A 221015-nucleotide genomic window follows, 5' to 3' on the forward strand; every position below is an offset into this window, starting at 1 on the left:
AAAAAAAAAAAAAAAAGAAAGTGATTTACAATAAAATAATCTGTGTTTTAACATGCAGTTGCTCATGGACATCTACACTAGAAGTCATAAAGCGGTAGTCGGATGCTTGCAACAATACAAAAGCACAAAATTATACAAGTTCTGGCTACAATTCAGACCAACATAAGTGCGTTGTGTTGGTAACTCAGATGCCATCAACAATATTGGAACCAGTAACGGTAATTTTTTGAAATGGTGTCGTCAAACCCTAGCATAGTGTCCAGTACTCAGTTAGATTTAGTGTTTTTTGAGATAAATAAAACACTTTTCGAAAGCAAAAGAGATCCATTCAAGAGTTTTAAAAGAGAAGTACCTGGATCAGAATAATCTTCAGAAAGATTTAAGACCCTAAAAGATAATAAGCTTCAAGGTCTGGGTTGTTTTCATATTTGGCTCCTCTCCCACTCCTACCCCAGTGTTTATAAGCAGTCGGTACTCAATACATGATTTTGAATGGAATTGATTTGAATCAAAGAATTTCTCCAGCAAGGTGCCCACAGGGCCCTTTTGTATAACATTAGCTTTGGGCAGAGCTCCAGAAAAGCAGCGCTGGTGGAAGAGATTCCCTTACCACAGGGCACAAAGTTAGTCCTATCTCTATTTCATCTGTGCAGGATTCTGGAGTCTGAAATAGAATGTTCTAGGTACAGCTCTATTGCAAAGAAAGCTACATTCTGTCAGATCATCTCAAGATTCACTAGCAACAAGCGCAAGGACCAACAATCACAGAAGTCTTTAACAAAAAATCCATTCTATGTAGCTGGCACACAATGTGTTTCAAACTTTGGTTGCCTGTTTGAGGAATGTCTTCATTACCAAGCGTAGTGCCTGGCACATAATAGCCACTTAACGAATATATGTTGAATGGATGAATAAATAGCAGCAGTTGAAAACAGTGCCTAAGATAGAAAAATGGAAAAGCGAAATTCTGGTGTATGTTACACCAGAACCACATCCGGGACTCCATTAGTTTTCAGTTTGAAGAACCATCTAACAGACTGACTCAAAAGCAAGCATTCAGGCTACACATCCACAACAAAACAACAATGGAAAAGTAAGTAATATATGTGCATGGTGACAAAGTAGTGCAGAAGAGCCTAAGATGAAAAGTAACAGCTTCTTTTTTTTTTTTAATAAATTTATTTATTTATTTATTTTAAATTTATTTTTGGCTGTGTTGGGTCTTCGTTGCTGGGCGCAGGCTTTCTCTAGTTGCAGTGAGCAGGGGCTACTCTTCATCGTGGTGCGCAGGCTTCTCATTGCGGTGGCTTCTCTTGTTGCGGAGCATGGGCTCTAGGCGTGCGGGCTTCAAGAGTTGTGGCATGTGGGCTCTGTAGTTATGGCTCACGGGCTCTAGAGTGCAGCCTCGGTAGTTGTGGCACACGGGCTTAGTTGCTCCGCGGCAATCCCGGAGCAGGGCTCAAACCCGTGTCCCCTGCATTGGCAGGTGGATGCTTAACCACTGCGCCACCAGGGAAGTCCCAAGTAACAGCTTCTTGATCTTCTCCCCACACCTTTCAGTCTCATTGCCCCAGATAGGTCCAAGTTTCTAAAAGCAAAACTTTGTTCAAAATATCGTATGAGATTATACACCTATTTTCAGCTTAATCCATTTTCTCTAACTATGAAGCTACTGATCTGATTATGAAGACTTACACATGGAGTTGATTTTCAAATGGTGGGTAAAGTTTGCAAGGAAACACTTCTACCATTTCAACTTTGGTAGCCATGGCAGATGTTGCCTGTCATTACTCAGTATAAAGCCATTGTTCTCTTTAATAGCAGAAAGACAATAATATTTATTTACAAGTAAACATTTGTTGAGCATTATGTGCAGGCATTCTAAGCACTCACTTTACAAATATGATCTCATTTAATTCTCACAATTTATGAAGTATGTACTATTATTATCCCAATTTTTCAGATGAGAAAACTGAGATTGAGGTTAAATAACATGTTCTGAGTCATACAGAAGACAGTAAACAGTGGCACTTGAACACAAACTGCTTGAAGAAAACCTGAAAATGTCTCACAACACAACTCTGAATCCCACATCTGTCAGTCTCCTGGAAAGTTCTGGTCTTTTAAAATGTATACCTTACAGAATTAAAGAAAGGCTGTGATTATCCAAGTGGGATAAAATATCAAAAGACTATTTGGGGGCTTCCCTGGTGGCGCAGTGGTTGAGAGTCCGCCTGCCGATGCAGGGGACACGGGTTCGTGCCCCGGTCCGGGAAGATCCCACATGCCGCGGAGCAGCTGGACCCGTGAGCCATGGCCACTGAGCCTGCGCGTCTGGAGCCTGTGCTCCGCAACGGGAGAGGCTGCAGCAGTGAGAGGCCCGCGTATTACACACACACAAAAAAAAACTGTTTGGGAAAATGATGTGAACTCTTAAAAAGAAAATAAGCTTTCCTGTACTGCAATGGTTGGCAGCCACTTTTCCTCATAAGTTTCCTCATTTTGCCCAGTGAGAACGTTTCCAATGGAGGACAAAGGCTGACAATCAGAAACAACTAAAGAGCAATAAACAACCTACAGTCAATAAAACAATCTACAGGGACTTCCCTGGTGGCACAGTGGTTAAGAATCCACCTGCCAATGCAGGCAACATGGCTCCGACCCCTGGTTCGGGAAGATCCCACAAGCCGCGGAGTAACTAAGCCCATGCACCACAACTACTGAGCCCGCAGTCCTCAACTACTGAAGCCCGAGAGCTCTAGCACCCACGCACCACAACTACTGAGCCCGTGAGTGGCAACTACTGAAGCCCGCGCTCTAGGGCCCGTGGGCTGCAACTACTGAGCCTGCGTGTTGCAACTACTGAAACCCGCACGCCTAGAGCCCGTGCTCCGCAACAAGAGAAGCTACCGCAATGAGAAGCCCGCGCACGGCAACGAACAGTAGGCCCCACTCGCTGCAACTAGAGAAAGCCCGTGCACAGCAACAAAGACCCAACACGGCCAAAAAAATTAAAAAATAAAAATAAAACAACCTACAAGCACATCAACAGGAGGATAGCAGTTTATGTGGTGAGCGTAATGCAGTTATTTAAAATAATGATCCTGAAGATCTGTGAGCCATGGACCAATGTTTACATAACATTACCTGAAAACAGTAAAATAGAAAGTGATAGCTCTGTTGAAGCTATGTAAAAATCTCTTCTTTGTGAACATTAAGTAAAGAGAGAAGCAAAAGTAATTGTGGTTTCTGGGGCCACCCTGGTGGTGCAGTGGTTGAGAATCCACCTGCCAATGCAGGGGACACAGGTTCGAGCGCTGGTCTAGGAAGATCCCACATGCTGCGGAGCAACTAAGCCCGTGCACCACAACTACTGAGCCTGCGCTCTAGAGCCCGCGAGCCACAACTACTGAAGCCTACGCACCTACAGCCTGTGCTCCACAAGAGAAGTCACCAAAATGAGAAGCCCGTGCACCACACTGAAGAGTAGCCCCTGCTCACCACAACTAGAGAAGGCCCTCAGGCAGCAACGAACACCCAATGCAGCCATAAATAAATAAATAAATAAATAAATAGTAATTGTGCTTTCTGGTTGAGGGACTGTAATTAGGTGTCATTTCCCACCCCCCATCCCCCAGCAATTTCTATAGTATCATTTTTAACTAAAAAATAAATTTGAGCAAAAACGATAAAGCATTATTTTACTAAAATGGGTTCTGGCCTCACTTGTAGAAGTGGGGAGAAACAGGAGAAAGACCTTGGTATCATGTTTATCAGGGATCTCTAGAAAGTTCCCTCTGCCACACTCCCATCTTGTTGAAACTTTGTCTCAGAAACCAAGGTTTATTTTCTCTTGGAATTCTGGAAGTTTTGCTCTTGCATTAAAAAAAAAAAAGTGAGTGTTTTGTTTTCATTATTATTTACTAAATTTGGGAACTGGGTCAGGCAAACCAATTCTGGTCCTGGGAAAGTCCCTTTGATCTTCAAAATCCACTCAGTCTTTTGAAACACACAGCCTGTCTCCTTTCACAGGTCAGGAGCTTCCACTGAAACGTGCACAGAGCATCTGTTGCTTGGGGCGACTTCAAGATGTCAAATTTCGGTCTCAGATTCCAGTCCCGGTGCGGAATATTCGAAAACCTGCGCCTAATCCCTTCTGGGCGGTGGTGCCTGGATGGCCTGGGATTCGCAGGCGCAGCCCTCGGCGCAGGCTGCCCGGACGCGGCGCGCGGGAGCCGAAGGCGCGGGTCCCCTACAGTCGCGTGTCCGCCCTCCACACGGGCCTCCGCGGGCGTTGCCTGCGCTGACTCGGCCCTTCCGGTCAGTGGTGGCTCCCCATTGCCCCGCACGTGCGGCCGCCGAGCGTCACGGCTCACTATGCAGAGACGCGGGCGGCCGGCGCTCTCCGCGCTGACCGCGTTCCGGCCCCGCCGTGACCAAGCCGCTTTCGCCTCGGGGGTCCGTTCAGCTCCTGCAGCCGCCGCCGCCGCCACGCGCCTTCTTCCGCCCGCAGCCGCTGGGCTCTAAGGTCCCGACAGGGCTTGGCAGCTGGATAAAGCATCCCTGAACTCCAGTGCCCTCTGCAAGGCTCTTAGTGAAGAATTGAGGAGCTGAGGCCTCAGGTCGGGAAAACGGCCCTCACCGCTCAGTGCAGAGAGTGGGTGACGGGGGTTGAGGCAGCGGAGGCCTCGGCAGCCCCACGACCTGCGTTGGAAGCTCAGCATTGCCGCTTGCTTGCCGGGTGTGCAACCCCTAGAGAGTCGCTCAATCTGGCCAAATCTCATTTTAAACATGGGCGAAATGGGGATGAGACCATACCCACCTTGGTGGTGGTGGCCTAGCCTAGCAAATAGCGGGAACTCAGCAAACTAACTATTTGTTACTATTTCTTTTGAAATTACCTTTTGGATGTAGTTCTCTCTCCACGCCACCGCAACCATCTTGCACTTTTTAACATCTTAGTGCAGGGTCACCGCGGGTGACTTCCTGACTGGTTTTGCCACATTCCCATCCGACTCTCACACGATGACCTGGCACATTTTTAAGGCACACTACGTTTTTCAAGCAGATTGCCCTGCTATAAGAAAATGGAACACCTCCCTGTTGTTTTTTGGTTTGCGTAGAAAGTCCCTTTCCTGGTATTTAAGCACTTAAGTGTAGCCTGGCTCACCCAAACCCTCATCCCTCCTATAAATATTTATGCTTTCTCTTCATCCTACATTGTGGCTCATAGATTCCAGCCCTCTCAGAGCTGGGAGGGGGTGTATACTATGTAATAAATGCTCTCATCTAAGTGCGAACAAGAAAGGAAGCAACTGAGTGAATAGAGGGGGATGAGAAAAGGTTTCACGGAGGAAGTAACATATGGGGGTGTGTGTGGTAAGGACAGTGGCTCGGTGGAGTTTGCCAGCACTGTGATAGATAATATATATATCAGTGTCCTGGTTGGTGTAGAACCCGGACGTCAAGTTGGGCTCTGCATTGACGCTGGGCTCTGCACTGTTGTGACAGAATGCTTGAAACACCTAGTCCCTTCCCTTGATTTTCTTGGGTCCAGAAGAAGTATGTAAAATTTGAGTTTTAAAATGAACATCACCTGATGAAACACAGGCTGTGGGAAGTAATAACGGATTCCTTAAGGGAAAAATCCCCTACTGAGGAAGGAGTTCCCATAGAGGGTAGAATCAGCCACAGGGCCTGAATGTTAGAGAAGGGTGTTTATGAAGATTTTATAAAGCTGTATTTGAACCTGCTCCCCACTCAGTCCTAGGAAGGAGAAGGCTGTGTACTAAAACGGAAACAGCCGACTCACCAGGAGCCCAGGTACCCTTCTGGATGGCTTGCTGAAAGAACTGAATTGTTAGGAACTCAGCTGTGAGATCCCCAATGAAAAGAGCTTTGCACGAGAAAGGGACAGGCATTTGCCTACTGACCAGAGAGAGAACGGCAGCACAGATCTGCAAGTTGGCAGAGACAGACTGGAGATGGCAGTAGCAGAGAGAGTGGATGCTCCAAGGGACCTCGGCGTTCTAGGACACCTCCGTGGCACTTTGCAGATAGCCCAGGTAGCATTGATTGGGTACTTGGAGAGAAGAGAAGAGAGCAAAGAGGTGGCAAGAGGAGCAGTTTACACAGGGACTGCGATTACAGTTGATCTTAAGTTCTTTCTTTTGATGTTTCTGAATTAAAATTTCCATCATGAACATGTTTTACTTTTAGTATCAGAAAAGGAAACAGGGGACTTCCCTGGTGGTCCAGGAGTAAAAAAATCTGCCTTCCAATGCAGGGGACGTGGGTTCGATCCCTGCTCGGGAAACTAAGATTCCCACGTGCCACGGGGCAAATTAGCCCAGGTGCCACAACTACTGGGCCCGCCTGCCTCAAGTAGAGAGACTGCATGCCACAAACTACAGAGCCCACGAGCTCTGGAGCCCGCACACCACAACTAGAGAGAGAAAACCTGCAGGCCACAACTAGAGAAAAGCCTGTGCACCACAACTAGAGAGAAGCCCACATGCTGCAATGAAAGATCCCACATGCTGCAACAAAGATCCCACATGCCACAACTAAGAACAGATGCAGCCAAAAATAAAAAATAAAATCAATCAATCAATAAATAAAATATTTTAAAAAAAGAAAAGGCAACTTTTTTTTAAAGTCATTGCATTGGTACAGATGAAGTAAAATGGGCTTTCTTATTCACTAGAGTTTTACAAGAAAGGAGTCATAGTTCACTTTTTGACTGAAAATTATACATATTGATCATAATGTAAACATTGATTATTAATGTAAGTTAAAATTGTGATTTAACTACTCTGGGACAATGGGGAAGTAGTGGAGTTGGGTGTGCGGTGTATTTGTAAGAGAGCTACATCCTCATCTACCACAACAGGAAGGCAATAGAGCGTGTTTAACACAGATACATCAGGAAATAACAGCATAAACACTTTTTTTTTTAATATATGGAGGTAAATACCTGAAGCAACATGAAAAGTGGAAAATGGTTGTCTTTGGGCTATGAAGAGGAGTGAGGCAGAAGACTACTGTTTTTCACTATACGTTGTCTAGGGGTATTGAAGTATTGAAATATTTTTCAATGTGTCAAGGAATATTTCCAGTGAAATATTTTTAAACTTCATTCTTTTTTTTTTTTTTAATCCAAAATGTGTTTATTGGGATGGTTTCCCATTCATCTTGATTCCAGGGGCTTTTAGTGCTGCCTCTGTCTGAAGGAGCATCCTTCTGTAAGCCTTGCTTTTCCTCCTGTAAGCTGGCAGAGGACAGTAGAGCAGCCAACACACAAAACTACTGTTTGTGCATGGCTAAAGACGGTGGTGATTTTATAGCATCATGGGCATTTCACATCCATGAAATAGGAATTGGGGCTCTGCACCAGGCGCTTCTTCTTGTGTTTCCTCTTCTCCTCTTCTGGAGAGGGATGAAGGAGATCCTTTGCAAGAGGCACGTTCTCGGGCTTCCCTGGTGGCGCAGTGGTTGAGAGTCCACCTGCTGATGCAAGGGACACGGGTTCATGCCCTGGTCCAGGAAGATCCCACATGCCGCGGGGTGGCTGGGCCCGTGAGCCATGGCCGCTGGGCCTGCGCGTCCGGAGCCTGTGCTCCGCAACACGAGAGGCCACAACAGTGAGAGGCCCGCGTACCACAAAAAAAAAAAAAAAAAAAAAAAGAGCAAGGGGCTTCTCTGGTGGCGCAGTGGTTAAGAATCTGCCTGCCAATGCAGGGGACACAGGTTCGATCCCTGGTCCGAGAAGATCCACGTGCCACGGAGCAACTAAGCCCATGCACCACAACTACTGAGCCTGCGCTCTAGAGCCCACGAGCCACAACTACTGAAGCCCACTAGCCACAACTACTGAAGCCCACTAGCCACAACTACTGAAGCCTGTGTGCCTAGAGCCCGTGCTCCACAACAAGAGAAGCCACCACAATGAGAAGCCCGTGCACTGCAACGAAGAGTGGCCCCAGCTTGCCGCAGCTTGGAGAGGGCCCGTGCGCAGCAACTAAGACCCAACGCAGCCAAAAATAATAAATAAATAAATAAAATAAATTTATTTTTTAAAAAAGAGCAACAACCCAAAATAATATTTATTGGACATCTACTAAAGCTAGGCACTTAGTATACATTATCCATTCTATGTGATAAGGATTATTAGCTCCATTTTACAGACGAGGATAGTGAAGGTAAGAGGAATTAAATCAATTGCCATTATTTTGAGGGCCCTGTTTCTTACCTAATTTCTATAGCCAAAAAAAAAAAAAAAAAAAAATCTAGTTAAGATTTCAGAGAGGCAATATAAACAAAGTCATATTTTGGACATTTAGGAGATAGCTCTGATTGCTAATGTTAATTTTTTTCTGATGCAAATATATGCCTTTACTTTGTGTCAATTCACAAGAGCCATAAAATGTCAATTTTTGCCATCCTTACAGTTTTTTTCACTACAGAGAACTAAAGAAAAGAACGACCTTATTGTTGTTAAGTTCAACGGGGATTTTTTCTATCCTTTTAAAATGTGTCTTCGCTATTTGTGTGTATCTCTTCACCTTAATTGAACAAACTTTTTCATTACTAATTTACATATTCCATTGAATAATAGCATGTTTTAGGGTGACTCTTCCAAGAGCTATTGAGGAAAATATGTGTTATGGTTAATCTAAGATTTGCTAATGACTTTTGATTTCCTTTGATCTCTGATCCAAGTGGTAAAATGCACTGTGTGTGATACACTCACACCTGGTACAGAAACCAGTGCTAAGGGCATAATTAGAAGTTGACAATGGATGTGATAATCCCAATTCATTTTTCTTTCTTTTTGGCAAGACAGTAACTGGCTGGAAATTTAAAATTCTCTTTTTAAATCCTTAAACAAATCACTCCTCCGAAATTTTACACTTAATCACTACCATCTATCAGCCACCACCTATTCAATTATAAATATGTACAAAAAGCCTGTTGTACACCAGGAACTATTCAAGGTGCTGGAGTACTGTGGTAACCAAGGCAGACAGGGTATTTGCTTTCATGGTGCTTAGGTCTTATCTAGGGAGACAGACAATAATCCAGTAAGTAAAATTTCAGATGTTGTAGTGTGAGGAAAATAAGACTACATGTCATGAGACAGAGTCATGGAAGGAGGGCAATATTAAATAGGATAGTCAGGAAGGACTGACATTTGACTGAAACCTGAATGATGAGGAGGCAGCTGCTCAAAGATTTGGAAAAGAGCCTCTCAAACCAAGGAACCAGCCGGTGCAGAGGCCTGAGGAAATGTGTGGCAACTTTTAATGTTTTGGGTACTGAGAATGAAGGCTGTCTCTCCAACGAACTCCCCGCCCCTGCCCCAGCTCCCCACCACACACACACTGATAAGAACCCAGCAGTAAGTACAGTGAGAGATTGGAATATTTTACTTAACTTCTGGACGGTGAAAGATCTGGTAAGGAAATAAGCAGAAGTCAAGAAGAAAACGAAGATGAATTGGAACCTGAAAGGCCTACTAAGATTTTTCTATCATTAAGGTGGATTCGAGGAAATTTAGTTTTGTTGATTTAGTTTTGTGGATTCAATAAAGTTACTGACTAGCAAAGAATCCAACCTAAGTCACTCTTCTATGCTTAGTGCATCACTCTATTTATAACTAAATGTTTCCTGAAGTAAAATAGAAAACAGCCACTTTGCTCCCTGTACTTATGCTTCTCAACAGAGATCCCATAGTAGATTTTCTTACATTTGTGGTAAACTATTTTTAACCATGCATCAAGGCAATAAAAATAGTTTTCATGTGATTATGTCTTTGGAAGTCTGGCACAAAATGTGATTTCGCTTAGAGAGTGTGGTGTGACAGCTGTAAATCGTCACATTCCAGCTTAATGCTTCAATATTGTATTTTCAGTGTGACTGAATGGCTGGCTTTTTCCGGCTTTGACTGCGTTTTCTATAGAGAAGCTGGCACTCAGACAAATCCCCTGAGACACCCTCACAAAGAGATGCTGACAGATGTCTGTCTCTCAGAGGTTCTAACTGGGCAACATTCCATGCAGACATGCTGGGCATGAGCGTGGGTGTCTGTGTCTGTTGGCCTATGGGAGAGTCTTCTCATTCTGTCTTGCCAGCAGCCAAAAGGCATGGAGAGCCCTTTGGGAGGGGAGTTCTGCCCTGGGGCCAGCATGCTCAGGTAGAATGGCACTGAGCCAGTTTAACAGGGCAAGGAGTCTTATTCAAGAAAGCCAGAAGTAGTGCAGCAGGCTGGAGAATCAAACCTTTCTCCTCATTATATGGTTGGGTCATAGACTAAGTGCTTAATAAATAATTGGTCCTGTTCAGGCACTCTCCTCGATACGTGTGATATACAGATGCTTAACTCAAGGAACTCACCCTAACTTGTTCAGAGAAATAGCCTATAGCAGCCAACTCTTTTTTTAGCCACTCCACCCCAACTCCAAGACTGCTTACAACTCATTCAATGAATTTTCAAGTAGCTGTATCAAGTACTTTATTCTATGCCAGGCATTGTGATCTGCTTAAGATAAACAGAAGTAAAAAGACAGATTGTTCTAGGATTAATATTGTATACACAAAAATGTTATAATGGTTATCTTGGGAGAGTAGAATTAGATGGAGATATGGACAAAGACTCAGATTTTACATTTTGAACTTCACTATTTGAACTTTTTGTAACATTTTTTTGGCAGTGATTATTTGTTGTAACTCAACTAAAATCTTCTGAGCAACTGTTTGTGCCAGGCACCCTTCTGAGCTTTGAGAAGACAGCAGTGAGTGAAGCAGAAAAAGTCCCCTGTCCTCAAGAAGCTTACATTCCAATTGGGGAGTAATACAAAACAAAAAACCTATACAAATGTGCTATTATAATATAATAAGTGATGACATGGCCCATGGAAAAAATAATTTTTAAAAATAAAAATGTTCATTTTTTAAAGTTATTCTATTCTGACTTGTTCAGATAATCTTGACTCTTTAGAGACCAGGATTCTTTACTGGCCTGGGCAAATAGCAGCACTGAGAGAAACGGGCCAGAGGGCCAAGCCTCAAAGCCTTGAACCATTTGGACTCTTGCCAACACTCTCTCCATCCAGCACAAATGAAAAGGCAGTTTGAGATGCCTGCATTCTTTTGGCACAAGTGTGATGTCAATCCAGAGAGTTTGACCTGGCTGGTTGTTCTTGACTGGAGCCCAGCCCTTTTCCCACTCAGTTTGGGGACAGAACTCACTGCTGTGCCAGTATGTGAAGGTGCCGACCCTGCCTACCCCACATACATAGCCTGCTTCTTTCCAGCTTTACCAGCTGGTTTCCATTGGCTTCTGGCCTGCCTTGTCTGACAGCTGCCTGAACACTGGGACTTAAAAATTAGTTCTAAATGCCTGAGTCCAGCCACCACATTCCAACCTATTTCTAGGACAACATCTTATTTCTTTGGCTCCCTGAGAAACTACTCTTCTTTTTCTGTTTCTAAACTGTTTCCATTCCTAGTTCAGGGTGAGGTCTCCTCACCTGGAAGTGCAAAACTTAGGGGTTCCAGTTCCTGCTTATAGCCAAGGAGAAGATGCTGTTTTCACTAAATTCCTCTAGTCAAAGAAGAGGTAAGACTTGATATGATATTAAAGAAACAATAAAAATTGTACGCATACTAACATTACGAACATTTAAAATATCTTCTTTGTTTTTATTCCAATCATGAAGGTAACACAAGCCTGTTGCAAAAACTTTAGAAAATACAGTAAAAATAATTTATACTTTAATAAATTATTTTCATTTTTATCTATTCTTGTACTCATATGTTTATTGCTGTTATTGGTTAAATATATTATTCATTCATTTGGGACAAAATTCCAAAAGTAAAATCTCACTGTTTCCCTGCCACCCAGTTCCTCTCCTTGAAGCGAACTGTTCATCACAGTATCCTCTTTTTTTTTAGTGAAAACTTTTATATTTAAAATTACCAACTGGACTCAGTTTAGATAATCCCAATTTTGTTGGCAACTTCCAAAGCATCGTAATCAGGAGCCAGTTGAACATACGCTTCTTCTCTCCATCAGGCCTTATCAGGGTGTTCACCTTGGCCACATCAATGTCATAGAGCTTCTTCACAGCCTGTCTGATCTGGTGCTTGTTGGCCTTGATATCCACAATGAACACCAGTATGTTGTTGTCTTCTATTTTCTTCATGGCTAACTTGGTGGTGAGGGGGAACTTGATGATGCCATAGTGGTCAAGTTTGTTTCTCCTAGGGGCACTCTTCTGAGGACATTTGGGCTGCCTTCTGAGCCACAGTGTTTTGGGCGGTTGGAAGGTGAGTGATGTCCGGATCTTTTTTGCGTGGCTGTGGATGCTTTTCAGCACTGTGGTCTTGGCCTTCAAATCCTTTGCTTTGGCTTCAGCTTTGGGAGGGGCAGGGGCTTCCTTCTTCGCTTTCAGCACCATCTTTGTGAAAAGCCACAGTATTCTCTTATAATCCTTTTCATTTCTGTAAAATCTGTAGAAATATCCTACTTCAATAAACCTTTCTCTGCTTCAAACTCCGATGTTTCAGTTTATTTGGCCTCACTGTGCAGCGGGCACATGAACTTTGGTAACAATTTATTTTCTGATTTTAATACTTTAATTTTTCTTGCTTTGTATCTTAGTCAATCTAGCTAAATATTTGTCAATTTTTTTAAGAAAAAGCTCTTGGTTTTATTGATTTTCTCTATTGTTTTTCCATTCTATATTGTATTTGTCTCCATTCTGTTCTTTATTACTCCCTTCCTACTGCTAGCTATTGTTTTAGTTTGCTCCTTTTTCAAGTTCCTTAAGGTGTAAAGTTACTTTATTGATTTACTTTGCCACTCTCTCTACTATGTCAATGAAAAATCAAATAACAATCAAGCTAAGAAGAAAGAAAAGAGAATATTATTCAGGATAAACTGAGGATTATAACCCGGGAAACAGATTCTCAGAAACTCTAAGAACTGCTCCATTAACCAGGAGTTAGAGATGCAGTTTTATACATTATTGAGACAAAGAATTAATGTATCATATTGAAATGTTAGCATTGTGCACACAGTTCATCAGTTTTTTTGTTTTTTGTTTTTAGTCAGTTATGCACATACAGAACAAGCCCTTGGTCAATGTGACCCTTTGTGTGAGATGAAAAAGAAATATTAATCATAGAATTACAATGCTGGCATCTGAAGAAAGGGACCAGCTTTTTCTCAAAGTTTGATTTCATCCTCCTGCTTTGAGAAGGTCTGGGTAATGTATAATGTAGATGCACAGTGCACATTGGGAAAGGCCTACCATAAAGGGGTCATGTCATTTTTTTTTTTCCTTTCTGTCTTAGTTTGATTGTCCAGCCATAGAAAATTTAAGATTTTTCCTCACCAACTATATATGTAGATATTATTATTATTTACTATTTTATTTAAAAATTATCATACACAACATTGTAAAGCAACTATATTCCAATAAAATTAATTAAAAAATAAAAATTATCATACAGTACTGTTCTATGAAGATTAGCAAATATATAGATGTGCATAACCAATATCACAATCAGAATACAGAACAACTACTTGTTCTGTTAATTACTGAGAGATAAGTGGTAAAAATGTCCGACTATAACTGTGACTTGTGTATTTATTTCTTTCAGAATTGTTGCCAGTAGTACAAAGAATTTTTTTCTCGAATCATTTGAGTGGGATATAAAGTTACTCTTTTTCGTTTTGTAATTAATCAATATTTTTATGATAGATATTTCAAAACTATGTAAATATTCAACTTTCATCAAACTTTAAATTTATTCATTGATTTTTTATCAACATAAATTCATGATTTCGTATTTTATCCAATGAGTTATAGTCTGTTAATATCATTATTTGTTTTGGGACCGCCCTGGTGGCACAGTGGTTTAGACTCCACACTCCCAATGCAAGGGGCCCGGGTTCCATCCCTGGTCAGGGAACTAGATCCCACATGCATACCACAACTAAGAGTTCGCATGCCACACTAAAGAGCCTGAGTGCCTCAACTAAGGAGACCACCTGCTGCAACTAAGACCCAGTGCAACCAAAATAAATAAATAGATAAATATTTAAAAATATATATCATTATTTATTTTGCAACTCAAGTTATACCCAATTTGGCCACTGGAGCCTCTTCAAGCTGGCTCTTGTCCTTTTGATATGTCCCTATCATTCTTTGAGCACGTCCTTGTTTCTTGTACAAGATGCTCCAGACTCATCTTGTATTTTTCCATGCCTGTAATTAACCCTGTAATTAGCCATTTCTCCAAGAAGTGAAAAATATTACTTAGAACCAAGATCTTAACACTAAGTATATTCATTGTCCTTGAGGTGTCACTGCTCCAGGCCCTTTTGGTAGACACACTCATTTACATTTATATTCATTCCTACTTCCATCTATCTATCTATTGAAAACCATGATTTCAGACTGATACCTCCAATTTCAATACCCCCAACATCACAAGTTTCAGTCTACTTTTCTCCCTTCACATGTTTTTAACTCTAATGATGGTAAGAAAATCCAGGCCACTATTATCCTAATATTGTTACTTATTTTTTATCAATCTACCAGTTTGTAACCAATCTCTTATTGCTGCACCCTTCTCTCTCCTGTGTAGATGCTCACCTTATCCCATTTGACTCCAACACCTTGAACCAGGTTGCCCTATATAGATGCATTTTTCACCCAGTTTTGACTTTGACTCCCAGTACCAGGCTAGTACCATCACTGCCCACTGTGTGGACACTCTCCTCAACCTTCTTTGGCTTTGAAAACCTGCTTTGAGCCGCCCCTCCTCAAGGATACCCTGTCACCTGATGTGTAGAAGAGTTAATCTAGAAGGCCTGAGACTGCTATTGCTAGAAGGGATTGTGTACAAGTTTGGTCCTTGGCTGGCACCTAGTACCCTGGAATTCAGGAGGGTTCCCACCTTCCCCATACTGATAAGAATGGTTCACTGTGCCCAAACTCTTTGTATAAATAATGTGGTTTATCCTGAACAACTTGCTTTCCTTGTGGGAATCTGGAATTTTTGTATATACAGGCATGGAGTACCTTTGTGACCAACTTTTGATAAAAACCTTGGGTTCTGAATCTTACGAGCTTCCTGATAGATAACATTTCACACATGTTGTCACAGTTTGTTGCTGGAGGAACTAAGCATGTTCCCTGTGATTCCACTGAGAGAGAACTCTTAGAAGTTTGTGCATGGTTTCCTTTGAACTTTGCCCCATATGCCTTTCTCTTTGCTGATTTTGGTTTGCATCATTTTGCTGTAATAAATCATAGCCATGAGTATGACTGTGTGCTAAGTCCTGCTAGTTAATCATTGAACTTGGGGGTGGTCTTGGGACCTCTGACACACCTGGCTTGGGCTCTGAAAGTCCACACTGGACTGGGACACCCTCCCCACTCTGCTTGGGTCTTAAACTCCTATGCTGACCGAGTCTCCTCATTTTGTCCAGGCTCTGACACCCTACACTAGCCCACCCCATTTCAGGGACAATGTCTTCACACTACCTGTTTCCAGTTTTTAGCTATCGTAACTAAAACTGCTAGGAATATTTGTGTATAAGTCTTTTTGTGGACATGTATTTTAAACTATACTTAAGAGTGGCACTGCTAGGTCATAAAACAGGTGTTTGTTTAGCTTTATAAGAAACTGCCAAAACTTTTTCCAAAGTGGTTGTACAATTTAATACTCCCACCAGTGATATATGATTACCAATTATCCCATAAAAACTATATAATGAAGAAAAAAGTCTTTTATAGTTACCCGTCTATTTTTGGCACTCTTCATTCCTCTGTAGGTCTGCATTTCCTTCTGCCATCATTTTCCTTCAACATTTCTTGTATTTTAAGTCTGCTGATGACAAATCTCTCAGTTTTTGTTTAACTGAAATATCCTTCTTTCACCTTTGTATTTGAAGCTATATCTGCTGGATTTAAAATTCTCAGTCCACAGTTTTGACTTTATTTTCTTTAAGCACTTTAAGGAAGTTGTTCCATTTTCTTCTTATTTGCATTATTTTTCTACAAGAAGTTTGCATTCATTCTTTTTCTGTTCCCCTGAATGAAATGTATTTTTTCTCCAAACCCCCTCTGGCTGTTCCAAAGATTTTCTGTTCATCTCTGGCTGTCAATATCATCATGACAGGTCTGTGTTTTTCTTTATATTTATCCTGCTCGGGGTTCAATTAACTTTTTGATCTTTGGGCTTATTGTTTTCAACAAATCTGTAAAAACAAATTGACCATTATTTTAAAAAGTACTTCAAATATCCTAATTTTTCTCTTCTTTCTTTCTGAAGTTCTAATTAGACATATAATACGTTGGACTCTGCCTTTTTCTCTCTGTGCTACCATTTGGAAGATTTATTTTGCCCTGTCTTTAAGTTCACTGGCCTTTTTTTTGTAGTGTCTAACTTGATGTTAAACCCATCTAGTTAATTTTTCACTTCAGGTATCGTATTTTTAGTTCCAGAATTTCTGTTTTGTTCTGCTTTACAGGTTACATTTCTTTAGTGGTATTTCTTGTTTGTCCCCTTATTATGTTCATGGTTTCCTTTAAATCCTTAAACATATTCACAATAGCTTTAAAAAAAAAGTCATTTCTGGGTCTCTACTGACAGATTTTTCTTCTGATTATGGGTCACCTTTTCCTGAATCTTTGAGTGCCTAGTAATTTTAGATTGCATGCTGAACATTGTGGATCCCATGCTATAAAACTTCTTGATTTTATTTTCTTTTTAAAAAAATTGAGCTGCGGCACAGCAAAGGAAATCATCAACAGAATGAAAATGCAACCTACTGAATGGGAGAAGATATTTGCAAATCATATATCTGATATGGAGCTAATATCCAAAATATATAAAGAACTCACACAACTCAACAACAACAAAAACAAACAATTCAATTGAAAAATGTGCAGAAGGTCTGAATAGACATTTTTCCAAAGAAGACATACAGATGGCCAACAGGCACATGAAAAGATGTTCAACATCACTAATTATCAGAGAAATGCAAATCAAAACCACAAAGAGAATGACTATTATCAGAGAATGACTACTATCAAAAAGACAAGAAATAATAAGTATCAGAGAGGATGTGGAGAAAAGGGAGCCCTGTTGGTGGGGATGTAAATTGGTGCAGCTGCTATGGAAAGCAGTATGGAGGTTCCTCAAAAAATTAAAAAGAGAACTGACATGAGATCCAAGTATTCCACTTCCCGGTATTTATCTAAAGAATACAAAAACACGAATTTAAAAAGATAAATACACCCCTGTGTTCATTGTGGCATTATTTACAATAGCTAAGATATGTAAACAATTTAAGTGTCTATGATTGGATGAATGGATAAAGATATACAGATATACAGATTACAGTGCAATACTATACAGCCATAAAAAGAATGAAATCTTGCCACTTGCGACAACATGGAAACATGGATGGACCTTGAGGGTACTATGCTGAGTGAAATAACTCAGGAGGAGAAAGACAGATACCATATGATTTAACTTATGTGTGGAATCTAAAAAACAAATGAACAAACAAAACAAAAACAAACTCAGATACAGAGAAAATATTGGTGGTTAGCAGAGAGGAAGGGAAGTGGGGAGAGGATGAGATGGGTGAAGGGGATCAACTGTGTGGTAATGGATGGTAACTAGATGGTAACTAGTGGTGATCACTTTGCAATGTATACAAATATTAATTTATAATGTTGTACACCTAAAATTTATATAATGTTATATATCAATTTTACCTCAATAAAAATAATTGAATTTTGTTCTGTAGACAGTTAATTTACTTGTGCATCAAATCAATCCTTTGAATCTTGTGTTTAATCTGTATTAGTGTTATGTCTAAAGCAGCCTTTTCTCTAGGGTTAGATTAGCTCTAATACTAAGGCTTTGCCTTTCTGGTGTCTTTTCTGAATGCCAAACTTGGTCACGAGCTTTTTTCACTCTGGTTTAGTGGAACTTTAATGTCTTCCAGTCCTATGTAAGCTCTGGAATCTCCACACAGCTCACAGCTTTCCAGTATCTGTTATTTTGCGAGCATTTTTCTTTGCTCCACCTCATGTGGTCTTACGCTGGCTTGGGCAGGTTTTCAACCAAAAACCCAAGGAGATTCCTATGCAGCTATCTGGAGCTTCTTCTTTGTTCCTCTCTGGTGTCCTGCCCTGCAAATTCCAGCCTTAGTGGTCGCCTTCAACTCCCATCCTGTTCTCTTTGGCCTAGTAATACCACTGTGCCCTCTTTGGGCTACCCCTTCTTGTGCTGTGGTTCAGAAAGTGCCTCTAGGCAGAAGACCATGCAATCATGAGACTCATTTGTTTCCCTTCTCTCAAGGATCATAGTCCTTGACTGACTATTGTTCAGCATCTAAAAACAGTCGTTTCAGATATTTTGCCTAGTTTCCTAGTTCTTTGCAGTGGGAAGGCTGGTGTGGTACCAATTACTTTGTCATGGCTAGATAGGGAAATCTCAAATTGGCTTTAGGTTTTGCATTATATTTTAAGAGGCTTTTCCAGTGGTTTTTCTTGGGGAGGGTGAGTAGTGACTTGGAAGGAAGTATTGGGTATTCTGGGTGTTGGTACTGTTCTGTCTCTTGACTTGGAGATGCCCCTCTTCAGTCTGTGAATATTCAGCAAGCTGCAAACTTAAATTATGTCCATATTTCTTTATGTAAAATATATTTTAATGTCTTCCTTATTCCAATATTAATTTTAGATCCTTAAAAAAGCTTTTCAACTTTTATTAGATAAATATTTGCTATGCTTGCACAAAGGCTAGACCTCCAGGGCCTGTGAGTCAAGACTGAAAGCAGAAAAGCACTGTGTCTGCTCTAGAGATTAGGAGGGGGGAGAAAAAGTGAGGTGCTGACAATAAGAGGGAAGAACAAAAATGTCTAGAAAAATTTATTAACTGTCTCTCTGTTTCTCTTCAAACAATTCAATAATCTCTACATTATTCATTATTGTTTTGTGGAGTAGATTTTCCTTTGGGTGTGTGATGGGTGCTAAATTCTGTTTTAAATTTGCACAGGGATAAATCAGAGGCTTTCTTATAGGTTATACTAAGAAAGGTCTTTTTTTTTTTTTTTGCGGTACACGGGCCTCTCACTGTTGTGGCCTCTCCCATAGCGGAGCACAGGCTCCAGACGCGCAGGCTCAGCTGCCATGGCTCACAGGCCTAACCGCTCCGAGGCATGTGGGATCTTCCGAGACCGGGGCACGAACCCGTGTCCCCTGCATCGGCAGGCAGACTCTCAACCACTGCGCCACCAGGGAAGCCCAAGAAAGGTCTTTTTGCTCAAGATAATAAAAACGTTTTCTCTATTTTATCTTTCTGTACTTTCATAGTTCTTATTATTAAATTTAAAGCTTTAATATCATCTGATAATTAATTTTATATATAGTATATGATAGATATCTGATTTAAAAAATTGGTTAGACAATTATCCTAGTACCATTTATTAAATAATCTATCCTTTTTTCTTCTGGTTTAAAATGCCTCCTTTGAGGGGCTTCCCTGGTGGCGCAGTGGTTGAGAGTCCGCCTGCCGATGCAGGGGACACAGGTTCCTGCCCCGGTCCAGGAAGATCCCACATGCCGCGGAGCGGCTGGGCCCGTGAGCCACGGCCGCTGAGCCTGCGCGTCCGGAGCCTGTGCTCCGCAACGGGAGAGGCCACAACAGTGAGAGGCCTGCGTACCGGGAAAAAATAAATAAATAAATAAATAAATAAAATGCCTCCTTTGAGTCATCTGGGACCCACCAGCATGCACTGAATTGATCTGGTTGTGCCTTACACACACACACACACACACACACACACACAGGCATAATGATTTATTTTCTAGAATGAGTTCCTCTAGGCTTGCCCTTTTTTTCTCTAAATTAGTTTTTTCTTTAAATTTAACCTTCAGTTTTGAGTCACTTAGTTGCCTGTTGCATCAAATGATTCTTTGGTTTACAGGTTGTCTCCCAGTGATGCCAGATGGGATCAGCAGAGCCCCAGGTGCTAGTTGCTAATGCCTATAAAATAACCCCCCACACACAAAGGAGAATCATTTAAGAGTTCTTTGGACTTCATCTTCAAAAGTAGCCAAAGAATTCAAGTGACAGGTTATCCCAGAAAATCTTTTGCAGTTAGTGAAATTAGGGTATAACTAAGAACATTCAGAATACCACACACACAGTTTAGGTATTCTTGGTATAGTGGTGGGACAGCGGTGATTATAAAATGAAAGTAATTAACATGTACATGCTCTGCTGGGGGAGACTAAAGGGAAACAGGTGTTCAGCCTAGAAAAACATTTCTCAGTGGATTTCCTATGAAGTCAATGTGTCTTGGGTTTAACTTTGAAACAAATTAAAAAAATTTTTAATTGAAAAAAAATAAAATGCCTCCTTTATCATATACTAATCCCTATGATTATGTGGGTCTACTTAATCTCATTTGTTTACCTACATTTTTCCTGATCCAGTACATCCCTGTTTTAATTACTTTATAATATTTTTTGGTTTTTTGGTTTTTTTTTTTTTTTGCGGTACGCGGGCCTCTTATTGTTGTGGCCTCTCCCGTTGTGGAGCACAGGCTCCGGACGCGCAGGCCCAGTGACCATGGCTCACAGGCCCAGCCGCTCCGCGGCATGTGGGATCTTCCCGGACTGGGGCACAAACCCGTGTCCCCTGCATCGGCAGGCAGACTCTCAACCACTGCGCTACCAGGGAAGCCCTATAATATTTTTTTATATTTCCTGATACAGGTCTACCCCTCTCAGCCTTCTTTTTTCATTTGTGCATTTAACTATCTAGTGATCATATGCATTTGGAGAGCTTTCATGTATCTCAAGGCATTCATTGTACAAAAACATATTGAGAAAGGCACCATGCTGAATCACCAAAGGGGCTTATAGTCTGGTGGCAGATAATAAGTAGACAATTAGGGGACTACCCTGGTGGTCCAGTGGTTAAGACTCCATGCTTCCAATGCAGGGGGCACAGGTACAATCCTTAGTCAGGGAACTAAGATCCCACATGCCGTGTGGTGTGCCCCTCCCCCCCAACAAAGTAAACAATTAAATATAATTAGATAATTACTAACATAGAGTCAATCCAGGGGAGGAAGTGCCTGTCATGATTGGTAGGTACCTTTAGGACAACTCTTCTAAGATAAGCAGTAATTGATCATAGAGAAACACTGGGGAGAAGACATTTAAGGCAGAGGGACAACTATTGCAAAGGCACAGTAGCACAAATGAGTATGGCATGTTCAGGGTACTATATGTGGTTTGGAATGGTTTCTTTTATTCATTTATTTGTTTATTCACGTTAGATTCAGAGTCAGCTAGACCATTTGAGCTTGTGTCAGACCATGAAGGGCTTCAAGACGGTCTCTCAGAGACCACTCTAGTGGTAATATGGAAAATTGCTTAGAGGTGAGCGAGAAGAGAGGTCATGAGATCTGAATGAGGAAGGTAAGGAAGAGGAGATGGAGATCTGACTAGACCCAGTGTTTGGATGTGGTGTGAAAGACAAGAGGAATTCATTCATCCATCATTCATTCAACAAGTTGAATTTAATGAATGTTAAATGAGAGTTCTTAGGTTTCTGGCTCAAGCAAAAGGGGAACTGATGGTGCCATCTCCCAAGACTGTGAATACAGGAAGTGTTTAAAGTTTGTAAGGATAAAGTTGATTTCAGATTTGGATATTCTGAGTTTGAGGTGCTTGTGGCACACCCTGGTATAAATGTCTAATAAGTGTTATGAGTATAGTTCTGGTGTTTGAAATAAAAATTTTTTATCTATGTATGTATAAGTGGTTATTGAAGTCATGGCCAAGATTGCCTAGAAAAAGTTTGTAGACTGAGAAGAGAGTGGATATCTAGGAGACATGCCAGCTTCTAAGGGAAAGGAAAAAAGAAGTTTCCTCCAAAAGAGTTTACTAAGTGGTCAGAGAATTGTCATGGAAACCATGAAGGAGGGAGCAGTTAATCTATTAAGCAATGGAGAGAGGCAGCAAATGACTAAAAACTGAATCCAATGAAAAGAAGCTCACTGGTGACTATAAGGAGAGGAGTTTCAGGTGAGAAAAGATGATAAAAGTCAGGAAGCAAGGAAGTATAGATAGACAGTATCCAAAACAAAATTCAGCATCTTTCCCTCCAGTGTGACTCCTCTTCCTGTAATCTTAGGCACAAATATTCCCCTCAGCCTCCTAAACCAGAAATTCCTTGAACACCTAATCCCTTCACTCTCACTTAATATCCTTGTCTAATTAGGGCATTACTCCCCTAGATTCAACTTCCTTAGTTAACATTTCTAATATTCCAGAAGGATAAATCCCAAATATCATGATTATCTACGGATGGTGTTATTAGAGATGATTTTTATATTTTTCTGTTTGTTTTTTCAGTTTTTTCTGGAATAACTAGTATGTATTTACTCATGTAATTAAATAAAAGTTTTAAAATAATTTTTCTCACATTATCTCATATCTGACACCATCTTTGTTTCCAGTCCACTACACTGGGTCTAGCTGGGATTATTACAATAACTTCTTAGCTTCTCTTTCTGCTGCTAGTGTGACACTCCTCTAATTCTGTCACTGGGCAGTAAGGATAAGCTTTCTAAAATACAAATCTTAATACATCTCTCTCCAGTTAAAAAAGTTCTTCAATGGTTTCAGATATCTTTCAGGATTAAGTTCAAACTTCTAGCACTTTGTGATAATGCCCTTGTCTTACCTCACTTTTTTCCATTCTCCTATTCTTTGCTTAAAGCTCCTTTACAAAGATAAGCAGTGGTTAAGAATCCGCCTGCCAATGCAGGGGACACAGGTTCCATCCCTGGTCCGGGAAGATCCCACATGCCTCGGAGCAACGAAGCCCCTGCACCACAACTACTGAGCCTGCACTCTGGAGCGCGCGAGCCACAACTACTGAGCCTGTGTGCCACAACTACTGAAGCCCGCACACCTACAGCCTGTGCTCTGCAACAAGAGAAGCCAATGCAATGAGAAGCCCATGCACTGCAACGATGAGTAGCCCCTGCTCGCTGCAACTAGAGAAAGCCTGCGCGCAGCAACGAAGACCCCATGCAGCCAAAAATAAATAAATAAATAAATAAATAATAATTAAAAAAACAAAGATAAGCAGTAGCTTCTAGCATTCACAAAAGCTGTTTTCTCCTCCTTTTTCATTTGTTAATTCCCTCTCATCCTTTAAATCCATTTAATAATCATTCTTCTTAGGAGACCTTCACTGCAGCTCCATTCTAATTTAGACACTCCTCTCTTCTGCTATTGCAATCTATACACCTCTCAGTGCCATCACACTGTATTAATGAACTTGTTCATCTTTTCCTAATTTGTTGGCTATTTAATTTTTCTTCTATGAATTTATTATTCATATCTTGTCCACTTTTCGGTTGAGTTGTGCTTTTCTTATTGATTTGTAGTAATTCTTATTTATGTGACAAATATTTTTTCTCAGTCTGTTCCTAGAGTTTATTTTTTGGTGCTTAAAAAATTTTTTTTAGTAAAATATATCAAGGGTTTTTTTTTTTTTTTTTTTTTTTTCTTTTTGCGGTATGCGGGCCTCTCACTGTTGTGGCCTCTCCCGTTGCGGAGCACAGGCTCCGGACGCGCAGGCCCAGAGGCCATGGCTCACGGGCCCAGCCGCTCCGCGGCATATGGGATCCTCCCAGACCGGGGCACGAACCCGTATCCCCTGCATCGGCAGGCGGACTCTCAACCACTGCGCCACCAGGGAGGCCCATATCAAGGGTTTAAGTTAATAGTTTTGCAACTTGCTCAAGAAGACCTCTATTCCAAAGATATAAATTTACTTGCTTATGTATTCCTTCTAATATTTTTGTTTTGTTTTTTATAGTTATCTCTTGGAATTTGTTTCTGAATAAGCGTCATCTGCATTATTAGTCTCTGAGGTTTTTTTTTTTTTTTTTTTTTTTGGCTACATTGGGTCTTCGTTGCTGCACGCGGGCTTTCTCTAGTTGCAGCGAGCGGGGGCTACTCTTCATCGTGGTGCGTGGGCTTGTCATTGCAGTGGCTTCTCCTGTTGCGGAGCACAGGCTCTAGGTGTGTGGGCTTCAGTAGTTGTGGCACATGGGCTCAGTAGTTGTGGCTCGCAGGCTTAGCTGCTCCATGGCATGTGGGATCTTCCCAGACCAGGGCTTGAACCCATGTCCCCTGCCTTGGCAGGCGGATTCTTAACCACTGTGCCACCAGGGAAGCCCCTCTTCGTAATTTTTTATGGTTGAAAATCTATTCAACATATTTATTGAATGCCCTCTTAGGTGTTGGCACTGTCATCTCCTTGGGGATACAATGGTGGACAAAAAGACAAGGCCCCTTACCTTAATGGAGCTTACATTCTAGAGGTGGAGGCAGACAATAAACAAGTAAACGAATAATCCAAATAATTATTGCTTTTAATAACGGCCATGAAGGAATTAAATGGGAAGCTACCTCTTAGAGTGGTCACTGAAGGTCTTAATATAAGTAGGCAGAGGATGTGTACATAAAACAGTTCCACTGAATGGTTCTCCCATCATTTACCTAACCATTCTTTGGTGTTGGGTTTTTAGATTGCTTCCCCATTTACTATTATACTAAGAAATAATCCCGTGAGGAATAACTCCCTCTGCATGTTTATTCCCACAGAATAGCTTCTTAGAAATTTAATTACTGGATAGGAACAATCAGTATTTTTATACACATTGCCAAGTTACTTTCAAGAGAGAATTCCAATACATTCACAAGTGAGTAAGCTGAATACCACTCTGAGAGGTAGGAGTGGAAAAAGTAACCGCCAGAAAGGTACGTTTGGGCTCTACGAAAGGAAAAGATAAATGCGCTGACCTGGATTTACAAATGAGGGGTGGCAGGGCGATGACGTGGGAAAGCATTTGCTTGGGAACAAGAAAACTGGATTCTAAACCGATTTCTGCCACCCTGTGACCTTCACAGATTACGGGCTCCTTGAGCCTTAGTTTCCTAAAACTCGGTGGGTTCGGCTCAGGCTTTATGTTTTCCAACATCTTCAGACCAAGACAGATTCTCGAATTGGTAGAGAAAGGAGTCAGCTGAATCAGCATCCACCGCGAAACTCCAACTAATCATTCCCGGGCACTTCCGGTCGCCAGGACAAAGGCATTACAGTCTCTGAGATCGCACTTCCGGATAATTAGAGCTGCGCTTTGGACGCCTGCTTCTCTGAGTCACACCCGCTGACTCCGGGGCCGTGACTGCGCATGCTCCGCGCAGTCATGATGCGGGGCGGGGCAGCAAGTGGGGCGGGCGGGGACCCTGACTTGTCTCGCGGTTACTGGGCGGGCGCGAGCGCGCGAGCCTCGGGGGCGGGGCGGGGCGGGGCGGAGCCTAGTCCGAGTAGGCGCTGCGGGATCCGGCTCGGCTTCGCTGTGCTCGCGGGCCTGAGGTCGTCTCAGGTAAGGTCGTTGTCCCGGAAGTGGCTGTGGCTGTGGCCCCTGGGTGTTGTAAGGAGCCTGCCACGTAGTTGTTGTTAAGGGGCCGCGGCATCACCCCGCTTCCTCCACCTTCCCTGCAGCAGCCATGACGAAAAGCAGAGTTGTCGAAAGGTCGCAAACGGGGGCACTCCATACGACCCCTCCGGGAGACAAGGCAGCGGGGCCGCGGGGTCCCTCGGCGCCAGGCAGCGGAGACCACCTGAAGGGTGAGTAGACCTGGGAACCAGAGCTGGGGCTGGCCCAGAGGCGGGAGTGTGCCGTGAGGGGCTTCGGAGGAGAAAGGACCCCAGCGGGTCCAGGGGATTTGCGGGTGGAAGGGGGGCCTGTTGGCATCTAGGGGCGGGAGCAGAGTGGGGGACCTAGGCTACGGCCTACCACAAGGCCGGACACCTAGTGGGTTCGTAAATGCTTTTTTAGCTGAGTTAAATTAGAAGAAGGAATAACACTGGCTGGTTGACGCTCAGGGAGATTGTAAGGTTGATAATATTGAAGTTAGGCAGAACTGGAAGGAACGTTAGCATTCGTTGCTTTATTTTTATAGATGAGAAAACTGAGGTCCAGAGTGGATATATAACTTGCACAAAGTCAGAAAGCCAGATTAGTGAAGTATTGGCTAAAAGCAAGGATTTAACTACGTCCAGGTGCCGCTTCGAGGTGGCAAGAACACTTGGGTTTGCGTCCCTGCTCTACCACTTAAGACTTTGGACTTGTTATCCTTCAAAAGCTCAGTATCTGAACTGTACAGTGGGGATGGTGATAATATTAATAATAGTAATATCTACTTAAGATTGGTGCGTGGATTAAACAAAATAATTCACATAAAGGATTTAGTGTAATGTTTGGCTTATATGAAGTGAAGGCTGAATAAATGTTAGCAATTACTATTATAGCTAAGATCTCTTATTCTCAAGTTTTTTTTCCACTACGCCATCCTGGCATTTCTCAGGGCCTCAAATATTATTTTAAGAAAAAAAGTGTACCTAGAAACTAAATACTTTGATTTCATCTGGGCGTAGAGTTTTCATTGCTTTTCAGCAGTTGAAGCGATTTAAGCTCCTTAAATGCTTTCAAGGCCCATAAACTTGGAGAGATCCTAACAAATGCCCATTAAGTTGTCTGCAGCTTACTCACACTGATGTGTTCCACCACCAGTGATGGGTAAAGAGAGGATCTTTTAAGAGTGTCTAGCGACATTGTAACTATAGTCATCAGTAAAGTATTATACACTTTAAAAATATATTTATATATGGAGATAATATGTTTAACATTCAGCTGAAATTTTTTTTTTGGCCGTGCCGTGTGGCTCTTAGTTCCCTGACCAGGGATCGAGCCCGTGTCCTGGTAGTGAAAGTGCCGAGTCCTTAACCTCCGTACCGCCAGGGAATTCCCATCAGCTGACATTTTTTGAATCAAATTTAAAACATATGAAAAATTTAGAAAACGTCTTGCAGAAAATGGTATTTTATTTTCAAATAATTTAAAATGTCTCCAGTCTAATTTGGGTCTTTCGGCTTTATATATTTGGATATTTTTACACCTTATAGACAATAGAGCCAAATAACTTCAAAAACCAGAAATGAAATGTTGTCAAGGTATAAATCCACTCTAAATGACAGTGACCTTGTTTTGATGATGCTGCAACTGAGAATGACAGTAATCTAAGGGCTTCCTGAAAAAGTATTTTCCAGATAGGAAAATACTTAAGAAGTATTTTCCATGTTGTCCAGATAGGACATCCCTAAAGATTGTCATTTGGTTTGGGATAGCAGTTCGTTATTTTATTATTATTATTTTTTTTAACCTTAAGCTGTTCAGAAAATAAGACCTTGAAACTGCCAAAGTGCTTTTTTTTTTTTTTTTTTAGCGGTACGCGGGCCTCTCACTTTCGTGGCCCCTCCCGTTGCGGAGCACAGGCTCCGGACGCGCAGGCTCAGCGGCCATAGCTCACGGGCCTAGCCGCTCCACGGCATGTAGGAGTCTCCTGGACCGGGGCCCGAACCCGCGTCCCCCGCATCGGCAGGCAGACTCCCAACCACCGCGCCACCAGGGAAGCCCGGCCAAAGTGCTTTTACAATTGTTTATTGTATTTTAACATTTGAACAACACATTCAACAAAGTTACTTTTGTGATGCTGTCAAATGACTTCTGTGGACTACAAATCTATAGGAAGACAGAGGGAAGAGATGTGAAGGCACGCCTTCATAGAGAAGTAGGGTTTGGGTTAGTAGAGAGAACAGAAAAGGATTCTGGGTGGGGGAAACATTAGGCTTGAAGGTTAGTTAGTGTGAACCTTTTGTGTGTGTCTATAAAGAGATAAACTTGTCAGTAGTCTAGGATTTCTTTTTTTTTTAAATTTTTATTCAGAAAAGGAAAGGTTTTAGAGAAAAAAAATTTTTATTAACTCTTGAGAAATACATGGTAATAGAGTGTTTCTATAAATTCCATGTATTTGTATTTTTAAATAAATTTTTATTTTTATTAACTGATACATCTACATAATTTTGACAAATAGTTGTCATTGTGTGTATGCTTGAAATACTTTACACCTCACATGCAGTGTTTGGTACATTTAGTGGATTCCTTGCCTTGACTCTAGTCCGACGTCTGAGTCTTACTGAGGACCGCTGTGATGATTTGAGCAAGGCAATAACACTGAAAGTCTAATTCTTGCATGATTAGAAAGGGTGAGAGACAAGAGGTATTACTACTTGAGAGGCTCTTGACCTACTCTGTGTGCAAGGGTACCTGGACCAGGTGTTTTATTTTCTTTTGTTGTTTGCCCTGGCTGATCTTTTTACTCGCAAATCATAGAAGTTCCCCATTTTGATTTAAGAGAACTCCTAGGACCATGTTTTCCAATATATAGGTCATACCTTTGTGAGCGGTGTGAAATGAATTTGATGGGTAATCATGAGCCATTTAAAAAAATGGAAGAGAAAATAGCAGAGTTCTTTGCATGTAGTAGGGGGTAAGTATTCTTTGAATTTTATTTTCCAGTTATATAGATTTTGTGTGTATCAGATCACGATATAAAATACACTACTTATTGTGGAAAGCAGCCAAAAATGTTTGGGAAACACTGTCCTGAAGTTGGTTTTACAGCTCTTAGGAGACAGTATTGTTCAAAATTGGATAATAAATCCCTCTCAGATGCCTGTTCTAGGTTCTGCCTTGCTAATGTGGTTCAACAAATATCCTTTGAGCGTCTGCTATGAGCTAGGTACTGGCTTAGAGGAAGAAGAAAGCTCTGATTACTGATAACTGGGAACTAAGACTAAAATTGGCATTTGGACATCAACCAAGGTATTAGTATGATGTGTTGATGTCAGTCTCAACCCAAATATTATATATCAGGATTCTTTTGCTTGTAATCAGTAGAAAACACAATCGAAAGCTTTGCTAAAAGGAGGTTTATTGGTTCATATAACCAGAAAGTTGAGAGATTAAGTGGGATTCACTGGCTTCAGTCTGGGACCAGTGGCTCAGTGATATCATCAGGATCAGATTTCTTTCATATCTTGTTTTGCTTACCTGATAGCAGCTTTACCTTAAGGTTGGTTCCTCTTGAAGGTCCAGGTAAGCTAAATGCTTCCTTGATAATTTTGAGAATCTTTTTCTAAGTATTAGCAATACAAATTTAGATATTAACTCTGATTAGATTGCCTCAGATCAAATGCTTATCCCTGAACCTATCACTGTTGTCAGAGGGTAAGAATAACCTAATTGGCTCAGCCTGATTCATGTTCAACACCTAAAAAAAGGGAGTAGAAATGAGGCTAAGTCAGTTTTCCCATTGACGTGGATTTCTGTGATGGGTCACTCGTGATTTTTCTCTACTTGTGCTCAACCATCTTGGTGTAGGAATGAAGAAAGTGAGCTTGAAACACTGATTTTGGGTGAGATTAGCTATAAGGAAAGAGTGAGGATTGTAATCAGAGGTGCTGCTGGATATACCATGGAGTCCAGGCTGGGCATAGAAGGAAGAGAAGTGAGGAGCCCAACAGAGGGAGAAAATGGAGGTGTTAAGTTCATGAAAGAATAAAGACGATCAAGGAATGGCATGTTGGAATTTAAAATATCCAAGATAGAGCAGTCTCAGGTAGTGTAAGAACTTAGTGTACCACTGGAAGTGGGTGGCTAAAGTTGAATAGAAATGAAAGTCTAAGAATTTTGAGGCTGGATGAATCATCTAAATAGATGTATCTTTTAGGATTATGAAAAGTTTGCTTGAAGCTTGGCTTAGTCTTCGCTGAATAGGGGAAGTACCTGAAAGTGGTTGATGATAGTGAGTGAGGCTGTGTGGGTTGAATGGTAGCAGAGATGAAGGGCATAAACATCAGAGAATGAGTATCTTTATACAGGATAGGTAGTGCTCTTTCTTCTGCTGCCTGCAAGCATGCTTTCTCTCTGTGTGTTTTTTTAATGGTTAATTCTTTATATTTTATAAAAAAGTTATTTTAGCTGTTTAAATTTATACTTGATGATACTACCATTTTTGATTATTAATATATAATTAAAAAAATTTTAAGCTTGAGATAAAATTTACTTCCAAAAATATTACAATAGATTCTTGTAACCATAAAAAACTTGTTAGAGGGAATTCCCTGGTGGTCCAGTGGTTAAAAATCTGCCTTCCAATGCAAGGGACGTGGGTTCAATCCCTGGTCGGGGAACTAAGATCCCACATGCCGTGGGGCAACTAAGCCTGTGTGCTGCAACTACTGAGCCTGGGCACCCTGGAGCCTGCGCAGTGCAACTACTGAGCCCATGTGCTCTGGAGCCCACACGCCACAACTAGAGAGAAGCCCACTTGCTACAACTAGAGAAGCTCGCACACCACACAAGATCCCACGTGCTGCAACAGAGAGCCTGCGTGCCACAACTAAGACCCCATGCAGCCAAAGAAATTTAAAAGAAAAGAACTCTGAAAAACTTGTTAGAGTTCCTGTAAACTGTGTCCTCAGGGGAGATGGGTCTTTTGCTTCCTCCATGGTAGGATTCTGTAGGTCTAGAACTAGTGGACTAGATGACCAGTAAGAATGATTCCTAAAATCTTGTAGATATAAAGATTTTGCTTTTCAAAAGGTATTGATATGAAAGTTATAAGAGAAATAGAGAGCTACTACAGGGGCATTAAGGTTAAGTTTTGATTTTTCAGGATAGATATATGCATATTAGAAGTTAGAGAAGAGTTGCTTGTTAGCGGGAAGAATTGAAGATATTCAGTGAACGGAGATGAGATAATTCTGAGAGCAAGATCTGCAAGGAAGTGTGTTGGCATTTGATGCAAAGATAAGGGGAAAGAGGGAAGTGGAGATAATTTGGTGAACAGATCTTGAGGTAGAGATTGGGAAGCTCTCTAAAGTGTGGAGATAGCCTCATTGGTTGAGACTAGGGGGAAGTAGAATTAAAGGCTTGAAGAGACTTGAAATAGCCCTTTTGGAGGGTACTGTAAAAGGATCATAGTTTGCCAGTGATAACCTTAATTGACGATAGAAAAGCAGGAAGCATATGAACTTGTAAGCCAAGAGAGCACAATGATCTTTCTCTAGCTGTACCTTTGGCCTGGGAGGAGGTTGGAAAACAGATAATGGAATAAATGAGAATGGGAATTAGTATGATGGAAGATTTGGAGGTTAATGAACGTATAAAGCACTGTTGTGGGTGGCTCTAAATGCTAAATAACATGTGTCTAATGCAACCAGAAGGAGGATGCACATTATAAATGTGTATGTTACACATTCAGATGTTGAATCATTAAAGCAAGGTTTATAACCTTTCTTTTTTTTTTTTGGCTGCACCTTGGACTTGTGGGATCTTAGTTCCCTGACCAGGGATCGAACCTGGGCCCCCAGCAATGGAAGTGTGGAGTCCTAACCACTGGACAGCCAGGGAATTCCCAAGTTTATAACTTTTATCTCTGTTCAGAACTAAATGAATTACGTGCTAGCCTCTAGATTCATTAGAACTTTACTCAGAAAGAATTGTGGAATCATAATAGGGAACACTCCCTATTTCCAAGTTTGTGTGAAAGAATGGAGAGCTTCAAAATTGACTTTTATTTTTAATAGTTTTATTGCATTATTAGCTGTTTTCTTGTGTTTACATTGTGCTGAGTACAATACTTGAAAAAGTTTTCCTTTCAGAGAGTGAAAAAAATATGTATCGAGTTAAACTTGGAGGTTAATTTTGTTCAACAAATGTCTATATATTTCATCATCCAACTGTAAGGCAACAAGTAGCAATCAGAGAGATGTATACTCAAGGAAGGCTTAGGGTGGTGTTCCGTAGTCCAGTTAAGTCCACACCTTTCTCCTCTCCGATCCCTTACTTAGGACTTGTGAATTAATGATGGGAAGAAAAATATTGTAGTTACATTTTAGAGTTGCAATGAAAAATGTCTTGTTTAATTTTTAATTTAAGAGGACTGTTACCTACTGAAGTATTTATTTAAATTTTTTTTATTGGAGTATAATTGCCTTACAATGTTGTGTTAGTTTCTGCTGTACAATGAAGTGAATCAGCTATATGTATACATATATCCCCTCCCTCTTGGACCCCCCCCACTTTCCACCCATCTAGGTCATCACAGAGCACCTCGCTGAGCTCCCTGTGCTTTATAGCAGGTTCCCACTAGCTATCTATTTTACAGATGGTAGTGTATTTATGTCAGACCTAATCTCCCAATTCATCCCACCCTCCCCTTCCCTGCCTGTGTCCACACGTCTGTTCTCTACATCTGCATTTCTATTCCCGCCCTGCAAATAGGTTCATCTGTACTGTTTTTCTAGATTCCACATATATGCGTTAATATACAATATTTGTTTTTCTCTTTCTGACTTAGTTCACTCTGTATGACAGACTCTAGGTCCATCTACATCTCTACAAAGACCCAATTTCATTTCTTTTTATGGCTGAGTAATATTCCATTATATATATGTACCACATCTTCTTTATCCATTCATCTGTCGATGGACATTTAGGTTGTTTCCATGTCCTGGCTATGGTAAATAGTGCTGCAGTGAACATTGGGGCACATGTAACTTCTTGAATTATGGTTTTCTCAGGGTATATGCCCAGTAGTGGGATTGCTGGGTCATATGGTAGTTCTATTTTTAGTTTTTTAAGGAACCAGCATACTGTTTTCCATAGTGGCTGTATCCATTTACATTCCCACTAACAGTGTAGGAGGGTTCCCTTTTCTCCACACCCTCTCCAGCATTTATTGTTTGTAGATTTTTTTTTTTTTTTTTTGCGCGACGCAGGCTTCTCACGGCTGTGGCCTCTCCTGTTGCGGAGCACAGGCGCTGGACGCGCAGGCTCAACGGCCATGGCTCACGGGCCCAACCGCTCCGCGGCATGTGAGATCCTCCCAGACTGGGGCATGAACCCGCATCCCCTGCATTTGCAGGCAGACTCTCAACCACTGCGCCACCAGGGAAGCCCTGTAGATTTTTTGATGATGGCCATTCTGACTGGTGTGAGGCGATAACCTCATTGTAGCTTTGATTTGCATTTCTCTAATAATTAGTGATGTTGATCATCTTTTCATGTTGCCTCTTGGCCATCTGTATGTCTTTGGTGAAATGTCTATTTAGGTCTTCTGCCCATTTTTGGATTGGGTTGTTTGTTTTTTTGATATTGAGCTGCATGAGCTGTTTGTATATTTTGGGATTAATCCTTTGTTGATTCATTTGCAAATATTTTCTCCTATTCTGAGGGTTGTCTTTTCATCTTGCTTAGGGTTTCCTTTGCTGTACAAAAGCTTTTAACTTTAATTAGGTCCTACTTGCTTATTTTTGCTTTTATTTTCACTACTCGAGGAGGTGGATCATAGAAGATCTTGCTGTGATTTATGTCAGAGTGGTTTTCCTCTAAGAGTTTTATAATGTACAGTCCTACATTTAGGTCTTTAATCCATTTTGAGTTTACTTTTGTGTATGGTGTTAGGTAGTGTTCTAATTTCATTCTTTTACATGTAGTTGTCCAGTTTTCCCTGCACCACTTATTGAAGAGGCTGCCTTTTCTCCATTTTATATTGTTGGCTCCTTTATCAAAGATAAGGTGATCATGTGTGCATGGGTTTATCTCTGGGCTTTCTATCCTGTTCCATTGATCTATATTTCTGTTTTTTGTGCCAGTACCATACTTTCTTGATTACTGTAGCTTTGTAGTAGAGTCTGAAGTTGAGGAGCCTGATTCTTCCAGCTCCATTTTTCTTTCTCAAGATTGCGTTGGCTATTTGGGGTCTTTTGTGTTTCCATACAAATTGTAACATTTTTTGTTCTAATTCAGTGAAAAATGCCATTGATAATTTGATAGGGATTGCATTGAACCTATAGCCTGCTTTGGGTAGTATAGTCATTTTCACAGTATTGATTCTAACAATCCAGGAGCATGGTATATCTCTCCATCTGTTTGTGTCATCTTTGATTTTTTTCATCAGTGTTTTATAGTTTTCTGAGTACAGGTCTTTTGCTTCCTTAGGTAGGTTTATTCTTAGGTATTTTATTCTTTTTGTTGCAGTGGTGAATGGGATTGTTTCCTTAATTTCTCATTCTGATCTTTCGTTGTTAGTGTATAGGAATGCCAGAGATTTCTGTGTGTTAATTTTGTATCCTGCAACCTTACCAAATTCATTGATTAGTTCTAGTAGTTTTCTGGTGGCATCTTTAGGATTTTCTATGTATAGTATCACGTCATCTGCAAACAGTGACAGTTTTACTTCTTTTCCAACTTGTATTCCTTTTATTTCTTTTTTCTCCTCTGATTGCTGTAGCTAGGACTTCCAATACTATGTTGAGTAATAGTGGTGAGAGTGGACATCCTTGTCTTGTTCCTGATCTTAGAGGAAATACTTTCAGTTTTTGACCATTGAGAATGATGTTTGCTGTGGGTTTGTCGTATATGGCCTTTATTATGTTGAGGTAGGTTCCCTGTATGCCCACTTTCTGGAGAGTTTTTACCATAAATGGGTGTTGAATTTTGTCAAAAGTTTTTTCTGCATCTATTGAGATGATCATATAGTTTTTATTCTTTAATTTGTTAATATGGTGTATCACATTGATTTGCATATATTGAAGAATCCTTGCATCCCTGGGATAAATCCCACTTAATCATGGTGTATGATCTTTTTAATGTGTTGTTGGATTCTGTTTGCTAGTATTTTGTTGAGCATTTTTGTGTCTATTTTCATAAGTGATATTGGCCTGTACTTTTCTTTTTTTGTGATATCTTTGCCTGCTTTTGGTACCAGGGTGATGGTGGCCTTGTTGAATGAGTTTGGGAGTGTTCCTTCCTCTGCAATTTTTTAGAAGAGCTTGAGAAGGATAGGTGTTAGCTCTTCTCTAAATGTTTGATAGAATTCGCCTGTGAAGTCATGTGGTCCTGGACTTTTGTTTGTTGGAAGATTTGTAATTACGGTTTCAATTTCATTACTTGTGATAGGTCTGTTTATATTTTCTAATTCTTCCTGGTTCAGTCTTGGAAAGTTGTACCTTTCCAAGAATTTGTCCATATCTTCCAGGTTGTCCATTTTATTGGCATAAGGTTGCTTGTAGTAGTCTCTTATGATCCTTTGTATTGCTGCAGTGTCAGTTGTAATTTCTCCTTTTTCATTTCTAATTTTTTCAATTTTTATTTTTAAAAAATATTTATTTGTTTGTTTGTTTATTTATTTATTTGTGTCAGGTCTTAGTTGTGGCATACTGGATCTTTGTTGCAGCATGCAGGATCTTTTGTTGCAGCCTGCGGGCTCTTTGTTGTGGCGCATGGGCTTCTCTAGGTGCAGCACATGGGCTTCTCTCTATTTGCAGCACGTGGGGTCTCTAGTTGTGGTGTGCGGACTCAGTAGTTGCGGCACGTGGGCTTATTTGCCATGCAGCATGTGGGATCTTAGTTCCCTGACCAGGGATCGAACCCTGCATTGGAAGGCAGATTCTTAACAACTGCACCACCAGGCAAGTCTCTCATTTCAATTTTATTGATTTGAGTCCCCTCCCTTTTTTCTTGGTAAGTCTGGCTAAAGGTTTATCAATTTTGTTTACCTTCTCAAAGAGCTAACTTAGTTTTATTCATCATTGCTAATGTTTTCTTCATTTCTATTTCATTTACTTCTGCTCTGATCTTTATGATGTCTTTTCTTCTACTAATTTTGGGTTTTCTTTGTTCTTCTTTTTCTAGTTGCTTTAGGTGTGAGGTTAGATTGTTTGAGATTTTTCTTGTTTCTTGAGGTGAGATTGAATTGCTATAAACTTCCCTCTTAGAACTGCTTTTGCTGCATCCCATAGGTTTGGGTTGTCGTGTTTTCGTTGTCATTCGTTTCTGTGTATTTTTTAATTTCCTCTTTGATTTCTTCAGTGATCTCTTGGTTATTTAGCAGCGCGCTGTTTAGCCTCCATGTATTTGTGTTTTTTACAGTTTTTTCCCTGTAATTGATTTCTAATCTCATAGTGTTGTGGTCAGAAAAGATGTTTGATACGATTTCAATTCTTCAATTTTCCGAGGCTTGATTTGTGACCCAAGATGTGATCTATCCTGGAGAACGTTCCATGTGCACTTGAGAAGAAAGTGTTTTCAACTGCTTTCAGGTGGAATATCCTATAAATATCAATTAAATCTATCTGGTCTGTTGTGTCATTTAAAGCTTGTGTTTCCTTATTTATTTTCTGTATGGACGATCAGTCCATTGGTGTAATTAAAGTCCCCCACTATTATTGTGTTACTGTCGATTTCCCCTTTTATGGCTGTTAGCATTTGCCTTGTGTATTGAGGTGCTCCTATGTTGGGTGCATAAATATTTATAATTGTTATATCTTCTTCTTGGATTGATCCCTTGATCATTATGTAGTGTCCTTCCTTATCCCTTGTAACAGTCTTTATTTTAAAATCTGTTTTATCTGATATGAGTATTGCTACTCCAGCTTTCTTTTTTTTTTTTTTTTTTTTTTTTTTTGCGGTACGCAGGCCTCACTGTTGTGGCCTCTCCCATTGCGGAGCACAGGCTCCAGATGTGCAGGCTCAGCGGCCATGGCTCACAGGCCTAGCCACTCCGCGGCATGTGGGATCTTCGCGGACTGGGGCACGAACCCGTGTCCCCTGCATCGGCAGGTGGACTCTCAACCACTGGGCCACCAGGGAAGCCCTACAGCTTTCTTTTGATTTCAGTTTGCAATGCATATCTTTTTCCATTCCCTCACTTTCAGTCTGTATGTGTACCTAGGTCTGAAGTGGGTCTCTTGTAGACAGCATATATATGGGCCTTGTTTTTGTATCCATTCAGCTAGTCTGTGTCTTTTCGTTGGAGCATTTAATCCATTTACGTTCAAGGTAGCTACAATTTTGTAATTGTTTTGGGTTTATTTCTGTGGGTCTTTTTCTTTCCTTGTGTTTCTGCCTAGAGAAGTTCCTTTAACATTTGTTGTAGAGATGGTTTGGTGGTGCTGAATTCTCTTAACATTTACTTGTCTGTGAAACTTTTGATTTCTCTGTTAAATCTGAATGAGATCCTTGCTGGGTACAGTAATCTTAGTTGTAGGTTTTTCCCTTTCAACATTTTAAATATATCCTGCCTCTTCCTTCTGGCCTGCAGAGTTTCTGCTGAAAAATCTGCTGATAACCTTATGGGAATTCCCTTGTATGTTATTTGTTGCTTTTCCCTTGCTGCTTTTAATATTTTTTCTTTGAATTTAATTTTTGTTAATTTGATTAATATGTGTCTTGGTGTGTTTCTCCTAGGGTTTATCCTGTATGGGACTCTCTGCGTTTCCTGGACTTGGGTGGCTATTTCCTTTCCCGTGTTAGGGAAGTTTTCAACTATGATCTCTTCAAATATTTTCTCATACCCTTTCTCTTTTTCTTCATCTTCAGGGACCCCTGTAATGCCAATGTTTGTGCGTTTAATGTTGTCCCAGAGGTCTCTGCGACTGTCCTCAATTCTTTTCATTCTTTTTTCTTTATTCTGTTCCTCAGCAATTATTTCTACCAGTCTATCTTCCAGGTCACTTATCTGTTCTTCTGCCTCAGTTATTCTGGTATTGATTCTTTCTAGTGTATTTTTCATTTAGTTACTGTGTTGTTCATCACTGCTTGTTTATTCTTTAGTTCTTCTAGGTCTTTGTTAAACATTTCTTGTATTTTCTCGATCCGTGCCTCCATTCTGTTTCCGAGATTTTGGATCATCTGTACTATCACTACTCTGAATTCTTTTTCAGGTAGGCTGCATGTTTCCTCTTCATTATTTGGTCTTGTAGGTTTTTGCCTTGTTCCTTCGTTGTAACATATTTTTTTGTCGTCTCATTATTTTTGATGGTTGGGGCTGTGTTCCTGTCTTACTGGTTGTTTGACCTGAGATTTCCAGCACTGGAGTTTGCAGGCAGCTAGGTAGAGCTGGCTCTTGGTGTGGGGATGAGGACCTCTGTGAGATCACTCTGATTAATATTCCCTGGGGTCTGAGGTTCTCTGTTAGGCCAGTGGTTTGGACTCGGTGCTCCCACCACAGGAGCTCAGGCCCAACCCCCAGCCTGTGAACCAGGCTCCCGCAAGCCACCTGGTGTGTGGCCAAAAAGAAAAAAGGAGCAGAGCAATAACAAAGGATACAAAAGAAATACAGTTAGAAAGATAAAACATATACTAGATAAAATACAAAGAAAAATGAAATAGCAACACAGTGAAACAGAACCATAACAGCAAAAAGAAAAAAGAATAAAAGCAGGAAAAGGCCTTGGCTGTGGGGGAGGGGCAGACTTAGGCAGGGGCAGGGCCTAGGCTCAGGACTGGAAAAGCCCTGGGGGTTGGGGGGGCGGGGCTTAGGTTCAGCACAGCTGGAGGGGGCCTCACAGTGGAGGCTCAGGCCTGGGGGCCCAGCAGGCTTGCTGGGACCCAAGTGGGCAGGGGCAGTACTGGCCAAGTACCTTCTGATCCTCCGAGGTTCCCTCCCTCTCCCCACTGATCTCCTTCCTGTGGGTAGGGGATCACAGTATGCCCTCGGTGTGTCCCTCCTCGGTGCCCACCTCCCGAGCTGGGGAACCCCTCCCCTCCCCCAGCCACCCCTCGGGGCACTGGTCCCATCTCGCCTCTACTTTTCCTCTCCCCCTCCCTCTCACACCCCCAGGACCCACGCAGATGGAGGGGGCCTCGGAGGGTGGAGGATCTGCCCTGGGACCTCAGCAGGCTCTGGGGCCTGAGTGGGTGGGGGAAATGCTGGCCACATTCCCTTCCAATCCTCTGATCCCCTGACGGTCTCTCCCCATCCCCATTGATCCCCTCCCTGTGAGTGGGCCCCTATGGGCGTGGGAACCCTTCCTCTCCCCCAGGCGCCCCTCATGGGTGCCAGTCCCTCCTGCATCCACTTTTCCTCCCCCCTCACTCCCCACCACGTCCTACCCGGTCGCTCAGGGGTTCCTCCTGTCCCCTTAGGTGTCCAAAGTCCCCCACCAGCACCTGGTAGGTGCCCTAGTTGTGAGGAGATGCAAACTTAGTGTTCTCCTACTCCACCATCTTGACTCCGCCCACTTGCATATGATTTTTAAGATAACACTAAGATTACCTTGTTGGAGAACACAAACATATTCTCCCATTCTTGGAGTCACAGACAGAGCCACCCAGAACATTTGAGGTTCAACTATATTCTGAAGCCCTTGGTGTAAAGAGAAAGTGTAACATTCATCAGTTGCATTAGTGAATCTGTTGGTTCTTTCTCATGACAGTTTGAAGTAATTGCCAGATTACCTCATTTTTCTTAAGAGGCCATCCTGCCTATGCTGTTATCTCCCAATATAGATATATAAAATTGAAAGTCAGTGATAGCATTTAGAGCAATGCCCTTTTTTCCCCTTTGGCTTATCAACAAATCAGTGCTACAAATTCTGGTGTTCTGTTTTTCTGTGCTTCTAAAATGCATATATCCCTGCAAAGAACTATGGCCAGTTAATAAACATCAAATATGGTAGTATTAAAAATTTAATGTTACGATGTTTTGGGCAAAAGTGTGAACAGTTTCTTGGGAGGAAAACCTTTCAGGAAATTATTTACTGGCTTGGAATACTGTCTTCCTCTATATTTATCTTAATTATAATTTTTTTTTTTTTCAGAGAAAGCCTGTGCAGAAGCTGGGTCAGCAAGAATGTCGCTTCTTATATTGGTGTCCATTTTCTTATCTGCAGCTTTTGTTATGTTTTTGGTATATAAAAATTTTCCTCAGCTTAGTGAGTAAGTATACTGAAAGAAACGGAAAATGTCTAGACATTTATAGAGATGAACGTGCATTGAAAGTTCAACTAATTTAAGGAACAGAACTGGCATAATAATTGTATGTCAGCTCTCATGGCTTGTAGCAAGTTCATATTGACACTGTAATTTAAATACTTCTTTCCAATATGTCTCTTGATTTTCCATGCAAGGTTCTCCTAGTGCTGCTCCTCTAATTAAGGCATCTTTCTAATGGCTATGTTGAAAAACATAGCCACATTAATAAATTTATTGCATATTATTTTTTAATGTTAGTAGTGACCAAGTAAATTTATATTGCAGTCCATAATAGATATTGACCTGCAGTTTGAGAAATACTGATGCTCTTTTTCTCTGCGTTATCCCTTTTTCCATCCGTTTTCTCCCTTCCTACTTTTCCGTGTCATCAGTTTTTGTCTGCCTCTATTCATCCATTTACTTCCACACCACATCTCTGTCTCCTAGCTCTTTTTCTCTTCTCTGTTTTATAGAAATGACATGGTTTGAATCGGTACTTTTCACTGTCAAATGCACTTTGTAAAAACACTTGTCTATCTAGTATACAGCCACAATTCCATAGCAGAAACCTTGGGAGTGAAACGTATTTCAGAATTTAGAACTTTTCTATTTTGGAAAGATAACATGGAATAAATACTGTATATTATGTAGTATCTCCAGCAGGATCTGGGGCAGCACCCCATAATCAAATACATTAATATTTTTATAGTGAAACCTGTATTATAGAAGACTATGAAAAACTGTATATAAGTGTGGGTCAATTTTTGCTGACAGATTACAAAGAACTTTTGGTTTTCAGAGCTTTTTGAATTTTAGGGAAAAGATTATAGACCTGAAACATACCTTATGAGGATAAAATATCCCTGGGTTATTCAACCACAATAACAACACCCTTGGATAATCATAGATTACATCAGAGACTACTAAAATGTAGTTAGACTTTCAACCAGGGCCAGCTTGGTGTGGTGATGGATAACTGTGAAATGTGATTTCAGGGTATAAGGAAGGTCCTGTTTCCTCTAAATTTCTTTCATTAACACTTTCTTATGCTTGAAATTTTATAGTTAAACTTATTTTTATTTTAATACTTTGATTTCTTACGTGAATGTAAATGCCTTTGGGAGGATAGCATGTTATATTGTTATGTTAATATTAGTATCATTGAATTTTAGATCTTTTATCTTTTTAATCAAAGGAGTAGGAAATAAAGAGCTGACTGAAAGGGGGAAAGAATATAGAGTGTAGATTAAGGTTGTTTTGGATCCCAATCTGCTCTAAGAAATATAACACTTTTATATAATAATATGCTGTTATAAATCTTTTGTATTCTGCCTATTTCTTTCTGTGTGTGTATATGTGTGAGATGCATGCACACGCCTATAAAGAGCTTTTTAAAGCTTTTAAATTTATAAATGAGAAAACCCATTTTAGTTTACCTGCTATTTTTATAGGACTTAAAGAGCATTCTATCATTGTTCTGCAAGGTTAGTTAAATTTTTTCATGTAAACAAATGGGTACAATAAATGGGTACAATATACATTAAACACAAAGGTGATTATTTGGGGCTTTTACAAACAGAACATTCAGTTCCAAACAAGGCACCAAATATAAAGTAAAATTAATAGAAAGTGACAAGTGTTTTAAGTTTTTATTTGAACTTTGAGCTGGGATATTCAAGAAAAGATGTGAACTATAAATTCATTGAAATTTTTACTTAATTTTGGTTGTAATTGATTACTGACTTCAGTTTATCATGAGGATTACCCAAAATGATGTTCAGTATGTTTTAAATATGCTAACATCAGTGGTTCATTTCTTAATTCAAAATTTACTCCAGTGTTAGAGCAAATGCTTTTTAACCTTTAGTTTGGGTCATCCTGAATTTTCAAATGGATTACATATCTCATGAAATTATATTAAAGCATTTAAAAACAAATCATTTATAGACTTTGAACTTAAATTTTGTGAATTTATGCTTAACATATTACAGATCAAGGCATCAAATCATTTTGGATAAAACTTCATGTTTTGAACTTGACTTTGATAAGAATTATCTTGGCAAATTTCTATTTAAAAATTTTTTCACTTTATTTCTTTAGAGAAGAAAGAGTGCATATGAAGGTTCCCAGAGATATGGATGATGCCAAGGCTCTAGGAAAAGTTTTATCCAAATATAAGGACACCTTTTATGTACAAGTACTTGTAGCTTATTTTGCTACATATATTTTGTATCCTTTTAACTGAAAAATGTTTTCTAGTTCTGTTTAAGAAAAAGGTTTTAAAAGATCTGCTGCTCAGTTATACGTAACTATTTTTCCTTTTAAAAATTGTTAATGCAGTATAACCTTAAATAAAATATTGAAAAATGAGAATGAAAAAATTCTCATTTTAATCCTTTCTCTTCAAGTCAGTTGTCATTTCTGAATATTTATTACCAGTTTTTCTATTTTCTGCTTATTTCACTTATCATAAACTTTTTTTCTTTCCTTTGTATTATTCAAGATAATCATTTTATTTAGGATTATTTTATTAGTTAATTGATTGTCTTAATTTAAATAATAATTTTGAATTAATAATCACCATACCATAAATTTAAAAAAATTCCCTTAGGTTTGAAGATATAATTTGTATTTAATTTTTGCTTTTCTATATGTTATGTTATGAATCATTTGCTCATGATTTTTTTCTTCCATTTAATGGTTTTCTTGGTAAAAAATCCTATGAGAGTAACTAGTCATGTAAAGGATATGATTTTTTTTTTACAGTTCTTAGTATGTATTTCTTTGTTTTATATAGAAATATATGTTGTATTTTAACTAGGCAGGAAAATTGCTTTATTCTTTCTACATATTTTCAAACTGCCTATGCAACTGGTGATTAGCCTTCCAATTTGTGGATGTTAATTTCTAATTTTTGTATCTTTTATTCTAATCCAACGTATTTTCCAAATCTTCTTGGTTAATGAAAGACATTAACTTTTTTTTTTAAACATCTTTATTGGTGTATAATTGCTTTACAATGTTGTGTTACTTTCTGCTGTATAACAAAGTGAATCAGCTATATGTATACAGATATCCCCATATCCCCTCCCTCTTGTGTCTTCTTCTCACCCTCCCTATCCCACCCCTCTAGGTGGTCACAAAGCATGGAGCTGATCTCCCTGTGCTATGCAGCTGCTTCCCACTAGCTATCTTTTTTACATTTGGTAGTGTATATATGTCAATGCCACTCTCTCACTTCGTCCCAGCTTACCCTTCCCCCTCCCTGTGTCCTCAAGTCCATTCGCTACATCTGCATCTTTTCAATTTAATTAATTAATTAATTTATGGCTGTGTTGGGTCTTTGTTGCTATGCGCAAGCTTTTTCTAGTTGTGAGTGGGGGCTACTTTTCGTTGTGGTGTGCGGGCTTCTTATTGCGGTGGCTTCTCTTGTTGTGGAGCACGGGCTCTAGGTACGCGGGCTTCAGTAGTTGTGGCACGCGGGTTCAGTAGTTATAGCTCGCAGGCTCTAGCGCGCAGGCTCAGTAGTTGTGGTGCACGGGCTTAGTTGCCCCGCGGCATGTGGGATCTTCCCGGACCAGGGCTTAAACCAGTGTCCCCTGCATTGGCAGGCGGATTCTTAACCACTGCACCACCAGGGAAGTCCCTACGTCTGCATCTTTATTCCTGTCCTGCCCCTAGGTTCATCAGAACATTTTTTTTTTTGAGATTCCATATATATGTTTTCGCATACGGTATTTGTTTTTCTCTTTCTGACTTACTTCACTCTGTATGATAGACTCTGGGTCCATCCACCTCACTACAAATAACTCAGTTTCGTTTCTTTTTATGGCTGAGTAATATTCCATTGCATATATGTGCCACATCTTCTTTATCCATTCATCTGTCGATGAACACTTAGGTTGCTTCCATGTCCTGGCTATTGTAAATAGTGCTGCAGTGAACATTGTGGTACATAACTCTTCTTGAATTATGGTTTTCTCAGGGTATATGCCCAATAGTGGGATTGCTGGGTCGTATGGTAGTTCTATTTTTAGTTTTTTAAGGAACCTCTATTCTGTTCTCCATAGTGGTTGTATCAATTTACATTCCTGCCAACAGTGCAAGAGGGTTCCCTTTTCTCCACACCCTCTCCAGCATTTATTGTTTGTAAATATTTTGATGATGGTCATTCTGACTGGTGTGAGATATTACCTCATTGTAGTTTTGATTTCCATTTCTCTAATAATTAATGATGTTGAACATCCTTTCATGTGTTTGTTGGCAATCTGTATATCTTCTTTGGAGAAATGTCGACATTAACTCTTGATGTTGTAAAGGTAATCATCTTCCTTTTTCAAATCAACTTTTTAAAAGGCATATTAATTATTTTGTTAATTCTCTCAAAATATTTCTATTCTTCCTTCCTCTCTTATTTCCTGAATTTCTTTTGGTTTGTTGGACTTTTCAGCTAAGATTTTTTTCTCATAAAATTCAATAGCATTTTATTTTCTTGGATTTTTATTGGATTAGATATTATGTATTTAACATACAGATGTTCCTGTATTTACCTCCTTATGCAGATGTTTTGAGTGTATACCTAAAACACATTGGATCAGTTATTCCTGGCATAAATAACTTAAGTGACAAGTACGGTTTTAATTGCTTTTGCTGCTAACACAAACATTACTCTTTTACCCAACTGGTGAAGATAACATTTATAGTTAGGTAGTGTGCTATGTGTGGGCACTTTGTCATTATCTTCCCTATTTATTAGAAAAATTCAAATTTGGGGGTAATTTGAAGAATGATTATTATTCACCTGTCTTTCCACAGTTCTTTGGGACAGTTATTTGTAAAGTAATTTAATTATATACTGACTGTTCTAAGAAATTCACACCTGCTGCCTTTTCCTACTTCCCATTTCATCACTTATCTGTAAAAACCAAAGTGTTAGGCTTATAGGTTATTTTGCATTTATAAACTTTAACCATAAAAAAATATTTTCCCCAGGGCTTCTCTGGTGGCGCAGTGGTTGGGAGTATGCCTGCTAATGCAGGGGACAAGTGTTCGTGCCCCGGTCCGGGAGGATCCCACATGCCGCGGAGCAGCTGGGCCTGTGAGCCATGGCCGCTGAGCCTGCGCATCCGGAGCCTGTGCTCCGCAACGAGAGAGGCCACAACAGTGAGAGGCCCGCATACCGAAAAAAAAAAAAAAAACTTTCCCCAAATAAGAAACATTTGGTTCAGCCCTTTCATTTGGCTTTTATAAGGTTTTTGTGAACATTTTGTGAATGAGGTATATAGTTTCTGCTTACTTTGGAAAGTCATCTTTTTCTGCCCCATTTTGCCCCCTAGCTTTGGAAGGATTCATAGCTGAGGGATAAAGGGGATACCTACCCATAGGGCCAGAGAGCCAGTTAGCATAAGTGAATCTAGACCATCTATGGCAGAATAAATGTTGTAGACTAGTTGTCTTAATATCCATATGTAAATTAGTAGAAAAAAATAAAGTGCCTTGTAGAAAGTGAATTAAAAGTATAGGAATAGGGGGCTTCCCTGGTGGAGCAGTGGTTGAGAGTCCGCCTGCCAGTGCAGGGGACACGGGTTCGTGCCCTGGTCCGGGAGGATCCCACATGCCGCAGAGCGGCTGGGCCCGTGAGCCATGGCCGCTGAGCCTGCGCGTCTGGAGCCTGTGCTCCGCAACGGGAGAGGCCACAACAGTGAGAGGCCTGCGTACCGCAAAAAAAAAAAAAAAAAAAAGTACAGGCATAGGGACTTCCCTGGTGGCGCAGTCGTTAAGACTCCATGCTCCCAGTGCAGGAGGCTCGGGTTTGATTCCTGGTCGGGGAACTGGCTCCCACATGCATGCAACAACTAAGACCCAGCACAACCAAATAAATTAATTAAATAAATATTTTTTTAAAAAAGTACAGGAATAGGTTTATTATTATAAAATACATTTGGTTTAAATTTTTCAATTTTAAATGAATCATTGGTTAATATTGTCAATTCAGGTTTTGTTGCATATGGTTACTATTTGCTTAATAATTAAGATATTGTAGTGATTCTGCATTGTTTTAGATTTTTTAAAACATTAATTTATTATTTATTTTTTGCTGCATTGGGTCTTTGTTGCTGTGCACGGCTTTCTCTAGTTGCGGCAAGCAGGGGTTACTCTTCATTGCTGTGCGCAGGCTTCTCATTGTGGTGGCTTCTCTTGTAGAGCTTGGGCTCTAGGCATGCGGGCTTCAGTAATTGTGGCACGTGGGCTCAGTAGTTGTGGCTTGTGGGCTCTAGAGCGGAGGCTCAGTAGTTGTGGCGCACCAGCTTAGTTGCTCCATGGCATGTGGGATCTTCCTGGACCAGGGATCAAACCTGTGTCCCCTGCATTGGCAGGTGGATTCTTAACCACTGCATCACCAGGGAAGCCCCTGTGTTAGATTTTTTATAGGATAATTTGTTAAATCTATATTTTCTTATAACTTTCTATTTATTTTACACTTTGGAATCTTAAGCTCTGAGTGTTAAAAAGGTACTTTTTTAAACTCAGTGAACAAAAGCGAAGACTTATCTTTGGGCGTATAATAAGTACAGCACTGATTAATAGAAGTATAATGTGAGCCACATGCAGTTTAAAAATTTTCTAGTTAGCGCATTAAGGAAAGTAACAAATTAATTTTAATACATTTTACTTGAACTGAAATGTCAAAAATATCATTTCAACATGAATCCACATAAAAATTATTACTATTTCACATTCTTTTTTTGGTACCAACTCTTTAAAATGTGTATATTTCACACTCATAGCACATCTCAGTTCAGACGTGGCACATTTTAGTGTCTCTCCCCCACAGCCACATGTAGCTAGTAGCCATTGTATTCAGCAGTGCAGTACTAGTACTTTCATTGGTAATACCTATTTCAAACTCTTGTATGTTAATTACTTTTTACATTATAATTACTTATTTTAACTTTAGCTTTCATCCATTTAACCAGAAAATACTAATTATATGCTAAGTGCAATCTAGTGTTTTAAGCATTCAAAAGCAAAACAACTATTTCCATCTGGAATAATGGGAATTATGGTTAGAGGTATGGTATAGTCATTCTAGACATAGCAAGTCTAGAGCAGAGCTTATAAGCACAGGGCATGGTTAGGAAGTGATCAGTAGTCCAGTTTTGTTGGTATATAGGGTGTGAGAAGGGGAGGATTTGAAAAATCAGTTTAGGAAGGTAGGCTAGACATTGCACTCAGATTGTAGAGAAGTTTGAGTACCAGGCTAAGGAATATAGAATATTGATTTGGTATTGGATAGTCATTGAGGACTTTTGAGCTGTGGATGACAAAAGAAAGGATATATTTAAAAACGAATAAAAAAGTTTACCTATGGAGAGAGAGATGAAACAGGGATGGAAGTGAAACTTCTCTAAGTGTATTTTATTGTGTAGATTTGACTTTAGAGCCAAGTAAATATTTTACATAATGATAAAACCAATTAAATCAAATTGAAAAAAGAAACAGAAATCTTAAAAAAGTAACCTCACACCTGTTAGTAGGATGACTACTAATCAAAAGAAAAAAAAACCCAGAAAGTAACAAGCGTTGGCGAGGATATGGAGAAATTGAAATCCCTGTGCACTGTTGATAGGAGCATAAAATGGTTTCTCTGCTGTGAAAAACAATATGGCGTTTCCTCAAAAAATTAAAAATAAGATTCAGCAGTCCCATTTCTGGGTATATACCTGAAAGAATTGGAAGCAGGGTCTCAAAAGATACTTGCACACCCATGTTCATAGCAGCATTATTCACAGTAGCCAAAAGGCGGAAACAACTCAAGTGTCCTTTAATGGATGAATGAAACAAAGTATGGTGTATATATATACAATGGAATATTATTCAGCCTTAAAAAGGAAGGAAATTTTGAAACGTATTACAACATGGATGAACTTTAAGGACATTATGCTAAGCAAACTAAGCCTATCACAAAGATATGCTATATGATTCCACTTACATGAAGTACTTAGAGTAGCCCAATTCATAGAGACTGAGAGTAAAAGGATGGTTGTTGGGGGGTTGGGGGAGGGGAGAGTGGGGAATGTTATTTAAGCTGTATAGAGTTTCAGTTTTGCAGGATGAGAAGAGTTCTGGAGATTGCTTGCACAACAGTGTGAAAGTACTTAAATGTTATTGAACCATACACTTAAAAATGGTTAAGATGGTAAATTTTATGTGTATTTTAACAAAATTTAAAAAAATTAAACAATCTAAAGCAAAATGAAACAAATCTAACAGTATATTGAGTTGATGGGGATTTGACTATCTAGAAGAATTATTTCAAATTGTTTCCTTGAAAAAAGTAATTTGGCTGTGTGTCCCTTCTGGGATAAATCTTAAGGACAGAAAAGATTTGAAAGAAATCTTAAACTATTTTCAGTTGCTTTATTGTTCTGAAATTTTAAAATATGTGATATTAATGTATCTAGTATATATATATATATATATATACACTTAATAGTATGTAAGGGAAATAGCTAATTATGTTTATGACATTAAGAACCAAGATTTTTCAGTGTTAGAGAAAAGAAATTCACATCTATACAAAGCTGGAAAGTGAAGGTCAAATTTTATTCCCATGCAGAGAGAATGGCTTTGTTAACACTATAAGATAAATGACAGCGGAATGATATAGGCATAAGTATAACTGATTCACTTTGCTGTATAGCAGAAACTAACACAACATTGTGAATCAACTATAAAAATTAATTTAAAACAATAAAACAACAATAAAACAATAAAACAACAATAAAAATTAATTTTTAAAAAATGACAAAAGAACATGTTAAACTACCCTAAGGGATACAATAGGCAAAGTTCAAAAAGTGGTAAATTCTGCAAATGACCCAGTTTCTTCAACAAGTAAATTACAAGACAGAAAAAAGAACCAAACCTGTACTTAAGTGCTGTGGAGAGCAAATACCATGTGTGGACCTTTTTTGTCCTGAGTTGAACAAACCAGCTGTCCAAAAAAAAAAAAAAATTAAGACTCTCTTGGGAATTGTGAGCACACTCAATAGCTACTTATGGTAGTTAGGAATTTTGGTTAATTAATCTCTGACAATGGTATTATAGTTGTGTTAAAAAGAAAAGGAATCCTTATCTTTTAAAGGTATTAATGTAGTTGTATGGGATATGTCTGGGATTTGCTTCAATATAATCAAATGTAAAGGATATAGAGAAAACAAGATTGGTTGTATGTTAATTGTTGAAGCTGTATCTGGGCATATAGGGCATCATAATACTAGTTTCTCTACTTTCATATGTGTTTGAGACTTTCCATTAAAAGATTCTAAAGAGCCCTGAAATAACTAAGTTTAATTTTTAAAATTTTTAATGGAGGCATCCAGTAGACTGCTGGGAAATTTGAGACTGGTATTTGATGAGAAAAGTTGAATCAGAGATAGAGAATTCAAAGTTACCTATCACCTATCTATCTATCTATCTGTTGCCATATGCTTGAAGCCATGTGTACATCCATATACATGGAAATGACTGAATTTATCAAAGAAAAGTGAGAGATTAGCTAACAGAATGTTAGAGAAATCTCAGGTTTGAGGGTGAGGAGAAGAGAAAAACTAGAGAAGTAATGATCTGTAACACAGAAGAAAAATACAGTTCACTGGAGGTGAGTTTTACACTGAAGGTTGTTTAATCCTATGCAAGGGTCAATGGAAAATTCTTACTGAGAAAAAGTCATTACTTTTGTCCAGGAGGGGGTTTCAGTAGAGTGAGGGATGGTTAAGCCAGGTTGCAAGGGAGGCAGTGAAGATGAGAGGCAGTAACTGGATAGGATACCTTGCTCAAGGAAAAGCCTAGGTTTTCTTTAGTGTGTAGGCATCTGAGTGGTTTTATACAGAAGGGATCTGTGCAAGAGCAAGAAATTGAAGATAGAAGAACTCAGGAAGAAGGAGATTGAAATGAAAACAAGAGTAAAGTGGGGACTAGAGGAAAAAAGGAAGGATAGGTAAAGATAGAATTTTAATTATTTATTTATTTATGGCACACGGGCTTAGTTGCTCCGTGGCATGTGGGATCTTCCCGGACTAGGGCTTGAACCCATGTCCCCTGCTTTGGCAGGCGGATTCTTAACCACTGTGCCACCAGGGAAGCCCCAAGATAGAAATTTTAAAGTAGAGGGGAGAGATGTTGAAGGAATTCACTCAGTCTGTCTGACTTACAAGTAAATCATGTTATGGGTGATGCAGAGGTCCAGGCCAAAACTAGGAACTAGAGAGACGTAGGAAAACAACATAATTCTGTTTTAAAAATAAGATTTGTGGGGCTTCCCTGGTGGTGCAGTGGTTGAGAGTCCGCCTGCTGATGCAGGGGACACGGGTTCGTGCCCCGGTCCGGGAAGATCCCACATGCTGTGGAGTGGCTGGGCCCGTGAACCATGGCTGCTGAGCCTGTGCTTTCGGAGTCTGTGCTCCGCAACGGGAGAGGCCATAACAGTGAGAGGCCCGCGTACCGCAAAAAAATAAAAAATAAATAAGATTTGTGACTTTTACTATATTGTGTAACTCTTATTCTTTTTTAAATGAGTAGTAAGTTGAGGTAAATGTCCAAAAGTTAAATTAGAAATAGTAATTATTATACCTTATACTGTACCTGTATTTCCATAGAAATCATGTTTCCTAAAAATATTTGAGAGTAAAAATCCAATGCATCAGGGGCTTCCCTGGTGGCGCAGTGGTTCAGAATCCGCCTGCCAATGCAGGGGACCCGGGTTCAAGCCCTGGCCCAGGAAGATCCCACATGCCACAGAGCAACTAAGCATGTGCACCACAACTACTAAGCCTGCGCTATAGAGCCTGCGAGCCACAACTACTGAGCCCACGTGCCACAACTACTGAAGCCCATGCGCCTAGAGCCGGTGCTCCACAACAAGAGGAGCCACCGCAATGAGAAGCCCTCACACCGCAACAAAGAGTGGCCCCCGCTCCCCACAACTAGAGAAAGCCTGCGCCCAGCAATGAAGACCCAATGCAGCCAAAAATAAATTTTTTAAAAAAAGAGCCCTTAAAAAAAAAAATCCAGTGCATTAGAGAAGCGTGTCGTTTACAAGATTATTGAAGACTTCTGTTCTCTTTCTTTTTTGCTGCCCCCGTCCCCCTCCCCCCTCCATCCCCCTAAAGTGCCCAGTTCCTCTCTATCTGGTACACATTCAGTATTTGTCTTTGTTTTCTCTTAGTAACACACTAATTAGCATTGATTTACGATAATGTTAGTAAATATTTATAAAGGTATTGTAGCTGTAGAATCATGTATTTTTTGAACTTTGGGTATAATTTTACTTTTTTTAATACTGAAATATGGATATAATCTTATTAACATCTAATTTCTGTATTGATACTTTTTTTCTGGATTGTTGGATTTTTGGTTTAAAAATTAATTTAATTATGTTTTAATCCTTAACTTAGAAGTTAACAGCTTGCAAACATTTGCTATTCCGGGCTCTATATTTCTCAGTATACTCTCAGGGTTTCTTTATCCCTTTCCACTAGCCTTATTTCTTGTTTGTTTGGTAAGTATATAAAATGAAATCGGGAGACTAGAAAGAAATAACTTTAAATAGAATGATGGGAATGATGATGGCATCCTAGTCCCACTAGTCTCTGGAAGCATAGACTTATTAGTTTTAAAAGGGGTTTAATGTTACAGTAATATCTGTTAAGTCCCTCCATAAGGAGATGTTATAGTTTGGCTTTTTTCTAGAACAGGGTTATCATAGACTTAATTGCATTTATAGGCTCTGTTCTAGCCTTTGCTTTCTGTACTGTTTTGTAATTCAAATAGTCCAAGAATGTTGGTGGGCCCAAGGAGTTAAGTCCCATGGCTGGAGGTGGTGTTTTCAAGCACAGGAATTGTAAAAATATTGCTCTTGAAGATTTATTCATAGGCTAATGGCTAACGTTAACTATTTGCATATAGTCACTAAGTTTAATCACAAGTGCCAGTTTGTTTTAGCTGGTCTCATTTTAGTTATAATTTGGTCAGAGAAAGGACTAGATCAGATGGGTTCTTGTGCTCTGCTCAAGAGATGTTACGCAGAGTATCCACCCCATACCCCAAAAGAAAGAAACTAGTTGAGGTTTGCCTTAGGTGAATATATCCATGTGAATAAGATGGAAAAGTACAAAGTGCTTATGGGTTCTTCTTCTTTTGTAGTGTTCTGGACTCGGTGCCTCATTCTGCTATATGCTCTCCTATTTAGTTGGGAGGCCAGTTGTCTATAAATACCTAACTGAGAAAGCAGTAAAATGGTCACAGCAGGTAAACATGTATTTTTAAATTATTTGATGTAATTCTTTGGCTACTTGGGGGGTCAGTGTATAATATCTACATAAATTAACTCAGACTCAGGGCTTTGATAAAAATGATCTTTTGAAAATTAAGTGGTAGGCAAATAATGTTAATAATTTCAAATATGATGTTTTTGTATCTGTAACAGTAATCTTAATTCTTTATTCCTAGTAACTTCAATCAGAGCACAAAAGTCAAAGTGTCAATGTAAAGGCATCCATATATTTAGACACCTCACCTGTTTTGTGTTGATGCAGGATGCTGTCAGTGGGTCTCTGAAAAACTTGTATCAGCCAACTCTTTTAATGCATTTCATCAGTGGGAAGAACTTATCTTCTGTTAGGGTCTCTGCAAAGACTAGCAGTGATAAATAGAAGGACTACTGCCCAGGAAAGTCTAGTATAGTATTGCTAAGAATCTTATTCTTAAAGAATCAGAAGAAGCAGACTATTAAATCAGAGGAATTTTAGAAATTTACCCCTTTGTTTTACAGGTTAGGAAATTAAGAGAAATTAAGCATTTTGTCCAAAATCAAAATCATTATTTGTGTAGCAAGATCTAGGAAGTATAAACTGTAATCAGTGCTTTTATTTAGTCAGATAAATGTTTCTATATGATTGTTTAATCTCATTTATCAATGATGAATGAATTCACTCATGTGAAGTACATTAACATAAAGATTATCTGAATTTTGTTTAAATTGGAAGCCAGGTTTATTGATGTACTATACTAGCCCTTTATATTACAGGACGTTAAAGGCATTAAAAAGTTGGTCATTTGATATCTATCTTATATATAGTTATAAATTTAATTTTGCCTTTTTAGGTTTAAAATGTTGTTGAGCCATATTATCTAGGCTGATGTAGAGCCATCTTTAGTAGTATAACATTACACTATAAGCACAATCTTAAAAACTTTCATCTGATGTTATTTAGCTCTGGTAATGAACATTTGATAAGCAGTTCATTGTCATTTTCAAGCTCCTTATTTGATCATTTCTGTTGGGTAAATGCTGAGCTATCAGGGATAAGAATTTGAAATAAGGTATTTTATAATGAGTTTATTTTCAGGCTTGGCTTTATCTTGATCCTAACTTGTTTCTTTCTTGTGACAGGTTGAACGTCATAGAGAACATCTCATTAACTACATTATATTTTTGAGAATAACACCATTTCTGCCTAACTGGTTTATTAATATTACATCTCCTGTGATAAACGTGCCATTGAAAGTTTTTTTTATTGGCACTTTTCTAGGTAAGCCCTCTGGTTCATGCTGTGTTAGAACTCATTGTGTACATGTCTAGCAGTGTCCAGCTTGGCTAGATTTTATGCTCTTTGCAGGCATGCCAGCACCATATATAACTGGTGGGCACAGAGCCTGGCCTATTATAAATAGATGCTCGGAAATGTTTGTTGGATTGTGTTGATTTAAATTTTTTTTTTAAACAAGAGCACTCTCTGCTGGATATTTTTTTAATCATGTAGAATTAAGCAGGACTTTTTAACTCCATTCTCTCCCTCAGTGGAGAGAAAAAAAAAAATTTGAAGGTGCCTTTTTTGAGTACTTTCTCCTTTGTCTTCTAATCAGGTACTGAAATACTGAACTTTAATTTTCAATAGAAAATTGATCCTATCTTTTTATTAACATAGAACTTATGGGCATTACTGAAAGTTTGAGGGAAAGCAAGGATGAACAAGAACTTTCTTGCTTTCAAGGAGCTAACACTTAATTTTGAAATCAGTGGGTGTAAAGATTCATTTATATATTTGTGAATTCTGATAGTTCTTTAGTAAGAGTGTTCTGCTTTTCTTCCAGATTTAAGGTGAATTGTTTAGATACCAACAAAATGAGCAGATTCCTCAAGTATTGAGTGTCTGTTAAAGCTTTACGTTAATACTTAATTTTTTGTTGCTATTTTTAGAAAAATTTATAGACAAACTTAAAAATCTTAGCAGGTTCTCCATAAAAGTGGGGAAAAAATCTTAGCAGGTTTCATTTTGGATTTTGTAAAATAATATTACACTTATAGAATCAGAAGAGAGAATTTTTGTACAGTCTCCTTATTTTACAGATGAAATACCTAGAGATAAAGTTAACTTCAGCTTTGGCTAAAGTAATTTTTCCAATTTGTTCTGGCTTTTAATAAAATGTAGTTGTTCCACCATGCTTTTGTATAAACTGCTCTTTTTACTCATATATTTTGAGTATCTTTCCATTTCTGAGTATCTCCTACCACTCATTTTTAAGTATACTCTATAAAGGGTGAATGACAATTTACTCAATCTTATTTTTGAAGATTTAGATTGTTTCCAGATTTTTATTATTATAATTCTTTGATGAGCATCCTTGAGACTAGATCTTTGTTCATATACATTAATATTTCCTAAAGATGAAATTGGTGGATCATAGCACATTCATTTTTTTAAGGCTATTGATAAATTTTTTCTTTCTTTTTTTTTTTTTTTTTTTTTTTGCGGTATGCGGGCCTCTCACTGCTGCGGCCTCTCCCGTTGCGGAGCACAGGCTCCGGATGCGCAGGCCCAGCGGCCATGGCTCACGGGGCCAGCCGCTCCGCGGCATATGGGATCCTCCCAGACCGGGGCACGAACCCGTATCCCCTGCATCGGCAGGCGGACTCTCAACCACTGCGCCACCAGGGAGGCCCAAGGCTATTGATAAATTTTGTAAAATTATTTTCTGGAGACTTTCCTTGGGTTTTTTAATTCATTATCCTTAAGTGGTGATTATGAAAGACTGAATTCTTTATATGGAAATAAACTTGAGGGGCTTTAAATTAAATTAAAATTTTCAAATTGTAAATCACTATATTCTTAGAAGAAATTGTATACACACAGTATTTTAATTTTTAAAAAGAATTGATTGTTTTTTACCATATGTTTTTACTTTCTATTTTAGGTGTTGCACCTCCCTCTTTTGTAGCAATTAAGGCAGGAACAACATTGTACCAGCTTACAACAGCAGGGGAAGCTGTTTCCTGGAACTCAGTATTTGTTCTAATGATTTTGGCTCTTCTTTCTATTCTTCCAGCCATCTTCCAAAAAAAACTAAAGCAGAAATTTGAGTGAATAATCCTCTGGATTTTAGTTTTCCTATCATCATCATCATCTCTCAGGATTGGCAGGTTTATGTATTAAAATCACCTCTTCAGTAAATGAAACAGGAATTTGTAAAATAAAAGTTCCTATCCAGTGGTTAAAATAATGCATTTAAGTGGCAAAGGAGAGAAGAAAGTAAAAATGGAAACTGGTATACCATGAAAAGTGCTGTCAGTAGTTATGATAGACATCTCCTAAATTACTATTCCAAGGCTATAGATAATAAATGTAGCAGCATAGTAGGAAATTCTTGACCCAACAGATTAACTCAATATATTTCATGAACTGGCCGTAAATACTTACCCTTGACTTGATAATTTAATATTTTTCTCTCTATTCCATACTATAACTAAAATAGGAAAAGCAAATACAAAATTCAAAAGCAAAGATACAGTATTGCTGTTCTGACTAATGTCAGCCTTCTTGCAGAGCATAAACTTGAAAACTAAAGCTCAAAAGATTTACATTTTCTTCCTTTTTACCTTTGAGGTAGTAGACTTGTTTAGAAGTTGCATCTTAGTGGACTACTGAATTTGGAAAAGATACCAAGTTATATCTATTTAGTGAATTTTATTTCTGTCTTCTTCTGTTCTAGATTATCATGGATTGGTCTGAAATTTAAAATTCTGACCAGTCTGTTTTCATCTGTTTCCTAGCTTTCAAAATATTTCCACTGTGCATATACAAAATGGCAATGACATGATAATTGTATCATATTGGTGTTGATAATTTATATTCAGATAATATTTTGTTACACAGTTCCCCTTTACTATCTCAAAAGGGTATCAAAAAAGCAAACATTCAAAGTATGCAGTTTTTAGATGTTAGATTAATTATGTTACTTTATATTTTGAAACAAAATAAGTGTCAGTACAGCACTCAAGTAGTTGAATATAGTTTATTTGTTCCAATGACTGTAAAATTTACCTCATTTATTTATTAATCTGGTCATTAAAGTATGTATTATGTAATTATCCTTTTTATGCATGATACATAAGAATGCCTTGTTTCATTTCTATTGATGGCTTTTTTGTTTGGGGCTGCTTTTGATTAATGCAGTTTCCCTATTTAGGGTTTTTACTTTTTATATCTCAAAGTAAAATTAAATTCTCATATGGTAACTACTATTTAAATAGTCCTGGAAAAACTAAACAGCTTTTTGCTGCTTGCTTAACAGTAATATCCTCAATCCCTTGATTCTAGGACATAAAGTAAAGTACTCTGTCAGTTTTACCTTCACCCAAGACTGTCATGTTGAAAAGTACTTTAGTTGTGGAAGAAATCCTTATATGTTTTTATTGTGAGAGGTATGATCAGCCTCAAAGCCAGTTTCTACTACATAATGTGGACTGATTATTTTTTCTATCGCAGTATTAACAAATGGTTTTATTGTAAATACAAAAAATATATTAATTAATATACTATTCTTATGTCACCTGGACTTTTGTGTGAAATTATTTATTGTTATTTCTAGCAAGGTTTTCTTCCTTTCTTATTGACCAGAGACTGAGTGATAAAGCTTTTGTTATTTTTACAAACAAAACATAGTCTTTTTGGACAAAGCTCACTAAATATTACTGTATAAAATGTAATTGAGTAAATTTTTATCAGACTTTTGAAAATAAGAGTTTGGACTCAGGAGCAGCCTCACTATTTATTCCATTATGTATGTATTGTACTTACTCTATTCTCAGAGTATTTTCCCTATCCTTATCATTGATCCTGTCCCTTTGCTGATTATTTTTTCTGTTAGAAAACTGTAGTTGTCACTTAAGGTGAGGTATATTTTCTTCTCCCAAGAGAATAGCCAGTCTTTCCACATTCATCATCATTGTCTTGTCAAGAAAGAACCTTCAGCAGGCTGAACCCTAAATGCATTTGGTGGCCTATATTCATGGATTCACAGACTTGGCCTGATGCCAGGTGTAGATTCAAGCTTCAGCCACATCTTGAAGACAGTTACATAGTAATAACCACCAGAGAGCAAGTATGTGTAGTGGGGAGGCGAGCAGGCTAACTAGGAAGTTGACACACTGAGACTGTACACCTCTTAGTTAATGGCCTCTCTCTGGAGCTCTATTACTTTGTGTGTAATATTTCTAAAACACTTAATAAATGTAAATTAAAATGTAAGAAGAATAAATTGTACTGAAAAACTTAAATGTAGCACTTGGGATTTATTTCATGGAAGTATTTGTATTTAAAAAAACGTTCATTGAATAAAAATATTCTTTTGAAATTCTGTGCACATTCTCACCTCTAAGAACAAAGAAAAAAATTTTTAAACCTTTAATTTTTATAGTTGGCTTTTGAGGGTCTTAAGGCATTTAAAATTTAAATTGTAGAGGTAAGTAAGTACAGGTAAACATTTATTTAAGTATCTAGTATATATAATTTCTCTATAAAGGAATTGATCTCGGAGAGAGCAGTGAGCGGTCCTGAAGAGAGATTTTAGTTCCCTGTCCAGGAATTGGACCTGGGTAGCCTGGATGAAAACCAGGAATCGTAGCCACCAGACCACCAGGGGCTAGAGGCTAGAAGCAAAGTGGCCCTAGCTCTTTCCCCTGTTTGAAAGGAAGAATGTCTTGTTCAAGGAGGCAAAAACTGTAAAAACAGGTACAAAGTTTATTATTAAAGACAGCACAGCGTATGGGAGAGCACACAGAGAAGCAGTTTGTTTAAGACAGAAGTAAGGCAGAAATACACACCCAGAGAGAAAGGGTATGGGCATCCTCTCTAATGAGGAGGAGCACAGTAAGTCAGAAGCCAGGCAGAAATACACACCTGGAAAGGAGTGTGGGCGTCCTGAATGAGGAGCGCAATAAAGAGGTGATTTAAATCACATATAGGACAGTCCTTCCGGGTCTTTGTTTACATTTAGCCAATTGTTTCTTTTTTCACGCCTGACTGGTCCTAGGACTCTCCCCAACATGCATGTTCAACTTTTTGCTCAGATGGAACCCACCCCAGAGGCCTGTGGGTGCATTCCACACTTACTATGGGGTGGTGTCCCCTCCCTTTTTGACCCCCAAGGTGCCTTCCTGCGAATGTGCAGACAGGGAAGTTTTCCTTGACCTCAGGAGTGGTACCTTTTCTCTATACTTTAGCAAAGCTCAGCTTCTGCCCCTAGCTTTGTCCTTGGAGTGTCTGGGTGAGAACAAAGCTTCAATTTTACTCCACTTGACAACACTTGACAAACACCAGCTGTCCAGCCCAGGGGCACATCTATCTCCTACCTCAGAATCTTTTTAAAGTTCTCTTTGGCTTTTTGAAAATGGGTAGAATAAATCAAAAGGGCTGAAACATTCCTGGTGTTTAAATAATAATTGATCGATTGTTTAGATGTTTTAAGGTGGATCTTACTGCAGTTTCAATACTCTACTGATTATTGCTCTTTCTCTTTTTTCTTCCTTACCTGGGGAAAACTTGCTAAGCTGGGTGACTTCAGAGGATGTTGTTTAAGCTCTAGGCCTCATTTTTCTCATCTGGACTAAGTGAGCTCTAAGGTCCAGGTTCCTTATAGCTCAGACATGATAGGATTCTCTGAAATTAATGAGATACAGTAATAGGCCCTTCTAACTAAAAATATTAAATTAAGCAGCCTTTTCTTTGTCTAGCTTGTTTTTTTGTTGTTTTAAAAATTTATTATTTTTTGGCTGTGTTGGGTCTTCGTTGCTGTGTGCCGGCTTTCTCTAGTTGTGAGCGGGGGCTACTCTTCATTGCAGTGTGTGGGCTTCTCATTGCAGTGGCTTCTCTTGTTGTGGAGCACGGGCTCTAGATGCGCAGGCTCAGTCGTTGTGGCTCGCGGGCTCTAGAGTGCAGGCTCAGTAGTTGTGGCGCACGGGCCCAGTTGCTCCGCAGCATGTGGGATCTTCCTGGACCTAGGGCTCGAACCCATGTCCCCTGCACTGGTGGGCAGATTCTTAACCACTGTGCCACCAGGGAAGTCCTGTCTAGCTTTGTTTTATAGCTTACAGTGCCAGATGTAGATTTCATGTACACTGTCTCATTTAAATAAATTAACCATTTTATTTGCAATGAAAGACTTGAGAAAACAACAAGGGCTATTCCCATTTGGTTACTTTGCTAGTAATATGAGGTAGGGTAAAATGGAAATTGTTTAGGGGGCTAAAAGGACTCTTCTGAAGAGTCTTTTCATCCTAGAAATACTTGGTATGAAAAACAGAAGTCATAATATCAAGTCTGATGACCACTTCGAGTTATCAGGGATGGTACTTTGAGAATAGAAGGTGGGGGAACACACTAACTCCTATATTATATTTTGGGGGCCTGTCTGGGCTCCTTAATCTAAGGTTTAGTATCATGTAACATCTGGAGCTGTGCCAAGTGGGTACTCTTGTCATGATGACTGAACTGTTAGATAAAGACTGCCAGGAAGGACTTCCCTGGTGGCGGTCCAGTGGTTAAGACTCCACGCTTCCACTGCAGGAGGTGCAGGTTCAATCCCTGGTTGGGAAATTAAGATCCTGCATGCTGCGCGGGCGTGCTCAAAAAAAAAAAAAGTGCTGGGGAGTAGAAATTGACCCAGTATTAGCCACTGATTGTTCTGGAGTACCACTTGAAAGTCTAAGGGGACTTTTGAAAACCACTCTGAAATCATTGTAAAACTATGGAAGCTGAGAGATGGAATTACGCTGTTCAGGCCTGTGTATTTTAAATGGAAAACTAGTCACATTTTAGCATTGTCTTAACCCTGTAGAGTGAATCTATAAGAATCTTCATCTTGAAATTATAGTCTGGAAGATGGTCTTTTGTGCAGCACCTACACTTCCTTAAGAAAATGGATTCTTTACTGGAAAGCTAACAGGCCCAAGGTAGACATAGTGTGCAGAGTCAAGACCCCTACCTACTTTCACCTTTGAGACAGGGTTTCCTGGTGACTAGATCAGCACTCTGGAGCTTGCTTTGGAATTCGTGTTAGAACACCAGTCAAGGTTTGTGATGGATAATCTAATGTGTCAACTTGACTGGGCCATGAGATGCCCCAATAGCTGGTTAAACATTTCTGAATGTGTCTTTTGAGGGTGTTTCCAGAAGAGATTAGCATTTGAATTGGTGGTCTGAGTAAAGCAGATTGCCCTCCCGCCTGTGGGTGGGCATCATCCAATCTGTTGAGGGCCTGAATGGAACAAAAAAGGTAGAGGAAAGTTGAATTCACTCTCTGCCTGATGGTTGAACTGGAACATTGATCTGCCCTTGGTACTCCTGGTTCTCAGGCCTTCAGACCTGGACTAGAATCTACATCATTGGCTCTCAGGCCTTCGAACTATACCACCGACTCTCCTGGGTCTCCAGCTTGCAGACAGCAGATTGTGGGATTTCTCAGTCTCTGTAATCAGATGAGCCGGTACCTTAATAAGAAATCTCTTTATAACAATATATATAATATATATCAATGTTTCCTATTGGCTCTGTTACTCTGGAGAGCCCTAATACAAGGTCATAGGCTACTATTAGGTAGAGACATATTGAAAGGAAATAGTGATAGATATTGCAGAGGAAAATTGGAATTCCTGGTGAAGTCTGGAAATGATGAAGGGATAGTGATTGATACAAAAAAATTAGAATTATACATCATCATCAAGAATTATATGTGGTCTCAAAGGTGCAGATGCCCATGTCAGTGTAGTGGTAAGCATGAGTCCTTATATAAGGTATTTGGTAATGTGGATAATTGTCAGAATTTATCGTTTATTGCTACACAAAAAATAGGAAAAATAATCTCTACTTATATGAAGACTTGGGATATTTCTCATCAAGTCATGTGATAAGGGTGCTATCAAATACATTTTGGAACATCAGGCCTAGCTGGAGTCAAACATTATAGAAGCAATTTTTAGTGATGTTTAAGTGTAGAAACTAAGATTCCACCTAAGACCTGAGAGACTCTTGAATCATCTTTCTTAGGTCTCAAATTTGGGTGGAGAAGCAGGATGACACACTGGTTATCTTTAGATAACAATTCTAGCCAGCCTTGTTGGAAAGAGAGGCATCAGTTCAAATGAGCTGGAACTGAGTTCTGAGGCCCAATGAATAAAGTTCTGGGCAATGGAAAGAAATACATTCCTTACCTTTTGGTCGAAATGCTGCCCAAAGCAAGCCCTAGACATCAATTTGCTTCAGCTGTGAATGTGTGAAAAGGCTTGGTTACAAACAAAACAAGCCTAGCAGGTTTTGGAATTTTGGGGAGAGGTTCTGAGAAAACAAAGGGCTGCTTGATTGGGGGAGTGGAGGAGGAGAGTGGGTGGGGCTGAAACACTAACCCATTTGTTACTGTTGTAGAAGCTGGGCATTTGGGGGCAGACTGCACTCATGTCCTGATTATTATTAGTTATTAGTCAGGGTTCACTGATGGCAAACAACAAAACTCACCTCTGGCTTGAGCAAAAGGATATTCATTGGTGCCTTTGGAGGCTAGGAACCAGAAGCACTGGAATGGCCTCATAACAGGATAGAGGTCGGGCTACTGCCAATGGAATGAATAAAGTACAACTGTCTGCATCTTGTAGGCATTTGATCAGCATTCACATTCCAGGGGTTACCACTGGAATGGTAACCATTCCACTCAGCCACCAGACTAAAGAAATTGGAATGCTGATAGGAAGGGGAAATGAATTTAAGTTAACCAAAAAGCCACAAATGGAAAACTGGAAATGAGAGGAGCTGGAATGATTGGTCCCTGTGAGCAGAAAGCTTGAAGGTCATATATACACATCCTCTCCCTTAACAGTGATAGAGACCCTGAAATGAGACACTGAAGTAGTCAGGAAGCCCATCTGATGATATACATTCTCAGGGCATGGGACAGAGACAAAAGAAACCCGATACTGAGGGTGCGGAGAGTAGCAGAAGATCCTGCCTGGGAACTCGCCTAGTTTGGGGGTTTATGCTGTTGTATCCAGTAAGAATGTGCTAAATGTCTAAAATTAAGAACTCCCAGTTTTGCTCTTCTGTCAGTCTTCCTCCTAAAAATGGCTCCATTCATACATCTAGTTTTTTATGCCAAACACTTAGTAGCCATTCATTATTCTTCACCCTGAATTCGATTCACCAGCACAACTTATTAATTATGCCTCCAGCACTTAAAAAAAATAATAAATTTATTTATTAATTTATTTATGGCCGCGTTGGGTCTTCATTGCTGTGCGTGGGCTTTCTCTGGTTGCGGTGAGTGGGGGCTACTCTTGGTTGTGGTGCAGTGGCTCCTCATTGCAGTGGCTTCTCGTTGCAGAGCACGGGCTCTAGGCTTCAGTAGTTGTGGCTCGCAGGCTCAGTAGTTGTGGCTTGTGGGCCCTAGAGCGCAGGCTCAGTAGTTGTGGTGCACGGGCTTAGTTGCTTTGCGGCATGTGGGCTCTTCCCAGACCAGGGCTCAAACCCGTGTTCCCTGCATTGGCAGGTGGACTCTTAACCACTGCGTCACCAGGGAAGCCCTACTTCCAGAACCCTTGAATCCAACTACTTCTTCCATCTTTATTGCTAGCATTGTAGTTTGTCCAAGTCCATTTACCTTTGACCTGGAGTACTTCAATAACTTAATTTGTCTGCCTTTTGCCAGGCTTGCTCCTCTAAACTCCATTTTCTACACAGCAGCCAGCATGATCTCTTAAAAACGTAAGTTACCTATCAAGATTGTGAACGAGCATAGCCTGCTGGCTTCGTGTCCAAAATCAGCCCTAGAGGAACAAGGGAAGAAAGAGAGAAGCAAGAGAGAAGCACAAACATCATGAGAAACCTCTGGGGAGAATGAAAGCTTTAGAGACTCTCTGTGTGTGTTTGCACATGTATGCTCACTAGTGCTAGTAGCTAGAGCCATGGGGGAGGACTGGAGACAAATGAAAGTATGGGTTGAATGTTTCGAAGTTACATTTTTTTCTCTTCCTGCATTAAATAATAGCCCAGACTCCCTGTATCACCAGGATAACAACAGGATAGTGCAAAAGTGCTGCTGGGGTGAAGAACTGATGAACACAGGGCCTAGCAGCCCTCAACATTCACTTCTCTCCACCCCTGCCCCCGACCCCACCCCAATCCAGGACTGAGGAATCATAAACTAAGGAGACTACCTCCTACATTGGGGTTTCTTTCCAAGAGTTTATAGGTAAGTCCCTGACCTGAGGAGTGGCCTAATAAAGTGGCAGTCAAAGGAACCTAGTATCTGAGGCTTTCTACCCTAGAACTTATTCCATCCTCTCTCTTTAAATTCACTGGGAGAGACACTGAGACTTGGCCTTCAGTCCGTGCTTGATAGATATTAACAGAAAGAGTAACTAATACCAGGAGAACGTGTGATCATTAACCAAGACAACTAGACACCTAAGAAGAACAATCACTATGAAAGAAAGACAGCAAATTGAACAACGTATAATACTTAAAGCAGAATTATTGGATCAGATAAATGTTAAACAATAAATATATTCAAAATAATAAAGATATTAATATGCTATAAGAACAAGAAATCATAAAGAACTAGGTAAAATATTAAATATGATATGTATAATCATTGAAATAAAGAATATAATAGATGAATATTTAAACAAAAATTTTAAGTGAGAGGATTGAAAGGTATACCAGGTAATTCTAAATCAAAAGAAAGCTGGAGCACTTGACAAAATAGACTTAAAGACAAAAATATCATAGGTGATAAACATATACTGGGAAAAAAAGTATAGAGTGGAAGATACAATGATTATAAGTATAAGTGCATTAAAAACATAGCTTCAAAATGTAAAAAGCAACAACCTATAGAACTGTGGGGAAAATGGATAAATTAATTGTGGTTGGAGATTTTAACACATCCCTCTCAGAAACTGATAAGCAGACAAAAATGAGCAAACACTGAATATATGAAAAGGAAATTAATTAAAGCATATATATGTATGATATATATGTAGAATTATGTACCCAAAAAAGAATACATATTCCTTCTGAACACATGCAAAATCTTTACAAAAACAGATCACAGAGGAAGCCTCAATAAATTTCAAAAGACTGATATCAGACAATTTTTTAAAAATAAATTTATTTATTTATTTTTGGCTGCATTGAGTCTTCATTGCTGCTTGCAGGCTTCCTCTAGTTGTGGCAAGCGAGGGCTACTCTCGGTTGCAGTGTGTGGGCTTCTCATTGTGGTGGTTTCTCTTGTGGAGCACAGGCTCTAGGCACACAGGCTTCAGTAGTTGTGGCTCGTGAGCTCTAGAGCGCAGGCTCAGTAGTTGTGGCGCATGGGCTTAGTTGTTCCATGGCATGTGGGATCTTCCTGGACCAGGGCTTGAGCCCATGTCCCCTGCATTGGCAGGTGGATTCTTTAACCACTGTGCCACCAGAGAAGTCCCAAATGTCATTCTTTTTTTTTTTTTAATATTTTTTTTTTTTTTTTTTTTTAATTTTGGCTGCATTGGATCTTCATCGCTGTGTGCGGGCTTTCTCTTGTTGTGGAGAGTAGGGGCTACTCTTCGTTGTGGTGCACAAGCTTCTTACTGTGGTGGCTTCTCTTGTTGCGGAGCACGGGCTCTAGGCTCACAGGCTTCAGTAGTTGTGGCACAGGCTCAGTAGTTGTGGCTCACAGGTTCTAGAGCGCAGGCTCAGTAGTTGTGGTGCACAGGCCCAGTTGCTCCACGGCATGTGGGATCTTCCCGGACCAGGGCTCGAACCCGTGTCCCCTGCATTGGCGGGCGGATTCTTAATCACTGTACCACCAGGGAAGTCCCCCAAATGTCATTCTTAATGGAAAATTTTAGATGCAATCTCTTTAAGATTGGGAATCAAATAAAGATTCCCACTGTGATTGCTACTGTTTGACATGATACTGAAGGTCTTGGCCAAATGCTGTAAAGAAAAACAGAAATATTAGGTGTGGGCTTCCCTGGTGGCGCAGTGGTTGAGAATCCGCCTGCCGATGCAGGGGACACGAGTTCGTACCCCGGTCCGGGAAGATCCCACATGCTGTGGAGTGGCTGGGCCCGTGAGCCATGGCCACTGAGCCTGCGCGTCCGGAGCCTGTGCTCTGCAATGGGAGAGGCCACAACAGTGAGAGGCCCGCGTACCGCAAAAAAAAAAAAAAGAAAAGAAATATTAGGTGTAAAGATTGGAGAGGAAAGATATAACTGTCATTATTTGAAATTGCTACGATCATCTACTTAAAACAGCAGAATAAACAAACAAATTGAAACTAAAACAAGACGTTAGCCGGGTTGCTGGACACAAATAACCGGCATACCGGTTAATAGGATCTACCATCTTAAAAGATAATCTTTTGGAATCTCAGCCTTAAACTACAAGGCAGTCTCCTCCATGAGGAATTTTTGTACAGCTGTTAAAGGACTAAATGTTCTCAATGTAGTTAGATCTATTTGCTCTTAACTAACCATGAGCTCTTTGAGTACAGGACCTCTGCTGATGAGAGGGAAGGTTGTTGCAGTCCCAACCAACTGGTATTACTTCAAGAATGGAGATATAAACTTCCAGTTACAAAATAAATGAGTCACGCACCTGGAGGGAATGTATAGCATGGGGAACACAGTCAAAGAAAATGCAGAGCCCTTTGTTCAAAAAGCAGAAAAAAAATTAGTGCCATTAAAAGTACTTAAATGTGGGACTTCCCTGGTGGCACAGTGGTTAAGAATCCGCCTGTCAATGAGGATTCCTACATGCCTAAAGCCCGCTCCACAACAAGAGAAGCCACCGCAATGAGAAGCCCATGCACTGCAACCAAGAGTAGCCCCTGCTTGCTGCAACTAGAGAAAGCCTGAGCGCAGCAACAAAGACCCAGTGCAGCCAAAAAAAAAAAAAAAAAAAGTCCTTGAATGTAAACATTTTTCTTTGTTTCCAGGGTCTTCTTGATTTGTCCTGGTGTTTGTGTTTAATGTTGGTCTAAGCAAAGAAAGATTAAAATTGTAAATTATTAGCTTGAATTTTATATTTATCTTTATATTGTGCAGTGGCAGTTTTAAATGCAAATATAAGAGCATTTAACTGGATGTAGAATCACCGAAATTATACAGTTCTACTGTGAAGCTCATACATGCATATTCACTTAATTCTTACATGAACACTGGAAATACTGCAAAAAGTAACTCAACCGTTTTTGTTTCACTTCTTGATGAGCACTCGTTCTACCAGCATTCTTCAACTTACTGATGAATGTAAAAGGCCTGAAAGGAAAAGGAACTATGGGTTGCCCTGTTTTTCCCCTTCCTTCTATGTCACCATTTTTAGCAAGTCATTGGCTACTACAAGGAAGTCACATAAATAAGAATATGCACCTAGGGGTAAGACAGGAATAAAGACACAGACCTACTAGAGAATGGACTTGAGGATATGGGGAAGGGGAAGGGTAAGCTGTGACAAAACGAAAGAGAGGCATGGACATATATACACTACCAAAAGTAAGGTAGATAACTAGTGGGAAGCAGCCGCATAGCACAGGGAGATCAGCTCGGTGCTTTGTGACCGCCTGGAGGGGTGGGATAAGGAGGGTGGGAGGGAGACGCAAGAGGGAGGGGATATGGGAACATATGTATATGTATAACTGATTCATTTTGTTATAAAGCAGAAACTAACACACCATTGTTAAGCAATTATACTCCAATAAAGATGTAAAAAAAAAAAAAAGAATATGCTATGGTTCCTCAGTTGTTTGCATTTCTCAGAGTGCCATTGCCTTCTTTCTGTGTTAGAAGCAAGTTCTGGTTTGAATAGAAAGCACACCCTGGCAGGGTAGTCAGCACCCCTACTTATGCAGTTGTAGACATAACATGCTTGCCCTGTACTGGCTTTAAGTCTTGCTGAATTCCCAAGCATCACAGGTCCACAGGAATTCACCAGCCATGGAGTATTGCAGACACTGTATGGGAATCAGGCAGCAAGGAACAGCGGACATGCATTTGCTCATACAACATCTGCTCATGGGCCTGCTCCTTCATTCCATCAGACTTCACTTATAAAACACAAGTTCAGGGCTTCCCTGGTGGCGCAGTGGTTGAGAGTCCGTCTGCTGATGCAGGGAACACGGGTTCGTGCCCCGGTCTGGGAAGATCCCACATGCCGCGGAGCGGCTGGGCCCGTGAGCCATGGCCGCTGAGCCTGCACGTCCGGAGCCTGTGCTCCGCAGCGGGAGAGGCCGCAACAGTGAGAGGCCCGTGTACCGCAAAAAAAAAAGACAAAAAAACACAAAAAAACCCACAAGTTCAAAGATAAAGTTACTAAGAATTTTAAGGGAATTCCCTGGTGGTCCAATGCTTAGGGCTTGGTGCTCTTACTTCTGGGGCCCTGGTTGGATCCCTGTCAGGGAATTAAGGCAAGCCCCTCCAGGCGACCAAACGAAAAAAAAAATTAAAACTGCAACAGCCCAGAATTAAACCAAGTTCTGAATACAGAGTCCTGTGCATAGATGGAAAGCCCATGGAAGTCTCCCTGGGTGTAATAGAAGGAGGTAAGAATCAATGTTGACTCCAACTATTATTATATATCCAGTATAGACATTTGTAAACAGATGAGTGAGGAGTGAGGATGGAAAGTGAGGGAGAAGAAGGAGCAGAGGGACTAAAAGAAGCCATGGTGGGGGGGCGGGGAGAGAGAGAGAGAGAGAGAGAGAGAGAACAACTAAAGCTGACTTGACTTTCTAGTTCTGTGAGGCCCAGTTCTACTTCCTGTGTCTTGCTGTTGACCAGCACCATGCTGGGCAACGCAGATAAAATGCAGCCCCACTGGTAGTTCATACTGTGATTTGGGGTGAACTAGAAAAAGATGCCTCTTTCTTAAGATACTTTACTGCCATCTGTTGGAAAACTGCCATAATAACTATGTGAATGAACAGTGACCACAATGAATGGTATCTCTGGGGCAATGCTCTGTCTGTACAGTGAATGGCAGCCCTGCCTGTTACCCTCAGGGTTCCCAGGAGTCAGAGGCACAAATGGGGATAACTTACAACCTGAGCTTAGCAAACTTAGTGGGCGGCAGACAGGAGTTGAGGCAGCGGGCCAAGGGGTGGCCCAGGCACACCTCCGAATCGTAGCCTCAGAGGCGTTCAGTTGAGAATCAAAACCCGTAGTTCCTCACTTTTAATATTTATTTATTACTTATTTATTTTATTATTTATTTTTGGCTGCATTGGGTCTTAGTTGCGGCATGCAGGATCTTCATTGAGGCACTCGAGATCTTCCGTTACAGCATGAGGGCTTTTCCCTAGTTGTGGTGTGTGGGTGTGGGTTTTTTCTCCTCTAGTTGTGGCACACAGGCTCTCTAGTTGAGACGTGTGAGCTCGGTATTTGTGGCGCACGGCGTAGTTGCCCTTTGGCATGTGGGATCTCAGTTCCCTGACCAGGGATGGAACCTGGGTCCCCTGCATTGTAAGACGGATTCTTTACCACTGGACCACCAGGGAAGTCCCCCAGAGATGTCTTTCTAATTATAGGGTCCCTGAGGTGGGAAAGCAATAAAAGAATTCTCAATGATGCAGCTATTGGAAATTGTACTCAAGGCCAAGGCCTTCTCTGTAGAACTGGGTAAGTGGAAGACTTGAGAGAATGAGGGACCTACCGAGGTCACATCATCTGAGTGCATTGCAGAGTTAGGATTTTAACTCAGGTTTCCTGGCTCCTGAGCCAGGCTCCTTTACAGTCCCCAGGAGTGGCATCTGCTTCTTTCTTCCTTCTCCTCCTTGTCTTGAAATTTCATGAACTTTTATTCAGACTCAGGAAAAACCCAAACCATTTCATTAACATTTGCTGAAAGATTATTGAATATTGTGAGTATACTGCATTTAATAACAATCATTAATAATTCTTTTGCAAGCTCCACAGTTACCAGCAACCCAGTAATATCTCTTCCTTGCCCACAGAGTACATTAAACTGTACTCTTTTTTTCTTTTTTAACTGTACTCTTAAAAGAACATCTTGGGAATTCCCTGGTGGTCCAGTGGTTAGGACTTGGCACTTCCACTGCCAGGGCCTGGGTTCAATCCCTGGTTGGGGAACTGAACTAATACCCCACAAGCCGCAAGGCGCAGCTAAAAAAGAAAAAAAAAGAACATTAAAAAAAAAAAAAAGAGAACATCTCCCTATGTATGAATAAAGGCAAAGTGTTCCCCAAATATAAACTAGGACATAATGCTCTGAACTTTTTTAGCAATTCAGTTTATTTTGATTATAGTTAATTCTTGATGTGTTAAAAGTCTTGTGCTGTTTTAATTCTGTCAATTCATTACTATAAATTTAATCATTTCAATAATTAAATATTCTTAATTTTTCTATATGTAATTATTCTTACATTTTTTGTCTGTCATACTAAAGGCAAATTGATATAACCTAGAAAACTGATAGTGTGACACTATGTTTTTGTTTATAGTCAGCTGAAAAAAATACTAACATTCAATTGTCAATTGTACAGACTTTTCCATATTTTTTATTAAGGTATCATTTACAGTAGAATTCACTCTTTTTTTAAAAAAAATTATTTATTTATTTATTTATTTTTGGCTGTGTTGGGTCATCACTGATGTGCAAATACTTTCTCTAGTTGCAGCAAGCAGGGGCTACTCTTCGTTGCGATGCGCGGGCTTCTCATTGAGGTGGCTTCTCTTGTTGTGGAGCACGGGCTCTAGGCACACGGGCTTCAGTAGTTGTGGCGTTTGGGCTCAGTAGTTGTGGCTCACGGGCTCTAGAGCTAAGGCTCTGTAGTTGTGGTGCGTGAGCTTAATTGCTCCACAGCATGTGGGATCTTCCTAGCCCAGGGCTCGAACCCATGTCCCCTGCATTGGCAGGCGGATTCTTAACCATTGCGCCACCAGGGAAGTCCTAGGATTCACTCTTCCTAGTGTACAATTCTGTAAGTTTTGACAAACATATACAATTATGGAACCACCATCACAATTAAGATATATAACAATTGCGTCACTCCTCCAAAAACCTTTGAGAGCCCAGCCACAGTTAAATATATCTTCCTTTTGGGATCTGGTCCAAGGGCCTTTCACTTCCCCTCAGGAGACCATCTGGCCTTTCCCAGAAAGCTCTTGCTCTCAAGTTGATGGGAATAGCAAGGGACTGTGTTCACAGTCTAAGGGAGAGGGCCGGATACAGCACATATAAGGCCATCCACCCAGACTCTCAAAATGCTCTCAACCCAGGAGGATAGAAGGGAGGAGGGGACAGAGGAATCACCAGTGAGTCACTCCTAGGTTTGTCAAGAGCCAAAGGTACCCCTTTGCTTATCTGGTCTACCAACTCTGCCCTGTCTCAGCCTCCTCAGATACATACAACACACACAAACATACACACACTACCCACAACACAATTGTTTACACATGCAAGTACACAGACACACATGTAATATATGTGAGTGCCTACATATACATGATCGACTCTATATAAAAATGTTCACTCACATACAAATAAACAGACATGTATATAGATAAACACATGCACATGCTCGTGCACAACTTTTGGGAGAGTTGCATCACATGTGAACATTATCAGCAATTTGCTCTTCCTGTTGCTCAACTTCATACTTCCCCAGGCCATGGGGCAGCAGATGCTGCTTGATTGCTCACTCTTCTTTGGGGCTTCTTTGTTGCTGTGAGTTATGGTGGCCGAAGGTGATGTCTGATTTTCAACTGATTTAGGGAGCTTGTGTGGTTGAGAGACATGAGGAGCCTGATACTGGTTATGAATGAGGTATTGGGGGCTGGTGGGACAGCAGGACATGCATCAGTGTGCAGAGAGAGCTGACTGCCAGAGATGGCTGTGGGTGTGTCACTCTTTACCCAGATGAATTTGTGCTTCTTGTCTTAAGAAAGCCCAAATTGTGAAGCTTATGTTTTTCTGTATGATCAGTGGGATTCATTTCAGTTTGCACATGGTGAACTCTTCACTGAGCATTGGAGAGGAAGGGTTTTGAGAACCTCTGGGTTCACCAGCTGACCTTTCTTGAATGCTATGCTGTGAGCTGGGAGTGGGCAGGGTCTCGTTGGGTGGGGTCAGCCCTGTTAGTATAGATATGGACTGTCTCTGAAAGGATAAACAAGGCATTGCTGACATTGACTGCTTTGGGGGAGGGAAACTGAGTGGTGGTATCAAGACCCTGTGTGGTGAGATGCTGAGGGCTCTAGGAGTCCCCAGTTGTGGACTCTTAGAAGAGGTGCTGCATTAGCTGGGCCCCGAGGGAGGTCAGCAGGTGAAGGAGGGCAATTAATCTGTTATTAGCTTGGAGTCCAGCCTTGGCCCTATCTTCTCTTCAGAGGCTCTACCTGAGGCCAAGGCAAGAATGTACAGGTGGGAGGGTAAGGGGGGCTGTCTCAGCCTCCTCGCCTATATGGTGTGTCAGGCCAAGGTCCTCCCATCTGCCTAACCACTCTTCCCTTTCACCTCAGAGTAGGCTTAGTTTGGAAGGAGGAGGTAGGGTAGTTCCTGCTCCTGAGGTTTTCTTAGTGGAAGAGGCCATTGGCCCAGGGACTTTGGGATCCAAAAAGCTCTTTCTCCCTTTCAGAGGTACAGGTCTAAATTGGGTTAGCAGGGCCCCAATCTAAGGCCTGAACTTCTAAGTGTGGAGGTGAGACAGGCTAGGACCTGAGGCCATGGACCCTTTGCTGCAGTGGTTGCACAAGGTACTAAAAATAATTGCATGCATGGGCAGTTGGGGCAAATTATGAACAAGAAGATACAAAAAGACCAAAAGCCCAACTGCCACTTCTGAGGTGTCAGGAGCAAAAGCAGGGTACGGCACATGATCCCTGCACACAGCACCACCAAGGGGGTGGGCAGATCATCCAAGCCACCCCTCCAGCTCGACCCCTGGACCTGCCCCTACCCTCACCCCATTTAAGGGATCAACTCATTCCCCTCAGGGTGTGAGTAAGGGCACTTGTTACTTGTTTTCACTCCCTTGTGCTGCAGCACGAGTCCCAATAAAGCTTTGCCTGAATTTCTCATCTGGCTTCTTATCAATTTCTATTGATTAAGGAGTCCAAGAACCCGGGTGGGTAACAGAGGAGGAGCCACAAATAAGTGATTAACTTTGGGCTTTCCAAATGCCAAGGTGAGGATGGGTTATGGGTACTATGGTCCCAAACGGGGTGACTGCTGGGAAAGTAGTTGAGTGAGTAGTAAGGCTTGACTGGGGACAGACTGTGTGAAGGGGGATGTTGGAAGAATAATAGGATGGGTGTGTTGAGCCTGGATCATACAAAGCCTTAGCAGTCACACTAGAAAGAGTTTGTGCCCTACTGAGGATTCTGGCTGGCAGGGTGTAGCATGACCAGAGCTGTGTGTCTGGCAGATTAATCTTGCTGTGTGAGTAGGGGAGACTAGAGGAAGGGGATTGCATTTCAAAAAATTTTAATAATACTTATTTTTTGAGTAGATAATACATTCTTATGGTTCAAAATTCAAAAAAGTACAAAACAGGGCTTCCCTGGTGGCGCAGTGGTTGAGAGTCTGCGTTCCGATGCAGGGGACACGGGTTCATGCCCCGGTCCAGGAAGATCCCACATGCTGCGGAGCGGCTGGGCCCATGAGCCATGGCCACTGAGCCTGTGCATCCGGAGCCTATGCTCCGCAACGGGAGAGGCCACAACAGTGAGAGGCCTGCATACTGCAAAAAAAAAAAAAAAAAAAAAAGTACAAAACAATGTATAATGAAACATTTCTCTTCAGTTCCCGATCTCTGTCATTCAGTTTCTGTCCCTAGAAGCAGTAAAGTTTAACAGAATAATTTATTCTTCCAAAAATAGTATATGCATATACAAGAAAGAATAAAGTACATACTTCTTTTATTTTATCTTTTTTACACAGATGATAGAATATTACACACACCTTTTTTTTTACATGTATCACTTTAATTCACACAACAAACATATGAGGCAAGCAGTATCATTATCTCCATTTTACAGATGAAAAAATTAAGGCACAGAGAGGTTAAGAAATTTACCTAAAATTACAGATTTTGTAAATGGTAAAGTTGAGATTTGAACCTTGGGTGTCTGACTTCAGAGTTCCACTCAGAGCTGTTCTTTAATAAGTGACTTTGTTTCTTCTACATTTAATTTATGTATTTTTAATTTTATTTTTTTGAAGTATAGTTGATTTACAACATTATATAAATTACAGGTGTACGATGTAGCGATTCACAGTTTTTAAAGGTTATAGTTCATTTATACTTAGTATAAAATATTGGCTATACTCCTTGTGTTGTACACTATATCCTTGTAGCTTATTTTCTACCTAATATTTTGTATCTCTTAATCCCCTACCCCTATATTGCTTTCTCCTACATTTTACTTGTATCTTCAGCTCAGATCTACTTTTTCATTTTTAAAAGCCAGTGTCCGAGAAGTAAATTCAGAACAAACAAAGAATGATGAGTTACCTTGAAATTTTATCTTTACTGTGGAATTTTTTCTCAATTTGAAAAATTGTGGTAAAATACACATAACATAAAAGTTACCATTTTCATCACATTTATGTGTACATTCAGAGGCGTTAAGTACATTCATAATGTTCTGCAGCCACCCCCACCATCCATCTCCAGAACTCTTTTTATTTTGCAAAATAGACACTCTATGCCAATTAAACAATAACTCCTCATTCCTCTCCTCCCATCCCCAGCTCCTGGCAACCGCTTTTCTCTTTCTGTCTCTATGACTTTGACTATTCTAGGTACCTTATATAAGTAGAATCACACAGTATTAGTCTTTTTGTGACTGGCTTGTGTCACAAAAAGACGTCGCATGATGTCCTCAAGCCTCATCCATGTTGTAGTATATGTCAAAATTTCCTTCCTTTTTAAGGCTGAATAATATCCCATTGTAACTATATGCTACGTTTTACTTATTCATTCACCTATCGATGGGCACTTGGGTTACTTCCATGTTTGAACTGTTACACACACAGTTTTGCACTTGCTTTTTATATTAGCGATATATCTTGGATTTTTTTCTGTATCTGTACCTAATGAGTCTCTTTTATTTTTTTCCTTGTCTTTTCTTCTTTCCTTTTCTTCCTGTTTTGTTTTGCAGATGTATAATATTTCAATATTTACAAGCTGTAGTTTCTTTAACCCATTCCCTAAGGCTGGATATTTAGATTGTTTCCAGTTTTTTTTTTTTTTTGGGGGGGGAAGGGGGTTTCTCTTACAAACAACACTGCAATACAAATATATATAATTTTGCAGTTAGTGTTGTTTGAAGATACGCCAATGACCTCATTCCAGCTTTCAAAGCAAGGTTTGGCTCTGTGAGCAGATCTGTGTGGCCCTTTCCTAGGGGCTCATTCCCTCTGCTCTTGGGCTGATCTATTGTGATCATATCCTCCCTCCCTTTACTTTGGTGTTGCTTTTGTAAGGTACACAGACTTGCAAGGTTAGCCCTGCTGTTCCTGCATTTCTCCAGGGAAGAACTAACACCCAAGGGAGTAATAAGGCAGGTAATCTGGTATCTTTCAAAATGATATTTTAAAAATGTTTGTTGAATATATATTCAGCAAAGGGAAAGAAACTGATTTATTAATAAAAATTATATACTTTTTCTTTTATATTAAAAATAAGGGATTTATTACATGCACTGTATATATCATTGTATTTTACACAATATGAATTTGTCTTTTTCCCAGTTTTTCCATTATTGATATCACTATCCAGCAACACTCACTAAAGGTAAGGGTAACTTATAAGATACAGTTACAAAGTATTTTTCAAAACATGCTTAGTGATTTTCTGGATTTCCTGAAACCAGGATATTTCACACTTTCAGTAACCTGTTCTTTTTCCAGCTTCCTTTTATAACTTTCTGAACCAAACAAGGGTTAAAAGTAGACAGAACTGTGCTATGCTTTACTCATTGTTAAAATTTTCAGAACCAATAGAATTTTCTAATGGATATGACATGGACTGTGTGTGTGTGTGTGTGTGTGTGGTGTGTAGGTGTGGGGAGGGAGGGAAAGAGAGAGAGAGAGAAGAATGAGTGTAAGGTTTTTGGCATGAACTGAAAGCATGAAGTGCTTTCAGTTACTGAGATGGGGAAAGCATGTGAAAGGGGCAGCATATTACGGGTGTAAATTAGAAATTTGATTTGGAATATGTTAACTTTGAGATGCCTCTTAGACCTCCAGACTGAGATGATAAGAAGTCAGTTGGATATACAAATCTGAGTTCAGGACCAGTTCCAAGCAGAGTTAATATATATGAAGCACTTAAAATGGTACCTTACATATCCTTTTAAACAAGGAGGATCATGACACTCCTTTGTTCAAAATTCTACACTGACTTTTCATTTTATTCAGAGACAAAGACAAAATCTTTACAGTGCGCCTACAAGGCTCTCCATGATCTGCTTCCCCTACCCCAACATATTCTACTTGGGTGATGGTAATGCTAGCTGCTATAACAAATAAACCCCACAGTACCAGTGGCTTCACACAATTGAAGTCTGTTTCTTGTTCACCAAAGAGTCCAGTGGGGGTATTCTTGGTCAGCTGGAGACTTTCCTCCATGTAGTTGATTCAGAGATCCAGGCTCCTCTGTCTTCTGTTTTGCCATTCCTTAGAACCTCACAATTCTCTACTTTTAGCTGGTGGAAGGCAAAAAAGAGAGAAGGAAGAGCCTCATTTATTTCTTAAAATTTTAGTTAATTAATTAATCTCATTTGCTTATTTTTAAATTTTTTTTAATTGAAGTATAGTTGATTTACAATGCTGTGCCAATCTCTGCTGTATGGCAAAGTGACTCAGTTATACACATATGGACATTCTTTTTTTTTTTTTTTTTTTTGTGGTATGCGGGCCTCTCACTGTTGTGGCCTCTCCCGTTGCGGAGCACAGGCTCCGGACGCGCAGGCTCAGCTGCCATGGCTCACGGGCCCAGCCGCTCCGCGGCATGTGGGATCTTCCTGGACCTGGGCACGAACCCGTGTCCCCTGCATCGGCAGGCGGACTCTCAACCACTGCGCCACCAGGGAAGCCCTGGACATTCTTTTTAAAATATTCTTTTACATTATGGTTTATCACAGGATATTGAATACAGTTCCCTGTGCTATACAGTAGGACCTTGTTTTTTATCCATCCTATATATAATAGTTTACATCTGCTAATCCCCAACTCCCAGTCCTTCTCTCCTCCACTCCCCTCCCCCTTGGCAGCCACAAGTTTGTTCTCTATGTCTGTGAGTCTGTTTCTGTTTTTTGGTTTGTTTTTAAACCCCACATTTGTTTATTTATTTATTTATTTGCTGTGTTGGGTCTTCGTTTCTGTGCGAGGGCTTTCTCTAGTTGTGGCAAGTGCAGGCCACTCTTCATCGCGGTGTGCGGGCCTCTCACTATCGCGGCCTCTCTTGTTGTGGAGCACAGGCTCCAGACGCGCAGGCTCAGTAGTTGTGGCTCACGGGCCTAGTTGCTCTGTGGCATGTGGGATCTTCCCAGATGAGGGCTCGAACCTGTGTCCCCTGCATTAGCAGGCAGACTCTCAACAACTGCACCTATTTATAGATAGGTTCATTTGTTCCATATTTTAGATTCCACATATAAGTGACACCATATGGTATTTGTCTTTCTCTTTATGACTTACTTCACTTAGTATGATAATCTCTAGTTGCATCCATGTTGCTGCAAATGGCAATAGTTCTTTCTTTTTTTATGGCTGTGTAGTATTCCACTGTATATATATCACATGTTCTTTATCCATGCATCTCTTGATGGACATTTAGGTTGTTTCCATGTCTTGGCTATTGTGAATAGTGCTGCTATGAACATAGGGGTGCATGTATCTTTTTGAATTATAGTTTTGTCTGGGTATATGCCCAGGAGTGGGATTGCTGGATCACATGGTAATTCTATTTTTGTTTTCTGAGGAAGCTCCGTACTGTTTTTCATAGTGGCTACACCAACTTACATTCCCACCAACAGTGTAGGAAGCGTTCCCTTTTCTCTCATTTGCTTCTTTTTTTATTTCTTTTTTAAAATTTTGGCTGCACTGGGTCTTCGTTCTGGTGCGTGGGCTTCTATCTAGTTGTGGTGCGCTGGCTGCAGAGCTCATGGGCTCCAGAGCATGGGCTCAGTAGTTGCAGCGTGTGGGCTTAGTTGCCCTGCGGCATGTGGGATCTTAGTTCCCCGACCAGGGATCTAACCTACATCCCCTGCATTGGAAAGTGGATTCTTAACCACTGGACCACCAGGGAAGTCCCTTCATTTGCTTCTTCTTTTTTTTTTTTAATCATTTATTTGGTTGAGCTGGGTCTTAGTTGCGGCCGGCAGACTCCTTAGTTACAGCTCGCAGGCTCCTTAGTTGTGGCATGTGAACTTTTAGTTGCAGCATGTACATGGGATCTAGTTCCCTGACCAGGGATCAAACCCAGCCCCCTGCATTGGGAGCACGGAGTATTAACCACTGCACCACCAGGAAGTCCCCCTTCATTTGCTTCTTAAATACACTAATCTAGCAGTGACACACATAAAGTCCTTCACATATTCTATTGGTGAGAACCAGTCACATTACCAACATGTGAATGCAAGTGGGGTGGGAAACGTTGTCCCTGACCAGGCAGCTGCTTCCTAGGAACAACTCCACACACTCTGGAAGGGGAAACATGATTATTTGGTGAACTGCAAGCCAACATCACCACACCTACCATCTTCTCCCACTCCTCCCACCCCCAACACTTCCCAGTCATCCTAACCTTCTTATTGCTCCTTGACCACTCCAGGCACACTTTTGCCTCATGCCCTTTCCTGGATTTATCTTCCCTCAGATGTCGACTTGCTCTCTCTCAGATCCTTCATTCTGAAGTGGGTGCCCCAGGTTGCCGCTTATTAAGAGTATATTATGTTCCAGATATTTAAAATTCCTTTCTTCATTCATTAAAAAAATTAATTTATGAATCTTAAAAGCAGTCTTGTAGGGGTAAGGTTGATTATTCTCATTCCAGAGAAGTTAACTGATGTGCCTCAGCTCATACAGCTAGTAGGAGTGGGAGTGAGGATTTAAACTAAAACTTAAAAGCATTCAGCTCTGTTTTTTTTCTCTGACTCTGGCAGAAGCAATCACTCTGCCAAACATATTTCCTACTGGGAAGGAGATCACTTTACAGTTGAGTATTCTGGGCCTCTGAGCAGTTACATTTCCCAGGGCAAATTAATACAGTCTTTCGTTTCTAACTTGTTTTATGAGTTGAGTTAGTGTGAGTGGTGTCCTAGCACCTGATCACCCTGGACACATTGGATAAAAAGTTTCTGGGCTTCAAACTGAGGATAATTAAGACTTTTTGAAGCCTCTTCTTCCACATGACTCCCAGAGTGATCATTCTAAGATGTGAGTCAGATCTTGTCACTCCTCAGCTTTATTTTGTTTATTTTTAAAAAAATTAAGGCTCTTGGGCTTCCCTGGTGGCGCAGTGGTTGAGAGTCTGCCTGCCGATGCAGGGGACACAGGTTCGTGCCCTGGTCTGGGAAGATCCCACATGCCGCGGAGTGGCTAGGCCCGTGAGCCATGGCCGCTGAGCCTGTGCGTCCGGAGCCAGTGCTCCGCAATGGGAGAGGCCACAACGGTGAGAGGCCTGCGTACCACAAAAAAAAAAAAAAAAAAAAAAAAAATTAAGGCTCTTTATTTATTTTTTTTAAATTTATTTATTTTTAAATTCTTGGCTGCATTGGGTCTTCATTGCTGTGCATGGGCTTTCTCTAGCTGCAGAGTGCAGGGGCTACTCTTCTTTGCAGTGTGTGGGCTTCTCATTGCAATGCCTTGCACAGGCTTCAGTAGTTGTGGCACGTGGGCTTACTTGCTCCTCAGCATGTGGGATCTTCCTGGACCAGGGCTCGAACCCGTGTAGCCTGCATTGGCAGGCGGATTCTTAACCACTGCGTCACCAGGGAAGTCCCTCCTCAGTTTTAATTCCTGCAGTTTACCATTCCTCTAACACAGCGTAAATTTACAGGGTAAATTCTTTAGCCTGGCATTGGAAGCCTTTCCTGCTCTGTCCCCCTCCTCTCTCCCTGGTTTTATCTCCTTTTAATTCTCTATCTCCCAGAGAAATGAATTACTTGTTGTTGCCTGTATGTAACCATTTTAATGTCACTCCCTGTTGTTGCAGGCGCTGCCTGAAACATCCTTTCCTCCCCCTTTTACTTGAGAAATTCTTTTTGATCCTTTGGAACTCAGGTCGGATTATACCTCGTTCTGGAAGCCTTCCCTGACCATCCCCCAATCTGGAAAGATGCCCCTCTTCTGTGCTTTGTAACCATTTGGCTCTCTAAACCTCCTCTACTGTCTCTGCATCCCCAGCATGCAAGATAGGGTGAGGCATCACCCTAAATGCACTTTGTAAAGCTACCTTTTCTACACTTTTCTCTTACTAGTTCAGGCAGGTTACATACAAAGAGGAGCAGGCACTATGGTTCCAAGTGACATTGGCTGTGACCTCCAAGCCAATTCCCCCCCCCCCAACCAATACTTTAGAGAGGTACCCAGGAGATAGCCCAGGGTCAGCCCTTGGGGAAGCCAGCTGCCTTCTAAGGCCTTTAGCAGCAGCCTGCTAGAGCAAACCCTAGGCACACCTCTTGCTGGAATAATAATATAATCTCTAATACTTATCGAGTGCCTTCTACTTCCAGGCACTATTCTAACTACTTAACCTGTATGCGTACTTATCTCATGTAATCTTCACAGAAAACATGACTGCTGGCTCCTGGAGATTGCCCAAGGTCACACAGTAAATGATAAAGTCCAGATTCAAATCTAAGCAAATCAATAAATTAAAAAATTCTGTTTCTAGAGCCCATTTTAGTAACCACTCCACATATTACCTTCTTGGTTTCTGATCTCGTTTCCTGCTTAGCTTCTGTGGGAAACCAAATCGCAGGGTCCCAACACAAGTACCAGGAGGCAAGTTTCTCTTCTCCTCATCCCCCACTTCTCTCAGGAGGACCGACTCAGGGATGGAACTGAGAATTCTCAGAAGCAGAAGGGGAGCTCCCAAGTGGCATGGGTCTCTGGAGGCTCTAGGAGAGAAAAAGGGACAACGTGGTGCATGGGAAAAGGCCTGGCTGGACTGGGCGGGGGGAGGGAGCGGGGACTAACCACGAGCCCAGGATTCTTGTCCAGGCTTTGTCTCTTAGACTCTGTGTAACCTTGGGGAAAGCCCTTGCTTCTTTCTGAGCCTTAGTTTCCCCATTTGTAAGCCAAGGGTAAATATAGGGCGGGCAGATCCACTTCGGCCAAAAGAGGGGGAATCCTCAGCTCTACTCGGGAAAGGGCCGGGCGTGGACGTTAGGAAGCGGGGTCAAGGAGAAGGCGCTATCTGGGGTCTAGGCCGGTGGGCTTCCTGGAGTTAGGGTGAGGTGGGCTTCCGAGCTCAATCCTGCGACCCTATTGCTGTGACAGGGCCGGTCTAAACAGGAGATCGCCGGACCTCTAGTGGGAGGCGGAGCGTGGGCCAGGGTCCCGGCTCTGCGGGATGCGTCCATCCATCCCGCACCTCCTCTGCCTTCCCTAAAGGAGTCGCAGCCCCGAGTGGGTGGAGGTTGCGGGCGACCCAGTGGTTACCCGCCGCGCTGCGGAGACCGCCTGGGAAGCTGCGGCCAGCCTGTCCGAAGAGCATCACGTCATCCTTTCCTCGAGGCGCCCGCCCCCTCCCCGAAGGCGCCTGCGCAGGCGCGGCGGGAGGGGGCCGCGGTGGGGGTTCTCTTCAGCGCTTTACGCCCTTTTCCAGGCTCGCTCCGGCCGCGGCGCTCTCGGCTGGCGGCGGCGGCGGCGCGGAGGGGAAGGTGTCCAGGATGCGGCGCGGGGCGGCCCGGTGCCCCCCTGCCCCGTCACGGCAGCCGCGGCGGCCGCGGGGACCGGGCCAAGGCCGGGGGCGGCGGCCGGAGCCGCGGTAGCGTCGGCGCCGGCGGGAGGGGCGGCCTGAGGGCGGGCGGGCGCCCGGTGCGGAGGCTCCGCGCTCCGCACGGCCCGGCCCGGCTCGGCCCCGGCGCCATGAGCGGCGGCGGCGGCGGCGGAGGGGGCTCGGCGCCCAGTCGCTTCGCCGACTACTTTGTCATCTGCGGGCTGGACACTGAGACCGGGCTGGAGCCGGACGAGCTGTCGGGTGAGTGCGCGCTGAGCCCGGGGCTTCTTCCCCGCGGCCGCCGGGGACCCCCGAGGAAACCATCCCACCTCCGCTTTGTCCCGGGAGCAGGGCGAGGGTCGGTCGGAAGGACCCAGGGCGGGCGCGGGGTAGGGGGCGTCACTCTGGAGGAGGGGAAACGGGCGAGGGGCTCTGAGCCTTGAGGATTCCGAACGGCCCCTGCTCCCCGCTGAGCTGTGGCCAGGTCCTCCCGGATGAGGAGGAGAGAAGTGTTGTCTTCACAGTCTGGTGAAGGTTGAGTGACTTAGTATAAAATAAAGGGAAGCTTGTCCTCGAGCACCCATTAGGGAGGGAAGAAGATATCCCACGTCCTGGTGAAAGTAAGTTCCACCCAGACTTAAAAAAAAACAAACAAACCAAAAACTTGGTGAGTTTATCTGGCCTCTTCCCAAGAAGCCTGTGATTGCAGTTCCTCAAAACCGTTCTAACCCAGCGCTGGGCTGGGCCCCCTGGGTTGATGGGACGTGAAGTAATAAAGTGAACTTGGGCCACACCAAGGAGGGTGAGAACTCCCTTACATCTAGAAAGGGCTTGTACTCCGGGGCCGTGCCTTTTTATTGAAAATAATTTATGTCCTTTATGAGGCCAGCGTCATTTGTGAATAAAAGGGCAGCAGCCTAGTTGGAGAGCCTGGGTTGCGTAGTGATGCTTCTCAAGTCAGCTTTCAAAGGGAAGTGGTGGGGAAGTGAAGATAGGGCCCAGATCAGATTTGGCACTAATTGCCCAAGAGTGTCAGAATTGTAAAATCCCATGAATTCCACTGCACTGTCATTGGAGCCTTTGAATCTCAAGGTTTGGAAAAGTTTTTGTCTGGAGTGTCCAGTTTGCACGTTTCATGTGGGTGGAGGTTTGTTGTGTCATCCTGATTTGATGAGAGATACTCCTTTCTGCTGTTCTGTCATGATGTGTTTACTGTAAAATTTCTCTCCTGAAGGTGATTATCCTGTTGACTAATTTTACTTTGCTTCAGAGATGACAGGACAGGTTTTGTGTGGGTTTTTTTTTCCCCCATCAGAAAAATTTCAGTGTTTCTTATGAAAAAAAAAAAAGGTGCATACTTCGAAATGGACTTTTTTTTAAATGTGTGTTGTATCACATTTATTGATTTGCATATGTTGAATCTTTCTTAAATCCCAGGGATAAATCCCACTTGGTCGTGGTATATGATCCTTTTAATGTGTTATCGAATTTGGTTTGTTAATATTTTACTGAGAATTTTTATACCTATATTCATCAGGGATACTGGCCTATAGTTTTTTTCCTTGTAATGCCCTTACCTGGCTTTGGTATCAGAGTGGCCTCGTAAAATGAGTTTGGAAGTGTTCTGACCTCTTCAGTTTTCTGGAAGAGTTTGACAAAGATTGGTGTTAATTCTTTAAATGTTTGGTAGAATTCACTAGGAATACCATCTGGTCCTTGGTTTTTCTTTGTTGGGAGGTTTTTGATTACTGATTCAATTTCCTTACTCGTTACTGATTTGCTCAGATTTTCTGTTTTCTCATGATTCCGTCTTGGTAGGTTGTACGTTTCTAGGAATTTATCCATTTCTTTTAGATTGTCCTATTTGTCAAAATGGACTTCTAAAAAAGTGATAAATTGATGACCTTTAACAAGGTCAGAGCAAATACACTATTTCTATTTCCTCAAATCAATAGCAGGTGGAGAAAAAATCATGAATCAGTAATACAGTTAATACTAGGCCTCTTGTTGGGGTAGTTTAAGTTCACTTTTTTAGGTCTTCAAATTTTTATAATACTGATGTTAATTTTTCATCTGTGTTTCCTGTTTGTTAAATGTGTGACTTTGCGATGTATCAGTAGTTGTTGGAATTCAGTTCATGGTACTGGAACTAGAAGGGACCTCAGAGAGGAAAATGAGGCCCAGGAAGGACAGTAGGGCCCATGTCCTGCTAGTTAATTGCTTGACTTTGATCCAGTGCTCCTCTCGTGACACTAAACTGCATCTCATTGCTTGGCTGGGTCTTTAGAAAACACTAACATGTTGAGAAAGACTAAAAATGACACAGTTCTCCCCAGTAAAAGAAACTTTAAATTGGTGGAATAAACCAGTGTTATTTTTATGTTGTGCTTTTAAGTGTCTATTAAATTTTATAGACATTCGATTTTCAAAAATAAAGAGAATGTTTTGCAAATGATAAAGCTTAGGAGTGAGCCGGGAAGTGATTTGTCAGTGAGAGCATGGGTTTTGGGGTTAAACATTCTTTCTCTGCTGTTGACTAACTCTGTGACTGGGGGCCAAGTTAGATAACTCTGCTGGGGTTCTTATCTATGAAAAAGAGAATGTAAATAAAAAGTGTCTCATCAAGTAGATTCTCAAAAGGTTAATTCTCTTTTAGTGAATATCTGTTAATCATGTGGCTTTTCAGCAAGCTCAAATTATATACCTGTGAAAGCTTATTGAGAGAATAAAGAAGGGGGGGATGAGCTGTATAAAATGTGTAAGGAAGGGTATTTTTCTGTCTTTTTAAGTGTGGTTGCAGTAGTGGAATGCCAAGACTATTTATTCAATAGGTGGCCTTTGTTAGAATAAGCACTGATTGAAGGATTTCTTCTTTTCCTTTATTTCATTTCTGGTGGGTTGATAGGGGAATCTGGACTACCCAGAGGGAATCTTTGAGGAAAACAAAACAGAATACAAATAGCTCTTTGCGGGTCAGTCTTGAGACTCTCCAGGGTGCATTTTCTCTCTGCCTTATAGCTCCTAAACTGATGATGTCATAGTAAATGAAACTACAGGAAATTGTGAATTGCACCCAGGTTCTCTAGGGAGGTACCAAGGAGTCTATGTTCTCTCTAAGCAAATTAAGTTATATACATCAGATAGCTTCTATACTCTAGGAGTGAATCCAGAACAAGCAGATCAAAGATGCTCAGTGTTCCTTCTGGCTTTATGGAGAAAGGTTAAGATTCACTTTTTTCTGTTTGCAGCAATAAGCATAGGGCTTGCTGTGTTGAATATAGACTCTGATCATTGAATTTATAGGAGTCTCTCCATGTCACCTCTCCCCTTTCTTCTAGACTTAAGCATTTAGGCAAGTCATGTAGTTATTTGTTGTGCAAGGAACAGAGGAAGATATGAAAATTAATTTTGTTTTCTCTTCTGGTTAGTTGAGGGAGTACTTTGGGTTGAAGGAGAGAAAGGTAATCTATTGGTGAAGCAGAAGTCTAGCCAACTTTAAGAAATGGTATCTGCTTGTTAGCTTTTTGAGTTTGTCAAGGAGATAAGCAAATCTGGAAGAAACGTTTTTGATTTTGATTTTTCATTATTGTTGGCCCATTCTAAGTGGGGAGGCAGATGGTAGTAGAGTCCAGTCCCTCTTTCTGCCTTTTTGATGGATGGGTGTTCTGGGCATCTTCATTTTCCATTTTTCTTCTTATGGTCACCACCAGGTAACTGCAGGAGAAGGTTTACCATGACATGGGACTCCTGAGTTTACTTTCCCTATCTCTGCCTGAGAGTTAAGTTTCCCGAATGCTAGTAACCTGTTTCTTACTATGGAATCCTTACGTTCCTCTGCACTGACCTGCACCCAGCATTGAGATATAAGTATCCTAGGTTTATGCATCCACTACTGCAGTTTCCCAGGCTCTGAGTGGTGGGTCTTGCCAAGAATCGAAGAGAGGGCTTAGGAACATAGATAGTTGGGAAACTGGCCAGTGTCCTGTATGAACCTGCTTAGAATACTGACATACCCTGAAATCATCTCTTAATGTCATCATTAGAAGAGAGAAAAAATGCTCCCTGTCCAGGAAAGCCAGAGGACTGGTCAGATCATACTTCTCCTTAACTATATTGGACAATGAAATTAGAACAACAGAATCATGGAATGTCAAACATGGAAGCTCTCTTAGAGACTATATAACCTTCTGATTTTACAGATGAGGAAACTGAAGCTCTGAGAAAGTTGGAGAATATTTGTCTCCCTTGCCATGTTTTATCCTTCTTTTCTGCTACTGGAGTGCTGCTTTGCATGCTTTGCAGTAGTTTGATGAGTGTGGGGGAGACAAGTAAAATACTTGTCTGGCAGGGGTGGGAGCAGACATGGCAGTTTTGTCTAGTGCAGGTTTCCATTGCATGTTAAGCAAGAATACTGTGCATGATTATCAAGAGAGAGATCTTAATTTTTTTTAGCTTTTTCTTTTTTAATATATTTTAAAAAATTTGTTTATTTTATGTATTTTTGGCTGCTTTGGGTCTTTGTTGCTGCGCGCGGGCTCTTCTCTGGTTGCAGTGAGTGGGGGTTACTCTTCGTTGCGGTGCGCGGGCTTCTCATTGCGGTGGCTTCTCTTGTTGTGGAGCGTGGGCTCTAGGTGTGCGGGCTTCAGTAGTTGTGGCGCACTGGCTCAGTCGTTGTGGCTCGTGGGCCTATTTGCTCCGTGGCATGTGGGATCTTCCCAGACCAGGGTTCAAACCTGTGTCCCCTGCGTTGACAGGCAGATTCCCAACCACTGCGCCACCAGGGAAGCCTAGCTTTTTCTTTTAATGTAATTTCACGCCAAACATTGACATGAATGGTACAAAGAACTTCAGTACATCCTTTTTCCAGATTCACTGTTAACATTTTGCTCCAGTTGCTTTATCACTTATATACGTGTCTTATCTTTCTCTCTCTAATATATAAAAAATCTTTATTGAGATTTAGTTCTCCTATTTAAAGTACACAATTCAGTGTTTTTTAGTATATTCACAGAGTTGTGAAATCATGACTAAAATCAATTTTAGAATATTTTCATCACTCTCCCCCCAAAACCTATACCCTTTAGCAGTTACTCCCCATATCCTTCCAACTCCCTAACACCCCAGCTCTAAGCAACCACTAATCTACTTTTTTTTTTCCTCCTTGGGTGAAAAAACTTTTATTCTCTTATCACCAAATCAGTACTAGTTCACATCATTATTCTTCACATCCATGATAATAAGAAAAACTTAATCTCTTCATAGTAGTTAACATTTTAATATAGATCCTTCTAGACCTTTTATTAAAATGAAAGTTATTTTTGTTATTGTACTTACAATTTCGTGAAAACAGGTGCTGATTAGTTGGAGAAAGAAGAGTTTGAGGGCAGTAGGTTGATTGGGAACCACTAATCTGCCTTTGATCTTTATGGAGTTGTCTATTCTGGACATTACATATAAATGGAATCACAATATATGGTCTTTTGTGATTGACTTCTTTCACCTAGCATGTTTTCAAGGTTCATCTATGTTGTAGCATGTATCAGTATATCATTTCTTCTTCTTTTTTTTTTTTTGTGGTATGTGGGCCTCGCGCTGTTGTGGCCTCTCCCATTGCGGAGCACAGGCTCTGGACGCGCAGTCTCAACGGCCATGGCTCACGCGCCCAGCCGCTCCGCGGCATGTGGGATCTTCCCGGACCGGGGCACGAACCCGTGTCCCCTGCATCGGCAGGCGGGCTCTCAACCACTGCGCCACCGGGGAAGCCCAGTATATCATTTCTTTTTATGGCTGAATGATATTGTATAAATATACCACATTTTACTTATCATAAGTTGATGGACATTTGGGTTATTTATATACTTTTTGGTTATTATAAATAATGCTACTGTAAACATTTGTGTACATATTTTTGTGTGGACATATGTTTTCATATCTCTTAGGTATAAACCTAGGGGTGGAATAGCCAGGTCATGTGGCAATTGTATGTTTAACCTTTTGAGAAATTGCAGACTCTTTTCCAAAACAGCTGTTTACATTTCCACTAGCAGTGTTTGAGGGTTCCACACTCTATATCCTCACCAACACTTATTATCTTTTTGATCATGGGCATCCTAGTGGGTGTAAAGTGGGTATCTAGTAGGTATCTCAGTGTGGTTTTGATTTGCATATTCTTGATGACTAAGAAGGATATCTTATTTAAAAGAAAAAAAAAGTTCTCTCTTCTCAGAGATGAAGTGGGTATAAAAAGTTTGATGAGCCAGTTTCAAACAGGGAGTCAATTTGAAATAACCTTAATTTTTATTTTCCTCTACCAATCTGGTCAATTCAGCACAGATTCTCTCATGATCATTTTATAAAGGCATCCCTGCTCTGAAGCTCAGACTCCTAGCTGAAGCAAAACTCAAATCTTGGTAGCTTACCTCAGGCATCTGTGGATACTTCCAGAGTTCAGGGTAGAAGGGGGACATTTCCTAAGTTAGGTCATGTGTTTCCTTTTATAAGGTAGAGCAAATAAGAAGTCAAGAGGAGACACTACTAGCACACAGAAAACAATTACAGAGCAGCCCCCAAGGTGATTTAAAATTATATGCTAAATTTCGTTGGAGAGGCTATATTTTTAACATAAGAGCACCCTATTTCACACTCTCTCAGGTAGGGAGGATCGCACTGAAGGTAAGTGGATTTTACTTTAATAACAATGGGGTTCTGCTCGTCTCTTCTTAGGAGGAAATCCCGAGTCACAGTGTTTTGTGCTTAAACCAAATTCTTAGACTCTGTTCCGCCCTTCCTTCCTTCTGTACTAGATTATAAATAGTTTTCTTTGCCTAGGGCCTCCTTCGGCAATACCCATTTCCAGTCCTATATCCTTTTATAAGCTTGTTGTTTATTGCTAACTCTGGTGGAAGGTGTACTTGTACTTGGCTTGGCTTCTCAATTCCTGTTGCCATCCCTGGATTTGAATTACTGTCAGGTGGTTTTAGAGGTCTCTCAGGAACCTAGGTACACATGAGGGAACCTATACCTGGTATGTTTTAGGTTACTGCTGATATGGCATAGTACCTAGTAAAAGAGAGAAAGCCTTGCCCTTCAGAAGCTGGTGACTTCTTGTGGAATTCAGTGATTACACAGAGACTATCGTTGCCAGATTTTTAGGTTTAGTTCTCAAAAGTTATTAAGCGAGGCAGTTACTGGTCAAATGTCTATGTTCCAGATGTTTTGTGATGACTGATTGTAGTTTAGAGTATACAGAACCCTGGACTGGGTTTGTGAGTGTCAGAGTCCTGTCGTGGTGGAAAATAAGGGCATGTGCTAGCTTTCAAGCTGTTTTCTTCCAAGTGTGCTTCCAAGGGGTTGGGTATGGCTCCAGGAAGTTAGATGGGAACAGCTATGGTTTAGACCATCAAGTTTCTCAGATGTTATACTTAGGATATTTGCTTGATGGTCATCCACAGGATCTATCATAGTTTCTTATTAAAGAGAGCCAGGTTAGTAATTCTTGTTTGTTTGTTTCGTTCATTAGTGTGATGGGCAATTCAGGTCAAAATTTTGCTAGGCCATCTGTGGCCTACTGAATGGGCTGAACTAGCTGCGTTAGTCTAAAATGTTTTCATGGAGTGCTGAGAGGCTGTGAGCAGGGAGAAGATGTGTGGAGGTTCCTCTTATTAAGCTTCATCCCTCTGTGAGTGTGGGATTTCTTGTTTTCTAAACTACTTCTAGGTGGCAAAACATAAAATAAGTATGCATTCATTTATATTGGTCACAGAATCAAAAACTGTCAGAGCTAGGTCTGAGATAGTCCAGCCACCACTTTTGACAGATGGTAATGATTAATATTTGTAAATGATTTAATAGTTTTTGGGCTTCCCTGCTGGTGCAGTGGTTGAGAATCTGCCTGCCAATGCAGCGGACACGGGTTCGAGCCCTGGTCTGGGAAGAGCCCACATGCCGCGGAGCAACTAGGCCCGTGAGCCACAACTACTGAGCCTGCGCGTCTGGAGCTTGTGCTCCGCAACAAGAGAGGCCGCGACAGTGAGAGGCCCGCGTACCGCGATGAAGAGTGGCCCCCGCTCGCCACAACTAGAGAAAGCCCACGCACAGAAACGAAGACCCAACACAGCCAAAAATAAATAAATAAATAAATAAATAAATAAATAAATAAATAAATAAATACGTAATAGTTTTTAAACAGTTTTTAATATTTTCAGTCCCATTTGAAAATATAATTTTTTGTCCACTGTTACCCAGAAAGTTAGACAGAACTGTTAGAATCCAGGTCTTCTGTCTGCTGTCTCACCAGTGATGAGATTCTTCTTCTTTTTTTTTTTTTTTTTTTGGCTGCATCATGCGGCTTTCAGGATCTTAGTTCCCCGACCAGGGATTGAACCTGAGCCCACGGCAATGAAAGCCCAGAGTCCTAACCACTGGGCCGCCAGGGAATTCCCGAGATTATTCTTTTAAAATGATAGATTTGGGTATACTGAAGCAATGGCTTAATCATTGAGTAGCAGAGCTGTGGCATGGCCTCTTTGATCAATCCCCAACCCACAATGCAGTAGAGGAACTCTTGTCAGGGGAGGAGTCAGGTCACTCATTTTTTGAATTGTAGTTAAGGCTGGTTGTTATTTTTTATATATATATTTTCCTGTCTCCCCATTCTTATCAGTTCTGGAAATGTTTTTCTTAGACCAAATAGTTACTGGGGCTTTGTTTCTAAGAAGTTCTGTTTTTTGTGTGGCTGTTTCAGGATGCTTTATGCTGTTTGTCTGAGGTCTGTTTTCTTTGAAAAGAAAAAAAAGAGGTTTGCACCTACTAACCTCAGAAATCCCTCAGTGTAGCCTGCAGGTTGCATCTTTTTGTGGTTGCTGTTGGGTGCTGGCTATGACTTCTGATTTACCATATTCTTTATAATGAAAGGTAATGGGAAGCAACTAAGAAACTTTCAGGATTTTTTGTTTTTTTGTATTTAATTTAATTTATTTTTTTATACAGCAGGTTCTTATTAGTTATCTATTTTATACATATTAGTGTATACATGTCAATCCCAATCTCCCAATCCATCCCACCACCACCACCTCCCCTGCCACTTTCTCCCCTTGGTGTCCATACGTTTGTTCTCTACATCTGTCTCTATTTCTACCCTGCAAACCTGTTCATCTGTACCATTTTTCTAGGTTCCACATATATGCATTAATATACGATATTTGTTTTTCTCTTTCTGACTTACTTCACTCTGTATGACAGTCTCTAGATCCATCCACGTCTCTACAAGCGACCCAATTTCGTTTCTTTTTATGGCTGAGTAATATTCCATTGTATATACGTACTACATCTTCTTTATCCATTCGTCTGTCGATGGGCATTTAGGTTGCTTCCATGACCTGGCTATTGTAAAGAAACTTTCAGGATTTTTTTTTTTTTTTTTTTTGCAGTACACAGGCCTCTCACTGTTGTGGCCTCTCCCGTTGCGGAGCATAGGCTCCGGACACGCAGGCTCAGCAGCCATGGCTCACGGGCCCAGCCGCTCCGCAGCACGTGGGATCCTCCCGGACCGGAGCATGAACCTGCGTCCCCTGCATCGGCAGGCAGACTCTCAACCACTGCGCCACCAGGGAAGCCCCCAAAACTTTCAGGATTTTTAAAGTCAGGAAGACAGAGAAGGAAATTATTTAGAAATAATAATCATAAGCCATGATTTATAAGTGGGTAAACCCAATTTACAACAAATTACATTCATTAAAAACAGTAATACATTAGAGTTACTCTCCAGGAATGTCAAAAGAATTGGTTCTTTTCTCAGTTGTGTCATCTCTGGTGTCCTTTTTTTCTTTATTTTTGTAGCTGTAGAATAATGGCTTTCTAACAATGTCATGAAGATAGGTATTAATTATTGTTATATTGTTGAAGAAAACCAGAGGTTTTATTTTGAGTAAGTTAAATGTCTCTTTTCTTGTTTTCCCCATAGTCTTTTTTTTTTAATTTAAAAAAATATTTATTTATTTTTTGGCTGCATCAGGTCTTAGTTGTGGCACGCGGGATCTTTCGTTGCAGCGCGTGGGCCCTTTGTTACAGTTTGTGGGCTTCTCTCTAGTTGTGGCACACAAGTTCATTAGTTGTGGCACACGAGCTCATTAGTTGTGGAGCATGGGCTTAGTTGCCCCGTGGCATGTGGGATCTTAGTTCCCTGTGGCGTGTGGGATCTTAGTTCCCTGACCGACGTCCCCTGCATTGCAAGACGGATTCTTAACTACTGGACCGCCAGGGAAGTCCCTTCCCTGGAGTCTTTGACAATGACCATTACATTAAAATTTTTTTCCTGATTATAAAAACCATAGGTCATTATACAAATTAAAAAATTACAGGGCTTCCCTGGTGGCGCAGTGGTTGGGAGTCCGCCTGCCAATGCAGGGGACACGGGTTCGTGCCCCGGTCCGGGAAGATCCCACATGCCGCGGAGCAGCTGGGCCCGTGAGCCATGGCCGCTGAGCCTGCACGTCTGGAACCTGTGCTCCGCAACGGGAGAGGCCACAACAGTGAGAGACCCGTGTACCGAAAAAAAAAAAAAAATTACAGAACTGTGTTATAACTTCTCTTGTCCCAGAGTCAGGTAGACAAATTTCTGAGCTTTGCTAGAAGAAATGCTTTACATAGTAGGTATTTGATAAAGATTTGTATTAATTATGAAAAGGTAAAGGCTGCTTATTCAGATTTTCAAAGAATTGTATGTAATCATATATATATATTTTTCTGATATAAGGCATAGTACTTAACTTTTTAGAACTTAAGCCAGACTTCCACAACTTTTCTAAGTGCTAAGTAATAAAGAAGGTGGGGTCTGTAGAGGAGATGAGTAGCACTGATTGTTTACCCATACTCAAAAAGCTGAGGGCCAACGTCAGATTTAGAGGTAAGATGGTTATGGGAGAGGGATTTTGTATTGCACTGTGATTATTTTGTAATTTTTAATGTATAAAGCTAAAATGTTTTAGCTTTATAATTTTTTGGTAATTTTTAATGTATAAAGCTTTTTTTTTTTTAATGAATCTAGTTTTAGTTTATTTAACCAGTCCCATGGACTTAGGATCACAGTCTCTTATTGGGAAAAATAAAACAAATACCTAGAAGTATCACCTGCTAAACTGACATCATCCAGTTTTGCTTAGCTCTGAGGTTCTGTATGTTCAAATGGTATTTAATCCCTTTCTTTGCTAAGTAATTAACCTAGTATTCTTCTTTTACCCCCATTTTCTCACATCTCTTTGAAACACATTTCTTTCCACTGCACTTTTATTGTGTGGAAAGTTGGTATTTAAGCATTTGTAGTTTTATCTTCTAGAAGAATGTTTAGTGTTTTGTGGAGGATTGTTGGTCTCCTTTTCTAGCTCTGTTGGCTGCTTAGCTCAGTTGGTTATGAGTGTGATGAATTTAATAAGGCCAGGGTCATTGAGTCAGTCTTCATAAGGACCAGTTAGCTTTGTTCTACCCACTTTTGTACTAGCCTCAGCTGACCATCCCACTCACAAGTACACTGTAGTTAATGGGGAACACAGGCAAGGAAATGAGGCTAGAGTAAGCTGTTCAATCCCTGATAACTAAATTAATAGCTATTTATTGTTTAGTGAATACATTTAAATTCTAGGTACCAAATGACATTATCCTCGCTTTACGGATTAGGAAACTAAAGTGAAGAGAATTTAAATAACATGCTTGAGTTCCCATAGCAAGAATTGGGAACCTCTTTTCCTTGTCTCTAAAGTCCTCTACCATATACCTTTCTGTTACTGAAAGACCAACTTAGTGATGGGACACTTGTTTGCATACATGTGTGAGATAGAGTTGCTGTTCTTGTGGAGCTCATAGTCTTCTGACCAGTCAGGCATACATAAACTAATAGCTGTGGAAAAGGATCAGTTCCTTAAGTGAGGAGCAGATAATGAGGTGTTGCTGGGGTTCAGGAGAGGGAAAGAGTATTCTGTTCTCTAGCTTTGTAGTTTATGTCTTGCAAAATTTGCTGTAGAGGGCTTAGCTCTGGCTGTGACCCTGAACAAAAACATGGTCTCTCATGTATTCATTGATTAGTTCAATGCTTATTTAATATGTACAAAAACACCTTTGGCCTATACATAAGTTATGGACTCTGAGGTTTGGAAAAAACATATTTGAAGGTCAACCATGTAAGGAGTGGTATTTTCTGTCTCTAAAAATAAAATTTTAAATTATAAAGTACATTTCTTATAGGGAACTTAGAAATTATAGAAAGGTACAGAAATAAGTCACTCACGAGTGACCATTCAGAATTAAGCTTGTAGCATTTTGATGTCTTTTTGTAGTTCCTTCCAATTTTTAAAAATTCGTATTGCAATCTGCCTTAAGCACAAGCCCTAAGTATATAGCTTGATGTATTTTTACATATGTTTACATGTGTATAATCATCACCGATATTCTTTCCAGTTTTTACTATATGTGGGTGTATGTGTGTATACTTTTACATACTGTGATAAGGCAAAATGTAAACATTTTATGTTTTGATTTTTTTTTTCACTTAATGTCCTGTCATGAGTATTTCTCAATATCAGCAAGTATTCTCCTGAAATTTTATTGTGCCTGGTTAAGCGTTAATTAATTACAAGTAATAGAAACTCATTCAAACAAGCTGAAGTAAAAAGGGGATTTATTTCAAATTATAACATTCTATATATTTATAAATAACATCTTAAAAAATATCCCACATCAGTACAAAGATCTTTCTGGTGAATATATTCAAAATTTTCTTTTATCAAATACCCTAGTGCAAGTATTTTTACACTTGTGGGAGTCATTGTATGGGATTAATTGATAAAACTAGACTCAGTGAGTCCAAGGAATAATGTACATTTTAAGTTTTAATAGATATTGCCAAATCGCCCTCCTCAAAAGTTTAGCCTTTAACCAACAATAAGATTCTACCAATTTTTTCTCTATATCTGCAACAAAATATTAACTGCTTTTCCAAAATGTTTTCAATCTGCTGGGAAGAAAATGTGTGTTTTAATCTAAATTTAACTATTTGTGAGGCTGAGTATCTTTTCATATATTTCATGTACACTTGTGTATTTCATGTTTCACTCCTTCAATGAATTACCTGTTCAGTCCTTTTGTTCATATTTCTGTTGTGTTGTTTATATTTTTCTCCTTGATTTGCAGAAACTTTATCTCTTAGGAATATTTTGATTCTCAGGAAATACCTCAGAAACACTTGCAGTGAAAAAAAAATATGTACACTAATATAGAGTTATAAAATTGAGATCATAAGAGAAAAAAATGTATCCTGCTTTTTAAATTTACTATTATATGTTGATCATTTTCCCATGTTTTTAAATATGTCTTGAGTAGTTTTCTCATGCCATTAAGTATTCTTCATACACGATTTTAATTGTTATTTGATTCCAAAGTATGAGTGAACTGTAAAATTTTAATGATTACTTGGCACTTTGGTGGTTTGTTTATACTTTTTTATGATAATTTCACAACGTGTATACTTTATACAAATCTGAGTGTCTGTTGCTTTAGTATATATAACAGTAAGACAGTTATTAAGTCAAATGAGATGAACTTTTAAGCACATTTCATGTGTAATGATGAATTTCTTCTTGGAAGTGCTATACCATTTTGTGCTCACTTCTAGCTTGCCATCATTTATGTATATATATATATATATATTTTTTTTTTTTGGGTGGGTGGTAGATTACACATAACATAAAATTTACCATTTTAGCCATTTAACACAGTTCAGTGGCATTTAGTACATTTCACAATATTGTGCAGCCATCACCATTATGATATATATAACATGTTCATCACCCCAAAAGGAAACCTGTACTCATTGAACAGTCACTCTCTATTCCTCCCTCCCCCAAACCCCCGGCAACCTCTAATCTGCTTTCCGTTTCTTTGAATTTGCCTATTCTGGATATTACATATAAATGGAATCATACAATATATGGCCTTTTGTGACTGGCTTCTTTCACTTAGCATAATGTTTCCAAGGTTTATCCATGTTGTAGCATAAATTAGTACCTCATTCCTTCCATTATATGGATATTATTGTATGTATGAATGTTTATTCATTCATCTCTTGATGGACATTTGGGTTGTTTCCACTTTTTGGCTATTATGAATAGTGCTGCTATAAGCATTTGTGTTCAAGGTTCTGTAGGAACACCTGTTTGAGTATACACCCAGGAGTGGAATTGTTGGGTCATATGGTAACTCTGTGTTTAATCTGTTGACAAAATGCCAAACTGTTTTCCACAGTGACTGCACCATTTTACTTTCAGACTGTCAACACACGAGGGCTCTACTTCCTCCACATCCTCACTAATTCTCATTATTTTCCTTTTTTGGGATATCATTATGTTTTTTTTTTTTCTTTTTGCGGTATGCGGGCCTCTCACTGTTGTGGCCTCTCCCGTTGCGGAGCACAGGCTCCGGACGCGCAGGCCCAGCGGCCATGGCTCACGGGCCCAGCCTCTCCGCGGCATATGGGATCCTCCCAGACCGGGGCACGAACCCGTATCCCCTGCATCGGCAGGCGGACTCTCAACCACTGCGCCACCAGGGAGGCCCTCATTATGTTTTTTTTTTTTTTTTTGCGGTAGGCGGGCCTCTCACTGTTGTGGCCTCTCCCCTTGCAGAGCACAGGCTCCGGATGCGCAGGCTCAGCAGCCATGGCTCACGGGCCTAGCCGCTCTGCGGCATGTGGGATCTTCCCAGACCGGGGCACGAACCCGTGTCCCCTGCATCGGCAGGTGGACTCTCAACCACTGCGCCACCAGGGAAGCCCCCCTCATTATGTTTTAATCTGTATTTCTTTGACTATTACTAAGGTAGATTTTAAAAACTATTTATTGATCCTTTGTGTTTGTATCGTGAATTGTCTATGTATGCTTTTATAATTTCTTTTATTGCTCTTTTTTTGTGGGAGATTGGGGAGGATTGAGGTTGGGCTGCTTTTGAAGGATAATTATGGATTTCTTTTGCTTAGGAAAGCTGGTGAGTTAGCTACAGAAGTAAGGGGTAAACAAATGCGGTTTGGAGGGTGTATTCGTTTCCCGTGGCTGCTGCAACAGATTACCATAAACTGGGCGGCTTAAAACAATAGTGATTTTTTTTCCCCTCCTCTGTTCTGGAGGCCAGAAGTCCAAATTCAAGGTGTCAGCAGGCTGCATTCCCTCAGAGGGCCTTTGGGGAGAATAATTCTTTGCCTCTCCCAGCTTCTGGTGGCTGCCAGCATTTCTTGGCTTCTGGCCACATCACTCACTTCTTCACATCACCATCACCTTTGTGTCTTCTCTGTGTGTCTATCTTATAAGGATACTTCTCTTTGGATTTAGAGCCCACTCAGCTAATTCAGGATGATCTTCTCATCTCAAGATCTTTGATAACATCTGTAAAGATCTTTTCAAATAAGATAATATTCACGGGTTCTGGGGAGTACGATGTGGACATATCTTTTTTGGGGCCAGCATTCTACCCACTACAGAGGGGCTAAAGGATAGGTCTTGAATTTCTCTAAGTGTGAGCAAGAAGCAGAGAGGAATAAAAAGGAGAGCCTAGGAAGAATACTTAGGGAAGAAGAAACTAATATCACCATTGCTCTGTACTGTTACTACACTTAGCATTCAGAAATACCATTGGACTTTTTTTGGCCGTGCTGCGCGACTTGTGGGATCTTAGTTCCCCGACCAGGGATTGAACCTGGGGCATGGCAATGAAAGTGCTGAGTCCTAACCCCTGGACTGCCAGGGAACTCTTTAAGACTGTTTTTTTAAATTACAGTATAGTTGATTTACAGTGTTATACCATAGGATTTTAGGATAAAAATGACTTAGGTCCAGTTATATTTGACAGAAGCCATGTAACTCTGACAAAAATCAAACTTCTGTTTTGGTAGAACATTCTTATCTATAATAAAGTATTTCTTTAGCACAGTGATGTTGGAACCAGTCAGATATGTTGTCATTGTCATCAGTAATCACTGTCTTATCTAGGCCTTGTATTTGTGCTATATTCTTTTAATATAGGCAACAAAGGCTCATAAAAGAGAAGCAAGAGCTGGTTAGACTTTCCAGACCTCTCATTTTACAGAGAAAGAACATGTGGCTGGGAGGGTTTTGAATAATTTGTCTGGGTTCCCACAGCTGGTTAGTTAACTTAGCATTGAAACTTGAATTTGGGGTCCCTTAATTCTTAAGTGAGTGTTTTTTCCCATGATACGGTATACAAACTGTGCAAACTGTTAAAGAAGTAAATATTTGTGAATCTATATCTGTATCTATATTGGTATCCTCTCCTTAAAGCTGAGGTTCTCTGCTGAGATAGTAAAGGATATAGTGTAGCCTAAAAGTTACATCTGTCACCTGGATCAGAATCATCTATTTACTGTTTGTGTGACCTTGGGTGATTTACTTCTCTGTGTTTTAATTACTTCTTTTTTTTTTTGTAAATTTATTTATTTTATTTATTTTTGGCTGCATTGGGTCTTTGTTGCTGCACGCAGGTTTCTCTAGTTGCGGCAAGTGGGGGCCACTCTTCATCACGGTGCACAGGCTTCTCATTGTGGTGGCTTCTCTTGTTGCAGAGCATGGGCTCCAGGTGCATGGGTTTCAGTAGTTGTGGCACGTGGGCTCAGTGGTTGTGGCTTGTGGGCTGTAGAGTGCAGGTTCAGTAGTTGTGGCACACGGGCTTAGTTGCTCCGCAGCATGTGAGATCTTCCAGGACCAGGGCTGGAACCTGTGTCCCCTGAATTGGCAGGCAGACTCTCAACCACTGTGCCACCAGGGAAGCCCTAGTTACATCGTTTTTAAAGTGGAAATAAAACCTATCTCTTAGGGATTTTATAGGATTAAATAAGTTAGTACATTAAATGGCTTGCAATAGTGCCTGGCACATAATGAGTATCCATTAAATGTTTGCTGTTGCTAACATTTTTATTCTTTGCATCACTTAATTTTCTATATAATTTTGACATTGTTGGGAAGTGGAAATGGGGTGATAGTACTACATATTATCTCATTTGGGCCTGTTAGCAACCATATGAGAGAAGTTCTATTTTTCCCATTTTATGGACGAGGAAACTGAGGCACAACACAATTTGCCTGAGGTTATACAGCTAATATACAGAAAGGTTGGGGTTCGAACTCAGATCTGTCAGAATCTGGAGTTTATGCTTTAAAAAAAAAGTAAAACTTTACTAAGGAAACAAACAAACACAGTAAAGTACATGTCAAAGTGTACACTGTGATATATTTTCACAAACTGAGCACACCCATGTTGCCAGAACCCCAGAATCCTTCCTTGTGCTTCTTCCAGTCCGTAATTGCCCTCCCACCCACCAAAGGTAACCACTATTCTGACTTCTAACAGCATAAATTAGTTTTGCCTGTCTTTGTACTTTATATAAATGTAACCATACACTATGTGCTCTTTTGTGTCTGGATTTTTTTTTGCACAACATTATGTCTGAGAGGTTCATTCATACTGTTATATGCAGTTTTAGATTGATCATTCTCACTACTGTGTTTCCTTTCGTGTAAACTATTCCATAATTTCTCTCTCAATTCCACTGTTGTTGACACTTGGATAGTGTCTAGATTTTGAGTGTTACAATAGTGATATGTTATGAACATTTCCTGTATGTGCCTTTTTTGTGAACATGCACTTTGTCCTGTTGAGTATACCTAGGAGTGGAGTTGCTGGGTCATAGGTTTATGTTCAGCTTTAGTAGGTACTGCCGTGCTGTTTTCCACAGTAGCTGGATCAATTTACATTCTCAGTTGCAGTGCATGAGAGTGTAGGTTGCTCCCTATCCTTACCAACACTCAGCATTTTCCTTCCTTTTCATTTTAGCTATTCTAGCGGTTATGTAGTGGTATTGCATTACTTAAATTTGCATTTTCTGGATGACTAATGAAGTTGAATACCTCTCAAAGGTATATCCGATATTTGTATATCCTCTTTATAGAAGTATCCAAGCCTTTTGCCATTTTTCTTTTAGGTGGTCTTTTTTTTCCTTATTGATTTAATGGAACTCTTTATATGTTTCTAGATATGTTTCTTTTTTCAGTTATATGTATTGCATGTATCTTCTTGTGATTTGTGTATTTCCTTTTCATTCTCTTCACGGTGACTTTGAAAAGCAGAAACTTTTAGTTATAATATAATCCATTTTATCAGTTTTCTCTCTTTATGTTTCATGCATCTTGTATTCTATTTAAGATATCTTTGCTGTTGCAGGGTCACAAAGATGTTCTGTGTTTCCTTCTAAAGCTTTATTGTTTTACCATTCACATTTAGATCTGAAATCCCAGAGCTAGCTCTCTTAAGCACTGTGCTATAACACAATTCTGTACTGCCTGAAAGAGCTCCCCCATCTGTGTGTGTGTGTGTGTGTGTGTGTGCGCATGCATGGGAGCACACCATTTATCAGCATTCTGTAGAGTAAAAGAGAAACATTTCCATTGCTCTCACAGCTGGGCCTAAAGTACAACAAGGCTTTGAAATGACCAGTACAGTGCTTTTAATACACATTTAGTAAAACAAATGTTAGTCATTGTTCTTTTTTTTTAAAATTTATTTATTTTATTTATTTATTTTTGGCTGCATTGGGTCTTCGTTGCTGTGCACGGGCTTTCTCTAGTTGTGGCGAGCCGGGGCTACTCTTCGTTGCGGTGCGCAGGCTTCTCATTACAGTGGCTTCTCTTGTTGCGGAGCACGGGCTCTAGGCACGCAGGCTTCAGTAGTTGTGGCTCATGGGCTCTAGAGAGCAGACTTAATAGTTGTGGAGCACTGACTGACTTGTTCCACAGCATGTGGGATCTTCCCGGACCAGGACTTGAACCTGTGTCCCCTGCATTGGCAGGCGGATTCTTAACCACTGCACCACCAGGGAAGCCCAGTCATTGTTCTTTGATTTAGTACCAATTGGTAAAATTTTAGTGGTTTAGGAAACTCTGTAAAAAAAAAAAAAAGGTTGTTACTATAAAAGGCCTTAAGGGTGAAGATAATTCTCTTCTGTTATTGAGGGTAACCTGACAGGAGGCTCCCAGATTCTTAAATCGTGGCACTCTGGGAAAGAAGACTGTTGGGTGCTTCCTTGTGAGCTGTGGTTTGAAATTTGGATTTAGGGACATTTTAGTGTTTTTGGTACAGCCATGTTTCCTGCTCTGGGTTCTGCTTTGGTACTCATTCTGTGAAGCAGATAAATGCTGTCACTTTCATGCAGTAGAGGCTTCCTTTTGGGAAGCATTTGGGAATTTCCAGGGCATTTCTGTGTCTTGTTTTCATGGTTGAAGATTTAAATGTGATTCTTGCATGTATGGCTGTTTTTTTGCCTCTTGTGCTCCATACAAGTACGTCCCATATGCTTTACACATATTTACACACTCAGTCCTCTCAATACGCCTGTGAAATAGGTATTATTATCTCTGCATTACAGGTGAGGAAACTGAGATTTATAGAAGAGAGACCTTGGGCAGATTACTTAAAATTCAACAAGACATAGAACTAGTATTTGAATTTAGATTTGCTGTCATTAAAGTCCTGTTTCTTCCACTATTATAGTATCTATACCACAGGATATACAGCAGTACCTTCCTAGCTTCATCTGGATGAGAGACCCATTCAGATTTCTCAGGCCTGTCTGCCTGAAGGACGAAATACAAGTTTACTCAAGTGTGTTCATGAATTCCAGGAGGGGTTGGTTTTGAACGACAATTTTTAAAAATTAATTAATTAATTAATTTTTGGCTGTGTTGGGTCTTCGTTGCTGTGCATGGGCTTTGTCTCGTTGCAGTGAGTGGGCTTCTCTTTGCGGTGGCTTCTCTTGTTGGGAGCACGGGCTCTAGGGTGTGCAGCCTTCAGTGGTTGTGGCACATGGGCTCTAGAACGCAGGCTCAGTAGTTGTGGTGCACAGGCTTAGTTGCTTCGCGACATGTGGGATCTTCCCGGACCAGGGCTTGAACCCTTGTCTCCTGCATTGGCAGGCAGATTCTTAACCACTGCACCTCCAAGGAGGTCCCTTGAATGATAAATTTTTATGTCTCTATAGCACTTAGCGGCATAGAGCTGTGTGCTACACAGTAGGAACTCAATGAAGCTTAATGGATAATTGCTTGAGTATGGAATAATGTAGTAATGTCACAGAATGGGTGAATGTGGGGTAGACAGGGTCTCTATCCGGTGGCTGAGTGGAGAAAACATCAGTCTGTGCTTGGATTTGTTGAGAGGGTGTGATTATGATGTTAGGTTTTGGATGAATTGTTTTGATTAAATGTCTTGCACAATGAGTAAATATCTGTGGGTTGATATGTTGATGAATTTTGGGGATATTTTCACCTTGGGAGACAAGTAAAATTTTTGGCTTGACACATTTTCTTCCCTCTCTGTGGTAGCAGAAGTGTATTCATTTTCAAAATTCTTCTTTAGCCTCATTTGGAATAGGTTGGCTGGTTTGGTTTTTGCTGCTGTGGTAAGAAGAACTGTGTTATACTTACCATCTCTGCTTCCTCTAACAGTTTTATGGATTTGCTTTGAAGAACCCTAAAAAAGAAAAAACTTTTATTGTGATAAATAGTTCTTCAAGAAGGATGTTTTATACTGGGTGATACTCTAAATGTGAAATCCCAAATAACCACATTTGAAAAAAATATCTCCAAGACCGAAATGGCCCCAGAAGCTCCCCCCTCCATTGTCATGGTAAATTATCAATAGATTGGCAAGGATAGAACTGAATTGGTAAGAGGAGACTGAAACCTGAGATTATTAAACATTTACATAGGAGCATTTAATTCCTCTGAATGAATTCAAGTCTCCTGACCCAGACAAATTACACCCCAGAGTTCTGAAAGAATTTTGGTATGATTATCATTTAGTCACTGTCAGTAACCTGTAAGGAATCATAGAATTACCACAAAAGACATATTTTCAAGTCTGAGAAGAAGGTAAGAGCTTGACATATTCCTAGTCAAAATCTAGAATGGTTTAAGGACGTAGTTTGAGGATTTAGAAGAGGAAACTGTGATTATTAGGAGCCAACACGGGCCCGCTAGGAATATGTTAGTGACTTAACTAACTACATTTTCTTTTTTCTTTAAATTAATTAATTAATTTTTGGCTGTGTTGGGTCTTCGTTTCTGTGTGAGGGCTTTCTCTAGTTGCGGCAAGCGGGGGCCACTCTTCATCGCTGTGTGCGGGACTCTCACTATTGCGACCTCTTTTGTTGCGGAGCACAGGCTCTAGACTCACAGGCTCAGTAGTTGTGGCTCACGGGCCTAGTTGCTCTGCGCCATGTGGGATCTTCCCAGACCAGGGCTCGAATACGTGTCCCCTGCATTGGCAGGCAGATTCTCAACCACCGCGCCACCAGGGAAGCCCACCACATTTTCTTTATTAAGGGAGTAGACTAGTAGAAAAGGGGAATACTGTCAGCTACCTTTTTTTTTTCTTTTACTTTTTATTTTATATTGGAGTATAACCGATTAACAAAGTTGTGATAATTTCAGGTGCACAGCAAAGCGACTCAGCTGTACATATACATGTATCCATTCTCCCCCAGACTCCCCTCCCATCCAGGCTGCCACACACTTCCCTTGTGGTCCATTGGTTAAGAATCTGCCTTCCAGTGTAGGGGACGCGGGTTTAAACCCTAGTTGGGGAACTAAGATTCCCACATGCTGCAGTGCAACTAAGCCTTTGCGCTGCAACTAAGACCCGACACAGCCAAAAATAATAAATAAGTAAATATAAAAAAAAAAAAAAGAGTAAGGGAGCTTAACTCTTTAAAAAAAAAACCCAAAAAACATTGAGCAGAGTTCCCTGTGCTGTACAGTAAGTCCTTGTCGGTTATCCTTTTTAAATATAGTAGTGTGTTTATGTCAATCCCAACCTCCCTAACTATCCCTTCCCTCCACCCTTCGCCCCCCCGCCCCCCATAACCACAAATTCATTCTCTTAAGTCTGTGAGTCTGTTTCTGTTTTGTAAGTACGTTCATTTATATCATTTCTTTTTAGATTCCGCATATAAACTATATCATACGATATTTCTCTTTGTCTGACTTTCACTCAGTATGACAATTTCATGAGTATGGTAGCTCATGTTGGTAAATGAGTTACCAATTTTTGATTCAAGAATGTTTTGAAGGGAATGATTAGGATATAGTTGGGAATAAGAGATTTGAGCTGTATGATGAAATAGGTGATACAGGGAGTTCCCTCGCGGTCCAGTGGTTAGGACTTGGCTCTTTCACTGCCGTGGCCCTGGGTTCAGTCCCTGGTCGGGGAAGTAAGATCCCACAAGCTGTGTAGCGTGGCAAAAAAACAAACAAACAAACAAACAAAAACCCAAGGGGGGAAAAAAAGAAATAGGTAATGTATAATTATAGAAAGGAGGTATGACTTAATAGCAACACAAAAATGTAAGGCTTGTAATTGGCTGCAAGTTGGATTTATGGCAAAAGTGTGGTTTGGTTGACAAAAAGTTGTAGTTTTAGCTTTCATTAATAGATACTGTTGAAAGAGCGAGTGGATAGTGCTGTTTTAAATGATGTTAGTTAGACCACACCTAGGTAGAGTACTGATTTCAGTTCTAGGATCTAGGGTGGTGAGGGACCTGAAAATATCATATGAACTACATTCAAAGGAGCAGATTTGTTTTTTGACCAGTATATAGCTCTGACAGTAGCTCCTACAGAAGAGTTCCAGAAAAACTTGGGAGACGGAGAAATGGCAGCATTGTTGGACTGCCATAGATTTTGATAGCACTCACTTGAACAAATGTAAATTTTGGCTAAGCAGGCAAAGAAAGGTATGAAGGTCATTCTAGGCAGAGAATAGCATCTACAGAAAGAATGAAGGTATGAAAAAGCATGCCATATTTGAGGAACTACAAGTGAGTTAGTACAGATAGTGTATAAAGGGGAAGAGGAGGGTAGTAGGAGGTGAAACTGGGGAAATTGGCAGGTGCCTTAGATGAAGGTGGAGAAACTGGAATCCAGGTGGATAAAAGTGATTGGCATAAGTCTTGATTGTATATTGAACCAGGCCTAGAATTCCAGGCTTTCTTGTGTCCTTTCAAGAGCTCACTCCCTCTTCCTTTTCTTTAGGTATGTTGTTTTACGTTTACTTTAAAATGGTCAGGGCATGGCCTATGGTTATGAAAGGATTCTAAATAATCATACAAGACTATCTTTTACATTCGATAGCAAGCTAAAAAACCTGAAGAAAAGCTGTGACCTACAAGCAGTAGGTTCAGCTGTTAACTTTCCTAGTTATCAGTGCCAGATAATGGTTTTAACTTTTAGAGACAGACAGCCTATATTCTAGGTCATGCTAGAATCAAGAACTCTTTCTGCTTTTCCATGCTATTTGCTTAAAAGAGGGTTCTTTGTTTGCCTAGTTTAAATGATAGATGCTTGAATGAACAGTTGCAGCTATAGTGATCCAGCAGTTAACAGCTGTGCCAAATAGAAGATAAGTTTATCAAGACCTTGTGGTAAATTTGCGTGTGACTGCGGTGGTTGTAGCTTATTGTTCCACTGCCGGCAGGGTTGAATTTCAGCATGGGAAGCAGGTTTCTGAGGCCTTTCTCCTTGTTCCTTAGTCAGGGCTCTCTCTATCCAGGGTTGATATCCAGTCTGTATACTATATGTGTATGGCTAGCATTTGTCCTGATTGGTTGGTGCCCACATTGTACTGATTGTTAAATATTTTGAGAATCATGTCTAACTCTAACCATCCCTCTTTCCTGATCTTATGCCAGACCTGAAGTTTCTGTAATTTGTTTGTGGTTTATTCATACAGAGAAATTGCTTCTTTTTCTCCTCATGCTCTTAAACAATTTTATTTTAAAAATTCCTGGAAACAATTTTTTTTAAAAATTATTAAAGGCCGTTACGTAGTATTTTCCTTTAAGTCCACTCAGTGTTGGCAAGCTAGGTTCAAATATTAGGACACAGTTAAGGAAATTTGAACATTGACAATTTCCTTAGGATTCTTTTGGTCAAATTTTTTCTAGGTGTATTAATAGTATTACGGTTATGTTAAAAGAAAAAAAAGGTCTTGGGCTTCCCTGGTGACGCAGTGGTTGAGAGTCCGCCTGCCGATGCAGGGGACACGGGTTCGTGCCCCACATGCCGCGGAGTGGCTGGGCTCGTGAGCCATGGCCGCTGAGCCTGCGCATCTGGAGCCTGTGCTCCGCAATGGGAGAGGCCCCAGCAGTGAGAGGCCCTCGTACTGCAAAAAAAAAAAAAAAAAGAAAAAGAAAAAAAAAGAGGTCTTATCTTTTAGAGACACATGCCGAAATATTGTAGATAAAATATGTCAAGATTTACTTTAAAATAATTTGTTATGGGGGTGTACAGATATAAAGGAACATTGGACATGCATTGATATTTGTTGAAACTGGATGATGGATACATGGTAATTCATTGTACTTTTCATAATAAAGAGTTAGAAAAAGCTTATGTATTTTACCCCCCCCCCCCCACATTTATAAAATTATAATTGGATTTTAAAAAATTCTCAAAGGTACATTATTGGCAATTATAACTTCTGATTGCCTTGCAATAATTAGAAGTACACCTTGGGGTTAATATGGGTATACCTCATTTTATTGCACTTCCTTTTATTGGGCTTCACAGATATTGCATTTTTACAGATTGAAGGTTTGTGGCCACCTTGCATGGAGTAAGTCTGTCAGCTCCATTTTCCCAACAGCATTTACTCACTTCATATCTCTGTGTCACATTTTGGTAATTCTGGCAATATTTTAAACTTTTTCATTATTATTGTATTTGCTCTGGTGATCTGTAATTAATGATCTTTGATGTTATTATTGCAAAAAAGATTGACTTGCTGAAGGCTTCAATAATGGTTAGCATTTTTTAGAATGAAGTATTTTTAATTAAGATATGTTGGAGACTTCCCTGGTGGTCTAATGGTTAAGACTCTGCGCTCCCAATGCAGGGGGCCCAGGTTCGATCCCTGATCAGGGAACTAGATCCCATATGCTGCAAGTAAGAGCCTGCATGCCACAACTAAAGATCCCGCATGCCACAACTAAAAGATCCCACACATGGCAAGGAAGGTCCCTTGTGCCGCAGCTAAGACCCTGCACAGCCAAATAAATAAATAAATCAAGAAAAAAGAGATAGGTACATTGTTTTTTTAGATATAATACTATTGCACACTTAGTAGACTACAGTGTAGTATAAACATAACTTTTTTTTTTTTTTTTTTTTTTTTTTTTGCTGTACGCGGGCCTCTCACTGCTGTGGCCTCTCCCGTTGAGGAGCACAGGCTCCGGACACACAGGCTCCGCGGCCATGGCTCGCGGGCCCAGCCGCTCCGCGGCATGTGGGATCTTCCGGGATAGGGGCACGAACCCGTGTCCCCTGCATCGGCAGGCGGACTCTCAACCACTGCGCCACCAGGGAAGCCCTAAACATAACTTTTATACGCATTGGGAAACCAAAAAATTTGTGTGACTCACTCTTGCTGTTTTGTAATATTTGCTTTACTGCGGTGGTCTGGAACCAAACCCATGATATCTCTCAGGTATGTCTGTACTTCCAGCTAAAGGCAAAGAAATTTGACCTTTTAGTTTATATAATATTTTTATATAGTATAGCTTTTTGAAGTATTAGAAATGATGCCCCCCGGCTTCCCTGGTGGCGCAGTGGTTGAGAGTCTGCCTGCCAATGCAGGGGACACGGGTTCGAGCCCTGGCCCGGGAGGATCCCGCATGCTGCGGAGCAACTAAGCCCATGCACCACAACTACTTAGGCTGCGCTCTAGAGCCCGCGCGCCTAGAGCCCGTGCTCCGCAACAAGAGAGGCCACCATGATGAGAAGCCCGTGCGCTGCAACAAGGAGTAGCCCCCACTCACTGCAGTTAGAGAGGGCCGCGCGCAGCAACAAAGACCCAACTCAGCCATAAAGGAAGAAAGGCTTTATGGGCTTCTAGTTGGGAGCCATTGGCTCTAAAAATTTTGATCAACCTTGTTTGTATTTAGACTTCTTAACCCAATTGTAATTAATATTGTAATTGGGAATTTTTTCTTTTCCTATGTATGTTGCTTTAATGGTTAGATTGTATTCCAGTGACTTAATATACCAAACTATCTTCTTGTTGTTAAGCATTTGCTTTTCTTCTTTTTCTTGCAGTTGTTAATAGCTCTACTATGAGAAATAGCTTTTTTAAAAAATGCTATTTGAGTGCTATTTTAGTGGGTGCTTTTTTTTTTTTTTCCTGGTACCTTTTGGGTGGTATTTTAGTGGATTTAGCAGGTCAAAGGGTATGGATATTTTTTTCTTTTTACAGCTTTTGTGATGTCATGCTAGTTTGGTTGAGCTTCTTTCACAGGTGTCACTTAGTGTGTTGGAACCATTTCAGTGTTTAATTCTCTGACTGCTATACCAAAGTTTTAAGGCATGTTAACAGTCTGGAAAAAAGGATAAATTTGGTTCTGTTCAGAAGAACTGAGCTTTCATTGGGAACAGGGGGAAGGATGGGAATGTATTAACTAAATTTTGCCTTCAGTGAAGTCAGTTTAAGATACTGCCATTTAGCTCAATTAGAGAGTTAGCTGCATAATAAAGGTGGCATTTGAATGAAGTCTTGAAGGATAGGAACAACTTAGACTTGATGTGAGTGGGGCAGGTAAAAGGTGGATGAGCAGGGAGCTATGGGGCATGTTTAGGCAATGTCGAGTCATCCTGTTTGGCCATAACATATGCTATTTACAGCACGGTAATGGAGGCTAAGATTAAAGAGTTAGAGGAACAAGTAAAATAAACAAGAATATGCCAGACAGACTGTGTGAAAAATAATAGTGGGGGAAAAAAAGAGAAATGATGGTATTTGACTGTAATAGCTTGAAGACTATCAGCTGCCACTATTGCTTCTATAAATAACTTACAGGAAAATTGCTACCCTGTTAGTCATTCTGCTAGGGGTCCTCATTTTAGCAGACCTATGATTTTCTAGGAAAAGTAGGATCAGTGTTTGTAGGGTTGTTGATCTAAATGGAGCTGATTAATTTTCATAGTCTATCCAGATAAGAGAATATGAGAGATGTAGACGATAATGGACATTGAGAAGGTGGAGAGAAAAAAATTGACATAGCGTTTACTCCTTGGGCTCTTTCTAAGAAGCTTTTCATCTAAAGCTTTGGCAACAGTGGTGGCTTTTAGTCTTGGTTTTCTTCCCGGGGCTGATAGAAAGCCCTAGCCTCATGAGTTCATGTTCCTCTTACTAAGCTCAGTTACTGGCAGGTTGGGCCCCCAGTTTAACCTCATTTTTTACTCTCTGTGGATCCCTAGTACCAAGAGAAGGCTCTGAGGGGCCGTCTTTGTCCTAACCGCTAAAGGGTATGGCAACTTGGAGATTGATGGTGCTTGGTGCAGTGAAAGGATCCAGGAGATTTGGGTTGCTTTAGTTGGGGAGGAGCCCCTATTATGACCTGTGGCTTGAGGATACTGCTTTGTATCACAGTAGAGAACTTGGGGTTTTATGGCTTTTTAGCCTTCTGATGAAGATTACTTACTCTTACACCAAGATTTTACTTCTTGACTGCTCTAAATTTTAAAGTTCTAAGAGACATAAACTCTAGTGTAGTATGTGTAAAGAACATTGGATGGGGTGTCTGGAGGGGTTTCTAATCCCATTTTGCCTTATACCCATTGGTGACTTACTATCTCTGAGCCAGTTTCCTTATCTGTAAAATCGCTCTGAGGGTTGTGGTGAAGCTTAATAAAATAATATACTATGTGAAAATGTTTTTAGTGAATTTCAGATAGTATATATATTTTTTCATTTTTTGAATTCAAGGTTTCTCATTCTATATAATGCCAAGAGTAGAGGAAATGTGCAGGAGTAATGTGTGGATAATTATGGAAAGTTTGGGTTCATGAAATTGACCTTTTGAGGAGGAATGCTTTTCATTTTCTAAGACTTAAAGAAGATATAGAGAAAACTCTGACAGTGAGGGCTTTAAGGAAAAGATCTGTATTTTCCTCTTTGGAAGTCTTTGCAAAAACACAGAGAAAGTGGGTATTGGGTGAGCAGAAATCTGAGAAGGAGGAAATTATCTTGAAATTTTATTTGTGAGGAGACCCTGCTTTACTCACTTGTGGCAATCTGGGAAGGGAGAACAATGTTGACTCAAGTTGGAAACTAAATCTAGAGCCTTGGTAGATTTTTCACTATAAGGTAGTACTGGGTTATGAATTTCAAATATTTTTTCCTCCAAAGAGGGCTTTTAGTAACAAGGCAGGGAGTGATGGTTATTCTCCTTTTTGCTATTAATGAATAATGTAGCTATGCAAATCCCTTTGTAGGTGATGAGTCAGGACTCCTACAGTTGTTTTGGCTTTGAGTTAAAGTTTTGTTCATTTCAGTTTTCAAATACTGTGTTAATATTGTATAACTATTTTAATACATGTTTCTTTGGTTTAAAAGAACTACGTGATTAATATTAGTCTTCTAGTATTCACCTTTAAATTGGTGCATATAAATAGGAAGAGTTTTTTTTTAATCCTTGTACTTTAATATTGTTAAGGTATCTAAATTTTGAAGTATAGAAATTAGGAATTAAATTAGTATTCTAAATCCTAGTTAAAAAAAATTTTTCTTTACCAGCTCGAGAGGCTCGTGCTATTAAGTTATGCATATTTTTTAGTATAATCTCTTTATCTTGAGATCATACGTGCTCAAGGTAGGCAATATAGAAAGTAGATAAAAGCATAAAGAAAAAAATAGCAATCACCCATAGGTCAGCCTTCTAGAAGTAACATAACCATGTTTAATATTTTGTGTATTTCTTTCCATAATTTTTTCTGTGTTGAATTACTTAAAAATATATTGTAATGCACCCCAGTGTTCATAGCAGCACTGTTTACAATAGCCAAGACATGGAAGCAATGTAAATGTCCATTGACAGATAAATGGTTAAAAAAGATGTGGTATATACACACAATGGAATCTTAGCCATAAAAACGAATGAAATAATGCCATTTGCAGCAACATGGATGGACATAGAGATTATCATACTAAGGAAAGTAAGTCAGACAAGGAAAGACATATTCACACGATGGGCTTCCCTGGTGGCGCAGTTGGTTAAGAATCCTCCTGCCAGTGCAGGGGGTATGGGTTTGAGCCCTGGTCTGGGAAGATCTTACATGCTGCAGAGCAACGAAGCCCAAGTGCCACAGCAACTGAGCCTGCGCTCTAGAGCCCGCAAGACAGAACTACTAAGCCCACGTGCCTAGAGCCCATGCTCCACAACAAGAGAAGCCACCACAATGAGAAGCCCGCACACTACAACAAAAAGTAGCCTGTGCTAGCTGCAACTAGAGAAAGCCTGCATGCAGCAACAAAGACCCAATGCAGCCAAAAATAAATAAATTAAAAAAAACAAATATCATGATATCATTTACATGTGGAATCTTAAAAAATGATACAAATGAACTTAATTACGAAACAGAAATGGACTCCTAGACATAGAAAACAAACTTAGGGTTACCAAAGGGGAAAAGGTGGGGGGGGAGGGATAAATTGGGAATTTGGGATTAATAGATACACACTACTATGTATAAAATAAACAACAAGGACTTACTGTATAGCACAGGGAACTATATTCAATATCTTGTAATAACCTTAACCTATGATGGAAAAGAATCTGAAAAAGTATGTATATGTGTAGATATATATAACAGTCACTTTGCTGTATACCTGAAACATTGTAAATCAACTATATTTCAGTAAAAAATATATATTATAAGCAAACTGTCATTTTTTTGCAATTTATGGGAAATGTATGTTATAGGTACTTAACATCTATTTTTTTTGCTTTTAGTGTTCTTCTGATTTAAAATTTTTATATGATTTTTCTTATGTCATTTTATTTTTTGAGGTAGGTAGGACAGAAATCACAAAATTAAATAAAATACCATTATCTTCAGGATGTCTTAAGCTCTGTAGAGTAAGGTATCAAGTTTCATCTGAAATCACATTCACAAGGCTTCTTGAGGGCTTTAACTGTGCCTCTGTTTCCTTTCTTTCCTTTTATTTGTACATGATCATACCTAGTTAGGAAAACTGTGTTAATCTTCATTACTCTCTATATTTCTTCTCTTTGAGATTTGCAACATCTGAGAGATTCTTTTTGTTATAGGAGTATGTTGTGGTTTGACCCTTGGGTGAAACCTGTAATGGATACTTTTTTTTTTGCGGTACGCGGGCCTCTCACTGTTGTGGCCTCTCCCATAGCGGAGCACAGGCTCCGGACGCGCAGGCTCAGCGGCCATGGCTCACAGGCCCAGCCGCTCCGCGGCATGTGGGATCTTCCCGGACCGGGGCACGAACCTGTGTCCCTTGCATCGGCAGGCGGACTCTCAACCACTGCGCCACCAGGGAAGCCCTGTAATGGATACTTTGAAGCAGTGGCTTATGGTAGTTTTTGGTTCACAGATTCCTTTGAGAATCTTACACAAACTGGGGATCCTTGCTCTAGCTCCATCAATCTGGATCGTTTGAAATCTTGGCTTGCTAGGCCTATTGTACAGCTAGTACCTTAGGTTGTCCCTTTATCTTGGAGTTATACTTTGCGATACTTTTCTTGTGATAGTTCCAGTTTGCTGCACATCCCATATATACATCTTTCTTGGTTAATTTTAGTTTTGGCAGAGACCTTTTAAATTTCCACAAGCTTGTTGTTGTTGTTTGTCTCTTTATTTTTTTTGAAAACAACTTTATTGAGATATAATTTACATACCATGAAGTCCATATCCTCCCACTGTAGGCAACTACAAATGTACTTTCTGTCTTTGATTATTCTGGACATTTTGTTTAAATGGGATATAATTTAAAAAATTTTAAAAATTATATAAAATTTAAAAAATCTTTTAAATAAACTGTTTTAGAATAGATTTAAATTTATAGAAAAGTTGTGAAGATAGTGCAGGAAGTTCCTATATACCCCATACACAGTTTCCCCAATAGTAGTATCTTAACATTCAATATGGTACATTTGTCACAATTAGTGAGCCACTATTGATACATTATTATAATTAAAGTGTGGGTCTGTTTTCATCCACTGTGCTGGATCGTTGGAGTGCACTTGCAAATTTGGGAATTCATGCCCTTCATTTCTGGGAAATTTTGTTGAATTATTTTGTTGATAAGATCTTCCCCTTTATTTTCTCTGTTCTCTCTTTATGGGATTCTATTATTTGGATATTAGACTTAGTGGACTGACTCCATACTTTATTCATATTTTCTTAGTTTTTGCATAACTCTTTTTCTGTCCAGTATTCCCCATTCAGGATACCATATTATAAATAGTCGTTATGTTTGTTTAGGCTTCTTTTAGCTGTAACCTTTTCTCAGGCTTGTTTTCTTTTTGATGACTTCAGCAGTTTTGAAGAATATTGGTCAACTGTTTTGTAGAATGTCCCTCAATCGGGATGTGTGTGATGTTTTTCTTCATGATTAGACTGGGGTTATGGTTTTTTGAGAGGAAGACTACAGAGGTAAAGTGTCATTTTCATCATATTATATCAGGAATACATACATACTCTCAACATGACTTATCATTGTTCATGTTTATCTTGATCTGATAGTGTTTGTCAGATTTTTCCAGTGTTTGTCAAATTTGGTAGCGTTTGTCAGATTTTTCCTATGAGCAGCCCATCCTTAAGGAGTGGGGAGTTATTTTTCACCTCATGATCTCTGGCTACGCATTACATCAAAGAATAACGCACCAAGGGGCTTCCCTGGTGACGTAGTGGTTAAGAATCCACCTGCCAATGCAGGAGACACGGGTTCGAGCCCTGGTCTGGGAAGATCCCACATGCTGCAGAGCAACCAAGCCCGTGCGCCACAACTACTGAGCCTGCGCTCTAGAGCCCGCGAGCCACAACTACTGAAGCCTGCGTGCCACAACTACTGAGCCCGTGTGCCACAGCTACTGAAGCCTGTGCACCTAGAGCCGGTGCTCTGCAACAAGAGAAGCCACGACAATGAGAAGCCTGTGCACTGCAACGAAGACCCAACACAGCCATAAATTAATTAATTAATTAATTTTAAAAAAATGCACCAAGAAGCTGATTGGGATCTCTGTGTTCATAGGTGGGATTTGGTTACTGAGCGGTTCACCATAGAATGATTTGGCTATATAGTTTTTTCCCTTTTACCATCAGTATCTCTAGGTCTTTTTTCTTGTGCTGGTCAGGTTCACATAAAATGCTCCTTCAGATCTCTGCCTTGAGGGCATAATCCTAGCTGCCAAGTTTCTGAGAGCCAAGTAGTGGAAGAGCACTGAGGGTCTCAATGTTCAGTATGTAAATCTTCTCTTATTTCCCTATTTTTAGAACAATACCCTTGCTCTCAGCTATGTCTGTGGTTTTTCAGCTGTTATACTGTGCAATCCCAAGTGTAGACACCCATTCTTCTTATTATTTTTTTTAATTTATGTTTTTTGGCTGCACCGTGCGGCATGTGGAATCTTAGTTCCCCAACCAGGGATTGAACCCATGCCCTCTGCAATGGGAGCGTGGAGTCTTAACCACTGGACTGCTAGCGAAGTCCCTTCTTTTTTTATTTTTAATTGAGATATAATTGACATATAACAATGTATTGTTTTAGGTGTACAACAATGATTTGATATATGTATATATTGCAAAATGATTACATAATGTCTAGTTAATATCTATCACTATAGCTACAAGTTTTTTTTTCTTGTGATGAGAACTTTTAAGATTTACTCGCTTAGCAGCTTTTAGATATACAATACAGTATTGTTAACTGTAGTCACCATGCTGTACATTACAGCCCCAAGACTTATTTATCTTATAACTGGACGTTTGTAGCTTTTGACCACCATCACCCATTTGCCCTCCCCACTCATTTTATTTATCCATTGTAAAGAATAAACTTTGTTTTCTTCTTGAATGGAGGAGGCCAGATGGAGTGGAAAATGTATGGGCTGGGCTGGGCTGGGCTGGGTGGTCCAGCTGGTTCAAAATTGAGATATAATTCATGTACCATAAATGTGGCATTTTGAAGTGTACACTTCAGTGGTTTTTAGTGTATTCACTGTGTTGTGCAGCCGTCACACTATCTAGTTCCAGAACATTTCCATCATCCCAAAAGGAAACTGCATACCTATTAGCAGTTAGTCCCCTGGCAACCACTTTTTGTTTCTGTAAATATGCCTATTCTGGGCATTTCATATACATGAAATTGTACAGCATGTGGCCTTTTGTGTCTGGCTTCTTTAACTTAGCATAATGTTTTCAAGGTTCATTTATGTTGCGAGATGTAACAGTACTTCATTTCTTTTTATGGCTGAATAATGTTCCATTGTGTAGTTACACAACATTTTGTTTATTCATGAGCTGATGCCAGCTGGTTCTTAAATAGGCTTTCAATCAATTCTTCTGTTTTTAGCCCCATCGTAATCCCTACTTCATAAGTACCTGATGCTACAAGTTCCTGAGCTTTTTGGAGGTTATGTTGTATCTCAGTTTTCTTAAGTCTCCTGTCAGTAATGATTCATCCATCTGCTTCCCAGCTTCTAAAATTTTGTTGCTATTATCTTCACTTTCATTCTATAGGTTGATGCTTCCCCACCTCTACTACTGTTTCAGTGGGATTTTGGAAAGAGAGAGGCAGTAGAGGGAGAACTAACGCATGCCTAGAGCTCACAATTTGAAAGGCAGAATTTCCACGCTTGGTCAGACTGTAGGCCGGGCAGCAGTCATTAAGTCCTGGAATGATCGAGCTGGAAAAACCTTTATGGATCACCAACTAGTTCTCTGCTTCTTTATCTTTCAGTTGAGGAAAGTGAGACCCACAAAACTCAGTAAGTTGTTTAGGATCATACAATTAGTAGCCAAGGTGGGACCTTGACCCTCTTTCCTCCCTTCTAGGCTAGTTGTTTACACTTAATTTAGGCTGCTTATTTTAAAATTTGGTATTGAGGAGAGCATGGGGACCATTGCTCATATTTGTCCTCTGCTATTTCTTACTTAGAGATTCCAGTCCAGTGGGTTTGCCTAAGCCCAGTTTTCCGGAGGGCCCAGCTTATAGAGAAAAGTGCCTGTGTATACACGCGTAAAGCCTCTGGGAGCCCTCACTCTATTTAGAATAGTATGTGTATTTCCATCTCACAGGACTGGGTTCGTTAAACTGGACCATGAATTTGAGAGCTTTTTGCTTTCCCCACTAAACACAGCAAATTACATATCTTAGTTCAAGATGTTAGCTCAACAAGTGTGTGCCCTGCAGGGTATTCAGCTGGGCTGAAAGGGAGGCAGTGTCTACACTTGATGCCTTGCTACCAAAGTTCTGTCTTAGCTGTGGTTTGGAGCAGTCATCTCTGGATAGGTTCTCAAATCTCAGTCTCTTGTTAAAATCGGGTACATGAGAAGTTCAGCCATTTTAGGAATACTAGGTTCATGAGTTGGACTAGGTGTGGTGCCTGGATAATATCAAGCAGGAGGCAAAGCATCAATAAAAGTAGTGGCTGTATACACAAATCTAAAGTTATCTGACAAAGAAAGTATGTTGAGAAAGAAAGTGAACAAATCTTCCTCAGGGGAACACATAGGAGTAACAGATGGTTTCTATTGCTCTTTCATTGAAAAGCCTGGTAAACAGCTTTCCTGGGTTAGATAGTGCCTTAGAAGAGGCCTTGTGGCTTGTCCAAGGTGGGGGCAGCTCACTATCTACATTCTGGATATTTGTTTGTAAATGTCTGACTCCTGAGCACCACAGTCATCTTGGTGATGTGGGCCAAGGTATAGGCTGTCTCTTCAAGGAGCAGTTACCTTCTTCACTTTATGCTGCAGGAGCTGTGAATTTACCTCAATTTTATGTGTACGAGAGAGGAAGAAGACAGTGATGAGGGCAGTGTAAGGTGGCTTTCTTTAGCTACCAGAACTCTGCTTGCTAGTCTTACTGTGTGTTTTAAAGCTGTCTCTATTTAAAAAGTGCTGATATTAATGAAGTAGTCATCTAAAAGTAATAACAAGGTTAATTTAGTTAGAAATTTGCATTCCCTTCTCTTACTACATTGTGCCCTGTTAGTCAAAGATGACAGAAGATGATCTCTGATTTGTACAGGGGTTCAGAAATTATCTAGAAGACAAGCAGAATTGAAATGCTGGAGCAACAAATGAAGATAAAACCAGCTGGTTTTCAACGTGAACTGAAAACCCAAGTATGAGTTGGTAGTAGTAATACTATTCTGATGTGCAGTCAGTTTCGGAAATGTTTGTAACACGAAGAATACAGTGATGTCTTTTAATGCAGGAAGGAAATTGATTATAGCATGAGTAGCACTGAATTGATGGCCAGTGACACTAACGGGATCAATTGTAGGACATCCCAGGATGCCAGTATGCAAAGGATAGCGTAATAACCTGGTTATATCCATTCCCAGAGGAAAAAATTTCATCATTCTTGCTGTAGATAATGTGAACTAGACCTTGTAGGATTGGTGTTGATGTGGTGAGGTGAGGCAGTTTATGTGACACTTCTGTCTTGGGCCTGGAGAGAGGGATAGTTAAGCTGCCTTCCAAGAGCTCTGTCCAAGGTATAGCTTTGAATGCTTCAATTGTGTTGCCTGCAGCCTCTGCTTTAAAACTCGGCAGGTTGTTAAAAACATTAAAACACTTTTTAAAAATTAAAAATATACTTTTTAAATACATTAAACTTTTTATTTGACGTAATTGTAGATTCATAAGCTGTTGTAAGAAATAATACAGGGAGATTACCCTGTACCCTTTACCCAATGGTAACATCTTAAAAAACTATAGTATACTGTCACAACCAGGATATTGACATTCATATAGTCAAGATACAGAATAGTTCCATCACCACAAGAATTCTTGGGGTTGCCTTTTTATAGCCACCCTCCCCCCCATCCCTGACCTTTGGCAACCACTAACCTGTTCATTTCTATAATTTTGTCATTTCAAGAATGTTATATAAATGGAATCATACAGCATGTAACCTATTGGGATGGGCTCTTCTTACTCTTGTAGTGCAGGTCTGCAGCAATGAATTCTCTTAGTTTTGTTTTACTTGCAATTGTTTTAATTTTGCCTTCACTTTTGAAGGATTTTTGTTTGTTTATAGAATTCTAGGTTGACAAGGCCTTTTTTTTTTTCTTTTAGTGCTTGTAAGGTGTTGTTCCGTGTCTTCTAATCTCCATTGTTTCTGTTAAAAAGGCAGTAATAATTTCAATCATTTTTTCTTCTTTAATGTAATGTGTTTTTTTTTTCCTGTCTCCATTCAAGATTTTCTCTTTAAAATTCTTTCTCTCTTTTTTTTTTCAAAAATTTGACTGCATATGATTTTCTTGGTATTTATCCTGCTTGGGATTCAGCTGAGCTTCTTGACTGTAAATTTATATCTTTTACCAAATTTGGGAAATTTTTGATTATTATTTCTTCAAATATTCTTTTTTACCTCATTTGCCCTCCTTTCCTTTGGGGCTCCAATTATATGTATGTTAGACTTGCTGCCCCACATATCTTTGGGTCCCCCCCACCCCGGACCCCCTTTCTCTCACTAATCTTTTTTCTCTCTGTTCTTCAGATTGGTTACTTTTTTTTTTTTTAATGAATTTTTTTTTTTTTTTTTTTTTTTTTTTTTTTTTGCTGTACGCGGGCCTCTCACTGCTGTGGCCTCTCCCGTTGCGGAGCACAGGCTCCGGACACACAGGCTCCGCGGCCATGGCTCGCGGGCCCAGCCGCTACGCGGCATGTGGGATCCTCCGGGATAGGGGCACGAACCCCTGTCCCCTGCATCGGCAGGCGGACTCTCAACCACTGCGCCACCAGGGAAGCCCAATGAATTTTTTAATGTCAGAGATTTTTTTTTTTAAAAGGGCTTCAAATGCTTGACTTTTTATTAATTAATTAATTTATTTATTTATTTATTTTTTTTGGCTGTGTTGGGTCTTCATTTCTGTGCGAGGGCTTTCCCCAGTTGTGGCAAGCGGGGGCCACTCTTCATCGCGGTGCGCGGGCCTCTCACTATCGCGGCCTCTCCCGTTGCGGAGCATGGCCTCCAGACGCGCAGGCTCAGTAGTTGTGGCTCAACGGGCCTAGTTGCTCCGCGGCATGTGGGACCCTCCCAGACCAGGGCTCGAACCCGTGTCCCCTGCATTAGCAGGCAGATTCTCAACCACTGCGCCACCAGGGAAGCCCCAGATTGGTTACTTTTTGCTTGACCTGTTTTTAAGTTCATTAACTCTTCTGCATCTCCAGTCTGCTGTTAAGCCCATCCACTTAATTATAGTGTCTGTTTCGTTGTACTGTCTTTTCATTCATTATGAACATTGCTGTTTTAAATCCTTGTCTCCTAATCCCAATATTGGATCAATGCAAAGTCGTTTTCTTTTGATTGACTCTTCTCTTGAGAATGGGTCATGTTTTTCTGTTTTTTTATATGCTGAACAATTTTAGATTGTGTCCTTGACATTATGTACGATATGTTGTAGAGACTCTGGATTCTGTCACCTTCCTCCAAAAACACTGAATTTTGTTTGTTCTGTTTCCCAGCAGTGAGCGGCCGCTTAAATCTCAGTTCAGTTCTGTTAGCCCTAACCTAGCTGCTTGGGATCTGTTCCATGCACGCATGGTTCAGGGATCAGCCAGAGATTTGAGCAGCGTTTATACACAGAGTTAGCGGTACCCGCTCTCTGGCTCTCTCTGGAATTTCCTTCCCTTGCTTCCCAGCTGTTGTGGTTGCCTTTAAATTCTGTCCTCCGGTTCCTTAAGCTAGTATAACTATGGATCTTTGTCCGAATTTTAGCCACCTCTCATGGCACAGACTGGGACCTGCCTAGCCAAAAGCCATGAAAAGGGGACATTTATCCAGTGTTGTTACCTTTTCCCAAGAGTTGACCCTCCATTTGCCTTCATAATCTGCCTGCTTTTCATTTCTAGGACCTTCAGGTAGTTGTTTTTTATATTTTGTCCGGAGTTCATGGTTATCTGCAAGAGAGTTGGTCTTGCTGGAAGCAGAACTTCCATCAAACTAGATATAAATTATTCTGTTGACAAAGTCAGTTTTTGTTTTTTTGTGTGTGTTTTGTTTCAGTTTCACAGATATTTATATTATCCTCTCTATCTCCTCCAAGGGACCAGATATAAAAATGTCCTTAGCTCTTTTTTTCCTTAATATTTATTTAATTTATTTATTTGGTTGTGCTAGCCCTTAGTTGCGGCATGTGTGCTCCTTAGTTGTGGCTGGCGGGCTCCTTAGTTGTGGCATGCGAACTCTTAGTTGCGGCATGCATGTGGGATCTAGTTCCCTGACCAGGGATCGAACCCAGGCCCCCTGCATTGGGAGCGTGGAGTCTTAACCACTGCACCACCAGGGAAGTCCGTTTTGTTTTGTTTTTTTAAACTTCAAATTTTATGTAAAACTCCTTTAGTGTATCCAAACTCTGATTACTGATAGGTTTAGAAATTGAAATATTCATTTTATTTGGTATATCTAATCCAAGATGTAGATATAACAGATATGTCCTATAAACAGTTTCCCAGGAAATGATGGTTACTTTTATTGTGCTTGAATCTAAGCTAACATTGTGATCGGGAGAAGCTTTGTGTGGTTCAACATAAACCAGGTTGAGATTTAACCATATTGGGTCTTTCTCAGGTAGCTGTTTGGGTACCTACCTTTTCATATCTGCTCTACCATTTAAAAACACAGATGTAATAAATTTAATATAAATGTACAACTTGGAGATCTTGGTGAACATTTTCTGATGACCTTACAGAGGACTTCAGACAGAACTTTTGAGGATATATTTTTTTCTTTTTTGACTTGTTGACATGCATGTATGAAACAATCAACATAGGTGTCTCATGATAAGAAAGGAGAAAATAATGGTCTTAATTTGGGTCATCATCAACCTAGAAAGCAGTTATTTAGTAGTATGTGTATTTTATTTTAGATTGTATGAAAACCTGCCCATTTAGGTTAACCTTTAAGTGGTCAAAATATTTTCTGCCCAAATTAGGATAAACATTTGGAGCTGTGGTTTTTAACTTTTTCGAGTCATGAGATCCTTTGAGATCTGATAGAAATTGTGTTCTCTCCCCAGAAAAATGCAAATGTCTTCATACAAAAATTTGTAAATTATTTCAGAGAGTTTAGGGGTTCCTTTGAAGCTTCTCAGCATAAGCATCCCTCATTCAGGGTTATTCAAATCAAGCTAGTACCAAGAGGCTAATAGCAATACAAATATCAATTTGTTTCTGGCCTGGCCAGAGCAGAACAAGTAAACAAAGAACCTATTAGAAGTCCTTGTAAGGCATGCAGGCTTTAAAAAAAAATCTGTCGTGATTTTATCTGAACTGTACTTTCCAGGGAGCAGATTCACAAAGACAGACTGATACCTAGTTGACTAATTTTTAAGTTGCTGTTAGAAATGGGCTTTAGTTTTGATATTCAGACCTGCTGACATTTGTGCTGGGCAAATAATTAGTTGTTGTTTCTAGGAAAATAGGACAGTAGTTGTTGTGATGTCATATTCCTGATATTGTCTGAATTTCCAAAGGTCTAAATAACTGAGGATTTATGGGACCTGTGACACATGTGTAGGTTTCAGGAGGTGGGGCTATGTAGATGTTCCTGAGGCAATAAGTCTCCATTGCTTATTCTCAAAAAACTCAGCCCTCAGTAAATGATGAAAGATTAAATTGTTTTAACAAAAAGATCTTAGGTTTGTGATCTCCTTCCTCTATTACTTTCTGACACTTCATAGGGTGATTATAATGAACACAATTGTTCTCAGGGCCTTCATACCTCTTCTTTATACATCTTCTTTCTCCTTGCAGTGAAAAGACTATGTTCCTGCTACTGGTCCAGTCTAATACACAGAAGGACTTTTGTCTGAGATTGGCGCTCTCTGCTGTGCCTTTACTCAGAACCTGACTCTTTAACAAGACTTCTTTACTCAGCTTGTTTAAAGAAGGAGCAGGAGGTGGAGAGGTAGTGGTGGGGACAGAGGATCTGAAGGCCAGTTCACCCTGTGATTCATAGCTTCCCCCACCTCTTTGTCTGCACTCCAGGTCAGCTCATCATGTTCACTTCTGGCTCCATTCTACATCTCACTGGTTGTTTAAAATTCTCCCCCTAAATAGTCCCCTGTTCCATCCTTTGAATGCTCTTCATGTCTTACGGGGCACCTTGTAGCCATCTTAGGAAAACTTCTTTCTCTAAAGGCTTCCATATAGGACATTGCTAACTGCCCTGATTCCTGTATGTGTTCAAATATTTCGTGGTTTTTACTGAGGGGATTTTCTAGCCTACTAAGGAAGAAATGAGCAAACTGACAATTAAAAATAAAGAAGCTTAGGAGGAAGAAATAGTTATCTTCTCTCAGAACTGAATGCAGTTTAAAAATACATTCTGAGAATGTCAGACTGTAGACAAGACCTTATGTCAGCTGCTTGCTGTTTAATTACTTTGTACAGTGAGTGCAGGCTTGCCATGGGTGGGCTCTTTGCACTCTTTGCAGGTGTTAGTGAAAACTCTGAGACTAGCTCAACATAGCTGTAGGGCTTTGTTGCTACTGGTATTACCAGCTGCCGGCTGATTTTGCCAGTTTTATTTAGTGAAGATTATGAAATGTATTTTGAGAGATGAAATTTGCTAGAAAAGAGTTTCAGAAAAATCAATTTGGAAGAAGGGATTAGAAATTAGAGGAATTGAGTTGTGGAACTTGCTTTACTAACAGAAAGAAGGTTGGGTCTTGTCAGAAGTTGAAAATTATGAATAAGTGGGCTTCTGATGATGATGGTGGACAAAACCTGAGAGAAAATGGAAGTGAAGGTTTTAATTGTTAAAAGCAATAACTCACTGACTGGAATCATTATTAGTTTCTGCAACAGGTGCCTTAGAAGTAATATAATATAAACTGTTTAAAAAAACTTTCAAGGTGCCTCTGGGCTGATTTAGAGTGAAGGACTATCTGACTTTAGGTTCATCCCAGTCTTGTGTTGGTGAGGAGTGCATCTTCCTTAATAATCACCAGCCCCTTTGGGTTCTAAGCCAACTTATAAAAACTTTAGTTGGAACAGAATTTATTCTATCAACTAGAGCCCGTGAACAGGATCCTGTGCAAGTGTGCTCTGAATGGATAGACCACATAAGCTGGAGCCTCCCAGATAATAACCTTCCTGGGAAAATGTTATTTGTGTATGTTCTTTTTCCTATACGTTTAACGGAAAGGTCCTTGAGGATGGGTGTTTCATCTGGTTCATCTCTATCCTCCACAGTACCTAAGGCCCTTGTATAACATGATTACTCAGTAAATAGATATAGAATTCAATTGAATTGTCCTTGATCATGTTTCCCACATATTTTCCCATGATTCCTACTAAATTTATTTGTTCAAAATATTTAGGTGTATTTAATTTGTTCCCTTCTCCCTAATCCCTTGGGAAAAGCAATATTTGGGTGGTATACTTTTAGAAAAAGCACTAGTGGCTTTATAGTAATTTAATACCTGTTGAGCTCTTCATCCCATTATACTATTTTGTAGTGTTTTTCAAACTGTGAATCATGACCATTAGTAGGTCTGCAGTTAGCCTTTTTGGTTTTAATGACAGAGTAGAAATTATGAGAACACATTCCATATAGTAAGGGTATTTTTTTGGTGAAATTTTTGTTTTAAGTGAATTTATATATATTAATATATATCATGTGTGTGTTTATTGCTTCATGATATAAACTTTGTTTCATACTGGAGTCATGGTCAAAAAAGTTTGAATAACATTGCTTTATTGTAATACTATGTTATTTCATTTATCATATAGCATTATGCCAGTACATACAGGCTTCTAAAGCCAGGGATGGTGCCAGCCCTTTCATTTCAAGTACAACTGAAGGTAAAAACAAAACAAAATTGAGAACACCCAAAGCATTCTGGTGGCTCTTATATAAGTCTCTCCAGTGGCATTTTGTACCCTTTGACCTAACTTTCTTATGCCTTTTTCGACCAATAGATTTTTTCATATTTGTATCCCTCTAGGTGGTGGGTTCTTTGATTCTTCCTCTTTTCTTTTCAGTTTCTTTTCGTATTTCAGTATGCTCTAATGTTTTTAGGAGGGGGAAGGGGGAAACAAAGGAGAATTTCAGAAATTTCAAATGATTCTCAATTGACAAAATAGCTCATTGGATTTATCCTGAAATCTGCTTTCTTAATGTTCTTGAATTTTTTAATTCCCTTTGTATTTTTTCAGAGATCATAGAAATGCATACTTTATTTTGAATTTAAAATAATTTATGCTTCTATGATGTTATTAGTTGACTTTAAGCAAATGAAATGTAGCTTTTAGGGAAAAAAAAATGATGGATATAATCCTTCATCTTTCCTTGTGCTTTCTCCCCTCTCCTCCCAAGAAGATTGTAGTAATGATTTCATTTTAAAGAAAAACCAAGGTAGCTAACAGTATCCAGTATTAACCATGCTAAACTTTTCCAGCTTCTTACTGATCTAATAACTATAATACCTTTCCTGTTCTTAGATGGTTGGCATACTAACCCTTTTGCCTTCATTTCTGTACCTTGCTGGACTACCAAGCTCAGATATTCATAACCTGTGGTTTCAGGGGACTTTGTGCAGATGACTTGCTTCATTCTTTTTCTTGCAGGAGAAAATTTTGAGCAGACACCATTGAGACGAACATTCAAGTCTAAGGTCCTTGCACGATATCCTGAGAACGTGGACTGGAATCCCTTTGACCAAGATGCAGTGGGAATGGTTAGTATTTGTTAGCTACAAGTATGAGATAATTTACAGAGTAATTCACAGTAGGATTGTGAGTTCAGACTATGGTAGCAGTGGTTCCACCAAGTATCAGTAACTTCTTATATGCATATTGTTTGTGATTCTGCATTTTGATCACTATATCAAATATTTGGAATATATCAGATATACCAGAAGTCACAAGGTGCTTCTGTTGAGTCAGACAAATACACAGTATTGGGTCAGTGAACTTTTTTTGTGAGATTGAACTGTTGGTTGCTTATAGCATTGATTTTACACAATAAGTGAGGTTTAAAGCAGTTTTCATCTGTATTGTATATATCTGAGTAATATGACAGAAATGGGTGTTTTTGTTTTATTATAATTTTAGATAGGGCAGCATTTTAAATTTGTAGATGAATACTACAATGAATAAGCTAACGTTTGTTGAGTATTCACCTTGTGCTAGGCACTGTGATAAGTATTATACATGAATTAACTCATTTAATCCTCACAATACCCCTTATGTAGATAATATTAAGTAAACACACACAGACACAGACACATATTTTATGGGTGAGGAAACTAAGATCCAGAGAGGTTAAGTAATGTGTTCAGTGTCATATGGCTAACGAGCAGTTGAGCAAGCTTAAATATCGTAGTCTGTTTCCAGAACTCTGCTCTTAACCATATCTTTGTACTGCCTCTGTTTCTTTTTTTTTTGCGGTACGCGGGCCTCTCACCTCTGTGGCCTTTCCCGCTGCGGAGCACAGGCTCCGGCGGCGCAGGCTCAGCGGCCATGGCTCACGGGCCCAGCCGCTCCGCGGCATGTGGGATCTTCCCGGACCGGGGCACAAACCCCTGTCCCCTGCGTCGCAGGCGCACTCTCAACCACTGCGCCACCAGGGAAGCCCTCTGTTACTTTTTAATAGCTTTTTGAGGATGATCTTGTTTGATGCATGCAGTAACCCCTGTGAAGTACGCAGAGTAAACTGTATTATCTTCATTTCACAGGAGAGGAAACTGAATCGTAGAGAGCCTCAAGTTTTTTGACTCCTAGTCCAGTGCTTATTTCCTTTTAACATACTATATTCTAGAAACACTTAGGCTTTGAGAAGTCAAGTTCAAGGGTAATGGATATACCATAATGTAGCTCCTTGTACTTGTTAACCCAGGCTCCTCGTAGTTCCTTTGTATAGCCAGGTTTGTGGAAAAGTGGAAAATGGAAGCTGATTGATTCAGGTCAGTTAGATTAGCTACCCAAGTTTCTTTATATAACCCATCTGAGTTAGAGTGAAAAAAGTGCATCTTTATCCTGATTATATCATCTCCTTGCATTACATGAAATGAACACCCTTTGTTTTCTATGAAAAGAGAAGATTTTATTGATGACAGAATCTTGTGAGCTGATAGAATCTAAAACTTTGTTTATTTTTAGGTATGAAGTTGCATCTGTCTGGTTTTTAGATATATTTCTAGCATCATCTCCTAATACATGCTGTCATGCTTAACCACCTACCTAAATTCTCCAAGCTTTCTTTTACCTCCTTTGTGCATTTTCTTCATGCCCCTGAAATACCCTTCTTTCTCTTATCTACCTGATGAATCCTAGCATAAGCTCATCTCTGAAGCCTTTTCTGATGAAGGCTGAGGCTGAGTTGTTTGTTCTTTGTTCCTCTAGCACTTTGTGTATATTTCTGTATAGCCTTGATAAATGCATTATAATTTTAGTTACTTGTGTGTCTTAGAATGGGAGGTCTTTAGGGCAGATATTTTGCTGTGTTGGTCTTATATCCCAGATATCCAGCACAGTAGGTGCTCTTTAAGTAAATGAGTAGTGATGGTGTTCTGAGAAGAGGATCAGCAGTGAGGGTTCTCACCAGTTGTTTCCTTGTGTCTTTTGCAGCTATGCATGCCCAAAGGGCTGGCATTCAAGACCCAGGCTGATCCCAGGGAACCTCAGTTCCATGCCTTTATTATCACAAGGGAGGATGGCTCTCGGACATTTGGGTTTTCCCTCACATTTTATGAGGAGGTGACTAGCAAGCAGATCTGCAGTGCAATGCAGACCCTCTACCACATGCATAATGCTGAGTATGATGTCCTCCATGCTCCCCTTGCTGATGGCCGAGACCACAGTGACATGGAGGATGGTGAAGGCACTCCTGGGACCAAGCTGCAGCGCTTCAACTCCTACGACATTAGCCGGGATACGCTCTACGTCTCTAAGTGCATTTGCCTCATCACGCCCATGTCCTTCATGAAAGCATGTCGGAGTGTGCTGGAACAACTTCACCAGGCAGTCACTTCACCTCAGCCCCCTCCACTGCCCCTAGAGAGCTACATATACAACGTACTCTACGAGGTGCCTCTCCCACCTCCTGGCCGGTCCTTGAAGTTTTCTGGGGTCTATGGGCCAATTGTCTGCCAGAGACCAAGTACCAATGAGCTTCCCTTATTCGACTTTCCTGTCAAAGAGGTCTTTGAACTGCTTGGGGTGGAGAATGTGTTTCAACTTTTCACTTGTGCCCTTCTGGAGTTTCAAATCCTGCTCTACTCACAGCGTAAGTCAGTGCTTACTAGAGCTCTCTCCCTTCATAGGGCCTCTCTTCTTTCCATATCAGATACAGTAGGGCTGACTGTAAAGGACAAGGGCTGTTACAGTTTGAGCAAAACTCAGATCTTTTGCAGGTAGGTGCTGGATGACAAATTAATGGAACACGAGAGGTCTACCATTTGTAATTGGCTATCATCGTGGCCTTTTGCTGGGCACTCCAGTCTGGGAGGGGAACCCTGCCTTCTGACGTCTGATTGATGCTGAAAAGAGGAGGCAGGAGTTGATGGTCATGGGAAATTGACTTTCCATCAGTTCTGTTCTATCACTCTGCAGAGTTATTTCTGCCCCTTCCTCAGCCTGACAGTACGATGATCCTTCATATATTTGAAAAAATATATTTGAGAAAACGAGGATGTGTTGCTTTTTTCTGTTGTTTGTTTGTTATAACTGAATTGTTTTTATAAATGAGATGTTAAGTGATAGTGAGCAGCAGATTTGGACAAAACAGTAAAATAGAGCAGAAGGAAACAAATGTTTATTAAAGGAGCCAGATAAGTAACATAAAATTCATTCATTCAGTACATGTTTATTGAGAATCTGCTGTGTGCCAGGAGTTACTCTAGGAGCTAGAGATTCAGGGTGGACAAAATAGATAAAAATCCCTGCTATAATAGAACTTATATTTTTGTGGGGAAAAAGAGGTGATTTTTTTTTTTTTTTTTTTTTTGGCCTCATGGCTTGCAGGATCTTAGTTCCTCGAGCAAGGATTGAACCTGGGCCCTGGCAGTGAAAGCACCGAGTCTTAACCACTGGACTGCCAGGGAATGCCCCCCCACCCCACCTTTTTTTTTTTTTTGAGAGGTGATTAAATAAATAAATAAAATATATAGTATGTAAGGTGGTAATAAGGTCTGTGGAAAAAAATAAAACAGGAAGGATAGTATTGGGGGAAGGGAAATTCCAATTTTTAATAGAGTGATTAGGTTAGGCCTCTGTGAGCAACCCATGTTAATGTCTAGGAAAAGTATTCCAGGCAAAGGGCGCAGGAAGTAGAAAGGTTCTGAGACAAAAATGTGATTGGTATGTTCAAGAACATTGAGGAAGCCTGGTAGATAACATGGTGTGAGAGAGCAGGAGTGTAGTAGCAGATAGTGTTAGAGACTTAACAGGAGGCCAAATTGTACAGAGTCCTGTAGGCCATTGTAAGGACTTTGTTACTCTGAGCTGCTTAGTCATTGGAGGTTTTAAGATTTTTGACTTTTTGTTTTGAAATAATTCCCAGCTTATAGAAGAGTTGTAAGAAGTGTTCAAAGAACTCTTGTACACTCTCCCACAATACACCAGTTATTAACATTTAGCCACATTTGTTTTATCATTCCCTCTGTATCTCTGTATGTGTGTAAACATAACTGAACCACTGAGAGTCATTGTAGACTCCATGTTCCTTGACTCAATACTTCAGCTTTTATTTCATAAGAACAAGAACATTTTTTTTTACATAACCATAGTATGATTAATAAATTTAGGAAATCTAACATTGATAAAATAACAATACTGTATTCAGGTTTTACCAGTGTCCAATAATGTCTGTTATGATAAATTTTTAAAAATTGAGGTATGGTTGATACACAATATTATATGTTTCAGGTATACAACATAGTGATTCACAATTTTTAAAGGTTATATTCCATTTATAGTTATTATAAAATATTGGCTGCCCTGTGTTGTACAATAAATCCTCGTAGCTTATTTATTTATTTTAAATTTATTTATTTTTGGCTGTGTCAGGTCTTCATTGCTGCGCGCGGGCTTTCTCTGGTTGTGGCGAGCAGGGGCTACTCTTCGTTATGGTGCACGGGCCTCTCACTGTGGTGGCTTCTCTCGCTGCGGAGCACAGGCTCCCGGCACGCGGCTTCAGCACCGTGGCCTGTGGGCTCCAGAGCACAGGTCCAGCAGTTGTGGCGCATGTGCCCAGCCGCTCTGTGGCATGTGGGATCCTCCTGGACCAGGGCCCGAACCCATGTCCCCTGCACTGGTAGGCGGATTCCCAACCACTATGCCACCAGGGAAGCCCCCCTTGTAGTGTATTTTATACAGAATAGTTTTTACCTCTTAATCCTCTATGCCCCTATATTGCCCCTCCCCCTCTTCCTTCTCCCCTCTGGTAACCACTTGTTTGTTCTCTATATCTGTAAGTCTCTTTCTTTTTTTTTTTTTTGCGGTACGCGGGCCTCTCACTGTTGTGGCCTCTCCCGTTGCGGGGCACAGGCTCCGGACGCGCAGGTTCAGCGGCTATGGCTCACGGGCCCAGCCGCTCCACAGCATGTGGGATCTTCCCGGACTGGGGAACGAACCCGCGTCCCCTGCATCGGCAGGCGGACTCTTAACCACTGCGCCACCAGGGAAGCCCCACTCTTTCTTTTTTTTAATAATCTCTAGTTTGTTTTATTTTTTAGATTTCACATAAAAGTGAATGATAATTTTTTTAAAAAATTCCTTGTCCAGGATTTAGTCCAGTAACATGCATTGCTTTTAGTAGTAAATTCCTCATGTCTTTAATGAGTGACATTTTTTAAGAGTACAGGCAAGGTATTTTGTAGAATGTCCCTCAGTTTTGGTTTGTCTGATGTTTCCTCATGACTAGATTCAGGTTATAAATTTTTGGCTGCAATATCACAGAAGTGATGTTGTGGTTCTCTCAGTGCATTGTATCTAGAGGCACATAATGTCTATTTATCATCATAGGAGGCACATGGTGTTCATTTGTCCCATTTTTGGTAATGTTGATTTGATCACTTGGTTAAGACGATGTCTGCTGAGTTTCTTAACTGGAAAGTTATCATTTTTCCCTTTGTAATTAAGAAGTAATTTGTGGGGAGAAACCCTGTAAATATACTGTTTCTCTTCAAAATTTTGCTTAATAGCTTTAACATCCATTGATGATTCTAGTCTGAACCAGTTACCAGGATGGTTGCATTTTACTGTGAGGAAGAACATTTCATTCTCCCTTGTTTATTATTGTATGGATTCATAGATTTTTATTTATTCAGTAGGTTATATAGGCCATTACTATGATTGATTATTTTGATGGTCAAATGTCCCAGATTTGGCCCATGGGCAGAGTCTGAATAACGTTAGTTAGGAGGCCATTTTAACAATCTAAGTGAGAGATTATGTTGTCTCTGACTAGGGAGGTAACAGCGAAGTGGTATGATATGGTTGGATTCTGAAGGTGAAGTAATGGAGACTCTGTTGAATTGAAGAGCATATACTGCATCTAAAGTGGACAGCCACTAGTTAGCTCCAATTAATTCCTTGTGGAAATGCTGGCCTAATGTTACTAGGTCTTCCAATTTTTCATGAGGACCCAGATTTTTTATGTGAAATTTTTGATTTTTAAACGTTGGTAACAACATTCTTGTCGAACACTGCAGACTGAACAAAAGCATCTGTTGACTAAAATGTGGTTCCTGAGGTTTTACTTTGCAACTTGTTTAAAATAATGATGTTTCAGATTTCTGTCTCTGGGTGAAGTATAGACTTGTACAATTCTCGTTGCTTTTTTAGTTACTGTTTCTAGACTGGAGCTGGGCAAAACAGTTGACCCTTGAACAACATGGGTTTGAACTGCACGGATCCACTTATATGTGGATTTTATTCAATAACTATGTACTGTAGGACTACATGATCCATAGTTGGTTGAATCCTTGGATGTGGAACCATGGATACAGAGGGCCGCCTGTAAAGTTATATGCGGGTTTTCAACTGTGTGGGTGGTAGGCACCCCTAACCTCCCTGTTGTTCAAAGGTCAACTGTACTTTGAAACAGAGACTTGGTTGAGTAGTGAAGACTGTCTGGTTTAGACCAGAACAGAGGAAGAAACCAAACCAGATAGGGTATTAAAATGTGCAGTGGCATTTTAATACCTATGATGCAGTTGGGGATGTTTAAAGGTGAGAAAAGGAGGATTAAAACCAGAAATATGATAGGTAATATTTTTTTCCTTCAGTGCTCCTCCTTATATTTCTCAGAATATGGGTTATTGTATACATAATAATTTTAAGAGGTTTGAAGGCAGTTGAGAAGGTTTGTATGCAGAATCAAATTGAACTCAGGACCTAAAAGTCATGCTTAGCATGGTTAAAAAAAAACTTTTTCTGAAAACTTCCTGAGCATTGCTGAGCATGGCTGAGGCTAAAATGGAGTGGATTGCCTTTTATTGGATGTAGATTGTGCTCTCTATTGTTAATAGAGAACTTGAAACAATTCAGGTTGGTTTTCTTGAAGTAATTTTTATTTATGACTCAGAGGACTCATGTGGATGGAAATCTCTCTGGCTCTTGAAAAACATGCCATCAGCACTCAGAGTTGGTGTTGCCCACTACATGTCCTGCCTTCTGAATAGAAAAGAGGTGTTATTTAGGGAAAATCTTTCTTTTAAAATATGTGTAGATCATTTTATTTACTACTGATAATTTTGTTCTTTGATCCCTATAGAGATAGTTTTTCTTTAACAGCATATTTTTTAGTGGTTGTTTTAAAATTATACAGAGAGCAGAAGTTCTTTATCTGATGTGATTTAGTAGGGTAGTGAATTCAATAATTGAAAAGTCACTTAAGTTTGGGAATCCTAAAAGGATATATACATCCCTTAAACATTTTAATTTAAACCATATGACTGTATAATCACCAGTCTTTTGATGAAGTGTCTGTGCATTTTCTTTGATTATGGATCCACTAATCAGGGGTCTGCATTGTTTCTCTTGCATAAATCTCACCCATAATTCATTCACACTGAGTTTTCCAGTTTTTAAAGTGGAGCGAGAACTTTTAAAGGACCTTGCAAAAGAACCACAGTAGATACTAGTTTTCCCAAGTTTTCTGCACTTAAGTGATATGCCTAATTCAATTGCTGTATTTTTAGTGATTTTGCTTTACTGAGTCTTTTTAAAGCATTTAATTTTGTTTTCAGAGAAACAGTTCTTTTTTTTTGCCCTCATATCTTACCATTTATTTATATAATATTTGGTTAAATTATACAACCCAGTAATAAGTTCAACTAGTGCAGACAAGCTTGGAAACAAATGCATACATTAGTATTTTTTAATTCATTTTTTAATTGCAGTATAGTTGATGTACAATAGTATATAAGTTACAGGTGTACAATACAGTGATTCACAATTTTTAAAGGTTATACTCCATTTATACATATTATAAAATATTGGCTATATTCCCCGTGTTCTACAATGTATCCTTGTGGCTTATTTTATACATAAGCTTACATTAGTTTTTTTTTTTTTTGCAAAGTAATGCAATCAAAAAATTTTAAAGGGAATAAAATGAAATCTCCTTCCTCTCTCCTTCCTGTGGTAGCCGGAGATCAAGTTTCTTGTGCATCCTTAATGAAAATAATAGTTTTTTAAAACAAATAAATAATGTGTGGAAAAACAATGCAGAGAGAATTCAATGTTTCCTTTTTTTGTTGGCTGTGCGGGCTTTCTCTAGTTGTGGTGAGCAGGGGCTACTCTGTTGCGATGCGTGGGCTTCTCAGTGCAGTGGCTTCTCTTGTTGCGTTGTTGCGGAGCACGGGCTCTAGGCATGTGGGCTTCAGTAGTTGCGGCACATGGGCTCAGTAGTTGTGGCTCGCAGGCTCTAGAGTGCAGGCTCAGTAGTTGTGGCACACAGGCTTAGCTGCTCCGCGGCATGTGGGGTCTTCCCGGACCAGGGATCGAACCCATGTCCCCTGCATTGGCAGGTGGATTCTTAACCACTGTGCTACCAGGGAAGTCCCTGTTTCCCTTCTTTTTGATCTAAAATCCTACCCTTGTGAAATAATCTCTTGATTTTTTTTATGCCCTCCTCCTAAATACTTTTATATAATGCACTGTTTTTAATGGTGTGTTGCACATGTATTAATTATAATATTCTTTACATTATATACATTTTGATATGGTATATTAAAGTAAAACTTGGAAAAAAAGCATTTCAGTCATATGGTAGAAATTTAAAATATTACAAAAGGGTGTATGTCCAGTGACGTGTTAAGACTTATCACTGTTTCCTGTTTCCTTCCAGACATAGACATGCATATACAGCATGTATACCTTTTAAAAACAACACAGATGGGAGCATACTAATCATTGTTTTATACCTTCTTTCATTTAACAATTTATCTTGGAGATAATCAGGACACAGATTAGGTTGTTTCCTAAGAACAAAGATTGCGTGAGAAACATCCTTGTTCATACAGTTTTCACAGAAGTGTGAGTATGCAAGGACAGTTTCTAATTCAATTTCTGATTTGCAGGAACTTCCCTGTAGTTTGTTTTAGGAGTGAACTTATCTGTAAAGTGATCCCAAGTCTAATGTCTTTCTCTGCACAGAAAGAAGTCATAAGAATGTGCTGATTATTCTCTCTTCACCACTCCGAAGTGGTTGTAATCCCAGTATGCTTTGCATTATCTCCTTTTGTTAAAAGTAATTGCTCATTACAGCATTATGGGAGCTGTGAGAAAACCCAGAGAGTTGCCTCGGGCTGACGTGTTTCCAGTTGATTTTGATTGGCTAAACTCTTTGGATGCAGATGACCTTCAGCTGTTTCCTATTTATTAGTTTCACCTTCTTGGCATGATGAGCACAGAGACAGGCAATGGCAAAGGAGGTACTGATTTTATCGTTTGTACTGGTGTATAGAAATGGATTTTGTGCTGTTGCTTACAGCTCTGGGAGGTCAGCATCCTAGTGTGGGTACCACGGGTTGATGGATCCCGGAGGCATGGTTTATTAGGCCATCCTTCAAGATGAGTTGTTGCTTTTTTAAAATACAAAAAATGTAGGGAAAAAGAAACCCACAACTCAGACCAGAGAGGCCATAAAATTCCAAGTTTCTAGTATCTGTAAAACCAAACCATATAAATGGAAAGCAGTTTAGCCTTGAAAGAGGAGATTATTTCTCATCCCCTAAAGTGTTTTGTTTCTAGGAATCGCACACTTTCAAGTGTATCACAGGGACTACTTCAGGGATTTCAATCTGAGGCGAATAAGGTTACCCACTCTAGCAGAAATAAGTGGGCTGAGTTTCAGATACTGGATTAGACTCATCCTGAAGAGTAGGGAAAAACCAGAACTGGATGTCTGTGCTATTGAAAAACCTGCTTTTATGGAGCAGAGGAAGCCCCTTCCTTCAGACTTTAGCATGCCCTGTTTCATGATTAGAGAGTAGATAGATGTTCCCTGACACTGTAACTAGGTACACTATAAGGAGTAGTCCAGTGTCCAGGAAGCCTCATGAGGAAGGCATTTCAGGGACTCCTGAGTACTCCTTTACTCAGAGTGTCTGTTGGACCCCTATGAGATGTTCTTGTATCTGAGCAGACCTGTCAGGAATGCCAGCCACGTAAAGGAGTAGCACCTGCTTTATTGACTTTTGGTAAAAGAAGCAGCTTTTTGGTTTTCACATGATTGAAAAGGCCTTGCTCCTTCCTGCCTTTTTTAAAAAAAACCAGAAATGGTGTGTGTCTATATGTGTGTGTACACTGAAACGGGGGGAGAAATTATTCAGTGTAATATTTATTCAAAATGTGTGTTTAAGAGCCAGTGTTGGGACACAGTAAGACTGGACCTTCAGCTTTAAATATCTCTTGGAGGTTTTCTCCCACAGCTTTACTTTCTTTTGATCATCTTAAGTTTGAAATTTAATGTATATTCTTATCATGTCTGCGATTCTCAAGATTATTACTCTTAGTAGATTATTTACAAGCATTCATATCTAGAAAAGAGAGGTGAAAGATACAAAAACTGAGGCCTCACCTAGAGAATCATTAGAATTCTTCTTAATAATAATTGTTAGAGTAATCATAGAGCAGGAAGATTTCAACAGAAAGATAACAAGCAAAGTTGTACAGGTGCCCCGTGGAACTGAGATATCTCAGAAGAGGCTGAAGATAGAACTTGAAGTGCCCTAAATTTGTTCCTCAGTTGTTGCTCACTCTCACGTTGGAGTAAATACTTTTTCTGAAAGGCTATATAGATTATCTATTTAATCCTTGAAAGAGTGTGGTTTTTTTTTTTTTTGTAATTTGGGAAATATTTTTGTTGTTGCTTCAATTGGGAGAAGGGTGCTCACCAAATAGTCTTTAATATGGGAATGGCAGTGCTTTGTGGGGCACAGTGAAAAATGAGATCGACTTTCTTCTTGAACTCTTACCAGTCTGTTCCTGATTTTAGTGAATATGAAAAGCTTGCACTCTTTTATCCTTCTGCTAAATCAGTTGTATTTTTTAAAAAATCATTATTGATGACCAAATCTCTGAGCTCAGTTTTACCCACTGATTGTTTTACATCACTCATCTATTATCTATCAAATGCCTTAGCTTTCCCCGAAGAAGCTGAGGCACTTGCTTAGAGTGTACTCAACATGTTTGAGATGATGAAGTTTTAGTCATCAATTTTTATTTATTTGCATTACCAGTTTTAAAAAAAAAACTATTTCCAGGTCATGCTTAGCCAGGAGCAAGGTGGTAAGCTGCTCCAAAGTTTTATTGGTGAGCACACAGGATGCTTTGCTAAAACCTAGTTGATACATATCAGCTTCTGCTCACTTCCTGCTCATTCTTCTTCATTTTCTGGAAAGCTTTTTGTTATTTATTACTCATTTATGAACCAAGCTGAGGTTTGCTTAAATGGTGGGCTGAGTTTTTAGTGCATAAAACTGTTTAACTCCTGTGAAAACTCACTTGAAATCAGCCATTCCAGGAGGATATTACTCATATGATTTTAAAATTGATGTTCCTACTTTGTCTTTAAGTGTCTGAAACCAGCATACCATTTGTAAATAGTAATGTGTTAAATCTCAATCTATTGTATTGGCTTTGCTGATGTATTTTTTACTCATTTTAAAAATAAAACAAGTCTAGAAATTGCATTCTGAAGAAAAGCTAAACTTTGAACACAAGCTTCTCTTCCAAGATATGCTCTCTGACCTAGAATAAGAGTTTTGAGTAATGAAAGTCAATCTTCTGGGTCTTTCAGGTTCTAGGGGAGCTTTTTATCAAAGTGTTAAAATGACACTTTCATGCTGTCACCATTCAAGAAAGGTTGCCAGGTGGAAGGCAGACTTGGCTAGTGTGGAAAACCAGCCTCTGCATGCTTGAAGGTTCTTTGGGCTTGATCTTAAAGGCAAAGTTCACATCAGCTCCTTGTAGAATGCAGACATGTGAGTGGTAAATGAGGTGTTTTGACATTCATGCTGAACAGAGACTAGGCCACTGTTCCTTTTCTTTTTGTTCCACTTCCCCATTCTCCTTCTACTGAAGAGAATCTACTTAACATTCTGGTTTAGTATTTGGAGCAAGGTGCTATTTATGATTCCTATTGTATTTCTTTTTTTTAAAACTGTATTTCTATATGAAATTTTATAACTAGCATGGACCTGTGTGTGGGGGGGTATACTTCAGCTTGTGGTCCATTGAGGTCTCTGGGTTGTCTCTCTGATACCCACAAAGGGAATCAATCATACTCTGCGCATACCCTTGCTGAAGTTTATCCTGTTCCTTTCTAAATGTGCAATTGTGTTGAAGATTTTAACTTACTATTTGAGAAGCAAGTACCTTGTTTTTGACTGGTTTTGTGTGTGTTTTGTTTTTTTGACCTAGATTACCAGAGACTGATGACTGTGGCAGAGACAATTACAGCTCTCATGTTTCCTTTCCAGTGGCAGCATGTCTATGTTCCTATTCTCCCAGCTTCTCTCCTACATTTCTTAGATGCTCCTGTGCCATACCTGATGGGCTTGCATTCCAATGGCCTGGATGACCGGTCAAAACTGGAGCTGCCTCAAGAGGTAAGAAAAACGTGGAGCTTGGGTGCTGGTGCCTGTGGCCCTGATATAGGATTTGGGAGAGAAGGGCTTTGGGATGAGCCCAGGGTGGTATCACCAAGCTTGTTTTCTTTTATTTTGGGGAACACAAACAACTTCCTAGGAAAAAAATAAAAACAAGATTTAGCTCAATTTATATAATTCCAGAAACACTTGTTTCCTCTATCACCTGACATACTTTTATAATAATCTCTGTTTATACTGTTGTGAACTGCCTTTTTCAAACATGATATTTTACATATTTTTAAGAAAATCTTTTTATTATGTAAAAGTTTAAACTTACACAGAAGAGTAGCATAGTGAATCTCTGTGTTTTCAATACTTAGCTTTAACAGTTATCATACATTTAAATTGTATGTTACTTCTGTACTTTCTACCCCTTATTTTTTAAAGAAATTCCACATAATATAATTTTATAACTGCTTTAGTAGCCAGACATGTATTAATAAACCAGTGGTTTTGTTTTATAGGCCACAGTTGCTCTGTAAAAGTTGACCTGATCATAGTGATTCTTGTAGTACTGAATGTAGCTTTGAAAACTCTCCTTGCTGAAGATAAGGAAGGCCTTGAGAGAATGCTGCTCCTCCCTTGCTGTGAGGATGGCCTGCTCCTCTTTCCTATTGTTTCAAATACTAAAATAATTGATTTTAAAAATATATTTGTTTATCTACTGCTTCATTCTAAAATAGATTTAAAGCATCATTAGAAATAAGATTGTCTTGGTTTTTATTTTCCTAGAATTACCAAGAGAACTGGTCTACCTCTTTTGGTCACTTTGTGGCTTGTATGAAACTAGCTGGGGGAAGGCCTTTCCTACTCTGAATTTCATAGTCAACAGAAAGGCCTGGGAAGAAGACTTTGGACTATGCACACACTGGTATCAGCATGACTCTGTCCCATCCTTCCACCAGTGATTTTTGGGGGGAAGATTTTTATGTATAGCTGAAGAATATGAGTAAGAGGACCTCCAAAGAAGAGACTGTTCTCATGGAAATGGATCTAAGCAGCATTCACATTGTTGGGCATGTCTGGGCAGCCATATTGATGAACATGCCTGATAATTAGATCATACCCGTAATGTTTAAGTTATAGTCAATTGCATCTCTTTTTCTCTCTCCTTTGGTTTTTAGTTATTTATTTATTTGGCTGCGTCGGGTCTTAGTTGCGGCGCGTGGGCTCAGTAGTTGCAACACGTGAGCTCTCTAGTTGCGGCGCACAGGCTCTGGAGCGTGTGGGCTCAGTAGTTGCAGCACGCGGTCTTAGTTGCCCCGCAGCATGTAGGATCTTAGTTCCCCGACCAGGGATTGAACCCACCTCCCTTGCATTGGAAGGTGGATTCTTGTTTTCTTTTTTAAATTTATTTATTTAATTTATTTATTTTTGGCTGCATTGGGTCCTTGTTGCTGCGCGCAGGCTCCCCCCAGCTGCGGTGAGCGGGGGCCACCTCTCGCCATGGTACGCGGTCTTCCCATTGTGGTGGCTTCTCCTGTTGCGGAGCACGGGCTCTAGGTGCAGGGGCCTCAGTAGTTGTGGCACATGGGCTCCGTAGTTTTGGCTCGTGAGCTCTAGAGCACAGGCTCAGTAGTTGTGGTGCCTGGGCTTAGTTGCTCTGCGCCATGTGGGATCTTCCCTGACCAGGGCTTGAACCCGTGTCCCTTGCATTGGCAGGTGGATTCTTAACCACTGCACCACCAGGGAAGCCCCGGAAGGTGGATTCTTAACGTCTGGACCACCAGGGAAGTCCCTCGCCTTTGGTTTTAGAATCAGAATATCTTCCTTGTAGTTTTTTCCGTTCCTGCCTCCTTTGAATCTATAGAACTTCGTGCTGTTTGGGGTGGGACAAGATTAATTAAGGAAGAAAAGATCTAAATAATGTCAACTAAAAAAAATGCAGGAGGCTGCGAAAAGAACAGAGTTTATTTGGGGACTTAAGAATTGCAATTGGGGAGACACAGATTCAGTTAACCCTGAAAGAGTATTCCGAGGAAGAGAAAGAGTCAGGGGCTTATAAAGACAAAAACCACGAGGTTGTTAAAAGTTGCCCTGGTGAGAGTTGTGATCGACTCTGATGCGAGTCAAAATATTTGTCCTTAAGAAATCACAGGTTATTTTAGGGTAGGGGTCTTGTAAGTATATAGACTGTCAGGAATTGTTTTAGGGTAAGGGTCTGATTAGTATCTTGAGTTTCTGGCAGGTGTTCTGGTGTTCTGTTCTTCATCAGGTCAAAAGGTCAGCTTCCATCCAGGCTGAGTCATGCAAACATCGTACTTCCTTAATGGCTTCCTGGCTCCATTTTAGAGATCTCTCTTAGAAATACTGACTCCATTTTGACTTTCCTTTCACAATGATGGAGAAAACCATTGAGTTTTGGGGTACTGGGTTTTTATATGTATTTGTCTACTGATAAATATGCATAAAGAGTAGATATCAAAGACTGGAGAGTGGGGAGCTTTTTGTTGTTGCTTTAAATGGTTGCATATTTAATACTGACACCTCCTTCTGGTAACCCTAATTATCATTTTGTAAAAGTCAAAATAAGAATAACAGTGAGGGCCTCCCTGGTGGCACAGTGGTTGTGAATCCGCCTGCCTATGCAGGGGACACGGGTTCGTGCCCTGGTCCGGGAAGATCCCACATGCGGCGGAGCGGCTGGGCCTGTGAGCCATGGCCGCTGAGCCTGCGCGTCCGGAGTCTGTGCTCCGCAACGGGAGAGGCCACAACAGCGAGAGGTCCGTGTACCGCAAAAAAAAAAAAAAAAAAAAAAAAGAATAACCGTGAAAATGTTCATTGCAGCTCTATTGATAATAGTCTGGACATGGAAGCAACCTAAGTGTCCATTGACAGATGAATGGATAAAGAAATGTGGCATATATGTACAATGGAATATTACTCAGCCATAAAAAGAAATGAAATTGAGATATTTGTAGTGAGGTGGATGGACCTAGAGTCTGTCATACAGAGTGAAGTAAGTCAGAAAGAGAAAAACAAATACCGTATGCTGACACATATATATGGAATCTAAAAGCAAACCAAAAATATGTCATGAAGAATGTAGGGGCAAGACAGGAATAAAGACGCAGACATACTAGAGAATGGACTTGAGGATACGGGGAGGGGGAAGGGTAAGCTGGGATGAAGTGAGAGAGTGGCATGGACATATATACACTACCAAATGTAAAATAGATAGTGGGAAGCAGCTGCATAGCACAGGGAGATCAGCTCGGTGCTTTGTGACCACCTAGAGGGGTGGGATAGGGAGGGTGGGAGGGAGATCCAAGAGGGAGGAGATATGGGGATATATGTATACATATAGCTGATTCACTTTTTTATACAGCAGAAACTAACACAACATTGTAAAGCATTATACTCCAGTAAAGATGTTAAAAAAAAAAAAAGAATAGCAGTAAAAAATGATTGAAGGTAGAAAGCCGAAGAGGCATGAATAATCTGATAAATAGGTCACTAGGCCAGAAGCCAGATTTCTGTTTTATTTTCATCTTTGGCGTCAGCTTGCTGTATACTTGGGGCAAGTTCTGTTTCCTGTAGGCTCTCTCAGCATCATTTTGTGTGTGCTTCATGTATGTGGGTGTGTGAAGAGGCTGCTGGGAGACCAGCAGTTTTCTTAACAGGACTGAGAAACTGGGGGTTGTTTGAGAAACCCAAAATTTCACTCTGTTCTGGGATATTGGATTCTCCACTTTTGCAGCCTCCACCATTGCTTCATCTTTTGTACTCTGCTTCTCCTTGTGGTCTACTTGAGAAGGAGTGGTGACAGTGGGATTGTAGAATACCTGTGTGTATTTCATAAGCAGTTCTAGGGTTTCAGAGTCCCACTTCATCCTGTTCCTGTTCCTCTGAAGTTCACGTATTTGTGCGGACAATTACGTAGCTGGATATTTTATAACTTGATTTTTAGCAAGTAACCTCTGGGATATCTGAGTCTGTGCAGTCCCCATGGAAAACTTCAGGCTGGTGAGAAAAGACTGGCTTTCTCAAGGAGTAAAGCACCATGAAAGGTACACATAATGAATGGAGCGTGATAATATCTCTGAAAGACAGCTTTGGGATGTCTCCGAAATGATACATTTATAGTTAAAAATTCTAACAATGCAAAAGTATAAAGTAAAAATTACCTCAGATTTTACCACCCAGAGATAACTACTTTCAACATTTTGGTGGCCATCCTGTGGTATCTTTATGCTGCTAGAAGGAAGCCTTGAGGCTGGGAAATGCACTTGGGCCTTTGCAGGTGGGCACCATCAGGGTAGTGGGGTGGGGGCACATTAGACTTATAAAAGGGACTTTGTCCAGAGACATGGAGAGTGTACATTCTCTAACCCCCCAAGTCAGAATTCATCAGTTGCTGCCCTATCTTTGGGCATCAAAAGTCTGTGAAAAGCCCTTTGTTTCTTTTTACACCAACACATGAGCTCAGCTGGCCCTGAGCAAGTGAGAGTGCTGAGCTGCCTTTGTGAGGCATTCTTTGTCTTGTGCTTCTCTTTTGGGTTTCATTGTCTGAGCACAGGAAGGGGGCAGTTCTTCCACAGCTATGTCAGGGGAAGGGGGTGTTACTTCTTTCTATCTTGGGCCTCTCTTTCTTTCCTACTTTTTTTTTCTCCTTTCTCAGGATACTTTTTCAATAGCTTTTCCCCAGTTATCTGTTGAGCTCCCCTTCAGTGAATAACTTGAAGATAGACTAGCCAGTGAGGCTGTCTGTGATTTGGTGGCAGGAACTCAGGGCTGGGAAGGGCCATTGTGACCTTTTGCAGGAAGGGATTTGGGAAACTTTTTGTGGTTTGGGATATCCATGTGATCACTACCCCAGAGTAGCAAAGTCTTCCCATGGCCTCTCCCAACGAGACAGGAGGTTAACTGAGGAAGACTGATCACTTGGGTTCAGTGCCCCTTCCAGGTTGCTTCTTGTCCCCCAAGCTGTTTTGCAGGAGTTGGCCTCTTTTCAGGTGAGGAAGGGGGAGCATGAGGGGTTTGAGGTAGGTTTGCAAGTTACTTCTGTTTGCCAGAGCCCTCTGAGTACTGAGAGGAGAAAGCGTGAGGTTGTTGTATGAGTCTAGTAATTGAATGGCCCCCTTTTCATTTTGCCTTCTTATCCCTACCTGCTTCAGCCCCACTCTGCAAAGCATGGCTAGTAGTGTCTCAGAGGCTCCTATCTTAATCTCTGAAGTGTGCCTGAGCTGCTTTCTTTCCTCTGGCCACCTCTATCTAGGAGTATCTACAATATGTGGATACAGCATTTGGAGTTTATAAAGTTCTTTACAGACATTCTGTGTTTGGTCAATAGCAGTGGGAGAAAAGCCAGCCAAGCATTGTCGAGTGGTTATAGTTGTATTTAGCTGCCTTTATGTTTCCTATTGGACAAACTGGTTTTTTCCTCTAAAGAGAGGAGGACCAAGAGGATAAATGATTGCACTGTGTGCTTCTGGTGGGTCACAGTGCTTTTCTTCTGTTAGCTGTATGGACAGGCTTATGAGGCAGGTGAGCTTCATGACTAGATGATTTAATTCTGTCTTTACTATATTTTTTAGTTGCTTGACCTGAAGGCACTTATAATTTTAAAATCTTAGAGGAATAAACAAAAAATAGGTGTTATTTTTAGGTGTTAAACATTTATCGTCTCTTTAACAAGGACGGGTTTAAAGTTGTTATCTAGAGGAGGAACTCTAGAAGGTGAAATTTAAAGTGATTCTTCTAATTTTTGAATCTTGGATATGGGAAAGTTCTCTTTATTAGTTATAGATTTGTAAATGGAGTAATTTATGCACTCAGCAAATGTGTATTGAATGAACGCATACATGGACATGTTAAAACATGCAGTCTTAATAGATTGAGAGTTTGTGGAATAGTTATATTAATCTGGATTTACTATATGGGCCTCCTGCCTCTTAGAATACAAGACTTACTGGTACAGGGATAAACAGCAGGATCAGTATTTTGATATATAATAAACATACCATGCCAAAGAACTTTTTAATAACAGAGCTGGAAAAATTGCTTGTCCATAGGGAGAAAAAGTAAAGAAGGATTCCTACCCAACGCCATAACAAAATCAACTTGAGACGGATTAAGCAGTTAAATGTCAAAAAGAAAAATTTAAATCTTCTCGAAGGAAATGTTAATAAATACCTTTTTGACCTCTGGGTAGGTAGGGACTTCGTAAACAAGATGAAGAAAGCACTTTCCATAAAATAAAAGATTGATAACTTTGATTTTTTTAATTAAGAAAAAGACATCTTAAAATGAAAAAATAAAAACTAGGAGAAGATATGTGTAGGACACATATAGCCTATGAAGAGTTAGCATCAGGAGGTTATAAAGAACTCCTACAAATCAGTAAGAAGATAAGCATCCCAACAGAAAAATGGGCTAAAGACGTGAAGAGAGATTGTACAAAAAATACACATTTCTTCACTAGCAATCAGGGAAGTGTAAATAAATGTACCCACTAAAGTGGTAATAATAAGAAATCTGATGATACCAAGTTTTGGAAATATTTGGATCAGTAGGATCACTTTAGATTGTTGGTAAAAATGTAAATTGTTATAACCACTTTGGAACACAGCTAGGCCTTATAAAATTGAACATTTGCATACCTCACAATGTAGCAGTTCCACTCCTAGGATATACCCAAGAGAAGATCTTGCACACGTGTCCAAGAAAACATGTATAACAATGTAAAAACAATAAACAGGAAGCAAGTCAAATGCCTTTTGATGGGAAAATTGATGAATAAATTGTAGTATATCCACATAGTGTAATATTACACAAGAGTGAAAATGAATAATGGGTAGCTACATACAACAAAATGGCTGAATCTTAGTAACTTAATGTTCAGTGAAGAAAAATAGTATCATAAGACTGTGTAAAGAACAATAATCCTTTTATAAAATTCAAAAACAAGCAAAAATTTAAAGGCATGTACTATACATATGTGATAAATTAAAAAACAAAAGGCAAAAAGGTAATAAACAGAATTCAGGATAGTGATTACAGGGGTGGGACTGTATAGGTTGGGGGATGGGATTGGGGAAGAGTATATAAGTAGATTAAAATATTGGTAATTTCTAGTTCTTGGGTTGGACTGGTTAAAAAAAAAAAATTTCTTTAAGATTGTTCCCCGAGGGCTTCCCTGGTGGCGCAGTGGTTGAGAGTCCGCCTGCCGATGCAGGGGACACGGGTTCGTGCCTCGGTCCGGGAGGATCCCACATGCCGTGGAGCGGCTGGGCCCGTGAGCCATGGCCGCTGAGCCTGCGCGTCCGGAGCCTGTGCTCCGCAGCGGGAGAGGCCACGACAGTGAGAGGCCCGCGTAACGCAAAAAAAAAAAAGATTGTTCCCGGAAAGTTGTCAGTTCACATTCCCAATAACAGTGTATGAGTTGTTTGTTTCCTAGTAACTTTGCCAGCATTGGACATTATAAATCTTTTAAATCTTTGCTAATCCAGGAGGTAAAAAATATTTTGTTTGCATTTCTTGGTTTATTAGTGAAATTGAACATCTTTTCATATATTTGAAGTTAATTAACGGAAACTTCTTCTGTGTTTGCCTTTTATAACCTGTTTCCATTTTTCAGCTGGGTAAATTATCTTTATCTCAATAATTTCTTTGGATGTTAACCTTTTACATGTTATGTATGACGATTATTGTTTCCCAGATTATCTTTAATTATTTTTTAGCCTTGTATAAAGTTTAGAAAGTCCAACTCTACCCTAAGGCATAATAGTAATCTTTTATATTTTCTTTTAATACTTTTGTGGGGGTATTTATTTTTTCACTTTTTGTTACAGAAAATGTTGAACACATGTAAGAGTAAAGAGACTAGCATCCATCATTACACAATAATCATCAACTCATGGCCACTCTTCTTTCTATATCCTCCACTCTTTTCCCATTTACCCTACTGGATTATTTTGAAGCAAATCTCACACAGCATTATTATGTCATCATATATTTAGTATGTATCTCTAAAAGGTAGAGATTCTTTTTTAAAACATAAAGTGGCTTTATTTTTTATATTTAAATCTTCAGTCTATCTCAAATTTATTTTTGAGTATGGTATTATACTTTAACATTTCTAAGTGTACAGTCATTTGTCCCCCAAACATTTATTGCATAATTCATCCACAATAAATGGGTCTGTTCAAGACTGTTCTTTTCCAATAGATTATTGTTTATATATATTTTAAACACTTTATTTATTTATTTTTAAATATTTATTTATCTATTTGGCTGCGCCGGGTCTTAGTTGTGGTACGCGGGATCTTTGTTGAGGCATGTGGGGTCTTCAATTGCAGCATGTGGGATTTTAAGATGCAGCATGCGAACTCTTAGTTGCAGCTTGCAGGATCTAGTTCCCTGACCAGGGATTGAACCTGGGCCTCCTGCATTGGGAGCGCAGAGTCTTAGCCACTGGACCACCAGGGAAGTCCCATTGTTTTATATTTGTATTAGAATCCAGCAAGGCAAGTCTCCCCTCAGAATTTTCTTGGCTATTCTTTTATTTTTTTTGGTAAGATTCAGAATCAATTCATCAGATACTCCCTTGAAAAAAATAAAAATCTTTCTGGGATTAAAAAAATATATATATTAAATTTACAAATAAATGTGGGGATTATTAGCATCTTTTCATTATGGAATTTTCCTATGTAGTAATATAGTATATATATTGTGTATGTGTGTATTCATTTATTGGAGTTTTATATTCCACAGTGATAATAACAATGTTAATTGACATTTATTGTATACTAAAACTGTCCTAAATCCTTGACATTAATTGTCTCATAATCCTCAAAACAAACTTATGACATAGGTAATATTATTATCCTTGCTATAACAAACACTTAAGCATTTAATAATGCTCTGCAGTGAAGGAAATGACAGTTGTCTTGGCTAGAACAGGTTCATGGTTATAAAATAAATATACAAAAATAAAAAGCTTTTCTAATTGCTGCACTGCAAGAAAATTCCAACAGGGATGAGAACTATAAAATATTTAAGTTAAATTGAACAAGAAATGTGTAAGACCTCTAAGGCGAAGAATGTATGGTTAAGAGCTTGAGGGTATGACTGAAGTCAGGTTAGCTGAGTTCAAATCCCAGCTCTACTACTTACTAGCTATGTGACTTTGGACAAGTTACTTAACCTCTCTGTGTCAGTTATGTCTATAAAATAAGGATAGATATTGCCAGGTTATTTTTTGTTAATCCAGATTACCTGCCTCCCCAGCAATGTATGAAAGTACTGTCTCTCTACATCCTCTCAGGAGCAATCTTAAAGCCAGAAGGAAGCACAAAAATCAAGACGAGCCATCAAATCTTACAAATCAGAAATGAGGCTCAGAAAGGGATACTGGTATGCTCAGGGTCATATAGGGAGATAGTGACAGATTCAGGTCTGGAACCTAGACTTTCTGACACACTCGTAGCATTCTTTTTACTCTTGTAAGAATTTGTGAACTCAACAAATATTCTGTGAGCACTTACTATATATGAGAATTTTGTGCTAGATGCTAAACATCTATGTTATTATGTAATTCTTATCACTCTCTAAGATAAGTTGTTTTTATCACCATTTTATAGCTGAGGAAACAGTTATGTAACTTTCCCAACATCCCACAACTAGAAAGCATCAGGGGAAGACTGGAACTCAGGTCTACCTCCTTCCACCCCATCTTCTTTAACCATACCTAAGTTATGCCCATTGCAGACGTTTGCTCTTTCCTTTCTTGTTCATTATCCCCTCTAAAGCTTCTTCCTTAATACTGCGGAGTTGTTCACACTCCTCATCATGTTTTGACTGCAGGCTAACCTCTGCTTTGTGGACATTGACAACCACTTCATTGAGCTGCCGGAGGACTTGCCTCAGTTTCCCAACAAATTGGAGTTTGTCCAGGAAGTCTCTGAGATTCTCATGGCATTTGGCATTCCCCCTGAAGGGAACCTTCACTGTAGCGAGAGTGCCTCCAAGCTGAAGAGGCTCCGGGCCTCTGAGCTCGTCTCCGACAAGAGGAATGGAAACATCGCAGGCTCCCCTTTACATTCCTACGAGTTCCTCAAGGAGAATGAAACTATCGCCCGCCTGCAGGCCTTGGTCAAGAGGACTGGGGTGAGCCTGGAGAAGGTATGATGCTGTATATGGGTCTGTGCTAAGATGATGTCCTGGTGAAATAAAGTGTGGAATGAGAAGGCACCCAGTTCAGGGCAAGGCATATCTGTGAGTACTGAAAGGATGCTCTGTGTGGGAGACTCTGGATTTAGCTCTGGCAAACATTATCCTAGTATAAATGCTACTTGAATCTAAATCTCGGTAGTTTCTCACTTCAACATCAAGGAGAAGCTGCTGTCATTCTCTGTAAACACTACTGCAGAGAGACTTGGAGGGATGGTGGTGGCAGTCTTTGTGTTCAGACTCTTTCAGATCCATTGCCTTGTGAATTGCACAGCATCCTAAAGCACATAGAGCAGGAATTGTTGACTCAGAGATCCTGAGTGTTTTACCTAAGATTAAATGCTTCTGTGTGGCTGACTTGCGGCTAGAACCTGGTCCTCTTGAATTCTAGTCCTCTGCTCTTCCCAGGGATGTACTTAACTTTCCATTTCCTGACTTTGATGAGACTGTCTGCTTTCTGTAGTTGTTTACCCATCTCTTCACCCTCCCCATTCTCACTATTAAATTACTTTCTTAAATTACATATAAACAAAATGGGGTACTGTAATCATTTCGTTGGGCTATTTTTTAGTGAAGTGTGAAACATTTCATTTTCCTGATTTGTTTAGTTAGTAGAGCAGATATTAAAAAAGAAAAATCATAGCCAGTTAAAGAAGAGCAGAGAAATATTTAGAGAGATTAAAAAAGTTAAGAAAACCAGTAAGGAAACATTTTTAGGGAGAAAGATAGGGAAAGTGATATGGGGGAGAAAAATCAAAGAGATGAAAGGAAAACCAGAGTCTGACCTTGTTGCTTTGCATTATCATTTTCTTGTTGACTTCCCAGACTCCTTCCTTTCCCTGACCCTTGAGATAACTGGTGTCTTTTCCTCTATCGCTGAATCTCTCTCTGCCTGTAATGAGTTCCTCTCCACTTTCATTGAGTTGCTGGGTACCTGCAAGTGGAACACCCTCATTTATCCCTTCTCCATGTCAGAATTCCTTTCTTTTTCTTTTCTTCCCATTTTTTTCTCTTTTGTTTATTTTCTCCATTTGCTGCAAAAGTGAATGACCATTGGCGGAGGACGGGGGAAAGGATGAGTTGCATTTCTTTGGGATAAAAGGAAAAGCTTGCACGTTCTCAACTGTTTTGTTTTGTTTTTGTAGCTGGAAGTACGTGAAGACCCCAGCAGCAATAAGGATCTCAAAGTTCAGTGTGATGAAGAAGAACTAAGGATTTACCAGCTAAACATTCAGATCCGGGAAGTTTTTGCAAATCGTTTCACTCAGATGTTTGCAGATTATGAGGTGTTTGTCATTCAGCCCAGCCAGGATAAGGAGTCCTGGTTTACCAACAGGGAGCAGATGCAAAACTTTGACAAAGTGAGTATAATCCCACTGGGGAGGTGGTAAGAAGTGAGAACGTGCCAGACTCTCTTAAAGATGTGACTGAAGATGAGTTTTTCTTTCATGATATGTGCTGGAAACAAGTTCATGGTCCTTCTGATGTTAATAAAATATAAGGTCTGCTTGCTTTAGAGCAGAGTGCTGGTTATTGCTATCAGGTGGTTTACCTTCAGTCAAAGAGCTCTCTTAGGCAAAGATGTGCATGCACGTTGAACATCAGGATTCTGGGAACATTGGTTGCCACAGTAGGTTACCTGAGTAAGTTAAACGGGCCAGTGTGTCAAAGTTTCAGGATATCTGAAATTATATGCATTTTAAAAAAGGATGGAGAGGTTTTACTGTTTGCAATTTATAAAAACCTAGGAAGCTTCAGAGAAGAGTTAACCTACTGAATGCCTTGGGTATGTAGCCTTGGTTGATGAAGGCTGACATGCCCTCTTCCCTGTTGATGACTTTTTCCTTTTGGTCCCACCAGGCATCTTTTCTGTCAGATCAGCCTGAGCCCTACCTGCCTTTCCTCTCAAGATTCTTGGAGACCCAGATGTTTGCTTCCTTCATTGACAACAAAATCATGTGTCATGACGATGATGATAAAGATCCTGTGCTCCGGGTGTTTGATTCCCGAGTAGACAAGATCAGGCTGTTGAATGTTCGGACACCTACTCTGCGCACATCCATGTACCAGAAGTGTACCACTGTGGATGAAGCAAGTGAGGCCTCCTTGTTGTACTTTCTAGCCTCTTGGATTATGTCACTAACGTGTCCCTGTTCCTAAACATGCCAGCTTCTTTCCCTGTTTCTGTTTTTGCATAAGTTGTTCCCATTGCCTGAAATGCTTTCCCCTGTCTTTTTTGCCTGGCAGACTTCTTCTCATCCTTTAACACTGTGTCAGTTAGGAATGGGTCCTGCTGTAAGGACTAGAGAATCTAATCAGCAGTGCATGAGATAAATGGGGTTTATTTTTCTTAAATTATCAAGAAGTGCAGAATTGGTGGTTGCTCAGCTGCTCAACAATCAGGAAATGAGAGTCTGTCATTTCACTCAGCTGTCCTTAGCATGTTGACTTTTATATTCATACTTGTTGCCTCTTTGTTACAAGAGGCCTTTTATGTTCACATTCAGGGCAAAGGGGAAAGTTGATGCCAGCTGTATTTTCCCTCTTACATCAGAAAGCAAAAGCTTTCCCAGAATTCCCAACAACTTCTGTTGTCTCATAGGCCAGAACCATGACCACCCTTAAGTGCAAGGGAGGCTGTGAAAGTGAGTATTGACCTGGGTGTAATGTTACCCTGAATTGTATTGCTTCTATTAACAAGAAAGAAGGGGCGAGTGAGTTACGGGTAAGCAGCTTATAGAAATCCAGCTGATGTGTCTCCTCCTCTGTGAAGCCTTCTCTGATGTCCTCAGGCTGAGTTGATTCTCTGCTAAGCTCCTGTTTTGCTTTGTTCTTGCCTCCCCTTTATAATCTCTATTGTTTTGAGCCATCATTATCAGGGAGCAATTTAAGAGCAGAGACTGTATTTAATCACTGTCTTACCCCCAGTCCTCTAACATTATGCCTAGAACATATAGATGTTAAAAGTTGTTTGCTACTTGCATGATGGAATACACCTTTTTGTTCATAGAGGCCCCGTCTAGGTCAGTTTCTCCAGAGAATAGTCTCAGCTTGAGGTGTCAGATTAAGTAGTGTGTTCTCTTCCTTGTGCAATATTCAGTGTCCTTGTTGTAGCCTTTTTGTATATTTTGTTTATTCATTTACCAAATATAAATACCCACTACATGCCCAGTGTGTGGGAAGTGCTCACCAAGTATTTACCGTATGAATGAATGTGGCAGGCATTTTTTTAGGTTTTGAAGATACAAGTGGTGACAGTTTGGACAAAATCCTGGGTTCCTCAGCCTTATGCTCGATAGCCTTCTGACTTTATCTTTCAGCTCTTGCTCCAAGCCTTTCATTAAGGTGACAGTCCTCTTGGCCAAGACTTGAGGACGTGTTGCCCATGCAAGTGAAATACTCTAACACAGTCCTCCTTGCCTCCTGGAACACACACATCAAGTTTCAGGTCCTGAACCCTGCCTAAGGCGTTGGTCCTGGAGAGCATGATGGAGAATTTTTTACAAGATTGTGGGTTTAGAGAAACATCTCTTAAACCATTGCTTTAAATCAGGACTTCCCAATCTTTTCATGTTGTGTTACACTTGAAAAATGACAATATTTATGTATTGCTTGTGGGAGTAAAGGGAGGAGTACGCTTATAGCTGGAGACTGTAAAATGAGACACTCTAGTCGCTTGAAACCTTGCCCCTCTGTCCAAAGGGTTGAGGCAGTCAGTTCTCAGCATATCTGTAATCCAGTTGTTGAACACCAAATACTGATATGAGTTACTCTGGTCTCATTTGTGGCCAGGACATGAATTCTTGTGGTCCCATTAGAATGTGGAGTTCGGGATATGGAAGGAGGGTTAACTAACCCTCATTTCTATGACTCATTTCAGAAAAATGGGTATCACAGAGATCCTCCAGGCAACTACATGCTCCGTTCCCAGGAATCATGCCCTTGGTATAGCCCTTAGGTATTTCCCTGAGATATGTACTCCAAATATGCTAGTTCAGAGTTCTTGCCACTGGCTTCAGATTTATAGCCTAGAGGAGTAGTTCAGCTACCTCACGCCATTCCTCATGGACACCTTAGCTTCTTGAATCAGTCTGATTTGAAAATGGTAAAAATATAACTAAAGGGGTCTTTCTGTAGATTCTTTAAAATTTACATTTAGAAGGGATCTTGATGGCAATTAACTCTACTCATTCACTAATTTTACAGGTAAAGATTTTCCTTTGGCCCGCCATTGTATCTGGGTACCTAGAATAGTGCTTAGCACTTTTTTGAGAGACTAAATAAGTTCTGATGAAGGAGGGGTAAGGGTGGGAGGAAGTAAGGTAGGCCCAGAGAGAGAAGGGCACTTGACCTAGGACACTCAGCAAGGCCCAAAGGTGAGATGTTTTTATATGTATCTAGACAATACCAGGAGAATTACCAGCTTTTTTGGTTCTTACTCTTTAAAATTTTTGAGATATTATTGATATACAGTAAACTGCACACATTTAAAGTTTTGTTACATGTTATATTCACTGACATCGGGAATATACCCATTATCCTCAAAGGTTTTCTCATGCCCTTTTGTAATACCTCCATCCTGTCCTCTCTGCATTCTCTCCCCCAGTCTCCAGGCAACCACTGATATGATTTCTGTTACTATAGAGTTTGAATTTTCTAGGTTTTTCTATAAATGGAATCATGCAGTATGTATTTTTTTTTTTTTCTTGGTGGTACGCGGGCCTCTCACTGTTGTGGCCTCTCCCATTGCGGAGCACAGGCTCCGGATATTACTACAATTTGCTTGTTTACCTGTTGATGGGCATTAGAGCTATGAACATTTGTATGTAAGTTTTTGTATAGACATATGTTTTCTTTTCCCTTGCATACATACCTAGGAGTAGAATGACTGCACCATATGATATTCGTATGTTGACTTTTTAAAGAAATTGCCAAATTGTCTTGCAAAGTAGTTGTGTATTTTACATTCTCACTAGCAGTGTATGAGAGTTATAGTTCTTCCACATTGTTGTTAACATTTAGTACGCTCAGTCTTTTCAGTTTTAGCCATCTAATAGGTATGTAGTGGTATCTCATTGTGGTTTTGATTTGCATGTGCTTGATGACTGTAATGTTGAACATTTTTTCATTTGCTTATTTGCCATCCACAGGTCTTCTATGGTAAAGTGCCTGTTTAAATCTTTTTTTTTTCTTTTTGCGGTACGCGGGCCTCTCACTGTTGTGGCCTCTCCCGTTGCGGAGCACAGGCTCCGGACGCGCAGGCTCAGTGGCCATGGCTCACGGGCCCAGCTGCTCCACGGCATGTGGGATCTTCCCGGACCGGGGCACGAACCCGTGTCCTCTGCATCGGCAGGCAGACTCTCAACCACTGCGCCACCAGGGAAGCCCTGTTTAAATCTTTTGCCCATTTTTTTTATTGTGTTGTTTTGTTATTACTGAGTTTTGGAAGTTCTTTATATATTCTGGATACAGGTCCTTTATCAGATATATGATTTGCAGATATTTCCCCGTTCTGTGGCTTGTCTTTTTGCTCTCTTAATGGTGTCCTTCAAAGAACAGTTCTTAATTTTGATGAAGTCTGTTTATCAGGTTTTTTTAATGGATTATGCTTTTAGTGTTGTATCTAAGAAAATTTTGCCTAACCAAGGTAACATAGTTTATGTTTTCTGTACATATCCTTCTAGAAGTTTTTAGTCTTAGGCTTTACATTTAAGTCTATGATCCATTTCAAGTTGATTTTGGTAAATGGTGTAAGCTAAGGGTCCAGGTTTATTTTTTCCGGATAGATATCCAGTTGTTCCAGAATCATATGTTGAAAAGATTATCCTCTCTCTGATAAATTGTATTTTCACCTTTGTCAAAATATTAGTGATCTGTATATGTGTGAGTCTGTTTCTGGATTCTTTGTTCTGTTTCATTGATGTGTTAGTCTACATTTACACCAATACCACACTGTCTTGATTACTGTAGCTTTATATTAAATCTTGAAGTCAGGTAGTGTTAGTCTTTCAACTTTGTTCTTATTTTCAAAGTGTTTTGGCTACTGTAGGTCCTTTTTATTTCATATGTATTTAGAATCAGCTTGCCAGTCTACAAATAACCTGAAAATTTCATTTGGATTGCCTTGAATCTATAGACCAATTTAGGGAGAATTGATATTTTAACATTATTGAGTCTTCTGATACATGAACATGGCATATCTCTCCATTTATTCAGGTCTTTAAGTTCTCTCAGCAGTGTTATATAGTTTTCAGTGAACTGCACCACCGTGGAAGCCCATCACTATGGTTTTTCATGGATACTTTTGTATCAGTTGAGAATGTTGGTTTCTGTTAGTAGCTTGCTGAGAGTTTTTTTATCAGAAGTGGTGGTTGTATTTTGCCAAATGCTTTTTTGCATCTATTGAGGTAATTATATGGTTTTTAGCTTTAGTTTGTCAAAATGGTGAATTATATTCGTTGATTTTTGAATGTGTAAACCAGTCTTGCAGTCCTGAGATAAACTCTCTTTGGTCATGATGTATTATCCTTTTGTTTATTATTGGCTTCGCTTTACTAAAAATTTGTTTAGAATTTTTGCATCTGTGTTCAGGAGGGATTTGGTTCATAGTTTTCATGTAATGTCTTGGTCTGATTTGGTATCAGGATAATGCTGGCCTCATAGAATAAGTTGGGAAGTACTCCCTTCAGTTTTCTGGAAGAGCTTGTGTAAGTGATACTATTTCTTCTTTAAATGTTTAGCAGAATTCATCAGTGGAGCCATCGGGGCCTGGAGTTTTCTTTGTAGGAAGGTTTTAGACTACAGATTCAATTAAAAAAATAGATATAGAGCTATTCAGGTTATCTGTTTTCTTGAGTGAGCTTTGACAGTTTGTGTCTTTCATCTGTTGTCAAATTTGTTGGCATTGAGTTGTTTGTAATATTCACGGCCTAAGATAGGCTGTAAATCTTTCAAGTAATATTTTAATGACATTCCACAAATTTTGATATTTTGTGTTTTCATTTTTATTCAGCTCAAAATACTTTATTTCCTTTTTTTTTCCTTAGAAATTCTGGAATTCCTTTAATGTTCTCTGACATATATTTAATTCTGTACCATTATTATCAAAATAATCTCTTTTTTTTTAAACATCTTTATTGGAGTATAATTGCTTTACAATGGTGTGTTAGTTTCTGCTTTATAACGAAGTGAATCAGTTATACATATACATATATCCCCATATCTCTTCCCTCTTGCGTCTCCCTCCCTCCCACCCTCCCTATCCCACCCCTCTAGGGGATCACAAAGCACCGAGCTGATCTCCCTGTGCTATGTGGCTGCTTCCCACTAGCTGTTTTACATTTGGTAGTGTATATATGTCCGTGCCACTCTCTCACTTCATCCCAGCTTACCCTTCCCTCTCCCCATGTCCTTAAAGTCTATTCTCTAGTAGGTCTGCGTCTTTATTCCCATCTTGCCCCTGCGTTCTTCATGACATATTTTTGGTTTGATTTTTAGATTCCATATATATGTGTCAGCATACGGTATTTATTTGTTTTTGTCTTTCTGCCTTACTTCACTCTGTATGACAGACTCTAGGTCCATCCACCTCACTACAAATAACTCAATTTCGTTTCTTTTTATAGCTGAGTAATATTCCATTGTATATATGTGCCACATCTTCTTTATCCATTCATCTGTCGATGGACACTTAAGTTGCTTCCATGTCCAGACTATTGTCAATAGAGCTGCAATGAACATTTTTACTGTTATTCTTATTTTGAATTTTACAAAATGATAATTAGGTTTACCAGAAGGAGGTGTCAATATTAAATATGCAACCATTTAAAGCAACAACAAAAAGCTCCCCACTCTCCAATCTTTGATATCTACTCTTTATGCATATTTATCAGTAGACAAATACATATAAAAACCCAGTACCCCAAAACTCAATGGTTTTCTCCATCATTGTGAAAGGAAAGTCAAAATGGAGTCAGTATTTCTAAGAGAGATCTCTGAAATGAAGCTGGGAAGCCATTAAGGAAGTACGATGTTTGCATGACTCAGCCTGGATGGAAGCTGACCTTTTGACCTGATGAAGAACAGAACACCAGAACACCTGCCAGAAACTCAAGATACTAATCAGACCCTTACCCTAAAACAATTCGTGACAGTCTATACACTTACAAGACCCCTACCTTAAAATAACCTGTGATTTCTTAAGGACAAATATTTTGACTCGCATCAGAGTCGATCACAACTCTCACCAGGGCAACTTTTAACAACCTCGTGGTTTTTGTCTTTATAAGCCCCTGACTCTTTCTCTTCCTCGGAATACTCTTTCAGGGTTAACTGAATCTGTGTCTCCCCAGTTGCAATTCTTACGTCCCCAAATAAACTCTGTTCTTTTTGCAGCCTCCTGCATTTTTTTTAGTTGACATTATTTAGATCTTTTCTTCCTTAATCTTGTCCCACCCCAAACAGCACAAAGCTCTATAGATTCATAGGAGGCAGAAACGGAAAAAACTACAAGGAAGATATTCTGATTCTAAAACCAAAGGCGAGGGACTTCCCTGGTGGTGCAGTGGTTAAGAATCCACCTGCCAATGCAAGGGACACGGGTTCAAGCCCTGGTCCAGGAAGATCCCACATGCCACAGAGCAACTAAGCCCATGCACAACAACTACTGAGCCTGTGCTCTAGAGCTCACGAGTCACAACTACTGAGCCCATGTGCCACAACTAGTGAGGCCCGTGCACCTAGAGCCCGTGCTCCGCAACAGGAGAAGCCACCACAATGGGAAGACCGCGTACCATGGCGAGAGGTGGCCCCTGCTCGCCGCAGCTGGCGGGGAACCTGTGTGCAGCAACGAGGACCCAATGCAGCCAAAAATAAATAAATTAAATAAATAAATTTTAAAAAGAAAAAAAGAATCCACCTTCCAATGCAAGGGACGTGGGTTCGATCCCTGGTCAGAGAACTAAGATCCTACATGCTGTGGGGCAACTAAGCCCGCGTGCTGCAACTACTGAGCCCACATGCTCCAGAGCCTGTGCGCCACAACTAGAGAGCTCACGTGTTGCAACTACTGAGCCCACGCGCCGCAACTAAGACCCGACGCAGCCAAATAAATAAATAACTAAAAACCAAAGGAGAGAGAAAAAGAGATGCAATTGACTATAACTTAAACATTACGGGTATGATCTAATTATCAGGCATGTTCATCAATATGGCTGCCCAGACATGCCCAACAATGTGAATGCTGCTTAGATCCATTTCCATGAGAACAGTCTCTTCTTTGGAGGTCCTCTTACTCATATTCTTCAGCTATACATAAAAATCTTCCCCCCAAAAATCACTGGTGGAAGGATGGGACAGAGTCATGCTGATACCAGTGTGTGCATAGTCCAAAGTCTTCTTCCCAGGCCTTTCTGTTGACTATGAAATTCAGAGTAGGAAAGGCCTTCCCCCAGCTAGTTTCATACAAGCCACAAAGTCACCAAAAGAGGTAGACCAGTTCTCTTGGTAATTCTAGGAGAATAAAAACCAAGACAATCTTATTTCTAATGATGCTTTAAATCTATTTTAGAATGAAGCAGTAGATAAACAAATATATTTTTAAAATCAATTATTTTAGTATTTGAAACAATAGGAAAGAGGAGCAGGCCATCCTCACAGCAAGGGAGGAGCAGCATTCTCTCAAGGCCTTCCTTATCTTCAGCAAGGAGAGTTTTCAAAGCTACATTCAGTACTACAAGAATCACTATGATCAGGTCAACTTTTACAGAGCAACTGTGGCCTATAAAACAAAACCACTGGTTTATTAATACATGTCTGGCTACTAAAGCAGTTATAAAATTATATTATGTGGAATTTCTTTAAAAAATAGGGGGTAGAAAGTACAGAAGTAAAATACAATTTAAATGTATGATAACTGTTAAAGCTAAGTATTGAAAACATAGAGATTCACTATGCTACTCTTCTGTGTAAGTTTAAACGATTACATAATAAAAAGATTTTCTTAAAAATATGTAAAATATCATGTTTGAAAAAGGCAGTTCACAATAGTATAAACAGATTATTATAAAAGTATGTCAGGTGATAGAGGAAATAAGTGTTTCTGGAATTATATAAACAGAGCTAAATCTTCATTGTTTTCACTTTTTTCCTGGAAAGTTGTTTGTGTTCCCCCAAATAAAAGAAAACAAGCTTGGTGATACCACCCTGGGCTCATCCCAAAGCCCTTCTCTCCCAAATCCTGTGTCAGGGTCACAGACACCAGCACCCAAGCTCCATGTGTTTCTTACCTCTTGAGGCAGCTCCAGTTTTGACCGGTCATCCAGGCCATTGGAATGCAAGCCCATCAGGTATGGCACAGGAGCATCTAAGAAATGTAGGAGAGAAGCTGGGAGAATAGGAACATAGACATGCTGCCACTGGAAAGGAAACATGAGAGCTGTAGTTGTCTCTGCCACAGTCATCAGTCTCTGGTAATCTAGGTCAAAAAAACAAAACACACACAAAACCAATCAAAAACAAGGTACTTGCTTCTCAAATAGTAAGTTAAAATCTTCAACACAATTGCACATTTAGAAAGGAACAGGATAAACTTCAGCAAGAGTATGCGCAGAGTATGATTCCCTTGTGGGTATCAGAGAGACAACCCAGAGACCTCAATGGACCACAAGCTGAAGTATACCCCCCACACACAGGTCCATGCTAGTAATAAAATTTCATATAGAAATACAATTTTTTAAAAAAAGAAATACAATAGGAATCATAAATAGTACCTTGCTCCAAATACTAAACCAGAATGTTAAGTAGATTCTCTTCAGTAGAAGGAGAATGGGGAAGTGGAACAAAAAGAAAAGGAACAGTGGCCTAGTCTCTGTTCAGCATGAATGTCAAAACACCTCATTTACCACTCACATGTCTGCATTCTACAAGGAGCTGATGTGAACTTTGCCTTTAAGATCAAGCCCAAAGAACCTTCAAGCATGCAGAGGCTGGTTTTCCACACTAGCCAAGTCTGCCTTCCACCTGGCAACCTTTCTTGAATGGTAACAGCATGAAAGTGTCATTTTAACACTTTGATAAAAAGCTCCCCTAGAACCTGAAAGGCCCAGAAGATTGACTTTCATTACTCAAAACTCTTATTCTAGGTCAGAGAGCATATCTTGGAAGAGAAGCTTGTGTTCAAAGTTTAGCTTTTCTTCAGAATGCAATTTCTAGACTTGTTTTATTTTTAAAATGAGTAAAAAATACATCAGCAAAGCCAATACAATAGATTGAGATTTAACACATTACTATTTACAAATGGTATGCTGGTTTCAGACACTTAAAGACAAAGTAGGAACATCAATTTTAAAATCATATGAGTAATATCCTCCTGGAATGGCTGATTTCAAGTGAGTTTTCACAGGAGTTAAACAGTTTTATGCACTAAAAACTCAGCCCACCATTTAAGCAAACCTCAGCTTGGTTCATAAATGAGTAATAAATAACAAAAAGCTTTCCAGAAAATGAAGAAGAATGAGCAGGAAGTGAGCAGAAGCTGATATATATCAACTAGGTTTTAGCAAAGCATCCTGTGTGCTCACCAGTAAAACTTTGGAGCAGCTTACCACCTTGCTCCTGGCTAAGCCTGCCCTGGAAATAGTTTTTTTTTTTTTAACTAGTAATGCAAATAAATAAAAATTGATGACTAAAACTTCATCATCTCCAACATGTTGAGTACACTCTAAGCAAGTGCCTCAGCTTCTTCGGGGAAAGCTAAGGCATTTGATAGATAATAGATAAGTGATGTAAAACAATCAGTGGGTAAAACTGAGCTCAGAGATTTGGTCATCAATAATGATTTTTTAAAAAATACAGCTGATTTAGCAGAAGGATAAAAGAGTGCAAGCTTTTCATATTCACTAAAATCAGGAACAGACTGATAAGAGTTCAAGAAGAAAGTCGATCTCATTTTTCACTGTGCCCCACAAAGCACTGCCATTCCCATATTAAAGACTATTTGGTGAGGACCCTCTCCCAATTGAAGCAACAACAAAAATATTTCCCAAATTACAAAAAAAACTCTTTCAAGGATTAAATAGATAATCTATATAGCCTTTCAGAAAAAATATTTACTCCACGTGAGAGTAAGCAATAACTGAGGAACAAAATTTAGGCCACTGCAAATTCTATCTTCAGCCTCTTCGGAGATATCGAGTTCCATGGGACACCTGTACAACTTTGCTTCTTATCTTTCTATTGAAATCTTCCTGCTCTATGATTACTCTAACAATTATTAAGAAGAATTCTAATGATTCTCTAGGTGAGGCCTCAGTTTTTGTATCTTTCACCTCTCTTTTCTAGATATGAATGCTTGTAAATAATCTACTAAGAGCAATAATCTTGAGAATCTCAGACATGATAAGAATATACTTTAAAATTCAAACTTAAGATGATCAAAAGAATGTAAAGCTGTGGGAGAAAACCTCCAAGAGGTATTTAAAGCTGAAGGTCCAGTCTTACTGTGTCCCAACACTGGCTCTTAAACACCCATTTTGAATAAATATTACACTGAATAATTTCTCCCCCCGTTTCAGTGTACACACACCATTTCTGGTTTTTTTTTAAAAAAGGCAGGAAGGAGCAAGGCCTTTTCAATCATGTGAAAACCAAAAAGCTGCTTCTTTTACCAAAAGTCAATAAAGCAGGTGCTACTCCTTTACGTGGCTGGCATTCCTGACAGGTCTGCTCAGAGACACGAACATCTCATAGGGGTCCAACAGACACTCTGAGTAAAGGAGTCCCTGAAATGCCTTCCTCATGAGGCTTCCTGGACACTGGACTACTCCGTATAGTGTACCTAGTTACAGTGTCAGGGAACATCTATCTACTCTCTAATCATGAAACAGGGCATGCTAAAGTCTGAAGGAAGGGGCTTCCTCTGCTCCATAAAAGCAGGTTTTTCAATAGTACAGACATCTAGTTCTGGTTTTTCCCTACTCTCCAGGATGAGTCTAATCCAGTATCTGAAACTCAGCCCACTTATTTCTGCTAGAGTGGGTAACCTTATTCGCCTCAGATTGAAATCCCTGAAGTAGTCCCTGTGATGCACTTGAAAGTGTGCGATTCTTAGAAACAAAACACTTTAGGGGATGAGAAATAATCTCCTCTTTCAAGGCTAAACTGCTTTCCATTTATATGGTTTGGTTTTACAGATACTAGAAACTTGGAATTTTATGGCCTCTCTGGTCTGAGTTGTGGGTTTCTTTTTCCCTACATTTTTTGTATTTTAAAAAAGCAACAACTCATCTTGAAGGATGGCCTAATAAACCATGCCTCCGGGATCCATCAACCCGTGGTACCCACACTAGGATGCTGACCTCCCAGAGCTGTAAGCAACAGCACAAAATCCATTTCTATACACCAGTACAAACGATAAAATCAGTACCTCCTTTGCCATTGCCTGTCTCTGTGCTCATCATGCCAAGAAGGTGAAACTAATAAATAGGAAACAGCTGAAGGTCATCTGCATCCAAAGAGTTTAGCCAATCAAAATCAACTGGAAACACGTCAGCCCGAGGCAACTCTCTGGGTTTTCTCACAGCTCCCATAATGCTGTAATGAGCAATTACTTTTAACAAAAGGAGATAATGCAAAGCATACTGGGATTACAACCACTTCGGAGTGGTGAAGAGAGAATAATCAGCACATTCTTATGACTTCTTTCTGTGCAGAGAAAGACATTAGACTTGGGATCACTTTACAGATAAGTTCACTCCTAAAACAAACTACAGGGAAGTTCCTGCAAATCAGAAATTGAATTAGAAACTGTCCTTGCATACTCACACTTCTGTGAAAACTGTATGAACAAGGATGTTTCTCACGCAATCTTTGTTCTTAGGAAACAACCTAATCTGTCCTGATATCTCCAAGATAAATTGTTAAATGAAAGAAGGCATAAAACAATGATTAGTATGCTCCCATCTGTGTTGTTTTTAAAAGGTATACATGCTGTATATGCATGTCTATGTCTGGAAGGAAACAGGAAACAGTGATAAGTCTTAACACGTCACTGGACATACACCCTTTTGTAATATTTTAAATTTCTACCATATGACTGAAATGCTTTTTTTCCAAGTTTTACTTTACTATACCATATGTATATCAAAATGTATATAATTTAAAGAATATTACAATTAATATATGTGCAACACAACATTAAAAATAGTGCATTATATAAAAGTATTTAGGAGGAGGGCATAAAAAAAATCAAGAGATTATTTCACAAGGGTAGGATTTTAGATCAAAAAGAAGGGAAACAGGGACTTCCCTGGTAGCACAGTGGTTAAGAATCCACCTGCCAATGCAGGGGACATGGGTTCGATCCCTGGTCCGGGAAGACCCCACATGCCGCGGAGCAACTAAGCCTGTGCGCCACAACTACTGAGCCTGCACTCTAGAGCCTGTGAGCCACAACTACTGAGCCCATGTGCCACAACTACTGAAGCCCACATGCCTAGAGCCCGTGCTCCGCAACAACGCAACAAGAGAAGCCACTGCACTGAGAAGCCCACGCATCGCAACAGAGTAGCCCCTGCTCACCACAACTAGAGAAAGCCCGCACAGCCAACAACAAAAAAAAGGAAACATTGAATTCTCTCTGCATTGTTTTTCCACACATTATTTATTTGTTTTAAAAAACTATTATTTTCATTAAGGATGCACAAGAAACTTGATCTCCGGCTACCACAGGAAGGAGAGAGGAAGGAGATTTCATTTTATTCCCTTTAAAATTTTTTGATTGCATGCCTGGAGTTTGTATTACTTTGCAAAAAAAAAAAAAAAAACTAATGTAAGCTTATGTATTAATAAGCCACAAGGATACATTGTAGAACACGGGGAATATAGCCAATATTTTATAATATGTATAAATGGAGTATAACCTTTAAAAATTGTGAATCACTGTATTGTACACCTGTAACATATACTATTGTACATCAACTATACTGCGATTAAAAAATACTAATGTATGCATTTGTTTCCAAGCTTATCTGCACTAGTTGAACTTATTACTGGGTTGTATAATTTAACCAAATATTATGTAAATAAATGGTAAGATATGAGGGTATAAAAAAAGAACTGTTTCTCTGAAAACAAAATTAAATGCTTTAAAAAGACTCAGTAAAACAAAGTCACTAAAAATACAGCAGTTGAATTAGGCATATCACTTAAGTGCAGAAAACTTGGGAAAACTAGCATCTACTATGGTTCTTTTGCAAGGTCCTTTAAAAGTTCTCGCTCCACTTTAAAAACTGGAAAACTCAGTGTGAATGCATTATGGGTGAGATTTATGCAAGAGAAACAATGCAGACCCCTGATTAGTGGATCCATAATCAAAGAAAATGCACAGACACTTCATCAAAAGACTGGTGATTATACAGTCATATGGTTTAAATTAAAATGTTTAAGGGATGTATATATCCTTTTAGGATTCCCAAACTTAAGTGACTTTTTCTATTATCGAATTCACTACCCTACTAAATCACATCAGATAAAGAACTTCTGCTCTCTGTATAATTTTAAAACAACCACTAAAAAACATGCTATTAAAGAAAAACTATCTCTATAGGGACCAAGGAACAAATATTATCAGTAGTAAATAAAATGATCTACACATATCTTAAAAGAAAGGTTTTCCCTAAATAACACCTCTTTTCTATTCAGAAGGCAGGACATGTAGTGGGCAACAGCAACTCTGAGTGCTGATGGCATGTTTTTCAAGGGCCAGAGAGAGTTCCATCCACATGAGTCCTCTGAATCATAAATAAAAATTACTTCAACTAGGGAGAGTGGGAGGGAGGGAGACGCAAGAGGGAAGGGATGTGGGAACAGATGTATATGTATGACTGATTCACTTTGTTATAAAGCAGAAACTAATAAAAAAAATTACTTCAAGGAAACCAACCTGAATTGTTTCAAGTACTCTTAACAATAGAGAGCACAATCTACATCCAATGATAGGCAATCCACTCCATTTTAGCCTCAACCATGCTGATTTCCTTTTTGACCTCTTGGTTATTTAGAAGTTTGTTTTTTAGTTTTAAGGTATTATTGATTATTGTTGGTCACAGGACATACTTTGTATGATTCAAATTATTTTAAATGTATTGAGACTTGTTTTATGGCCCAGAATATGGTATGTTTTTTAAAATATTGGACTTTTTCATTCTCATCCAGAGAAAGCAATTGAGCTGCGACTGGCAAAAATCGATCATACTGCGGTTCACCCCCATTTACTTGACATGAAGATTGGACAAGGGAAGTATGAACCAGGCTTCTTCCCTAAGCTGCAGTCTGATGTGCTTTCCACCGGGCCAGCCAGCAACAAGTGAGTCAACCCCAGGGATTCCCTGATCCAGCTCCCTAGCCACAGTGGTGAGGGTTATACAGTATCTGCACCTAGACTGTTATCTCCAGAAGACCTTGACATTTGTAAAGCAAATATGGAGAAAATACACATTATCCAGGTTGTTCACTTGTTTGAACAAGGAAACAGGTGACAGAGTATCATCAGCTCCTGTCTCCACTGTGAAAATTGGGATAGCTTCATGTATCATGGCCTGTAAAAGGCCGGGCTGCAGGTGGGTTGAAATCATCTCATGACTGAATCCATACAACACCTAGCTAGCACTGTATTGTTAGTAAGTGGTGGTTGAAATAACAGAACTGAAAGTAGATAGCTTAGCAGGATTGCTCTTCTTCGTTACTTTTGGAGATGAGTGTATCAAAGCCCAGGCAGAGTTGAGTGAATATAGTTTTGGATCTGCAAGTGAAGTTTTTTTAGGTGTTTCAAGAGAGATATGTCTCTTGGGACTTCCCTGGTGGCACAGTGGTTTAGAATCTGCATGCCAATGCAGGGGACACGGGTTCGAGCCCTGGTCTGGGAAGATCCCACATGCCACGGAGCAACTAGGCCCGTGCGCCACAACTACTGAGCCTGCATGCCTAGAGCCGGTGCTCCACAACAGGAGAAGCCACTGCAATGAGAAGCCCACACACAGTAACGCAACTAGAGAAAGCCCACGCACAGCAACGAAGACCCAACGCAGCCAAAAATAAATAAATAAATAAATTTATTTTAAAAAAATAAAAAAGGTATGTCTCTGCCCCTGGGGAGTTATCTCTTTCTTGCCTAGTAACTGATCTTTAAGCTACCCTTCTCAAGGTTTCTGAGCTATCTCTGGTGGTTTCTTGGTGGTTTCCCATGGCCAGCATTGGTCCCTAGATGTTTAAGTTTTCTCCTGTCAGTTGACCTTACTTTCTTAGCAGAATATTCTTTCTTTCTTCCTTTCCTTCTTTCCTCCCTTTCTCCCTCCCTCCCTTCATTCCTTCCTTTCTTCATTTATTTTTGGCTGCGTTGGGTCTTTGTTGCTATGCACGGGCTTTCTCTAGTTGTGGCGAGTGGGAGCTACTCTTCGTTGAGGTATGCAGGCTTCTCATTGTGGTGGCTTCTTTTGTTGAGCGCGGGCTCTAGGTGTGCGGGCTTCAGTAGCTGTGGCACGCAGGCTCAGTAGTTGTGGCTTGCGGGCTGTAGAGCGCAGTCTCAGTAGTTGTGGCACACAGGCTTAGTTGGTCCGCGGCATGTGGGATCTTCCCGGCCCAGGGCCCGAACCCGTGTCCTCTGCATTGGCAGGCGGATTCTTAACCACTGCACCACCAGGGAAGTCCCTCTTAGCGGAATATTCTTAATTGTCTGCTTTGATTCTGTCAGGTGGACAAAAAGGAATGCCCCTGCCCAGTGGAGGCGTAAAGACCGGCAGAAGCAGCACACAGAACACCTGCGTTTAGACAATGACCAGAGAGAGGTAAGACACCTTGAGAATGACAAGGAATGACCCTGTTATCATGCTACACCCTCCTTCTCTTTCTCATTTCCTTGGCCTCTGGTCTGATTCAAATATCCTCCTCATAAAGAAGGGTTAATAAATAAGTTAGTTCCTGATCCCTGATATGAGCCTCAGTTGTGACAAATCCAGGATGTACAGTGTTTCCCAAGGGGCAGCAGGGCCACTAGCCATATGCGTCCTCTCCCTGAACCAGATTTGCACCTCTGTTCAGGAATGATACCAGTGCTTGGAAGAGAGCCTTTTTCACTGTCCTTTCAGTAGTCACTCGTGCAATGATACTCACTTCCTCCCAGGGGTTGGGAGAGTGGGAGGGGTGACAGGAACCTCAGAAGATAAGATTCTAAAACTTGGGAAAAATCCCTTTAAAATTTTTGAGGCTTTTGTGTGTGTGTGTGTGTGGAATGGTGGTAAAGAAGTTAATTTTGTTAGAGTGAGAAAGAGGAAAAGCTGAACTTGGGTTAATGCTGTGGCTCTCTGAACCTGGGGAGGAGGAGCCTTTTTTCCTATTTTTTTCTTTATCTTAATTTAAAATAGGTAATCTTGACTTTTTTTTCTCAGAGGAGCAAAGGAATATTATTATCAGGTGCATGTGGGGATTGAGGATTCTTGAATTGACCTGAGTCCTTATTGCTCGTAAGCTGAGTTTCTCAGCTCCACTGTAACTTGTTCCCAGTAAAGTTTCTAGTTATAAACCTCAGGTTGGAGACCCTGCCTTACTGAGTTGCAGAGAACTTGTGAAAATGGAGCTTCACCTTCAGAAACCTATTTCAGCAACTTCTCTGAGAAAAGACCCTGCAGTTTGCACTTTATACAGATGAAATCCAGTAAAGCATGTTGTTTTCATATGTGTCTGGCATCTCAATGAATGGGAAAATATTTTGCCTTTGCTGTTTTTTAAAGGAATAAATTAATATTGCAAAATATGGTTATGAACTTTTAACTGCTGGTTTATAGGGTACAATTGTACTTGGTGTTTTTGTGAGGGTGGCCTAATGGGTGTTGGGTGTAGGTGTTATTTTAAGTCTCCCCTGGGTCTTCCACCTCACCTCCATATTATTTCTTTCAGCAGTTTACTGAGTACGTTTTCTTGGTCAAAATCACTATAGTAAACACTTTGAAATATAAAGATGATAAGGAGGTAGCCTTGTCCTCAGGGAATACCAGTTTATTAAGGAAGCAAAGGCCATATGAAAGGGCCATATGAGAAGCACACCAGTGTTTGATCACTGATTAGAGAAAGCAGAGGTCAGTTCTGTCTGGGGTAATCTGAAACAAGACTGTTTGGAGGAACCAGCACCTGTTTAAGTCTTGAGGATGATAGGATTGTTAGGGACAAAGACGAGTATTGCAAATAAAGGAGAGGCAGGATCCAAAGCTTGGTGGTGGTTGTGTGAAGGAGGCTGTGGGCAGAATATTTGGGAGGCAAGAGGTACTGGAGGTAGCTAGCAAGTTAGGAGCAGGTAGCAGTAGTGCAGGTGATAGTAATTGAAGCCTAATCCTAGGGGCTGGTAGTAGGGGCAGATTGAGGGGCTAGAAGATAGAATGGACAGAATTGTACTACTGGAATAAATACGGGGAAAGGAAGAAGTCGGGAGTAAAAATGGTTGTGAACCTGGGATACTGAGAGGATGTCAGTGTGCAGTTTACTGCATTGATTTGGTTATGTGTTAAAACAGACAGCATATGGGGAATCACCAGCAAACTGTAGAAAATCAGAAAATGCAGTTGTTGTTTCGAGTGTACACACATGTTCTTCAGGCCCTAATTTAGCAAGGATGGATATCTTTGATAGGAGCAGAGGAATTAAATTCCTCCAAACTTGGTGGGGAAAATGATTTTCCTCAATAGTACTCTGAGATTTGAGTTGGTTTGCCTACTCATAGGAGTTTGCACACTCATACGTGTTGCAGCCATATGTTTTTTACCTCTTGTATCATTAAAGCCAAGAGGGCTTTACATTAGAAAAAGCAGAATTAATTCATCATATTTTCTCAGTTCTCCCTACGATACAAACACTGCATTTTAAACTTTGCCCTGAGCCTAGGAAAGAGGCAGTAAGAAAGTGCGGGGTGATAGTGCCCTCTTCAGGCCCCATCAGGACTGGTTGCCTGTGGTCTGTGTGCATGGGCACGAAGAGTCTTTGATTTTTCCTTTTGCTTTAGAAGTACATCCAGGAAGCCAGGAATATGGGCAGCACCATCCGCCAGCCCAAACTGTCCAACCTTTCCCCGTCAGTGATTGCCCAAACCAACTGGAAGTTTGTGGAGGGTCTGCTGAAGGAATGCCGCAACAAGGTGAGCTGTGGACACTTCTGAATGTGTATTTTCCTTGGCAGCCAAGATGAGACCAAGGCTTAGCTCTGACCACTCTTTTCTTGATTTTGAAAATATTGTTAATATAATGGGATAGTACTAATGTTAAGATCCTCTTAACTTGGAATTAGGTGTATTTGTTTTAAATAAAATATACCATTAATTGAGAGCAAGCACACTTTGCTTGATAAAAACTTAATATGTATTCTTTAAAACTGAGAGACAGATGTAGTTTTAAATTTTAGACATCTTATGTTACTTAAAATCATTAATTTTAAGTAAGTCATATCTTAAGTAATGTAGTTGAATTGTCTTCAACAGATTAGTCTTACACGTATGCAAATGTTTTTGCCTCTCTGATTTAATCTGATAGCACTTGATCTCGTGTCTAGAAACAAGAATTCGCTGAGTGCCTACTGTGTGCCAGATTAAGGTGTATTATTCAGTTTAAGCTTGCCGTTGGCATGTTTTTTTCCATTCTACAAGAAGAGTAATTTTTTAAAGCTTTATTAAGGTATAATTGATATACAAAAAATTGCACACATATAATGTATACATCTTGATGAATTTGGACATATGCATACACTGGTGATACCGTTACCACCAATCAAGGTAGACATATCTGTCACTTCCAAAAATTTCCTTATATTTTTTTGCGTTTTTTGTTTGTTTTTGGGGTGAGAACACACATGAGATCTGTCCTCTTAACATATTTTAAATTGCACAATATTGTATTATTATAGGTGCTCTGTTGTACAGCAGATCTCCAGAGCTTGTTCTTCTTACCTATGAATACCAAAACTTCATACCTCTTGAGCAACAGTTCCCTATTTTTCCCTCCCCACAGCCCCTAGCAACCACCATTCTGTTCTCTGCTTCTATGACTTTGTTTGACTATTTCAGATACCTTATATAAGTGGAATCATGTAGTATTTGTCCTGTTTGGCTTATTTCACTTAGCATAATGTCGTCCAGGTTCACCCATGTTGCTGCAAATGGCAGGATTTCCTTCTTTTTAAAGGCTTTTTAAAGGCTGAATAATACTCCATCATATATATGTATATACCACATATGGTTTATCCATTCATCTATCGGTAGATACTTGGGTAGTTTCCATATCTAGGCTGTCATGAATAATGCTGCAGTGAACATGGGGATGCAGATATTTCTTTGAGATCCTAATTTCTGTTCTTTTGGATATATACTCAGAAGTGGGATTGCTGGATCAAAAGATAGTCATTCTTTTTTTTTTTTTTTTAATAACAGATTGGTAGAGATCTGCTTTCTTTTATTTTTAAAATTATTATTTTTTTTTATTTTTGGTTGCCTTGGGTCTTCGTTGCTGCGACGGGCTTTCTCTGGTTCCAGTGAGTGGGGGCTACTCTTTGTTGTGGTGTACGGGCTTCTCATTGTGGTGGCTTCTCTTGTTGCAGAGCACGGGCTCTAGGTGCGCAGGCTTCATTAGTTGTGGCGTGTGGGCTCAGTAGTTGTGGCTTGAGGGCTTTAGAGCGCAGGCTCAGTAGTTGTGGCACACAGGCTTAGTTGCTCCGAGGCATGTGGGATCTTCTGGGACCAGGGATCCAAACCCATGTCCCCTGCATTGGCAGAGGGATTCTTAACCACTGTGCCACCAGGGAAGTCCCACGATAGTCATTCTTAACTTTTAATATTTTAGTTCAGAGCTTAAATTCCTAATAAAAATACAGCCTTTCAACCAAGTCAGTATACTGTGCTTTTTAGGACAGTTGAACTAACTTGGCCCCTACTACATCCTGTTTATTCATCAATGGAAAAAAAAGATTTTCCTGCATTTGTTTCTAAGTGATGCTCATTTATGGGATGAAATCAAATATGCTTCTTCTTGCAGAAAAAATTATCACTGTTACAAGTTAGGTTGATATACCAGTACTGATATTTTGAATTCAGGCATTTTAAAAACTTCATCAGTTCATTCTAAGTCGTTGATATCTATGATTTTTCCCAACAATGTTGTCTTTTCTCCCATCAAGAACATTGGTGATGCTGCCTTTCTTGAAAGAGGGCTTGTCTCTTGTCTCTTGTCTCTGGGATTTGTTTTCCATGCCCCTTGCATTCATTCTCAAGTTTTGAGATGCATGCTCTGGCAGTGACAACTTTCTTATGTCTACTGCCTGGTCAACAATGATGGTGAAATATATCCTAATTTCAGATTTGTTGATATGTGGAAAAGTGTACATGTTAGAATTGAAGAAACACAGTAATCAGCCTAACGCTATCAACTGTTGGCTAGCATGTGGAGCAACAGGGAACTCTGATACTGTTGGAAATGTAAATTGGTATGATTGCTTTGCAAAACAGCATAGCATTTATTATCCAGTTTTCTTCTCCTAGGTATATTCCCTAGAGAAACCTTTGCAGCATGACCCAGGAGATATGTACGAGACATTTACAGCAGAATTCTTTGTAATAGTCCCAAACCGGAAACAACCCAAATGCCAGTCAGTAGGAGAATAAATAATAAATTGCAGTATATTTATACAGTGGAATGCTATACAGCGTGGAAATAGACAACAGATATATTGATCAGTGTGTATGGATTTCACGAACATAAAGTTGAGTGAAAAAGAAAATAACAAAAGGGGCTTCCCTGGTGGCGCAGTGGTTAAGAATTCACCTGCCAATGCAGGGGACACGGGTTCGAGCCCCGGTCCAGGGAGATCCCACATGCTGCAGAGCAACTAAGCCCATGCGCCACAACTACTGAGCCTGCACTCTAGAGCCCACGAGCCACAACTGCTGAGCCCGTGTGCCACAACTGCTGAAGCCCAAGCGTCTAGAGCCCGTACTCCGCAACAAGAAAAGCCACTGCAATGAGAAGCCTGCACACTGCAACGAAGAGTGGCCCCCGCTCGCCACAACTAGAGAAAGCCCGCACACAGCAATAAAGACCCAATGCAGCCAAAAATAAATAAATAAAATGAATAAATTAAAAAAAGAAAATAACAAAAAAAAAACGATACTGGCAAAACTAAACTACATTGTTTAGGGATACAAATATAGGTGTTAATCATTTCCTTGCTTTTCTGTAGTTTTATTGTGTAAGTCAGAACAAGTTGATCACTTCTAGAGTGGGAAAGGTGATTGGAGAAGGCACATGGGATTCTTCAAAGGTATAGATGGGCAATATATTTTTTCTTAATCTCGTTGATGGTTATGATAGTCTAATAGTATACACTCACATACACACATATATGTGTCTGTATATGAGATATATTTCACAATAAAAAATTAAAAATAGTAACACTGGAAAGAAATATGCCAAAGTGTTAAGAGTTGTTGCTTCTGCAGGGTAGGGTATGGGGTGATATTTTTCCTTGCTCTTTAGATTCTTTTTTTTTTTAATAAATTTATTTTATTGATTTTTATTTTTGGCTGTGTTGGGTCTTCGTTGCCGCGCGCGGGCTTTCTCCAGTTGCGACGAGTGGGAGCTGCTGCTCATCGTCGCAGTGCGCAGGCTTCTCATTGTAGTGGCTTCTCTTGTTGTGGAGCACGGGCTCTAGGCACATGGGCTTCAGTAGTTGTGTCATGTGGGCTAGTAGTTGTGGCTTTTGGGCTCTAGAGCGCAGGCTCAGTAGTTGTGGCGCACGGGCTTATTTGCTCCGTGACATGTGGGATCTTCCCGGACCGGGGCTCGAACCCGTGTCCCCTGCATTGGCACGCGGATTCTTAACCACTGCGCCACCAGGGAAGCCCCTAGATTTTTATATGTCACAAATTTATAACATGATTAAATCTTCCTTAAGAACTTGGATTCAATATTCAGGCAGCTTTAGGTTCAAAGACCAGATCTGCTGCTTCTTTGCTGTGTGAATTTGGGCAAGTTACTTAAGTTCTCTGACCTCAATTTCCTTATCAGTAAATTGTGAAAAATAATAATACTTCTCATAGAGTTATTAGGCTTAAATGAGATAATGTAATACTTAGTACAGTGCCTGGCACAAAGCTGCAGTTATCATTATTCAGTGTGGTTTTTTGTTTTTGTTTTACAATGAGCACGTGAAAAATTTTACCTAAAAGTAAATTATTCCTCCTCAACTTTTCATCCCCTTGATGGATACTTTAGATATATTTCTAGGATTAAATGCTGAAAGGTTTGTTTAATAGGGTCAGTTAAGCAGTCAGAGTCAGAGAATGTCAGAGATGAGCATGACCAAAGGGTTTTATTCAACTCTTTTCAACTCATAAATGTAAGAACTGAATCTAGAGTGATGAAATCACTTGCCCAGGGTCAAATAGTGATTTCTGTGTTTTTATCTTCTTTGAAGAAGGCCCTCTACTATAACCTGACCTCAGTGGTGGAGAATAAATACACTCTTTATCCGTGGGGTCTTACTCCCATTCCAGCAGATATGCTGGGCAGTTGGCCACAACCCTCTCTAGTTGAATGTGATCTGGCTAACTGTGGGTGTCTAATCTTACCGACTGATTTCTTATAGACCAAGAGGATGCTGGTGGAGAAGATGGGCCGAGAGGCTGTGGAGCTAGGGCACGGGGAGGTGAACATCACAGGGGTGGAAGAGAACACCTTGATTGCCAGCCTTTGTGACCTCCTGGAAAGGATTTGGAGTCATGGGCTACAAGTGAAACAGGTAATGAATGTCTAGCCTCTCCCTGTTGAGCAGACTGTCTTCCTGTTTTTGCTTACTAGCTTTCCCACACTTTTCCAGCTGGCTGGCTTTGAAGAATGGTGCATGGTGCTTTTGGAGTGAGACTTGAAATAGTTCAACAGATAAGTAAATAAATGTGACCCAAGCTATCTTCTTTAAAAATAAGCTTTATAAATCTGTGTATTTGTCAGACATTTTAAAAGTGCCATCTTTTTCCCTGCAAATAGAGCTGAAGGCCAAACTGATAGATCCTGTTTGGTAGCTGGTCCTAGTCTGGAGATAGAACACTAAAGAAAGAGAACTTGGAGCTCAGGAAGTACCAAATGTATTTTAAGGGTCCTTCACTATTTGTACATTCCCAGTGGGAAAAGGTCTGTCATTAACATTTATTTTATAAGCAGATAGCTTAACCTTCTAAAGATTTGAGAGAGTACCAAAAAAGTTGAGTAAGTTTGATTTTTACTGCTTAATACCAAGAGAATTCTCCTTATTTCAAAATACTGTACTTTGAATAACTAGGCAAGATGGACAGCTTACACTTTCATGCATTTTTAAATTTGAAAAGAACTTGAAAAGTTTTCAAAAGCAGTTTTATTATGGAAAAATTAGGAAATATATTTAAGTGTCCAGCAAATATTTATTTAGGGCCTGCAGTGTGCCAGGCACTGTTGTAGGTACTTGAGATACCTCAGTGAACAAAGCAGACCAAGATCTCTGCCCTCTGGAGTTTTCATTCTCATGGGCATAGAGACAATCTACCTCATCTGTCCTTCAAAACATTTTTCTGTACACATATGCCCATGTACAGCTGTATATTTAAAAATCCAACAGAACTGCAACAAGATACCTTTTCACATCTACTAGGATAGCTAAAATAAAGAAGACAGACAATAACAAGTGTTAGTAAGGATGCAGAGAAATTGGAACCTTCAGATATTGCTGATGGGAATGTAAAGTGGTGCAGCCTCTTTGGAAAACAATCTGGCAGTTCCTTGAAACGTTAGAGTTATCATATGACCCAGCAAGTCCACTTCTAGCTATGTACTCAAGAGAAAGGGAAACGTGTCTGTGTAAATATGTGTGTGAAAATGTTCATATTCCTAGCAGCATTATTCCTAATAACCAAAAGTTGGAACAACCCAAACGTCCAGAAGCTGGTGAATGGATAAACTGAATGTGGTGTATTCATACAGTGGAATATTTTTCAACAATAAAAAGAATGAAGTGTGGATACATGGTACAATATAGATGAAATTTGAAAGCATACTAAGTGGAAGAAGTCAGTCACAGAAGACCACAATAGTGTATGATCTCATTTATATAAAATGTCCAGAATAGGCAAATCCATAGACAGAAAGTAGATTAGGGGTTGCCACAGGCTAGGGAGGGATAAGGAGTGACTGCTAATGGGTTTTTTGGGGTGGTAAAAATCACCTAAAATTAGGTAGTGGTGATGGTTGCACAACTCTGTGACTATACTGAAATAGATTTTTTTTTTTTTTGGTACAGAACTTTGTACACTTTATAAGTATGAATTTTATGGTAATGTGAAGTATGTCTCAATAAAGCTGTTTTTTAAAAAAAATCCAAATGGGATCATACTGTACACAATGTTTTGGAACTTGTTTTTTCTTGCCTCAGAATATCTTTTCCATGTCCTTAACTAATTAGGTGATAGTATAGTAAGTGTTTAAGAGCTGAGACTATAAATCAGATAGTCCTGGGTTTAATTCCTGCTTTAAGTTTATGAAACTGAGCATGGTACCTAGCTTCCTAAGCTTCTGTTTCCTCATGTGTATGATGGAATTTTAAAAGAACCACCTCTGTAGGATTCTTGTGAGGATTTGATAAGATACTTTGTGTAAAGCACTGAGCTCAGAGCCTGGTATCTGGGAGTTTCTCTGTAAATGTTTGTGGTTATTCCTCTAAAATCTCAGTTTTAATTGTTTCCACTGTATAGATGTGCAGTACTTGAATCAATCCTTTATTATTGGTTGTTTGAGTTATTTCTGATTTTTCAGTATTACAAACAGCGCTGTGATTATAGATTTTTTAAAATGTTAATAATTGTGTATCACATCCCTAAAACGTTGAGAGTCTTTTTTTTTTTTTTTTTTTTTTTGTGGTACGCGGATCTCTCGCTGCTGTGGCCTCTCCCGCTGCGGAGCACAGGCCCCAGACGCGCAGGCTCAGCGGCCATGGCTCATGGGCCCAGCCGCTCCGTGGCATGTGGGATCTTCCCGGACCAGGGCACAATCCCATGTCCCCTGCACCGGCAGGCGGACTGTCAACCACTGCGCCGCCAGGGAAGCCCCTGAGAGTCTTGTAGTATAGTCAGCTAAAACCTGACTTTCAGGATTGTTATGATAATTAGATGTAGTAAAAAAAAGTACCTGGCATGCAGTGGGTATGCAGCATATGACAGCTCTTATTATGCTGAATTCTACATGAAGGATTTCTGTTTCTTTCCTTTTCTCTGTAATAAATGAGTAGAATATACATAATCATTTTATCATTTTCTTTGAAGTTTAGCAAGCCTGGCAATATAGTTGAGCTCTTTAGGTTTTTTGGTAAAACATATGCCTCTCAAACTTCTTGATATTCTCCATAAAAGTCTTCAGGGAGTTAGTGAGGCATTAAAAAGATAATACCATATCATCACAGGTGTTTTAAACCCTGAGGCTTTGCAGCTATATCCTTAAAGAATTCCCATAGCTTGAGGAATTTCTTTTGGAGCCCATTTGATCCCCCTCTCAGTTTGGATAGACAGAGGCTACTTACTTGTGAGAAACCAGTAGAGAATAGTGGGGGCCTTTCAATTGAGGTTCCATTTTGTTCTTAGTCCTGCTTTTGAAGCTCTAAAAGTGAACCACTGACAGTGTCACAGAAGGAAGTGAGGGTCTATGCCTGCTGGTAGGGATTGTTCAGTTGGGGATTGAAATCCCTGACTATCTTTGTGGGGTTCCTACAGCATGTTCTCCTTAGGCCTCCATTTTGTTAGCCTGTGTTTAGACTACTTTTCTCCTGCTGAGACATTCTTCAGTTATGTTGCAGTCCAGGGATTATAACCTGGCTCCCTGGTCTCTTCCATCGTGTACCCACCCGATTGCAATCAAATTCACTCTCAGAGGGGTGATCTTATCACCCCTCTCTGAATCAATCCTTTATTATTGGTTGTTTGAGTTATTTCTGATTTTTCTGATTTTTTGGGCACGTTACTGAGCAACTACCCATTTTCTGATTTTTTGGGCACGTTTCTGCTTAGAAAGTAGAGAGAACCCAAACCGCAGTTTTTGCTGCTGGCCTCCTAGGTTTTGTTATTAGCTGCCTGCAGGCTGCCTGCCGCAAGTCCTCATAAAAACCTCTGTTATCCTCACCATTCTCTTTGGCTTTCGGTGACATCTTCCGAGGACGTGGACTTTCTCCTTTAGTATATTTTCTAACAATTAAAGGTGAGGTTTGGTTTTTTCATACTGTTTTTGTAACTGCTGCCATTTGAGGACTGGTAAATGAAAAGGGGTTGTTTCTCATCTTTCATGCATGTGACATTCTTGGAGAATCTGGTGCTATATATTGTGTGGCCACATTCCCAAATGGGTAGTTGGACTGTATTGAATCTTGCAGTCCCAATCAGCCCCTTTGCAAAAGAGGAAAAGAATAATCCATGTCTCTTGAACTAGAAAACCCCCAGTGCCCTGTCACTAGGCTTCAGCCCAGCTGCTGCTCTCTCACTCTTGCCCTGGCTCTCCCTCCTGACCAGTGCAATCACTGAGCACCCGGGCGTCCTTCTGGCACAGTGGCCTGGTGTTGCTCTTGCCTTTGGCTCTTCAGTATCATTGCATGTGAGGACTCTCTGGTGACCAGCTGTACTTTACTTCCAGACAGTTCTGTTAAGGGAGGCTGCCTTCCTCATCTGCCCAGATTTTAGGGATACAGTGATGAAAAAGGCTGTCTCTGCCTTTTTAGGGGCCTGTGCTATGGTTTCAGTAAATGGATGGATGGATGGGTTTCTAGAAGTTGTATTACTAAATCAAAGAGCATGAATATTTTAAGGTCTCGTATTGTCTTCTACATACATTGTATTAATATACCAGTTAGTAACAGTTTAGGAGTAGTCTCATTGATGTTGTTGAACAGCTGTTTTCTCAAACGTTTGGTAATTCAGTGAATTTAAAAAAATGGTCTTGTCTAGTTTTAACTTATGTGATTTTTTAAAAACTGCCATTGAGGTTGTTGGGTTTTAAGTTGGTTAAATCTTGTAGGAAAGCCAAACATACAGCAAGTTTATGTGAACAGCTTGCTGATCTATATAGATGAGGGTTTTTTTTCCATTCAAATGCTTGATTTTTTTCCCCCAAAACAGATCAAGTTGGAGGTTAAAAATAAAACAGATCCTCAGTATTCTCAAGGGGAAAATCTTGAGACCTTAAATCCTCACATTCATTCCAGAGAATAAAATTTTCTTCAGAAAATATAACTTCAGAAGTTAAATGCTCTCTTCCAGAAGCAGCCGTATAGCATCATTATTAACAGCAATGGTTCTAATATTAGATATACTTAAGCTTGCCCAACACTCTACTTCCTAGCTGTGTGATCTTTTACAAGTTACTTAGTCTTTCTGATCCTCAATTTGCTCTTTTCTAAAGAAAATGAGGATAGAGGTACCTACCTTTTAGGACTGTTGAAAGCATTAAATAGAATATTGTATTTTAAACATTTAACATAGTGCTTAGTTCATAGAAAAATTCAAGACATGGTAGCTTCTGTCCTTATTATTACTCTTACTTTTATGAAATACAGACATTAAGTGACTTATAAAATGATCATAATAAATCCTACTATTAAACTTACACTACATTTATATTATATCAACTATATAGGAACATTTACCATGAATCTGAAATAAAGTTTTTAATCCCATAACAAGGGTCACTGTGTACTGAAGGATGACTAGAAAGAGACAAAGCAGTTGCTGGGTGACCAGCTAGGCTTATTCACTATGTAGGCAAATTGCTTCCTTATGTCAGGCTTGAGAATGCTGTTCAGATTTGTGCCTTGGTAAAATGACAAATCACTGCGTGTCTCCAGCAGTTTAAACTGCAGCTTTTATATTTTCAAATGCCAAGGTTCTGCTGTGTCGACTATAGTATATCTCAGATTTGCAGTTAAGTACCAGCCTCCTTTGCTGCAGGCTTCTTCAAAGTACCTTCCACAGTAAATCCCCATCCCTGTGATGACTTACCCTCCCTAGGCTGCACTAAGGGCAGGAATGCCTTTAAATATTTTAGGAAATTCGGGAGCTGTCACAGAATCTTGTAGGCTCCGTATCCATTCCTCTGTGCAAAAGCCATCATGCACTACCCAAGCTGACCTTCAACCAACAGACTATTGAGAGATTGATAGGTTATTTGCTTTTTTCTTTCTTATCCACTGGTCCATTCCCAGGCTCTTTTTTGGCCACGTCCTTCCTATTCCCAGTGGGGGATCATTTCTTTTTCTGTTCCCTTCCATTCTTCTTTATATTTCTCCTGGATTTTAGTAAGGGGATATATATTTGTATACATTGCATCTGGGTGTATATCGAGATAACAAATAGGACAGATACTTTTTAGCAAAAACACATATCTATATGTTCAAATTATCTCTGACTCTGCTCACTAGATGCCTTGCCCTTAGAAATCTAAACTGATAGATATTTCTCCCTTGCATTGGTTCCAGGGGAAATCAGCCTTGTGGTCCCACCTGTTACATTATCAGGAAAACCGGCAGAGAAAACTCACATCAGGAAGCCTCAGTACCTCAGGTAAGATGGTCTCTGCACCATTGGACAAACTCCCTCCACTCACTTTCCTATCCCCCACTGAAGTGATCATCTGTAGCAGACTGTTCAGGTCAATGAAGTCTTTACTCTGTAATGTTTAAGCCACAGGGCTCTCTGAACCACAGAGCATGCCAAAACCATGGGGTTTGCTTTTATTATGTGTTTCTATACACTTGATCAGTGAGATAGAAGATTTATATCAGCAAGAGGCCAGTCTAAGAATAAGTTTGGGTTTTAAGTGAATTTGGATTGATACTGTTTAGAGTGTTTTCAGAGTCTTTTGTTTTATTTCTCTGAGATGAACATTGAGATGATCTATCCTATCAGTTAAGAGAGCCTGTTTGTCAGTGTCCTGCCTTGGAACTTCTCAAAGTGAAGGCCTGGTGTGCATGGTCCCTTCCATTTGCTTTCTGTTTCTATTTAATGAAAATATCAGAGTTGGCAGGGACCCCAGAAATCATCTAGTTCAGCCCCCTTGTTTTACAAGAGGAGGAAACTGGGATCCAGAGAGGAATTTAATTTACTCAAGATCACACAGTGAATTGATAGAAGAGGCCAGATCAGGAGCCAGGCCTCTTGTCTCCTGGTCTACTGTTCTTTGTAACATCCTGCAGTGTCCCTTCCAGGACAGTCTCCCTCCTTCCTTTTCTTCTTGGCAGCTTCTCCTCTTCATACCATCCTTCATTCTCCTCTCTCTGCCAGGGAGTTTGTTTAACTTTCTTAGATGTTCTTGTCCTAATGGTAAAGATAAGTTTAAGTGGGGGCGAAAAGGTAGGCATATACTCAGTGTTGTCTTTGCCCTTGAATTAGTTGATCTGAGCTAGCACTGAACATGGGGAAAACAGTGGGCAAAAAACCAGGTACAAAAGCTCCCTAAGTAGCCTCATAAGGAGTTTTTTGTCCACTTTCTGAGTATGAGAGCAGAGTCTTCTCAGGAAAGCTGTAGAATTTATTGCCAAGGGATAAACTGTAGCCAAAAATTATCAACAGCTGAATGATGAAGATACTAATTTTAAATGTTGGGCCAGACATGAGGATGTAAAGGTATTATATCTAGAGGTCCTAAGCATTCTGGATCATGTTCTTTACATATTCCCTTGGCTCTTTTGTAGTCCATTTTGAGGCAAGAGCAGGACATGAGTAGTAGCTCCCAGTGGAAGCACTGCTTCCATGGATTATGATGAGAACATACTGGATTAGGAACCAGAGGATCTGTGTTCCTTCCAGTCCTGACTTTGCCACTTGGTGACTGCGGCAAAGTAGCTAACCTCTCTGAATTTCAGTTTCCTCCTCTGTGATACCGTCCATGGCTATCTTATAAGTTGTTAGAGAATTAAGTGAGATAGTATGCATAAAAGTATAAAATTTGATACCTAGTAGGTACTTAATATTCATGAAATGATTGATCAAAGTGTTACCAAAGTAACCCCAGCTTTTTTCTGTAGATACTTGTGATTTGAGATAAGAAGGGTAGTCAGCTATTGGGGTATACAGATCTCTTTGGACTTAACCAACTTTTTGTTCTAGGAATATTTCTTGATTCAGAACGGAGGAAGTCTGATGCCAGCTCAGTCATGCCTCCCCTGAGAATCTCCCTCATTCAGGATATGAGGTCAGTCTGGGCTCATTTGTAATAAGCCACTAAAATCCTGTTTTCAGTTGCTGCTTAGGTGTCCACTTTATTTATTTATTTATTTTTGGCTGCATTGGGTCTTTGTTGCTGTGCGCGGGCTTTCTATAGTTGTGGCGAGCGGGGGCTACTCTTCGTTTCGGTGCACGGGCTTCTCATTGTGGTAGCTTCTCTTGTTGCAGAGCACAGGCTCTAGGTGCATGGGCTTCCATTGTTGTGGCACGCAGGCTGAGTAGTTGTGGCGCACGGGCTTAGTTGCTCCACAGCATGTGGGACCTTCCTGGACCATGGCTCGAACCCGTGTCCCCTGCATTGGCAGGTGGATTCTTAACCACTGCACCACCAGGCAAGTCTGAGGTGTCCACTTTAAATAGCAGGGTCTCAGTGACCTGAACTTTTACAGTGTCTCATTTAACCAGGAATCCCTCCTCATTGGTCCTGTACTTCATGATGCATTTGTAGAGCTGTACAAGCAGTTGTGTTTCCTGACATCTTTGGAGAATTACACCAGAGTATTTCAAGGCCTAAGACCTCTGGGGTTAGCCTTGCTTTTTAAGAGCTGTACTGGCTTCCTCCCCAGCCCCCCAAATTATCCTGAGCCTATCTGGCAAAGCTACATGGAAGCTCAGGATTTAGAGAACAAGAGAAATGGACTCTCTCAGGATGCAGTAGGGCTTCCTGGCCAGGCTTCCTTTGGTGTTACAGGGGAGGTATTGATAGTTCATCTCCCAGCCTACCCTCCACTCCCCTTTTCCCATTCCCCCTTCAGGCACATCCAGAACATCGGGGAAATCAAGACTGATGTGGGAAAAGCCAGAGCATGGGTGCGACTGTCCATGGAAAAAAAGTTACTTTCCAGACACCTGAAGCAGCTTCTCTCAGACCATGAGCTCACCAAGTAAGGCCACTCCACTTGGAGTATAACCAGCTCCTGGAAATGGCGGGAGGGATTGGAAACCCCCATGGGAAGGGAAGGGTATTCGGTATATCATTACTGCTGAATTCAGCTAAACTCAAATTGCATATGAAGGTTTTGCAGCATTTCTTCTTTTTTTCTTTATTCCTTTCTGTGTAGAACACTGTTGTACACTTACACTGCAATTTTTTTTTTTTTTTTTTTTGTGGTGTGCGGGCCTCTCACTGTTGTGGCCTCTCCCGTTGTGGAGCACAGCCTCCGGATGTGCAGGCTCAGCGGCCATGGCTCACGGGCACAGCCGTTCCACGGCATGTGGGATCTTCCCGGACCAGGGCATGAACCCGTGTCCCCTGCATCGGCAGGTGGACTCTCAACCACTGCACCACCAGGGAAGCCCCACTGCAATATTTTTTATGTTTTCCTGTAGATGAATTAACTCTTTTGGCACTGCTCAACACAGCACACTTATTTTAGTAGGAACATTCAGACGTAATCAGTTGACTGCATGCTCTCTAACTTAGTTCTTTTTTTTTTTTTCTAACTTAGTTCTAAAGGCCTGGATTCTTCGGGCCTCTAGCCACAACCACTCCAGGAAGCAGTGGTCCTCCCTTTTGGCCGTTGGTTTCTCTTCTGGGACTTACTGTGGTTTATCCAGGCTCTTTCAGCCATTGGTCCACCAATGAGCTCTTGTTGTGCTCTACCTCGGATCAGTTCCCATAAAGAAGATGGGAGGACTTTTCTTGTTTTGGTGGTATATTCTTCCTGAAGTTTTTGGTGATGTAACATTTCTTCTTCGCCTTCTTTATCTGTAGAAGAATAATTCTGTTATATCTGTTCTCCCTACCTTCTTGATCTATATCCCCCCCCCCCACCAAATAGCTTTCTTACAGAGGTAGTGAGAAGGATGGAATCCTCATTGGATACCTCAGAGTTTTGGGCGTCCTCCTCTCCTTGTGGCACTCAAGTGACCTGTATACCTGTTGGGCATAGGGCATTTTCTTGGTCTCTTTCCTGTCTTGAGGGGGAAAGCACTGGAGAATTAAAAAGCAACTTCTAAGATATACCCTATCTCTTTTGTTCTCTCCTGAGCCTAGGCCAGCCCAAAGTAACCAGGTGCTTGCTCTTCCTCACTCCTAGGAGCCACTAAATCTACAGTTCCCTTCTCTTGATTTTATATCCTTTGCATTCGTTCCGTACCCTAGTTACTAGAGCAGGAGTGGGGAGGAAGGCTGTCTCCCTTCTCTGCCTCTCAGTTACCACCTCTCTGTCTTTTCCTATATATAATATGTTTGGTTCTTTCTTCATTGGCAAGCCTATTGGGCATTTTTCTTTTTGGCATTTCCTTGGGCATCTTTTCATGGTATCCTTTATTATGTGACTTCCCTGTGGACAATAAAGCAGAGAAGTGGACCTTGGGGAAATTTTGTGTAAGTGAATTGATTAAACCTGAAGAATCTGTTTTTATTTAAAGTGAAAATATAATTTTTTAGACTTTATTGTGTGTTTAAACCACAGCAAGAAACCGGTTTCAAAATCTTGATAGGTTAGAGAGCTCACTTTGAGAGGTTACAAAATAGCAATTCTTAAAGTGCTTACATTTGATTCCCTTTAGTGACGAAAAGGTTTAGGAATAAAATTTGAAGATTGGAAGGACAACTAAAAGAGAACAAGTGAACATTTAAGCCTGGAGTTTAGAAGGGAATTGTTTGCATACCAGATTCTAGAGGACAGTTGTGTGTCCTGGGAAAGTCTGTGGCCGTGTGGGCACTAGGGGCTGACAGGGCAGGAGTGATTCCTGTGGGCCGGTGTGGGCATCGTCTATCGGGAGATGCTGCAAGTTGGCAGGAGGACATGGCAGAGAGGGAGCCAAGAGGGAGTCAAGCCCAGGAACTTTATGAAGGTTTAGGGCAGTGGATCGGTCTAGGGCCTGTGAACTTAAGGGCCTAGGCAGGAGCAAACAGGGCACAGACTTTGGTGAGGAGACTAATTTTGGTTTCTTTAAACTGTAGCCCTGTTAGAGGACAGAAGCTCAGAATTTACTCCAGTGAGTAGAAAATGAGAGTTTTGCTGCCACAGATTGCGTTTTGGGTGGGATATAGGGAGAGAGAAAGGTGTACTTCATCAAAACCTACCTACTACTCTATCCTACCCTCTCTCATCTTTCTCCTAAGTTTGCTTAAAGCTCCAGCCACATCAGACCCCTCACACTTCTCAGGATGTGTTCAGCCCTTTCAGGGCCTAGTCAGAAGTCTTCTTTGCCAGAGTTTGCCTAGACTCCTCAGAGACTTAGTCCATTCCCCCTCCAGGCACCCACAGCATTTGTTACAGTATTTGTTCATTCCTTTTTTTTTTTTTTTTTTTAACCACTGGTGGTCTGTGTTATCATTATCCATTTGTTTTCCACTTATTAAAATTTGCTTTCATTGGAGGCATGAACCACATACCTCTCCCAATACTCCTCCCTACCTCGGTTCACAGTTTGGAGTTCGTGTGACTCCTTGCTTAGTGTTACCTCCCACATACACATTTCAAGTCCTTAGCTGCTGTTTCATCTGTCTCCTTATTCACTGCTACCCCCTAGGTTTCATCCTCATGCCCCTTTCACTCTTCAGCTGTACTAAATTCAAATTTCTTGAAGTTGGCTATGACTTTCCCTTTACTTCTAAGAAACCTATTACTTGTAGGGCAGATTACAAACTCTTTAGCCTGAATATTTAGGGCCTGCCTTCATTTTACCCTAGCCAGACTTTTCAGTCTCATTGCTAGCTGATCACTTCTCTGAGCCCTCAACTCTAGCCAAACTGGCTTTTATACCCTGTCCTTCTCCTTCTTCTACAACCCCTGTCTAAATTTGTGCTGTCCTTCAGGCCCTCCTGTTCTAGGACCATCGAAACTTCTGGACCTTTAAATGCCCAGAGAGTGCCTTTCATTTGGCAACTCATTATGTCTTATACTGTGGCCTTTATCAGATTTATTCATCTAGACTGTATGTGAGGATAGGTGCTTCCCTCTCCAGCACCTGCACAGAGTACGTTTTGGTTGGTGAATTTTCTGTGGAAACTACCTTATAAACTGTCTAGGTAGAACCTCACAGGTCTACTGAATCCCATACCTCTCTGGCATGGTGACTGCAGTCTGGGCAGGCAGGACAGAGACCTTCCTTTGTTCTCTGTGTGTTTCTTGTGCTGGGGGCCTGTGCATTTGGCTCTCTGTGTCCCTGCTACTTGGGGAAGGTACCATTGCTGTGCAGGCCCAGAAGGCCTGCAGTGTCAGGCAGAGGGGTTGGCCTTTGATGAGTGAGCAGTGGATGAGGGGTGGGGATGGGAGGAAATTTGAAAAGAGGGGAAGGACATCGTCTGCACAGCTCTTCCTTGCCTGTGACCTGGTTCATTCCATTCCTTGCCTCTGAAGCTGTCCTCAGCTTACATTCATGTTCAGATCCGTGTTCTGACTTGTGGGTCTCAGGTCTGCTGAGGGTCAGAGACTAGCCCTGGTAAGGAGTGGTGACCACAGACCTCCTCCTGTTGCTACTCCTACACCATACACTGGGGTGATGCCCTATAGAAGCCCTCAGGTTAGGAAAGAAGATCCCATGACGTCTGACACTTTACATTATAGTAACGTCAACTCTTGGACACAGGTGGAGTTTGGTTTTTGTTGTTCCTGCTGTAGCTAAAGCCACTTTCCCTCTAGCCCTCAGTTGGAGTAGCTGGCTTTGTTCCTTTTTTCGGTGGTCCTAAAGAGCTTGAGGCTTGACTCACATTCTTCCCTTAGCTGTATCCTTCCAGAACTGAATAATTCTAGCCTCTTACCCCTCCTTTGTCTGGGAGACTGATGTATTGCCTCTTCTCCGACAGAAAGTTGTACAAGCGCTATGCCTTCCTGCGCTGTGACGATGAGAAGGAGCAGTTCCTCTATCACCTCCTCTCTTTCAATGCCGTCGATTACTTCTGCTTCACCAATGTCTTCACAACTATCTGTGAGTAGCCCTGTGCTCCCCACTAGCCTTCCCAATGCCAGTCTTCATGAGCCTGTCTGAGGCTAACTTACTCTCCCCTTTTAAAGAAAGATTATCACTTGTACTTTCTTCTGTGGGGAGGGAGGTGTACTTGCCCTCCTTGGAGGTTGTATTTTCTCTCAAGCTTCTTACTCTTGTTCTGAACAGGGGAGCTCAGCGCTTTTGGCCATTATGTTGTCACTGTGGTTCTGGGCGCTGGGGGCCTAAGGTGGAGTGGGGTGTTGGGGGTGAAGTTCACTGCCCTCCCTGCACATCTGTAAAGAAATCTCCCTCTTGTTTTGGGCTGAGAGAGTCATTCAGCATCACAGAAAGTTTCAGACCAGCCCCCAGGGAACAACAACTCTTCCTGAAGTAGCAGAAAGAACTTCAGATGGCAGTGGGAGGTTTGGGTGCAGGCCCTGTTCTGCCCTAACTCATTATGGATCTGTGAGCAGTGTCTCCTCCTGCAGTGGGGCTCAGTCTCCCTATTTGCAGAGCAAGGAAGAGCGTTTAAAATGGTCTAAGGAAGGCCCTTGGAGTCTCAACTTTCTTTGGTGCTAGGATGCTTTGTTTGGTGGGGGGTGGTCTGAATTTGCCCCATGACTAGTTGTTTGGCCAGTGACTCAGCAGCTTCAGCAGTGTGGACTCTTGTTCTATATGACACCCATCCTCCCTCTCAGAGAAAAGGGTTGTAAGCTTCAGTGGAAGCAGCACTGGACTGGAATATAGGAGACCTGGGGGAAACTGTTTCCCTCTCAGTTCCTCAGAAAAGGCATTGTGATACCTGCCTGGCCTCTCTGGAGATTGTTATTAGAGTCCTTGAGATGATAGATAGAAAAGTACTCTGAAAAGCAATTCAGTGCAGTGTTGAGTTGGTGATATTGTTTAAGGAACAGGTTTACTTAGCTCTGAGCTTGCAGGTGGGCTTGGATTTGGATGTTTGGGTGATAACCCTGGGAGGAGTGAGATTGAGGGGAAGATTGGCTAATATTCTAAGCTGGCCAGAGACTGGGTCCTCAGGACCTGCTGCTCCAGGCTCTGTATCAGGAACCCCAATCATGCCAGCACGCCTGGGGCAGGTCAGGGCCCTCTCAGGTATGGGAGGGATTCCTGATCCCCTCCAATGCCTTTGTGGCTTCCCCTAAACAGTGATTCCTTACCACATCCTGATCGTACCAAGCAAGAAGCTGGGGGGCTCCATGTTCACCGCCAACCCATGGATCTGCATCTCGGGAGAACTGGGTGAGACACACATCCTGCAGATTCCCAGGAACGTGTTAGAGATGACCTTCGAGGTACGTGTTATCCGGTGACCACAGCCCCAGGCTCTATGGGGATCTGAGTTTCAACAGCTACTTTGGGAAGCTTTCTCCAGGGTTTTAGAGGCCTTGCTCTATACAGGGTTATGCTTCAGCACAGCTGACCTGTCCCAAGACGATCAGAGGCCAGAGCCAAGGGTTGACCTGAGGACGGGGGAACCTGCCCTGTCTAAATGGTTTCTGGCTGGAAGGCACCCATCTGGACTTTCATACCTCCTTGTCCATGGTGTATTGAAAAATCCCCAAGAATTCTTTCAGCTGCTGAGCCCAAATGTTCACAGAGAGCTCAGACTGCTCTGCCATTTCCAGAGCCTTCTGCTCCCAGGCCCTAGTCTTCCTCCAGGTAGTGGTCTCTTTCTTTCTTGGCATCGTGCCTCATGAGGTAGTACTATGCTGCCAGCTTTGGCAGTAGGTGGAGCCATGAGCTCTGCCCCTGCAGATACTGGGGGGCCAGGTTGCAGGGAGCCAGTCAGATGTGTGCCTCTGAGGAGTGTGGCGCTTTTCTTCTGTTTTCTTGACCTACCCCATCTTCTCTGTTTGGCTGTTCTCTCACAGTACCAGAACTTGGGGAAGCTCACTACGGTGCAGATAGGCCATGATAACTCTGGGCTGTATGCCAAATGGCTTGTGGAGTATGTGATGGTCAGGAATGAGATCACCGGACATACCTACAAGTAAGTGTTCCCTCAGCTATGCCCTGAGACAGTGGGGCTAGGTGTACCACCAGGGACTGTGCTTGATGCTTGGGTATGTGGGGTTCTCAAGGAGACCTTTTAGGTTGTGATAGGCTGAGGCAACTTCCTGTTTGGCTCTGCCTCATGCCCTGAAAAGAAATAGAAGGAGGAGGGCTTTACAAGTGAAGGTGTATGACATCGCTGTGCACAGGTTCCAGGCCACCCATCACTCGGGTGGCTTCCCTGATGCCGCACGGTGGGATGAGGAGCAGGGCCTTGAGGATCCCTAGCCCGGTTTCAGAGCCTCTCCTCAGGGATTGGCTTTTTGATGGCCTTTGCTGATCAGCAAGGGGAAGGACGCTCAAGGAGCTGGCAGCTCTGACAGGCTATTTCCTGACCCTCAGGTTCCCGTGTGGCCGGTGGTTGGGGAAGGGCATGGATGACGGAAGCCTGGAGCGGGTCCTAGTCGGGGACCTGCTCACATCCCAGCCTGAGGTGGACGAGAGGCCATGCCGGACCCCGCCCCTGCAGCAGTCTCCCAGCGTCATCCGGAGGCTCGTTACTATCTCACCCAACAGCAAGCCCAGTAAGTGGGAGATGGAGCCAGGCCCTCGTGTTGCCCTGCCTGGGGAATGGGCAGATTTCTGGAAGTCCTGATAAGGGAGCCCGGATCCCCCGCAGCCTGTGCAGCTGCCTCAGGAATCACCTCTGCCGACAAAGACAAAGCAGCCCCAGGCATTTGTCACCCTCCTCTCATGAATCAGTTGAGGGGGTTTGGCCCTCTTGTTAGAGGACTGGAAGGAGAGGGGGGAGCTCCCGGATCCTGGCCTGGGTCCTCTGTGCTATTTGTATGTGCCCCTGTAGAGGAGAGGGGTTTACTCTCTGGCCTTCCCCTTCCTTGTTCCTGGGCTTTACTGTCAAGTCTTGGCACTCTTTTGGTTGCCAAAAGTTCCAGGGCAAAGTGGAGAAGAAACTTGACCAGCATCTCCTGGAGACAGAACTCTAAGATCCTAGCTTTTGCTTTTTGTCCCAAGATTTTAGGAAGAGCTAGCTCAGCAAAGTTGGGTGGGCAAGAGCCACTCTTCCCAGGGTCCAAGCTGCCCTACCTCTCCCGTGGGTCTTCCTGTGTCTTCAGTCTTTTGCTCAGTCAACTAAGTACTGTTAACCTGAGACTGGATATCTGCTTGATTTTTATCAGAGCTGAACACTGGGCAGATCCAGGAGTCCATCGGTGAGGCAGTCAATGGCATCGTGAAGCACTTCCATAAGCCTGAGAAAGAGGTGAGCCTCCCTGCCCTCCAACCCAGGGCCTTATATTGAGTAAGAGAGAATAATCTTGTTCCAGGCCCATGTGCTGTGGACAGCCCAGTGCATAGAGTGTGTGCCTCAGTTAGTTTGAGATTCAGCAGATTCCTTTCTCTGGGGGCCTGTGCCTAGGGTTGCCCTGTTTTCCTTACTCACTGACAACCCAGCAGAGTCCCTGGGCCTCCAGTGGACAGTGTATTTCTGTCCTCTTTGAAATTATCTGGGTCTCCCTGAACATTGGCCACATGGGCTTTGTCCCCTGCTGGGGGCCCAGAACCATCATCTGTTCATTCAGCAGCTATTCACTGAGAGCTGCTCTAAGTCAGGCCCTGCCAGGTGCTGGGGAGACTAGACAAGGTCCCTGCATGTCTTTTGCTGCCCTCCCAGGTGTGGGCAGTGGGCTGGGGATGCAGTGATGGGAGGGCATCTTGGCTGAGGCAAGCCTGGCACTCTCCCCTGTTTCCTTATATAGCGAGGTAGTCTGACGCTGTTGCTTTGTGGAGAATGTGGCCTTGTCTCGGCCCTGGAACAGGCTTTCCAGCATGGATTTAAATCACCGCGGCTCTTCAAAAATGTCTTCATTTGGGATTTCTTGGGTGAGTTGGGCTAGGGTGTCAGGGTGGGAAAAGCATGCAGAGACATGGGGGAATCATCAGCATAATGTGGGTGCTGACCACTGGGGTCTGAGGTACAGAAACCAAATCAGGTGACTTTCAGGTTAGATGTGTTTGTTTGCCCTGGCTTTTCTTGGAGGTAATGACAGAAGCCCTCCCACCCTTCGCCCCTCATCTCCTGAGAATTGGACAGGAAAGGTTCTTTCCAGGCATCTGTCATATATAATGCAGGCTTAGTCATGACTCCTCACACTTCCTGCTCGTAGGTCCAAAAGACCAGTTGCATTGGAGTCCCAGCCCTGTGTTACACCCCCTTGGAGAATTTGATGCAAGAAGCTTCTCCCTCAAGAGTTTTGTTGAGAAAGGACCATCTTTATATCAAGGGCCACATAAAAAATTTAAAATATAGAGATAGGGAACATAAGGCTCATTTTTTATTTTTATTTTTTTTAAAGTACTGATTGTTTTAATTTATTCAAAGTGAAAATAAATATCCATATGGAACATTTTATAAAGTAAATGGTTTCAAAATAAAACATAAAGACAAAATGGCCAGTTAAACCATACTATCAAAGCGAATGAAACACAAATTTTCAAACTAAATATACATAGTCTCTCTCATTTTCAGTTGACAATGCAGTATTGAATGTTGGTCAGTCATGTGTGATTTTTAGGATGGCTTTAGAATTGAAGTCTGAGACTACAACTAACAAAAAGCAAGCACTTGGCTGCTTCACAGCAGGATGCAGATTCCTCTTTCTCAGCAGAATTCCAGACATTCATAAGGATCATTTTGAAGTGTGACCAGTGGCCTCAGAGCACTCATGTTATTCCTACTAAGTTACTGGCATTGACACAGAGGTAGGCCTGTGGCAAGCGGCCTACAGGACAGTCAGGGACAGGTCGGTTTTGAGAGCCTTTGTCACTGGCAAGCTTGTCTCCTCTTCACAGAAAAAGCACAAACCTATTACGAGACTTTGGAGCAGAATGAACTTGTTCCTGAGGAAAACTGGCATACGAGGGCCCGGAACTTCTGCCGTTTTGTCACTGCGATCAACAATAATCCCCGGAACATTGGCAAGGATGGCAAGTTTCAGATGCTGGTGTGCTTGGGAGCCAGGTACTGCCGCCTCATGGCCCAGTGTGCACACAGCCAGCCCTGAAGGTGGTGCTGGAGGTCCAGTGTGGTGCGGGGGTGGGGAGGGGCTAATGGCCAGGCGCCCTTGGGCAGGTGAGGCCTTGGAGGCCTTGGTAGAGGCCCTTACTTTTCTTCATGTACCACGTGTGTGTGTGTGTGTGCGTGTGAGGGAGAGGGGGTGGGGTGGGGATGAAAGCGTATGTGTGTAACTGGGTAAGAGGGGCCACATTTTGATGCGAAGGAATAAAACCGTCCCCCTGACAAAATTTGAAGTAGAGTGTATATATATAGTCATTTCTTTAACAAACATTTGAATATGCCAGGCCTCACAGAAGGTGTGGGAATAGAGCTGAATAAAATACGGTCTCTACCATTTAGAAGTTCACCTGTCCTGATTATTTAGTACAAGGCAGAAGTTTGGGAGAGTTCAAAAAAGTACGCATTCATAACGTTTGCTGAAAATGTAGAGGAGAAGGATCAGAGGAGGCTCAGGGAGTAGGTGGTATTTGAGGTGAGCCTTAACGGAAGGGTAGACGTGAGGAGGGAGCTTGAAGCAGACAGAACTAACAGAGAGGCCCTAAAGGAAGCAAAGCATGTGGGGTCAGGAAATAACAGGTGGAACGTGGGAAGGAAACACTTTAAGGGATAGGGGCCATGAGGAGCTGGGACAGAGTTGATTTTTAATCAGGGGACTGAAATGATAGTAATTTGATATCATGGATGGTATGCATGGGCAAGATTGTTAGGGGTTATTCCAGTGGGTCAGGTGAGAGCACGAAGCCCAGATAAACAAGGCAGTTTTTATTTAGGCCGTGGAAGGGAGGGAGTTGGCATAGTGGTTAAAAACAGATTCAGGAACCAGATTCACCAGGTTCACATTGCAGATCAGCCACTTAACTAGCTGTGTGCTCTTGGACAAGCTGCTTAACCTCCATCAACCTCACTTTCTTCATCTGTAAAGTGGGGATAATAATAGCACTGATAGCACCTACCTCACATCATGGGGTTGTCATGAAGGTTAAATCTCTTATAATGGTGCCTGGCACATGCTGAGTGCTATGTGGATGTCAGCTTGCAGTGTTATTCCTGGTGGTGGTCGCTGTAGGGAGGAGCGATGATCTAGGAGAGATTGGCTGTTGAGATGGAGGAAGTGCTGCTGACAGGACATGGTGTCTTGTTGGTGGGGTTGTCTGGGGGGCTAGAGGGGGAGGCGGAGCAGGCCTTGTGGGAGATGACAGGGCCTGTTTGGGTCAGGTTGGGTTGGCATCCCTAGGGCTCGGTAGCCCACAGTGGGAGCCTTTTAAAGCTGTGTAAGACATCTCCGCCAAGTGCTCTTAGGGGAGGGAAAGGGGGCTGCGGGGAGATATCTGCTTCTCCAGCTTCAGACTTTGTTCAGGGAGTGATGGAGCAGGTTTCCCCCTTGGGCTTTCTCTAACCGTCTCCCTTCCCTTTCCCTTCTGACGCATCTGGACTGATCCTTCCATGCCAGAGATCACCTCCTGCACCACTGGATTGCCCTGCTGGCTGACTGCCCCATCACCGCACACATGTATGAGGATGTGGCGCTGATCAAAGACCACACACTTGTCAATTCCTTGATCCGCGTGCTGCAGACACTGCAGGAGTTCAACATCACGCTGGAGACATCCCTGGTCAAGGGCATCGACATCTGACTTTCCAGCACCAGCTAACAGCAGGACCCAGAGACTCGCCTGTAGCTCTGCCCCCCTTCTTCCCCAAGGGACCTACGCGAGTTGTGCAGGAGATGAGAGGAGATGTACACTCACTGTAAAAAGAAAAGTAGAGGATTTTTGGAATAAATAATCTATTTTAGAGTTTATTGCTGATTTGCTTTTTACACACTTTCATGTGAAAGAGTGATAGGGAGAGGGAGACGAGGTTGGTGCCGCTTATTTTGAAGCTGGTGCCCTCCCTCGCCGTGGCCACGCGCTGGAGCCTGCGGCCTCCCTGGACTGAGCCTGCGGCACGTGTGGGGCAGTTCTGCTTCCTCAACCCCGCCGCGTTAATGAGGCCATTCCACATTGTTTTTAAACTGATGTTTTCTATATTAACATTATTATGGATATTTGGCTTTCACAGGCCACATACCAGTGTGCTGAGCAGGAAGCCCCAAGCTCCAATCAAAGGGATTTTTAGTAGTGCCTCTACAAGCACTGATGAGTCAGCTCCATGTCTTTTCTTTTTTTTGTCAGTATTATTTGGGAAGGAGACATGCCAGGATGTATCATCGTGCAGAAAATCAGTTTCCTCTTGGCACGCAGTTGCACAGAAGTAAACATAAGCACGTTTTAACAGGTTTTCCTTTTCTTTCTTTTATGTATTTATTTAACCCTCCATTGTGTGTTTTAAGTCTTTTTTTTTTAAGGAAAGAAAAAGCTGTCACAGTCTAACTGGCTATGTTATCATTGTTAAATTTATGTTACTTTGCGACTTAGAAACCAGCTGCAGTATGGCCCACTTAATAAAACACCTGAAACAGAACTGTGTGGGTCCCTGACTTTCATGGGGTGTTGTGAGGAGTGGGTAGTGGAGGGTGCAGTTGGGTCTGTCTGAGAGAACCAGGCTGTAGCATCACCTCCCAGGCCAGGACTGCCCAGAGGGGCTTGTGTGTCCTGGGTCCTACCCACTGCGGCACCAGGAGCTTTCCTGGCTGTTTGAGAGGGATGTATCTTGGGGTTAATTTCCCACTACCCAGAGGAGGAGGCTGAGGCAGAGAGAGGAAAAGACCTGGCCAAGGTTGCAAAAGTTGTCACTTGACTGAGACGGGATGGGCCATTTCTTGAAGGGTAAGAAAGACCAAGTGTGGGAACACGGCACATGAGACCCTGTCTGCCCTCGGGAAGGAAAGCTTTTTCTTGAGAGAAGGTTTGCTTTTTCCCAGGATGGCAGGTGATAGAGCTTTATAAGGGTCCCGGGAATCAGCTTCCTTTGGTTTTATTCTTCAACCAAGCTGCTTTGGCAGGAAGCTCCAGAAGTGTAGCACAATCAAGTACAGCACCTCAAGCCAGTCAGTGTCTTCTTTTATGCTTCCCTGACTTTGCACGTTCTGTTCTCTGCCTGGAATGCCTCCCCTCATGTCCACTTACGTTCATTGTTGAGGGTTTCCTTTACCCGCCGGGCATGGTTAATCATTCCCTCATTGTGTTCCTGTAGTTTCTTAGATGCTGGGACTTCCTCTCTGGGTTGTTATTGCCTGCTTTCATGTTGGGCCCACTCCCTAGACTGAGCTCCTAGAGGGCGGGGAGGGTCTCTTGTTCATCTCCCTCCCTGATGACTGGCAGTGCTCAGGTGAGGCTTTTTAAAGAGGTGAGGAAAGCGACTGGAGGCTTCCGGGACAGCTGCAGTGCGCCATCCTGCCGGCAGGGGGTGTGAGCGGGTGGTGGGAGTCCAGGTTTTTTTGGAAGTGGGGCAGGTAGGCAGTGCCTCTGGAGCATGTGTATGTTGTGGGCTGAGATCAGAGATGACCTTAAGCCAGGTGCTTTACACATACCTCTCCCTTTTCCTCACAACTCTGCAAGGCAAGTTTAGATTATTCCCAGTTTATAGGCGAGGAAATCGAAGTTCGGCGAAGGTTAGTCATTGCCCAAGGCCACACATCATGTAAGTAGTTTGCAGTTACCAGAACTGTTTCACTCCAAGCTTGTGGCTTTTCCATTGACAACTACTCCCTTATTGGATTCAGGTCTCTGCTCAGATGTCCTTAGACCTATTCTGACGTCTAAAATACCAACGGTCACTTTTTTCCCCTATTCTGCTTTATTTTTCTTCCTAACATCGGTAACCATTATACTAATTATTTGGTAATTCTAAATGTAAGTTTTATGAGGCAGGAACCCAATCCACTTTGTTCAAGAAGTAGTAACTGGCACAGGTTATGTACCTAGTAGGTGTCTGTGGAATACATGAATTCATTGGCACTGGTTAGCATCACAGACTATGGGCCAAAGTCCTTTGGTTGAATTCTTGCTCTGCTACTGGGACTTAGAGCAAGCTATGTAACTTTGCCGAACCTCAGTTTACTCACCATCGGTGAAATGGTAATGGTAATAGTGGCCGCCTCATAGGGTTGTTGTGAGGACTAAATGACTCTGTATATATGCCTGGAATAGGTCAGCTGTGTGTAAATGTTGGTCGTTGTTATTACCCCATTGTATCAAGCCCTGTCCTGGTTCCTGACTGAGACCCGGACTCCCTGTCCTTGAGGAGCTCAGAGGCAAGTACTGCAGGAGAATATGACATCAGGGAAGATACCACAGTGAGTTGTGCTTAGGGTGGAGGATTGTTCCAAGAGTGGGCATTGCATGTAGAGTGAACAGCATGTGCAAAGGCATGGCGATGTGAAGGTGCCTGCTGTACTGTGAAGCTTGGGGAAGTCTAGTTCTAGAGTCAAGTCTGAGACAGGGAGGAGAGCATATATGTGGGCTCTGCATCCACAAAGTGGGAGACAAGGAAAAGGCTGACAAGTATCCCAGGGCTTTGAACATTGCTGGTGCTCAGTAGACGTGGCCTGAATGAATGAATGAACCCATGCTGCAGGCACAAAAACCAAAGCCATACCACCAGTATGTGGCATTCCTTGTGCACATTTACAGCTATGAAGAATGTTATTGTGCTCTGGCCCCTCCTTCTCTGACATGAGAAATGGAAACCTGTGGTCAGAGCATAACCGCTGGGCTGAGACATGACAACTGTGTGGCCTGAACAGGTCACTGGCAACATAGGCTCATAACCAACGTGTATGGTCTACTGCCTGGCAGATTCACCCATGACCGGAACACGTCTCAGAGGAGCAAGGGGAGGATACTGTTTAGGTAACCTGGGAGTATTTCTCCTCTGCCTTCAGCCACCAGTCGAGCCGATTAGAGTTAAATGACCTTCTTGGATGTGGTCATGGGTCTAACTTGTAAAGTGGTCCAGTGGGTCCTGGCTCTGTGTGGTGTGTGCACAGCACCCGGCACTTGATTCTGTGCTTTGACGGAGGATGCTGGTGGCCTCAGTCAGCCAAAAGCAGTGGAGAAGCAACACCCTTTCCAGCAGACGCTGCTGAGAAGGTAAGTGTGAATCATGTTTTATAAATCAGGGCTCTCCTGGAACCATCTGTGTTCTTCTAACAGCCGATTGTGCTATGAATATGAATGTCTCACTTTCTACTGTGTTTTGTTTTATAATCTGCAGCAAACCCTTTTCGGAATGATGTGTGATATAAGAGAACAGACATGCTCAGTAGCTCAATGTTTCAAGGACACTCGAGTCAACTGCCTCTCAAGCAGCTCCGGGTAGATCAAGTGCAGTCAGTGTGCTCAGCAAGCAGCCCTTCCTGCCTTGGCTTCTGCACCTGCTCTAACTCAGTGATTCTCAGACTCTGAGATTTCAGGGACTGGTCAGTAAACAAGCAGATGAACTCAGTGAATTGTTAACGAAGCGAGCACTCTTGTAACCACTACCCTGGCCAGGAATAGAGCTTTACCAGCCTCCCCAGTGTCCTCCCAGCTCCCCATTCCCCATCCCTGTCCCAGCTGCCTCCCTCCTTCCGACTTCTTGACCTTTACAGTAATGACTTCGCTGAGTTTCTTTTATTGTTTTATCACCCAAGTGTGCATCCCTACACACTATAGTTTAGTTTTACTGTTTTTTTTTTTTTTTTAGACTTGATACATGTCTCTTAATCTAACGAGTTTCCTCTACCCCTTTCTTTTCCTTACAGTTTATCTGTTGAGGAACCTGGGCAGTTTGACCTGTAGTTTTTCCACAGCCTGGATTTTGCTAGTTTCACCCTGGGGGTGCAGTTCAATGTGCTCCTTTACTCTCTGCACTTCCTGCAAATCAGCAGCTAGATCCAGAGACCTGATTCGCCTCAGGTTGGATCCCTCTGATGATGAGACTCTAGGCAGTGTGTGCTCATTTACCAGGAGGCACCTCATGACTGGTGTTCACTTTTATTGGTGTTGGCAGTCACTGATGCTCAACACCTACATCCGGTAAGTAATTCACTGGGGGTTGCAACATGGGGATATTCTAATCTATCATTTTGTTTTCATTTATTAGATGGAATAATTTTATAAGGAGATGCTGCCCCCTCATCTATTTGATTTCTCAGTAGGGTCTGTATAGGAAAGGCAGGACAAGTGCTTAATTCTTTCCTTTTATTTACTCAGCTTTTAAGACAATGAATTGGACTGGTTCCCTGCTATCCTCAGAAGGTAGCTATTTTAAAAAAATTACTGTGAACTTATGAATAAACATATCTGATGGGTTTCATTTCATTGCAATGATTGTCTTTATTGTCCCGTCTTGGCTGTTGGGAGCCTCTTCAAGTTGGTTGGCTCCGGAGTTGTTTGACAAGACTCTGGTGGTTGCTTTCTGGCATTTCAAGATGTCCCAAGCTCCTCTTGTACATTTTCTGTCCTAAACTTGGAATCAGCTATTTCTCTAAGAAGCCCTGGGTTTCACGTGTGTTTTACCCGTCCCCTATGTATAAAGCCAGCCCTGCCACCTCCTGCTCTTCAGGCTCAATTATCTCTGCCAAGATGGTGACTCCTTTCTTGTCTGCTGGTCCTCAGACACATGGAATGCAAAGTGCCCTGCTGGCAGCTGGAGCCTATAGTTCAATGCACCGGGACCTAAAGAATGTAGTTCTGTGTCCCCTGGAAAGAGTGTGCTCCCTTTGGAGACCAGTGCTTCCAACCCCGCAGAACCCAGGGCTGCAGAAACAGGAAGCACAATGTCCCTCAGTGGGCCCTTGGAAGTGATGGTAAGTGTGGCCACTCCTTCTTCTGCCCCTTGGTTCCTGGAACCATGTATTCTGCCTTAGGGATGCAGCAGCACATGAAAGTCTCTGATTTAATGCATATACTGGATCCTGAAGGATGGCACCCCACCCTTGAAGATGATTGCCTCAGGTTATTGAAGCTAGTGCTTCAGTTTTGCCTTTAGTAGGCTATGTCAGGGCTCTTTGAGGTTGGTAGCGGCTGGATGGTGCAATTAAAAAAAATCTATCTATCTATCTATCTACCTATCTGTCTATCTCAATCACCAGTGGATCCTAACGTCACGGGCTCACTCCCTAACTTGCCTCACTGTGAAGTGGTGCGCTGGTTGAATGCTATGCTGGATGTAATTCCGTACCTGAGGATCAGGTACTCTAAGCTTCTGGATATTGGTGCTAGCTGAGGTTCTGTGGGCAGAAAAGGCAAACATTTTCAGAATAGATCTCTATCCCTGTGAGGATGAACTGCAGGCTCTCCCAGGATGGAAGGGGCCTGACATAGCTGATTTGCCACCAAGTGGCTGGTTGGTCTCCTCAAGGAATAATGCCATATCTGGGGCTCAGCTTTGGTCTCTTTCGCTGGCAGATTGGACACTCAGAAGCAGCAGTAGCTAGATTAGCTTCGGTACGTGGGCATCCGTGCTGGTGGGCCTATGCATAGCCTCCATATCTATCTTGTGACCAACTCCATTCATGTGCTTATTGGGCTAGTTCCAGGGTGGCCAGTGACAAAGTGGCTGAGTCATTTAATCTACTTAGTTCACTTCTCTTCTGTGGTGGATGCTGTCTGGTGGGTGGTGATGTGTGACATACTGGCTGTCTACTTCTAAGAGTCCAACCACACCCCTCTACCCCAAACCTTCTTGTCGCTAGTCTTCCAGACCATTTCCTTCCAGTCCCCTGACTAGCCAGCTAGGCCACGGGCCACTACCCAGGAATGTGTGTCCAGCCTCTTGTATACAGCTCTCCTTCCATAACCAGGGACACCATCTGAAGCTCACTGGGAAGATTTTCCCTTGCTTCCCACTGTCTTTCAAGGCAACTCCTGAACTGTCTTTCAAGGCAACTCCTGAATGTGACTGTCATGCAGCCACTGTCCTTTTTGGCTTCCACCCACATACCAAGCTGACCTACCAGCAAACCAAGCAAGGTTACCATTTCCATCTTACAATGATCTACTGCTGGCTGCACCTGACCTTATGACTTGGCCAGCTTGACAGAACCCAGTTCATAACCGGAAGTTCTTGATGTCTTTTCACTTGAGCTCATGGATAAGCAAAACATCTAAACCAGGGCTCAGGGCCAGGAGCTGCTTCTCAAAAGGTGTGTAATTCTCTGCTGTAGATGGCATGACTTTGATCCAGAATCCCAGGGGCCTACTTTGTGATTCTTTCCCTGGGGCTTGCAATGAGCTCTAGATTGCATTTTTACCCATCATTGACACTTGCAACACTATATAGTCTGCTGGATTGTGTGACCCAAATGACAGGCTATTTGCTTAGCAGCTTGGACCTCTTGTAGAGCCCTCTTCTGCTCCAGGCCCCACTCAAAGCTGGCACTTTCTATGTCACCAGAGAAGAATTCCTAGTTGTGGAATGTGGGACCTCCAGAGACCAAAGAGGCCTTCCAGGTGCTGAGCTTCCTTCTTTGTGGTAGAGGATGAAAGAGGTATCAATCTGTCTTTTAATTTGAAGGGGATATTCTGGCACGCCCACGACCACTGGACACCTAAAAACTTCAGTGACGTAGCAGGTCCCTGAGTCTTCATAGGATTTATTACACACCTACTGGAGCACGTGTCTTAAGGTCTCCAATAAACTAGCCACCTCTTGTTTTTCCCACTCAGTCACTATTTATTTATTCTTTAATAAATTCCTTAGGGATGACTCATAGGAATATTATTTCCAGAGTTCTTACATGTTTTACTTGAAGGTCAGTTTTGCTAGATATTAAATCTTGGCTCACATTTTCTCTCCTTGGATATCTGAAATACATGATTCTGTCTTTGGCATGACTTATTACTGTCAAAAAGTCCAATGATCACTTTATTTCTTTTTAAAATCATATGCTTTTTTTTTTGTTTTTTGGCTAAATGCTCAAAGGATTTTTCCTTTTTCTTTAAAGTTAAGTAATTTTACTAAAATATAACTTGGTGTTGGTTGTCCTAGGTCAATAATCTCAGGTACATGGTGTGCTCTTCCAATGTGAGGGGCCTTGGGTGATTTTCCTTTCACTGTGAACAGAACACCCATCTTGGAGGAAATAAGTGCTCTGACCCAGGTCATGCTTTTTGTGGTTTGACTCCAACTTAAAGTTGTAGATACCGTCTTGGCATCTTCTCTGCTGATCAGATACTCCCTTAGTTCCGTCTGGGCCTGCTGCCACTCTGCACACTGAGAGAACGATCTTGTTCACAGGTGGTCCCGCGCAGGTCAGTCTTCTGGCCTGACCCTTAAAACACCGAACTTACTTTCATTCACTTTTTCATTCATTTATCCAACAAATTTATGAGTCCCAGTTATGTGCCAGCCACTGTTCTAGGCACTTAAGCAATTGTGAGCAAATACTAACTATTAGAACTAATAAACGAAAGATTGGCAAGGTTTCAGGATACAAGATCAATATACAAAAATAAATTGTCTCTACAGGAGCAATAAACGAACTGAAGTTAAATTAATAAAACAATTTATAATAGTATCAAAAAAATAAAATACTTAGGAATCTATAACAAAAGTGTAACACCTATGTATACTCTGAAAACTACCAAGCATCACTGAAGGAAATTAAAGGAGATGTAAATAAACAGATATGCATGTTCATGCATCAGAAGACTTAATACTAGTGAGACGGCAATACTCCCTAAATTGATCTATAGTTGAGTGCAATTCCTACCAAAATTCCATCTGACTTCATAGAAATTGATAAATTGATCCTAAAATTCATGTGGAAGTTCAAGGGACCCAGAATAGCCAAAGCAAGCTTGAAAAATAAGAACAAAGTTGGAGGACTCACATTTCCTGATTTCAAAGCTTACTGCAAAGCTACAGTAATCAAGTCAGTGTTGTACTGGCATAAGGATAGACATATAGATCACTGGAATAGAATTTAATTCAGAAATAAATTCTCACATTTACAGTCAACTGGTTTTTTTTTTAAATATTTATTTATTTATTTATTTGGCTGTGCCAGGTTAATTGCGGCATGCAGGATCTTCTTGTTGCAGCATGTGGGCTCTTAGTTGCGGCATGCGTGTGGGATCTAGTTCCCTGACCAGGGATCGAATCCAGGCCCCCTGCATTAGGAGTGTGGAGTCTTAACCACTGGACCACCACTGAAGTCCCCAGGCAATTGATTTTTGACAGGGTGCCAAAATAAGTCAGTGGGGAAAGAATAGTCTTTTTCAACAGATATGCTGGGATAACTAGATATCCACATGCAAAAGAATAAAGTTGGACTCCTACCTAGCACCACATACAAAAATGAACTCAAAACGGGTTTCAGGGCAGGTAATGCTCATGTGTGGTTTCTTAGCTGGGCTGTTTCTTCTCTCCAAAGTTTTAATCAAGTAGGCATTGAGCATGAGTTCCATGTTGGTACCTATGCTGGCTGTGATGGGAAAAGAGATAAATCATACTGGGCTCTCCCCCAGGCAGCCTCCCACACATGTCCACGTGCCATCTTTGTCAAGGGCAGAGTCCATGGACACGGTGACAAGAATAACGATGACGATGATGGTGATGATCACTAACATTATGGAGTACTAACTCTGAGCCAAGCACCATTCTGACCACTTTACAAGTATTTCTCATTTGATTCTTTTTTTTAAAAAAAGTTAATTAATTAATTAATTCTATTTTTGGCTGCGTTGGATCTTCGTTGTTGCACGCAGGATTTCTCTGGCTGCAGTGAATGGGGGCTACTCTTTGTTGCGGTGCATGGGATTCTCTTTGCGATGGTTTCTCTTGTTGCGGAGCACAGGCTCTAGGCTCGCGGGCTTCAGTAGTTGCAGCACGCAGGCTCAGTAGTTGTGGCTTATGGGCTCTAGAGCGCAGGCTCAGTAGTTGTGGCGCCTGGGCTTAGTTGCTCTGCGGCATGTGGGATCTTCCCGGGCCAGTGCTCGAACCTGCGTCCCCTGCATTGGCAGGTGGATTCTTCACCACTGCGCCACCAGGAAAGTCCCTCTCATTTGATTCTTACAAATATTATTATCCCTATTTCACAGATGAGGAAACTGAGGCACAAGGGAGGTGGACTAACTTGCCACACAGCTGATAAATAGCAGAGCTTCTGAGAGAGGGGCTCTCAGGGAAGGCTTCCAGGGGAAGGGGCTGCACCTGTGCCAGGCCTGGGCTGATGACATTGATAGAGAGGAAAGGGGCAGGCGTCATGGTCAGCTGGGGCAAGGTCCTCACCTTGACTGCACTGGCCACATGTCTCCTTGGAGTCCTGTTGCTGACCTGCCCACAATGGGCTCAGCAGCCCCGTGGAACTCTGGGCCTGCCATGGCCTCCACAACCCACACTGCCCTAATGAGCATCTCCTCAGCCTGGCACGGAGCAGGAGCTTGCGGGTAGTTGCTGGGGTCCTAAGACTTGACATTTACACTTGCTCATGGCCTGAACTCCTAACTTCCATGGCACTTCTCTTACTGAAAATAATTTAATTACGAAAGCAATACAGAGTCATTATAGAAAATGCACAGCCATTACACATGTAATGGAAAGACAAAATGGAAGAACTGGCTCTGGCTACTAATTCAAGCTGGAGGAGGTGACTATTTAAAGGGTTCTTGGTGGTCTTTTGGATGTGAAAGGTCAAGATATTCCTGCTGGAAAAAGCATGTTCCACGAGGGAGACCTCACACTCTGCATAGGAAAATGAAGGACTTGAAGGATTTGGTGGTTTGGTGGAAGGTTAAGGACCCAGAGTGGGGTCCTGGGCCAGAAGTGAGGGTATCCTGAAGGGACCCAGCCGCTCTGTGAGAGGCAGGGGTCAGAGAAGAAGAATGTCCAGTGAGAATCCCCCAGAAGCAGGGTCAGCCAGGACACACTGGAACAGAGATGCTCCCGCTGATTTTAAGTTGCCTACCACGCCATGCAGAGCTGTAGTCCTTCAGCAGTGCCTCATGTAAGACAGTCTTTGGAGAAATCAAGGAAAAAGGACAATGTTCCATGTTTGTGTTAACTAAGGATAGAGAGAAGGAAACAGCTGCAGAAAGTGGGATGCCAGGGAAACCGAGGGCGGCAGGAAGAGGAAATCAGAGTAAACATGAGAACTAGGCATCTGGAAATTTGCACCAGTGTCGGGGGAGAGCATTGGAATTTGCATATATATATATACTTGCTTACATACATTTGCTATATACTTTCCTTAGTATATAAGATGAAGGTTTCAGCCATTTTTATTTAAATGTTAAAAGAAAGGGTGGTCCTGCAAGGCTGGAAGACTGGGGGATACAGAGATGGCTTGGGCTACAAGTTAAACAAATGGAGGAAAATAAAAATCCCACCACTCCCCACCATGTAAAGAGAGTAGAGAGAGTAACTCTTTGTAAAGAGAGTAACTCCAAATATTTTGGTGTATATACTTTTAGACTTTTTTCTACACACTTACATAGTTCTGTATCTAATTTTAAAAGTTGATTTAATGTGCACATCATTTTGAAGTCTGCTTTTTTCCACTTAACATGGTATTAAGAGCATCCTTCCTTTTCAATAGATATTCATCTTGGCATCATTTCTAGGGGCTGTGTAATATCTTGTATGGAGATACCATGATTGACCCACCTGATCGCACTACCAAGGCTTAATGTTTTGATTTTAGCTGTGTTTTTATGAAAGTTAGACATGCTCATAGTTTGAAGAATCAAATAATTCTATAAATCTTGCTATGAAAAATAGCAATCCCTTACACATTGTCCCTCTGCCCAGGAGCAGAAGCAATCACTTTCATGTCCTATTAAGCTAATTACTTTCGTATTTACTCCTGTGCCTCTAAACAACTGCCTCGAATTGCTACTTGTTGATTTTTTATCTTAGGTATTATTTCTTCATTTCTTGCTATGGAAATTGAAGACTTATCTCACTTTCTTCCTATATTCCTGGGACATATCTCCCCATTCTCATGTCCTCCTGATAAAATGATATGGTAGTTTTGGCTAGATCAACATGTAAAGTTTACATTATTATGGTTATGTAAACACTGTTGACTGCTGCATGGTGTGGTAAAATATGATGAATTGTCCTTTCCTCCACAAATTTTCTTTTCTTTGGAGTTGTCTTGTGTTGCAGGTTGGTGTTTCCAGAAAGCAAACTCTGAGATGGATCTTAGTGTGTAGGATGTTTCAGACAGCATTGAGGATTTGGGAGAGAAATAAGTCAGACTGCCATGCAGGGCAAGCACAGCCTTGACCGAGGCCCTGGGAGCTCTGGAGCCAGAGTGGAACTTTGGAATGGTTCCTTCAGTGCCTGTTTCCTTGCATTAATCACTAATTTAACCCCAGATCCTTGGCCAGTTGTCAGAAGCTCCTCTCAATGTATGAGTTTGCACCAGATATTCAGTGCATTCCTATCTTCTTAAAGAAGTCTCTCCTGGACCCTTGGACCTGCTCCAGGCCGGACTGGTGGCTCCTGGGGCTGCTGTCATTCTGGGCTCTCATTTCACCATCACCCTGGGCTTCAGGGCAACACATTGTATAAAGGTTGTGGTCATTGTACTCCCCTGTATTGGATATTCTGTTTTCCTGTGTTCCACGCCGTCTTCCTTCTTAGTTTATTCTCTTGTTTTCGTGGAGCATATCTTCCAGTACATCCATAGAAAGTAGAGTAATGGGCCATACATTTTTTTGAGATCTTACATATATGAAAATGTTGTTATTCTACCCTTACATATTCCTAGTTTGGAAAAAGATAGACTTCTAGCTTGGAAATACTTTTTCTCAATTTTAAATGCATTGCCTCATGCCTCCTAGCTTCCAGCATTGCTACTGAGAAGTCCAAAACCACTCTGACGTCTGACCTTTTGTATGAGACTTTTTTTACGTTATGGAAGCTTGTGGGATCTTTTCTGTCTCTGATGATAAAATTTGCCTACGTGTGTGCATGTATTTGTTTTCTTTTTTCCATTGTAGGCACCTGAGGGGCCCTTTCAATTCATTTGGAAATTCATTGGCTTCATTCCCAGGAAATTTTCTTAAATTATTCCTTGGCTGTTTTCCCTCTCCTTTTTCTGTTTTCTTTTTCTGGAATGTCTATTATTGAGGCACTGTATGTTCTGTACTTCATCTTACCACTCACTCATTTTTCCATCTTTTTGTTTTTATTTTTGGAAAATTTCCTCAGTTTTATTATCTATCACTTTCCTAGTAAGTTTTTAAAATGAAACCTGACACGTAAACAGCAAAGTGCACAACACACAAGTACGCATTTAGCTCAGTGACTCATCAGAAACTGGAAACACTTGCATGACTCCAACCCAGGCCAAAAAATAGATGATTATTATTACCTATTATTACTTCTCATGCCCCATTCGTCACCACTCCCTTCCTCCCTCCAAATCATCAGGATCCTAACCTCTAACACCATAAATCAATTTTGTTGTTTTCAAGCTTTAGCGTGCATCAGAATCACCTGGAAGATTTGTTAAAACAGATTTCTGGCAATCACTTTCTGAGTTTCTGATTCAGTAGGTCTATGTTGGAGCCCAAGAATTTTCATTTATAACAAGTTACCAGGTGCTGCTGATGCTGCTGAGAACTACTGGCCCATTCTTTAACTGAAAACAAATGGAATCATACTGTGTGTCCTCTTTGGTGTACGGTTTCTTTTGTTCAAAATTAACTTTGTGAGGTTTATCCCTTTTTAAAAAAAATGTAGCTGAAGTTCATTCATTTTAACTACTGAATAGTATGACTGTACCATATAGTATGAAGTTATTTATCCACTTTGCTGTTGATGGTCATTTGGGCTACTACCAGTGTTGGGTTATTATGAATAATGGTGCTAAGAACATTCCTTTAGAGTATTTCGGTGAAAATGTGCATACATTTCTGCTGGGTATATACATGTAGGAGAGGAATTGCTGGTAGGCAGCATGTGTCAAGCTCTTTTCCAAAACAGCTGTAGTAATTTTTACTCCCAACAGCAGGGTGTGAGTGCTCTCCTTGCTCTGCATCCTACACAATACTTGATATCGTCAATCTTTTTATTTTTAGCCATTCTGGTAGGAGTGCAGTGTTCTCTCATTGTGGTTTTAATTTTCATTTCCATGATGACTGATGATATTGATTACTTTTCCATAAGCATATTGGCTATTTGGATATTTTTTTGGATGAAGTACCCATTCAAGTTTCTTCCTCATGTTTCCATTGATTTATCTATCTTTTTCTTATTGACTTGTGATGGTTTTTTATATATTCTGGATATGACTATTGGTAATACATATTGCAATAATTCCTTCCATTCTCTGGTTTCCCTTTACTCTGTTAATGGTGAATTCTGATAAATATAAGTTTTTGAGTTTTGTGTGTGTGTGTGGTGAGAGCACCTGAAATCTATTTTAAAGTAAATTTCCAGTATATAATACAATATTATTAACGATAGTCATCACACTGTACATTAGATCTCTGGGCTTATTCATCCTACATAACTGTAACTTTGTACTCTTTGACCAACATCTCCCCATTTCTCCCACTTCCCTGCCCTTGATAACCACCATTTTACTCTCTGCTTCTATGTATTCAACCTTTTTAGATTCCACATGTAAGTGAGATCATGCAGTATTTTTCTTTCTGTACCTGGTTTATTTCATTTAGTGTAATATCCTCCAGGTTCACCAGTGTTATCACAAATAGCAGTATCTCCTTGTTTCTTAAGGCTGGATAAAATTATATTCATATATTGGGGCTTCCCTGGTGGCACAGTGGTTAAGAATCCACCTGCCAGTGCAGGGGACACGGGTTCGGGTTCGAGCCCTGGTCTGGGAAGATCCCACATGCCACGGAGCAACTAAGCCCGTGCGCCTCAACTACGGAGCCTGTGCTCTAGAGGCTGCAAGCCACAACTACTGAGGCCGCATGCCTGGAGCCCATGCTCCACAACAAGAGAAACCACAGCAATGAGAAGCCTGCGCACCACAAGGAAGAGCAGCCCCTGCTCACCGCAACTAGAGAAAGCCTGCATGCAGCAATGAGGACCCAACGCAGCCAAAAATAAAATAAATTTATTTAAAAAATTATATTCATATATATATATATATAAATGCATACACACACACAGAAGACAGAGCAAGCCAACAAAGAAACGGATATAGGAGTGGATGAAGAACAAGCAATAGCAAAGAAACCTACAGCTGAAAAAGATAAATTATAAATTATACTCTAACTATTTGGATCCTGTGTGGAGAGGGAATGTGAAATTTAAGTTACTTCTTTTGGGAGGGACTTGCCTTTGTACCAATGACAATGGCCAAGAGGATGGAATGTACTAATTTATCTAAAACAATGAGGGCTCACTCCTGGAGATGGAATTGGGGTCGGTTTTCCAAAGCACACAGGTAGCTTAGGGGAGAGGTGGATACCTGAATGAAATGAATGAATGAAAATCTATGCATTGTTAGCAGGAGATGGTGGGTGACGGATGCTTGAGAGGCAACTACATTTTCCAATGAGCACAATGAGTTTAAGCCTTGACTACTCTTGGAGTCTCTGCAGCACAAACAGGTGTTGGCAGGGAAATTAATTCCCAATTTCACGGGAACTAAATAACTCTCTCTGTGATGGATTTGTTTGTTTGGTAGTCAGTGCTGACTTCCAAGTCCTTCTAGAATGCCTTTCTGCACTGTGTAAGCTAACAAGCTAAAAAACTCCAGCATAAACAGCATTTCCAGGCTCTCTTGCAGCTAGGGTCCTGGGTGTGATTTACATCCTGCCAGTGAAATGTATTCATGTGAGATTTGAAAAGTAGGAACGAGGCAGAGGCTATTTTCCAATTGCTTCTGGTTTTGTTTGTTTGGTTCATGAACAAGGCTTTGGAGGTAAGCCTAACAACCAATTTCCAGGTATTGAGAAGCAGTTGCTGTGATGGCAGCCTCCTCCACTTGATTCTTAAGAGTTTAAGTAACTTCTTCAAGGTTACGTAGATAATTAAATGACAGAGTTCAAGCTCAGGTGTCTGAATTCACGGCTATTTGGAGGGTTTTCGAGGTTTGCTCCAGTTGAGCAGAAGTAGTGGCTTCCCTGGCGGGTTAGGTCTGGGAATTGTTTCTGAAGGCCCAGCTTAGGGCTCACCCCTTCACTGCTTCCAAACATTTTGTTAAGTGCTTAGTTCTTTCTGTTATATACTTTCAGAGCCATTTCACTTTCCTGCACTGAAAACTTCTCACTAACATAATAGTAGGGAAACACCCTTCTGGGATCTGGACAGAGCTAGCTTATCTCCCCAAATCCCAGGTTTCCTAATTATAATCACACCATGGGTATGTATTAATAGCCAAGTTTCTCCCAACAAGCAGGGGCAAGTACCTGTGCTTTGGCACAGCTGTAGAAGAGCCTGAATAGAGGAAGTCAGGGAATAGGACACCAGCCGGGCTTGGCTTCCATGGGTCCTGCCTCCACCGGGTGTGTGGGGAATGAGAATCTCTTTTACTATGTGCCCATTTTTTTTTTTTTTTGGTACGTGGGCCTCTCACTGTTATGGCCCCTCCCGCTGCGGAGCACAGGCTCCGGACGCGCAGGCTCAGCGGCCGTGGCTCACGGGCCCAGCCGCTCCGCGGCATGTGGGATCTTCCCGAACCGGGGCACGAACCTGTGTCCCCTGCATCGGCAGGCGGACTCTCAACCACTGCGCCACCAGGGAAGCCCTATGTGCCCATTTTTACTATGTGCCAGAGCCTGTGCTCTGTACTTCACAAACATCATCACATCCACGACTCAACTTAACCCTGCAAAGCAGGTATGATTACCCTCAGTTTACATATGGGGAAACTGAGACTCCTAGAGGTTAACGTGACCTGACCAAGATGCTCAGAGTTAACATTCAAGTCTGCCTACATACTCAGCGTATACACATTTACATTTTAAAAATTCTTCTCCTAATTATAAAAGTAATATATGTTCATTGTAGAAGTTTTGTCATCATCCCTTTGGTGTCATGGTAGCAGGATGGAAGCAAGGGCTACTTTTTCTACAAATGAATTTACATAATTGTAAAGTCTCTGCTGCTTCTATTACATATGCTGCCCAGTTTTTGATATAGGATATATGAACTCTTCTTTCTTTTTCTTTTCTTTTTAATTGAACACTGGCATGAACAATATTTCAGAAATAAGAAATAATTGACACACTGACTTGTGTTGACACATTAATAAATGAAAGGGCATAGCTAGTTACCTGCAGTAAAATTGCAAAATGGATAACTGAAAGGAATCACAGGTCACATCTTAACTTATAATCTTATTAATAGGCTATATGAGCTAATTTAAAAGGATTACAGCATCTCTCGTATCAGTAATCTTATACGATCATTTTAACGACTTACCAAAGTGTGTGTATTTGCGTGTGTGTGTGTTTTGGTTGCCCATTCTCTTCCCACAGGCTTTAGGCAATAGTTAAAAATGTGGCTACACTTCCGGGTAAGATGGCGGAAGAGTAAGACGCGGAGATCACCTTCCTCCCCACGGATACACCAGAAATACAGCTACACGTGGAACAACTCCTACAGAACACCTACTGAACACTGGCAGAAGACCCCAGACCTCCCAAAAGGCAAGAAACTCCCCACATACCTGGGTAGGGCAAAGCGGAGAGATTCCCGCACAGAGGATCGGTGCCGACCGGCACTCACCAGCCCGAGAGGCTTGTCTGCTCGCCCGCCGGAACGGGCGGCGCTGGAAGCTGAGGCTCGGGCTTCGGTCAGAGCGCAGGGAGAGGACTGGGGCTGGCAGCGAGAACTCAGCCTGAAGGGGGCTAATGTGCCACAGCTAGCCGGCAGGGAGTCCGGGAAAACTCTGGAGCTGCCGAAGAGGCAAGAGACTTTTTCTTCCCTCTTGGTTTCCTGGTGCGCGAGGAGAGGGGATTAAGAGCGCTGCTTAAAGGGGCTCCACAGACGGGCGCGAGTCACGACTGAAAGCGCGGAGCCCAGTGACGGGCGTGGGACGCTGGGGCTGCTGCTGCCGCCGCCAAGAAGCCTGTGTGCGAGCACAGGTCACTGTCCACACCGCCCTTCCGGGAGCCTGTGCAGCCCGCCACTGCCGGGGTCCCGGGATCCAGGGGCGGCTTCCCTGGGAGAACGCACGGTGCGCCTCGGGCTGGTGCAACGTCACGCCGACCCCTGCCGCTGCAGGCTCGCCCCGCACTGCGTGCCCCTCCCTCCCGCCCAGCCTGAGTGAGCCAGAGTCCCCGAAGAGGCTGCTCCTTTAACCCTGTCCTGTCTGAGCGAAGAACAGATGCCCTCCGGCAACCTACACGCAGAGGCGGGGCCAAATCCAAAGCTGAGACCCAGGAGCTGTGAGAACAAAGAAGAGAAAGGGAAACCTCTCCCAGCAGCCTCAGAAGCAGCGGATTAAAGCTCCACAATCAACTTGATGTACCCTGCATCTGTGGAATATATGAATAGACAACAAATCATCCCAAATTGAGGAGCCAGGAGTCAGTGCTGTGCCTCTGAGGTGGGAGAGCCAACTTCAGGACACTGGTCCACAAGAGACCTCCCAGCTCCACATAATATCAAACGGCGAAAATCTTCCAGAGATCTCCATCTCAACACCAGCACCCAGCTTCACTCAACGACCAGCAAGCTACAGTGCTGGACACCCTATGCCAAACAACTAGCAAGACAGGAACACAACACCACCCATTAGCAGAGAGGTGGCCTAAAATCATAAAAAATCCGCAGACACCCCAAAACACACCACCAGACGTGGACCTGCCCACCAGAAAGACAAGATCCAGCCTCATCCACCAGAACACAGGCACTAGTCCCCTCCACCAGGAAGCCTACACAACCCACTAAACCAACCTTAGCCACTGGGGACAGACACCAAAAGCAACGGGAACTACGAACCTGCAGCCTGCAAAAAGGAGACCCCAAACACAGTAACATAAGCAAAATGAGAAGACAGAAAAACACACAGCAGGAGAAGGAGCAAGATAAAAACCCACCAGACCTAACAAATGAAGAGGTAATAGGCAGTCTACCTGAAAAAGAATTCAGAATAATGATGGTAAAGATGATCCAAGATTCTATTTCCCAGATCCAAAATCTTGGAAATAGAATAGACAAAATGCAAGAAACAGTTAACAAGGACCTAGAAGAACTAAAGATGAATCAAGCATCGATTAAAAACACAATAAATGAAATAAAAAATACTCTAGATGGGATCAATAGCAGAATAACTGAGGCAGAAGAACGGATAAGTGAGGTGGAAGATAAAATAGTGGAAATAACTGCTGCAGAGCAAAATAAAGAAAAAAGAATGAAAAGAACAGAGGACAGTCTCAGAGACCTCTGGGACAACATTAAACGCACCAATGTTCGAATTATAGGGGTTCCAGAAGAAGAAGAGAAAAAGAAAGGGACTGAGAAAATATTTGAAGAGATTATAGTTGAAAACTTCCCTAATATGGGAAAGGAAATAGTTAATCAAGTCCAGGAGGCACAGAGAGTCCCATACAGAATAAATCCAAGGAGAAATACGCCAAGACACATATTAATCAAACTGTCAAAAATTAAACACAAAGAAATCATATTAAAAGCAGCAAGGCAAAAACAACAAATAATACACAAGGGAATCCCCATCAGGATAACAGCTGATCTCTCAGCAGAAACTCTACAAGCCAGAAGGGAGTGGCAGGACATAATTAAAGTGATGAAGGAGAAAAACCTGCAACCAAGATTACTCTACCCAGCAAAGATCTCATTCAGATTTGATGGAGAAATTAAAACGTTTAGAGACAAGCAAAAGCTGAGAGAGTTCAGCACCACCAAACCAGCTTTACAACAAATGCTAAAGGAACTTCTCTAGGCAAGAAACACAACAGAAGGAAAAGACCTACAATAACGAACCCAAAACAATTAAGAAAATGGGAATAGGAACATACATATCGATAATTACCTTAAATGTAAATGGACTAAATGCTCCCACCAAAAGACACAGATTGACTGAATGGATACAAAAACAAGACCCACATATATGCTGTCTACAAGCTCTACCCACTTCAGACCTAGAGACACATACAGACTGAAAGTAAGGGGATGGAAAAAGATATTCCATGCAAATGGAAACCAAAAGAAAGCTGGAGTAGCAATTCTCATATCAGACAAAATAGACTTTAAAATAAAGACTACTAGAAGAGACAAAGAAGGACACTACATAATGATCAAGGGATCGATCCAAGAAGAAGATATAACAATTGTAAATATTTATGCACCCAACATAGGAGCACCTCAATACATAAGGCAAATACTAACAGCCATAAAAGGAGAAATCGACAGTAACACAATCATAGTAGGGGACTTTAACACCCCACTTTCACCAATGGACAGACCATCCAAAATGAAAATAAGTAAGGAAACACAAGCTTTAAATGATACATTAAACAAGATGGACTTAATTGATATTTATAGGACATTCCATCCAAAAACAACAGAATACACATTTTTCTCAAGTGCTCATGGAACATTCTCCAGGATAGATCATATCTTGGGTCACAAATCAAGCCTTGGTAAATTTAAGAAAATTGAAATTGTATCAAGTATCTTTTCCGACCACAATGCTATGAGACTAGATATCAATTACAGGAAAAGAGCTGTAAAAAATACAAACACATGGAGGCTAAACAATACACTACTCAATAACAAAGTGATCACTGAAGAAATCAAAGAGGAAATTAAAAAATACCTAGAAACAAATGACAATGGAGACACGACGACCCAAAACCTATGGGATGCAGCAAAAGCAGTTCTAAGGGGGAAGTTTATAGCAATACAATCCCACCTTAAGAAACAGGAAACATCTCGAATAAACAACCTAACCTTGCACCTAAAGCAATTAGAGAAAGAAGAACAAAAACATCCCAAAGTTAGCAGAAGGAAAGAAATCATAAAAATCAGATCAGAAATAAATGAAAAAGAAATGAAGGAAACGATAGCAAAGATCAATAAAACTAAAAGCTGGTTCTTTGAGAAGATAAACAAAATTGATAAACCATTAGCCAGACTCATCAAGAAAAAAAGGGAGAAGACTCAAATCAATAGAATTAGAAATGAAAAAGGAGAAGTAACAACTGACACTGCAGAAATACAAAAGATCATGAGAGATTACTACAAGCAACTCTATGCCAATAAAATGGACAACCTGGAAGAAATGGACAAATTCTTAGAAATGCACAACCTGCCAAGACTGAATCAGGAAGAAATAGAAAATATGAATAGACCAATCACAAGCACTGAAATTGAAACTGTGATAAAAAATCTTCCAACAAACAAAAGTCCAGGACCAGATGGCTTCACAGGTGAATTCTATCAAGCATTTAGAGAAGAGCTAACACCTATCCTTCTCAAACTCTTCCAAAATATAGCAGAGGGAGGAACACTCCCAAACTCATTCTACGAGGCCACCATCACCTTGATACCAAAACCCGACAAGGATGTCACAAAGAAAGAAAACTACAGGCCAATATCACTGATGAACATAGATGCAAAAATCCTCAACAAAATACTAGCAAACAGAATCCAACAGCACATTAAAAGGATCATACACCATGATCAAGTGGGGTTTATTCCAGGAATGCAAGGATTCTTCAATATACGCAAATCAATCAACGTGATACACCATATTAACAAATTGAAGGAGAAAAACCATATGATCATCTCAATAGATGCAGAGAAAGCTTTCGACAAAATTCAACACCCATTTATGATAAAAACCCTGCAGAAAGTAGGCATAGAGGGGACTTTCCTCAACATAATAAAGGCCATATATGACAAACCCACAGCCAGCATCGTCCTCAATGGTGAAAAACTGAAACCATTTCCACTAAGCTCAGGAACAAGACAAGGTTGCCCACTCTCACCACTCTTATTCAACATAGTTTTGGAAGTTTTAGCCACAGCAATCAGAGAAGAAAAGGAAATAAAAGGAATCCAAGTTGGAAAAGAAGAAGTAAAGCTGTCACTGTTTGCAGATGACATGATACTATACATAGAGAATCCTAAAGATGCTACCAGAAAACTAATAGAGCTAATCAATGAATTTGGTAAAGTTGCAGGATACAAAATTAATGCACAGAAATCTCTGGAATTCCTATATACTAATGATGAAAAATCTGAAAGTGAAATCAAGGAAACACTCCCATTTACCACTGCAACAAAAAGAATAAAATATCTAGGAATAAACCTACCTAAGGAGACAAAAGACCTGTATGCAGAAAATTATAAGACACTGATGAAAGAAATTAAAGATGATACAAATAGATGGAGAGATGTACCATGTTCTTGGATTGGAAGAATCAACATTGTGAAAATGACTCTACTACCCAAAGCAATCTACAGATTCAATGCAATCCCTATCAAACTACCACTGGCATTTTTCACAGAACTAGAGCAAAAAATTTCACAATTTGTATGGAAACTCAAAAGACCCTGAATAGCGAAAGCAATCTTGAGAACGAAAAATGGAGCTGGAGGAATCAGGCTCCCTGACTTCAGACTATACTACAAAGCTACAGTAATCAAGACAGTATGGTACTGGCACAAAAACAGAAAGATAGATCAATGGAACAGGATAGAAAGCCCAGAGAGAAACCCACGCACATATGGTCACCTTATCTTTGATAAAGGAGGCAGGAATGTACAGTGGAGAAAGGACAGTCTCTTCAATAAGTGGTGCTGGGAAAACTGGATAGGGACATGTAAAAGTATGAGATTAGATCACTCCCTAACACCATACACAAAAATAAGCTCAAAATGGATTAAAGACCTAAATGTAAGGCCAGACACTATCAAACTCTTAGAGGAAAACATAGGCAGAACACTCTATGACATAAATCACAGCAAGATCCTTTTTGACCCACCTCCTAGAGAAATGGAAATAAAGACAAAAATAAACACATGGGACCTAATGAAACTTCAAAGCTTTTGCACAGCAAAGGAAACCATAAACAAGACCAAAAGACAACCCTCAGAATGGGAGAAAATATTTGCAAATGAAGCAACTGACAAAGGATTAATCTCCAAAATTTATAAGCAGCTCATACAGCTCAATAACAAAAAAACAAACAACCCAATCCAAAAATGGGCAGAAGACCTAAATAGACATTTCTCCACAGAAGATATACAGACTGCCAACAAACACATGAAAGGATGCTCAACATCTTTACTCATTAGAGAAATGCAAATCAAAACTACAATGAGATATCATCTCACACCAGTCAGAATGGCCATCATCAAAAAATCTAGAAACAATAAATGCTGGAGAGGGTGTGGAAAAAAGGGAACACTCTTGCACTGCTGGTGGGAATGTGAATTGGTACAGCCACTATGGAGAACGGTATGGAGGTTCCTTAAAAAACTACAAATAGAACTACCATATGACCCAGCAATCCCACTACTGGGCATATACCCTGAGAAAACCATAATTCAAAAAGAGACATGTACCAAAATGTTCATAGCAGCCCTATTTACAATAGCCCGGAGATTGAAACAACCTAAGTGTCCATCATCGGATGAATGGGTAAAGAAGATGTGGCACATATATACAATGGAATATTACTCAGCCATAAAAAGAAATGAAATTGAGCTATTTGTAATGAGGTGGATGGACCTAGAGTCTGTCATACAGAGTGAAGTAAGTCAGAAAGAGAAAGACAAATACTGTATGCTGACACATATATATGGAATTTAAGAAAAAAAAATGTCATGAAGAACATAGGGGTAAGACAGGAATAAAGACACAGACCTACTAGAGAATGGACTTGAGGATATGGGGAGGGGGAAGGGTAAGCTGTGACAAAGTGAAAGAGCGGCATGGACATATATACACTACCAAACGTAAGGTAGATAGCTAGTGGGAAGCAGCCGCATAGCACAGGGAGATCAGCTCGGTACTTTGTGACCGCCTGGAGGGGTGGGATAGGGAGGGTGGGAGGGAGACGCAAAAGGGAGGGGATATGGGAACATATGTATATGTATAACTGATTAAATTTGTTATAAAGCAAAAAAAAATGTGGCTACAAGAATTTAGAAGATGTTATCTGTTGCCTGTTTAGCCTAACTTGGTCCAGGATGATAACTCACTGTAATCAGGTCTCAACATTTTGAAGGCAGCAGGAGACATTCACTTATACTCTGTGGCTGAAAATGAACTATGAACAAACCTCATATTGAAAATTTCCATGATTTTCAAAAGTGTTTGGGATCTAGACTTCATTCAATTTTAAGGTACTTTGGTGGTCATGACAATAAAAACCGCCTCTACTCCAGTCCTCCTTGTCTTCCTCCGCCTCCTCCTCCTTCTGTGGCAATATAGTTAAATGGTTCAACCACTAAAAAGTATAAAGACACAATCACTGAAACCTCCCTCCCATCCTTGACCTCCATCTACCTAGCCATCTTCCTAATTTCTTATATATCTTTCTAGAAATTCTTTATGTATATACAAGAAAGTACAAATACAGATTCTTGTGTTTTTCTTTTTTACACAAAATGTAACAGAACATACACATTGTTCTGTACTTTTTTTTTCATTTAAAAGTATATCTTGGAGAGCTTTTCATATTAGAATATATAGAGCTTCCTCCTTCCTTTTTATAGCTACGTAATATTCTATTTTATGGATGTCACATAATTTATATTTCTGCCTGGGGTTTTTCACCATTTGAGTTGCTTCTGATCTTTTGCTGCTACAAACAATGCTGTGATGAATAGCTTTGTGCATATGTCATTTTGCACATGTGAGAGTCAATATATATTAAATATGTTTATTTAATTTAAATAGATGTTTTAAGACTGCTTTTTGTAGAACTTATGTCAATATACACTCCCACCACTCATGTTTGAAATGCCTGTTTCCCTAGACTTGCCATGAAAATGTTATCAAACTTTGGATTTTTTGTTTCATATGTTTAAGATTCATTTATATTTCTTTTAATTCATGTCCTTTTCCCATTTTCTATTGGGTAACTGGTCTTTACTTATTTACATCTAGAGGCTCTTTACATATGAACTAGATTACTCCTTTGTAATCTAATATGAAAACATTTCTCCCAACTTGTTATTTATTTATTCTTTGACTTTACTTATAATGTTTCTTAAACATTAAAGTATTTTCTTCTGTATGGTTGAACTTATTAATCTTTTATGGCTTCTGGATTTGGGGTGACAGAAAGACTTTCCTTACTACAAGATGAAAGGTATTTTCTCATTTTTCTTTTAAAACTGTTGAGGTTTTTTAAAAAGTTAAAAAAAATTTTTTTTGGTCACACAGCTTGCTGGAGGGATCTCGGTTCCCCAACCAGGGACTGAACCCAAGCCATGGCAGTGAAAGCCTGGAATTCTAACCACTAGGCCGCCAGGGAACTCCCTGAAAGTTAAATTTTTTATTCATTTGAAGTTAACTTAGTGAGGCATGAGGAATGGATTCAACTTCATTGTTGTCTTAAGTGGCTACCCATTTGTTCCAATACCGTTTATTTAGTGGTCCATATTTTTTCCAATGACTTGAGATGTCAGCTTTATTATATTGTATCTATGTATGATTTTGTGACTATTTCTGGATATTATATTCAACTCCATTAGCCTATCTGTCTACATTACACTGTTCTGATTACTGAGGCTTCATAATATCTTTTAATATATGTAGTGCTGATCTACCTCCCCTGCCATTGCTCTTCTTTTTCACACTTTTTATCACTATTCTTGCTCCTTTCTTTGTCTATGTAAATTTAGAATCAATTTATCTAATTAAAAAAAGGTGTATTGCAGGATTTCCCTGGTGGTCCAGTGGCTAAGATTCCATGCTCCCACTGCAGGGGGCCTGGGTTCGATCCCTGGTCAGGGAACTAGATCCCACATGCCACAACTAGGAGTTCGCATGCCTCAACTAAAATCCCACACGCAACAACGAAGATCCCGTGTGCCACAACTAAGACCCGGCGCAGCCAAATAAATAAATAAATAAATAAATAAATATTTTTTAAAAGCCTATTGGATCACATTAAAATTTTGAATTAAGTTATGGAGAACTGACATTTTTATGATGTTACATATTTCTGTCCAAGAGCATGTTATATTTCTACTTGTTCAAGTTTTCTCTTGGATAGTGTTTTCCTGTGAAATTATCTGGTCCTGCTGCTTTTTAAAGAGGTAGGGTAGGGCTTCCCTGGTGGCGCAGTGGTTGAGAGTCTGCCTCCCGATGCAGGGGACACGGGTTCGTGCCCCGGTCCGGGAAGATCCCACATGCCATGGGCGGCTGGGCCCGTGAGCCATGGCCACTGAGCCTGCACGTCCGGAGCCTGTGCTCCGCAATGGGGGAGGCCGCAACAGTGAAAGGCCCGCGTACTGCAAAAAAAAAAAAAAAACCAAAAAAAAACAAATAAATAAATAAATAAAGAGGTAGGGTAGCTCTTTGACAACCTTCTCTATTTTTTCCGTACAAATTGTTCTCCATCGTTTCTCTCTCTTCTGTGGCCGGTCTTGTGTGCAAGGTTCTTCTGCTATTTAGAAATCTTGGATTTTCTTCTTGTAAGTTGCCTTTATAATTAAAACCTTCTATGACGTCCTTCATCCTCCATTTCTTTAGATAGTATCTATGGCTTCCCTACTATGAAAATAGTAAAACTAGCTCATATCCTAATACAGGGCCCAGACTGGCAACTGAGGCAGTGGCAGCAGCAAGAAGAGAGGAGGGTCTCTGCATGGGGGCACAACTGAGACCCGTGGTGGCCCCTCCATCCACAGAGCATGTTCCTGTGGTGTCTGCACAAGTGCTCTGGCCTGAGCACTGGGACAGAAATTGCCAACACTCAGGCAGTAAACTTTGTCGGTAAATTATTACAAAGGAAAGCAAACACCTGCACGTGGCAGTGAAGCATAGCAGGGAGTTCTTAGAATTCTTTGAGGAGTTTAGAGTCTCTGGTTTTTAAAACTGCTGCAACATTGTGAGGCAAATGTCCAAAGGCTTAGAAATAGAAACCAAATATAAAAATCATTCCATTAGATGAAAAAGAACACTATTTACATATGAAACTTCAGCTTAACCAATTATTAATAAGGAAGACAATTTTAAAGTTAATTTTTCCTTGTAATTGAAGATACAGCAGTGAACACTTGAATACATAAACAAGTGTTTTGAATTATACAAAAATCATGAAGCCACTTTCGGTTTCTTATATGACCTTCACAAATTACAGGAAATGTCAGGGAAAACATTGAAATGCCATTGTATAAATTTACATTTAAAATTAAATTCAGACTTACCCCAAACTGATTTGTATGAAGAGTTAAATCTTCTAAGAAGAAAATTTCTGCAAGAATCATCAGCTCTAGATGTACTAAAATTTGTTTCAAAGTAATTTATCAAAAATTTATCCCCGTGTGTTACAGCCTAAAATAGTTTTAACAGATCCAGTAATAGTTTCATCAGCAGAAAGATCCTTCTCATAACTAAAAATTATCAAAAATTATTTGTGACCTTTCATTTGCCAAGAATGACTGATGTCACTTCAATTATATTGATTGAAAATGAAGATCCCAAAAGTATAAATTCAATGACCTAATAAATGAGTTTTCATGAAAATGACCCAGAAAAAAATCTGATGATCAATCAAGATATCACATTAATAAGGTATTATTGTTTATTGCATTCTATAAAACTATACTAAAATGTTATTTTTGTACTTTGTAAGTTTGTTGTTACTCATATATCACTATTACCCCTATAAAATAGTTTTAAAGGAAAAAACTATTTTTGGTACCTTTAATGAAACTTTTCCCCTGCTTTTTGAATAAGGAGCCTTGCATTTTAATTTTGTACTGGGCTCTGCAAATTAAGAGCTGGCCCTGCCCATGAGGTTGGCCTATGGTACAGGTAATGCAGGCTGGGGAGCACCAAAGGTTTTTAAACAAGAATTATCATATTTTGAGAGAGGTAGTGAGGATGAATACTAATTAAGTTTCTTTTCTGCTGGACTATAAGCTCTTTGAGGCAGGGTTTGCCTCTCATTCATCTTTGTATCTCCCATAGTACCTAGCACAACACCTGGCATACATATGGGCCACAAGGAGCAGTGGTTAAGAAGGAGGATCTGATGCCAGACATCTTGGCACTACGTCCTGGTCTGTCCCCTCCTAGCAAGTTACTTAACCTCTCTTAACTTCAATTTCTATATCTGTAAAATATGGATAATGATGATACCTACTTCATAGAGTTTCTATGAGGATTAAATGAGCTAATGCATATGAAGTACTTCGAATAATGCCTGACATTTAGTATTCATTCAAGTATTAACTATTATCATTTTAAGGAAAAATTTATTGGAAGGATTTTTAATCCTCTGTAAGCAAAAAGGAGTGTTGGTGCAGTTTTCAGAACCATTGAAGAAACAGAGTCCTGGCATTTACACCAAGATAGCATCAACTCTGAATAAACAGTTATTTGTTACTTAGGCTCCTGAGAGGATTCAACCCTACCCAGCTATCTTTCCCACCTCACTCAGAGGATCACCTGCTACCCAGCTGAAGTTTCCTAATGGAGGCTTATCTGGAGCTGAATAGGAATAGTTTTTGGCTGTAAATAACAGAAAACTTAATTCAGAAAACCTCAATGAGCCACCACTTCACATCCATTAAGATGGCTATTGTTTAAAACAAAACAAAACAAAACAGTAAGTTTTGGTGAGTATGTGGAGAAATTGGAATCCTTGTGCACTGCTGGTGGGAATATAAAATGGTGTAGCTGCTATGGTCATTAGTACTGCAGTTCCTCAAAAAGTTAAAAATAGAAATACCATATGATCCAGCAATTCCACTTCTGGATATACACTAAAAAGAATTGAAAGCAGAGACACAAATAGATGTTTGTATACCCACACTCACAGCTGTATTATTCAAAGTGTCCAAAAAGCAGAAGCAACCCAAGTGTCCATTGACAGATGAATGGATAAGCAAAGTGTGGTATACACATACAGTGGCATACTATTCAGCCTTAAATGAGGAAGGAAATTCCAACACATGCTGCAATATGGATGAACCCTGAAGAATTTATGGTACATGAAGTAAGACAGTCATAAATACTGTATGATTCTATTCATATAAGGTACTTAGAGTAGTCAAACTCATAGAAACAGAAAGTAGAATGGTGGTTGCCAGGGGCTGGGGTGGGGTGAGGGAATGAACAATTATTGTTTAATGGGTACAGGGTGTCAGTTTTGCAAGATGAGAAAAGATCTGGGTATGGATGGCAGTGTTGATTGCACAACAATGTAAATGTACTCAATGCCATTAAAGCGTATACTTTAAAATGGTTCAAATGGTAAATTTTATGTTATATATATATATTACTACAATTTTTAAAATAAAAATAAAAATATTTTTAAAAAACCAATTCAAATGTTAAGGAAGTGTACTGGCACATATACCTGGGGGTCCCAAGGTGGGGCGTGGCTCAGGTGGGACTTCAATATTCCTCTTGGTTTACCCTCTTTGGGTTGGTATCAAGATGGCTGCCACAGTGTCTCGTTCATCACACCCATATCGCAGCAAGAAAAGAGAACTCTTCCATTCCAGCGTTTCAAGCAAAGGGACTGAGATTCCTTCTGATTAGAACATGTGAACCAGTGTTTACCCCTGAACGAATGACTGTTGCAGGGGGAATGGAATGAAAGATATTGGTTGTCTTAATCCAACTCCAGAGCCTGAAGTCAAGAGTGGGGCAGCTTCCCTCCTAGGAACATGGGCTGTCTGGGGAAGGGGTGAATATCTGGTAGGAAGGAGGAAGGAGCAGATGGAGATGGGTTAAGCAACTAGAAAAATTCACTACTTCACATCCAGCTCAGACGTGCTGAAAAAGCTTTCCAGGAGATGTGAAGGCCATCCATGGAGGAGAAATTAATGTGTGTGCAAGAGCAGATGGCTTTTCCTTTCTGCATTAGTTCTCAGAACCTGCTAACTTGCAGACTCTAGTACTTTCATCCATACGTCATTGCTGTCTGCGGGGCATCTCAGCACACATCTTTTTCCTTGGGGTATAGTAGTATATATATTTTTTTTCTGGGGGTGATTTTAATAGAAAACTAGTCTCATTCATTTCTGGTTGATTCTTAATGGTATGTATTTAATTTCATTTAATTATTTTTAAACAGCTTTGTTGAGTTATAATTGACATTTAGTTAAGTCATACATATTTAAGGTGTACAATTTGGTAGTTTTTATATGTACAGTTGGCCCTCTGTTAGTAATATTTATTAATCAAAATGTTGCACTTCATTTACTCAAGTATTTATTGAGACCCACTTCATGTCTTTTAGGCAAAGGGAAGAGCGTGAGCAAAAGAAAAGATGCATCTGGGGGTAAGTGACAAATTCCTGGTACAACTAGTTCGATGTTGCTGAGTGTATGTAGCTTGTGGGTAAGGGTGTAGTAGGAGAGAAGCTGGAAATGTAGAAGGGAGTCAGATCACAAAGGTCTTTGGCTAAGCAGTTCTTGTTTTAACTTATTTTTTGAAGTAAAAAGATACAATAAAGTGCATAAAGTGTTTTAAGTGTAAGCCAACATCTCAATGAATTTTTATATACGTATACATCCATATAATCCCCACCCAGATCAAGATCTAAAACATTTCCAGCATTCCAGAAGGTTCCTTCATGCTTCTTCCCAGTCAATATCTATCCCCAGAGGGAACTACTATTCTGGCCTCTATCACTATTAATTAGTTCTGTCTGTTCTTAACCTTCATAGAAGTGGAAGTACACAATATGTACCCTTTTGTATCTGCCTTGTTTCACTCAATATAATAATCATGAGATGTCTCTGTATTGTTGAACATATTAGAGTTTGTTCATTTTATTGTTCATTTTATTTATTCATTTATAGTATTCTATTGAATAAATATCCCACAATTTCTTTATGTATCCTCTAGTTGATGGATATTTGGGTTATTTCTAGTTTCGTGCTAGTGTGAATACAGCCGTTATGAACATTCTTGTTATGTGTCTTTTGGTGAACATACACACTCATTTCTCTTGGGTATACACCTAAAAGTGGGTAGTCATGTTTTGCTTGAGTGGTTATATCAAGGGAGTTTGGACTTTAGCCTGAGGAGGACTGAGATCGTTGTGATGAAATTTATATTTTACCCTGGCAGCCACTGTGGAAGATGCACTGAAGGGGGGTGAGATTCTAGAGTGGGAAATCGATAAGGAACCACCGACTAGGAGCAACAGACCAGGTGAGGGATGATGAGGCCTGACTTTGGAAGCTTGCATGG

General features: G+C 40.8%; 2 protein-coding genes, 1 long non-coding RNA gene and 2 pseudogenes across 8 annotated transcripts; 2 read left to right on the plus strand and 3 right to left on the minus strand.

Annotated features, from left to right (window-relative positions):
- Positions 1–6941: 6941 nt before the first annotated feature.
- On the minus strand, positions 6942–7467 carry LOC308619748 (small ribosomal subunit protein eS27-like; annotated as a pseudogene). Its single transcript has one exon. The product of its transcript is annotated as a small ribosomal subunit protein eS27-like (transcript).
- Positions 7468–11890: 4423 nt separating this feature from the next.
- On the minus strand, positions 11891–12467 carry LOC308620372 (large ribosomal subunit protein uL23-like; annotated as a pseudogene). The gene has a single exon. The product of its transcript is annotated as a large ribosomal subunit protein uL23-like (transcript).
- Positions 12468–25428: 12961 nt separating this feature from the next.
- Positions 25429–57419, plus strand: TMEM41B (transmembrane protein 41B). 2 transcript variants are annotated; one of them, XM_081241287.1, is made up of 8 exons: positions 25429–25516; positions 25636–25761; positions 39646–39763; positions 41900–42028; positions 51269–51362; positions 52007–52111; positions 53256–53394; positions 55058–57419. In XM_081241287.1, the coding sequence occupies exons 2-8, from the start codon at positions 25641–25643 to the stop codon at positions 55225–55227; spliced, it is 876 nt and encodes a 291-aa protein (XP_081097413.1). In that variant the 5' UTR covers positions 25429–25516; positions 25636–25640; the 3' UTR covers positions 55228–57419. The 2 variants fall into 2 exon arrangements, with proteins under 2 accessions (XP_081097413.1, XP_081097414.1); XM_081241288.1 differs by having other exon boundaries at positions 55190–57419.
- A 15150-nt stretch (positions 57420–72569) lies between these two features.
- LOC308620944 lies at positions 72570–81188 on the minus strand. Of its 2 annotated transcripts, none has more exons than XR_014016362.1 (3): positions 80797–81188; positions 80058–80252; positions 72570–75836 (listed from the first exon to the last, which is right to left on the minus strand). It is a non-coding gene; the product is annotated as an uncharacterized lncRNA (long non-coding RNA). The 2 variants fall into 2 exon arrangements; XR_014016363.1 differs by lacking the exon at positions 80797–81188 and adding an exon at positions 80663–80784.
- Position 81189: 1 nt separating this feature from the next.
- Positions 81190–191254, plus strand: DENND5A (DENN domain containing 5A). 2 transcript variants are annotated; one of them, XM_081240856.1, is made up of 23 exons: positions 81190–81337; positions 122953–123024; positions 123790–123899; positions 125791–126448; positions 136096–136283; positions 146133–146450; positions 147644–147859; positions 148359–148593; positions 162711–162861; positions 164245–164338; positions 166543–166674; positions 171168–171320; positions 177057–177141; positions 178687–178771; positions 179559–179687; positions 183563–183684; positions 184852–184997; positions 185577–185695; positions 186100–186281; positions 186894–186976; positions 187473–187596; positions 188566–188734; positions 190242–191254. In XM_081240856.1, exons 1-23 carry the CDS (start codon positions 81226–81228, stop codon positions 190423–190425), a joined length of 3867 nt encoding a protein of 1288 aa, XP_081096982.1. In that variant the 5' UTR covers positions 81190–81225; the 3' UTR covers positions 190426–191254. The 2 variants fall into 2 exon arrangements, with proteins under 2 accessions (XP_081096982.1, XP_081096983.1); XM_081240857.1 differs by having other exon boundaries at positions 188566–188700.
- The last annotated feature ends 29761 nt before the right edge of the window (positions 191255–221015 follow it).

This window comes from Mesoplodon bidens (assembly GCF_964165515.1).
Source record: "Mesoplodon bidens genome assembly, chromosome: 7".
In the NCBI taxonomy this organism is placed as follows: Eukaryota; Metazoa; Chordata; class Mammalia; order Artiodactyla; family Ziphiidae; genus Mesoplodon; species Mesoplodon bidens.

Bases quoted from the DNA above. Each gene is read 5' to 3' on its own strand.
- TMEM41B (XM_081241287.1), top strand. From the start codon at position 25,641: ATGACGAAAAGCAGAGTTGTCGAAAGGTCGCAAACGGGGGCACTCCAT. The intron at 42,029-51,268 runs GTATCCTTTTAA...AGAAGTTAACAG, and splicing joins TATTTTGCTACATATATTTT to CTTGCAAACATTTGCTATTC. The intron at 52,112-53,255 runs GTAAACATGTAT...TTCTTGTGACAG, and splicing joins CAGTAAAATGGTCACAGCAG to GTTGAACGTCATAGAGAACA.
- DENND5A (XM_081240856.1), top strand. From the start codon at position 81,226: ATGAGCGGCGGCGGCGGCGGCGGAGGGGGCTCGGCGCCCAGTCGCTTC. The intron at 123,900-125,790 runs GTTAGTATTTGT...TGTCTTTTGCAG, and splicing joins ACCAAGATGCAGTGGGAATG to CTATGCATGCCCAAAGGGCT. The intron at 186,977-187,472 runs GTGAGCCTCCCT...TTCCTTATATAG, and splicing joins TCCATAAGCCTGAGAAAGAG to CGAGGTAGTCTGACGCTGTT.